Here is a 288358-nt window from a genome sequence, read left to right as displayed (position 1 = left end):
TATCATGTATTCTCCAAACAGGGATTATGAGGATGATTATGACACTGGAAGTGATCTAACAAAAGCAAAATATTCCCCCCATACCCCCAAAAAAGAAAAGAAGAAAACAACAACCAAGGAACACTGAGGAATGAATACTGCTGTCTTTTGGGGTTTCCCAAGGAAGTCAATCTGAAATTTAAACTTCTTTGAAATTATTATCCTAACTTCAGTTTTGTAGGGGTTTGGCAAACTTTCCAAGATTGAGACACACACAGAGGCAATCAGCACTGTAGCGTCTGTTGATTTTTCTATGTTAAAAGACTTTGATTCATCTATTATTGCATTTGTCATTTTAAAAACCATAGTAAACAAGATGAAGTATAGCTTTCTTATTTGTGGGAAAGAAAACTTTTTGCTTGATAGACTTCGTTTGCTTTGCACAAAAAAAATGAACCCTGTGTATTCTGTCCAATGCGTCTGCCCATATGGAGTCTTGGGCTTGGAATAGACATTAATCGATTCTTTCCAAAGGAACAACCAGTAACAAAGGGTACCAACCTGCCCTCCCAGTCTGATCTGGTTAACAGGTTGCTAAACCAGACACCCCAAAGTGGTGTGAAAGCTGAGATGTGTGAGTGCAGTTAGAATGGCTGTAGGGATCAGAGTCAGGTAGATGTAAGGAAGGGCACAGGTTCATTGTTGTTGAGGTGGCCCGTTTTGGGGTCCTGGCGATTGATAATGAGCTTTACCATATGTCACTTTTGACATGACATGTGAGAAAGCCCAGACTGTTTCAAGGGCCACTAGTGCTACTTTTATTTAATTATAAAACGGTCTCTTAATTATTTAATTAAAATTCTCCTTTTGTGTCCCCCAAAACTCCTCTTCTGCTCAGGACAGGCCTCCCAGTCTGCCTAGCCCTCTGGTTATACCAGAAGACCTATGCTACTTTCTCACACTCGATTCTGTATCCCAGTTGGATACAGGTTGAATAAAAATATGCTTTCTGGTCCTCACACTTAGTTTATATGAGTGAATGCTGATGGAAATGGGTAAGTAAATAGTGTTTAAGTGCACGAGATCAAATTACTTCCTTCACAACTTGAAGTTCTTGACAGTTCTGGAAATACTATGCTTATTTTTTTTTTTTAACATGGTAAAGTGGATTGATCTTTACCTAGCCTCACAGCAGATTGCCAGATTGTCAGCTTTCAATATATTACTTTTTTGAAAAAAAAAAATTAAGTGATTTGATTCATTTTTGGGAAAAAATTTCTTGAGCTCAGAAAACTTAAAACCATGGAAATCTGTAAATGCTTTTTGAGTTATATAGAATAAGAGACAAGACTTTGAATAAGTGGGAACTAGTTCAGTTGCTTTTGTTTTTTAATTTTTTTAATTTTTGTCTGTTTAAAAAAAAATTGGAATGCTTCATAGGTTTGCATGTCATTCTTACACAGGGACCAGGCTAATCTCCTCTGTATCATTCCTACTTTATTTTATTATTATTATTTTAAGTGTATTTATTTTGAGAGAGAGAGAGAAAGCACGAGCCAGGGAGGGTCAGAGAGAGAGGGGGAGAGAGAGAATCTCAAGCAAGCTCTGCACTGTCAGTGCAGAGCCTGATGTGAGCCTCAAACCCACGAACCGAGAGATCATGATCTGAGCCAGGTTGGACGCTCAACCGAGTCACCCAAGGCGCCCTTCGTTCCAATTTTAGTATATGTGCTGCCAAAGTGAGCACTAGTTGCTAGCTAAACAGTTGTCTCTTACTGGTTATTTCCTGTATGTCCAATAATTTTTACATGTTAGTACCAAGAATTCAAATTTTTGAATTGCTATACGCAGCTTTGCCCAAAGCAGTGTGGTTTCCCAGACTTAAATTCCCGTTATATTTTCTCATTATATACTTACCTTTCACAGCGTGTGACACAAGTGCATTGAACAATGTATTTGTGTAATTATTTGTTTAATGCCTGTCCTTATATGTATTCATGTAACTATTTGTTTAATGCCCGTCCTTATGGGTAGATAGTAATCTCTGTCATGATAGGGGGCACATCTGTCTGGCTCACTGTTGTAGACTCAGTGGTTAGCACAGGAACACACACAGAGTAGGTGCTCAAAAAATTTGTTGAGTCACCAAATACTTGGTAGTAAATTTTCTGTGCTTATTCTGTTTAGTAAAACTAAATATCATGTAAGTTCCATTGAAGTTTTTCATTTTTATTTTTTATTTTTTGCTTTAAATGTTATACATACATACATTGGTTAAAACAGTTATAATGGTTAAAATATTCAAACTTGCATAGATGGGAAGTGGATGGAAACTAAAATTTATCCTCACTGCCCTTTACTGATCTCCAAAGATTTCCAAAGTTAATGACTTTAATTGGATATTTACCAATATCCCTTTGGATATTTACCATCATATTTCTAAAGAACACATTGTATTCTTGATTTTCTTAAGACTTCGGATAGTATCTATGGATTTCTGGGTGAAAGCTGTGAAATTTCATACACTCTTACTTTTTCCCTTCTCCCCTATTCGCTCCTAAGTTCAGGATTTTTGTTCTTTTGTTTGTTTGTTTCTTTGTTTTCATCTTTCTACTGGTTATCTTTGTTGCTTAGCATTATAATTAATCTATGTTTTTCAATCACCAGCTTAAGCCTGGCTCTATTTTCCCCATGCTAAGTGAGGTGAGGAAATCAGTGCACCTATATTTTCTTCTTTTCTTTTTCCCCTGCTGCCTTCTGTCAGCTAAATTATTATGTTTTACATTTTTTTGAGTTTAAAGCAATTTACATGCAAATATTTTAATAATTTACACTTACACATTGTACCATTACATTTCCTTCCATATCCAGTGCCTTTCCAACATTGTCTATAGTTTTGATTTTAAAATAGGAATATCTGAAATGATCAATATATAAACATTAGGAATATTACTCTTTCTATAACCACATAGTATGTTTAGACACAGGAAGAAAGCATATCATTTCATAGAGCTGTAAACAGCAAAATCTGAAAGATGAACATAGAAATAGTATAGTTAATATTATATATTATTTATAAATTAAATACAATGCATATTATACATTAATATGTTATATATATCAACAATTGTTCAAAATAATGTCATGTTTTAGTTTGCTTCATATTTTAACATGACTTTCTTCTTTTTTATTTTTTTTTAATTTTTTTTTTCAACGTTTATTTATTTTTGGGACAGAGAGAGACAGAGCATGAACTGGGGAGGGGCAGAGAGAGAGGGAGACACAGAATCGGAAACAGGCTCCAGGCTCTGAGCCATCAGCCCAGAGCCTGACGCGGGGCTCAAACTCACGGACCGCGAGATCGTGACCTGGCTGAAGTCGGACGCTTAACCGACTGCGCCACCCAGGTGCCCCAACATGACTTTCTTCTTATGCACACTACCATGCTCAACTCACCTCTAAAAAAAAAATTTTTTTTTTTTTTCCATAAAGTCCTCTAGTCTCCTTCTAATTTCTACTCATTACTTTTTGGGTCTACTGCTCATTCTGAGATTTCTTTCATTGTACCTCTGGATTAGATTAAACTGTTCTAAGATTGCTTTTTTTCCTCTTTCTTGGATTATTTTTTCATGTTACTGGAGTACATCCTCGTAATATTTTTTTTTAAAGGTAGATGAGAAGTAGACTATTTGAACTCTTTATGTCTAAAATGCCTTTATTCTTCACTTAAATTTTATTTATAATTGCACTTGGTGTAGTATTCTGTGTTTACAATGGCTTTATAGGCTTTTAGGACCCCCTGTTGTTGGGAAGGCATTGATGTCCATCTGATGGTCATTTCTTTTTGAGCAAACACTTTTTTTCTCTTTGATGCCTTTTAGAATTTTTCTTTCCAAGCTTTGTTCTGAAATTTTACAAATATGTATCTAATGCATTTTTGTTCACTTGACGTTTGGTCAAGTTTGGCAGTTGTTGAGTTCATGTTTTTTCTAGGTCTGGGAAATTTTCTTCATCTGTTTTCTTTGGTTATTTCTTTGGTTATTTCAACTCTTTCATTGTTTTTGTTGTCTTCCTCTAAACCAGCTTTTAGATATGCCTAAGACCTTTTGGATATGTGCTCTATATCAGGGCTTTTCAAGTTTTAATGCATGCGAATTACTCGGAAATCTTTTCAAAAGGAAGAATCTGAGTCAGTAAGTCTTAACTTAGACTTAACTTAGACTTAAATAGAGTCTTAACTGAGGCCCATGACTCTGCATTTCTAATGAGACAGATGATGCTGATCCTGCTGGCGTTTGGATCACATTTTGAATACTGAGGCTTTATAGTTCTTGAAATGGCATTTTGTGCATATATTTTTCTGTTTTTCTTACTTTCCATCATAGAACGTTTTATTAATTCCACCTTCCAATTGTTCAGCTTACAGTTATTTTTAGATGATCGATTGTATTATTTTTTTTAATTTTCAAGAAGTCATAGCAGCCTCTTTTTATATTACAAATACAATATATTGTTGAAATTTTGAGGCTACTAATTAGAACATTTTAATGTTCTCTTTTATTCCTTCCATTACCACTGTCTCTTCTGTGGTCAGTTTTTCTGTTTGTTCATCTTTGTCTTTCTTTTTGTTCTACTTAACTTCCCCTGCATATCTGGTAATCATTGGTTCATTATTAATTTGGGGTTGTAAAGGACTGTATTTCTAATATGGTTCTGTTTATAGTAGCTGGCATTTGTATCCTTTGAGGTCGAATGGACCATTTTACCCAAAAGGCCAGTGTTCTGAATGGGAGGGCTGCCTTTAGTCTCTGCGTCAAAGGGTAAACCCTACTGACAAGTGGCTTTTTCTTTCTAGGACATGAACAAGCTTGGGCCGCACATCTGCCATCTATGCCACTTATTACATATGCAGAGGAAGAAGAGGGCCTCCCTAGCACAGCTGTTCTGAAGATAGTCTTCCCGTTATAAGCCTTTATTGCTACCCCTTGGCAATTTTTTCTATCTATACCTGTCTGGAGCCTCTCCAGAGATGTTTTAAAGCAACTGAACCCTCCCTCCACTACATCTCTTTTCTATGTATGTATTTTGGGTTGTGATTTACTCAGTTAGAGTTTATCTAACAATATAATCAACCTACTTCCTAGCTTCGAAGACTTTGTTGGACTTTCTGGCCTGCTAACGTCATCCCCCTTCCTCGTCCTTTTTTTGGCTTGTTTCAAGTGCTGCCAAGGATGTATTTATTTGTATATGTGAATGGTCGTTTCATTGGGAATTCTGCATGGAAAGGAGGCAATGTAGGTCCTGTCCATCATCTTGAGTTAAGAGACTATATGGCTGTCTTAGAATTGCTCTAAATGCTTATCTGAATCTGGCTACCACTCATCTGGCTCTTCACAAACAGACAGACCTAACTGTAAATAGGTAAATTCCCATACAAGTTCCCCAGACCTTGCTAATTATTCTTCATGGATCAAGTCGGATTTAATAGTGTTAAGGGCTTTGGATGATTTTAAATTGTTCCCTAAGCCTCTTGGCAGTCCCGTGTGTGTACAGAATAGCGTGATCACAAAAGAAAGGAACTATAGAGAAGTACCTAACCTAGAAGGCTAAGATAAAAATTAAAGTTCAAAAAGAATTTGAACTAGCCTACAATTTACTTTGGGGTGTTACATATTTTTATGTGAGTTGAGCTTGACCAACTCTACCTTGGATTTGCCAAGAAAATAATTGATGTGATCACAGAGCCAAGAATGATAACATGTGAAGATCTGTGGAGGATTGGCAGGACCCCAGATCACTGGGAAAAAGCCAATAGAATACCTATTTTTAAAAGGCAATAAAAAGTTGTTTGAGAACTAATGACCTCTAATAGAGTGAAAAAAACAGTGCTTACTGAATACCTTGACCCAAATAAGTTTTAGAAAGTCTGACATAGTCATGGCAGTAATGAGTAGAGGAAAAATGTATTCGTACAGCACACCAAAATAACATTAAATATCCAAAACTGGGTAAATATTTTTAATGTAAAAATTCTAGATTTTTATTTATTTTATTTATTGCTACCATTTTGTTAAGATTTCAAGTCCATATCTTGTCAAGCATCTAGATCATTCAAGACATCTAGAATTTGGCCACATTTCTCTATTTTTGCCTAGACATGCATTGTCATGTAGATGTTCCTGATAACATAAAAGTGTGATGTTAGATTGAAAATATTAACAGAACCGTTATTCAGACACCAAATCCTCCCTTGATAACATATATAGGATATATGTTAACATTTTGCATGTATGACTGAAACCTGATGGTGGCTGCCTTACTCTAGAATTTAAAATTAAATTTGAGATTATTTCAATAAACTAAGTCCTTATTCTAAAACAATACCAAATGAAACAGAATACATGCTGATATAAGTTGTTTTAATGAAGGAGGAAAAAAATCCCCACATTTTTGAAGTAGGGGGTAACTATTAGGCAATAATTGGGTAGAAAAAAAAGATTAGGAGTTTTCAGAGTCCCCAGCGAATATTATCCACTGACTATAATTTGATGAGATCTTTCACACCTCTGGCCTTTGTCTATAATGCTTCCACCCCTGGGATCTATTTCCTTCCCCTTTTTATCTTGCAAACTTTCCTCTGGTCCTTCCAGTCTGAACCCCATGAAGTCTTTCTTTCTATGTATTTTGAGTTAGTTTCTCTGTCTTCTGTGTTCCCTTGGGGTATTTTGGACGTTCAGATACAACCAACCTTTGTTGAGTGCCTACCACCTACCAGGCACTGCATCATGAAATAATAACTCTGTCACAGAAACATGACCGTAGTATGATTATCTTTCTTTCACCGATTAAAGAAGCTGAGGCCCTGAGAAGATACACGAATTGCCTAAGGTTGCACAACTAGCAGACAGCAAATAGATTTTTAAACTATGTAATTACTTGTATATAGTTCTTTCTCCATCACTGGACAAGGCAGAGAAAGCATCTTACTTATCCCTCAATCTCCGTAGCTGCGCGCCACCTGACACATGGTCAAAATGTTACAGATAAATTAACGGATACACAATGTAGTGGACTTGTGTTAAAGGCAAGCTGGATTTAGGTGTAGGTGACTTACCTTTCTCATCTCTTAGAAGTAAGCATTCAATAGATAGTCATTAACATTCCCACCTCCATGCGTTATGCTAGTTTTGGTTTGGGTAGAAGAATTATAGTGAGTGGTGATGATAATATGGACAGTAAAAAATAATAATAATGATGATAAGGACACTAGGTGTGCTTAAGGAAGAAAGTGCCACTCTGATGGTTTTGTTCTAGTGCTTCAGATAATGTTAAGAACTAATCAGTTCATTCTTTATTTCATATTTACTTATATTTAATGTCCATAGGGTACTTCATCAGTCATTATGGAAATAATAAAGTACAGACACGGTCCCTGTCTTCAGCATAAGACAGGCATGTAAGAGATGTGTATCCATAATGACAATCCGAGGGAGTAGGTGTTGGTGCTACGGAGTCAGAAGGCCACGTGCCAAGTGACCAGGGGAGGGTTCTAAAGAGTTGGTATGCAAGCCAGAGATGTTAGGTGGCAGAGATGTTCAATGTTTACTGAATGTTGAATGGCATTTTGAAGGTTGAAGTTTAGGGAAAAAGAGTATTCACTCATTTATTCTTTCATTCGTTCACCCAATACAGACGTGAATGCGGATACCAGACACTCTCCCATGCACTGGGATATTGACCGCCATGGATCTTTCTTCAAATGCATCCTCATTGGGGCGCCTGGGTGGCGCAGTCGGTTAAGCGTCCGACTTCAGCCAGGTCACGATCTCGCGGTCCGTGAGTTCGAGCCCCGCGTCGGGCTCTGGGCTGATGGCTCAGAGCCTGGAGCCTGCTTCCGATTCTGTGTCTCCCTCTCTCTCTGCCCCTCCCCCGTTCATGCTCTGTATCTCTCTGTCCCAAAAATAAATAAACGTTGAAAAAAAATTTAAAAAAAAATGCATCCTCATTGTATTAGACTCTTAAATCATAATCTAATTTCAGGGTTGGGGAGGATCTTTAAAGGTCATCCACCTAGCTTTCGGTTCTAACTTCTAGAACAGTGGTAGCTACCCGAGAATTAATATAAATGCTGGGTTGTATGTATGAATGCTTCGCCCCGTTTTCAGAAAATTTACCAAAACAGCCATAAGAGAAAACCACAAATAAGACCTCGTGCTCCCTTTTACATGCTTCCAGCTCCATGGCTCATCACTGTAAGCGAGGAATGAAAGCAGCCTCAAAAGATCAGCTGTCCTTTAGGAAATAAATTGACAGTTAGTTCAGATAAATCTTTTTTATTGATATTAGATACTAGCTACTAGTGCAGCAAGATCTGGGTAAATAAGTTTAAAAAGAATTATCTGTCACATTGAGGGAATTTGAAAAATATTAAAAAGTACCCATTACTTAGCCCACGATGATCTTGAGACACTCATAGGAATAGTATCTATTAGTTCCGGTCATTCCCTTACTGAGTCTGAGAATGGCTGGCTACATATGGGAGGGTCGCACTGCAGCATAGATGTTCTGAGAGAGGGTTAGTGGCTCTGAAAGAAGTGGGATTGAACGTCCCCGTTGGTTCTGAGGCTCTCACTGAAAAAGCTCACGAAATTTGGCAAGAATCAAAATGTACATTCACCTCACCAATCTCTGACGATACAGCCACAGTCCTTGATGCTGAGCTGGGAATGAACACTTAAAATAATTCTTGTTACCATCAACATTTGTAAGAGAAAGAGAAAAAGAGTCTTAGGTGTTTCAAAACAAGACTTAACTAACAAAAATTATTTTGTAGAAATAAATGTTCACTTCTTGACTGAAAACTTGCCGCATTTCACATTAGCCTAATATGCCTTTAAAGTGATGAAGTCCTTGACAATTGAAAAATGACTAGCGAGTAGGAAAATGCATATTGAAATACTCATCTGTGTGAAGGTCTTGTGTGGAGGGGAGGGCTGGGTATATGACCATCCGGGTTGCCATGTTTGTCTTGCCTTTCAGCACAATTGTATCAATTATTCTGGAGATTATTGTTGAGGAAAAACTCTCAAAGGAAGCGTCCAATTGACTTCATTTCTCTTTTACTTTGTCATGACCCACACAATGAACCTTTTAGTTGCTCTCTTCACCGTGTGGCCTTTTCTTCTCTCTTTTGGCCAAAAGAGCTGGTTTGGAGTGCCGCCCCCAGCCCAGTGCTCCCCTTCCACCTGCACACCTAAGGGGTGATTCCTTTTCCCTACTTCAGTGTCCAGAGAAGAGAAGCTCATTGCTTATGCTGCAATTTTGATAACCTAACTGGCAGAACAGTTATTCAAATTTTAAGCTTCTGAATGCAGCAAGATCAACCTGGCCTATCCACATAAATAATTTTGACACGATAAGTATGCGAGAACGATGATAACCGATAAGTGAAGCAATTACCTTGCTTTTTTGGATTATATTAAATGAAGATTCTGATAGAGTAATGAAAAGAGACAAAGCAGACAAAAAGTCGGCTGCAGAGCTTTTGGGCACTGTGTTATCTCTATTATACCATATTGAAATAGAGAAGCTATCACCAATCATGCATTTCTATGTAACTTCTGGCTTCTACCAGTGAACAATGAATAAATTGTCACAAGACAGTAACTGATAAATTGGGATTGGCAGCGCTTTTTAAAAAGCATAAATAAACTTACCAGTCACCTTTTTCCTTCTCAAAGCAGTTTTTAGGGGACTCCAGGAGAGGGGAATCCACTACATCCTATGCTCCCTTCTGTTCCCTCTCCCTACCCCGGGCCTCTTTCCTGCCGCCGTTCTTTGTCTGATACTCAGTTGTAAGGCATCAGGACTGTGTTCTGATGTTATCACCAAAGTTCACCAACCCGTGGTCCTTTTGACCTGGTATGGGGCTCGACTGTCTGGAACTCACAGCGACATCCAGTCAGCTTACGGAGGTTTTTGGCAAAGCGAGTTTCACAAACAAGAGTAAGTATAAAATAGAGACGATGAATTCCAGGAGCTTTGGGTTCCAGCAGGATGGAAATTCCTTAACAACCCACAAACGCTTTAATGATGGCCCGGTCCTGGATTGGATTGTGCACAAACGATACCCCTTGTTGGAGGAGGTGCCAATAGGCACTTGAACCATTAGAAACCACTTCAAGGGGAGCGGCCTCTGGGTGTGAGTGGATGAAGTTTTCTAATGCAAATCATTCCAGCAGCATTTTTTCATGTTTATTTTATTTTTGAGAGAGAGACAGAGACAGAGTGTGAGAGGGGGAAGAACAGAGAGGGCGACAGAATCCAAAGCAGGTCCAGACTCTGAGCTGTCAGCGCAGAGCCTGAGGCGGGGCTCGGACCCATGAACCATGAGATCGTGACCTGAGTGGCTGGACACTCAACCGTCGGAGCCACCCAGTGACACGCTACCCACCAAGGTATAGAGTCAGGAGCTTGAATATGGGGGTAGAAGGGCAGGGTTCAAGTCTCAAAGCCACCGCTTACTGGTGGTGTGGCATTGGGCAAGTCGGTGTTACTTCGAGTGTCTCATCTGTGACACGGGAGTCTTAGGATTTAAAGGAGTGCATGTTATTGAAAGTGTTTTGTAAATACTAGGCCCAGTCCAAAGGTGAGAAATGACCTGCCTGGTGGACACCTTCAAGTTCTGAAAAAGGACCAGGCCCGGTGCTGTCATGGGCTTTATCAAGGCCAATGGCTTATAATGGCAGGGTCTGCTGACTTAGTTTCACTAAACAAAGAGTGTGGGAATAAGCATCATTAGTCTCCTGCTCCTGCAAGTGGGATCATTTATTACCTCTCTCGTTAAAAATGCAAAAGCAAACCATTCACATGGCCGCTTTTCAAAATGAAAGAACCAATAAAGTTATTAAAAGCAAATCACATTTGATTAAATTATTATCATTACGGTGTTTAAAATAACATTTGTTCTGTTTATCAAGCCCCAGTCTTACTGCACCAGTAAAGAATTTGCCTTTAAAGACCAAAAACACAAGAAAATGGAAAGGAAGCCCAGTGCCTGCACCAAAGACTGGATCCTCGGATCATTTTTCACGAGTTCTTTACAGCAATCCTGCACTGCTAGAGCTCAACCCTGCAGACCAGTCGTACAAGTTAACGACAGTGGGGTTGAGAGAATCAAAGAGTGTGGGGGGAGAGATGGCAGAAGGAGAAAAGGAAACGTTGACATTGCTAACCCCAAAGCAAGGTCTGCTTTTACATTTGCTTGGCAGTTTTCATTTTAATGACACATTTGGCCAGCTGACTTCGCATAACTGTTTGTTACTCATCCTGGTCTTCTTAAATGTATAATTTCTTCCTTACAATAGAAGAAGATTGGTTGTTGGCGTTACTTGGAATAAAGGCAAAGAATATTTGTCAATTTGTACGTGGTCAACCAACCTTATCCCTAAAGTTTAGAAATCAGCAATTATAAGGTATGTTGCAGGGAGCTTTACCCTAACTGCAGAGACAGGGATTAATAAGATACGGACCGGGTGCATGCCTTGTAGCACAGTGCTAGATGATGACTGGTCAAGAGTGGCACCCAGCAACTCTAAAATTACTCCCCTTTCCCACACCATTCTGGCCATGAGAGCACCCCCTGTGCCTCTTTCAGAACTCCCTACTACCCCAAAACTACAAGCTAATGACTGGCACACCTGGGACCTCCATACACCCATTCTGACTGATCAGTACCTATCTTTTACTAGTTGTTAAGTATTTGAATGTCATAGATATCTATTTAGTATTACAAAGTTAAGTAGAAAGAATCGAGAGCTATATTCAGCCCAAAGTAATGAACTTATGTCTATAATCCTTAAAAGAAATCAAGATAAGGCTAATAGAATTTGAGCAAACTTAGGGACATATAATACTTTTAATCTATGGATTGTATTAATGCTTTTATAGGTTACTCTGGGTACACTTGATAAGGATACATGAGCTTTCCACTTCGGATGGGTATGAAACACATGGGGAAAACCCAAGTCCTAGAATTTTGGCACTCACTGACAAAGGTTTTTGCACGAGTCAGACACCTTTGCAAACCTCTTATGGTATTATACCTTTGACAACTAACCTTACATAACATGGGGTAGATCGAAAAGAGCAGAGCTTGACCCAGCCCACGCCATTTCTAAGAACACTGACATATTTACAAGACCTGCAAAAGCTATGCCAGGTCCGTTCATGTCCCAGGACCAAAATATGGTTTCCATAAAACCTAAGAAAGTATTCCAAGATGGTCTGGGATTCCAACTGGTAATCCATTACTTATGGATTGTATCCTTTTTGAGCACTTTGCTTTGGAAGGGAAATAAAAACCAGGGCTTCTGATGGGGCAGTGACAAGGGGTCTGGCCACTATTGAATGGGTGCACCTTGAGGCTTGAGCTCATGTGCTGGGGCAGCCCAGCATTGGCCACTGGCTCACATCCTCACTGAGTCCACCAATAGTGGTTTCATCACATGAAAAGTAGTAGTTATGGTGATGTTTGTGTGAGTAGGGCCTAAGGGGTTACAGGACGTAGACATACCCTCTCTCAAACAAAGGAGAGTATAAGCACAGGCATATTCTCTCTTCCATCCCCTTGAGGGTTCATGTTCCTTAACCCTAGTGTCCAGCACACACTAGACATTTAGCAAATATTCATAGAAAAAAAATAAATATTCACAGAGATGAAGTGTTAAGTTCTTTTCTCATACCTCATCCTGGTTCTTCTCTCTGGAATGATTTTCTTTTCATTCACTTTGTGCCAACTCCTTCTCATTCTTCATTTATTTATTCATCAAATATTTACTGAGTGCTTACTGTAAGCCGGGAACCATGTCAGGCACCGGGATCCAGCCCCAAACAAGACTTGGCTCAAAGGTCACCGCCTCTGAGAAGCATTCCCCAAGTCTCTGGAGCAGGAGCTGCCTCACGTCTTGGTTCCTTATTATCTCTGCTGTTATTTATTACATTGCATTTTAATTAGCTGTGTCTAGTTCCTTCCCCACTCTAAAGTGATTTTCTTGAAGGTGATGATTGGATCTTGATTATCACTGTATTCTCAGAGCCAGTAAAACATTATTTGTGACTGCCGTAGATTAATGGAAAAAATGAGCGATCTTTCACCTTTTCCTGTGGCCACGGCCTTTGCCATATGACCTCGTAACTCCTTCCATCAAGAGGCCAATCCTATTTCCCAATTCCTGGAACCTGGGTTGACCTTGCTCTGGCCAACAGAACATGGCAGAAGCGATGCCACTTCTAAGCTTATATGTGAGGAAAGAATAAGCCTCATCTAGCCTAGTAGATGATGGGAGGCCCTTAGCTTGATCGCCTTTGTCTTCCCAGCTAAGTGTCAAATGTCATACACGTGAGCAAGGCTATCGTACATGAGCAGCCCTCCACCAATTCACCAGCTGAACACAAACATATGAACATGTTGCTAAGGTAAGCTGAGCTTGACCCAGATCGGCCAACTGTCCAGCTGATCCACAAACCCATAAAAACTAATAAATATTTATTGACTGAAGCCACTGAGTTTTGGTGTGACTTGTTACACAGCATTGGCTAACTGATACAATGACATTAATTTTTCCCCCCTTTTCCACTTAAATAACCACAACAAAAGATTGTATATACTCTTGACCAGAAAGTTTAGCATTTTGTTTGGGGAAAAGCAGTCAGTTCCTTATCTTTCTGATGTTAGGTAAAGGGCTGCTGGAATGAACACCCGAATGTCAGAGCTGGAATAACCTAGTGGTCATCTTACTTATACCTCTAATTTTTTTTTTTTAATTTTAAAAAAAATGTTTAATTAATTTGGAGAGAGAGAGTACGAGCAGAGGAAGGGCATAGAGAGAGAGAGAGAGACAGAGGATCTGAAGGGGGACTCTGCTGTGACAGCAGAGTGTGGGGTCTGATGTGGGGCTCAGACTCACAAAATGCGAGATCATGACCTGAGCCAAAGTTGGACGCTCAACTGACTCAGCCACCCAGGTGTCCTATATACCTCTAAATTTCTTAAAAAGGAAAGTGAGCCAAGAAAAGTGGTGTAACAGCTGCTTACCACGTACAGATTCAACCACAGTCTATTTTGGCATGGGACTGGAAGAGAACGGTGGGCCTCCACGTCTACAGCACTTTCTCACCTCCCAACCAAGCTCTGATAACTGGGGCCTTTCATTTATCTTCTTTTTTCAAAAGGTACAGTTGGCATGAAATGTTCATAAACATAGTTAAACTTAATGAGGAACACTATAAGCATCCAAGAATGAGGTTATCTAATGGCTTCAATTACTAAAGAAATGCAGCATTTCTTCTGCCCCGTTTATAATGTTTTGGACCCTCACTGGAGGCTAACCTGAGGCCAAGAGTTCCCCAACAGACAGCTGTGTATTCATGCATGCCCCCTCAGCTGGGAGCTTATAAGTCTTACAAAACACCACTTTCTCAACTGGCCACGTGGTTAGTAAACTCTGACTCAGAGGATATGATCACTGCTGAGGTTTGTTTGCTAGAATTTCATTTGCTGCTGATCATGTGGTTCGTGGAGGATCATAATCAAACAGCATGCAGGCCCAGGATCTCTTCAAGTGACATTATTTTCCAGCAAGAAAATGAACAACTTCATGTGAAAAATATATTCTAGAGCCTAACACTTTTGTGTTTGGCTTAATAGAATATAATGTAAGACTTCTTTGCTGAGTAGGCAAAGGAATCATGGATTGGAGATAGGAAGGAAAGAGCTGAGGGTTGTGGTTGAGGCCTCTGGGTGTTGGTATAGTATTGTCCCAATGAAAGTCAATAGCTGAGAAACTGATACATACCCCTGGTCTAAATATATAATAAACAACAGCCCTGAAGACAAAGTATTTGGTATCGATCTTCTCTTAGTCAGAAATCAAACTGAACCTTATCTCATGACAAAGTAAAATTAACTCTTTTGTTAATTACTGTAATTATCTTCCCCACATTTATTTTGACAAGAGTGTCAAAGGTGGAAAACTATCTCCTTAAATTGCCTCTTGCCTATTATGAATTACAAGTTCATACAATTTTGATAGATCACTTTATTCTCTCCTTTACACTTGCTTTGGGCCTTTTGCAACACATGATTTTTTTTTTTTTTTTCTTCACAGAAATGCCTTGGTGACTTAAAAAAGACATGAGAAGAAAGGTCAGATCCAAAGTATAAACTATTTGGAGAGACACCAGATCTTAGAACTACCATCAATCACAGGGATTCTCATCTTTCCTCTCATTTTCCCTCTAAGGATGTCCCAGAATTCTATGTTATAAGCAGAAATTAAGAGGTCATTGTGATTGGTTCAGGGGTTGTCAGTCCAGGATTACCTCAGGTGTGACTTTTGGCTTACGGCCTAGTTTTTCTTCCATGTTGTATTACAGTAGAGATCAATCCTTAAGGAGGTGGAAGAAAATTCTCAGGTCACCATGAGCAACCAAGTTCTGGAATAGTGGTCGTTGCTTGGTTGTCTGCACAAATCCCCATCGGTTGCCACTGAGACCTCGAACTTCCCTGACCTGACCACAGTTACTCTCTTGGGCTTTACAAACCATCCTTTGTCTTCCTCTTCTGGCTCCTTCGGAAGCCAAACGAGCTTGGATAGGAGAATGAACTCTGTCGGAATCAAAGGGAACCTATTATTTGCTAATTTAAACACTTCATTGTCTGGAAAGACATAACTTCTCCCGAGAGTTGGCTGTTGGCAGAATTTTCCCAAAGCACAAATTCTTCACTAAAAATGTTAATCCTGCAAAATGGCCTTGTTCCACGCAACTTGTGAAGCAGATGGGGTAAAGGTCAATGTCAAGCTTTACTGCTATTTTATTATGGTCCTCAGAAAACAATGAAATTCATTCATTCATGCATTCATTAATCAGTTATTAGGCATCAGCTATGTGCCAGGTAAGTATTAGGGGGGCCCATTTTTTCCTTCCAATGCTCACAGACCAGTAGGAGAGGCAAGCACATAGAAGGCTGTAAAACACTCATAGGGACATTTTTTTCAACTCCTATATTGAGTCCCTCTTAGTAAAACTAATTTCTGTGTCTTACTTGGTATTCACAGGAAAATCAAGATACTTTACTTTAGAAATCTGTAGATTGGAGAGAATGCTAATAAAAAGGCAAAGAGCTTATCTAGAGGCAGGCACAATAGAACATAGAAAACGTACCTCGTCAATATTTGAGAGTGGAGTGGGAGGAATAGGGAAGGCATGCAGGAAAAGGTGGGTCCTGGGATAAATATTTTCTAAGTTTGTTTATTTACTTTGAGACAGAGAGAGAAAGAGCACAGGGGGAGGGAAAGGGAGATGGAGAGAGAGCGCTAACAGTGCAGAGCCGGATGCGGGGTTCAAACTCACAAACAGTGAGATCATGACCTGAGCTGAAAACAAGAGTCAGATGCTTCATGGACTGAACCACCAGGTGCCCCCTTGGGACAAATCTTAATATAAATGTAAATTCATTTTAAGGCAGTTTCACAATATAGAGAATATTGGAGAGGAACCCACTCTGTATCTTCCCCATGGGACCTCTGCTCTTACTGAGCAACTGTCCACTAGAGCATTCTTAAGAACTGAAAAGCCTTTTGGAGTTGCCCATTTTATACTCTGGCAAGCCATCAGCGAAGTTTCTGTGCATAGATCAACTTTTTCATGCTAGCAAGTCAATTAACTAGCCTGGCCTACCCAACTGGGATGTAATGTGGTTGGTACTGTGTTTTGTGGTTAATGTTCATGTACGTTATTATTACTGATATTATCTGTTCTAGATGCTGTAGTGAAAAACTTTTTTGTTCCCTCCCTAGTGGCTCTAGGAAAAGGAAAGCTTTACAAACAAATAAATAAACCTAAAATTTCCCAACACAGAGAAAGCATGGAAAGGCCTGTTCCTTGATAAACACATTGACATTTTCATTTGGAAGGTTCTTGTTTTCTAACGAATGACTTTCCTATTGTCCCCAAGTAGTTCTATAATACTTTACAACAGAACACAAAAGATTGAAAAGATAGGTAATTTTCTCAGTTAAATTGAGACTTGAAAATTTCCTTGGACTTTTTAGTGATTCTTCTTGCACATTTTGCACATTTTACACATTTTCAATTTAATACACTCACGAAGGCAGTTCTGGCTTATCTATGAGTAACTAGGCACTACCTTGGCTCAGACATTCCTAAATCCATCTATTTTAAGAATTTTAAAGTACCTCTTATCATTTCAGAATTCAGATTCAAAGTCAGGGAAAGGAAGAGAGATATTTGTTCTTGGCCTCAGTCCCATTCTGAACAATATGAGGTTGATATGGTAGCTTGGAGAATGAATTTGGGATGTGTATAGATTTTATTTTAAAACTATTTACACTTCCTCTTTCATGAACAGGCAAATGGTGGTTTTTGCAAGTGTCTTCCCCAACTAAGAACACATCTTTTGTGAAAGGAACATTCTCTTAGTTCTCACTGGGTCTTTAATAAAAATAAAACCATATCTTATTTTTTGTGGGAAGATTAAGATACTTTCCTTAGAAAACCTCTTGTATAGAGAGAAAGTCCATAAAAAGCCTGAGATCATCTGTCTCACGAATTCTTGGAAGTGTAGGTACTTAGACTGGAAAGGTGAAAGAACCAAGCCCTATTTCCAGTTCATAACTAAAGTGAGCTGGGCAAACTGAGGCCTCCAGGCTTCTTCAGCCCTGTGAAAAATCTCACAGGAATTCTTTAGGCCATCAATTTTTCTTTGTGTTTGGAGTCTTGCTATTTCTAGAAGTGACTAAAATGACTCCTTAGTGAGATTATAAAGACCACACAGACTCTCCTTCTTAAATTTTTTTTTTTGATGTTTATTTATGTTTGAGAGAGAGAGAGAGGGACAAAGTGTGAGGGGGGGAAGTGCAGAGAAAGAGGGAGACACAGAATCCAAAGCAGGCTCCAGGCTCCAAGCTGTCAGCACAGAGCCTGACACAGGGCTCGAACTCATGGACAGCGATATCATGACCCGAGCCAAAGTCGGACACTCAACTGACTGAGCCACCCAGATGCCCCGGACTCTACTTCTGAGACGACACTGTTCCATCATCAATGCCCTCATCCTCTTCTGCATAGAACGATATAGCATAAGATACAGCTCATGTGGCTTCTCTTCTCTTCCTTCCGAATATCCTGGGATAGTAAAAGTTCAAAGTTAGTGTTACCTGGGAAATATCGACAAGTTTTTCTCTTCTCAAGTCTCCCCTTGTCAGTCCTGTGGCTGTGTCTTGTTGGCTCCTACAGAGTCTGGGGACCACTCTTTCTGGTGACCTGCACATGCTCACATCCTAATAATTTCTTTCGTTTCCCAGCTCTTCTATTTCATTATGGCTCTTCCTCCGCGGGCTCTTGTTTTCAATCAAGTTTTTCTTCAGTGAGACGTGAGAAACGATCCTTTTGTTTTCTTTCCTGTTTGTACTTCTCTTCACCATTACCATGGGACCATTTCAAACTATCATTTTTAAAGGTCACTTGTTTTGTTCTATATGCAGTTGAGCCAGACAATGGGTTAATGACACCCGAACAAGCCATATTAAAATTACGTGCTGTATGATCATCAACAACTATTGAGTAAAAGGAGAAGAAAGTAAACACGCTCCCTTCCAAGAAACCAACACTGAAGATATTAGTTGAAATGTTAAAGTATATTAGCCAATTACATAAAATCCTTTTATATTGCCTTGCTTCATTTCAAACATGGCATGGGCTATTTTGTCTGTGAACTCAAGTGGAACAAAAAGCTACAGAATGCAATTTGTGTCAGGAGCTGGACTACAGAAGGACAACTAATTCTAATTAGTACGAATTCCCCATAGGCCAGAGGGAGGCCAAGTGCAGGAACCAACTGCCTAATGCTCTTTCTATCTTGCAACAGGTGGGCCAAGGCCTTCTAAAGGTTGTCATGGTAATAGCTAATGGTAGACCTTTAGCTGGACACCAGTAATTAATTGCGGGCATGTCTAGCCTTTGAATGTGATATCTTTTAATACATTTCTGAACGAAAAGAAGATTGGCTCTTCTAATTGGTTAAAATTAAAACAGCGGAAGGCTTTGCCAAGAAGTACTGTGATACAGTGCAAGACTGATCTCAGCTTCTCAAACTTAGATTCTTTGCCTATCGCTACACGAAGGAGTAAAGAGAAAGGTATTTACCACTGATAACACGAATATTCAGTTGAATGTGGGCTCAAGAGCAAAATATTCATGCAATAACACTGCTCAGCCATGCTTAAGGCCTTTATAAGACACACCTTCAAAATTCTGACAGATTATCAGAAATGTGGATCTGATTTCCCCGAGTGTTTATAGCCTGCAGGGCAGCTATCACTTAGTAATGATCTCCTATGATGGCCTTATGCTTGAAGGGTGGCCTCTGAGTACCGCTAGGTATGCGGATGTAGCCAAGAACTGGGAAGTGCTGGAACCTCTGGGGGGGGTGGTGGTTTAGGGGACTTCAGGAGATGGCTGCACCCGGTGCCCTACAGGAGTTCCCTGGATGCCCAGCTGCAGACCCTGGTTAGTAAGCAACCCTAAAAATTAGGCAATGGTGGCCTATTGGAGAAACAGGCATGGCCCAGTCTTAACAAAGTGCCTGCAAATAGAGTGAGAGAAAATATTCTCTTCCTTTTGGGTTTGGAATTGTGCAGTTGCATATTCTGAAATTTCAAAATAAAAAGACGAATCAGGACAGAAATAATAGCTAGACATGGATTGAGTCTTCCTGTATGTCAGACATTGTGTTAAGTACTTTGTGTGTATTTGATTCTCCTGGCAACATGAGGAAATATGTTTTATTATGATTCTAGTTTTAAGGATTAGGAAACTGAGGCATAGCAAGGCTGACTTGTTTCTTGTCTCCCAGATGGGAAGGGACCGAGTCAGGATTTGGATCCAAGCTTTACCCCAAGGCTTGAGCTGTTCACAGAACAGAAAGCCATTGAAACGGTGAGTTGAGTTGTGTTTATTTATTGTAGAAGGCAACCAATCCCTTTTTAAATGATTCAATCCAAAACCCATTATGCAATCTTTGAACTCTTGAGTTCTGAGCCCTGAAAGAAAATTTCTGAACTTTGACCCCATTTATTGAAATGAATTTTTTCAAGGGACCTTCTATTAGATGCTTATATTTGTAATTACAGGTCCATTCATTCTTTTTTCCTTTCTGTTGGACAAAATGGGAAATGCACCTATTCTTTTCCCTTGTTCTATTGGCAAAACAAACAAACAAACAAACAAATAAATAAATAAGGAAGGGTCTGTCCCCCTTCTCACTGTATCAGCCAGAAACACATTTGAGATTTTCCAGCTACTTCTCTTTTATGTCTGATGTTTAAAAAAAAAAAATAGTGTTTTAGTGAAACAAACAGATTCAATCCATTTTAAGAAATGGATGTTTTAAAAATATGAGGTTCTAAGGAAAATTATGCTGAATTATATATTTATGAGGATTAACTTGTTTTCATGAATAGTGCAGCTTTTCCTGGGTGAACAATTTCCTTTTGGCTTCATTGGATGAGTAAAATACACATAAGAGTGTTTTGTTTTGTTTTTTTTCAGAGATCTTAGTTCTTTAGGTGAACACTTGCGTTTGAAATATTTATCCTTGCTGCTCTCCAAGTGTGCCTGAGAACTATACGAGGAAAAGGAAAACTAAGGCATCTTCAGGAGTTTAGTTCCTTGGAAAAAAAGTCAGTACAGTTCTTTGACCATCTTACCGTGATATGTTATGTGGGCAAAAGACTCCCACACTGTGTTATGACACGTCCCCGGTGTTGAGGTCTGTATGCGCCGATACATCTCACCTTTACCTACACATGTTCAAACAGAACAGTTTCTTAATTCATTGTAACAGATGGAAAATTTCTGGACTGTGGACCACAAAAAGAGGAAGATTGCAGAGAGTGTTATTGCCTTAATGGTGTTTCTTTATCAGGGCCTACTGCTCGGTAAATAAAGCAGGCACTGGATTCCTCATGGATTTACTTTTACTAAACAATTGAACTGAAAATGCTCCAGAGAGGTATGCCCTGCCCCCGGCCCCCCACACCATTCTGTTACTTGAATCATTTTATTAATAAAATTCTTTTTAACATGACCTCCCAAGATTTTTGACTCTTATTGCTTGGGTGGCACTAGAGGCTAAAAGGAGGCTCCTTTTAATAACACATTTGCATAAGTTGATCTGAAAGATCCCCATGTGAGTACATGACTCCAGGGTTGGCCTGTCATCTCAGAAAAGCCTGAGGTACTCGTCCCAAAGAGATCAAAACTCAAGAATTAACTAGTCTTCATAAAACGAGAACATCTCTAGGAGCAGTAAAACAAATGATTATCATTTCTTTTTGGCGTTGGACTATGCCAAGCTAGAGAAAAACAGAGCTTTCAAACGTTGACAATCTGGTATATTGAAGTATGACCATTATTTTTTATTTTCCACATTTTTGGTCCAAAGACAGTTCTGAGTAATTGATTCCCATAATGAGCTATGGTTCGTTAGTCAATTTAATTTATAATTGAATTGGATGGATGTAACTCTGTGTAAAATTGTCTCTGAAGAATCTGTTTTGTTCGTCTGTTCAACTTCTGACAGGGATGGAAGAAAATCTAAATTATTCCCTCCTGCAAGGGGGAAAAATTCAGAGTCTCAGCCTCCCTGGTGAAATTAAGAGAAAAAAATATTTTTAATAGTTGCCATGCAAAAATATTATGGCTTTACTAAAATTTATACAAGCATGTCAATTAACACATTCATGGCAAGGTTGGTGGATTCAGGCGTCAGAGTAATGCCTGAGGCAAAGACCCTTCCTGAGCACCCGAGAAGGGTTTCTCATTATTAGAATAAACACCAGGTCTCTCTGCATTTATTTTTATCAGTTATTGACAAAATGGTCGTATTGCTACATAAATATGCCCGGAAAACAATAGTTCTAATTCTCCAGGTGTTTAGACAATCATCACAACTTCTATTTTCCATACATTTCCGATAATGGTGTAATTTGGGGAACAATTATTAAAATAACCGTGTGGAGTTTTTTTCCTCAAGTTTGGAAAGACTGTCAGGAAAATTTTTAACTTTGATTGTTAACAACAGGCTTTCATTTTTGTTCAAAGATTTTTCTCTTATTCCCCAAGCCCTTCACATTTAAAACTTTTACAACCATCTTAGCACACACTCAAAACAAAGCCATAATTATGTAAAAAGAAATGTTTTACAGTTAATGCCATCTAAGACACTCACCAAGTGCCAAAATGCATAGGATTTTGGTAAAAGGCAATCTGTTCTTTGAGGATAATGCATGCAAACCACTCTTGTGCAAAACCTGAGGCAGGAATAGTATACCGCCTTAGATCACACCTATGGAGCTGACTTTGATGCTATGCCCAGAAGTGGGTTACAGGCTGGGATTTGAATGAAGTTTAATCATTTTTAGAAGCGAAGGGCCTTTAGGGTACTCTTGTTCCATAAGACTTATTATATCTCAGACAGACTAAGGCATAGGCTGTATTCTTCCTTGTTAACAATAGTAATACAGTAATGATCTCTAATGATGGACCGTTGTATGAAACAGACTGACCGGGATGAAAACAGCTGTCATTTCACATCGTCAAGCCTCGTCCTTCTGTGGACAAAGAGATCATGAATTCGCATCCCGTAATCTGACGGAGAAGGCATTATATCGCTGTATGTCCACTGCCATTTGTGGGGGCTTTAATCTAATCCCTTGCAAATGTTAAAAATATATATTTCAGTTAGGTACAATGATATGAATAAATAAGGTCGAATTAACGTGGGTCAGGATATAAAGTTCAAATGTTACAGTTCCCAAGAGACGTGTTCGCCTGACTGTTCCCCCTTTCCCTGACCTTCGTAGGGTTTTAACCGGTTTCTGTATTTCTAAATTTCTGACATGGACAAAAAAGATATTTCATTTGGAAAAATACCTGCCCAAATGAGCCAGGCTTGACGTCAGCCCCCTGATTCTAAACAAAGCAGGAATTAACTTTGCCAGATGAACAAAATCACCAGAGATCGCTTAAATTCATAATTGTTACATTCCTCCTGAAGAACTTTTCAGTGGGACTCATCTTTTATGTAAGTCAGCTACGGAAAATGGATTGAAAGTTGAATCTAACAAAATATTCAAACCCGCATCAATCATTCATACATAATGCACAGTTCAATGAGGGCTGACTCCAGGGCCCAGATAAGCAGTGTCACAGTAAGTTATGTTCTGTGGCAGCAAAATCAGTTGTGATCAATCACCTAGTAACCAGCATAAGTTACATTTTTACTTTAGTCCTTAAACTCTTTTGAGAGTACTTTGGAAAGTATTGTTTTTATCTAAAGTAGCAGATCGATACCGGGGATCAATAAGCCCTCATTTCCAACTAACAGGGACAATGGTGAGTGAATTCCTTTAAACATTTTCATAGCAGCGAATGTTGGGTTGAAGGGGAGATCATTAATATGTCAAATTTTAAACGGGATCTTAAAAGTCTCCTCCAGGACCTCTCTCAAAGAATGCCCTCGTTTCTTCAAGACAACTGTTCCATTTCTAGGATTTCCAGTAAAATCATCAAAACCTTGTATATTGGTAGGTCCTGCAGTTTCAATCTACCTCCAGTAAAGTCTGCATGATTAGGTATTGAAAATTTGGGGCGCTGTGAAATTTTATAATGCATTTTGTGTGATGGGGTGAAAGCCCTTGCAACGGCGCTGATGAACATCAAAAGCGGCAAATAGGGGGTTGGGGTTGTGCGCCCCTGCTTACTTTCAGACATGAGACCGCAGAAGGACACCTGCTTCCCACTCTTGAGAGCCCAAGGAAGAAGGAAGAGTTGGACACTGTTGACATGAGTCAGTTTTTTCACACTGTATACATTCTCTCTTTTAACCAGTTCCTTGAGGGCAGGGACTATGGCTTATATTTCATTGTATTCAGGTGTTGCTGGTGTATTTTTTACACTGACAAAGATATTAAGGGAATATCCAACGGTGGTATTTCTCCAGCGCCTTACGGTTTTGACTTAAAAGCCACAGCTGGCCCTTGATTCAGTGGCTTGACTTCCACAACAGTAGAGGGTTGACCTGGATGAGAGATATATGGAAACTGGGTAGTTATCACAGGATCGGATGGACCATAAAGTGGGCTTTAAAAAAGTAGCAGGCTCTGGGCTTTGAGAGAGCGGAGGGAGAGGGAGTGGAAGGTGGAATGGGCAGGCAGGAAGGGACTTGCTCCTCCCTGGACTGATGTTCTTCAAGCTTTTTTTATTGGCCATCCCTCAATTAAAAAAAAAAAGTCCTTTGAGCATACATCCATACGTGTTTGTCTATAAATTATATACATATAATAGTATCATCAGTTAATATCTCAGGCACAACACCTGGAGCAAAATTTATCATTTGTGACAATGAAGGTAGCCGACTTAATTTTTTTTTATTATTTTTGGTTCACTTGTCATATAAAATTATATTGTCCTTATTTCAGTGAGTAATGTGGCTGTTGATGAGCTCACGCTTGGAAGGGTGTACGTCTGTGGCAGCTCCTGCTTGTACGAGCGGTATCCTGTCTGAGCTGTATTTTTTGCAATCCGTATTAAGTTCAATTTGTACCCTTGCAGCAATTTTAAAACTTAGGTGACTACTTTGTGAGGTTCATGTGACTAAAGTTAGCTAACAGACTCCATAAATCCATTTGATCAGTGCGTGTAACCCCCCAGTAATTGCATGTTGTGTATGCTGTCACTCCCGGCCCTCAGCATCCAGGGCTCTCACCGCACTGCTCAAAGCTGTCTGACATGCAATACAAATCAGGGTGGGCATGAGTGTCAATTCATATAGTAAATACTTACAAAGCTTACTTTTTTAGTGTTTATTTCTTTTTGAGAGGGGGAGGGGCAGAGAGAGAGGGGGACAGAGGATCTGAAGTGGGCTCTGCCCTGACAGCAGAGAGCCAGAGGAGGGGCACAAACTCACAAGATCATGACCTGAGCCGGAGTCGGACAGTCAACCGAGTGAGACACCCGGGTGCCCCATAAAGCTTATTTTTAATAATAAGTATAAATGGACATCTTAGCACTTCTTCTTGTGTATCAAAGGATCATTCTGCACAGCTCATTTTAGAGAACACTGTGCTAGACTACAGGAAGATGTCCCACTGTTCTCTGGGAACGAACAGACTTCTTTTGACATGAACACCAGAGACAGTGAATTCCATCCTCCCATTTGGGGAAAGGTAGCGTTATATGATAGAGTCACTTCTGCTTCCTTTCCCTTTAAGCGATATATAGAGATAGGAATTTATTCATCTGTTCATCGATTCTATAAATATTTACTGGGAACACTCTGTAAGTCTGGCATTCAGTCCTCTGTCCATATGGAATTTATGGTCTAATGGAGAATATGGAGGCAGGACCTTATAATACATCAGAATAAGTGCACCAATGGCAGCAAGCACAAGTGTTCGGTGCACCAGGAGGGACAGCTCCCTGAGATGTGGGAGGTCAGGAAAAGCTCCCTGCAGGAGGTGACACAGGCATTGAGGCCATTGGATGAAGTGGGACTGGGACTAAAATGAGAGAGAGCAAAGTGTTTTAGAACCGAAGGAAGTCCTTGAAGGCTGGCATGTGGAATGTAAGGTAGTGGGAAATGAGACCAAAAGGTTAAAAGAGAGATTAACTTCAGCAAGGATTTACCTATTCTGTTCTTAAAGGTTGAAATTTACCCTGAGGGCAAAGGAAAGCCGTTTCAAGAGAGGACAAACACGATTAGAGGAAGTCAAGTATGGAAAGTATTTACCAGGATGCTTTGCACTTGCTAAGTACTCAAGTGGCAGCTCTGATGAGCGTTACCAAAATTGGTATCATTATCAATGTTGGTTTCTCAATATTATTATCAGCTTTCACCTGTGGCGTCATCCTTCTAGCTGTAATTTGGAAAGCAGGTTGAAAGGACAAGGCATTTTGTCTGAGCTCTTTGTTCTTAATTTCTTCTCTTTACTTTTGAGATTTGCCGAGCCCACTTAGTTCTATGCTTTCCCTCTTAAAGAATCTTTTATAAAACTTTAATTTTATCTATGTATTTATTTATTACTGAAACGGACTTAGTGGGAAGAGGTAAGAGGGGGCCCTGGGGAAATAGAAAAGGGTTAGACTTGGAGACGTGTTATTGAAGGGCTTTCATCATAGAGAATCACATATCTCATGTAGAAAGCATTTCACACCGGGCCAGTTAGGTGCGCATACTTAATAAATACTTGACTGACATAGTTTTTCTATTAGCTTGAGGAACTCTCTCACCCTTGAAAGCCTGGATGACTTATTCTTTTCCTATATGAAAATTTCTGCCTTTCCCCTTCTTTGTGGCGTGTGTGTGTGTGTGTGTGCACGCACATGTGCGCAATGTGGGTGTGCTTGGTAAATTTATATAACTACGCCGTCAGCTCCTTCCTGCCGTCACGGAGCAGTTAAAAACGCAAGTGCCTTCCCTTTTAAATGTTGTACTGAACACATTAGTCTACCCTGTCGCAACAGCTTCACAGGTTACATCTCATTGAAGAAAATTTTTCACGGAGCACTGAGGAATGAACATGTCCTTAGATTATGTAAATATTAGCAAAGATACTGTGAATGGAATTGCTGACGATTTTGGAGATAATTTCTCTTTGTGTCATCAACATCTGCACAGAAAAATTTGGAGAGATTGTTCTTCTATGATGTCCTTAGGCCACCATCTTGTTGAACGGAAGCAGCCGCCAACCTTTCTTCGGTGTGTTAGCCTCAGTTCAAAAAGTGTGCAAGTGAATACAGATATGGAGCTTTACATTCTTAGTGGGGAAGATGGGCTATGGAAAATTAGAAATGGTCATGGGAACCCATAAAAAGTACCATTTTTAAAGGAACAGGCACTAGCTGTTAAGGGGATAAAGGGCTAGATGATGTAAAAACCTAGCTGTGTTTTAGGCATTTCATCATTCAAGGAAACAGGCGGCTTATTCCCATTTTTGGAAACACTAATACCTGCTGTGCTGAAATTAAACATTGCATGAAACAGGTATTTAGAATGCCCATCAGTAAAAAGATTAAAAACAGTAAATCTCAGGCCCACGAGGCCCAGACTAAATCTGGCACGTAGCCTATTCTGCAAAAGACTTCCTACTTTTGAAGACAGCAAACTTCAGCCTGGCCGGGCAAAGACCAAGCACAAATACTGGGAGGGAATCTTTTATTTTTCTTTCTTGCATGAAGGATACTGATGCCTCAATCCTCTTCTTAGCCGGCATAGAATTTAGTCCCAACGGAAAGAACTTAATTCCCTGAGACAAAAGTGTGAAAACCTATTGAAAGAAATAATGTGCAAGCAAGAAGTAAACCTCTTCAGGTGATGTAGGGAAAGCCTGCATGGAGGTGTCTGAAGGAACTGGTCTGTTTGCTGGGCGGACCATCGGCACCTGTCGAGTGTGCAGTTGTGCGATTCCACCACCTTCAGTGACTTATCCACAGTGACAGAGGATTTTCCTCCAAGAAAAAGCAAAACAAATATTAGTTGGTGATTCTACTTAATACGTCTGCAAATGCTCAAAAAAGGCAAACATAATTTAAAGCTGGCATTACAAAGCTAAGGGTATACAATCTGGAACGGATGATCTTTGTGTGTGTGTGTGCATGTTGTCAAGTTATAGTTTATCTTGGACTTTTATGCGTGCTTTCCCTTTTGGGTGCATTTTCATCTGATACTGTTCCAGATTTATATATGTAATATCACCTACAGAATGATGTACAATATGCAGTACACGTATTGTTGGCACAATCCATTTACAATAATAAAAAGATAAAAAGACAAAATGTAACATAATAGTAAACAAAAAAATTAATGCTTTTCTAATTTCTTCCTTCTAACTTTTCATTCTCTAGCATGTCCTCTAGCGCATTATCAGTGGGCTGCTTTAAACCGTTTTGCTTTTCACCCTCCTTCCATTTCGTCCCCCTTGTCACCGTACTCATCTAGGACCTTAACTCCTCCCACTCTTTTCTTGTTTTCGTATTTAGGATGCACTTTAAAAATTTCATTTTAAATCCTCCATGACTCGATTTCATTTGAAATACTCAAGCTTTTTCCCTTTTAAATACTCAATCTGCCTTTTTTCTTTTTTTCTTTTGCTATTAGCTTCCATTTTTTCTCGGCGTTTTCAGAGTGCTTTCGAAGCACCCCCTTTGTCTCTACCCTTAGTACCCCCTTTTCATATTCTTCTTCTCTCGCAGCTTCTATGGCATCCCTCAGTCTGTGTTCCTCATCCACACTCTTCATCTTCAGTGATGCCTTTTCCTCTGCTCCTTTTATCTGCTTCTTCTTCCTTCCCCCCATGCCTGACTCTTTTCCTCCTGCTTGTATTCCTTCTTTCTATGGCTTCCTCTCTACTCAGAACAGGTACACCTGACATTCCCTCTCATTTCGTTGGCCAAAGCAAGTCACATGACTAAGCCAGATACCAGGTGGGCAAAGTTTACTTCTCCCCGGCAAGATGTTTTAAGTCTCGTGGCAATAGGGTGCCTGGGTGGCTCAGTCCGTTAAGCATCTGACTTTGGCTCAGATCATGATGTTGGGGTATGTGGGTTTGAGCCCTGTGTTGGGCTCTGTGCTGACAGCTCAGAGCCTAGAGCCTGCTTCAGAATCTGTGTCTCCCTCTCTCTCTGCCCCTCCCCTGCTTGTGCTGTGTCTCTCTCTGTCTCTCAAAAATGAATAAATGTTTAAAAAAAAAGTCCCATGGCAATAGATTGGAAATAGAATATTCTTGCAGGGAAGGGGGAGTGAATAAGTGGGAACAATAATATGATTATCATACATAATAAATGCTAGTGAATTGAATTATAATCAGAAACACTTAATGACCAGTATATTCTATTGGGAATGTACAGACTCATGAGAGTTTTAAGAATTATTCTTGTTTTTGTTTTCTTCCTCATCAAAATCTTCCACTTACAAGAGGATTTGAAAAACCTCATCAGATTGAGTACTTAGCACTGATTCAAAAGACATAAAATTGATCATGAAGTGGTTAAACAACAAGATAATATGACACAGGAAGAAACTATAGAGGTTTTTTTTTTAAGCACTAGGGAAAGATTTTTGGTGGAATACTCAGATCAGAAATTACTTGCACCCAGATCCAGAGGAGTTTTTTATTTTTCTTGTTTTGTTTTGTTTTATTTTGTTTTGTTTTAAATCCTGTCCACTGCAACTACCATGGAGGGGAGAAACAGGATGACTTTATAGATTGTTTATTCAGAGAAATGTAAGCCAGTATTTGCCCAGACAGGTGCAGCAGCTAATCAGAATATATTGTTACAGCTAAATGTGGTTGCAAAAGACTTAGGACCTGAAAGTCTGAACCTTTTCGCATCTACCAGACAAGGATACTTTAGAGCCTAGGTGCCTCTTTTTCCTAACTGCTGGCACGTTTGCACATGCGTTCTTGGATTTTTCTTCCTCCAAGAGGGCTGACGCCCTGACCAAGGTAGGTAGGTACTCAGTAACTGTTTGTTAAATGAATCAGTGAATGTTGAGCAGTTGCTGACAGAGGCTGAATATTCTCTAGCATTAGTATATCAAGCTTGATAAAAGAAAGTAAAAGATTGGGGCACCTGGGTGGCTCAGTCCATTAAGCGTCTGACTTCAGCTCAGGTCATGATCTCACAGTTTGTGAGTTTGAGCCCCACACTGGGTTCTGTGCTGACAGCTCAGAGCCTGGAACCTGCTTTGGATTCTGTATCCCCCTCTCTGCCCCTACCCCAACTTGTGCTCTCTCTCTTTCTCTCTCTCCCTCTCTCTTTCTCTCAAAAATAAGTAAACATTAAAAAAAAAAAAGAAGTGATAGATCTAGTTTAAATTCCTATTTAGTGTAGCAAGAAACCGGAAGTGAGGTGTCAGGCAAATAAGCATAAGCTTAACTCACTATCAAATGCAAGGGAACTTTAGATTTGTATCTTATTTACAGCCTCCCGTCTCTGGCCATATCTATAATTAAAGTTATTTAGTTTACTCTGAATATTTTATTGCAGAGCATGCAATTGGTCATTCTAAATTATTCTCCTTTTTCATTTAAAAAATTTCTGAATTTTAAAAATCTTTTCTGGTCTGGCTATGAAGTTCGAAAATGGATGGAGCTAAACCAACCTTCATCAAGTGTCCCAGTGGTCAGATGGGGAAGATCACAAGGTAAATAACATCTCTCTCAGACTCTACCTGAGCAAGACCTGAACCCCTATGGGCCATCCCCATCTCCACAAACATTTGCACCCAATAAGCACTCAATAAAAAACTGCTGAATTGAACAGGAAAGGTAGAGACAGGTTGTGGTGCTCAGAAAGGCTAACTCACACACCACCCAGAAATCCCAAGACTGATCACCAGCTGAATATGTCTGAACAACTCATTAAAAACCAGGGGAAATGCGGGAGAGCATTTCTTCCCTACCCCATTACTCTGTGGGAAATATAAATGAAATAGATCATTTACATAACGGCATAATGTGCCTAGATATAACAGATTATTTGCATAACTGCATAATGCCACCAATCAGGAAAAAAGCCTTAAATATTTCTGGGATACGAACATACAGAATTATAGAAGGTATGCATATCAACCAATAATCAGAGCCTTCTCTTTTTTATAACTTGTATCCCAATAGAGAGAAACAAATCTACAGAAATGAATGAACCACCCAGCACCATGAAATGAAGGGGGGCAGTGCTTGTGAGACCCGAGATCGCACAGTCCGGGTTCGGTTTCCCCAGACCAACGTTCTCTTCCTGCATCATGAATGACTGATAGGGACCTGTACCGATTGGAATACGAGAGCAAGGCCTGAAAATAATTTTAGAGCGAGTAATGAGGAAGAAAGGACAAGATCGTTCTCTTAGGTATCAAATGCCTTACCTTTCTTGTTAACAATGATAGCACTTCGAGGCACTAGCAGGATAAGGGAAGGAAAAAAAGGGAGCACAGTTTAGTGAGCTTTAATAATCTTCTTCTTTTTCATAACCAGAGTAGCTATGCCAGGTTATATATTTACCTTAGTGCAAAAGTTCTTTAGTGTGTACAATTCCGCTGAGTTCATTATATTTTTAATGTATCGCAGACTCATTTCAGATCCTGATTTCCCAGTACAAACTAGAGTAACAAATATATAATTATTCTCATAAATAACTCAGCACCTTATATTTCAAACAAGTTTCCCCACGAGGCACAAGTGCCCTATATTAAATTCTTTTAAGTGTAAGTTGATTAAGGTAAAAATTAGTTGTTATTACCTTATGGACATTTTAGTTTTAGCAGCAATTCAAAGCCAGGTCTATCACAAGTAGATTTGTTGCCGCCCACAGGTATAATCATCAGGAAAATTAATAATCATGTTCAGTGTGACTATAAATCATTGTGGTTTAGGCAATTAATTTCTGTAGAAAAATGAAAGATCTATAAGTATTATTACTGTGCAAACTACATGTTGTGAAAACCTAGATCCAACACAGTCAAATTGCAAATGCAAGGTTTCTAATTTCAGAGTGTGATAATATGGGGTCATCAGAGGCAGGGAAGCTGATGACTCTGAATAAATAATGTGGTAATTTTTAGCGGTTTATGGCTGTAGTTTTCAGAGCATACAGCATCCAGAATCTCTAAACCAGAAGCCGTGGAAAGAGTTGCTAATTTCTAGCAAAGGCAGAGAAAAAGACGAGACAAAAACGCACACGGGGCTATTGGAGTGAGTCCACGATGGGCCAGATACCCTGTGAGCCCAGGCATGAGGCAGGCCACTGCTCAACTGCTTCTTCGAGACTGCTTTCCTCCTGGTCCCTGTGTGCAAGGTGCACAGTCACAGCGGGGAAACAAAGAGCTCTGGGAAAGCAGAAGCCGTGAGGACTTAAGGTGGACCCAAGAATCTCCCAGGCGCTTACCTTTGCACTTAATTCCCACGACCGCTTTATAAGGTGTGTGTGATTATCTGCATCAATAGATGAGGGAAGGAGCTCAGAAAATGGCTAAAGAATTTGTTCAAGGTCAAAAAAACCTGGAGCTGGCAGAGTCGTGATTCCCATCCAAGTTGACCTCTGAAGTTTATGGTCTCTGTTTCTAATTTTATTCTCTGATTTTTCTTCACGCTTCTTCGTTCCTCTTTTCCCCTCCTCCTTCCCTTCTATGATTCTATTACCTGGTTTTCTTTCAGATTTTTCTCTATCTTTATGCTTTTTCCTCATGTTTCGGGTCATTTACTGACGCCTACGAGTATTTCTTAGCCAGTTGATGATCCCTTGGTTCAAAAGGCTGCTGCCTCTGTGCACTTGTGGCATTGGTAGGCATGGCTATTTGAAGAACTGTCCATTTCTCTTCATAGTCGTGGGTATTCTGTCTTTCCAAGCCTGCCTCAGTGTGTGGATAAGCATGATTCCATCTCATCCCAATTTCTTAAATTTCTTTTCTAAGAGACGTCAATCTTTGTTTTGTGTCCTGTGTTTCCTAAGATAGGTTCTGTCTTCCCTTGTGGTTTAAAAAAAACATACAGGTAAAATGAAGAATAAAAAAAAAGGGAAGACACAGAGAAAGAAAGAAAAGAAGGAGAAATGAAAAAAACAGGAAAGAGAAAGGAAGGAAGGTTAGAAGGAAGGCAGGCAGGAAAGCAGGAAGGCAGGAAGGAAGGAAAGAAGGGAGGAAGGGAGGAAGGAAGAAAAAATATTGCAGAATGACTGTTCCCATTAAGAAAGAAAGACTTGTCACTTTCCAAAAGATTCACCGCAGGTTTCTTTAAGTAGCAAACTAATTTAAAACATTGACTACTATTTGATTTGTGCAACTTTTCAGGAACTCACTCATTTGCATAAAGTGAGCCACCTCTGTTATTAGTTCAGCAATACCTCACTTTATAGAGCACATTTAATGATGTATTTTCACCAGTCTAACTCACTTGACTCAAAAAAAAAAAAAAAAAAAAAGCAAAACCAAAATGGGGATTTTCACCTGAAGGAGGAATTTAGACCCTGAGGGATTAAGTGACTTGCTTAAGCCACATACCTAGAGGAGAGCTAGGATCAGAACTCAAGCCCAGGTCTCTGACTCCAAAGCCATGGGTCTTTAAATTACACAGACTAATCGGGCTCCTGGTTCCATGCTGTTGCAGTTGCTCGGGTCAATGCGCCCAGAACTCAATCTGCTCACTCAATCCGTTGAACGCTGTGCTATCCTTACCCTACCTGATCTCCAGACAGTCTTGACACCTTTAAAATTTTCTTGTGTTTTCGGGGACTCTTCTCGCCTCTTTCTTTTCCTCCTTCTCATATCACTCTTTCTCACTCTCTTTTAGTGGTCCATCCTTCTTCTTCACATACTTAAAGGTCAGTTTGGTTTTGGCCCCTTTCTCATTTAAACCCTCTCCCTGAAAAATCTTCTTTCTTCCCAAAGAGTCAACTACCGCTCATTGCGGAAGATGAATGCGTATTCATACCTTCAGCCCAGAGTCCTGCTCTTAGGACTATGTCTATAGTTTCAACTGATAAATGGATATGTTCATTGGAATAGGCAACTCAAACTCAGTTATATTCCAAATGAAACTTACCTTCCCCACCAAATCAACTCTCCCATTTGCTTCCTACCTAGGAATTCCACCGTCCCACAATCCCACTAGGGACCAACCATCAGCAAAGGTAGGTCACCAAGCTCCACTGGATCTTCTGTCCAAATATGTCTTGTGTCTGTTCCTCTCTCTTTATTTTCCACCCCCAATCATATCAGGAATGTGGGTATGCTTAAGATTAGTGGGAAAAACATCAACTTGACTCGGGTTTTTATTCAAACTAGGACCCCCAAGCCAACCCCTAAACCCAGGCCATGTAGTTCACAACTGCTTATTTTTACCCTTTTCTTTTTCAGCACATCAGCAAATGCAGTTTCTCAGCATTATATTATACTTATGCATTTATTTGTTATTGCATGTCTCCTTTACTTTAAGCTTCAAAACATGAGGGGATTTTCTGTCTTCACGGCTCTTTGTCAGGGCTAACAAGAGTTTCTGCTTCATAGTAAGTGTGAGAGAACGGTATGTGGATCAGTCAGCATCCTTGTAGAAACAGAAGGCACACTTAAACTGGGTACATTAACATTTAATAAAAGAACTATTTACTAAGGTGTGGATATGGTTCAGGAAAAGGAACAAAGGGTCACAAGGGATCTCAGGCTGGTAAGAGCTGGGAGCGCTTATGCCTGTTGGCCGAGTGGGTAAAGGAAGCGACAGTTACTGGAAAAAATTGCTGGAATTTGGAAAGAAAGCGTGTATGAGTGAATCGCTTCAGTAGAGGGGCACAGCCAACCTGCACAGGGAACCAATCTAGCACGGAAGGGTGTGGGAAGGAAAGAAAACCCTGATTTATCGTCTTGCCTCCAGCTTCCTGCTCATGCCCTGTTGTCCTAACCCAGTTGACAGCTAGAAAGCAAGGGAGCACATGAATGTGGTCACAGCCTACAGTAGGGGAGAAGGGTGGAGAGAGAGACGCAAGGAAGATCTTAGCATATGGGTTACAAAATTAATGAATGAGAAACAGGTGAATGAATGACATTCCTAACTTTATTCTAATACATATAAAAGTAGTATGCCACTCAAAACTGCATCAACTTAACTGCAATGAACACAAAGCTGCTTTTGATGCAACTCATACCCTGTGCAGATACACCCTGGCTGAGAACCACTGCTATACACCGAGGCCAGTGGCATCTTTTTGAAGTCCTTATATGATCACATCAGTTTCTTATTTCAACAAGCAGCAGCTCCCCTTAGCCTACGGAATAACTTCCAGGCTCTTTGCCTGGCGTACCATGACCATCGTGATTTCCTTTTCTGGGCTTATTCCTTCTTGCCCAGAGCAACCTTGCCACTACTCACCCAGTGCATTTGGAGAAAGGACCACACCTAGTCCTTTATGCTACCATGCCTTTGCTGATGTTTCTTCTTCTGCCAATGGTGTTTTCACCCTAATCTCCTTTCCATCTTACATACCCCTTCTCTGGGCTACATGATGCTTTTCTTTGAGAACACCTTGAATATGACATCTCTGATGCTTTCTATGCCACCCTCTCCTGCTCTGCATGATTTCTTTGTTTATGAACACCTCACTTCATTCCGAAGAGATTCAAGGTACGGAACCTTACACACCACCTCCTTCCTTCGGACTTTCATAACATTTTGAAATGCCTTTGTTTACACTTTCATCCTTGTATTGCATTATTTAAATTTCTGCTACAAGATTGTCTTTGAGAGCAAGGACTGGATTCATTTTACAGTGAAACTCTGACATCTAGAAATGCCCAACACACCGTACTTAGTACTTACATGATTGTTAGATGAATAAATGAGTAACAAAAAGGAGCCTAAAGTACTGAACCATCCAGTGTAATTCCAACTCACTGGATTCTAAAGTTTTAGAATCCAAGGAATAAAGCAGAATTGGTTTTGGGGATTGTAAAAACAAAAGCGGAAGTGATTCTTCAGATTCATAGGGACAAGTATATGGATAAGCAAATCACTCTTTAATGCTCATTCATTAGCTGGAAATATGAGTAGTCCAAGGAGGTCAAAACTCTTAGAGAAGAAAATGAACAAATGAAGGGTGTAGATTTTAAAGTAACACCCAGGCATACCTCCTCTCAAATATTAAACACGGTGTCAATTATAAATCACTATACAAATATTAACGACTTATCATCATTATAATTAGTCATCATCACCTGGTAAGAGATACACTTAATTTGGAGAAGTGTTAAATATTTGCAATGAAGGTGGGCCAATGTTAGAATAAGATATTTCCACTCTTCCTGCCTGGCCTTTGTGTTTTTCCTCTGTAACTTTAACACTTCATAGACTGGTTCTCCATTTGAAGACTAGATAGAGCCCTCAGGTGGGGAGGGAGTGGTAGAGAAGAAATATTTAGTGATCTTAGAGAACATTTGGAGAGCAGAATTAGGTATCTTACAAAGTTTGGTGTAGCTCAGGTCTTCTCTAGGGTACTTTTCCTTTACTCTTTTTTTTTTTTTTTTTTTTTTTTACATTTCTTTTGAGATAAAATATACGTGCACTGGAATTCACCGACCTTAAGTGTACAGTCCTATAAATTCTGACAAATACATATCCACATGCAACAAACATCCTTATCAAGAAACAGAACAACTTCAACACTCCAGAAATTTCCCTTGTGTTTTTTTCTGATCAATCCTCATTCCTACAGGCAACCGCTATTCACATTTCTAACACCGTAGATTAGTTTGGTCTATTCCTGAACTTCATATAAGTGGAACTTTATAGTAGATATTCATTTGTGTCTAGCTGTGAGTCAACATAATGGTTATGTGATTCATCCATATTATTGTATGTTTCAGTAGTTTTCTCCTTTTAATTACTGCATACTATTATAATGTATGAATATATCTTTATATACTTCATCTCTTTTCCTAGGTGATGACACGTATGCTGTTTACAGTTTCCAGTTATTATGAATAAAGCAGCTGTAAGCATTCATGTGTAAGGCTTCTTACAAACACATGCTTTTATTTCTTTTTGGTAGATCTCTAAGAATGGGATTGCTAAGTAGGTGTGTATTTAACTTTATAAGGACTCCCAAACGTTTTCCCAAAATTATTGTACCATTTTATACTCTCCTCAACAATATATGAGAATTCCAGTTATACCACATTCTTGCTAGTGTAATCAGTCTTTTTAATTTTAGTCATTGTAGTGAATGTGAACAGGAACCTCACCAAGATTTAATTTGCATTTCTTGGATGCTTAGTGAGTGATGTTGAACTTAGTGAATGTGTTTTCACTTAGTGACGTGTCTTTTCAAGTCTTTTTTCTTTTTTTAAATTGAATCGTTTGTCTTATTGGGTTATAAGAATTCTTTTTAAAAAGTTTTATTTATTTTTAGAGAGAGAGAGAGAGAGCACACAAGAGTGGAGGAGGGGCAGAGAGAAAGGGAGAGAGAGAATCCCCAGCAGGCTACATGCTTAGTGTGGAGCACAACGCGGGGGGTTGATCTGAAGACCAGGGGATCATGACCGTGAGATCATGACCTGAACCAAAATCAAGAGTCGGCTGCTTAACCGACTGAGCCATCCAGGAGATCTATAAGAATTCTGTATATACACTGGGTACGTGTCCTTTGCCAGATACAGGCACGCACACACACACACACACACACACACACAGTTTGAATGAGAAAATATTGAAAGGATGATTTTCTTAACGGTGCTTTTAATGAGTAAACATTTTTATTTTTGATAAAGTTTTAGTTATCAATTTTTTTTCTTTTATGACTAGTGCTTTTTGTCCTCTTAAAAATTATTTTCCAGATATGAATGTCATTTTCTTCTAGAATATTCCTAGTTTTAGCCATCATGGTTAGAGCTATGATCTATCTCCTATTACTGTTTGTGTGAGATGTGAAGTAGTGGTCAATGTTGATTTTCTTTTTGCATGTGGATATCCAAGTGTTTCACCACCAATTTTTGAACAGGCTTTTCTTTTCCCCCGGAACTGCCTTAGCAGCTTTATCAAAACCCAATTGACCAGGTGGGCATGGGTCTATTTCTGGGCCCTCTATCCTGTTGCATTGACCTGGGTTGTCTACCTTTCATCAATACCATGATGTCTTGATGGCTGTGGCTTTAGAAAAAAATATTTAAATTAGGAGAGAAGTGGAGTCCTTCAACTTTGCTTTTCCTTTTCGGGTTCACTTTGTCTTTTCTCGCTTCTATCATCAGGAAAATTTTAGAATCAAATGTCAATTTCTGGGAAAAAATTAAAATCTATTTGACTGTGCTTTCATGGAAACTCTAGGTGAGTTTGGGAAGAATTGACATCTCAAGAATATTAATATTCAATATTTTAATATTGGTAGTATTAATAATGATACTAAAAATTTTTAAATCCAAGACTGTTGTTCAGCCCAGGCTGCTGTAACAAAATGCCACAGACTGGGTGGCTTAAACAACAGAAATGTATTTTCTTACAGCTCCAGAGGCTGGGAAGCTCAAGATTGAGGTGTTGGCTGATGTCTGTCTTCATTGTTTGCCTACAGCTATTGTGGCAGAGAAAGAGAATTCTGGTGTCTCCTACTTCTCTTTTGAGGCACCAACCCAGTTAGATTAGGGCCCCACCCTTAGACATCACTTAACCTTAATTACCTCTTACAGGCCCTGTTTCCAAATACAGTCACGTTGCATGTTAGGGCTTCAGCATGTGAATTTGGGGAGGAGACAATTCAGTCCATAGCAACTATGTTATATCTCTTCATTTATTTAGGCCTTTTTTAGTTTCACTCAGCAATATTTTATAATTTTCAATATAGTGGTCTTGCACATCTTTTGTTAAATATATTCCTAAGTATTTTGGGTTTTAATGTTATTTTAAATGTAATTTTAAATTTGATTTTCTGGTTTTTTGCTTCTAGTACATATATAAATACAGTTGATTTTCATATATTCCTTCTTTTAAGGGACATTTTTGAAGGAAGACTTGGCTGTGAAAATTTGACTTAGAAGAACTTGGTGATGTCTAGTAAATGAGACAGAAGCATTTGGTTTCACAGCTATCACTTCAGAATTAGGCTGAGGTAGCCACACAGTCCTTAACTTATAAACCCCAAACACAAGGGGCAAACACCACTCTTTTGTTGTAAAGTAACCATTCTTCACCTTCCCCAGAGTATTACCTCTGAGAGATCCTTTCAGGATGGCTCCTGTCTGGGGTCCTGTTTCAGATAAGAAGGTGACAAGACGGCTGTGTTTCCATCAGTCACATGTAACTGTCCATGTGGGCAGCTGTCCGGTCCAGTGGTCTAGCTCCTTAACCAAAGACACCATTGTGGTGCCATGTGTTTCAGTGATAGGTTCTGTCTTTAGGCAGCAGAAAGCAGACTGAATGTAATTGAAAACTTCTCTAGTATCTATCTACAAATGTAAAGTTTCTGGGTAGCCAGGGTATGAAGCTGTGGGTTGTTTATTTTTTAAATGGGTTAAATGCAGATTGGATAAACAATAAACCGCAACAAGGAGACAATCTAAAAGAACCCAACAACTCTTTATGGAAAATTTAACTCTGTAGTCATGGCATTTCTGATATTCTCACTGTGGCGGAAATGTTGGGACTCCCTTGTAGAAAAAAACCCCATATTGTTCATAGGTTGTATATGCCTCAAAGACCTTGGACCTTCAAAACCTTTTTATTTATTTCTTTATTTTTATGGCTGGGGGTGGATATAAACCTTTAGGTGAGAAAGGAAAATGCTTATTCCAAACAAGCTTGAAGTTTTGCCACATTCCTCTTTGAAATGGAATCAGGTACTTGCACTGCAAAGGAAGACCAAAGTTGAGAGCAATCAGGGCTTTCCGAAATAAAGTCCTACACCTTCAGGGGAGATCTGGAACAGAAGTACTGAAAATACAGCCCCTGAGATTCTCATCCACTTGATACAGGGCCAACTTTTCTATTTAGGCGAACTCACCTCATGTCTTCGAATAAAGTGTCCCACTAAATACTAAAGAAGACACTGATTCTCCACAGTATAGCTGCATGATGCGATTCTTACTATCACCAAATAACTGCAAGGATGCACCACAGTGCATTTATTGTAATCTGTGAAGTAATACTCGGTGATTCACTTTGCATTCTCAGAGTTTCTATTGTTGCTAGATGCCTCCGTAAAGACAGAATTGCAATAGGCCATCTATTTGGTCTAGTGATGTTTACTTAGCCTCTTTGAGTCTATCCTCTGGAGAAGCTTTTGATTCCAAAGAGACAGGGGGCATAAATCCATCAGCGGGGAGTTAGGGCAAATTAGGTTTAATAGCCACAGAGTTGAGATTTTGCCACTGGACTTTTTAAATATCCATTCCAATTTGTTAATACAGCATAGATTAGTTTGAGGATGATTTCAGACTCCCCCGTTGAGAGTTTTACCTATGTAAAATCTCCGTAAGGTCAGAAGTTAAGTGTGCCTGGTCACCAAGGGCCTTCAACCTCATGGGATGATAATACAATTTTACGGTTTAGGTTAAGAATTCTCTCAGTTATTAAGGCTCAAGGATGAACCCTGGACCCAAAGAAAACACGCCTAAAGAGTGAGAAACGTGGCTACTGTTCATATCCCAACAGCAGAGCTGCCACGGGGAAGGCAGAAGATAAAAGTAAGAAAAAGAAAACAAAAAGGCTTCCAACAGACAATTCACACATGTCACAAAAATCCACCCTCCTGTGTCTGAAGTCACACATATGTCTCTGTATTTCTATATTTAGGCTTATCTTTGCAATATCTTTGATTGTAGAAGCCATAGAGCTTTTATTCAAACGGGCATTTGCAAACGATATGTTTCCATTTGCAACACACATCATTTCAAATCATCCAGATGCCGTGAGCTCTTGCTTAGTCCACTAATTTATGTGGCTTTGGAGTCGTCAGATTAAAGCCTAATTTGACGACCAAATTTCCTTGTAAATGTAATTAGAAATACAAGGCATGAGGCAACCATACGGCAGCTCTAGCTGAGTTAAAAGTATCTACACATCCTAAAACTTTTACTCCTTTTTATTTGAATCATCCGTGTCTTATTTTAGACATGTATTTCATTGCCGTCAACAATAGAATTATTTTCATGTTGTACCGCACTCTCTTGAAAGATAATGTCAAATCTCTGGGGCTTTTATCAAGGTTTTATGAAGAATGCCACGTGACCTCTGCAGATGGAAGAAAGCCACACGAGCATTTGCAAAGCGGGTAAATATTCTGTGCTTGAGTTTGTGTGTGTGGGGGGGTGGGGGGGAGGTGCCATTAGCTGATTTAGTGCATATAGATCTATATCCGAGAGGCTAATCTTAAAAGGAGTTAATTTTTCTCCTATGTGAAGAGTAAAATAAGCGTTCCTGATGAGCGGAGTGACCCTGGTCCAGTTGGGGGTTCAGGGACCCAGACTCCTTTCATCCTGTGGCTTTACCATCCTCAACGTGTGGCTCTTGAGGAGACCGTCCTCACATGCATCAAGCTGGTGAATGTTGCAAGAATATGATGGATAGCAAGTGGCAGGTTTTTACAGGTCAGGCTGGGAGCTGGCATGTGTCACTTCTCACATTTCATTGGCTGGAAGTCAATCACATGGGCTCGTGTAACTGCAAGGCCGGGTGGGAAATGTCATCTGGCTTTGTAGCCTGGAGAAGAGGGACATCCTTATCACTAAAGATAGCTGTGCTTATTTTTTTGTTACATCAAAGTAAATAACTTAAATTCTTTAATGAAAAAACTTTAATAGAAAATCTGAGGGTGAACATGTCTCTAATCTGTGGGCGCACCAGAATTGTAGAGCTGAGACAACGAAGCTATATATTCTGTCTCTCTTAGAAGGAATGCTCTTTAAAGAAGTGGCATGGCATGGTAGAAGAAGCAATAGACCCCGATTCAAAGAATCTGAATTGGTTTCTCCCATCTGCCACCAATTACTCGAGTGACCTTAAGCAAATCACTTTCTGGGCTTCATTTTTTCTCATTGGCAAAATTAGATATTAGGCTAGATGACTGGTCGGGTTCCAGTCAAATGCTAAGCTTGTGATTCGCTGACTTTGTTTTGTTTTCTAATGTTATGATATATCTACAACTAGGGGAGTGCTAAATGAATATTTAGGATGTTACTTACACAGTATAGTAGAACTATTATTTTTTCTTTAATTTATAGGCTTCTGTGAGTGTTTGATAAAAGTTTTTGCCTTTTCCCCTCTGTACACCAAAGCTTTTAGAGATTTACCCTTTTCCAAGTTTCTCACTGCCTATTTTTTGTGGAACAAAGGCTAACAAAGATATCACTTTTATGGATAGATGCTCATTAAATCATTACAATTTTAGGTTTGCAAGATAAACTAGGTCATGAAGCTGAGTGGCTGTCATCTGTGAGGACAGTGAGTGAGGAATTGAACTTAGGTCTTTTCAATCCCCACCTGTCAAATTGCTTCTAGATAATAGATGGGATATTGTTTTGTTTTTATGTTTATTTTATTTTAAAAATTTTTTCATGTTTATTTAGTTTCGAGAGAGAGGAAGAGAGAGAGAGCACAAGTGGGGGGGGGGGGTGCAGAGAGAGAGGGAGACACAGAATCCGAAGCAGGCTCCAGGCTCTGAGCTGTCAGCACAGAGCCCGACCCGGGGCTCAGACTCACTAACTGCCAGATCATGACCTGAGCTGAAGTCGGCTGCTTAACTGACTGAGCCACCCAGGAGCCCCTACTTTATTTTACTTTTGAAAGAGACAGAAAGGGCCGAAAGGAGGAGAGAGAGAGAGAGAGAGAGAGAAGAGAGAGAGGGAGAGAGACAGAATCCCACACAGGCTCTGTGCTGTGAGCAAAGAGCCTGATGCAGGACTGAATCTCCTGAACTGTGAGCTCAGAACCTGAGCAGAAACCAAGAGCCAGACACTTAACCAACTGAGCCACCCAGGCACCCCCAGTGTTAATATTGGTTAACATTCAAATGTTTCCTGAAGGCCTTTGTGTCCCCTATATCCAAAATCACCAAAGAAAACAGATTTTCACGGTAAGATTTTTACTTTTTCCCCTAATGTCTTATTTCCTTTACTTCCAGGGGTATAGATGCATGCGCGCGTGCGCGTTTAAAATAACCTACATGCTCTTCTATTTCCTTCACTCTTGAGCGTATTTTTGTAGCCCTTATATTCTCAATAGGGAAATGGATTCAGATTTTTTTCAACCTAATTTTTCCAGACTTTCCTTATCCTACCCCATGTTTTACAAAAGCCTATCTTCTCATTTTAATAAATTTACGTAGGACAAGATCTGGAAATTCTCCCACTGAGTGGCAGAAGACGATATGGCAGTGTGCTTCGTTTTCTTGGATCAGAGTATATAATCGTGGCCCATGGAGTTACAGCATTTTCTTTTTTGCGAGTGGGGAGAAAACAAAAAGAAAGAAAAACAACACAACACAAATGTTTAAGGACCCTGTTTCCTTTTGCAGGATAAGTATCATAATAAGAGGCCAGGGCCTCACCCTTCTCAATCCTCCTAGAGTAGCTATTTCTTTAATTCCCGCTGGGCCAAAGGGAATAACGATCTGGGAAAATACCTGGTTTCACATTATCTGTTTTCATCAGAGAACTTCAAGACACTTTACCAACACAGATTCATTCCCATCACACTTACAAGAAGTAATATTGTCCTCATTTTGCTGATGGGAAAAGTGGGGCACTGAGGGTGTAAGTGACAAATTCAGAGCATGTGGCGAGCAGACAATTGTACCCAGGGCTCTGGAGAGCCAGGCCCCTGCTCTAATGACTACGTAAGACTTCTTCCAAGGATGTGGCTCACATTAAAAAAAAAAAAAAAAAAAAAAAAAAAATATATATATATATATATATATATATATATTATTTATTTTTAAGGCACAGAGAAACTGCTGAAGAGACAGAGGGATGAAAAAATTTAATAACTCTTACTTAGAAGGTTGAATGATGCATATTGTTAGAACTTGGAAAATATCACCCACCTGGAACAATCCAAGGCACCGAAAAGCTGTGAAACTATTAACAAACAGCAAAATAGGAAATGAAAAATATTCATGGGGATTTTCAAAAATAGAAATATCTTGGGCTGAGCACTAAATTTGAAAATGAACTACCCCAGCTTCTTTTAAATCCACAACTTCATTGCTGATTCTCGCCAATGAAAACATATTTGGATGCTTTCAACTAGACACATTCTCTGTGCCTCTATCTCTCCATCAGTCTATTCCCAGTGTGATCTTTGTCATTTGATACCTTCATTTGAACAAGATAGGCTTGTGTATTAAGTAAAAGCCAAAATATGCCAAATGTGATGAACTGTTTCAGTTTTGAAAACATCGGCTTAGGTAAGCTTTTCAACAATAAGACATTAATAATCTTCTGCAGATGATATGAAGCAACTTTTAATGATTGATTAATAGCTCTCTGATGCAAACGGTGATAACAATGAATGTACATGTTCATTGTTGTGTAGGCAGACACAGAGATCGTGATTCAAATAAAAATTAACCTATAATTAATAAACAGACACATGCTGAAGTCAAATATTTGTGCTTCCAGTCCCTAAAGCTAGTGAGCATATATAAAGCTTGTCAGTGTTTTTAATTTTATTGAGAGAGCAGGCGTTCATAAAATGAGAGAAGGAGGACAAAAGGGAAGGATGTGCTTTTAAAACCTTGCCCAATAAAATCCTGCAAATAAGCAGATTTTCATAACCTCATTTGAAAAAAAAAAACTTGGGGGGCTTAAAGGGAATCAGGCAATCCACCCAAAAGAGATGTTCCATTTTACTTTCCTTACTTTTTTTCTTCTCGTTCAAAAGTCTGTGTTGACAGAGCAGCTCTGAGTCCGTCTTCTGCAACGCTGGCATTTTACTCCTTTATGGTAAGAGCAGTTGGGAGAAGGTATGGTTGGGCCAGGTGACCAAGAGGAAGCACGGGGTGGTGAGGCCCATGCCAGCGAGGGGGGCCTGTAAGACTTGAGGGATGTTTATGGAATTTTTCACATCCATTTGGAAGGAGAGGATACAGAACACAGCTGTTGGAAGGATGTATAGAATTGTAAACCTTTTAGTAATTGTGTCACTGCCAAATTATATTTTCTCTTTGATTTACTCAGTTAAGCCCTACACAGTTCAGGGGAACTCAATATGTAACAGCGATAAAAATGATGGCAATTGCCAACTGGCAAAGATTTATATTGTGGTTTTTGCAAAGCAGTGGTTCTCAAAGTGTGGTCCCTCGACTAACAGTACCTGCACCTGGGAACATATTAGAAATGCAATTCCTTGGGCCTCAGCCCAGCCCTACTGAATCTGGGTGTGAGGCCCAGCAAGATATATTTTAACAAGCTTTCCAGATGACTCTGATCCACACTGAAGCTTGAGAACCAGTGTTACACAAACCAAACAGGACTTCTGGGGTAACCTGACTTTATGGGAGGGCCAAAGCAAATGGGATCTTCTTCAGAAGGTTTGAGTCTGGTGACTGTCGTGAAGGTTCTCTACCTTCATCAGGAAGGACTCAGGCAGGGTCTTAGAACCAGGTACACTAATTATGAAAGGTCTTTTAAATCAAATAGCAATTTGTATTTTGAGGGCGTGATTCTCCCACCTTGAAATTTTCCTCCATGTACCCTCTGGGTTTAAGTAGTGGTGAGCCAAGAGCAGCTCTAGCCAGCTTCCCAGAAAAACAACAAACAACAGGGTCTTTTGCAACATTTTTCTTGTTGAGCCATTAATGCGAATCCCTCCACACAAATTCCTCTCGGTTATCTTTCTAGCTGTTACTGAAACTAAAATTACGTAGGTTGGATTCCTTACCTACCATAGTAGGTTCACTGGACATGTTTGGGTTCGACAGAGGGAGGTTTAACAAATCAGATTTTATATGCTATCAGTCCTTAAAATATTAGACTATCAAACCCAGTGTAAAATCTGTGTATTTTAAAAGTAGAAAATTTGTGACATAAATTAAGAATTACCCTATAAGTAATAAGCAAATATTATGTCTATTTCCCAGTTACTATATTGTCGGTGTTATCTTAGTCACTTGTGCATAAAGATGCAGAAAAAAAAGATAAATGTGACAGCACAAGGGTGACACAGAGCATGTTGGACAGCCCGTGTGAAGCATGATCTAGAGTCCCTGCCATGCCAGGCATCAGCCTGAGGAGTGAAGGACCAAAGGTACCTTGGGAAGGGGACAGCGTGGCAGGGCAGGAGAGGCACTGGGAATCAGGGAAGTGATGTTACCAAAGGGTATGACCGTTTTGGTGCATACATGTTGCACTATGGCTCAAACTCAAAAGGAAGAAAAAAGGTAAATTAAAGACAAATAGTGTGGAATAAAAAGAACTATTAATATTGAAATTTCAACCCCATAGGCCTCTTGTCAGGGGATGTCTATGTGTGCTTTGGATGGTCTTCACGCTTGTTTGGCAAGCTGTGTTTTCTTTTATCATAGCACTGATTACCTTATATTATAAATATCTGTTTATTTACCGTTGTCCTCCACTGGACTATGAACTCGTAGAGCACTAGGGCTCACTAGTTCTCTCCCCTTACCCTCCCTTCCTTTTTTCATTGCCCTAGCATCTATAGTGTCTGATACAGATTAGGTAATCAATAAATGTTTTTGAATGAATGAATGAATGAATGCATGCACAATTATAACCTGAGTAAATCTAGCTGCTAAAGTTGGCAATAGACAGACAAGAGATGTCTCTGGTCCCATCACAGGACAGCATGGCTCTAGGCTCTAGGTGCAACCGTGAAGAAAAGGTGTCTCTGAGAAGGACAGAGGCCAGTTATAGAAACCAAAAAGAGAATTAGTTCTCGTAGGAGCTTAGTTCCAGAAATGGCATCTTGTTTGGTGTATTAGGACTTGTCAGAAAGTAGTGGGGCTCAGCTCACACAGACATGGGACCTGGTGGGAGGAGGCAAAGGGTCAGGAAAACAAAAACAAAACCAGAAATCTCTCTTTTCCTTAGGTACCTAGTAGATTTTATAGAAAAGCTAGGTTTAAGTCAGGATGGTTTAGCGGAGTCACAAAGGAACTTGGGGAAAGATGCCCTCAGTCCATGGACAGACTAGTCTCAGAGGGACAGTCACAAGGAATCTAGAACAGAAAGCCTCTAAAAAAACATTTTAGTTGAAGCTGAGTCTATGTGTGTGCTATTCACCTATTAGTTATTCACCTGAATAATACTGGTTCTTTAAGAAATAGTCCTGCTTGTAACATATTTTATTATATTACAAACAACTGGCCCAAGAATTAACATTGGCTTTGAGTAGGAATGACTTGAATATGATAGGAAATTATTGAGTGCTTGTTGAAAGAATAAATGAATCAGGACAAAGGCTATGTGTCACAAGTCATTAGGAAGAGTCCAATAATCTTAGGGTGGGAGCCTGTTTTATCACCAGTGGCCCTAAATGCGCCAGGTGACTAAGCAAGAAAAAACAAACACTAAAGCAGGGGCTTTTGACTAGTACAAGGAGACACTTCTTCAACCACTAGTTTCGTAAGACATAGAAACTGGCTGCTAAGAGAGATGATGCCTACCATCTACAAATATTTTAAAGAAAAGACCTCATCAATTCTGAAGAGGTTTTTGTTTTTTGTTTTTTGTTTTTCTCTCTTCCTAGCCTGGAGACAGGGCTTAGGTGGACTCCATCTAGAATCTAGACAGTTTCTCACGACTTCTCAGAGCACTCTGTGATTCATTCCATGGTTTTTGTCACTCACCTCTTTCCCCACAACTTCACCTTTATTTCTTGTTCTTTCTCTTCTCCCCCTTCTCAATATTGGCATGTCTCTGACCTTCCTGTTTCTTTCACATCAATATTCTTTCTTAACATGTGTCTCCAGACTCTTCTTCCTTGGCAACTGTTTTGGGAAATGTGGCAACTGGGCCCGCTGTGTTCCAATACCAGGTCCGGCCTCAGCTCACTGACGGAGCTTGTGAAATGTGTTTCAAATGGCCTGCTCAGCCTGGGACTGGAGGACAACCCTGGATGTGGCTCCGGCAGGTGCAGCCTAGAGGGAACTGGCGACAAAGGAGGCAGCCTGCTCTAACCAGCTAGGGAAGGCCACACCCAACATGGCGGCTACCCTAGAAGGGGACACTTACCAACTCAGACAATCACTGGAGGCAAAACAGCTTCTTCTTTTGTTTGCATGCATAAGTATAATTCCCACAGTTGAGCAACAGAAACCCAAGGGAGCACCTGGGCAGCAAGGGATGCTGGTTTCAGTGTTATTCATTCTCCATTGATGCCCGTGGGCCTTTTCTGCTGTCACTCTCCTCCCTTAAAAATCTGATGCCAACAATGTAAATTGGTGCAGCCACTATGGAAGACAGTGGAGGATCTGGGGTTCTGACATACGTCATGATGACTATAGTTAACAATACTGTACTTAAAAGTTGCTAAGACAATAACTCTTCAAAGTTGCCACCATACACACCTACATAAAGGTAACAAAGTGAGGTGATAAATGTGTTAACTAATCTTTTTGTGGTAATCATTTTGCACATATAGGCATGTACAAGATCACGTTGTACACCTTCAACTTATACAATGTTATGTGTGGGTTATATCTCAATAAATCTGGGAAGAAAAAAAGAATTCAGTGCCTTCCTGTTTCCTTGGACACATCAGACCTACTTTTGTCCCCATCACTTTGGCTTTTCCTCTTGGATCAGTACCTCCTGTCCTGGTTGCCTCCAACGTCACTCCTCCCTTGCTGTCATCTAGTCTCACAGTGCATCCCTGTCTCTGCAGTGCTTCTTCTCAGGGGAGTTTCTTTGAGAACCGGGGTTTTGAACCTTTTATTTTTGTGTTCCCTACACCATCCGGAACCTGGGCACAGAAGTTCCCCAATAAGTGTTAAATCTGAGTTTATTGAAATTACATCGCTGTCCTATCCCCAGCGTTCATCTCCTCCCTCACTCTTTCTGAGATGTACTAGAAGGAGAACCGGCCGCACAGTCAGGACATGGCGGTGACCCTGGCCCCACAGTTATTTTCTGTGAACCCTTGAGCAAGTTACTTCACTTTTCTGAAATCAGGTCTCTCACTGCAACACAAGAAGTACGGCCGTTTTCTGTTTTATATCTCATAATATTTGTTAGGATTAAATGAGAGGATGTGGCTGAAAGGGTCTTATGAATTAGAAAATGCTCTATATTTAGAGCACTTCTTATGGTAAAATCTGAGCTAATGACCGACAATTGCTTAAAATATTACTTTTCTCAGATAACTTGCATGCTTGCACTATGAGAGAGGACATCATTTCTAAAACCTAATTCTGTTCAGCGAGGAATTATTCAATGTCTATTATGTGTCTAGCAATTTCGTACACACTGTGGAGGTTTCAAGAGAGGTATAAGAGATGAATACTTTCTGAGAAATTATGACATAATTAGAGGGTACACGTGACTCTGATGAGCTGCTTACGTGGGGTTTAATACCTGGTTCTGAGACCTTGGAACTAGACTTCTCAAACCAGTAAAAATACAAAGGAAAACAAATCAGGGCCAGCGGAGACCTACCAAGTTTTGACTTGTCTCATGGATTCAATAGTTTTGCGATGATATTTGGAATTTGTACGCAACAGAGGCAAAACTCTACCATCAGGAAAAATCTATGAAAAGCTAAAACTTGACTTATTTGAGCTTTGTGAAAGACATAAGATGTGGACTGATTTTCACACTTCACTTGGAGCCACTCTGTGTTTCGTTATGGACCGGGAAGGGGGAGCCCCACTGAACAAACAGAGCAGCTGCCTTGGAGGCAGCCCCCTTGCTCGCTGATTGCTTTTTGTGAAGTCTCTTTGAGACTGCACAAGGCCTTGGACTTTTCTAGCTCCTTTAACTCTTCCTAAACCAGAATCTCTTTGGTGCCAGTGGTTCTGGTAGCCACTGGCCACCTGCGGCCATTTAAACTTAAATTTAAATCAATTTAAATGAAATTAAACTAAAAACGTAATTCTTTAGCTGTGCTAGCCACATTTCAAATGCCTACTGGCCACCTGTGGCAAATTGCGATACTACCAAATGGTGCAGATTTAGACCATATCCAGCATCGCAGAAAGTTCCACTGGATAGTGTTAGACTACATGACCCCAACATTTAAAAAGATTTTACATTCCAGGATTTTTGTGGTTACATGTAGGTTACATGCTTAGCTGCTGAGTCACAGTGTGGTCTAACCCATAGCGAAGATTTTTAATTGCCTCTTAAATTTGAAGAGTGATGTTAAATCTTATTTAACTCTGACGGATGGCAAAGATACCAATTACTGCCTAAGAGGTATTATGATTTTACTGTAAATGCTATGTAGTTTGGTTAAACCAAAGTCTCATATTCAGCCTTCTGTATCATTCTAAAAGGTTTTTCTCCATTTGAATATCCACCTTTTCTAATCCACACAGGTATTGCTTTCTTCCTTTCTTTCTCTCTTTCTTTCTCTTTCCCTCTTTCTTTCTTTCTTTCTTTCTTTCTCTTTCTTTTTTTCTTTTTTTGTCTCTTTTTCTCTTTTTCTTTCTTTTTTTTCTTTCTCTCTCTCTTTCTTTCTTTCTTTCTTTCTCTCTTTCCTTTTTTGGTCTGAGATTAATCTCTTAACATTTTCACAATCTTATGGGAAAAACTAATCTAAATGATAAGTAGGTTCTTTTTGCTTCTTCAATCTACCATAAAATTGCCAATGTGTTGTTAAAACCACTATTTTTATAGAACTTGTGTAAACACTGTTTTGGACTCCATCTGTTGAATCGGTCCCAGCCGCTAACAAGTATTGTTGTGAGATGTGCCGTCATCGGTGATGTGGATGGGGTATAAACTGAGATGGCTTGGCAACACGCAGTGCCACATAAATTAAGCCCATTGTTGTTGTCATTAAAGGAAAGCACCAATGCCATTTCAACTCTGTGCAAAGTGGAAGATGGGGGGAAAGTACCCAGCACTTGCTTTCTGAATCTGAAAGAATAAAATCATAAAAAAATACTAAAGCGATGGCCAATTTCCAAGATATTAAGACAAAATAAAAGGTAGAAGTAGGAGAGAGGGAGAAAGAAAACTCAGTGGTCCCTACAAATGACCCAATAAACTCTATTACTGAAAGAGATGACAATTTCTGAACATCGACACCCATCCACTCCGTATTCTTTCCTAAACTTTCTCTTTCTCTGAGCAAGCAGAGTTAGCAAGGAGGAGCCGACAGCATTTTGTTCCACACCATGAAGTAAACATAAAAAAACAAGTAGACTCTGAATATACCTGGTTGCTATAAACATGCAGCAGTACTGGCCAACAGAATTGGCAAGAATGTTTGCCAAGAACCTGTGACATAATCCATCCCGGCTTCAGAAACTCACAGACTCTGACCTCCACGTCTGCTCAGACTCTGCTTCTTGTCAGTGAGGCGCTGTTGTTGGTGTTCCCATATTGCCCACGTGCTACGCTTAGAGCAGAGAAAGTCTGCCCCTGCAGTGGGCTTGTGTCAACATTTTTATTGCAAATTCCCATTTTCTGATCATTAAAAAGCTTTCGGCACAGAAGTAGCTTTGCGAGAGTTCAAGCTTTGAAAGGATTCATTTAATGGCTTAAAAATAACACTTGGGCCACACCCATAATTTAAAATGGTTTAGCTGGCTTCGGGGCCTGGGCTTTTTCAAAATGCGTAAACTTAAAATATGAAGGGACTCAGGACTTGGAGCAGTTCCAAAGATTGGTTTTTAGTGTTCGGTGAGCTGGAATGAGGGTCCTTAATGGTAAGCTTTACTTGCAGAGATGAAATTGTAGGATCAATTTAGTTGGAATGTTGTCTAGCTTCAGCTGAAAAGGGGTCTCAATCAATTTCTCACAAGGTTATGAGGGAAGAAGGGTTGGGCTTAGGACGGGCTACATAATTTGGGAAGCCCAATGCAAAGTGAAAATGTGGGGCCCCATGTCCAAAACTATTAGGAATTTTCAAGACGGTGAGAGCAGAGTATGAAGCCGAGAGCAGAGCCCTTCCAAGTATGGGGTCCTGTACTACCACAAAAAGGTTGTTTGTCTGTGAAGCTGGTCTTAGCGGGGCCCTCTCTTGATATTCTCTTCTTCTTCGTACTCTTTCCTCCTTCCCTCCCTTTCTCCCTCCTTCCTTCTTCCTTCCCTTCTCTCTCTCCCTCCTTCCCTCCCTTCCTTCTTTTCTTCCTTCCTTCCTCCCTACCTCTCCCTCTCTTTCTTCTCTCGCTCCCTCTCTTCCTTCCCTCTCTTGTCCGTCCTTCCTTCCTTCCTTCCTTCCTTCTTTCCTTCTCTCTTTCTCTCTCCCTCCCTCCTTTCCTTCTTTCTTTTCTTCCTTCCTTCCCTTCCTATCTCTCTCTCTTTCTTTCTCTTCCCTTCCTTCCCTCTCTTGTCTTTCCTTCTTTCCTTCCTCCCTCTCCCTTCCTTCTTTCCTTCCTTCCTTCCATGTACACAAGGTATACTAAGGATTTTGCTCTTACTAAAGCACTATTAGTGGGCAAAATCTGCTCAGGTATAATTTACATGTGTGCACTGTTATTTTTACAGGTTCTGTCTTAATTCTTTTATAAGATGCAGATATTCCCAACTTTTCTTCTAAAAGCTGTTTAAGAACAACCATTAAAAAAAAGAGATAGTTTCGTAAAACTGGTAAAACATTTTCATACCTATTTTCAAGGTATTTTCAAGTGTGATCTTTAAAATAATCTCATTAGGTCATTAAACTAACTAAACCCATTTTTCAGATGGGTTCCACCTTCAGAGGAACTGAGGCTTTGTTGTGATAGTCAGTGATTTACATAGCTTACTGGATCTTTCTTGGTAGAAGCAGGATCAGAATGTCAGTCTTTTGGCAACTTAATCCTATTTTGAGCAAAAGGGTGCCAGACATCACAAAGCTTAACACCAAAAGGAAGGAGCCCTTGGACCAAGAAATAGTGGAAAAATTATGAAATGAGCTTGTTTTCCATAATTCTGGGATTGGACCAAACTAACTCCCTGCAAACTTTAAACAATCGTGTTTTTATGAAACTTGTCCTGTCTCTGGAGATCAGTCCTACAGCCTGACTGAATCCATGTGATATGAGGTTGTGCTATAACTGGGCCTGTTTACAATTTGGTGAACAAAGATGGTAGGGGCTAGCCACGGACTCCTGTTGAATACCAGGGAAAACTTCAGGGAAAACTAGATAATAGAGATTTAAGGTGTGAGGCTCATATTTGTTTCCTGAAATATTGTGGGCCCTGCACTTCTCAGTGCATTCCGTGGGCCATTAATAATATGTTACTTAGGAAAAAAAAGAAGCTCTTTTTGGTCAATTAAATTTAGGGAAACAATGACTTTGACAAAGTTAAACAGCTTCCTAACTGCAGGACATCTCAAACCTTTAATGAGCCACTATGATTTGTGACTTATTCAAGAGAGAATGCAGCTTTCCAAACTTACTTGACCATAGACCACCTTTCTTTCTTTCTTTTTTCTTTCTTTCTTTCTTTCTTTCTTTCTTTCTTTCTTTCTTTTTCTTTCTTTCTTCTTTCTAGGAATCTCAAAGGGCTAGGGTTCTACAGAGCACACTTTGGTTTTTTGTTTTTAATTTTTTTTTAATGTTTATTTATTTTTGAGAGAGAGAGAGACAGAGTGCAAGCGGGGAAAGGGCCGAGAGAAGGAGAGACACAGAATCTGAAGCAGGCTCCAGGCTCTGAGCTGTCAGCACAGAGCCCAACGCGGGGCTCGAACTCATGAACCGCGAGATCATGACCTGAGCTGAAGTCAGATGCTTAACTGACTGAGCCACCCAGGTGCCCCTACAGAGCACACTTTGTGAAGTGAGGCCTTGGATTAAAGAACCAGCATTATTGATGATAGTCTTGGAGTGGCGGAATTGTGGTCCTCAAAGAATATGTCTATCTGCAACCTCAGAATGTGACCTTGTTGGAATGAAGGCTCAAATATAGATGAAACTAAGGGAAGGATCTTGAAAGGAAATTATTTTGGACTTAGAATGGGTCCTAAGTCCAATGATTAGTGTTCTTATGGGAGAAAGGAAAGGGAGATCTGAAAAACAGAGACACACAGAAGGCCACATGAAGGCAGAAGTAGAGACCAGAGTCACGTTGCCACGAGACATAAATGGCAGGAGCCAACAGAAGCTGGAAGAGGCAAGGAAGGGGTCTCTGCCAGAGCCTCTGGAACTGATTCTTATTGCAGGCCTAGGAAACTAATTCAGGACCTACTAGTAAAAAAGAGCTGAGCATGCGCTCCATCTAGGTATATGGAACTATGAGTGGCCTGACAAACTTGGAAATGCAAGCTTGTTGTCAGGCAAGAAGCTAGCCTAGAGCTCAGCAGTCCTTGCTGGGACTGCTTGGTGGTGGGGGGAATGGGAAGTTGCTTGCGAGAGAGTTAAGACTTCGGGAAGTTGAAGTGAATGAGCCCCGCAGAAAAGGCCAAAGCCATCAGAAGTGGAAAGTTGTGGAAAGGGAAATGACACGATGGGACAAAGAGTCATTGGTGGGCTCCTAACAATGTCACTCCTGTCCTAAGGGGATTCTCCCACGGGTCTCCAAGTTGCCTGTGGGGTGAGAACCCTAAATGCTCTCAACTGTCTCACCCCTGCCTCCTGGCTCTCACATAAGACTGGGAAAATTTCCAAGCTTGCTTTGTGTTCTGACCCTCTAAGCATGCTCGTGGTTTGTTCTCTTTGCTCTTAGTTGAAGAGGGCATTTCTTTTCTTTGTCTCTCTGCAGCCTTTCCCCCACTTTGTTGCCTTAGTCATTTATTTCTGACCTATAATTGGGCAGCATCATAAGGGCTTCCTTTGACTCAGAGCAAGGAGGAGTTGTGTTAAATAAACTAAACTAGTCTCTAATTACTTGCATGCTTATTGTGTATTAGCAGAAGTGGCTAACATGTCAAAGAAGCTTTTGCTCAATGGCTTTCACTCTGGAGGTTTAGAGGTTATGGCGGCCCGGGAGGGCACTTGAGTTGCACTGGGTTTTGTGACTGTTGTTAACACAAAATAATGCAAGTGGAAGGCTGCAACTCATGCACTCATGGCCCTCCTATTCTAGACACTCAAAATAGTGAATCTAACTGGACCCACCCTTCTCGGATGGTGATAGACGTTATGGCCAGGACTTCCAGAAACCCACTCATCCAATTGCTTCCAGAAATTACCTGATGCTTGCTTGCCTTCTGAGGGCCCGTCTAGAGTCCCCTTCCTCTGTCCCACCAGTAGGGGGCATCGTGGCAGGGACAAAAGTGGAGAGAGAAGTGAGGTTGAGAGTTCCGGACTCCTGCTTGCTGGTCTGTCCTTTGCTCCTACCAACAAGAAAGACAACTGAAAGGGAGACTGGTGCCAAAATAATTTCTTGGTGCCATTGCAAACAGCCGTGTGGCTGGGGGTGGAGAAGTGGTTCAGAGGTGGTGAAAAGGGACTCCTAGAAATTTCCCCCCGTGTGACTGATCCATAAATTTTGGAAACCTTGGTGATCACCCCTATTAAAAAGGCAAAAATATGGGCCACAAAGAGGTTATTCCAAGTTCATCTGGAGACACCGGGGCGGTGCTGGAAAATAAACTTCTGACTCCTGATTCCTGTCCTACAGTGCCGTTCCTGGATGAACCGTTACCCCTAGCCCATCACCCCACCAATAAATATAAGCAGATGGATCCACGTCCCCAATTCCTTTGCCTGCTCCTCCTGCTTTAACTAGATGTCCATCCCACACTGGAGCGCAGGATAAGTATGTCAGGCGGTGGAAGCTTTTGGGGACTTTGTGCAAGAAAGCAAGGAAGCCAAACCCAATAGGTAGTAGAAAAAGACCAGAGAAACAACTGGAAAAAATACCAGAGTGCATGATTATGATAACAACTCCCAGAAAGGTCTCAGCTTAAGATTTCTAGGGATTCTCTTTTCTTTATCTGTCGTACACCCCTTCCCCCTCAAAAAGCAAGGCAGACCTCTTGGCCCTGGCGTCTCTCCCAAACCAAGGGCAACTCCCAGCCCTCTGCGTCATTAAAAATGATGACTACTTTATAAATCTTTCTAGAGTCACTTTCTTATTTTTAATATTTATTTGCTTCCGACATGCAGGGACCATAGACTTTCTTCTAATGATTTAGGATTGAATAATTAGCTGGCAGACCTATCTGAAAACAGATACCCTTAAGATGCAGTTCCTTTCTTTGATAAATGGTCAGGAGAACCTGCTCCAGGCTGTTTTTAAGCAAGCCAACCCCTGTTTAGGAGGTTCAAAACACATCCTTTGCCCTCCTCAGTCAGCGCTTGTTAAAACCCTGCCACGGTGAAGCTGCCCATATTTAGATCAAACATCCAAGTAAAAATCTGAAGGAATGGAGGCTAATTCGAGAATGTAAGATCCATTAAACTATGCAAGTATGCATGAACTGGAAAAAGTGGATCCCATACATAGCGCTATAGCCCTTAGCTGTTAGCAGGTGTGAGTCAGTCAGTTGTACAATTCATTTGTCTACCTAATTGCACTGAAGATAGGCTTTTACTTTGCCTATAACATCTCTAATGAGTAGGTTTTCAGTTCGATCTAACTAATTAATTCTTGTTAACTTCCTTTGCATTGCTGTTCTTTTAATTTAACCAGAGACAGCCCAGAGTTGCTACTAGTGTTTAGTCTCAACTAGATTACCCCTATTCATTAAGGGCTGTAATTGTTGGTCATACCCTTCCAAGCGGTCATTACAACCTCTGGCTTGCATATTGAATAACAGCAATTTCCTGACTCCAACAGACTCTTGTGTGAGGGAGGAGAAAATGCTAATAAAGAAAGAATAAATGATTCTCGACTCCATTCAGGGCTGTGTAGATTTCTTTTGCAGCAGAAATTGTACCGAGGTGGTAAAACGGGCTTCTTGTAGGCCCCCTACCTCCACCCTGAGCGAAAACAATAAGAACCAAGTGAAGCATTCCCTGCTACTGTGATTACAGCATCCGTAAAAGTGATTATATGGCTGCTGTAATCAACTTCAATGAAAGCTGCCTGTTAGAGCTTCAATAATTACTCATTTCTGTTAACAGCTTGCTTTCAGTTTAGCACTTTGAGGCCAAGGCGGGGGGGTACTAGGGGCATTTTAATAAAGGATCCCACTCACGTGATATTTTTGGGGGGTAAGTGCTTGTGTGTGGGCAAAAAAAATGCACATGTAAGTTTTTTGTCCCTTTCTCAATAGCAGCCCCCTTTCATTTTAAGCTTAGATTCTATTTAACCAGCAAAAGCACAAGTTCATACAGGGTTCAATCATGTACTGAATGTTTACTGAAGGAGACACAATAGTTTAAATAAAGTGGTGGTTTTAAATATTTTACCCATTTCTTTAAACAAATTGCCAATCCTTAAAGTCTGTGCTAAACACATTTCAAAAGCAAAATACCACAAGGATCTTTCAATAAAACCTCTCCATGAAGTGTTTCACTGACTCTCCTACACTCTCCCCCGTCTTCCCTTGCTTGAGATGTATTTTATTATTTATTTTCTGGGAGATGGCACGTTTGGGAGCATCAACTTGGTTCTCAATGTCTTCAAATAATTGTTCTAAGTGCCTTCATCGGAGGAAATAAAGTAAAAGAAAAGATTATTCTAAGCCTAGTGACATCATTCACTTGGGCAGGCAAATTTTGGAGGTTCTGGGCAAAGTATGATTTGGTGGACAGGGAAGTGTGTCAGCCCCCCCCCCCCCCCCCCCCCCCCCCAGATCATGAGCTGTATGCCTCCCTCAGGTCACACTTCCGGCATTTCTAAAAAACAAGTTGCGTGATTGTGATATTCCCTAAACCAAAACAATAGAGACCTTGTTTTGATCAAAGACGAAAAGCAAGTTTTTGTCTCCGAAAGTACACAAGTTCTTTGAGTTTGGTTATTGTCCAGTAAATCTACTCTTCTCCTCCCAGACCATCCCTCAAAAACAGGCAATATGGAAAACCTTATGAGAAAGTTGGCTCCTATTATATTTCCCTACCTCCAAAGTTCAGATAATTTGCGACATCCTCAAAATCAAAATTCGGATGCAGTTTCATACCAAAACTAAACTTTTTTTTTTCTTCACAACAAACAAAATATAAAATGTATCAAATTCAAATTCTGGTGTGTTAAAAAAATTGCTTAGAAAAAAATCCACTACAGTTTAGTGTTTATATTTCTGAAATTATTAAAAGATAAGTGAGGGAAGTCTTAATTTTTCGAAAACTGCGTGATGAAAATATCATTAAAGTGCCTTAATGAAACCAAGAAAATTGTTTTATCAGTAGTAATAGTTCTATTGACTTTGACTTTACTCATTTTCTTTTTTAAATTATTTTTTAATTTATTTATTTTGAGAGAGAAAGAGAGAGCATGTTTATTTATTTATTTTGAGAGAGAAAGAGAGAGCATGATTGGGGGAGGGGGGCAGAGAGAGAGGAAGACAGAGAATCCCAAGCAGGCTCTGTGCCGACAGCACCCTAAGCAGGGTTGGAACCCATGAACTGTGAGATCATGACCTGAGCCGAAACCCAGAGTTGGACACTTAACTGATTGAGCTGCCCAAGTGCCCCAATTTTTACTTATTTTCTTTGAAGGGCTCAAAGTTCACCTATTTCAAGATTTCACTGCATTGTCATATACAGCGCGTAGCAAGAAGACAGCTCATCTAGGAAATAAACATTCTTCAGCAGTGCATGTGATGATGCTCAGCATATGAGCAGATTCCACATTTCTGAGACTTACTGATTTAATAGAGTAAGGGAACATGTTTTCATCCATCTTTTGTCATCACTGTTCCATTGGTCCAAATGGACTTCCATCTAAATTATGTCTTCCTGGAGGACACATCTCCCTCTTTTCCCTCACATCACCCTCAAGTTTTGTTTCAGAGTGAAGCATCCTCCATTGGCTCATGTATGGATGCTCACAACCCAGTTGCTATTTCTATTGAAGTCAGACTGTTTACTGAAGATAGGGCTTGGGTGGGGAGTGTGGGTGGGCTAGGGGCTGGGACCCTGGGCGGAGGGAGTGGAGTGGCCAGGAAGATTTTCCCAGTGGATGTTCAAGGATGATGTTTCAACAGCACTCCTACATCTCTATCATCAGAAAGGGTACAGGACTCAAAGAAAACAAGTTTATAGCGCTGATCCTTTCTTTCTTTCTTTCCTTCCATATTGCCAAGCCATGATTGTCTCATTGTGACTTGGATTGTTCTATCATATTCTCCATTAGACATTTTTCTGTACTTTTATGAAGAGGGAAAGATGAAACTACATATTTAGAATTCAAAAATAAATAGGACAGTTCTTCTTTACATAATTTTTTTTGAGAAACTAGAATGTAACTATTAATGGAGCTTTAAGATGATTTTAATTTATATTTATCTATGTCAAGTTACAACTCACATATGATATAGAGAATTTAGATTTTTGATTAGCAGCTCTATAAAATTCACTATATGTGAAATAGAAGACAATCAGTGTCTTTTAAAGGATTTGAGGGGAATTACTTTTGGCTTCTGTTTAAGACAGCCACATTCTACCAAAATCTCAAGGAGTTGCCTCCAGAATATACAAGTTAAGTTTATGCCATACAGGCTCAGAAACTTAACAGGCCGTGTTCTGCAAAATGTTGTATTCTCTCAGTGAGAAAAGAGATAAGATGAGCAAGCCTTTAAAGTCAAAAGCAAGCAGAGGTTTCCCTGGGTGGTTCTTCCAACAAGATTTTTAGGCCATAGTTGGGTCTTTTAGTTTCTAGTTTAGTGTTTGTTCTGGTTTCTAAACTCCAGTGCATCTGTCTCCCTTTGGTTATGTGATATAGTACCCCCCCTCAGCCAGGTGTCTCCAATAAACAGCCATATTTGACAGGATTTGGGTCTTTCAAGCCAGGGAATCAAGGAATACAAGTAAATTGGTGATGTTCTGACATAGTGTATTCTTAGGATAGGAAGATTGGCTTTAAATCTTTTAGCAGAGGAGACAATTAAGAAGGGCATGTTTGGTAGGTATTGAGAGACAGTGGTATGTTAGTGCTGTAGCTTCTGGCTACCTTATCAAATTACAACATTAGATAAGCCTCTGGCTCCAAATCACACACTCCACCAAATACCAGGATTCCCTGGTTGTTGGGAGCTGGGCATGGAGAAGAAAGTCTACAAAGATTTCAAGAGTGAGAATATTCACAATTTGTCATTTCACTTGCAAAATGACAGCACTGGAGTTAAATAGTTGGTATAAATATATTTTTGATATCTTTTTAATCTGTATTGTTGCCCCAAGAATTGGTGAACTATAGGACGCTCCCAATTTGGAACACCTATCACAATGCCTTGTGCTTCTAAAACACTTTCAATAAATATTTGTTTCATTTGGTGTTGTTGATTTTTTTTTACATTAATCACAATACCTAGTTTTGAAAGAATTATCTTACATGAATTTTTGTTTCTACTAGAACCCCTAAACCTTTCAAGAGAAGGAGGTAGAGTTTAAAATAAGTTCCCTTTGGTTTCAGATGGGCAGAAGGGTCCAGGGCCTCACCAATGTATAGAAAAAATGACAAGTATCTCTTAGAAAGCTAGACTTCGTTTTAACATTATTTATCTAATTTTTAACATGGCATCCTTGAGTATCCCGAACTGCTCTTATATTAATGGCCCTAACATTTTGTCCAAAAATCCCTAAAAAACTATTACATCACACCTACTTCATGAAAAAAAAAATTCTTTCGCTAACATATCATATTATGAGACTTTCTCAACACTTCAAGATGTTGCTTTTATAACTGAAGCTTAAGGTTGAGATTTAATGGTAAAGAGTATATGAATACATTGATTGTTGATGATATTGATGGTGTAACTGTGGCAAAGGGGACATGCTCATATCCCACTGGGAAGTGTACAACTTCTTTGGAGGGTAATTAGGCGGAATCTATCAAAATTTTTAAAAATGCCTATTTTTGAACCAACAATACCCCCTCTAAAAGTTATTTAGCAAAAATATTTGTACAAGTATATAAGAAAATGTGTACAAGGATGCTTCTTGTAGCATTATTTGTATTGCAAAAAAAAAAAACTGGAAAACAAATTGGAGATAAGCCAAATGTTCATTAATGAGGAGAAAAGGTAAATAAATTACGGTACAGCCATGGGACACAATGCAACCATGAAAATGAATGAGAATGACATGGAAAGATGTCCACAGTATACTGCCAAGTGTAAAAAAGCAAGTTGGTGAACAACATGCACAGTCGTTTTCCACGGTTAGTTTAAAATATACATATTTTAAGGGTCTAGAGGAACACAAACTTACCTTTACAGTGATACTTGGGGGGTGGGTATGAAGGGTCTGGGAAGCCAATTGTACTTTTGACTTCACATCATTTTGTGCTGAACAATTTTTATTTTTGTTTAATGAGTAAATGCTACTTACCATTAAAAACATAATTTATCTTTCAGGACTGAATGAATAAATTCATGGGAAACTGCCATTTTAAAATGTCTAGTATCATTATCCATAGGACATTCTATTTTAAATAATGAAAATATTAGCTAATTACTAACATAAAGGACATTCAGATTATTGGATTCTGGATTAAAATGAGAAATGTAAAACTTTGGAATATCAGAAGAGAGCCCATCTAAAATGCCCATCTAGAAAATGGGTTTTTATAATGATTTATCAATCAATTATGCAGCTAGATTGGTTCTTGGGGTTAAACAAGCAGAAATTCACTTAGGTCAGCTTTTGAAAAAGGGTTTACTTGGGGGATTAACATAGACTATAATTTAAACTGAAATTTTAGGAATTGAGGAGTTTCTGGAGTCAGGTTTCTATCCTCTGTGTCAATATGCTTTTGTTTGTAAGTAAAAAAAAGCCAATCAAAGAGGCTTAAACAATAAAGGAGACTGAGTAGTTTCAATTAAAGAAAGAAAGAAAGAAAGAAAGAAAGAAAGAAAGAAAGGCAGATCTAAGCTTCATACAAGGCTTGATTCGGTAGCTTCAAAATACCACTGAAGGCCCAGTGCCTTTTTGTCTCTGTGTCGCTGCTATTCTTTCCATGATGTCAGCTTTTGTCGGAGGTTGACCAACTTTGATCCCAAAATGGTTACTTGTGACTCTTGGAAATACTCCTTTCTTATTTTTAGCTGAGAGGAGAGAGAGGGATTCTCTTCTAGCATTTATAACAGAAGTCCTAATATATACCATGATGGCTTGGACCACATTCCTACCTCTAAACTAATCACTGTGTCTGATTAATAGCTTGTTGGCTTAGCCTGGGTCACCGTTTTAATCTGATAGCATGGATGGAGTCACATGCTCAAGATCACATAGTTGTCCAAATGAAAATGGGGTTGCTAAGGAGAGAGTCAATGTGGGAAGACAACCTGGAAGTGTTCGTTGTGGTCTCCCAAAGCTTATCTGCCTCTTCTAGTCCATCTGCTCCATTCTCTTGTCTCCCCTGACCTGTTTCTCCTGTTTACCATATTTTCCTTCCTCCATAACTTCAATTTATACTTGGCAATCATGACCTCTCTCTGCTTAGTACCCCCACTTGCACCTATAATATTGTGACTTTTCAGTTTCAGTTTCCATAGTGCTGGGCAATTATTGTTACCTTTCTCAATGCATGTCTCAAAGTGGAAATTCTGATTGGCCCAGTTCATCTTTTAAACCAGGCTACATGTTTTGACTAGCTTGCAGACTGGTTGTTTTGAGTCAGGCAACTATCCCTGGTCTAGTGATCTGTAAATGAGGGGTGGAGTTTGGATAGTCCAGTTACATGGTCCAACTCAAGGCCACTTGAGTAAGAGGGACCAGGGACAGAGTGCTTCCTGTGGCTGGGAGTTCAAGGGAGGCACATGGACTCAAAGGTTGAGCAATAAAAGACTGTACCTCTTCTTATGGGACTTCTGCTACATATATATATTTTAAAAGCAGCCAAATTTTACGTGAAAAAATATTATTTTACTCTTTGTGAGTGTCTCCTATGGCCTGTATTATATTGGTGTACAAATTGGGACTTACCTTTGTCTTTTGAAAGCTGAGTAGATTTGGGGAAACAGGCAGAAGTTATTTGGAGCCATTCCTGATTAAAGGTAATAAAGATAGGTATTATAAATTTGTCAAAACTGAGGTGTGACCATAAAAAAGAGAGGTAAATTATCTTTTGTGGTTCATAAACTGACCCTGAAGGCAATTCCAAGAGGGGTTTTAAAAGTGTTTTGAGCAATAAGAGCACATTAAATACTTGTATTATCCTCCTGAGGTGATTGCTTCATTTGAAGGACAAAATTCAGGTATTTGTTCAGGTTGGTGAGCGCACGTGTGTGTGTGTGTGTGTGTGTGTGTGTGTGTGTGTGTGTCTTACTACATGATTAATCTTCATGTCATAGAAATGAGGGAAACACAGATCTGAATCTAAGTTCAGGAAGTTCTGATACTAGGCAGGAAGTTCTGATACTCACTGATACTCACTAGGAAGTTCTGATACTCACTAGGCAGGCCCTGGTACAGTGGCATTGGGTGTTCAAAGCTGTGATCTATTCCAGTTTGATCCTATGTGATTGGTAAATATCAATAAATAGTTGACAAATATTTTTAATATCATTCCTGGCTGGGTCTTCTACCATCAACAATGAACTCCCCTGCAGTAAAGGGAAGGCTGATGACTATTTTGTAGGACACTTAAACACCACTCAAAGGCATGAGTAAGGTCATGACTAATCCAGAAAAGGTATGCAAAAGTGAATCCAGATCCCTTGTGTTTGTTCTGTAGCCCCCAGTATTGATATATTCAATATGCTTCCGGAGGATGTTGGTTATTTAATATGCTTCCAGAAGATGTTGGACTTCTTAAGAATTAACAATTAAAAACATTTGAGGACAACAGTGTAACCAGCATGGCTTCCACAAGTGGACAATCAATGAGTGTGCACTCTTCGCTGAGTTCTTCCTACAGAGGCCTGAGGGATGTGCAAAGTGCAGTATTACCCCCAAGGAGCTTACCATCAGGGAGTGCGGATGTTTCACTTTCGGTGAGCCGCGTAGAGGAGAACTGGTTATTCGCCACAGTTACCTAGAATGATGCTTTCTTCCTCATGCACTGACGCCCATTCCCTCATGGATTCCCTTTTATTTCTCATGCATTAATATCAGGCAGAAAAGGGTGCTGAAACATTAAGGCATTTTATCTTACAGGACCCATGCGGTGAGGTATTACTATGACATAATAAAAATATCAGAAAAAGTAATAATAATCCAGACCCAAATTTGAATCCTGTCCCTGGCAGCTACTAGCTGTGTTGCCTTGAGGAAAGCCCCTAGGATGTTTTTATCTTCTTTCCAACCTCTGTTCCTTCATCTGTGCAAAATAGAAAATATCAAATGAGGTGACGCAAGCACCATGTTAGAATTTACCTCTTCTAGTTCCAGGTAAAACATAAGTAACCAGAAAGGGCATCTCTTGCAATCCCATGTAACCCATTGTCATTTGCCACCTCCATTCCTTCAGTATTTGTGTAGGTCCCTCGATGCACCACGAACTCGGATCCTTGTTAAAGTAATGGTGGCTAACCTGCTTTCACAACCCTTTCCAGTTCCACACACATCAATTTTTTACCTTTCGACATTGCCCCTAAAGTGAATTTTCACCTGCTTTTATCTAAAAGGAAAATATTGCAGTGCTTTTCCTCAGAAGTCAAACTTTCCTTAGGGATGACTCTGAGTCTGGCAGGGACACAGTTGTCACTGGAGACCATGTGTGTTGGTGGGGGGTGGGGGAGGGTGGCAGCTGCAGGACACGGACCCGATAACTGGGTATCCCAGGTTGATAATTTATAATTGATCCAGAAGCCTCATTCTCTACTTATCCTGAAGTCCTAATCTATGATCTATTGCTTAATGAAAGAAGAAATTAATTAATTAAGAATATGTGCAAGGAAGCCCAGGGGTTCAATTTTAATGTAAAATAAGTAGCTTACATCTCGTCAAGTGGTTTTAACAATGTAGTTCAACCACAGGGAAGGCACCTTGAAAAGCCAGGGGCCAGAGGGATGCGTGTCTGAAGTCTTTTCCTTCACCATCTGAATTGTTTTCTCTGTGGTTAGTTGAACAGACACGAGGTCACGGTCTTCAGGCCAATCACTTTTGGGGCCCTCAGCATCATTCCGGTTCACGGCCACAGTCTAAATTCTGAACTCCAATGATCCATTTTGCAGATCCTGCCACTGGTCATGATGCTATCATTTCTCTCTTCTAGGACTGGCCTCGTTGCTTTGGTTTTATTTGTTCTCATGACTCCTTTATTTGCCACCCTGTGAACTCCATGAGATTATGTCATTACTCATGTTTTGTTTCCATAGAGCCTAGTACAGTGGCTACATGGTCAATGATTATTTACTGAATAAAAGGATTAATAAAAGACAAAGGAGAAGAGACTGCTCTCTGTTCCCGACTCAAGGAACAAATCTATTACCACAATTATGACACAACCCTGTACTGTAAAAATCTACTAACTTTCCTTTTCACAGTTATGGGTTCAGGTATGACCTCCACAGATGAAGGACACCTCATGGACATGGGGCTCGTTCCAGTGTCCTGGTTAGTTCCGCTTGCGGGTAAAACTTTCGGAGGCCCCTTTTAATGCTGCTTCCTGTTCGTAGGGCCTCAGGTCATTCCCCCCACATAGTGACACCATCTCATTAGTTTTGCAGAAAGGTGAGATTTACAACTTCTGTAGGAGTTTTCCTGCACAGGGTAACAAGGACGGAAGCTGTAACTGCTTGAATTAGCACAACATATTTGCTTTCCTTCTGGCTGCCATAAATTCTTAGGATGACACAGAATCAGCATTTCAGATGATTATATCTGGCTTGTAAATTGTCCTCCAAATTGTCACCTTTTTCTCCCTAACCCCACCTGCAGGACTTAGCTATAGGAATAGCTCTGACCTCTGGCCTTAGAGTCAAGGTTAATTCACAGCAAGGTCACATGACTTGCTACTTATTTCAAGTTATGCCTTAGGAATTCTACTAGGTTCTTTTTTCAGAAGTATCTGATTTTTTTTTCTTTTACTAGGAAACTTTGTATTGTCAAGACCTCTGTTATAAGGATCTGCCCAAGATTCTTCAAAAGATGTCAAAACCACACTTAGCTCATTGGAAACTCAGCTCTCTAATAAAGGATATGCTACTGATTGCCAGCAGCAGGTAGGTCACAACTTGTCTTGGAACTCATGAAAATTCCAAGCACTGCACTCTGAATAATAGATTATAGTATCTTCAGAACAAATATTTACTTACTGGCTAATCCAGTTATGGTAAAGAACCAAGAAGGAAATAAATTTTATTTTTAATTTCAAGATGGAAAAGTAAACAGATTCGTAAATATCACATTTCTGTGGACATTCAGAACCAGAGAGTGGCAGACTTTTGGCTAAATGTCTACATATTTCTTAGAGATTACCAAGAATTCTGTATTAGGATACATTTGAAAAATGCAGGTAACTTCTCAAAACATTAGTTAATTCAATTTTGTCCTAGTTCAGAAGCTGATATATAGGAAAACTTCATAATAAGCTTTTTGGGAAGAAACACATTGGCATTAATGTTTTCCAATAAGAGATTCTGGAGAAGTCATGAAATTAAAGAGTGTTTCCCAAGTTTCTTCCTGGATACTGGGCAACTATGCAAAGCTTCTTGAAAAGTTTATAGTCAATCATGAATACCAAACTGAAAAAACACAGTAAGATGTAAGTGACATTCTGAACAATTCTTAAAAGCACTCAGGAAATAATGTCATTCCTAAAGAAACTATGTGCTAAACTCCGGAAATTTTTTTTTTTTTTTTACCTCAGCTGTCTCTTCAGTTTCAACAAGCATGTGATGTCCATGAGAACTCACAGATACTGCTTTTCCAACTGGGGCAGAGTTTAGAGAGCTAGCTTTCTATTTGAGTGACCCAAGTAGTCACTTCACTCTCTGAACCTCGTTGACTCTAGAATGTGTCCCCAAGCTTACCTCCACTCCCTTCAGCTTAGGAAGGACCTTAGTCATATCCTCTGACTGGATTCAAAACATCTGAGATAAGAAAGAGAGATGCAGAAAGGAAAAGAATAAACTCTTTTTCAGTTAAAGGAAAGAAGAAGGAAGGAAGGAAGGAAGGAAGGAAGGAGAGAAGGAAGGAAGGAAGGAAGGAAGGAAGGAAAGAAGGGAGGAAGGAAAAAAGGAAGGCAAAGAAAATTGCTTATTTATAGACTCCCTGGGGCTACACATTGTATCTATTTTCCCAGTAATGATACTGAGGAGTAAAGAGTGGCCCATGGAACAGCTCTTCTCTCCCACCCTTGTCCTCACCTGAGCTTTCTCATTCTTGTTTGGCAGGGATCTCCCAAGATCTACCTTGCTCTGACTGGCTTTCAAAGGACTGATAATCCAAGGCAAAGCCATACAAGTTGGGTCCTGCTTTTTAACTCTTTGGATGTTATGCATTTAAATAAAATTATTATCCCAGAGAAAAATGTTTGTTCATTGCAGCCTAACAGCATTTGTGTTTATTGTGGTAGATAGACCCTGTCTTAATCTAAGTAAAATATTTAGAAATCTTTTCTCTCTTTGTGATGTAGAATTTTTTTTTTTTATATCTGACTCAATAGCACAAATTGGACAACTTGTAGTATCACTTGGATTTGTCTCTAAAACAATCTTCAGTCTCAGACAGATAAAAGCAGATAGTCATTTGCCCAAGTACCCAAACTTCCTGTTAGATGCCAGGAGGATCTCCATTTATGGAATGAAGAAGTCATGAGGGTGAAAGGTACAAGCATAGGTAATATAGTCAATGGTATTGTAATAGGGACGCATGGTGACTGGTGGTAGCTACATTTGTGGCGGGCACAGCATGATGTATGAAGTTGTTGAATCACTGTGTTGTACACCTGAAACTAATATAACATTGTGTGTCAATTGTACTGACATTTTAAAAAAATTAAAAAAGAAGCGAGGAGGTGTTTTCTCATGTTTGTGTGTGTGTATATATATATATATATATATATATATATATATATGCTCTTTTTAAGGTGACAGCAGCCATTAGGAAGAGTTTTTCCCATTGTTATTACAACAGGGCTGCAGTATAGGTTTGGTAAACTCAATGTGTTTTGGGGTAGGAGTATTAGAGTTCAGCTGTTTGGGTTGTCTCCAGAATGCATTCTCCCTCCCTATAATTTCTATTTTGTGAAATGTGTGCTTCTTAGGAAACCATTTCCATTCCTGGCTCCAGCGTTAGAGCATGTGACCCAGGCCAAGCCTATGAATGCACTCCTTTGGTCAATCTTAGTGATTTTGGAGGGTCCATGTAACCAAAGCTGGTCTAATCAGAGGAATATTCGAATTTGCTAGAAATGCTGAAATAGTGCTCTTTCTTCCTCTTCTTCTTTTTTTTCTTGGACCAGAAAAAGGAAGTACATAGGCTCAGGAGATTGGTGATATCATGTTAGCACTACAGTAAGAGTCATCTTTAGGATGAAGTGACGTTGTAGAAGACAGAACAGAGAAAAAGAAAGAAAGAAGTACTTGGTGACAGTGTTGAGTGACTGGATCAAGCTTCACTGGATATTTGCTATGTTTCTGGGTTTTTCACTTATAAATCATAAATCTCTCTTTTTTTGTTTAAATCAATTTGAGTTGTGTTTTCTTTAACTGTAATTGAATGCATTTCAACGGAGACAGTAATAAAAACGGGAAGGCAAAGTGGTTATAGGGTAGGGGTGGGGACTGAGAGTCAGCTATGAATTTACCATGAGCATGGCATTAACTGGCTGTGTCTCCCTCACCCAAGGGCAGATAGCCTAAGCCTTTACTCTTCAGAGATAAACATGAAGTCTCTGAAATGTCTACCCTCATGAAAATGAGCATAAATATTTCTTGTTTTGTTGTACTGAGATGATTAAAGCCAATGTTTTTGTGGGAAAAAAGAACTATTCGCTGGTGTATGTGTGTGTGTGTGTGTGTGTGTGTGTGTGTGCTCATGCATGTCTGCAAGTACTAATGGAGAATGGCATGGTGAGCTGGAGAACATATGTGCCATCGGCCTCTACACCTTTCTCACCATGTGAAAATTCCAGTGGACAGCAGAGAGGAAGCTTGCAAGGTGACAGCATTGGCCAGAGGTTTTTAAAATCAATTAATCGGGGGATCTGAGAGATATGCTGCAGAGTTGAGTAAAAACTAGAGTGTAGAGTGTATGGAATTAAAAAAAACAATAATTATATTTAAAGATAAATTACTGCTTTTAAAACCTCTTTCGCTGGAGAGATTTTTTAAAAAAACAAGAGGGTCAAAAGTCACGTCATTTACCAGGCATCGAAAACAATGTTTCCCTCCTTCTCTGAGGGCAGGGTCACCCGAGCAATTTAAATAGAGAGAAAGGCAGAGCCCGGGGCCTGTGAGGATCTGAGGAGTGAACGAGAGCTGTCAGAGGCATGCAGAAATGCAGAAAGCTTTGCCTTTCTCGGCATTTCTGAAATCTGGTGGGATCGTGCTCATAACCAGAATGCAAGCAGTCCTATCAGGGCATTAGAATTCAAGAGAGCTAATTTGGGGGAATTAAAAAAAAAAATCAAGTGAGTATGGTATTGAAGGAGGGAATACTAAAGCCCAGGAGAAGGGCAGGCTGCTGGAGTATCCACCATAATTAAAGCAGATTACAATTGCTCTGAGAAAAGAAGAACGCAAAGAGTAAGAATATCCAACGTGCCTGATCAAGACTGATGGGACAGAGGCTCTGTAATGGCAGTGAGGAAATTGGGAGGGAACCCTAGAGAAATTTCTCATAATACCTATTCTTTTTTTTAAGAGGAAATGATAATTATGACAAAAACTGGAATGAATAAGCTGAATAAAGTAGCTAAGTTGAAGAAGAGGCATTTGTACCTCGTGTGGGAAAGCACGCAAGACCACTAAGATGAATCCAAATCAATGAGGTAATACTGGGTTTTAAAAACTCTTTTAAAACGAGGGGCATGAAAAAATACTTTAAGAATACTGACACCTCTGTTAAAGTCACAAAACAGGAAAAAATTTGAACAGGTACACTGACACCTTTAGAAATCAACAGATCTAGATGACAGACACAGGTAGCTGTTACAGAAGACAGGTGACGAACTTAGAACCACTGATTTTTTTTTCTCTCCCCACGGGGTGGGAAAAAGAGCGTGGAGGTTTTGAATCTGTTTGATACTTTCCCTTCCTTTTAATTCTGAAGGAGATAAATAAAAAAGTTACCTGTACTTTCTACCCTAGTGATAAAATAAAGCACACTGATCAAGCCATTAATGAAAACCAAGGAACGTTAACAAATAAGCAAAGATGTGAAATGTTGAGAGGATATAATGGATATCTACAAGGCTATGGAGATAAAACTGGAAAATACACCTGGAAAGGGCTGGCAATACCATCTTAATGATATTAAAAATCGTCTCATTGAATTCGGCACATTTGTCAGCATGACGGGAGCATCACTCACACAAATGGCTTTGCAGCAGATAGTCCTCGGCGGGTCCCCTCGATGGTCCTGAAGAAGAAAGTACACGTGTTAATCAGCTGCCATCTCATATATGTGGAACAGCCATTGTGTACAGCATGGCACACCGTACAAAGGCCTTGGTTAACCTGTATGGGCAATTCTTACCATCAAGAAGTGTGCAATCTAGTTGCAAGCCAGGTAACACATCATAAAAGTAGCTAACAGTGTAAAGCAATACATAATAAGGCTCAGGAGGCTAGAGCACAGATGGGACCAGAGCTGAGGATTCAGATATCGGAGACCGCAGAATTCTAGGCAGGAGCAGAAAAGCAGGATTAGCCAATGCTATTATTATTTTTTAAAGGAGTAGTTACAAGGGGGCACCTGGGTGGCTCAGTCAAGCATCTGACTTAGGCTGAGGTCATGATCTCCTGGTCCATGGGTTCGAGCCCTGTGTCAGGCTCTATGCTGACAGCTCAGAGCCTGAAGCCTGCTTTGGATTCTGTGTCTCCCCTCTCTCTGCCCCTCCCCTACTCGTGCTCTGTCTCTCTCTCAAAAATAAATAATAAACATTAAAAAAATATTTTTTTAAAAAACAGGAGGAGTTGCAAGATAGCAGTGAGTTTATCAATCTACCTAGAATAGAATTCAAAGGTGGGTACTGATATCTCACCAAACATAAGAAATTAATTGAAAATGGATTATAATCCTGAAAGTGAAATATAAAACAATGAAACTTTAAAAAGAAAACATGAGAAAATATTGTCATATTTTCATGGCCCTGGGGGAGGGAAAGATTTCTTAAACAGGATACAAGCAATGCTAAGCATACAATAAAAGATAAATTGATAAATTAAACTACTTCTGCCAGTCACAAGTTGCCATTAGGAGAGCAAAAAGACAAGCCACAGACTAAGGGAAGATATTAGCATATCTATATTTATGTATATATCTATTTTTAAATATATGTAAAATAGCTGGTAATGAACTTGTATCCAAAATCCATAAAGAGCTTCCACAAAACAATAAGAAAAGGCAATTGTGCAATAAAAGACATGGTCAAAAAGCTTGAACAGGCACTTCATAAAAAATGATATCCAAATGGCTAATACGCATATAGAAAGGAGGACAGGGGCGCCTGGGTGCCTCAGTCAGTTAAGCATCTGACCTCAGCTCAGGTCATGATTTCACAGTTTGTGAGTTCGCCCCCACGTTGGCCTCTGTGCTGACAGCTTAGAGCCTGGAGCCCGCTTCAGATTCTGTGTCTCCCTCTCTCTCTGTCCCTCCCCCTCTTGTGCTCTCTCTCTCTCTCTCTGTCAAAAATAAACATTTAAAAATTAAAAAATATATATATTTAAAAAAAAGAAAGGAGGTTAATAGGCTTTATCAGCAAGAAATGAAAAATTTCAGTGATAGTGAGGCACTATTATACACACTTACCAGACTGGCTAAAATTAAAAGGGCTTACAATACCAAGTGTTACAAAGATGTGGAACAATGGAATTTTTATGCTTTGCTTGCTGGTTGGAATATTAATTGTTTCAATTAGTTTGGAAACCTGTTAGTTTCTGTGAATCTGAATACTCATACACCCTTTAGCTCAGAAATTCTACTCCTAGTAGTATACCTAAGGTAAATAAGTGCTTATGTTTACAAAAAGACATATCCAAGAATATTTATTGCAGTTTTATTCATAAGAGCCAAAAAAGGAGGAAACTATTTGTCCATTGATTTTAGAGAATAAATTAGTAAGTTAGTTTATACTCACATGATGGAATAGTATGTGTGTTGAGAAAGAACATACGACTCTGTAGTGGTATTTCATTATGTTGAATGAAAGAATTATATTCATTGAAGGATGCTGGAAACAAAAGAGTACACATTGTACAATTACATTTATTTGAATTTCAGAACAGACAAAACCAATGTATGGTGATAATGGCCAGGATAGCTGCAAACTTTGGGGAGTATAATCTGGGAGCCGACTGAGGAAGGTTTCATGTTCTGTAACTTGATTTCAATGACAGTTTCTCAGGTAGATACATATGTAAAAATTTACTGAGTTGTACACTTAAGATGTGTGTACTTTACTGTTTGCCATCCACATCTCAATTAAAAGTAGGGTAGTAGAAAATAAAATTGAAGGGGAAATTAAATGAGAAGAACATGTATAAAATATCTCACATAATAGATAATAAAGATTTCTTTTATTCTACATCCTTTCAGGACTTGGGGGTCAGATTGTGGCATGTGCTTGAATGGCAGGATGAGGTATATGGATTCTGTTTCTTAAATTTTTCTGATGTTTATTTATTTTTGAAGGAGAGAGAGACAGTGTGTGAGCAGGGGAGGGGCAGAGAGAGAGGGAGACACAGAATCCAAAGCAGGCTCCAGGCTCTGAGCTGTCAGTACAGAGCCCCACGCAGGGGCCAACTCACAAACTGTGAGATCATGACCTGAGCCAAAGTCGGATGCTTAACCGACCAAGCTACCCAGGTGCCTCTATGGATTCTGTTTTTTAGGCAGTAAGAAGCTACTGAAGACTTCTTGGGGGAAAATTGATGTTTTAGGAAGATTAATTTGGTAGACATATGCAGAAAAAAAATGGAAAAGAGAGGGAAAGAAGTGGGGACAAAAAGAGTCATTAAGAAGTAGCTCAGAGGGGCGCCTGGCTGGTTCAGTCGATAGAGCATGTGACTCTTGATCTTGGGATCATGATTTCAAGCCCCATGTTGGAATAAAGATTACTTAAAAAAAAAAAAAAGTAGGAAAATGCAGCAAGAGTATAGTCAAGTGTGTGCCTGAAAGTCAGCTTTCCAAGCTTAGGGTGCAATAACAAATGAATTTTAATTTTTCAATAAGTTTCTTGAAATTCTTTTTGCATTTATTTTCAGGAAGCTTAATATTTCATTTTTGAGGTCCACCTGATTGTGCATTATCCAGGAACTCTGAGGGATTGTACCATTGGAAGGATGACAGAACTATTCCACACTGCAGCCACAAGATGTCGCTGTTGAAGACGGGTCCTGCACTTGCAGGGATGCAGTGGGGCATGCTTGCCTTTCCTGGGAACTCAAAACAATACATTTTTAATTCAATGTCATTTGCTTAGCCTGTTTTGTTCTTCAAATTCTAACATGGTTTCAGGATGGCTGGATCCAGAGGGCCTTCCACACACAGGTACAGGCTGTGCTGGAACCAGTTCTCCCACCCAACGCTTAGCTGTTGTGTTGAGCTCAAATTGCCAGCCAGGCGCCTTGTATCTATTGGTAGGGTTTTCTCTGGGGTCTTTGGGGACCTCTCCTGTCAATGGACCATCTATAGTCTAATATGAAAGCTATCCATCACCTTGAATCTCAGAGAATCAGACAGCCTTGATCTTCTTATAAAAATTGGTGAATTCCATTTCCAGAACTCTACGCTATAGAATCCCAGAAGCTACCATCTTTTCCAAGCCACTCACAGAGTTTTACTATGGGCCTTACTAAGGGTGATAGGTCACCACCCTTCTCTTCCCACATTTTCTTAACAAAAGAGGCTCACTTACGTGAAGCCTGCCACAAAGATGAAAACCTGCCCCCAAATTATTTGATGTTTTTATCTATGGGACAGAGAAGCAGCTGAAACAATTTCTAAAATTCTATGTCACCAGGTAGGCAGGGTGTTATATAAATAGACTTTGTTAAAAAAAATAATAATAAAAATAAAAAATCAAACAGCCTGAACTAACCTCATCTATGGCCATTTAGAATATCATAAATGACTAAAAATTGTTACGTCTCATATGCTAAAACAATAGATGGCATATTTTAGATAAAGAACAAATTAAATTAGGATGTAGATATGGCTATTTAAAGAGGCTGAAATAAAAATGAAGTAAGCAACAGGAATTAATATGTACAGATGATACAGTGAGATAAAAACTTGGAGCTGGAAAAACTGAGTTCAAAGCCCGGCTCTGCCATTTATTAGCTACGTGACCTTATGTAGTTTATCAGTTTCTCTGAGCCTCAGTTTTCACATATCAAAACAGAATGTCTTCAAAGAGTTGGTATGAGGATTTGATGAGACAATGCCTGTGAAAACATGTACCACACAGTCCTATGTCACAGATGTCAGTCAGTTGTGGCAAACTAAAATCTGACTTGAAGTGGGAAAGGAAGCTTGTTAATGGCTGGGTTTCAAGGCAGTAGTAAATCCTTGTTTGTTTATCCATTTGTCTTTGTTTGTGATTTGGAAAACGAACCAAATCACATAAAGGTGACAGTAAATTGTGAGGTTGAATTTATGAAGTAATTATTGAATAATTGTGATAGATAGTTTTAAAAGAACATACATTGCTTCAAACCGGCGATCATTTGCTTAGGCCTACCATAGGTATATTGGGTGAGGTGGCAGAAAATCCCTCAGACACAATTAGAAACAGCCTTGTAGTCCCTGGGCCTCAGTAGAGGAAAGAGAGACCTCTGTCTTTTAAAGGCCTGGGCTACCATATTTGAATTCGCCTTAACACCATATGGAAAAGGAAAATACAGACTGGTTCCGGATCAGGAATATTCCAAATGGTTATTAGAACAAATTCATCAAGAAGAGATTAAGAAGTCAGTGTACCTGTATTGAATAATGACGACAGGGCCCTAGGCAGTGGAATATGACAAAAGCCTTCAAGTGTTTGGTAGAGGGATAAAGTATATTAACCAAACAAAAGAAGAACAATAAAGTCCACCTGATACAAAATAGCATTACTAGGGAAGAAGAACTAGGCTCTGGCTAAGTAATACTTAGACTCGAATTTAGGAAGTAAAATGGACTTTTTTTTGACAGTGGAGACTTCATTTGGGAGTAAGATAATAGAAAAATCTATTTTTTTTAAAAGGTGAATGATTTCCATTTCCTAGAAAAATTTGAAATTATTTTTATGCCAAATGGAGATGGTGTTGTTGTTGCTATTGTTGTTGTTTTAATTGGAAACACAAATGGTTTGCTTTTTCCTCCTTAAGGTATTGTGATACTGATTGAAAAGGTGAGAGAGAAAAGTCTCAGAGAGCCTGAGACTCTGAGGAATGGTGTATGAACTTTGCTTTTATAGTCTCTCTAGAAAAGAAAATTGTAATGAAGTATTTCTCTTCCTGCTCCAAAAGTGCATACCTCTTTCATTCATTGTACATGTCAACAAAGAGAAAAGAGTTTCTCTTCTTGCTTTTATTCTTGGAGCTCTCGATATGAAGTAGATGATCCTGTTAACATCCTCTCCCCTAAACGTCTTGACCTCCACCCTACCTCAGCCACTCACTCCCACAGGTAGTCTAGACCTTATCATTACAGTAGCTAAAACCCCTGGATAATATCATTCCCAGGCATTCAGTATCATTTCTTATCTGTGCAGCTGACTCTGGCTGGTCCATCTCCAACAATTCTTTCTTTCTTTCTTTTTTTTAATGTTTTATTTATTTTTGGGAGAGACAGAGTACAAGTGGGGGAGGGGCAGAGAGAGAGAGGGAGACACAGAATTCAAAGCAGGCGCCAGGCTCTGAGCTGTCAGCACAGAGCCCCAGGCGGGGCTCGAACTCACAAACTGTGAGATCCTGACCTGAGCCGAAGCCAGATGCTTAACCTACTGAGCCACCCCATGCTCCCTTTCTCCAACAATTCTTTAACCCTACTGGGATCTCGGATCCACTGATCCTACAAGCTTTTCAGTATCCCTCCGTCACAGCCTAGCTGAAATGCCACATTCCATAATCACTCCCTTCCTCACGCCCTTACCTTTGCCCCATCTCTGGCATCTCTCCTGTGGTCTGTTTTCGTTGTGAGGCTAGAGTGATCTTTTTAAAACTGAAGTGAGATAAGTCAATTCCTTGCTCAAATACTCCAGTGGCTCCCTATTTTTTTCTTATCAAAAAGCCAATAGCTACAGTGGAAAAGCTAAAACTTGGTATTTTCATATCAAGCCAGGATTTTCAAATGGGAATGAATGCTCTCTGCTTGGTAGTTTCCTGGCACAAGCAAATGAAAGCATTTTTTAGAAGAAAGCATCCCCAGTTTAGAGCTGTGTGGTTCCCACACATAAAGATCACTTAAATATGAATCCACAATTAAAAAAAAATCTCCAAACACAGAGGAAAACCAGCTACAATGAGTGGCTGTGAGCTGAAACAACAAAGATCGAGATTTCAGATATTAAAATGGTAGGTATACAATATAAAATAAAAGTATACAAAAAGTGTATATAAGGTTCCAGGCAATACAAGAGCATAAAAACGAATAAACTTCCAAGAGTCCTTAAAAATACCTCGAAAGTTTTTGGTAAAAAACATTTTTTTAAATCCCAAAATTTAAGGATAAAAATATTTCAATTAGAAACAGATAGCAGTGGATAAAGAATTAGTAAACAGAAATGTAGATCTGGATAAATTATTAAGAAAGTCACCCAGAGAGGGGCGCCTGGGTGGCTCAGTCAGTTGAGCATTTGACTTCAGCTCAGGTTATGACCTCACAGTTTGTGGGTTTGAGCCCCGCTTTGGGCTCTGTGCTGACAACTCAGACCTGGAGCCTGCTTCAGCTTCTGGGTCTCCCTCTCTCTCTGCTCCTCCCCTACTTGTGCTCTCTCTCTCAAAAATAATTAACATTAAAAAAAATTTTTTTAATAAAAAAAAAGGGTCATCCACAGAGACAAGAAGATAGAAAATATGCGAGAGTGGTTAAGAGCAATGGGAGACAGAATGGGAAGTTCTAACAGACATCCACTGTTTTTTAGAAATATTACTGTGAATCTGCAGACTATCAAAAAACAAAAAGAAAAATCTTAATGGTAGCAAGTGAGAAAAAATAAATACCTGGAAAGGAATGACAGTGACAATTTTACTGACAGCAGACTTTGCATCAGCAATAATGAACACCATAAAACAGGGGGTGGGGTGGGTAAAAAGTGCGTGTGTGTGTGTGTGTGTGTGTGTGTGTATAAAATAGCTATACACATAGAATTGTGCATCTCACAAATTATCTTTTGAAAAAATGAGGAAGACATAAAGAGCTTTAGGATAAACAAAAGCGTGTTTGTCATCAGCTAACCTTATTCTAAAGGATTTTATAAAAAAACATGCTCAAGGAGAATAAAAATGAGCCCAAAGGGAATAGTGGCATCATAAGATAAAAAGGTAAACCAACAACTTATTAAATTCATAGATAATTTTTAAAAGTTGCTTTCTGTCTGTATAAATTAATGTAAAAATAAGATTTAATTTCTAGAGTTCAAAAGACATAGGATTAAAATACTGGACAGTGCTAGTGTGAAAGTCACGGGGAAGGTCACAGTAAAAATGTCCTAAGATCTTCATATTATTCAGGATAAGACATTATTAAATTTATACTTCATTAAGTTAATATGCGTGGTAAAAATTTCAAGAGTGACCTTAAGATTATAGAAATAGTGGGGCGCCTGCATTACTCAGTCAGTTAAGCATCGGTCTTCGGCTCAGGTCATGATCTCACGGTTTGTGGGTTTGAGCCCTGAGTCAGGCTCTGTGCTGACAGCCTGGAGCCTGGAGCCTGCTTCAGATTCTGTGTCCCCATCTCTCTCTGCCCTTCCCCTGCTCGCACTGTCTCTCTCTCTCTCAAAAATAAATAAACATTTAAAAAATTAAAAAATTAAAAAAAATAAAAAATTAAAAAAATTTATAGAAATAGCATGCATAACTTTTAAACCCATAAAAGGAAAAATGTAATAATAAACATTAACATTTTATTAACATAAATAATACATTTACAATAAAACATTTGACATTTATTAACATAAATAATAAACATTTAACAAATAAACGAATTGGGGCACCTGGGTGGCTCAGTCGGTTAAGCATCTGACTTCGGCTCAGGTCACGATGTCACGGTTTGTGAGTTCAAGCCCCGCATTGGACTCTGTGCTGACAGCATAGAGCCTGGAGCCTCCTTCAAATTCTGTGTTTCCCTCTCTCTCTGCTCCTCCCCCACTCATGCTCTGTCTCTCTCTCCTTCAAAAATAAATAAAAACATTAAAAATTTTTTTTAAACAAATAAATGAGTTAACTCTCAATTACAAGAAACAAGAAATAAGAATAAAAAGGCAAGATGGTAGAAATAATCTAAAATTATCATATTTATCACTAATACAAATAGACTACACATGCTAATTAAATGACAGAGTTCGTCACATTGATTAAAAATAAAATCCATTGATATTTTATAAGAGACACAATCAAAGTTTAAAGATATAGAAAGGCTGAAATTAGAAGCATGAAAAATAGTTGGCAAATGCTAACCACGATACAAGTGGATTAGCTGTATTAGCATCAAACAAAATCAACTTTAAGATAAAAAAAAATAAACATTATTTGGGAGTAAGGGGATTACTCCCAATAACAATTTTAATTTACCAAGAATGTATAATTATCCCATGCTTGAGTTGATCTAGTAAAGTAGCCTTGAAATATGAAGAGGAATTATTGATAATTAAAGGAGAAGTGGACAAAATCCCCCATTGCAGTGGAAGATTTTAACACACCTACCTCAATCATTGATCAAGTCAAGTCCACAAACATTAGTAAAGATAGAGAATAATTGAGCTCTATCATGAACAAATATGATTAAATAGACATCTATAAAACTCACTCTAAAACTAGACAATACATATTATATTCAAGTACATATGGGATTTTTATGAGCATGACCATATATTAAGACATAAAACGAGTCGCAACAAGTTTAAAAAAATCAGTATTACCATAGATCATATTCTCTTACTAGGGGCAGTTAAATTAGAGGTCGATAACAAAATAAATCAAAATCTGTACGTTTTAGAGAAATTAAAAACACCACTCTTCTAAATTATTCATGGGTGAAAGCAAACATCACAATTACAGTGTAATATTCACTTATAACTGAGTTATACTGGTAACATTACATATCAAAACATAGGAGATGCAGTTGAAAACAGATCATAAAGGCTATTTATAATCAAAAATAATTATATTTTTTTTTTAATTTTTTTTTTCAACGTTTATTTATTTTTGGGACAGAGAGAGACAGAGCATGAACGGGGGAGGGGCAGAGAGAGAGGGAGACACAGAATCGGAAACAGGCTCCAGGCTCCGAGCCATCAGCCCAGAGCCCGACGCGGGGCTCGAACTCCCGGACCGCGAGATCGTGACCTGGCCGAAGTCGGACGCTCAACCGACTGCGCCACCCAGGCGCCCCATAAATAATTATATTTTTTAAAAAGGTGAAAAACGAATGAGCTGTGTATCCAATTTAATAAGCTAAACCAGTTACTCTCAAACATTCAAGTTTCAGGACCATGTAACACTCCTAAAAATTATCAAGGACTCCAAAGGGCTTTTACATATGTGATTATAACAGTCAATATTTACAGAATTAGAAATTAAATGTTTGAGACACATATTAATTCATTTAAAAATAATAAATCCATCATATATTAACTTTATATTTTAATAAAAATATTTTCCCAAACTAAAAAATGTAGTGGAAAAATGGAATTGCTTTACATTATTGCAAATCTCTTTAATGTCTGACTTAACAGAAGAGAGCTAAATTCTTGTACCTGCTTCTGCATTCAATCTGCTATAATGTATGAGTTTGGCTGAAGTATATAAAGACTATCTGGCCTCACACAGACATGTATTGGGAAAAGGAGAGCATTTTAACAGCCTTTTTATATAATTGTGAAAACTTTTCTTTGATACTATGCCAAATCTCCACTAGTGGTAATCTTTTAAAGGTTAGTTGCAATGTGGAATCTGAAACCACATCAATGAATCTTTCATGGTCTGTTAAGCCACAATCTGTTGGTATGTCTTGCGTTTTGAATGAATCTTTTACCCATGCATGACTTCGTAAGAACATGTATTGATAATATGGAAAATATTGGTATGCTGAGTTACAGAGATCTTCTAAATGTTGACATATTTCATTATATTAATTGAAAAACTACACTTACTAATAGAATCACTGATTTCATTGCAACAGCCTTGAAGTATTGGGAAGCTGTCAAGGTCACCATGACAGATACAATATTAAATTCTAATTTTACGTGAAAGCTTGAATCCTAACATTGGTAATGAATATTTTCAGTTGTTTTCAGGCTCATTTCATTCATTTTTGAGAAAATGTCTGCTAAATACTCAAAGCTAAGTACCCATAGTTTGTCTAGTTCTTAAAAGTGCAAATGATGTTTCATAATGAGAATGGCTAGTTGAGCCTGCAACTCTAACAATCACATAGTGCTTTTCCTTGAGATAATTATCGTATTTTAAAATGCAGCAGAAGTGCTTTATGTAAAAATTCCAGTTCAACAGAGTACCAAAAAGACATGTATTAAGGATCAAGATTTAATAAAATTAATAATTTTTACTGTTTCATCAAAGTCATTCTTAAGTAAAATTGGCATTTATTTTTATAGTGAGGATGTACTGGTAAGGAATACGATCACCACTGCCTTGATTTGTGATAAGGTGCCAGTAATTTTATCCACCTTTGCTTTTGCACTGTCAGTTCAAGGTAATATAGGGAAGATGTCAAATATGCTAACATTCATCATCAGGAAAATAGTTTTGAGCTTACCTCCTGAAAGACCCCTTAAGAAGTCTACAGAGCACATATTGAGAACCAAGAAGTTAGGCTAAGACTCAATAAACTATGAAGGGCTAAATTTGCCCCTGTTTTTATAAATAAAGTTTTATTGGAGCACAGTCGTGCCTAATCATGTACATGTTGTCTCTGGCAGCTTTTGTGCCATAGAGGGATGAATTGAATGGTTGCAACAGAGGATGTGTGGCTCACAAAGTGTAAAATATTTGCTATCTAGCCCTTTATAGAAATGTTTGCCAACTCCTGAATTAGGCTACAAAAATAGAATAAATTCAACAAAAGTATTTGAAAGACATAATGAAGATCAGAAGTTAATGTGAAAGGAAAATTATAATATAATATAAAGGATGAATAAAGACAAATGCTAATTCTTTAGGAAGACTAATGAAATACAAAAATCCCCTGCAAGATCGATTTTAAAAAGTGAATGCTTGGGGCGCCTGGGTGGCGCAGTTGGTTAAGCCTCCGACTTCAGCCAGGTCACGTTCTCGCAGTCCGTGAGTTCAAGCCCCGCGTCGGGCTCTGGGCTGATGGCTCAGAGCCTGGAGCCTGTTTCCGATTCTGTGTCTCCCTCTCTCTCTGCCCCTCCCCCGTTCATGCTCTGTCTCTCTCTGTCCCAAAAATAAATAAACGTTGAAAAAAAAAATTAAAAAAAAAAAAAGTGAATGCTTTTGTCAATACTAATAACGATAAGGGAGGGCTGAGAAATGACAGAAATTTAAAATATAAGGGATAAATCTGAATAATTTTATGTTAATAATTTAAAACTATAAACAATAAATATAAAGAAAAATCTGAATTGCAAAATCTGACAAAAGAAAAATAGAGAGTTCACAGGTGGTTTTGCAGACAAGTTCTGCAAAATAGTCAAAGAACAGATTTTTTCCAACATTAAACTTTTTTACCAAATAGAAAAAAGGGACTATTCTCCAATTATTATTTTATAAAGTTAGCATTACCAAATTAAAAAAAACAAACAAACATGGGTAAAAGAATGAAGGAAAATTACAGTCTAATTCTAGTCATGAGTTTGACAATCTGAAACAAATTATTAGAAAACTGTTTACAGTAGTTTATGAGAAAAAATAACTCATCCTGACCAAGTTTAGTTTATCCCAGGAATGCAAGGAAGGTTTGGGTTTAGAAGCTTGATCAGTATAATTACTTCAGTAATAGATTAAAAGATAAAAACCAATATGAATTTTTTTCAGTAGATACAGAAAAAGCATTTGATCAATTCAACATGCATTTATGATTTAAAATCCAAGCAAACTAAGAGTGAAGGCAATAGCAAACTACTTCCTTTTTAGAAAAATCTAATAAACATTGACTCCTAATTGTCGAAAGTTAGAAGCATATGCTTTAATATCACAAAGTAGACAATTCTGGTCAACATTCTACTGGAGGATCTAGCCAGTACAATAATTTTTTTTAAATGTTTTAATGAAATTAAGTTAAAATGGCAAAAGAACACACAGAACTGTCATTATTCTCAAATTACATTACTTTATTTTATGGATCAAATTATATTATTTTCTATGTAAAAAATGCAAAGTAATCTATAAATATATTTGGACCTAATACAAAAATTTACTAAGATGAGTAGATATATAACCAATATATAAAAATAAGTTACATATCTAACACATGGGCAACAAAATAGAAGGCATACTTAAAATATATATGCAATTTATAATTTTAACAAAATACATGATATCTAGGAATAAATATAACAAAATGTTTAAGACTCATTTGGGAAAAATTTTGAACTTCAACAAAATACATAGAAGATCTAATAAGTGGAGAGGTAAACCATGATCTTAGATAGGAAATCTTAATATTGTAAGAATTTCAGTTATTCCCAGAGCACCTGGGTGGCTCAGTGGTTGAGTGTTTCTTTTTTTTTTTTTTAATTTTTTTTTATTTTACTGTTTATTTATTTTTGAGAGAGACAGAGAGACAATGTGGGCAGGGGAGGGGCAGAGAGAGAGGGAGACACAGAATCCAAAGCAGGCTCCAAGCTCTGAGCTGTCAGCACGGAGCCCAATGCAGAGCTTGAACTCACGAGCTGTGAGATCATGACCTGAGCTGAAGTCAGACGCTTAGCCGACTGAGACACCCAGGTGCCCCGAGTGTCTGACTCTTGATTTCAGCTCTGGTGATGATAGTAGGGACATGGGATCAAGTCCCATGTTGGGGGACTATGCTGAGGGTGGAGCCTGCTTGAGATTCTCTCCCTCCCTATTTCCCCCCTCTCCCACTTGTGCTTGTTTTCACTAGCTCTCCCTCTCTCTCTCTAAAATAAAAAATAATTAAAAATTAAAAGAAATTAATTTCAGTTATTCCCAATTTTAACTATAGTTTACTGCATTTTAAAAAAATCCAAAAGGAACTTGATAAGGTGACTTTAAAATTTACAATTAAGGGTTAAGGGGGCACCTGGGTGCCTCAGTCAGTTAAGTGTCTGACTCTTGACCTCGGCTCAGGTAATGATCTCACAGTTTGTGAGTTCAAGTCCTATGTCAGGCTCTGTGCTGATGGTACAGAGAGTGCTTAGGATTCTATTTTTCCTTCTCTGTGTCCTTCCTCCACTTGTGCTTCTCTCTGCCCCTCCACCACCTGTGCGTGTGTGCGTTCTCTCTCTCTCTCTGTCTCTCTCTCTCAAAATAAATAAATAAAATTTAAAAAAAAATTAAAAAATTTGCAAGTAAGAACAAAGGCCCAGGATTTGTCAAGACCGTTTTGAAGATGACTAAACACCTAATGGATTTTGCCCTTCCATGTATCAAGACATACATCCATGTATCAAGATATCCTTAATATACTATATATATTCCAACATATATTATATATAATATACTATATATAGCATACCTTGATATACTATAGTGGTATATTCTACCACTATATACTATAGTGTGTGTGTGTATGTGTGTATATGCTATATATATATATATATATATATATACACCTATATATATATATATATATATATATATATAGCATATCTTGATATACTATAGTGGTATCAAGTACCACTATATCTTGATATACTATATCAAGATATGCTATCAGGATTACACTATAGTATATCAAGATATGCTATCAAGATATATATATATATATATATACACATATATATGTGTATATATATATATATATGCCCTTCCATATATAAAGATATACTATAGCATACTATACTATACTTGATATATGGAAGGGCAAAATACTAAAGGATTTAGTATCATGATATATGCCCTTCTACGTATCAAGATATTCTATATACTGTACAGACAATGTTTTGGCACAGGGATAATCAAACCGAGTAATGCAACAGAAAATGGAACTCAGAGACAGATCCACACTTACGTGGAAGCCTGACAGTTTGCCATAAATGATCATTATGATGTAGGTGGCATAGCAGCTCACCTGAGAGGTATGGGTCACACAGTACATGAGACTTAGACTGTTATTATCTGTGTAGATAAAGAATGGAATGAGTCTCTACCTCAGTTGTTCACAAAACAAATTCCAGAGAGATTAAAGCTAAACAAGTAAAGACAAAACTTTAAAAGTCTTAGAAGACTATATAACAACAGTTTTGTTGCTATAAAAACAAACTCTATGAACTTACTATTGTTCATCAAAAAAGTGAAAAGAGAACTAAAAGATACTGTAATGCATACGCTATGGGCTGAACTGTGTCCTCCTTCCAGATTCATATGTTGAAACCTTAACCCCCACCCACCCCACTGCGATGGTATTTAGAGATGGGTAATTGGGGTTAGATGAGGTCATGAGGGTGGGGAACCCATGGTGGGATTAGTGCCTTCCTAAGGAGAAATACCAGAACTTTCATGTGCATGCTCTCTTTCTCTCTTCCTGCCATGTGAGGACACAGTGAACAGGTGGGTGTCTGCGAGCCAGGAAGAGAGCTCTCACCAGACTCCAGACACCCTGATCTCAGGCATCCCACCTCCAGAACTGTGACAAATTATCTTCTGTAGTATAAGCCAGTCTATACAATATTTTTATGACAGCCCATGCTGATTAAGACACCATATGACCAACAAAGTATCCTGAATATATAAAGAATTCATACAAATTAGTAGGAAAAAAAAGTTAATCAACTTAAAAATGGGTAAAATATTCAAACAAGCACATCACGAAGAAATATATAAACATTATATATAAAAAAAGCTCGAAATCATTAGTAATACAAATTAAGACCATGAGGAGCTACCATTTGTATCCATGAAACTGGCAAAAATTAAGACTAATATCAAATCTTAGTGAGGATGTGGCACACACAGACATACTCTGCCATCCGGACTAAAAACTGGCATGAGTAGTTTGGGAAACCACACTGTGAAATCAAACATTCTCATACCCTAAAGACTCAGCAATCCCTTGACTAGGTGACCCGACAGCAGAGGTTTTAACGTGTCTGTGGCGGTAAACCGTGTCAGGGAGGAGCTACAGCCTTGCTGTTGAGGTTGCTGAGTGGCGCCAGGGCAGCTGCAGGGCTCGCAAGTTACAGGTCAGGTCAGGTGAGTGGGGTCTGATGGTGCCACGATGTGGAAAAGACTGGGAAGCACTCTCCCAGGACATGTCTGGCACACATGCACCAGGAAACATTTAAAGGACATTCATAGCAGCTCCCTGGAAAGAGGATGATTAAGTGAACTGTGGTATAGCCATGGAATAGAATATTATATAGCTTTGGAAATGGATGAATTCTAGTTCCACACGCGAACCATCACACATACTCAAGTGACAAAATCAAGTTGAGAAAAGCTGCATAATATATGTATGGATACATATATGTATGGATGCATAATATATATATGTATACACATATATATATTCCTTAGGGATACATATATGCAATAAAGGAAACAAGAAGAGATAAATAATACATATGAAATTCAGAACAATATTCTGAGATTGTCTTATAAAATACACATTTACTGAGCATTTACTATGTGGAAAGCATCATATTACCTTACAGGAGACAAAAATACACAGTATCTGCCCTCAAAAACTACCTACCTTGGGAGCCGATGTATATACCTTTAAAAGATATCGAAGTATAAACTTTCTGTAGAAGTGGCCATTCCCTCTGATGCAAGCGTGCTAAGGAACATCAATATACCTTCTCCCTGGATCAGTGGACCCCCTGGGGCCTGTGCAGGTCTTCAAACAGTGAACATTTCCCTCCCTCTCTGTGACAAACTTCACGTTTGCTCTAGACTCTTCTGAGCAGTCAGAAAGCAAAGAATTAATCTATATTTGATTAAAAATAACAATATAATTGCTGATAATAATCATGATAATAAGAACAGAAACAAAAAAGGAAGCCACCTGTGAGTTATTTCGATTCACATATGGATTTAAACTAAAAATCGTCTCAGAAGCAAAGCGTAGACTAATGTATTTTGGATATTCTTTAGAAAGAGTGGTGAACAGTGAATTTTCCCAGACCTGGGAAGATGCATGTGGGAAGTAAAAAATAAATATATAACAACTGAGCTTTAAGCCTTTTTTTTCTTTTAACTGATGTTTTGCCAGTATGTTACGGGCTTCATCAGAGAATGCAAACACAAACTTTTGTTTGGACATCAAAGCGTTTTTCAACTCTTGCTTAGGTAATGAAATAAATGTGTAAAGTCACAGACGGATCCAGGGACTGCTTTGTGTAGCTGGTTGTTTTATCACGACATGAAAAAAAAAGATAATTATGTAGATTTGAGTTTAATTCCTAGAAAAAAAAAATTTGGAAAGTCATTGGGAGACTGATTTGCAAACGAGGAGAAGTTACTAGCTAGTGCTCAGTGTGGCTTATTCAGAATAAATTCTCCTGGATTAATCTGATCTCTTTAGACAGAGTGGCATACCTGACAAATGATGGGCCGTGGGTGTTTGAGACGAGGGAGCAAGGAAAAAATATATAAGGGGATGTCAATGCCTAGGTACGCTTAAAACTAGCTTCATGTTAGTTTATTCTAGACATAGTACTTTTCAAAATAATTCTCTCCGTGGTCCCCTTTGAGACTCAAAGTCCTCATCTATAAAATAAGAAGTGGATTAGATGAGTGTTTTTCAAACTGCATGCCATGGCCTTTTGGAGGGTCATGAAATTAACCTAGTAGGTAACAACTAGCAATTTTAAAAACACGAGGCAGAAGAGATTAGAATGGAAACCATCAGAGTTAATTGCATGTGAAAAGGTAAAGACTCCGATATAACTTTTGTTTCAACTGTGTACCGTGTGTGTGTGTGTGTGTGTGTGTGTGTGTTTAGTGAGATATAATATAAAGTGTATTTCTTATTGTGAATTGCAGTCACAAATGCTCAAAAGCCACTGGACTTAATGATATCTAAGATCCCATGTGAATTTTTTTCTCCCCTCAGCAAGTATTTATGGCACATACCATATGTTTGCGGTCCCTTCTGGCACTAACATTTCATATTCCTGAGAAAGATCCCAGGGCACCCAATTAACAACAACATATAAATGTTGAAATTATCAGTATGATAGATCAGAATTCTATCTCGCTTCTTCTTATAACAATAAAGTACAGATGAACGCCATCACATAGACATTTCACCTGGAGGTTCAACTACAAGTGTTTAAGCAAACCGAACATTAAAAACATATTGACTTCAAGTACTTGGGCTCCTAAATGCAAACCAAAAAATTCATTTGGTGCTCTCCTGACAACAGCGACAACAAAAAACCAGTCAGCTTTTCCAACGCTGTGAGGGAAAGTATTGAGAACTTTTAATTGAGAGTTGGCACGTAAGCCATATATTGGGTACAAATAAATGAGAATTATTACATTTTTGCATGATAGACATTAGAAATGCAGCCCTGTGTGGGATTCAACCATACTGGAAATCTCTTGTTGAAGAGAAGCTTAGACAGTTGTCCTTCTCACCTTCCTTCTGAAAAGGAAGAATCTGTTTTCTTCTTTCTGCCCTCCTCCTGTCCTTCTTTCCCCTCCCCTGTTCCTCATTTTCTCCACCCCTCCCTATCCTTCTTCTTCTTGTTGGTCACAGTTGAACCTTAACCATTTGTATGTAACATTAATATCTCTGTAATATTAATTCATTAAAAAGAATATATGTAACATAAATTTTGTTATTGCTAAGTCAGAAGTTAGGGCTTAGGATAAGAATTTGCCAAAATCACAGAGCAAGCAAAAGACAGAACTCTGATAGATAAAGCTCTGGGAACAAAAAATGCCAATAGCTGGAATCTATTTTAAGACAGGATTCTTCTGGTTCTTTTTCTTTTTTTTCTGTCTCTTCCTTCTTCTCTACTATATTACTTTTATTATTATTATTATTTTTTAATCTGAGAATGTTAAGTGATTGAATGTAAACTTGGCCAATAGAATTTGATGTTATGTATTGTGTTCTAGACACATTCCCCAATACCTAAGGGGAAATTTGTTCCATTTGGGCTGGTTATCTCTTTTTCAAAGATTCGGTCTTTGTGAGACTTTCTTAACGGAAGAAGCATCTTGACTACTTGAGTGTTAAGAGCGTGAGCTCTACATGCTGTCCATGCCCAGCAAGACTTGGAAATAAGAGTGGAAGATTGAAGCAAAAGACATTCATCAAGCAACCCTGAAGATCCATCCTGCATGACACGAGGAAAAAACAGGTTTCCACGCAAATCAAAAAATAACAAAGCAAAGCCCTAAGGATGAAATAATTCCTCAATCAAAAATCACACTGGCTGAAATATGTACTGACACCTGGATTTGCAGAACAGAAATATGATACTGAAAAAGATTTAGAGTCCCCGTTCAATTAATAAATCTTGGCTACTGTTGCTAACACTCAGAGTTTTGTTTTCCAAATGAGGTTTAAAGCTATATTTTGTGGAAATGCAAAATGACAGAGATTGAAACTGGTCCACCTCCTCCAAGCACTTTCCCTGGCATCTGCTTTGACTGCTTTGACCATACACTTGTCATGTACATTCCACCCGGGACCACTGGCTGGGGTGGGTCCACCGTGGTCAATAGAGCAGCAGGCCGCTCACCTCAAGCCCTTTAGGCTGAAAAAGTGCCCTTTTGTTCGAATACACTCCCTCCGGACAGTTCGTCGATTAGGCAGAAAATTACAATGAATAAAACCTGCAAATACCTTGCAATGACTAAAAGTTAGAAAGAACCAGAGTAGAAAGAAAGTTACTGGAGAGAAAAATACCGTGGCTTTTCTTCTTTGCAAATTTTGAGAAATCTTTTCTTCTCCGAAGGCCCCCGTCCAGAAAGATCTGTTTGCCACCATCCAAGTACACATAGCTTTAAATGAAAGTTTCAGGGTGGGTGTTTGAGAATGTTAAGGACTCCTGAAATGATTATCTGTTTGAGCAGGTGGTGTCCATGAACTGGTCCCGAGGACATATTCCTCTGGTCTTTTAAGTCTGAGGTCAAACATTTCACAGACTCTGCCACACTAAGTGATTAACAAAACTAAGTTGTAGCTGGTAGACAGCTGGGTGCTTATTGCCTCATAAGCCCTAGTGGTTTAGGCTTGTCTTTGATTATAGGAGCTGACCTTGGTCTCTACAATGGTTGGGAAATCTGCCGGACTGGACAAACTGCAAATAGATTGCTCGGAGTTTCCTGTTTTCATTCAGATGTGTACAAATTACCTCAACATGCCCCTTTTTTCCAGAAAACACTAAGGTCTGAAAGAAACTCTTGTTATATTGTTGCCACTTAGGTTTCACTGAGCCTGCATTATCTACTCACAGCTTTAATGACTTCCTGCTGAGAGAGGTTCTGTAGCAGTCTTGGCAGCAGGGCTAAGAATAGCATTAAATGCAAGGTTATCTAGGCATTACACTCACTGTAACATGCAATTAACTCTCCTCTTCCATTTTCATTACACAATTATTCATTAATGTCAATTTAATTTTATGCATTGTTCTACATGACCGAAGGCTGATTACGGGCCTTTTCACTCCAATATCCCAAGTTAACTGGTGCCAGCCGCACTCAGGGCTGCCTAATTGCAATTTAGCCCAGACAATTCCTCCCATTTTTGCCCTCCAGTAATGGAACAACAGATCATGGCCAGGTAAAGATTTTAAGGTGGAAATAAAGCCCAAGCTACAAAACACTAAAGTTCAGAAAAGCCTTTTCCCTTTTTCAATTTAATGGAATAAAGACTCACTGGAAAAATTACACAGAGCAAGTCCCCCCCCCCCACCTTTTTTTTAAATGGAGCTTTTATGAGCTGTGTTTTTAGTAGTTTTAACCTAACTACCAAAGTCGTAGCGGACCCCAGGTCTGAAGACCCCACTGGGCTGCCTCAGTTTAGCAACATCATTATCACACAAATCTGTACTGTCCACACCTAGAAATTTTGAATGATCGTGTGGAATCCCAAGGAGCATTGGATAGTAGTCTCCATGGATTTCACGGCTTTTCTTGCCATTAATGAATAATTATTTGTTGTTCATATTTTAGAATATGAACAGGTTGTAGGGTTCTGAAGTTCAATCTCTTTACAGCCGCCACTGAGTGGTTTTTGAACAGCATCCCTCAGGTGGTAGAAATGAAAAGAATCTTGCTTCTCTCAAAAGCTTCCAACTATGGTCTTTCTACTTCAAATCAAAAAAAGTTCATTAGATATCCACCTTAAAACATTCGGAGTGATGTAGACTAAAAGTAATTCAGATCCTCAAACATTTTGTGTCCAAATAATTCACACTATTGTTGAATCTGCACAAACAGCTCATCAGCAGCTTTTCTAGTTTTTACCAGCAGACAACTGTCAAAAATTAAGATTTAAAGAACTATTGATGACAAAGCTTGGAATGCTCCTTGCTCTCCGTTGGTAGCTATTGTTGTTAAATCCAGGGGAAGGTGTGGCTCTGGGATAATGGAATCTAGTAAAAGTCAGGAAGTCAGTGTGTCCTCTTCCACACTGGGTGACTAGACTCATTTCAAAGAAGGGTTCCATGCTAGCTTCTTTGCAAACCCCAGACAGTCAGAACATATGCATAGACAAGTGCTTTTAAGCAATGCATATAGTATAATTTCCAGGGCGAGGCCCAGAGATTCCTAATAGCAACAATAAAGTGAACCAGGTACAAATAGGCATTATAGCTCCTCCCTTCTTGCCACTGTGGGTAAAGCTGTGTTAGCATTTCCACTTGAACCCCCACCCCCCTTTCCAGGGGCTTTATAACTCAGTCATAAAAATTAGTTCCAAGCAAAAACTTGGCATGAAAAGTTTCAGCCTTAGAGTGAACTTTTTATTTTTTCACAAATTGTCAAAGGCGGAAAAAAAAAAAAAATCCCAGCCCTTTGGCTATTTTTACTTTTTTTTTTTTTTTTTCAAGGCACAAAAATAGAAAACAGAAATGTACTGGTTGTGCACTTTTTTGGAGCTCTTACAAAAACATTTATAGGCCATTATGAGGTATGAGTGTTCTTGGAGTACTCCATGTTTTCTCGACAGATAATTTTATAAGACTAACATGATCAGGGCTTGTGAGGTGACTTTTCAAAAGTGTTCTCTGTTGTATCTCTTTCTTTTCAGTCACATGGAACAGATCTGCCTTATAAGCGGGCGTGACGGTTCTGATGTACACAATAGTGAGTCGTTGTGGTCTATTAGCTCAATAATCCATGCTCTGAAGTATCCGTCAATATAAATTTAGCCAATAGACCGCAGAGACTGGGAAGAAGCTTCTACAGTTCGCGGAGCAATTGCAGTGTGTTCTAACAATCTCTAAATATGTAGAAAAACAATTGGGCCCGCATGTGAGTTTCCAAACTCCTTTGAAAGCAGCGGGCCATGTTCCCACTCCATGTAACTCTAGGGAAGAATTAAGTAACTTTAAATAGCAGCACTCAAAACTTAATTAATGTGATTCAGGCAGAGTTGTGCAAGTTTGGTGATACAAACCGCCAGTGGTAATAGAATCACACTTGTGGCTAACCGTGACTCACCCCATTGTTCAAAAATACAGAGGAGGTCTCCGAGTGGCTTGTGATGTTTCGACACCATATGGGCTATCCGAACTTGGTACAGGCAGCTAACAAGTTAGGGACAGTGGCAGCAAATTTAAAATGAGGCTCACTCAAACTTTATGAGCTTGTCATTTTGTCAAAAGCGTAACAAAACAATTTATATTATTATTCTTACTGTTACTATTATTTGTATTCAGGTTGCTTGTGTTAAGTTGCATGGAGACCATAACCACTGAACTTACCCCCCCCCCTTTGATTTTACACTTAATTTATATGTTACTAATAGCCAACTGCTGTCTAAAGCCTTTTGATTCATGCTCTGTTTGCTTTCCTTCTGTGAGGTTTATGGTCAAGGGACCTAATTTGCTGGCTTCATTATAAACTGCATTTTGGACAAAATATGAACTAATGGGGTTGAATTTAGGCCCTCAACTTTGCCTCAAAAGTCAGACCATGGCTTTATAACAAAGAGGTATTTAGCGGTGTCATTGGAGCATTTAGCTTCCTGAAGTTCACATATGATTAGAAGTTAAATATCTAAAAATCCATTTATTTGCTTAATAACACTGCCAAATTGAACCCGTCTGTGGTTTCTGCATTATAAAGCCACTAAAGGACTCTTTTGAGGTACTGTGTATGTGATTACTAACTTAATAGATTTCAACCAGCACCACTCAAATCAAATCATCATTCCTCACGGATTGTGCACCTAGTATAGCAATGCCCTGTGTCGGGTACCAGGGGATGCGCCGTTTTTCATACTTTCCGTTATGATCATGCTGATCACGTTGTAGTTTAATTATTTGAGTCCAGGTCTGCCCTCCACCCCCGCTCCCCACTGTCTGATGGAATTGGTGTATATGTGTATCCCAGGGCCCACAGCATGGAGCCTCTGGGAGGTTGAGCCTTTCCTACGCGCAATGGCCAACACTGATTGCGCGCTTTAAGATGTGCCGGGTCCCATTCTAAGCATGGTATCTGAAAAACTCCTAAAATCCTCCACCCAACCTCATGAGGCAAGTACTGTCATAGTCCCCATTTTAAAGATGAGAAAACAGAGGTTCACAGAGGTGTTAGGCCCCTGACCAAGGTCATATACCACTGAGGAATATGGCTGGCGTTCACACCGAGGCATCGTCGAAAAAGCCTGGCCTCTCAACTCCATACTCTTCTGCCTCTGTCCGTAGGCACCGTGGGACTCTCTGACAGAGTGCTCGTTCTTAAGGAAATGACAACCTGGCTGAGCTGATGAGCTTTATGTGCACACGGGCAGGACTGCATGTGATTAAGAACTAAAGATATGGCACAGAGCGTAGGTGCTGTAAGCATCCAAGAGGGCAGTTGTCAACGTATGTTAGCTGGCCAGGGGAGGCTTCCTGAAGATGTATGACTGTTGTTGAGATCTGGAGGATGTAAAGGCCTTGGATAGGTGGTAAGGTGGAGGGAGTTATTTCCATTGTGGAGAGGGGTTATAAGGGGGGGGGAACAGAGTTCATCCTGGCAGGATAGTCAAACCTGACAGGGGAATGGTAGGAGAGAGAGGTCGTCTAGAGATGTAGGGCCCTTGAATGCCAGGCTGAGAAATGGGAATACAACGCAAAGACAGAGCACGATTATTTCGTTAAGTGTATGGCTCAGAAAACCATCTCCTTTGAGTTTGTTCAGCAATCTAGGAAATGAAATGTGTTCACAAGAAGGGCCTTGCGGTTTGAAGCCTGGGAGAGAGCCACAAGGTGCCCCTCCCTCTGCCGCTCAGCAGCTGGCCCCATGTCCTGCCTGGGCTCTCCTGGAGTGCACAAGCTGCTGCCATCTGAGATCAGCTGAGTCTGAGCATCAGGAGGACATGAGCGCCAACTGCGTTTGGCAGGGGCCAGTGTCTGAGTTTACCTGGCTGGCAGTCTTGGATACTGGAGACGCATCAACATGTACCTTTCTCAGATTAAGAGTTTAGCCTCCCGTGTTCAGAGTCAGAGGATCCGGCTAAGTTCAATGATTCTTCCTTCATCTTCCCCAAGAAGCATTTAGCCGATCTCAGCATCTCTCATAAAATGGCCCAAGTAGTCTGAAAGGCCCCCATTGATGTACAGCTAATAACAAGAGATCACATCATAAAGCAGTCATGAAGGATTCACCTGGGTGAGCACCACACTCTCGGAAAAAGATGACCACGTTTGGATATACTCCAAACGTAGAGATACTGCCATTTGGCTGATTTCTCTCTGCAAAACTGGGGCCCCAAAATTTGAAACTGTAGCTTTTCAAATCAAGCTCTTTTCCCATCCCGTTACTTGGGCCAGATTGGAGATTCTTGACATTTTAGGTGGAAGGTGTTTCGCTGTCGTCTTTTAGAGTTTTAGAGGGTAATGTTTTGAATGCATCGTGTCAAAATGTTTCTACAAGTTAGGAGGATGTATGTTTTTCAATGTGCTTTAAAATAATAGAATTTAGTGTTAGAACATCCGACTCTGCCACTAAGAGTCCATCCCTTCTCATTCGAAAAACAAAGAACGCTTAAACCCAGAGAGGGTAACTTGCCAACCCCGAAAATAGGCATTTCACCAGGATCTCCTGACTTGTCCTCCTGTGCTTTCACTAGCTCCCTGTGCTCTTTCCTGATTTATCTTTGAGGTTGTTCAGATGATTGAGGCTAATTAGAGAGAGTTCTCGTTGGTATGGACAATTAGCACAGAGAGGTACCAGCTCTGAGTCAGAAATCCTAGGCTGCAGTCCAAGCTCCTACTGCCTGAAAAACCTAGAGTAAACCATTTAACTTGCCTGATCCTCAATTTCCTCATCTGTAAAATGTGTATAACACCGGTACCTGATGCCCAGGGCTATTATGGGCATCAAAGAAGATCCTACATGGGAACTTGTTTAATGGATCATAAAGCACTCTGCAAATCAAGTTGTAAAAAGGGATGGAAATATGATTTTAAAATGTGATAATGTTTATATTGACATAGTTTATATCTTTGTATAATTTCTCTCCTCCCACTACCCCCTAAAATAAAAAAACAAACAAGAAATTGGTTTTAGAACAGACTGCATTCCTGCCAAATTTGTATTCTAAATTGAGTGCTCTTGGAAGGTTACAAGGCACAAGAAATGGCACATTCTAAATCATTCCTGTTGAAATACATCAACATGCTAACAGTGGTTTTTACGGGGTAGGAGGAATGTGGGAAATCCTTTTCTCTCTTTTTAAGATGCCTTTGGATTTTCTCCATTATTGACAATGAAAATGTATTAGTCTTATAATTAATCGAAAAGCGTTTAAAAACAAGTCTTGTGCACATTTGTAAAGGTCTCTATTTGATAACGATAACAATTGCTTCCATTTATCCATTGCCTACTATGTGGTGTATACTCTACACATATTGCTTTATTAAATTTTTAAAAAGTCCTGCCTGCATGGTATTATTGTTCCCTTTATAGATGATAACCCGAGTGAGATTCAATCACTCGGTGATTTTAAATCTAATCTCACTGAGATTAAATCACTTGCCAGGACTGCACAACGCATTCCACGGAGTCTCTCTGATCCCAGAGCCTGTGTTCTTTTTGCTGGGCCAGGTTGTGCTGCCAGGTTGAGATGGAGACTCGGCCTTGAACCTTTGGGCTCCCATAAAATAACGCAGTTCTAGCAGATGGCTGAACCTCAATGTGCCACAGCGCACAGAGGCCTGGCTTCTTTTGGGTCAGAAGAAGTGGGCTCCAGGTCTGATTCTGCCAGTTAAGAGCTCGAGCTTGACTTCACACAGGCCCCTCTCTCTCTGAAGCCTGTGTTTTTTCGTCACTAAATGAAGAGCGTGGATCAAATAAATGACTCTCTCACTAGTTTGCGTGGCAACCTCACCCACTTCTTTTCAAATGAAATTTTAGTTGCCTAGCCCTGGTGTTAGGGTCTCCAGAAAAGGAGACTCAGCCTCAGCCCATGGCCCTGCCACCACTGGGGAGGGATCATGTTTTCCTGTACTGCACTTCCCCGATCCAAGCATAAAATTTAGCTCTTTACCTTAATTTCTACTAACAACGACAGCAACAAAAGTCATGTAAGTCTTGGTGTATGTAGGACAATTTACTGATTATTTTGAGAAGATGAAGGGATTTGCAAATAAATCCTCAAACTTCCTATTAGATATTCATGCCACTAAAAGCGTTTTGCCTTTTTTTTAAGCTTGGGATTCAGCTTTTGGTCATGCCGCCCTTTCTCCCCTCACTCATTCCCTCTGCCCTTCCCATCTCTGCCCATCCCAGATTCCTATTTCTCACACAGAGATTAGCCCTCTTCCTCTCCCTCTTCCCAAAGACAGTTGGCCACTTTCTCCTTTGAAACCTCACTTTGCCCCGAGTAGAGGTCAGGCAGAACATCCAAAACGTGTCTGCATGTCTCTGGGTAAATATCTGCCTCACTGGCTGGACCGTTAGAAAGGAGGGTATATTATTATTTATCTCTGTGCGCCAGGTGCTTGCTAAGCAGGTCATAATGACCGCTTGTGGACGAGAGTCTGTGACTGTGTGTGACCACTCAATAACACAGTGCCCGCCAGAAGGAGGTGAGCCAAAAGGGACCATCCAGACAAGAAAAAAACCAGACCGCTGCCCTGTGCTTGCGCAGAGCTGTGAACATCTTGCTCTCTGCCCCCCTTTCTAAGTGTGAAATCTGTAGCATACAGTTGCACGTGGCGGTGGGAAGTTCTACCTGAAAGCTTCATTTGCAAACTTTCTATCGTCAGCCCAGTTGGCCATTTTATTTAGATCATTTCATGAAAGACGGTATTTGGATTAGTGTTGGACATAAGTAAATGGCAGTTCTTTATCCATTCTGAAATGCTGAAATGGCTCACGGAGGTATCGGGGCAGCTGTTGTAGAACGTGTAATGGCATTAGACGCTGAGTTGGAGAGGAAGCTGGTGCCAGACGTTTCTGGCAGCGGCTGCAGTTCTAGTGATGCTCCCAGTGAGGAGGCTATCATTAGTGGCAGTGTTAGGGGCAAGCGAGGCCCATCAGTGGGTGATTTCCTGGAGTAGAATCCTGGGTTTCAACACAAGGAAGGAGGGAAAGAGTTTTACTCCTGAGTCATGATCATTAGAGATCATTCCTGAAATTCCGTTCCAATAACTGGGAGAGAAGTGTTCAAAACCCAAAGTGATTTTATCTGTAACTTACATGTTATATGTAGCCTTCTCTTCCCTCCTCCCTTCCTCTCTCCCTCCTTTTTCTACCAGTCAGGTGATGTAAACCAAACAGAACATATGATAGTACTCTCTCCTCACTGGCTTCGTGGGGCACTAATGTCTTTAAACTCTCATATTCTGGACACTTTTTTGGTCCTCTTATGTCTGTCACTATGCCATTTCTTTTTATAATGAACTGGCAGATAAGGAGAATTACTGGGATTGTATCTCTGGGTATGTTATCAAGTTCTCTTTAAGAATCAATAGGAAATCTTCACATTGTTCAACCATATGCACATACTCTTTCTTTCTCTCTTTCTTTTTCTCCAATCTCCCTGAACATGAAGAACTATACAGAAAAATAGGGTTGCTAAGTCCTGGAGAAGCATGAGTAATTTTTATGGATGGCCATTCCAAAGGAAACTTCATAATTAAATAATAGATTAGGATTAGCTATAAGTCAAGTGCTGATATATACAGAAATGTAAAGATGAGGAAGCATATGGAATAGCCCATAATGCTTACCCATTAAAGGTTAGAGACTCCTCTAATTATTCATACCTCCAAGGGTTTTTTTTTTATGTTTATTTGTTTATTTTGAGAGAGAGGGGTGGGGAGAGAGAGAAAGAGGGGGAGAGAGGGTGTGAATAGGGGGAGGGGCAGAGAGAGAAGGAGAGAGAGAATCCCAAGCAGGCTCCTCACTGCCCGTGCAGAGCCTGACGTGGGGCTTGGACCTACGAACCGTGAGATCATGACCTGAACCGAAATCAAGAGTCAGATGCTTAACCCACTGAGCCACCCTGGCACCCCCGTACCTTAAGGGTTTTTAAAAGAGTTACATGCTACATACACATTGTGAGATTCAAACGTGCATATTCTTGACTATTAGATACAGTTCCCATGGAGCACTGGGCAAAACTATCTTCTCTATGTTAGAAGTACCATTACAAAGGGTATTGGTCAGGCATTCTATTATACACTCTTCCATTTCTTCCACACAAACATTTTTTAAGCATCTCCATTGGGGTTTTAGTCTCCATAAATAATAACACCCTTCCTTGCCTCATGTTTAGAACCATTTCAAAGATAGATGCACAGTCAGAAAGATGCAGATCAAAATATCAACTTTATCACTCATCAAGCTGATTGACGAAATGGTCATATAGACTTGTTAACATAATCATCACTCTCTAAGTTAAACTTATTACTGACTTTGTTTACTAAGCTTTCAGCACAGTAGAGAGAATGTGAATTCCTTAAGGCAGGCTGACTTCTTCTGAAGCATCCCATGATCATCTGCCAAGCTTGCTGTGTGAATCAAGGTTCTCCAGAGAAACAGGATCAACAGGGTATATATAAGTGTATAGATAAAAAGACTAGATAAGGCATTGGCTCACACAATTGTGAAGCCTGAGAAGTCTGGAAATATACAGTAGGCAAGCAGGAGACCAAGAAAAGTGGATGTGTACCTCCAGTATGAGAGCCGACAGACTTGAGGCCCCAAAAGAGCCAATGTTTCAGAATGAGCATGAAGGTTGGAAAGGACCAATGTTCCAACTCAAATAGTAAGGTAGGAGTTATTTTTTACTGAGCCTTTTTGTTCTATCCAGTTGTTCAATTAACTGGATGAGGCCCACCCACATTAGGGAGGGCAACCTGATTTGCTCAGTCTAGAGATTCAAATGTTAATGTTGTCCAGAAACATTCTTACAGATGCCCAGGATAATGTTTGACCAAATGTCTGGGCACCTAGGCTCATATAAGTTGACACATGAAATTACCCTTCACACTTGCCAACTGGAGAAGTTACCCCCCTCTTCTTCCAGGAAGGCATGGACAAGGAAGAGGAGTGAGGAGCCAGACAGAAGCCTGGCATGCTGCACTCATGAATATTTCTCCCCATGGGAATCTGAGGTGTGAAGAAGGGTTCTCCCCAATAGCAGGCAGTACTTTTAGACAGTGGCAATGCAAAAACTGAATATAAAAGAGTTCCCGATACCAAAAACTACATGAACAGAATAAAGACCTTAAAATATTTCTTTTAATACAATATAGTAAAAGTTAACAGAGATGAAGACACATACAAAAAGGCAGGAAGGGGCACAGCAGTGAGAAATTAATTCTCCTAGTGTGAGGGGCTAACATTTCTCACAGGATATCATTTGATCCAATAAGTGAACATTGTGCCTTCCACGTATTATGTTCCAACTAAATTTTACACATATCCATGAACACATGTGGGTCACGGGCAGTGTAAATCCTCCTACAAGACCACCAGGTGCAGTGACCAGGATGGGATTAAAGAAATTATCCAAATGATGGCTTCTCAAAGGGCAGAGATACCAGTAGGTTAGCATGTAAGACAGTAATGGGAAAATTCTCTGGTTGTCACCACTGCTGTAGCTAATTATTACCCAGTTAGCTCTATACTCCTCTGACACTGAGAGTTTAGCTTGGGAATGATCTGAATTTTTTTTACTGCTCTTCCTGTTGGCCTGCTGCCAGAAGGAGGCCAAAGGGAATTACTGAAAATGAAATGCCAGCCAGTTGATTTCGTAAATCTGACACTTTGAAGTCTCATGGGAACAGTCTCCGAGTTGAGTTTGAAGGATCTGGATTCAAATCCTGGCTCCACTCTTCTTGGCTCTGTGACCTTGGCATGTGTTTGAATCTCTCTAAGATTTTGTAAAATGAGGATGTTCACATGAATAGTGATACTTTATACACTTACACTGAGGATGAAATGAGATAATGCCTGTGGTAGAGCTCTGGAAAATACATTGTTACACAATATCAGTTATTATCTGAGGAGACATTTGGAGAAGCTGCAAGTTGAAACAAATGGCTGAAATATTCCACAGATCTTTTCCTTCTCCCTTTCGCCTGCTGTCTTACCTGCTTCCCAAATTCTGCATTCTGCCCTTTCATTACATGCTCATATCCACCCCCTGAAAGAAATACATATCAAATGGTTACAAGGGTAGTAAAGTCCTGTATTTACATGAGGCCTCTCAGCCCAACATACTTTAGAGGCTGATTTATGAGCCAACACCGTTGAACCAAGTAGACTTGGTTTACTCAGTGTAAGGCTTTGTCTCAGCCAGGATAATACTGCTGCCTGAGTCAGACTTCTGCAAAAATTGTATCCGCCCCTGGCTGGCTCTGGGTTTCTGTTTCCATTGTTGGGGGTAAAAAAAAAAAAAAAGCCCAAGTGATAGGAGAGAAAGTTAAGAACAGGCAATATCTCACCTAAGTGAAAAATAAGAATGCCAGAAACTTCAAGCAGCTAGGCTACCATAGAGTCCCCAGAAAAAGCATCCCTTTTTAGGCCTCCCTCCGTCCTTCCCCTTTCTACCCGTCAAAACCACATCAACCGTAAAAACAATTTTCCTGATTATAAAGGGGGAGAAAAAAATTAAAAGTCAAAGGATTTGATTAAAAAGTTATAAAAATTCAATAGAATGAGGGCATTTCAAACAGTCGTATATGCCTCACACACATATGTAAAACCTACAGGGTTTTAGACTCAAAGAGATTTCAGGAGTCATCTGGTTAACATATATATTAAATCATTATGTTGTACACCTTAAACTAATATAGCGTTATATGTCAATTATATCTCAATAAAACTGGGGGAAAATGTAAAAACAGTTCAACTCAATTTACTGTAACAAACATGTCTCAAGTACTTGTGCATATCAGCTTTAGGGAGACAAAGATGAAAAGACGTGGGCCCCACTTTCACAGAGAAACACGCGTGCGCACACACACACACACACACACACACCCCGTATATTGTAATGGGGTTGTGTGATATTTATAACAGGAATAAAGAATGACAGTTTTGGAGAACACTGAGAGGTGAAGGCACAGAGATGTTAGGAGTTTCAGGAATCATGGAAAGATCACAGGGCAGATAAAAGTAAGGCAGGGTGCTGGAGGGTGAGTGAGTTTCTGCACAACTACTCAGGACAAGGAAGAGAAAAACCTTAGGGAAGGCAAAGAGCATGATCTAAGAGAAAGATGATAACCATAAGGAGAAATCAGAAAATGACTAGCGCTTTATTTACCTGAGGAAGGCAGTGAATGCTGAGGCTGGGAAAGGGAGCTGGACTTTTAAACTATGGTGGGTTTAAAAAGCAGCTTAGATAGAAGTTAAGAACATGACAACCTGGGTTCAAATTCTAGCTCTGCCACCTACTAGCTGTGAAACTTGTGGAAGTTACATGACCTCTCTCTGCTCCCACATCTGAAAACTGGAGATAATGATATAAAACCCCCATCACATAGAATTACTTGCAAAGATTAGATTAGGTATACATGTATAGTATTTAGAACTTAATGCATGTACAGTACTTAGTACTTGGTACATAGTAGGGACTCAAAAATAATTATTATAAGTTCATTGCCGTGAACTAAATTGTATTCCCCTCCTTCCCCCACAAATTCTTATGTTAAAGCTCTTACCCCCAAAGTGACTATATTTGGAGATAGGGCTTTTAGGAGGTGATTAAGGTTAAGTCAGTTCATAGGGTGGATCATAATTCAATAGGATCGGTGGCCTTATAAGAAGAGAGCTTTCTGTTTCTCTGTTCATGCATTGAGGAAAGTCCATGCAAGCACTCAGAGAAGGCATCCATCTGCAAATCAGGAAGAGGGTTTTCACCAGAACCTGAACAGGCTGGCATCCTGTTCACAGACTGCCAGCCTCCAGAACTTTGAGAAATAAATTTCTGTTAAGTCATCCAGTATATGGTATTTTGTCATGGCAGCTAGAGCTGACTACTGTCCTCATAGACCAGGGATTGCAAACTCAAATGACTATGGAGTGACACAAGTAATACAATTAAATTATATGGAGTGACAGCCAGGTCGAAAGGCAGCAGCCAGCACTTGAGTTGAGTCGATTGATTATTGTTGTGTGATAAACTGGACCAAGCATTCCAGGACTGCCTGATGTTTTAAAGACAAGGTCGATGGTCTTTTATTTGTTGGGAGGTGGGAAGTTCTAAATTTTTAAATGTACACCAAAATACTGTGAAGTCATAAAGACCTGGCCCATGGGCCACTGAGCTGCTCCATGAAAAATGCCTGAGACCAGTGCTTGGAAAAACTGGTCTGGGGAGAAGAGAGAACAGTGACAGGGAGACCGATTGGGAGGAGGGAGATGTGCCAAGATGGGAGATGGGAACGGACTGAGATTTCCAGTCACACATCAATTCAGGCTCCACTTTAGCCCTGTAGCTTTCAGCTAATATCAGAATCTTTCTGAGACCCGGGTTTTTCAACAGAAAAATGGTGACGAAAATACACCAATGTTTTATGGTTCTTGAAGAAATGAATGGAAAGTGTGCATAGAGTGCCCAATAAGCACTGGAAAATGTTAGTTCCTTCTCTTCTTCCAGTTGGTAGATAAGAGCCGAACCAAAGGAAAAAGTGGTGGAGGGAAGAGGATGCTAGGAAGACGTGGCAAGTGTAGAATGGTTAGGATTTATTTGGATGAGGAAGACAGAAATTGATGACCCTGGGGACAGAAGGGATAATGAAGCTGTTCACTGTAGTTCACAGGAGGGGAGAGATGAATTATCTGTGTTTTAGATAAACTGAAACTTGTGAAATCTATGGAATATTTGAGTTGAAAAGTCCTACTGGTGTCCAAATAAGTGTCATGAGGAAAGTAGTTAGGTATAGAGATACAGTTTTGGGTGGTATCATCTTACAGGGAATAGTTGAAGCCATGGGAGTGGTTGGGATTTTTCAAAGAGATCCAACAGTATAAGAAGAGAAATAGGCCCAGGAGGTCCAGGATAGCAGAAGCAGAGAAAGAGTGATGGAAGAAAAGCAAACTTGGCATAGTGAGGAAGACCAGCTAGAGGGGTACCCATAAGACAGAGAGTGAGTAGAAGGAAGGAACATTTTAAGAAAGAAGAGATTATTTTAGAAATATGAAGTAGAATGAAAGGAAAAAAGAAAAACCTTGGCTTCTGTAGTTTGAAGTTTACCAGTGACCTTTAGGAGAAGAATTTGATGAGAAACTAACCTTGATAGTCTAGCTTACAAAAATCAGTGCTGGTGACACCCTGCCCACCATTTTTCTCTCCACTTTGCTGACAGTGATGACTCCAATCCATCCAGGAAACACTACATTATGTTCAGTACAAAGAAGGTGTATTTGCATTTAAGATGAAGTATTTCTAGAAAATACGCTGTGAATTAAACCCGATTTTCTTGAAGCGAGAATGATCTAGAGAGGATTATGCTCTTGACACAGGGCCTTGTGCCCAACATTTTATAGGCATGAACACAAACTCCATATTGAATTAATTAATTATAAATGATAACCATGTATAATATAAAGCCTCTTCAAGTATACATAATTAAACAGCATAATACAAAAACCAATCGCATAAATTATATTTAATGTGATGGAATAGCATAAATATTAAACAAAGTTATTATTTTATTTCCTGACATTCTTTCTCATTGGTAAGTGATGGGAATTGTGGTATCATAGAATCAGAGGGAATCTTTTGGAAAGTTTTCACAGACATTTCTGAGAAGACCTTAGAGGCTATTGGGGCTCTCTTCTGCTTATAATGGCTTCCGGAGAAAGTGTTGGAGGCCAAGATGTTGCCTCTTCTGCTACCATCAAGAATAAAGTCTTTCTGCTTTCTTATTCTGCTATCTCACCAGGGTTAGCATCCTCTACTACCGCCCTGAGATTGTCCACAGAATTTGGACTTTGAACCACATAGAAGCCACACGTTCATGCTGACTCTTACCTTGCTACTCTTCTCAATGTCAAAGGAAGCTCAGAGCTTTTCCTTACATGGTAGAAACCTCTTCCAAAATCAAATTTGATCCAACTCTGTGGCAAGTTTCAGGGAATCTTAACAGTTGCCAGAGGTTTGACTCTTTCAATGGAAACTTTAGAGAAGTAGTGTCCTATGAGATTACAAAGAAATGAGACTGACACTTTAATAAGCACTGAGAATGTCTCATTTATAATGCCAAATCTTTATTTGGTGTTGTACTTTGGAATTTATAAAACACTTTCTATATCTATATCTATTGTAGTCTCAAAGTGTTTTTTTATATATATAATAGCAAGGCTATTATCAACTGTCATACCTGAAGATTGAGGATCAGTGAGATTAAATGCCTTTCCCTGAGCAATAGACACTGTTAATAAAGGACAGAATGAGGAACCACAACTCAGGTCCTGTTAACTCCTAAGCTGGTGCTCTTCCCAACATTCTATTCCTTCTAATGAGCAGTCCCCATTTCCTTTGGCATGCTGTGCATTTATTCAAATATTGGTATACTTGCTCAAAATATTTTTTACAAAATTTGTTTTCAGATATGTTTTTTCAGTCACACTAGAAACTTGGTCTCAATGTTATCCATCATGTCTTACCAGTTACAGCTCTACCACCTTCCTCACACACCCTGAGGGGTCAGCACTGCCTCTTTCTGGTGCAGATGCTGGGGAGGGGTCTGTGTGTGCACGAAGTGAACCCGACAACCAAACTAAGACTAAGGGGCAGGGAACTCTGTGAAGTCTTTTAGGCTGCTACCAGGACCACTTGGGGACACTTGCTTGTCACTGTCCTGTTCTCTCTGCTAATAGCTGATCACATGGATATAGTAAGCTAGCTCCATTAAGAGAAATTGCTGCACATCAAATTGCCAGAAGTCAAGCCCTACCTACTCCTTCCTTACAAAAGCAGGGCAATGCGGCACAAATGTTTCCATTGAAATGATTGTAATTTTATTTCCACATTTTGGCTTTTATAAAAGTATGTTTTATGTCTTTGAAAAGTTTGCTTATGTAAAATTTCTCATTCCTTTTTAATACCCATAAAAAATTTCCAGACCAACCTAAATGGCAGACAATGAAGGGATGTCATTTATATTGATGATAAACAGAAAAGGAGAGGAATGTTTATGGCAAACTTGAGTGAATCACCCAGTGAGATAGTATAAATTTTTCCTGAATATCTCCATAAACAATACATTATCTTTTCCAAAGGGAAATGATACTACTAGATTTTTCACAGCTTTATGAAGGCGTTCGTATTGTTTCTTTTCTCATTGACATGATGGCCTTACCTTCTCCAGCTATCCACGCTCTCCTTGACCAAGGTTATGCATATTCAAAATGGCTGACTTAAGAAGAGTATATTAAGATGCTCACTAGAGATTAAAAGTGAGATTTTTATTTTTGTAATGATGATCAAAGGTCTGCATTTAGATCCTTCCAAAGAAGGTAAGAGTGAGGGTGTTTGTATGAACATATATAAGGAAACCATCCTTTCAAAGGTGTAGAAGGCATCTCCTTTCTAAGATGTGTGTGTGTGTGTGTGTGTGTGTTGGAAGGAAGGAAGGAAGGAAGGAAGGAAGGAAGGAAGGAAGGAAGGAACTAGATATACTGGAACCTATTTTTGCAAGGTGTAATGGAGGCTGGATAATATTCAAGAGGGAAAAATGGTGATGGTGGTAGTGGTAGTTGTAGCAATAAGGAAACAATGAGTACAGTGAGTCTATAAGATGATTACAATCTGAGATTCTCCTGGCCCTAACATCCATGATCTGATTATGAGCTCAGAAGAGGCTCTTCAAGTAGACAAGGAGAAGCGCATCTCCAATGGGCTTTATACAGAACCTGCAGCAGTGGCTCTTCTGTGTGTAGGATTTCAGGACATAAGCCAGGCAGACCAGCTACTACCCTGCTGTTGGCCCCCTCTCTCACGATCCTAGCAGGAGATACTGTGTGTGAGTCGGGTGCTGGGGCTCCAACCCTGGCACGGGGGGAAATCTGAAAGATCCAAACAATCTAAGTACGATGTTTCCTGGAGACAAAGGGGTGAAAGTGTTACTCTGAATACCTCATCTTTTTTTGTCCCCATTACTCTCACACTAATCTATGACTCTTATTATCTTCCTAGAAATCATTTTTTAACCACCTCATAGGAATTCCTAAATGTGTTGGTTCCACAACTCCCTGAAGGATCCTGCTATCCTCTAGGGTCTTTGAGAAATTTCCAGTCTGTCTTACAGGATCCCTCACTTCCAAAATCCTTTGGGATGATTTCCAGCTCCTATGTTACTGTAGGGACACAAACCTTTAAAACTCTTGGGGCCAAACGTATTTCAGAGTTCACATCTACTCAGATTTTAGAAGAGTGATAATGCAAATTCCATACCATCCCTGGTAGTACACCCAGTACCAAGAAATTAATATTCCCGTAGTGAATGCATGAGCATTCATGCTACAGAGATAAAGATCATAGAGAGTCTCAGGACAGTTTGCACAGCCTTCACTGCCACTGAATTTGTACCAAATTTATGAAAGAAAAATTTCAGTTTTCATGGCTGTTAGGATTTCAGAACTGTGGACAAGGGTTTGTGAAATATACTACTGTTGTTAAGCATCATGAAGTCCAGGAGAGAGTGACGGGTCCAACCAGAAATCTCAGATGAAGGAGATTGTCATTTCCTCATGGAGGAGGCTGAACAACGGCCTCCACAGAAAGCAGGTCCTCATCCCTGGATCCTGTGAATATTATCTTGTATGGCAAAAGATGTGATGAAATTTAGGATCTGGAAATGGAGAAGTTATCCTGGATCATCCCGGTGGTGCCTAAATGCAGTCACAGGTATCTTTTTAAGATGGAAGCAGAGGGAGATGTCCATACACAGAAGAGAATATGCAACGTGAAGGCAGAGAAGAGAGAGATTTGAAGACGCCGGCCTTGGAGACTGAAGCAATGCAGCCACAAACGAAAGCATGCCGGCGGCCACCATAACTTGGAAGAGGCAAGGAATGAATTCTCCACTAGAGTCTTAGGAGACAGCAGAGCTCTCTGGACACCTTGATTTCAGTCCATTGAGACTGATTTTGGACGTTTGGCTTCCAGAACTGTGAGAGAATTGATTCTGCTGTTTTAAGCCACCAAGCTTGTGGTGATTTGTTATAGCAGCCACCCCAAGGAGAGGTGTCTTAACACCCCTCATTGAAGCCCTTCAAATGTTAGTCACTCTTTTTTGGATCACCTGTCTTTTCCCCCTGACTCTTTGGGTGTTACTTAACTCCCTTGAATCTAAGTTTCTTCATTTGTAAAACGTATCATAGGGTTGTTGTAAGAATTAAGTTTAAAACACATACATATAAAATGCTTAACATACCACTGGCATCAGTGCTTAATAATTAGTGCTTAATAAATGCTGGTTAGTTGATGACATTACAGTCAGTGTTCTGAGAATCCCTTTATACGTTTCCAGGACGTGTGAATTTACATTTAGGTTTGAGTCCATCTATATTACAGAGAGAGTCGATCAATCAAATCTCAATTTTTCCTCATCTAAAAGATTTTGCCAGCCCATTTATATTCACCAATGTCACAATGATGATGCATTTGATGTCTAAGAGTGTTAGATGTCTAAAGACATACCAATCAGTCCTGTAAGGCTTAGTTTCTATTTTTATCCCAAACATTTTTACTTTCCCAAAGGCTGAAGTCTTTGAACCTGGTGTCTTCAATCAAATCAATGCTAATTTGCCCCCCAAAATGCTTTAAAAATGTGCCCATTTGCAGAAGGGTATGCCTGTTGATATTAGGCAAAATGTCTTTTTCCAAAAGTGGGGAAGTGTTTACAAGTATGAAAGAAATAATCTAAGGGGCTGGTATGCTTTGAAAGGGGACACTTCATAATTGTAAAATCCCCGAAACTCATAAATGAAAAATAAACAGGACAACAAATTTATTAAAAAGCATCCACCAGGAGATAAGCGTGGAGAACAGAAGCTAATGGATGGTGAAGAGTGGGAAATCATGACTATTATTTGAGTATCTTCTATGGCCAGGCATGGTGCTAGGCACAGTCATGTATCGATAGGTATTTGTTCTACTTAGCTCCAGTCAGAACAGACATTTTTGACAGTTTAAAGTGTTCTGCTATAGATGTCTTCATTTGAACAGGACTGGTTTATTACTTACAGATATATAGCTTTATGCCTTCAAAGGTAACTATTTTTTGAGCATAATATACATTTAGAATGCATTATTCTTTTAGGTGATGGAATTCTGTGGCCTCTAACCAATGTCTTAAAGGTTCCAGGTAACTGGGAAGTGTCTACAGCCCCACTAACAGGCCACTCTGACACTAAGGTCACAGAATGTGAGAGGTGCCAATGCCACAGCAATAATCTAGTACCACACTCTCATTTTCAGAGGGGGAAACCAAGGCACAGTGTTCCACATACCCACCTGGGGTCACACAGTTCTAATGAGCGAAGCACGACCCGAAATGTTGCCCTTCCTTCCGGAGCAATTTCTGTCCCACAGTAAAGGCACTTTTAGTTGACTGGTGGTTAACTCCTTTCTCAACTTTCAGTTGAAATGCCTTGAAAACGCTGCAACACCAGGGAAGAGGAAGCTGTTCAGAACCGGCCTGGGAGTTTGGAGATCCAAATTTAGAAGTCAGCTCAACTATGGATGAGGTATGATCATGGGAAGATCACTTATTTTCATTTTGTTTGAGGTTTCTCCATCCAGGAAATGGTTCTCCCTCTTCTCTTTCCCAGCACTTATCAATACTGTCATTGCATAAGTGTGATTCCTGCTCTAGGGTGTGGTAGTTAAAGGCAAAGATAGACTCTGCAGCAACACGGCCTGGGTTCCAGCCCTAGCTCCAACATGTGCTAAGTGTGCAGACAAGTCGCTTAATCTCTCCGTGTCTCAGTTTCCTCATCTATAAAATAAGCCTAATGATAGAAGCTATCTCAGATGTAGGATAAATGAGTTAATATGTGTAGAACATTTAAAACAGTACCTGGCATCCATTAAGCACTATCTGTATATTTATTCTACGATTTCTCTCTCTCCTTCACCACTCTATTCCCAGTACCAGTTGGATGCCTGATTGGATTCCTGCCTTTCTTTCCAATTTTATCTCCTGCTACTCTCCCACTGGCACTAAACTATTTGCATTTCTGACCAAGTTTCCTGAAGTTTCTGTGACCTTGTACAGAATTTCCCTACTTGAAATATCTTCTCCTTCATAGTTTCCAAGCAAAAGTGTAAGAAAAAGGCCAAACATGATAAAAGGGACTGAGAAAAGGAAAGATTCTCTTGGTTTTCTTTAATAAAAGAAGTGACTGAATGCCAAAGGCAGTGTATAGGCTGCACAATGAAAACAGTAAGACCCCCATTCACTAGTTGTCATGACTTTGTGATGGTGGATACTTAATTCACTCAAGCATACCAGTCATCCTGGGCTTACTAATGGCCACCATGATGCAAGTGCCACCATGCCCACTAACTACTCATTCCAGGGTACCCAGAGACACTCCACAGGGTCCTGGGGACATGCTCTGTAATATCTTAGGAGAGTTCAGAGTTTTTCCTCTTTGTGTTCCCACTGCACTGAATCTGCAATTTCTTCCATTGTGTGCTGTATAGATCTATGTTCAGGGTTTTAAATGTTTTGCATTACTTTTGTTTTTCCTTCTGGCACACGTTGTGGGGGCAGGGATTGTGAGTCATCTCTATATGCTGATCTGTATGCATAGCTGATAGCTGATGTGCTTGGAACATGGTCTTAAAACTCTTTCTTTCTTGGTTCCCTGGACAGCAACCCTCCAGTTCTCTTCTAAATTCTCTGACCCTTCATTTTATTATTTTATTTTATTTTATTTTATTTTATTTTATTTTATTTTATTGTTTTGTTTTGTTTTGTTTTATTTTATTTTTTTGTTTTGTTTTGTTTTGTTTTGTTTTATTTTATTTTATTTTATTTTATTTTATTTTATTTTTATTTTATTTTATTATTTTAATCTTATCCCTTCTTCTTCTTTGCTCAGTCCTTTGGTACATCTTTTTTCTCTTCTTATCATTTATGCTCACCTTGGTGCTCTCACCCGATCAATGGCTTCACCCCCTCCCTACAAGCAGATATCTTCACAATCTCTCTCTGTCTAGACCTGATCTCATCTTTCAACCCATCTGCTGACCAGATATCTCTGTTGGATGGTACCTGAACATAGGTCTACTTCTAAAACCTATGTCGTGCAACGTGCTCTTCTAAATCTCATTTTGGATTTCCAGCCCCAGCAGAAAACTTAAGACTTCTTCATCTTCCTTTCCTGCAACATCTAAGAAGTCTTTAAAGGCTGAAAATGTGGAGTTTATATTTCATATATTTGATTCCTCCCCCAAATCTCCATCGCCATTGTTTTATTTCATGTCTTCATCATCTCCAGTTTGACCTGTAGCAACAATCCCCTAACTCCATAACAGTGACCTTTTAGAAGAGTATGGTCGGATGCTTTGAAGGCTGCTTCTCAGTTTGGGTTTTCTTATGTTTAAAGTCAAGTTGTACATTTTTGGAAGAAATGTGATATAAATAATGTACCCTTCTTTCTCAGTGCATCACGTTAGAAGGTACGTGATGACTCTTTGTAATTAATAAGTAATTTGTTGGAAGTTTTGAGGTCATCTAAATATCCTATTTCCTCATCAAATTTTCACCAAGTAGTTTTATTATCCATTAATGATTCTTGTCTGAATCAATTATTGCTATACAGTTGCAAAATGGCAATTTTCTCCCTCCGTTATTCCTTCCACATTTTTAAGTTGACGTTCTACTTTAATTCAATAATATATTTACTAACAGTATCTTCTCATGAATTCTTATTTTACTTGATGAGGTATAATCCCCTAATGTCATTACTTATTTTGATGTTTCAGTTGTCCTAGATTTGGCCAGTGGGAGCCCCGTCAGGCTGGCTTCTGTGTCTTTTTGATATGTCCTCATAATTTCTTGAGCACGTCTTTAGTCCTAGCATAAGAAGGTTTATCATCTTCATTTCTGAAGAACATTTTGACTGGCTATAAAATTATAGATTGGTAGCAACTTTCTTTCATTATTTTAAAGAGTTCTTTTATTGTTCTCTGGCGTCCATTGTTTTTTGGTGCTAAATCAACTCCAGGAATTATTATTGCTCTTTTAGAGGCAATGTGGTTTTTTCTCCCCTTTTTACCTACTTAAAAATTTTTTCTCTTTGTCTTTGATTTTAGCATGTTTTACTACGTTGTTTCTGATACATAGTTTTCTTTATATTTATCCTGCTTAAGTTCTATTTATTTATTTATTTATTTATTTATGTTTATTTTTGAGACAGAGAGAGACAGAGCACTAGCAGGGGAGGGGCAGAGAGAGAGGGAGACACAGAATCTGAAGCAGGCTCCAGGCTCAGAGCTGTCAGCACAGAGCCTGTGGCGGGGCTTTAACTCATGAACCGGAAGATCATGACCCCAGCGAAGTCAGATGCTTAACTGACTGAGCTACCCGGGTGCCCCATACTTGAGTTTTTTTGTTTGTCTTTTTTTAAGCTTAATCAATCTGTGGTTTGATGCCTTTCAGTTTCACAATCTCAAATATTATTTCTTCAAATATTGTTTCTCTCTCATATTCATATTCCTTCCTTGGTGGAACTCCAGTTACACATGTTGCCCATTTTCACTGTACCCTACTTCTCTCTTTTACTCTTCTTCCTAACTTTTATATTTTTCTTCTTGTAGTCCAGTTTGAGTTCTTTTTAAAAAATGCTTATTTATTTTTGACAGAGACAGAGACAGAGACAGAGTGTGAACAGAGGAGGGGAAGAGAGAGAGGGAGACACAGAATCCGAAGCAGGCTCCAGGCTCTGAGTTGTCAGCACAAATCCCGATGTGGGGCTCAAACCCACAAACCCTGAGATCATGACCTGAGCCAAAGTCCATGGTTCAACTGACTGAGCCACCCAAGCGCCCCTCCGGTTTGAATACTCTAAACTTAACCTGTATTCTAGTTTATGAATTATGTTTTCTACTCTGTCTAATCTGCTATTAAACTCATCTATTGAATTCTTTATTTCAGATACTATATTTTCTGGTTCCATAAAATCCATTTGACTTTCTCATATAGTTTACAAGTTTCTGTTGAAATCTTCCATGCCTTTCTCTGTTTCCTTGAACCTAGTTATTTTAATGTCCCTGTCTAATAATTCTAATATCTGAATCATCTGTAGGTCTGTTTCTGCTTGGCTTTTGCTCAGTTGGTTCTTCTTCTTTCTTAAACATGCCTCATAGTTTTTTGGTTAGTTGGTGGGCATTGTATTACATAAGTATTATAGACAGCCTGGATGTGTTATCTCCCTTCTGAGAGAGTTAATCTTTTCGGGCAACAGAGAGTACATGCAGATCACCTTAATCCTACTGAAGATTGATTTTAGGGCTATTCCATTTTATTTTGGCTTTACTCTAGGATTCAGACTTTTCCATGTCTCAGCTGAGAGCCAGGAATGTTTACCAGGGCCATTCCATGTTGGCAGGTTTTGAAATCCTTTCTCTGTATCTCCAGAACACTAGGCTTCTAAAATCTCTGCTCAGTCCCTTGGGCTTCTAGCTGCTGTTCCTGATAGTTTTTTGGAGTTGTACACCGTGTGCAGCTTAGAAATTGGCCAAATCCTCAAGTTGAATTTTAGTAGAGATTTTTAGGCTGACTTCCCTGTGGTTTTCTTCCTTTAAGATTTTGTTCCTCAAGATCCAGGTCTTTCAGTCATCCTAAACTCCAAGATCTGTCTTCTTAGACCATTGGAGCTGTCACTGTCTACTGGGATTCTACTTCTTCACGCTGAAAATTTGCTAATGCCCATGAGGAAAAAGCTGGGTGAATGTGGATCTCACTTAGAGTCCTTTTTCCTCAAGGGATTTCGAATCTCTCAAGCTCTGTGTTGCTCTCCAATGTCTAAATTTTTAAAAAAGTTTCTTATACAGGTTTTGTAGTAAGTAGTTTTAATGGGGGAAGAGATTAGGCTAAATCAAACTTGCTGAAGGCAAAATATTTCTATTTATTAAATTACATTAAAAATTTCATAAATGTTTTTCAGGTTGTCCTTTTATTATTGATATTTAATATTATAGTGTTATGGTCAGATAATAGTTTATGGGATATATTAGTTCCAGCCAGATAAAATTGCTATTTTTGTAGGTCAGATGCAGCTAAATATTGGCACTTTAAAAAAATTCTTCAATATATAGTTCCTTTGCAATTTGTTGATGCTTCAGAATCTGGAATACGAAATTTTTTACAATATGTCATGTATCCTTAGAAAATAATATGCATCCTGTATTGGTTGGAGGTATTCTTTAGTTTCTCTCCCTCTATTTTTTTAAAGTTTATTTTTTAATTTATTTTTTGGGGGGGGTGAAGGGGCAGAAAGAGAGGAAGAGAGAGAATCTTAAGCAGGCTCTGTGCTGTCAGCACAGAGGCCAACACCAGGCTCGATCTCATGAACCATGAGATCATGGCCTAGCTGAAATCAAGAGTCAGATGCTTAATGACTGAGCCACCCAGTTGCCTCTAATTTCTCTCTCTTTAAAACTCTTGCTGGGCTTCTGGTAATGCCCTTGAACTGGCCAGGAGGTAGGGCCATCGGATGTAAATCACAACACACTAAGTTTCTTACTTTGTAAAAGGACCTGTCAATACTAGAAGCCATACATCTTCCTCAGGGCTTACTATAAGGAAATAGAACTGACATTGCTATCAACATCTACCTCCAAACCTCTCTTTTCCTGTTGATGTCAAAGTAGGAAGGGGAGGGAAAGAGGCAGTCAAAACCAAGCCTGCCCAGGGCCATATTGAGCTTAAGGGAAAAGAATCAGCCATATTGGTTTTCTCTTTATTGACAATTTTGATATTTGGTTGATCATAGATTTCTTTCATCTTGATTTTTATTTTAAAAAATGTTCCATTAAGGGGGGGCTAACTGGCTCAGTTGGTGGAGTATGCAACTCTTGATCTCAGGGTTGTAGGTTCAAGCCCCACGTTGGGTATAGAGATTACTTAAAAGCAAAATTAAAAAAAAAAAGTTATGTTAAAATACTGTTTACCTTCATTAATGAGTTTTTTGGTGCCTCCTTAATTTCTGTGCCTGTGGTGAGTATCTCACTACTTCATCATAGTTTGGTGCCCAGATGTTCAGTCTCGTAGGAAGCACAGCTCTTGGTGAGAAACTCTTGCTTCTCTTCTTTGATGTGGAATAGAGCTACAGATTCTTAACTCCTTGAAGTAATAGAAGCCAACACAACCAGTTTGAACCAGAAAGAGACCAGGGAGTCTCCCAAACACCAATAACTGACTAGTTAAGTAAGATTTCTTATTTTGAACACCAGAAGAGTCAAGCTTCATAAAAAGGAAAAGGCACTCATCACTAGACAGGACTTTACCCTTTCCCTCCATCTTCCCCCCCCCCCCCCCACAGTAGAGAAGGGTGGAGAAAGAGGAGACAGGGGCCTCTCTCTGCTATAGATCCCTGTGTTTCCTCTGCATTAGGAGAGAAGAGAAAAAGAGTTATATGAAAACTGAGTCTGAAGTCTTAACTAGATTGAACTTTTAATAACCGACAGTGACCAAAGAGTTAAGCATTTGTCCAAGTTGTCATTAAAGAATACTAAAAGGAGATTTGACAATATAAGGTGAAAAGAAGTTCTTGGAAATGGTAAAACCACTTCTTGTTTATTCCCCCTGAGTTTATACCTCACAATACCTAGCTGCATATATATTGACAATACATGAATCCTACTAAGGATATTATTCACATCTTTCATACTATTGCTTACTTTTTTCTTCTAGCCGATCTATCAGATTCTGAAAGAGGTCAGTTACACCTGCAAGTACTGTTGCTGATTTAGCGACTATTTTCTGTAGTTCTGTTGGCTATTGCTTATAGATTTTCAGGCTATACTGTTAGGAAGGTATATGTTCGTGATAACTATACCTTCTTGATATTTCTTGTAAATTCTATTTCTTCTCTTGTGATTTAAATTCTCTTTTGTCCGATATTAAAATTTTTAGCCTGGTTTTCTTGAGGTTCATGTTAGCCTATAATATTTTCCAATAAATTATTTTGAACCTTCAAGTGTGTTTCATATTAGGATTTATTTATGTGGTTTAATTTGGTATTTTTTTTTTTTACTGTTTATCCTTTTGTCTTTTCCCCCTATTTTCCACTGGATAAATCAAATTTTATTTTGTCACTCCAAAGATGACACATTCCATCTTAATTTTCTGATTGAATATCCCTAGCTTATTTATACCCCAATTTCTCTGCAGTTTCGTTCCTTCAATATCAAAAGCTTATCAATAGCTGTATCTTCGCTTTGAATGTGATGAGAATTCCAGCACTCCCTTACTTCCTCGTCTCTGTGCCTGTTTTTGTCCTATGTAGGATTTTAGAATTTTGATGTGGTCTTTGATATCCTTAACCAACATGCTATCAGACTTTTAAATCTTTCCTTAATTTTGGGAAATTCTCTGTCATTACTTCCTCCTATTTCCTCCTCTATATTTTCTCTCCCTCTCTCTCTCCCTCTTTCTTCCTATTGGGACTCCTGTTGGCCATATTTTGAAAAATTTGCTTCAATGCCCTTTTCTTTGATTTCTTTCATTTTATACCCTCTAAAACCTTATGTCTTATGATTGCATCTATTCTGCCCTTCAACCAATCCAATCAGTTTTTATTTATTTTTTAAAAACGATTTTTAATGTTTATTTATTTTTGAGAGAGACAGAGACTAAGTGGGGGAGGGGAAGAGAGAGGGAGACACAGAATCTGAAGTAGGCTCCAGACTCTGAGTTGTCAGCACAGAGCCTGATGTGGGGCTTGAACCCACAAACAGTAAGATCATGACCTGAGCTGTCAATGTTCAACCGACTGAGCCACTCAAGCGTCTCCAATCAGTTTTTAAATTCAACGATTATATTTCTTATACCTGGTAATTCTGATTTTTTAAAATGTTTGCTCCCACTTTATGATACATGATCCACCCTTTCTCTTCTCTCCAAAGACATTTATTGTACTTATTTCAAATACTTGTTCCATCGGTTTCATTTATTTGGCTCTTTCTGGTGTAGGTCGTTCCAATTGTTGTTCATTTTACTGATGCTTTTCAGATGTCTTATTTTTCTCTTCTGTGACTTCTCCCTTATTCTCTTTTGCTAGTTCTGTCAGTCGGGGAGGTGGGGGGCAAAAGTCTAGATCCTGGCCTCTGCTCTTCTGGGGAAGTGTTTTGGCTTGGTTTTGATTTGGGAGGGGGGTTCTGTGGGTTTGTTTTGGTTTGGTTTGGTTTGGTTTGGTTTTCCGGTTTTTTTTCGAGAAGGGAACAACAGGGAGCAAGAACTTCTAGAGATAATTTTGTGGGTTAACACATTCTTGGTTTTTTGTTTCCACAAATTTAGTCTCACACCCTACATAGTGGAGGAAAGAAGGGAGACGAGGAAGTGCTTATGGGGCCAGCCAGCTCACCTGTACTTGACGACATTGGCTGGGCTTTACTGGCCTGATTTAGCTGCAGTGCCCCAAGATGGCTGTGGGCTTCTAGAGCTGGCTTTCTGACCCATAACAGCACAAGTGCAGAAAAGATCCATTTAGGGGGGAAAAAAGGAACAACTAGAAACCTCTCCCCCATCTAGTTTTTGCCCTTTGGGGTCCATGGCCCTCTTCTCTCAAACTACCATTCCCTTCCCCTTACACTAGACCTTCTGTTAGGATTTCTTACCATTTTTGAGATTCTTGGGTGGATGGGAGACTGAAGTTCTAAAACACAACCACTTCTATTTCCTGAGTCATCTGTGTTCAGTCCAGGGACTGGAGACAATGGCCCATCACGACCAGGGCTGTGAATAAATGGTCTGTTTCTCATTGATAGGAAAATAAGGCCTACAGCTCTGTTTCCATCAGAGACAAAAGTTTGCAGCAAAATGTTTATAAATGGCCTCAACACATATAGGGTTAACAAATAAAACAAAATATAACTTTAAGATCTTTTATAGAACCTTCAGGATTTTTTCCCCCTAGGTTTCTACTCAATATTAATGTTTACCTCAGGGAGAAAAAGGACCTTATGCAAAAATCTTTTATTCTCCCTTCCCCCATTTATATTAAATAACACAAAATTATTTTAATAATGTGATATGGAATCTAGAGACAAAACACTTTGGTCTACAAAAGAGAACCAATTTATTTCATAAATCACATTCTTCTGCTCCTTCCAGCAATTTCCCTTTTCCCTGGGAGGAGGATGTTATTGTGTTCTTTCTGTGGCTCTTTGTGTAATTTTAATTTATCATTAAGTAACACTTTGCTTTTTAACATAAAGAATTCAGTGTGCTTGATGGAGCAGCACTCCATGGAAAGTTAGTTCACAGCAACAACTGTTTGGAGCAGAGGAGTTTATTAATTTATCAGAACCTTATGTTCAATTTCAGATTTCTCAGCATAGGCACTAACAATCAGCTGCACCTGTTGCCAATTAAAGTATTAATGGCACATCAATCAAAGAAAAATCACTGCGAATGGAGATTACACAAGCTCTTTACTCATGTCATTTTTTGGAAGTCATCCTTTATTTCAAAAGTAAGTGAGATCCACAAGCCATACCTTTCAGTCTGCATTCTCTAGTTTTCCTCAGTGATGGTTTAGTGGCTGAATGGCTTTGACTGCACATTTTCCACTGGAGGGAACCGCTGTCGCTGTCTCGTATTTAAAAAGTAATAACGTCGCTGTGCATGTGGAGAGTGGCAGGACCCTGTGAACATTTTTAGGAAGCTCGATGTAACTTAATTATTAGGTTTACAAAAAGCAGGACATAGTAGCGCTGTCAAGATGGATGCAATCTTCATCGCCTGAGCAGCTTTCTACATTTACTTAGAAGAAGGAATGCATGGTGCTAACAGGGGACTGTCCAGTGGAGAAGACTCTGCTTTTTAATGCCTTATTTTAAGTCAGTAGTTTCCGGGGGATGCAGGGGAATAAGGACGGTGACGTGGGGGGAGATGAAGTTGAAAGAACATAGGCTATGGAAGCACACAAATAATTCTGTGTTCTAATCTCAGTGGCTGCACTTCTGACGGCAGCCTTGCTCCCATTAGTCAGTCATAGTGGATAATAGTTTTCGTACCTATAAGGAGGGGATAAGATGACACCTTTCTGGGGCCTCGGGAAGATTAGATGGGAGTGTATGGAAGAGTCTAGCTCAGTATATGACACAGGTAGGCTCTTCCCCATTCTTTTCCACTGCCGGATTGGGGATCATGGTGTGGAAAGCATCACTACCTCCCTAGACTACTGCAAGCCGTAGAAGTCACTGTCCGGTGATTGGCCTGAACCTGGGGGCAGAACATCTTCCCTAAACTCTTCCGCCAGCTCTGCAAAATGGGCAGAAACACGAACCTCGCGGTATAGTCCAAAAGAGTTAGTGTGATGCGGCTACAAACACCTCACAGTGCTCCATAACATGTGGCTATTTGTTGTCGTCGTTATTCCTCAGATGGGACCAGAGCAGACAGATCTACCAGATCCTAGGGTTTCTGGCAGATGTGACAGGCTTGGCAGGAAACACATCAAGTGAAGGAGAAACAAGTAACAGCATGCCGAAGATTCTAAGGCAGGGGCTGTTTTCTCTCTAACTTAACAAATAAAATAAGATAAAACATTATAGTGACATTTGCCCTTTGAGGCAGGGACAGACGATGCTAGGATGAAAGCCACCTGATCTCATTATTGAAACTTTTAGGTGCATCTGCCTTACATCCCCTTATGTCCCAATTGGAATACAAGCTTCAAGGCAGGTGCTATGTTTTCTTCTTTGTTGCTTTCTCCCTTGTGTTCAGTACAAAGCCTTACACATAGTAGGTGTCCAATTAATATGTGTTGATCAATGACAGCACTTCATTGTTCAGTAACCCCGGTGTGTCTAGTTATCTCAAAAGTTTCCACGTAATGCTCGCAATGTACTTCAAAAGAAACCCCATTGTAATATAATGAATACACCAATATCATCCCAGAAATTTTCAATGGCAAGGGTTGGGAAAGAGAGTACAGGAAATATAAAGGACTTTCATGCTGAAATTGTTTGAAATTACCGCTTTAAAGCATGGCTGCCATTTTACATCGTCTGTCGTAGTGTGTTTCTGTATACATATTTTTTCCCCAGCCACATTTTTCCCTTTGCAGGCCTACCTTTTGCCCATTCATCATGGTGTAGTTAACTGTGAATAATAACACTCTCAAGATCCCTTTCCACCCCTCCACCGCCAAGCGGTATGACCGATGGTAGCACCTCACCCTCAGGGAACAGAGACTGGTCTGTGGAGTGGCCACATGACCGGAACAAGGCCAGGCAAATGGTTTGGGATGCCATGCTTAAAAAGTCATTTTTTCCTGTAGGGTCTTTAGGCCAATTGCTTCTGGAAGTTATTCTCCACCAAACAGATCCTTTCTGTACCAGTAGCACAAGAGGCACCTTGGGCCAAGAGAAGATGTTAAATGAGAGAAGCACAAGGAGAATGGAAGAGTCTTGTAGGCTTAGAATCCTTGGGTTCAGCTGCTGGGGCTTTTGCTGATGACCTTCCTTCACTTCTGGAAGCTATATAGCATCTTTTCCAGCTGTACAAGTGAATGCACTTTTTTGTTTTGTTTTGTTTTGTTTTGCTTGTTTGTTTTTTGTAGCTAATCTGAGTTGGGTGTCTTGTTGCTTGCAGCTAAAAAAGCCTAACAAATTCAGGCTGTGGTTCTAAAACATTCTCTTCTGAGCTCCTACATCTCAACCCAACGTCCAGAACAGTTGCATCTTTAGTTATGGGTATCCCTGTGTTACATAAACACACCCGTCGACATTCCATTTCTAGCCCACTAGGTGTATCCATCAGCATTTCCCACCCTGAGCACTTTTGATATTTGGGGCCAAACAACTCTTTGTGCAGCACAGAATATTTAACACTCTCCCTGGCTCCTACTCACTGAGGGCTGCTAACACCACTTCCTCAGTCATAACAATGTGCCCAAAATGGCCCCAGACTTTGCCCAATGTCACCAGGGACGGCAGTGGGTGGGAGGGGAGGGCAAAAATTGCCCCTGTGAGGAAGCACTTCTATATACAGAACGTAAGCTCTATGAAAGCAAACTTTCTTTTTCTTTTCTCTTTTTCAGATATGTCTCCCCAGGATCTAAAATAACACTTGCCTTATAGTAGGTGCTCATGATTTTACTTATTCAATGAGAAAACAAATGGGCTCTGAGTAAATGGAGGGCGCTATTGCAGATGCTGCTAGTATCAAAAACAAGGAAAAGGGTTGCGCCTGAGCGGCTCAGTTGGTTAAGCATCCGACTTCGGCTCGGGTCACGATCTCACGGTTCAGGGTTCAAGCCCCGTATCAGGCTCTGTGCTGAGAGCCTGGAGCCTGCTTTGGATTCTGCGTTTCCCTCTCTCTGCCCCTCCCCTGCTCACACTCTACCTCTCTCTCTCATAAGTAAATAAACATTAAAAAAAAAAAAAAGGAAAAGAAGGAGTGTCTGGGTCACTCAGTTGGTTAAGCAATCCACTCTTCATTTCGGCTCAGGTCACCATCTCATGGTTGAGATCAAGCCCCTCATCCAGCTCTGAGCTGGGTGTGAAGCTTGCTGAGATTCTCTCTCTCCTTCTCCCTCTGCCCCTGCCCCCTTTGAGTGTGCACTCTTTCTCTCTCTCTAAAAAAGAAAAAAAAGGAAAAGAAGACCAAGGAAGGTGAATGTGTCATCACCTAATGTTATGGCTCGTGGTTCAAAACAAAACAAAACAAAACAAAACAAAACAACAGCATGCCTAATTTGGCAAACTAAGAAACTCAAGTACAGTACAGTTTCTGTTAACAAGGCAAGTAGAGAGTTGGGTCGGGGAGGAGAGAAAATCATTTCAGGAATTGTCTTTAAAGCACTGTGGCTTTCTACATTCTCTCTCTCTCTGTCTCTCTGTCTCTCTTTTTCCTCCTATTGAAACAGAACAACAGTATGCCCAACAGCAAAGACTGATTTGGGACCTGGGTAGTTAAAACAGAACCTGGGAAAATGTCTCAGGAGGAAAAAGATGTCTATGGTAATTTTTTGCCTTTATTCACTAAAAATGACACATGCTTTTTGAAGTGTAGCCAGATTTCCACACCTTCACTGGGTAGCTTTCCCATCAGCATTAAAATGATCAGCACATAGAAGAGCCACCCCTAAGATTTTATCTTCTTCCTTTTATTGTAACTCAATAAAAAAAATGTGAGTTAGGGAATTTAGTTTTACAATAAGTTTTCCCGTATTGAGGGGCACCTGATATATGAAAATATACATATATATCCTCGGCAATTCCAGTGTAACATTCATGAAACCATTGAGACGTATGCAATCCAGTCACATGATGTTAGACACAAATCACATCTACTACAACCAAACAGAGCAGCCATTACCCAGGCTGTAAATTGCCAGGACAACCTCTTTTCATAAGAAGAGAAATAACACAGAGCTATTTCCAACCCATAGGGACAGCCTCTCCCTCTTTCCCCACTTGTAGTGCCCATGCACCCTAAGATTGTCATTGACTGAAATCCCTGTCAATCCTTAAATTCTCTCGAATCATGACTTTCTTTTCAGTTTTATCACCAGTGCCAAACAATTAGTTTACTTTTCAGCAATGCTTCACACCAAGCAGTTTTGTTTATTTGTTCGTTGCAGGGAGTGCAGAGCAATAAAGCCTCAAGGAGAGGAGACCCTGGGTGGTCAGCCAGGCACTCCACCAGCTAAATGTTTCAGTTTCTACTTCAGCCACAAGAACAGGCCTGCCTGAGAATTTCATGCCTGGATAATATTTAAATCACTTTGTTGTTGGGAAGCAAGATAATGTGGTCAAAGATACTCTGGAGTAGACCAGCTAGGGTTTGCAAATTTACTAACTGGGGGCCCTTGGGCAAGTGACAGAACAGCTCTGCGCCTGTTTACATAACAATGCTCCAAAGGAGTGCCATTATGATGAACTTCATTCAGGGTCACTCACAAATAATGAAAACCCTGAATGTTTAAGCCATGAATGCAAAGATACATAATGCAATTTTAAGGTTCAAAGGCAATAATAAAATACAATTACATATTCCAGGTTTCAAATGTTTTGATACTTCTGGACTGATCTGGGGAAAATAATTTTGTGATAGGCTGCAGATAGGGCGAGTAAACACCTAGGATTCCTGGTTCAAATCTCACCTGGGAGGTGAGTAGACTCAGAATTCAAATCTCCAAGGAAGCCATGAGGTGGTTGGTACATGAGTATCTTCCACTTGTACTTGATTCTATCCAGACTAGCCCAGAACCCACCTGTCTATTCTTTCTTACTTCGCCTTTGAGGATAACAAAATGTATCCATCTAAATGAAGTCAACTAGTATCCTACTGAGAGCTGTAAAGCAGTGGCCAGTAAATCACCAATTAATTAATAAATAACCAATGACCGATTAATTAGCAATCAATGATGAAATAAGTAATAATAAATCAATGTCTAACTACATAAGCAACATTTATTTTGCTAATAATATATGTGCCAAATAAATAGGCAAGCCATTGAAAATTCTGAAATCAAGAAATCATCCTTACTAGGATGATCTGATGTGTCAACTTCTATTGGAAAGTCCTACTAAAGTCCTATTTTAAAAAGAAATACATCTGGAAACATAGACAATACCACAGTCATTTGAAATACCAGAGGACTTGAACTACTTTTCAAAGCTACTAGAAAGCTCTGATGAATGACCAATCTGCTTATGATGCCACAATGAGTGCTGAACAAATAAGCTTGGCCTCTGGCCTTAAGAGGATTTTAATTTCCAATATACACCATTGATGCAGATAAAGATCCTATTACACTATGAGGAAACATTAATAGAATGAGTAACATGGAGGCTTCCAACTTGTTATTTTCACTTTTAGATGGCTAAATTTGAGTAATTGTAACCTGGGTAAGTTAGCAGGCTTTGTGGAACAATGATGAAGGATTAAGTATGCCAATTTTCAAATATTTCTCAGATTTATCTACTTCTCTCTAACTCTTTTCCTACATACTCTAGGCTACCACATGTCTTGCCTGAGTTGCTATAACATCCTTCTAACTGGTCCCCAGTCTTGCCCCTCGTGGCAGATCATTTTCTCAAGTGGAATCAGGGAATTATCAAGAGTGGGCACGTGATTGGTTCATTTCCCTGATTAAAACCCTTCAGAGGCTCCCTAGTGCTCTTGGATTAAAGTCAAACACTTTGGGCTTACCAGGTGCCCAGTGTGATCTAGCGTGTGCTTACCTTCCTAGCCATTTCACCCCTTGCAAAATATGGCACAGCTTCTAACACAGCTGGTTAATGCCTCCTCAACCCCAGATCTCAGTTTGGGCATTGCTTCCTTTCGGTCTTTGAGGTCAGGTTAGCTGATCTTTTTATAGGCTACCATAGCTCTCAATAGTCACTCTCTTATAATACTGAATAGGAATGTAATTATTTACTTTTTTGAATCTCCACTAGTTTCTAAATTTCAGGTGGGCAGGGCCACAGATTTCCTGTTTACCACCAGAGCCCTAACATTTGGTGAAAAAGTAGATACATAGGAAGCATTTTGTTGAGTTAGGGGAGTTTGGTTTTCAGTGGTTTAGTTGCTCTTTGCACTGGTGTTTACACCAGTGACTCCCAGTGCAGCTCTGATAGGACTTGCCATGATGATGGAAAGATCTGTGTCTGTCCTTAGCTAATATAGTAGCCTGTAGCCATGTGTGGCCACTGAACACTGGAAATGTGGCTGGTATCACTAAGGAACTAAATCTTTACTTATTTCTAATTATAATTAATTTAAATTTAGATAGCTCACGTGGATAGCCAGATTGGACAGCACAGTTCTAGAAGAACTGTATTAAATTCATAGGCAAACTTTTTCAGGAAATGGGTTAAGAACTGTCTTTTCCAATAGTAGCCACTAGCCATAAGGGGCTATTTAAGATTTTTTTTTAATGTTTATATTTGTGTGTGTGTGAGAGAGAGAGACAGAGAGCGAGAGGGGGAGGGGCAGAGAGACAGGGAGACAGAATCTGAAGCAGGCTCCAGGCTCTGAGCTGTTAGCACAGAGCCCGACACGGGGCTCAAATTCACAAACCATGAGATCATGACCTGAGCAGAAGTCAGACGCTGAACTGACCCAGTCACCCAGGCACCCCAGGGCTATTTAAATTTAAATTTGAATTAACTGAAATAAACTAAAAGTTAAGTATTTTGTTCCTCAATCATGCTTGCCACATTTCAAGTACTCAAAAGTCAAATACCACACTAGTGGCTACGATACTGGGCGTCCCAGAAGGCTCTAATGGACAGCATATGTTTGGAGAAGGGCTCACCTGACAGAAACAAAGATGCACGTTCTCCCCAGTGGGGTGGTTTGTTAACCATCACACTCCCATTTGGTCCAGACAGTTATGAAGACTCAGAGAACTAGGGTCGTAGTACCACTAGGTGCCTAATAAGACCCAACACTTGCTCACCTTACGTGAATAGGATATTGACCTCTACAGCCCAGGGTAACCATAAATCAGAAACACTGATGAGAGCAAAGCAGCTGACACCCACTAGGGAAGACCAAGTTGACTGAGGCAAGCATTCTCTTGTGAGAGAGTGTCAGGGCCAATGTCAATGCCCCCAACCCAGGCTCTTTCTATTTCCAGACAAGTCAGCTGGCAAAGTTTCAGTGACCTCTTGGCCCTAGCTGCTACTTGATTCCCAAAAGGTAACCTCTTCCCAGGGCATCTCTCTTTTCTCTTTCTTTGCATCACTCTGAGGTTGGCCACTTCTCCTCCCCCATGATGCACTTATTGGCAGCTACTCCAGTCTTTGTTGCCTCCAGAATGGATAACCACAAAGCGTCCCTGGAAGGCCACCCAGAAGCTTCAGCTGGCTCCGTGTGGCACTATCCATCTGCCTAAGGCACTGGGCATGCTGCGCCAGAAACACCTGTGCTCTGGTTTGCCCTGGCTCCTTCACAGGACCGCTCAAGGTGTAGTCCTGAATGCCCACATTTGAAATGGCTACCTTGGAGGTTGTCTCCTCCCCCTCAACACCATCACAGCAGGGGGATGCTGCTCTGGGAAGGGGGCTAGATTCAGAGCATTTCCTGAGGAACTTGCTTCCCCTCCTGGTTTGATGAAGCCGCCTTTTCTGTGTTCAGGGACGCAGTGGAAAAGCCATCTGTTTAGTTAGGATTCTGCCATGAAAGGTGGTCTTGGGGAATAGATATTTCATGGTGTTTTTCTGCTCTCCTCATATCCATTTAGAACTTGAACAACACGCTAATGAAAGCAAACGATTAACTACAAGCCTTCAGTTGTTCCTAGGAAGCCTTTTATCTTTTTTTTATAAGTCGATTTTCCCATCAACTTTGTGACTCTTCCCCCAGAATTAGTCAATGGTTCCTCCACACAGCACGTCCCCACCTCATAAGCCTAATTTCTCAATCTTTGGCCACAAGAAGGCCTTCGCTTGGGTCGTTCTACTTCGCCAGTTTACTTCCTCTCGCGCCCACGCCAGCCCAGTGCTGTAAAACCACAGCTATTAAAAAGTTCTTTTCAAAAACACTTAAATATTATCCCCTCCCTAAAAATGTCTTGTCAGATTTCTTCCTCTTGTTTGCTTCAGAAAGTGGCGCTTTGATTGTCCATTAGAGACTTGTTTACATTTCTCCAAAAGCTCCATTTAGTTTCCTTGACAAGGTGGAATAAGTGACTGGCTGTGATGGATAGAGGCACCTGTCCTAATGGCTGCTCACACTGTGCCCACCAGTGCAGGTTACATTGATAAATTGACAACAGTTGGGACATGCTCTGCTAGCAGCAAGAATGAGGCTACGAGGACAAACACAGGCGGTTAGACAGTCTGCTTTCATATTCCTGGGAAAGGTGTGCAGCCTCCTAATCTAACACCCCAACAGCTGCGGTGCGGAATTAGTGCACACGCGGAATTTCTTTGTTACCTTGACACCACCTCTGCGGGTTAGTCTCGAATTCTATTGACTGTAATCGACCCCTCTGTCTTCCAGTGGACCAGCCTGCCATCCTCGAGTGGGGTGCCCTAACGAAAACTGCATTAGAAGCCTGAAATTGTACGTTATTGTACATTTATTTGGGTTCTTGAATCCCTTGGCTGAGGTTTTTCTTTTCCCTCCGGTAAGGAAAACCTCGGGCAGGACAACAAAATGCTGCCTATTAGCTATGGGTTGATTATCAGGAAAATGTGGGAAGTGGCCTTATCAAGGCTAAGGTGTTAATTATCCGGAATAAGGAGCTCAGGAGGTTCCAAATTTGAGTAATGAAGAGGTGACTGTCTATCACGACACCCCGCTCAGCCGGGGGTCTTAGAAGGTGTTTGGTTCCCTCTCAGGCCTCCCCTTTCATTTTCTTTTTTCCTCTCCGCTGGTTTCTTGTTACCTTTAACAAGCCGAGAAAGGCAGCGGCAGCAGCGGAGACCCACAGTGGCATCTCCGCTGTTGACAGAGGCCCAGGCAGGAGCGCGGCTGATCCCCGAACCCTCGGCCTCCCTCCCCTGGCAGATAAGTTGGGAGCTTCGGGCAAAGTGGTGGGTGGGTCTGCGGACGCCTCCGGGCCAGGAGCTGGAGCGGCCGCAGCAGCAGCAATCTCGACAAGGCCCCTCGCTTCATCCATTACATGCTTATCTTAACTGGAGACTAATCTAAAGGAACAAATGACCACCGAGAAAATGCTCCAACTTAATACAAAGTCATAAAAAAGAGAGAGAAAGGGAGAGAGAGAGAGAGAGAGAGAGAATGCAGGAGCAAAAGAAGCATGGACATAATAATGCTTTCCTGAGCTTCGCTTTTAAATGGCCTAGTTACCGATTTTATGATAAGACACAGTTTGCCTTTATGATTTGCATGGGTAATGAAGCAATTAGCAGCCATCATATATAAAACATGCTAGTTCTTCATTAGATACCAAACAAAATGGCATCACACAAGATGCATAGTGTGGCAAGGCTCAAGTGACTTGCTCGTTCTATTTACTTTGTATGGAGTTTTGTTGGAAGCCTGGTTGCCGCGCGCATCGCATTAGAAGGCTAGACTGTGGTTAGTTTGATGTGAAATTCTGACTGGCTGGCAGTCGCCTTTACTCCCCACCCCCTAACTGCTACTAAATTTCATTTCAAGTTATAATTATTGACATTGGAAACAGCTACTCGGATCACAACAACAAAGCAACAATTATACAGGATCTGGTGTTTCTCATGCAAATTACAGCAATAAAATACAGGAAAATCCGGCCCACTTACAGACCAGTCTTTGTCTTTGGAGAACACAGTCTGAACTATTTGGTTAACTAAATTAAAATGTAAATCTTGGCTGGCTTTTCTTCTTAGATAGCGATATGAAACAGTTTCTAAAAGACAGAAAAAGCTTAAGGGACCACATTTCAAACAACTTGTCATGAATATATTTTTTTAATGAATTAGGGCTGAAAAGCTTAACTGTCTATAACAATCAAGGATTCTAAAATGCTGTTCAAAGAGGAACAGCATAAGGGGAGAGAGAGTCCTGTATATGTTTGTTTATAAAGGAGCCGGGGAGCTTGGAAAGATGCACAGTAAGAGTGTCCCTTGCGCTTTCACCAGTAACGTCATATCTCTCTTATTCCCGGTTGGTGTAACACGTATAATGAAACATATAACCCAGAGAAGGAGATTAGTGAGTATTAAAACTGAGTTCTTTTACTTTATTAGAGTTGCTTTACTTCCTGGCTTTGTCTCTTCTGCCATGCAAAACCCAAGCCTGAGAAAGCGTCACAGCCAGGGAGGGTGAAATTAAAAAGTCAACCACAGTGGCATTAGCATTAAGGAGCAGTGAATGCAGCCACTCCAGCCACATAAAGTTCTGCAGAGAACTGGAAACAGTGATTTGAATCTATGGGGAAATGGTATGGCTTCCGATCCATTACCATTACTGCTTTTAAAAAACAAAACTAAACTACACTAAACAAAGTGCCCCTCAGCCAGCATAAGAAAAGGGCTGGATCCACAAGGCGGCAATCAGAACTACAGAAGACAACATCAAAGAAAAGGAGAAGAAAAGCGACTTGCCTGTGCCCCTGGCCAGGAATCAGCTAACGCCGCATCTGCTTTGAAAGCCATACCTCTGAGTTTGACCACAAGTAAAGTGACCCATGTGAGGCCACGACAAGGGAGGATACTGACATTTAATTTATGTATTTAATTTTTTTAGACAGGGAAAAGAAGTTGTGTGATCACATCTCATTTATAACAAATCTGATCTTTAAAAGGCAATAATTTTACAAATGCACTTTTGCATCACAAATACTGTTATCATAAGCATGGAGCAAACGCCGTGCGGGCAGTCACTCTGACTTATAGCAGCTCGGTACAGCTGCTGCAAGATAACCAAGAATAATGGTTTTTGATAATCAGGCCACACTATTAATATAACATGAACCACAACTGCTTTTGTACTGCAGCCCTGGTTAAACTAGCAAATCTCATTGGAATATAAAGAAGGGGTGGGGAGTCATGTTCTGTTTTCTGCTGCTTCTGCACTGAAAAATATGCCTCGTGGTGCTGTCTTAGGTGTTTCATGTTTTAGGGGACACGTAGCAGCGCCTGAAGAATGTTTCCCTTTAGAACCTCTGGTCCTTTCTGCTCACAGCTCAACAACTACCTGCTAGGTCAGAATTGGGTCCATGAATTGTAACAGATGGATTTCAAATGGCAGTTCTGTTGGCTGGGGTAGAGCTGGTGAAGCATGCTGAGGCCCATAGCAAGCTGGGTTTATGCTGGTCTCTCACTGGTCTGTGACTGTTGAAATACTGCTGGGTGTAAAGGGGCTCATTTTGGCCAATGTGAGCAAAGGGGAATGCTGTCCCTTCATCGTAAATGTTAATGTGAAGGAAAATATGAGGGAAGCACTTCTGGTGGTAAGAGTCAGGCAACATAATCATAACAAGTAAAACCAGGCTTAAGCATGTCACTCCAATGTTTATTCATATGGTGACATTTACTGTAACTTTCCTCTAAAAGGCAATGGTTTCCTCGGATTTTAACAACCCAGAAACCATTATGAAGTTATCTTTGGACGCATGATGTGTATCTCTGTCATATATTTCTCCATTTCCCAGGACATGTGCACTAGGGTGAATTATGTTTTCAAAATCAATGCTTGGACTATTTCTGTAAATTTGAGAAGGCATGTATTCGGTGAAGAAATGCATATTTCCTGAACTTCACAATGAGGAGAGAAGGTTGGAAAAGGCTGATTAAAAAAGCTGAGGCTCAGGGAGACTGAGTGCCATGTTCAATCACTTAAGAACCTCCTCCAGTGCCATGTTTCCCACAAAACTTCCCATAACAAATGCAGATCAGGAGTGGATCTCTCTGGACCTTTCCAGCTTTCATGGCAGAGATGAAAGTGAATGTCTATAGTGTTTTGATTATGACGCTTGTTCTGGTGGCAGTTGCCGTATACTGCCTTGGATCGTTAGGCCTTCTTTCCTTCCTTCCTTCCTTCCTTCCTTCCTTCCTTCATCAAATATTTATTGAGCACTTACTATGTATCAGCCAACAGACCAGGAATAGAGAAGTAGGATGAAATAAATGTGCTTCATGGAGATCAAAATCTGGTAAGAAAGAATAGACATATACATAATTGATTACAAAATTGGTAGAATGTGGTAAGGAGAAAATCCACTTAGGCTGAAGTTGGGAAGATTACACTTGAACAAGAGAGAATTAATGAAGATTTTGATGCATTTAATCTGAGCCTTGAAAAATTTCTAGGCTTTGCATACATGTTTTATCTTCCCTGCTGTGTTGTAAATTAGTTGAGATTAATCACTATGCCTAATTTATATCTTTACATATTACTATGTTGAGCAAGATGTTTGTTCTCTAGATACATAATCAATACTGTCTATAGAGCACTTCCTATGTTTTAGGCATTGTTATAAACATATATTATCTTATTTAATCCTTGTAGCACCTACTGAAGTAGGAGGCAAATTATCCCCATTTTACAGAGGAAACTGAGGCACTGAAAGGTTAACTAAATTGCTCAAGGTCACAGCTATTAAGTGGAGAAGGTGGATTGGAGCCAGGGCAGTCTGGTCTGACTGCAGAGACTACATTCCTCACCCATACACTCCGCCTGTGGTCAATAAACATTGTTTGAATGTTAAATAAGCTAGCAGGAATTTCTCAGCAGTTATAATGTGATTTCATTTACCACTGCAGAATTTCTTAAGAACACTTAGCTCAGGAAACAAAACAAAAAAATCATCAGGGTGCATAAAAATCAGTTTATGATTAAATTATTAATCTCTGCAAGAGAGTCAAGTGCTTACCCACAATATATTTGTTCTCCAGAAAGCCTTCAGGTTGTGAATTATCTAAGAGGGTCTCGACTTAATACTGATACTTTTTGCAAATAGTTTATACTGTTTGGTGAATACACAACATCATTGCTCTTGGCATCAAGTCCATTCTCATCACAGTATAATAATACACATACACGCAGTAAACTTGGATTCTACGTTCCTGAGTCTCCAGCACCCTTGGTGTCCTCCATGAAGTGCAGAACAACACTTCCCTGTCAGAGGGGATCACTGACACCTAGTTCCAAAGTTGATCAATAGCTTGATCTTGTCTGCACAAACAGGACCTCTTAGTGGCAGAGATTGTAGGGGGTTGGTGGGCCGACTGGGTAAAGAATAAGCAATGGTACCATACGTGCAAGTGAGTGAGCCACATACAGACACCTGTTCAATTGGAAAAGTGGGAAAATTAAATGTGTCTGGGTGGGGCAAGTGCCTGCATTTTACGAGGTTCTGTCTTGCTTCAATGCTTTCTCTACAATTCAGCTGAACTTGTTTCCAAAAAAAAGTTAATAATAAGTTGTGAAAAAAGTGCATATAAAACTAACAGATACATTTATTCTTCTAAAAATTGGCAAATAGCAAAGAAAGCTGTAATATCCAGTTTGTTGAGGTGGCTGATAAATGGCTCTTTTCGTACATCACTGCATGAAATACAAAAAAATTGCCTTCTTGGTAATTTGGACACTTTATCTAGAGCTATAAAATGTGTACAAAGGTACACATAATTTTATGGCTAGTAATTCATCATAAGAAAATAATTAGCTATGAACATAAAGATTTGTAGACACTGAGGCACATCTAAAATTATTTAAAATATTAAAAATGTAGAATTGGCCTAAGTGTTCATCAATAGGGAAATGAATAAATACATTTGAACACATGTATAAAATAAAATACAACAAAAAGCAGAGTACAAAACTGTACATACAATGTCGTCTTCACTTAGGATAAAGAAAATGCACCAGAGTAAACAGATAATAATCTGTGTGGTGAAATTACTGATACTTTTGATTTTTCTTCATTACATATTTTATCTATTTTTCCAAATTTTATACCATGAGCATGTTTAATATGTTTATACCATGAACATGTTTCCATATGTGAGTAAAAAGGAAATATAAAATCCAACTTAGAAAGCTATAGACATACTGAAGATCCATCCAGAAGGACCTTGGCTTGTCCCTTCTATTCCCAATGTCCCCTCTCAATTGCTGAAATCAGTGATGCCTTTTTCCTCACTTTTACACAGTAAATTCGAGGAAAGGTGAAACTTTCTGGTAGGATATGAGAGAGCAGCCATTAGAAGAACCTAGAAAAGGAACGACTGTTTGGAATATATCTCCGAGGGAAAAGTATAAGCAAGTTGATTTGGAGAGCCTGTTGGAAAGCTGAAGCTTTTCTTCTGGCCTGAGTTATTTCTAATTACTGCATGAATAAGTCAGTTTTTGGACTGTGGATATAGGCATACAATACAGAGTGCTTTTTACTTTGTAGGTGATAGTGCCTAACTTTAACAAGTCAACACATTACAAATAGATTTTTTTGTATGAAGTTTTTAAGAGAAGAGGCAACCAGAGGGGGCAGTATTGAAAGCAGACATGAACATTCCTTGCTTTGGACTTCTCTAGAAAAGTATTAATTTCTACATGGCTACAGTGGAATAATGCTGGCAAATACTAATTACTATACCATTGGCTTGTGATGGCAACAATGCTGGTGCATTCTGTAAATGCTTCTCTTTCGCTGAAACATATGAATCAAATACTTTTGATTTTCCCAGATATCACCAAGATGCAGCATTATTCACTCTCAATTATATTCCTGTTCAGATGATTCTGTAAAATTTAATTCCTTTGTTTTCACACTTGACATTCATTCATTTATTCAGTATTTACTGAATTCCTATTATGTAACAAGAAAGAAGACCTTTAATTCACTCCTTAAATCTTATTTCCAACCTCTTAGGGATTGTTTCAACCTAATACTAATTATTTTTCTCTTATTCCTCCATCCAGTATCCAAAATGGTATGTGGCATGTTTATTTTTTAAATTAAAGTGAATTAAAATAAATTTTTTAAAATTTCATTTTATCCCTTGAGATAATTGGAAACATAAAATAACATACCATAGAAGAAAACTTGCCTTTATATCTGTGTGTGTGTGTGTGTGTGTGTGTGTGTGTGAATATGTGTTTAGTATTGGAAATAAACTTCACAGATAATCAGTTAGATAATAATAATAATCAGGAAAGCAACAAAATTTTTTAATTGCCACTAAAAATGTTAAATGTAACTGACATTATAGTTTTTATGTAATAAGTTGGAGAAAAATGGAAATATTTAGTTTTTTCAACGTTTAGATTTAAACAGTAATAACAAACAATTCCTGTTAACTGTACTTGTGACTCTAATTGCATTAAAATAATTAAATAAAATTAAATCTATTATTTAATTTAATATACTTAAAATTATAATTTAATTAAATAAAAATAAATAATTTAAAATAATAAGGGACACTATGATATAATGGCATAGTCTATTAATCGTAGCCCTGGCAAAGAAAAATGCCCTGGTATCACAAAAAGCTAAAATTGGAATCAAATTTCTATAATCTCAACCTCTCATTTTAAGGATAAGGAAATATGGTTGTAGACAAGTTGAGAAACTTGCCCAATATTCTGTAGCCAATCAATGGTGAGCCCAGCATGCAATTCAAGTTGTCACACTTCTTTCTTGGTCACCTTGCCTCAGCCTGCATGAGGCAAATTGCTCTGCTAACTCTGATCTGTGTTGTAAATGGTCTGACCAACCTACCTTTAAGAAAGCTCAGTGTCAAAAAAAAAAAAAAAAGAAAGAAAGAAAGAAAGAAGAAAAAGAAAGGAAGAAATCATCGACTAGTGTAGGTAAATGAAAATTAATATTTACTGTAAAAATAATAACACTAATGTCTTGTGTAGTATAAAATATAAAATATATACGTAGAATTAAAATGCATAGAAAATAATGTAAGTGGTAGAACGGACAAAGGGAGTGAAAGTATAACATCAGCCTTATTTGAGAAGAGGTAAAAACATGGACCGTAATAAAACAAGGACGCATACTTTATTCTCTTGAGTAATCATTAAAAATAATGATAAAATATTAGCAAACTAATAAGAAAATGGGATGATAAAAAATAATTTAAAAGAAGGATAAAAAGGAGAGAAAACCACATGTAAAGCAGAAGGAACAAATAGAAAACAAGCATAAGATTATAGCTATAAAACTATAGAAATCAGTAACTACATTTAACGTAAATGGCCCAAAAACTCCCATTCAAAAAGAGAGGTGGTCATATCTGAATCTAATGATATATATTATACTCAAGTACATGTGGAATATTTACCAAAATCGACCATATCCTGGATCATCAAGCAAGTTTCACATTTTGAAAGCCTGAGATCAGACAGAGTATGTTCTCTGACCTGAGCAGAATTAAGCTAGAAATCAATAAAAAGTGGTACTTTTAAAATATCCAAGTTTTGGAAATCAAGAAACGTATTTAAAAATCATCTTTGCAAAAATAAGAAATTACTAGGGAAATTAGAAAATATTTTGAACTAAATGATAATGAAAATATTACATCAAAACTTTTAGAAATTTGTGAAGGCTGTGATCAGAGGGAAATTGATAGCCTGAAATGAATATACTAGAAAAGAAGAAAAGTTGAAAATCAATAATGTGACAATTGATCTACAGAAATGTGGGGTAAGAATCCAAAACAAATGAACATCAAATAAAGAAAGAAACTATTAAAGACAAAAGCAGAAGAAAATGAAACAAAAAGTAAAGTTACAAGGGGAAGAAATCAACAAAGCCAAAAGTTGATTATTTGAAAAGACTATTAATTGATAGGTTGTTCAAAAAGAAAAGATACAAATTATCAGTCTTAGAACTGAAAAATGGGATATTACTATAATCCTAGAGATGTTGAAAGGATACTAACAGCATAGTGTGGAAAACTTTAGGCCCCTAAACTTGAAAATTTAGATGAAATAGATAAATTTCTAGAAAAATACAAGTTTTCAAAACTAATACAATATTAAATAGAAAATCTGAATAGTTCTTATATCCGTTAAATAAACTGAATCCTTAATTAAAAGCTTGCCACACAAAAAAAAATCTTTAAACCTAGATGACTTTACCAATGAATTCTTCCAAACATTTAAGGAAAATTATGCCAATCTTAGACAAATTCTCCCAGAGAACTGAACTGAAAACACTTTCCAATGCATTTTAAAAGGCAAAGATAACCTTGATATTAAAACCTGTAGGGGTGCCTGGGTGACTCAGTTGGATGAGCATTAGCCTCTTGCTTTTGGCTCAGGTCTCGATTTTGGATTGGGTCATGATCCAGGGGTCCTGAGATCCGAGCCCCAAGTCGGGCTCTACACTGAGTGTGGAGTCTGCTTAAGATTCTTGCTCTCTCTCTTTCTCTCTCTCTCTCTCTGCCCCTCCTCTATTGTGCCTGCTCTCTCTCTCTCTCTCTCTCTCTCATAAATAAATAAATAAATAAATAAATAAAACCTGTAAAGGACTTTATTTAAAAGAAAGGATAAGTACAAGCCAATTTCTCATATAAATATTGTTGCAAAATCCTTAAGTGATATATTAAAAAATAGAATCTGGTGATATATTAAAATAATAAATACATCATAACCAAGTCAAGTTTATCCCAAGAATTCACAGTTGGCTCAATATTCAAAAATTAATCATTAAATCACCCACATTAACAGAACAAAGAAAAAATATGGTCACTTCAATGGATATACAAAAATTGGATAAAATTTAATATCTATTCATGACTATAAAAAGTTTTGGGAAATTAAGAATAGAAGAGAATTTACTTAATTGGATAGAGATTATTTTTAAAAAATCATAGATTGTAAGACTTTAAGGACTGCCAGGATATTGGCTTCTCTTAAAAAATGCTGAATCACCCAGAAAAATTTCTGGGAAATCATGGATTATCAGGGATTACCAGCTAAGAGTTTTTAAACAGGTTAACTAGCATCCAAATCAGTTTTTATTCTCCCAGAATTAGCTTGTACTGTCATCATTCCCAGATTAGAGTTGATGATTCCCCACATTATGCCTAGGAAACTTTTCAAGTTCCTTTAAAGAACTTGCCTGTCTTTATTCTCATTCGGTAAACATATCTGACAGGACATATTCTATTTACTTTGAACATTTATGTATTCTTATAAGTATACTTAAATTATTACGACATGAAGACAAACTTTTTCATCATTGATAAACACACACACACACACACACACGCACACACACACATGGGCCCTCAAGTAGAAAATACAATTCAACATATGAGGAAAAGAAAAGACATACGATGACCTCATGGAGGGATGAGTTCAGAATAGATAAATCATTTAAAGGTTTAGAGTTTCTCTTTTGAAAGGCAGACAATATACTTGAGGAAATTTGTTGCTTAAAGAAATATTGAGAATGAGAAAAGAACTAGAACAACAGAACTGTTCTTCCAAACCTGAAGCAAGATTCTCCTAGTATTCTTTTAGTAATAACTAGACAATGAAGAATTATAATGAGGAAAACAATGCCACAATACCCACTTACGTTGATCTTTTTCTTTAACTTCACCGCAGGGTAGGGGACTTGAACTTCCTTGAAACCAAACCCTGATTGTAAAGTGGGCCCCTCTCTGAAAGTCTGGGCATATTTTTTTCCATGCAGTAAGTTACCAAACTTGATATGCCATGAGGAAGACTTTTGTGAATGCAGGAGGACTCATATAAAAATCTACACTCTGGAGTTGGTTGAAATATACAGTCCAATGTGGGAGTCAAATTAGTGAAAACCCAATGTTAGTGTCTTTACTGCACACAGGTAGGCTGGTGACATCTAGAGATGGGCACATCAGCAGAAAGGGGACAGAAAAGGAAATTTAGGGTGGAACAGTTTAGAAAAAATTGTCAAACCTGGTTGAATATTTGTATGTAGAAATTTCTTTTGGTGTTTGCCCTGTCTGAATGAATTAATACCACTAGAGAGGACTGACCAAAATGGATTTTGGAGAATAATTGTTTTAGTTTCGAGTGTCTGCTTAAGACAAAGGTCATAAATGACAGGAGTCATTAGTAATTGGCTTCCCACAAGAGCTATGCTGCCATATACATGGCTTTCTCCAAGATTTACTCTAAAGGCTATTTACACTGCAGTATGGCCTAACTCTCAAGGAGTAGATGTGTCTATCTTCTGCAGAAGTATACTCCCAGAGCCTAATACAGTGCCTGGCACATTATAGGTGCTTACTAACTGTATTTGGAATAAATGACACCTGAGATCAACAGATAGCGATAATAGTTGGATCTGTTTTTCTCTTGATACTTGTATCAATCAAAGATAAAACTTGCAATAAAAGTAACTTTTTTCCCCTGATGACTTTTTATTTTTTCTTCATAGTGAGTAAACTTTGATGTTCGGATGTTAATCTATGGATATCTATATCTATATACTTCTATCTATCATCTATCTATTGAGAGAATACATATATGTATTCACAGATATATATAATTTGTGAGTACTTATTACAGTAGTTTCTAAAAGCCACTCTGTGCTATGCATCTTCCATGTTCTGAAAACTAAATAAGGGCTAAATATGGACACATTGCCTACTGTGTCCCTGTTATATTAAAGGAAATTAAGAGAGTGCTTCAGTCTCTGTACGTATGTGACATGACCAATGACCTTGTGATCTCAAAAGTACCCAATACATCTGGGGAAAACTCCATCTTCTTTAGACTACAAAGTAAAATATGTACATTGTTTTAACCGGGTCAAGAATGCCGATTTTCCTAATAGCTTAGAATTTGTTTCAAAGAACAAGGAAAATAATGTGCTAAAAAATATATTGCCCATTCATTCATATAGCAGTACACAAATATAGAAAAAAATGTCAATGTAGTATTCACAGGGAAATCTATATTTACTCACACCATAATGACCATAAAGGAGCTTTTCTATTCTGAGGGATAAAATTCACTCAAATTTCAAATTCACTGCAAATTGTTTGAAATAAGAATAACATACTAACTTTATGCCTGTCTTAAAAATTTTATTATTTCATCCTTAGGGGTCAAAGACACCAAAATCTTAAAAAGTGTTAACAGACAAAGCATATGAGATGTAAATAATCATGGTAGAGATCTACTGTACCAAGGAGAAATAATATTAACATACCTATGATATCTTCAATGGACTATTTTTAAAGGAAATTTAGACATAATTTAGACATGATTCTGTACTCAAGAAACTTAGAGTCTGGTGGAGAGAGCATGAGGGAGAAATATGTGAAAAATTATTGAACACTATAAATTGATCTGCCTGACATGTTGCAATCCGTCAACTTGTCAGAAGTCAAGAAAGCTATTTCTATCATTGTCTTTTGCATACTATGTTTTCTCAAATGCAAGGGATTTAAGCCACTCTGAAGATAACTTCCCTTGAGTTTTATTTGTCTGTTTTGTTTCTTTGCATAGCTAATTCTAGTCTAGTTGGGTCCAACAGTGGTATGACCTTTGGAGTGGGATTATGCTGGCATTTTCTATCATGCCTTTTCTCATTGCTTTTAGACAATGTTCTGTAAATGAACCTTTTGAATACATTTGTTTCATGCTTGGGGGCCTTTACATAGTCTCTTCCTCTGCCTGGAATTCTCTCCTCTCGATGTCTTTGCTTGAATAATTACTATTCATTTTTAGGTGTCAGCTTAGATATAATTTCCTCCATTTGACATGGATCTATAAAAATCATTGGGCTCCCTCCTAGGTTCTTTAGTAGCTTCTTGTTCCTAGGTATATTACACTTCATTACTGTATTTCCCTAGGTTATATGCTAAGAATCACTGTAACTAGACTGCAAGCTCATTAAAGGAGGAGAATAGGGGCCATGTCTTGTTCAAGCTTATGAGCCATCTTTATATTGATGTATACTCTACTATATGTATATCAATGTCTACTAATATATTAAGAGATCATAGAACAGGGGGTTAAATTGAGCCTGGACTCTGCAACCGATCTTCCTGGGTTAGAATCTCAGTTTGCCACCTACTAGCAATGTGATCACTGCTTTTTCCATGCCTCAATTGCATCATGTATACATCAATGATGACAATACCATCAGAGGATTGTTGTAAATGTTAAGTAACGTAATAAATGTAAAGGTCTTAGTACCTAGTAGATGTTATATAAATACTTGCTATTATCATCATAAATATTCAGAAATAAATGAGTTAATCATTAATCAATCTTAGTGTTACATTCACCTAAGTGCTACACATCCCTTTCCACTAGTGATACCATCCATCTTTTTCTTCCCAGCCTCATATTTTCCCCTGTTTAATCACTTTATAGAATCCCAAACACCTGAGTTCCACTTGATATAGTCACTTCTCCACTTCAATCCTTAATTGATCACAAGGTCAAGGGCAGAAAATTCGGTCACAGGAGGATTACTATCTCTCAGTGCTGGGGCATCACTCTTTGGATGTGACAAGTGCCCTTGCCATGGTCACCAGTCTGCAAATAATGTCGAAACAATGCAACTATTGGGGACTGAGATGTGGAGCTGTTCTCCCCATCACTCCACCTCAAGGAAAAGGAGCTTTGAGGTGTGCTACAGACAAAAACAAAGTCCTTATGCACAGAAAGTGCCCTTACTTTACTGGAGTGTGGTGCTTTTATTGGAAGGAATGAATAGCTTATAAAATGAACCAGTCTGGGTTAATCACTTTCCTCTCTTAACTACTTTCTGTCATTTCTCTCTTCTCTGACTTTCCTCCCATGAGACTGGTGTGGCAGGACTAGTTCCAAAGACTTCTCTTGATCAAGGAAAAATTCCACTAGAATACTTAACAGATCGCAGGGTAGGTGAACACTAAAAGCTCCTCAGAGATCCTGTCCTCCGGGGTTTGCTAAGTGGGCATTGGAAGGCATTGGCTCTCACACATGGGTTAACAGCAGTCAGTAGACTAAATGACCAAATGGGATATAGGCTGCAGCCCTGGACTGCATTTACCTACAATACTCTTGCTGATTATATTCTTGAGAAATCTGGTAGAATGGTAGAGTATACAGAATTTAATCATTGAGAGATTCCACTCCAGGCCATGTACTTTTAGGACTAACAGCACTAAACTTCCATCAAAGGGAAAGATTTTTGACATACACAGAAGAAAAATTATTGAATATTATTGAATTATTATTCTACCAAGAATCTAGAGAAAACACAGAGTAAAACCAAAGAAAAGAAGAAAGAAATGTTAAAAATCAGGGTCAAAATGAATAAAATAAAATATACAAGAAAATCTGAAATTCTGGTGATTATCTGAAAAGACTAAAATATAGTCCAAACTTTGGTAAAACTGCTTGAAGAGAAAAGAGGGTGGCATAAAATAGAAAGAAAAATATGAAGAATAACAATTAAGGTATAACTATAAAGAGTACAAATTTATTAAGAAAATGGTGTGAGACTTGTTATGTGAATATATTTGAAAAATTTGATGGGATAGAAGAATTTCTAGAAAACTATAATTTACCACAACTGATTGCAAAAGTAACAGAAATTATGAATAGGCCTGGAAACTAGAAATAAGTTGTGTAAATAGTTAAAATTCTACCACAATAAAAACACCAGATCCTAATGATTTTAAAGATAATCTTTTTTAAACATTCAAGGGACAGATAATCCCAATCATAAATAAACTGTTCCAGGAAGAAAAAAAAATTAATAGTTCTTTCCTAATTTTATTAGGCTATTGCAACTTTAAAATCTAAACCGGACAAGAACATTGTGCAAAGAAAGTGTTATGAGACAATCTTATTTGTGAATATAGATTAAAAATCATAAATAAAGGAGCTACCTATATATCACTTCATAGCAGGATTATTCACAACAGCCAAAAGGTGGAAACAACCCATGTGTCCATTGATGGATGAATAAATAAAATGTAGCATATATGCATAAAGCATATACATATAGGTGGGATATTATTCAGCATTTAGGTTTTTTTTTTTAGTGTTTATTTATTTATTTTGAGAAAGAGAGAGAGAGTGAGAACAAGGGGGAAGGGACGAGAGAGAAGGAAAGAGAATCCCAAGCAGACTTCATGCTGTCAGCATAGAGCCCGATGTGCGGCTTGATCTCGCTAACCGTGAGATTCTGACCTGAGCTGAAATCAAGAGTCAGATGCTAAACCCATTGAGCCACCCAGGTATCCCATATTCAACATTTAAAATGAAGGAAATTCTGACACCAGCCACAGAATGGATGAACCTATGAACCTTGAGGACATTATGCTAAATGAAATGACAGTCATGAAAAGGCAAATATTCTATGATTCTACCTACATATATGGTAGTCAAATTCATATGGACAGAATGTAAAATGGTGAATGCTGAGGACTAGGGGTGGTAAAATGGGCAGTTATTGTTTAATAGGTATAGAGTTTCCATGTTGCAAGATGAGAAAGTTCTGGAGATTGGTTGCACAACATTGTGAATATACTTAATACTGAACTGTACACTTAAAATTGTTAAGATAGTAAATTTTATGTTATGTGTATTCTACCACAATAGAAAACAAATCGAAATTGTAAATCAAATGTATCCAATATATTAAAAGAAATACATCGTGATTCAATTGAGGATGTTTCAAAATTGTAAGGTTGGCTTAATATTAAGAAATCTATTGAGGCAACTCACTACGTTAACAAATTTAAGGAGAAAAAAACACATGAGATCACTCACCAGATGCAGAAAAAGTGATGAAATTCAACTCTTCTTTGTGATAAAAAGTTATAATAATCTTCAAAATGAAAAAAAAAACACCCCTGCTAAATCAGTAGTAAATGTCAACTTAATGGTGAAATATTTTAAAAATTTGAGAGACAAGAAAGGTTAAACACTAACTTGCATTTATTTTTGCTCTGGAGGTCCTAGCCATGTTTATTATATTAGATGAATAGATTTTTAAAAGTAAATTAAAAGGGCGTCTGCATGGCTCAGTCTGTTAAGTGTTCGGCTGAGGTCATGATCTCACAGTTCATGGGTTCAAGCCCTGCTCTGCTGTCAGCGCAGAGCCTGCTTGGGATTGATTCTCTCTTTCTCTCTCTCTCTGTCCCTCCCCCGCATGCTCTCTATCTTCCTTTCTCCAAAATAAATAAACTTTTTTAAAAAAAGTAAATTAAAAATAAGGAAGGAAAAGACATAATCCATTAATGACATTTTTTTTAAGAAAACAGGTTGTATACTAACAGGATTTAAGACTTCAAAGAGATTTCAAGGTTTTTGGATAAATAATCAATATACAGTGCATTCCTGTATTTTCTAACAGCAATTAGAAAAATATTTAGAAAGAGATTCTAACAAAAATTTTGAAGAGAAGTGTGAAGTGAAAACCTTAAAGGAAAAAGATTTAAAACTTTAAGGAGATCTAAATAAATAGAGGAACCTGTTTACGGATAGGAAAAGTTATTATTATGATGACACAATTTCTCCCCAAATTCATCTATGTAATCTAGTCAAAATTTGAATAGGATTTTTAAAATATAATCTGATAAGTTATTATAAAATTAATATAGAAATGTAAAGAGCTAAGATGATTTAAAATAATAAGAGTAAGGTGGGGCTTGCTATGTAATATATCAAGAAACATTATAATTATAATTAAAATTATACTCATAATAATATAAGGGGTGGCTGGGTGGCTCAATCAGTTAAGCATTCGACTCTTGTTCTTAGCTCAGGTCATGATCTCATGGTTCGTGAGTTCGAGCCTCACATAGGGCTATCTGCTGTCAGCACAGAGTCTGCTTTGGGTCCTCTGTACCCCTTTCTTTCTGCCCCTTCCCCACTCATACTATCTCTCAAAAATAAAAATTAAATAAATAATACAGTATGAGAGTGAGTCAGGACTGGAACAGAAGCAACTAGACAGGTTGTCCGGAAAAAAGCCATAAACATATAAGAACTATAATGTATGGCACTATAAATCCATGGTCTGCCATGTTAACACTAGATAACCATGTGAGGGGAAAACTGAATTTCTGCCTCATAACAAACACACAAATCAATTCCTGGTGAAATAGAGACCTAAAGGTGAAAGCAAAACTTAACAGCACTTAGGATGAAATTAGAGAATATCTGTACCATCACAGTATAGGACAAGGTAATTCAATAGTAAAAGCCATAAGGAAAAATTTGACAACATCAAAAACTTTTGTTTTTAATACAAATACTACTATCACAAGAAGGAAAAGGATAGACTGGGTGCAAATTATTTGCGATACATAACTGACAAGCATTGTCATCCACAGTACATAAAAACTTTCCACAATTCAATGAGAAAAAGACAAGCATTCCAATTTAAAAATGAGCAAGTGAAAAAAAATGAGCAGGTGATATGAACAGACAAAATAGGAAACATAGTAGCCAACAACGGACAACAAACTCAGTGATTAACGAAAAGATGCTCAGCTTCCTTAGTAGCCATGAAATGCAAGTTTAATTTTCAATGGTATAAAATTTCTTATCCATCGGATTTGCAAAATCTAAAAGTATGAAAATATCAACAGTTGGTGAGATGACAAGGTATACAGATTTAAATTGACGGAGACCATGTTGGAGACCAGTTTGGCAATGTCAGTAAAACATGTGTATCACCTGACCCAGCAATTAGAGAAATTCTAGCCTGAGAGCATAGCATTCACGAACAAGAACGCTTACGAGTGTCTTCCATAGAATGGAAACTTCATGAAGATGGGGGGGTTGGTTTTATTCATTACTATGTCCCAGAGCCTAGAACAATGTCTGGAGCTAAATGAATGAATGAATGAAGCTTAAATATGCATCCAAAGCAAATAAAATTAAAGATAAGAATGAAAGTCAGTTCTATGAACCTGAAGGACAATCTGAGCTTTTGGTTTTACCACTCCACTTTTACATACCTTTTTGTCAGGCCCATGTAGAGTTCACTCAGCCTGTGTGCTAACTACTTTAGCATGTATTGTCTTCTTATCCCAAAGGCCATAATTCCTGTTGTCACAGAGTGGCTTGCGATGGCCTATTGCCTCAAATATATATATATATATTTTTTTTTTTCTTTTTCTGTACTATTTCCTGGGGAGGAAAAACACCCTGAGAATGTCACATCTTTGAAATACCATCCTTTCAAGACAACATGGTGGCACCCTGTGAGTAAGGTCCTTTTGTATTCAGCCAAATAGCTCTGATGCCTTGAAAGATAGACCTGTCTCTAGTTCCTTCCTTCAGCAAAGAGCAGAGGGCTCTCGGGCAGTTGTAGACACTGGCAACAGAGATTGACTTGAGGCATCAGAATGAGAAGTATTACGTAGATTAAATTGTATTACTTTCTTTAACATGAGATAAAAATGGGCCTGTGTACAAAAATGTTTTCACTAATCATTTTGGAGATCAAAGATTTCATTTCCTAAGAGCTCAAACTTCACATCTTTCAGCAAGGACTTACTTTGAACCCTGTTTAATGATGCTGTAGAAGACTTTTTTTCTCTTGAACTACAGCTAAAAGACTTGTAAAAAAATGTTGTTTCAACACTGAAGCACTTTAAATGACTGACTCTAACCACAATATATAAAAAGTATAATTCAGTCTTGGCAGAGTGAACTAAATAAATAGTGATGATAAGCGACCTATCTAACAATGTAGCCGTCGTGTCTTGTCATTAACACAATTATGTCAGCACAGTCAATCAGCACATTGCCTTGACTTTAGAGCTGGGGACTGAATACATGCTTTTAAAGTTGGAGGGAGCAGAGGGAGAGAAGAGCTATCACACTTAAGCCAGCAATGTGACTTCACAGTTATTCAGGGCTTTTTAAGAAAAACAAGGTTATACATTTACAAAATGCTTTGTTGTTGCAGTAATGCTAAAATTATTCTTATGAGTTCAATACCATCTGTAATAACTCTCTGGCGATCTCAAACAAAAAGAGGGGCTGGGGGGTGCAGCCTTCTTTGCACATATGAGAAACTGATTTACTATCCGAAGTGATAATTAATGGGATTCCGTTCAGTTTCAAGTGGAGATGAATCGTACAAGAGGTGAGCATGAGAGCTCAGAATGGCAATATTCTTCTGAGAGCTCTCCCAAGCATTCCGGACTGAAAACCCCCGTCATCATAAGCAGCAGGTGACAGCACCTGCCAGCTGAATGAATATCCCCCATGACAACAGGCAGAGGGACTGAGCCACAGAAAAGGCAAGGACATATCTAAGAATCCTGTGTGTTATTTCTCTTCTGTTTAGCTCTCTAAAGCTCCCCCAGGCTGCAACAATCTGTTTGTATCATTTGTCGGAGTGACTTCAATCTCATTCACAGACACAATTGACACACCACAAAAAACCAAAAACCAAAAACCAAAAAAAAACCCCAACAACTTGCACTCCTTTGAGTTTCAGATAGTTCCTGCAGACTGGAGAAGAAGGCGAGTGTTTTTAAAATTGGGTGAGGAAGTCCACCTATCGGGATTTAAGCAAGGAATATTACGTTGACACTAAAATGGAAGTGGCGGGGGGTGGGGTGGGCAGTACCCTGTGCTTGATTAGATTGACTTTTATCACACTAGTTCTAGAATGTGGGCTGTTTCTACAAACAGTAGCCATTGCACATGGCTCGTGGTAGCAGGCAGGCAATGCTGATTCTCCTGTGTCTCTGTACCCACAGCAGCCCATCCCCATCCTCCCAGCACTCCATGTTGTCCCTAGCCTGCTTTGTTATGTCATTTTTCACCATCTGACATGTTTTAGGTTATGTATTATTTATTTCTTTGCTTGTTAATGTCTGCCTGCCCATCTGGAATACAAGCTTCTTGAAAGCAAGGGTTTTTGTGTTGGGTTCCCTGTGGTATTCTTGGTGCCTAGAGCAGCGCCCCTCATGCCATGACTGTTGATGGAAGAACGAACGACCGCTATCACTCTGGTCTCACAGGCGAGGTGATTAAGACTCTGAGAATCTTGCCGCCGGTCACACAGGACTTTAAGAGGAGGAGCTGCCTTTTAATCCAAATCTGAGGAGGACTGTCTGGTCCTCTTTGCCACCTGCCTTCACAACAGAGGTTTTGACAGACACCAGCTAACCAGCTTTATCAGTTTGGGGGCAGATCAAAATCAGGAAAGAAAAAACTGGGTGGTATTTCCTGGTTTCAGGAAATTGGTTTTAATATTCTAAGTAAAAAAAAAAAAGTCCTACAGCTTAGGTAGGAAGTGAAATTGTTTGGTTGATTCCCAAACAATTCTGAAAAACAGTTCTGATGTTTCGGACACAATTTAATGACACGCGTGAGGTAACTGAATACAAATTTTGAATACTGTGGGGGTGGAGGTGACGTGGAGACTACCCTCTATGATATTAAAAATAAAAATATTAATTCCCCACTTCCCTGTCCAACTAACACCATATCATTTTTCACTTCTTCCTAAACACTGGATGGCAGCTTGTTTAACTAAAGCAAGGTAGAACTATGTTTATTTAAATCATGAAGTGTTTTGGGTGGAATTTAGTGAGGCATATCTCAAGGTATTTGGACACTTAACACAAGAGGCAAGGATTTGGGCTTTACTTTGGACGTATCTAAAAACCATTAACAATTTCACGGACAAAGGAGGTTAGTCCAAGAAGAAAAAAAAAGAGAGTTGAGATGTTTGCCAAGGACCTGAAACAGAAAGGAAGGAGTGGGAGAGGTCCACCATTTACCAACTCATATGAATATTAGGAAGTATGCCCAACTGTTCCATGAAGGGATCATCATATCCATTTACAGATGAAAATGAAGCTTGTAACAGCTAAAAACCCTGCCTAGGATCACACAGTTCATAAGCCAGGATTCAAATCCAGAGATGGTCTCAAATTTAAAGCTGCTAAGAGACAATATGGTGGCCAAGGAAGTCTTCAAAATCTACTTTCTTTAGGGCACATTGCCTGGGAGACTGCGCTAAAATGAGACATGGTATGAACAGATCCAAATTTTGCAGTTAATTGGCTCTAATAAACATAAGAACCATGATCCTCAGTTTCCTTTTAGGCAATGAGGGGATAATAATACCGACCTTATAGGTTTGGCACGAAGATGAAAAGAAACACAATGACAGATGTGCATGAACCATGCAGGCCCCTGATGCTCAACACACTTCAGGGCCATCAGAGTTCTCTCTTATGTTTTCATCTGTAACAGTCTTTCAACATTTCTCGTGTGAGCTGAGGAGGAGAGGGGTAGCACTTGCCAAATAGATTTGACCGTGAATCTCCAACAAGATAGAATACGTATTGACAAGGATTTTAACTGAAAGGTAAAAAGAACTTCCTGTTTCCCAGTTTTCTGAAGAAGGGTGAAATTGGCAGAGAGGTCCACCCTTGCTGGCATGGGGAAAGGAGAACGCAATGAATTTGGGGGAATGAAACCCCCAAAGCTTGGCAAACATGCTCTGTCAACTGTTACAGTCTCAGGAAATGTCAGCTTTGATAACGCTGGAAAAAAAAGAAAAGGAAAGGGAAAAAGACACTCTAAAGAAGAACCTGAAATCTGAAAGCTTTTCCACATGTAACTGGACTAACCCATGCGTTGAACAATTCCTATGTAAGTGACATTGTACTGTTTGCAAATATTTTCTCTTTACCACAGCTTTTTGAGTTATATATCATGCCCATTTTACAGAGAGGGAAAATGAGGCCTGTAGCAGTTAAGACACTTGCCTGAGTTTGCTCAGCAAAAATAGACCCCCAATCTGGACTCTGTCTTTAAAGCTGCTGCACGTAACAAGTAAGCCATGAGATGAAATCCTTTAGATGTGATTTGATTGCTTACTACCATCCCAGACAAGGAGATTATTACAATTTGTGGAAGGAGACTACATTCTCCACCCCCTCCCTCCCCAGGAACAGGGTGGAGCTGGGTGCCCTGCAGAGAGGATGAGGAACTATGTGTCCGTGGCAGTTTGCCCCATGCTGGTCAACAATGATGCATACAACATTGAGGGGGCACCTCCTGAGATCCCCCACCCATTTTAAAGAGGGTATTTCTATGTCAGAAAGATGAGGGCAAGCCTGAGCTAGGCAACTGCTTATGTAACAAATGGCCTGGAATACAGAGAAAGGTTAAGGACGTAAACTGGAAAGAGGGCTGACTAAGCAACAATTAACGGGGATGTGTTGACAATTTACAAACACTGGCAGTCTGCAAATATCAAGGAGAGAGATTTGCTAAAGAAGAGTAAGAAAAGGTGTAACAAAAGTGAGGCGTAAGGGTATAATAATTGCTCCTCAAATTGCATTGAATAAAATTAAGCAAAGAAAAAAATTAGGCCAAATGTCAAGAAAAACTGCCACCCTGCCAGAATTAATATCAGCTGGAGTGTGGAGGGTGTCTTCTTGACTTTGGCTTCACAGCTCCCCCGCTGTAGCAAGGCTTTGGACGTACTTTTGCCCTTGGAGAACAACCCCCCCTTCCCCCCCACCCCCGCCCCCTCCAGGTCTCCAAGTTGGGGCCTTTGGCCAGTGTGGAAGTATTCTCACACAGAGTTCTGGGGCACAGCACCAAGTCACCTGGTGCTCCAAGTCACCCTTCAATGGAGGCCTCTGTTTCTTACACCTGGCTTTTTGTCTATTTCTAGACGGGTTTCCTCTTTTTATCCTTGTCCTGGGTACTGGTTATCTGTCTTGTTTCCTGAGCCCAAACCCCATTTTATGAAGCTATTCAGTTACCCCTAAGCGTAGGGACTATAGTTCTGCTCTTTCTAACAAAATTCCCATGTATCAGATAACCACCTGCCTCCTCAAGCTGATCAACTACTATTGGGTTTCCTTTGTCAAACTTCATCTCCCTATTAGGAAACCCACAACGTTCACTGACTTTCTTCAGATCTCAACTATCATCTGCAGTATATGGATCTGTCCCAACCACTCCGTGCTTAATGTACTGGGCCAGACTTCTTCCCTGTATCTTTCAGCTGGGCAAGTCATCAGCCCCAGATTGCCCCCATTCTATGGTCTGGATCTACTGGCAAGACTTGGCCATGGTGATATGGTGTGGGTATGTTGCCATGACTGTAGACAGTGAATGGAAGGGTCTCTTGGAAGGTCTTTTTGGTGGGGCGACACTTGTGCTGAGTCTTGAAGAATAAGTGGTCCATCAGCTTGCCAGTGGGAGGAAAGGGCACTGAGAGAAAGACATTTCAAATAAAGGGAAGAGCAAAGGTATGCAAGCATGATGTGACCTTAAGCCACAAGCAGTGCAGTGCAGCAGGAGGGTGACGTACTGGATGAGGACTGGCAGAAACGATGCTGGAGAAGTAAGAGGGCAAACGGAGGAGGAGTTTATATGCCATGTTAAAGAGTCTGGACTTTGTCTTGAAAGCAATGGGGAGACACCAAATGATTTTAATTGGATTAATTAATTTGATATACATGTACAGATATTTTAGAGCCATAATTTAAGTAAATAGAGTGGGAGGTGGAGATTGAGAGTGCAGACACGCAACCAGGTGGGAGACGATTGTGATGTTCCAGGCAAGCGTTCATGAAATAATGAATTCAAGTAAATGGCAGTGGGGGAAAAGAGAAGAGTCATATAAAAGACTGGGAGAAATCTTTCTGAGGTAGAATTGATTAGACCTGGTGGCATATTAGCCAGAGAAGGTAAGGAGGAGGGAGGAATCTAGAATAAGTCCCAGTTTCTAGATCAGATCAAGGGATACATTCCTCTCTTAGACAAGCAGTTTGCCTCATGGTGGTTAACGGGTCAGATACTGGATTTCTCTAGGGATGTGGTCCTAGTAAGACCCAGGGATGACCTGTAGGACAGAGAGCACAGCACAAAGGGGACTGGAAAGCCAGGCAGGCACTGTGACAAAAGCATCAATCTAAAGAAGCTAGGCAGAGAAAAAAGCCAAGTACAAGACTATAAACCCAAAACCAGAAGATTTTAAATGGAGAGTGCAAGTCAGAGATTCTCTGAGCTACTCTGACACCTAAATTATGGGTCAGGGAGGAGAGATGATGAATTCAATCTGGGGCATGCTGAGTGTGAAGCATCTACTAGCCAGCCCAGCGGAGATGTTCAGTGGTCAGTTGGATTTACGGTCTTGTGCAAGGGAATGAGTTATCAGCATGTAGGCTGGACCTAGTCCATGGGGATGGGTGAGGTTGCCCAGCATGAATGTAGTGTTCTGGGGATGGTTGGTCCATACTTGTGTCCTCTTTCTTGTCCCCTTAAGACATTCTAATTCTCTCTCATCATTCCTCTGCCATTAGGAGCTCCTTTGACTTCTGCTTGTTACACTGATCCACTCACAGCTTCTTTGGAGCCCCTACAATCCTCCTTGAGCCTCCCTTTGCTGTTCTGATCCCTTCTATGCCTCCCCTGTGAGTCTTCAATTATCTCTCAGCTTTTCTGAGTCCCTCAAATCCCTTAAATCTCAGCTGTGAAACACATACTATTCTTAGTAGGCATGCCCCTTTTGAAGTCAATGGGAATTTACAAACAACAACAATAAAAAATAAACACGATCCATCTGCCATAAAACATTGATGCAATTTAAGAGAAAACTAGAAGTGGTAGTTTTTTAACTACAGTATCTAATCTCTCCTTCTTTTGAAAGAATAATATCTAGTAAAGATTTTAGATCATATTTTCCCCCATCATTTCTATATTTTAAGCTTAATCTAAATTGTTCTCCATTAAAAAGGGGTCTCAAGTCAACCACTCTATGTAAGGTCAAGAATTGTACACATCTCTCCATGCCCCAAATCAGATTCTGTAACTAGTAACTGGAGGTAAAGGGAAATCAACTTCTGCATGAGTTTTGAACAGCAGAATTTCAATCGATATTATTACAAAATGGTTGTAAAAGTCACATAAAGCCAGGTTTGGGATCATGAGGTTGATGAGCACTTTTGATGCATTTTTATTAAAGACACTCATCAAGTCATGAGCCACATTTGAAGTTGGGTGTCTATCAATTACACTTTAAACTTGCTTTATGTGCTGTGAGACAATGAATTACTTTAACTTGCATTTATAAAAGACAGAATGGTATATTGGAAAGGTCCTGAAATTTGGAGGCATGAGTATCTGTCTTCTAATTCACTTCTGAATTCTTTGGAAGCACTGTGTGTGTGTGTGTGTGTGTGTGTGTGTGTGTGTATTTTGGAGAAAGAAATACCATTTCATGATCATTTAATGTCTTCAAATCATATCCCAACCTGAATTATAGATATGATTTCCAGTCCTTAACCACTATGAAGTATTATTATCCCATTTTATAGGTAAGAAAACTGAGGCCAAAAAGTGTAAGTGGAAAATCTAATTTTTCAGGTCTACTTAGAAAATAAACAGTCACTTGTGGATCCAGACTCAGGGTTCATATGCTTAGTAAGACTGCAGTCTCTTCTTTGTACACCACTGCTTTTCCTATAAGTGGCCCCTTTTACTAATAAGCTATGTTAAAGCCTTAACATTGTTAAGCCTCAGTAATCTAGTCTTTAAAATGAGGATACGGGCACCTGTGTGGCTTGGTTGGTTGAGTGTCTGACTCTTGATTTCAGCTCAACTCATGATCCCAAGGTGTGGGACTGAGCCCTTCACTGGGCTCTGTGCTGAGCATGGAGTCTGCTTAAGACTCTCTCTCTCTTTCTCCCTCTGCCCCTCTCCCCTGGTCACATTTGCACACACACACTCTCTCTCTCTGAAATACAAAAATTAATAAAATAACAAAATGACAGTCATTTGTATGTAAAACTGTTATGGGGATCGAAGGAGGAAATGCATAATTAAGTGCCTGGCACATAGTAAGTGCTCACAAAATTGTATTTATTTTTTGGTAACTGAGGATCTTAGAAGTGAAGTATCTTAGTTTTCATTAGTGGGATATAGTATAAGCAGATGAATCACAGAAACCCTTTCATACTCCTCCATGTGAAAAGGGGTTTCTGCATCTTAGAAGAGACACTTTTTGTCTGTCTAGAGTTTTCTAGCTGACCCTAGAGGGATGCCATCAAGTGTTCATTCACTCTATGGTAAATAACAGTATTAAAGTTCTTTTTGTGTTTTTATTTTAACTAGTGGTTCAAGAATATGTTTAGTTAACTTGTGCCCCTGTTTATCACTATGCTGCATCAGCAAAAAATCAGTAAGGAACATTAATTATCAAATGTGCCAGTTTTGTGACCATTAAGTACCTCATTAGATTCTGTTTTGGAAACTGCATTATGAGCATCTTTACAGAAAAGAGCACACTGTGATTGGCACTGCTTAACCGTAGCATAATCTGAAGCAAAATCACCTATTTAATGCACCTCTTTAATTATTATTATTATTATGCCACAAAACAACAAAATGACAATTTTTTTTGTAAGCATAACTAAAAAAAATGTACAACATCTGCCTCCAAACACGTACCTTGTTTAAGGGGAAAACTACAATCTTCATATATAAAAAAAAAAAAAGACTTTGTAGATGAAAAAAAAAGACATATCTTGAAGATCAACCTATAATTTTTGTTTTGTATTTAAGCTCCTTGTTTGAATGGTGAAGCTTGTCTACACCTATAATCATCCTTCCTCATTGTGCTTGCTGGAATGTGGGCAAAACTGGTCTCTGTTGACAGGTTTTATATCATATTGTCCTTATAGGCACTGATTTTTTTTTTTTTTTTTAGTAGTGGTTAGCATGAAAATCTGATATGCTTCAACTGGGAAGGCAAAAAATAGGAAAGAGAAAAAAATAAATTAAAACTACGTTTAAAATATATGATATTGCCTAACCTTTTCTCCATTAGGGAAACTATAGCTGCAAAAAAGATTAAATACAAATTTGCTTTGCTTTTAAACCTACTTAAGAAGCACCTATCCTATCTGTCCATATAAATTCCAATGGAAAACATCATGACATGCAATTACTAATCTCAATGTACACAGCTATGCCTCGGGGACTCGGTGGTTCATATTTTACTGTTCCGTAATCAAATACAAAACTAATGAGTAAAAATATGCTTCCCCCAATAAATTTCCAGCACCTGGACAAGTGTCTGACAGGGAAATGGAGGGTGCGCACACAAAATTCATTCTGCAAAGCTATTAAAGTGTTATACTTGCCAACAAGTGTTCATTAAACAAGAATGAAGGATCTTTATGCCAGTTTCTTACCAAAGGCTTTTTAATATTTTAATGGAGAGTAAAGACTATTTATCTGAACTCTGATCAGTTAACGTTCAGATCTGTTATGAAGAAACAAGGAGTCCTTTATAATACCTTTCATAAAAATCCACTTTGCAATGTTTCAAATAAAGACTAAGGACTGTAAAAGATTATGCTGCATATAAACAAAATCAGTATCGTTTTGAAATTATATGGTTATCCGTGGAACTCTTTAGTACATTAGAATCATGCTGTATTTTTATTTAAAAAGTGGTTAACAAAATCCAGTATACAAATGGAAAATGGGACTAGAGGTGGCATCTCAGCCATGTGACTTTATCCAGGCCCCAGAAAGCAAGTAGCACAGTTAATGGGGCAAATGATGGGAGTGGATGGCTCTTCTGCCATCTAGGACTTGAGGAAGGAAGGGGAGGGGAGGGAAGGGAAGGGAAGGGAAGGAAAGGAAAGGAAAGGATGGGTGTTTGCACATACTAGGCTTACCCTTATACATGCCTAGAAGGCAATCAAAGAGATACGATAGAGCAGGAGCAAGGTCTCATCTAACTTATTTTTTCCTTATTCCAAAAAAGAGATTAATAATACTAATAGTAGTAATGGTAATAATAATCCTTAAGCTAGCACTTACTAGACACTATGTGCCAAGAACTGTTCTAAGAATTTTACCTTTATTTTCCTACATAGTCCTCAAAACAACCCAATGAGAGAGATACTATTATAAACCTTATTTTGCTGATGAGAAAAGTGAACAAGTGAACCTCAGAGACATCATGCCGCTAGTTTGTGCAGGAGGCGAGATTCAGATACAGGCAGTTGGCACTATAACCAGACATTTGACCAAAAGTATCAGGAACGTCAGGAGCAAGAGTTAGGATAGGTGATGCAAATTTGTATTCTTTGTACCCAGATTACCAAAGTGGCCAAGAGCCCAAGGGAAGGGGCATGTTTTATGGAAATGAACCCCATAAAAGGCAGAGGTTGGGACTGCCGGGGCCGCTGATTTCCTTGTGACCTTGCACAAGTTATTTAGCTGCTGAGTTTATGCTTGGGTAATCTAAGATAATAAAGTATAACTAGAAAAAGACTGGGAGAAATAATGAATACTTTTTGGGATACTTGGAGCTCCCCAGATAAAACATGAAAATGCTAGTGAAAGATACGACAGCATTCCTGGTAAGTTCCCACCTGGCCCCAAAGTGTCTGTATGCTCCCGTGAAACCAATGACATATTTCTGAACTTACCTCTCAGTGCTGGAATCTGCTTGTTACATAACCTCTGCTAATGATATGTAGGCAATAGGAACATAGTTTCTAAATGTGAGAACCTCACATCTCAGGTTTGGGTTTCAAGTAAGGTCATACAGTGGGACTATATAAAGCCAGCTTTAGATAGTTATCTTTATATATTATTATTTTTTTTAATGAGAAAAGAGAGAGGGGTCAGAATTTGGATTAATGATTTTGACATTCAGGCCAATGAGCTATTTAGGTCACAGGGAAAATATATTTATAGGCCCATGGCTTTAGTTTCTCAAGAAGACTTGTTCCCCAGATCACAAGGGACTGACTGTCTTTTTCCCCCAGGGTCTGTGTTCACAAAACCACTCAGCTGTTAATAGAGAGGTACGGTGAGACCCCAAACTTCACACCCTCACCAAAACCCTCCAAAGCCAATACGATCTCCCATAACTCACGGGCGGATTGCTTTCAGCGTGAAAACTCAGCAGGAATGTTAGCACTGATGTCTGTGAATAAATAGAAGGTTCTGATCTTCCTCCTTATAACAAGAGGAATCTGAATTTTAAAAACCAATGGGGAAAATAATGACTAACAAAATCCCACTAGCAAGAAAATGCTGGTAAAGAGGGGACAGAGTGGCTAACTGTGATTGTTTTTTGGTAAACGTATGCATATACACCGTGGAATGGGAAAATGGGTTTCAATTTTATTTATTGAACTTATTTAATAAACAGACAGTGTGCTTGCTCTGTGCCAGGCACTGTTCTAAGTGCTTACCAAATATTAACTCATTGAGCTTTCTTTTCTGATGCAGTATTAGGCCTAAAAGATCATTTTATCCTGAAACCTGGAACAGAGATAAGGTTGTCTCTGTACATTAAAATGTCTTGCCTTATAAGGAAGCGTTTGACTGCACTAGATTAAACTCATAAAAGCTAATGAAGAGTCCTCCTTAATACACATTTCTTTTTTCCTGTTTGGACTTGAAGTGACAACATTACAGAAACACCCTGCAGGTTTTTATCTAAATAGCATCCTATAAAACAATGTCCTCTTGTCAGTCACCACTAATTCAGCACAGTCAAGCTATAAATCTGTCCAAAGGCCAGCAAAGTGCTTAACTTGGCACATCACTAATAAAATTAGGAATGCGGGTTTATTACATGAACCTTAAGTAGGTTTGGCCAAGATATTAAGATTTTTGCTTATGGCAACCATAGCTAATGTGGATTGGTATTTTCATTATAACACACCCCACAGCACTTCCCAGTACGTCTCAGGTTTCCAAATTAGAGAATAATCTTCCATAGGCTCTCACACTCACTGGTAGGTGCTGCTGCTGGAGCCCCATCTCTAAAGCCTCACACACTTTAGGGTACTCAAGAATGGTAAAGACTTTTCAATAATGCTAATTCTGCTGAATAAAATTAGAGCAAATTAATTAATACTTCTATTAACGTAACCTGATTTCACTTTGTTCAAGAACAGAAGCACTTATAGGCTTTTAACATGCGCTCAGAAATATCATTTCAGCTCAGGGCAATTTTGAGAAGTGATTTATAAGCAGTTGCAAATGCTTCTAAAATGGTGAGATTTGAGAAAGCTGAATGTATGTTAACCGAAGTTGTCCTGCGGTCTTGGGTGTTTTATTTTATTTTTTTTTAAATGACGGAAGAACAATAAATATATCCTTTCTCCTGAGCCAACATTTATTGTGATGGCCTATATTTGCATAGCAATTTAGTTTGCAAACTGGGCTCCTATGCTTCCTGCGAATGGAAAAGACTTTACAAGGTGCATGGTGCAGGTATTATTACCCTCATTTTCCAGATGAAGACACAGAGCAAGGACCAGAGTTGAAAGTGAGAATCAGCTCTCTACCTCGTATCGGGAATGCTTCCCAATATAGCACCTCGTATTTATGAATATTTACAGTCTTACAGAATGTTATCACATCCAGTGGATCCGGACGCCATCTAGAAATGTGTGTGTAGAAGTGTGCATTCACATGCATGCTTTATCTTTTTTTTATTCTTTATTATTTTTTTGTCTTAATATATCTATTTTCCCTGATCTACGGGTTGTTTGAATTTTCTCTTGCCAATGATACCAGCTTCCTTAGACTTTCCTTTCTTACCAGCCCCGCTGAGGTTGCCTGCATTGGCAGCCTGCTTTATGGTGGCTGCATTATGAGATTTGAAGTGAACCTGTGCAGGGGGAGCTGAGAAGCTCTCCTTAGCATGCCACAATCTCAAAAACCTGTAGATGGGCAAAGTCACTAAAGTTCACTTCATGAAAAATACAACACACCACAGAGAGCAAGTATGATTGATGCCCGCAGAGCAAACTGTTTATCAGACAAACACATTTTGCAAACTTTGACATAAATTGTTAAGTTGCCTTATCACTCAGACAATGTAAGACTAGCATTTTGTAGGAACTTCCCCCAAACTCTTTAATGACCTCTAAAAAGCTTTATCTTATCACGATCTGATTTGCTACAACAATAAATCATTTACACATAGTTGAAACGAAAAACTAGTATTAGAAATATGGAGTCATTTTCCAAATGTAAGAAGGCTTCAGCACTTGCCTGGCTAGTGTGAGTTGTGAAGGCATGAGAAAGCACTCAATATGCTCAATACTAGAAGATTCCACACGAGTCAGAGTGTTGCAGCCTATTTGGGCCTACCTAGAGGCTAATTACAAATTCGGTAAATCACACAGCCCGCTGCGTTTTCATCCTTCTTGCTTTCTGTCTTATGTTGTTTATGGGAGGGGTGGGAATAAAATAAAAAAAGAAAGTTAAATTATTCAATTTCTAGTGTTTCTGATATTCGAAAATTAAAATGATATCTGCAGGTGGTGGTGTACAACTGGCATTCAGGACAGTGGCGTTCAAATTGTGGCTCTGTCTTAAATAATCTGATTCAATTCAACCAAATCAGTAAATAAACATTTATGGGGCACCTACTGTGAGGCAGGCATCGTGCTAGGTATGAGGGATATGAAGATGATATCACTGATGTCAAGGGATCCTAAATTCTGATAAATCACAACTACTCAACACATGACTTTCCTCATCTCTAAAATAATGTAGATGGCCTACATAATTTTTAGGTCTTTCTAATTTTTGTGTGGTTGATGATGATGATGGCTTTGCTAAATCTTGTCTATTTGCTCCTCAGACAGTTTCCACTCTTTTTCACCCAACTCTCTGCCCTGGGAGAATGAGAATGGGCCATTTTGTCCTTTGGCTTTTGTTGTGTCTAGTCAATGGGAAATCCCCATGGTAGAACAGAAGGAAGGAGAGAGAGGTCAAAATATTTGGTCTTCTGGTTCTTCAATTTGTAGAGATGACTTGAACTGGCTGAGTCAGTCACTCTATGGAAGGTCCCTGGTTCTTCAAGGCAGTGTTTCTATGCACCCCTCTCTAACAGGGTCCTGGCAATTGGCCTGTCCTATCCCTTTGGGTAAGAGTATGGCAAAAGCACCATTGTTATTAGCCCCAGAGCCCTGACTATCCCTGTGGCTCCCTTATACCCTGCCCACGAATGTTTAATTAGTAAACTGTCCTGAAGTCTACTTAATTTGAGGGGGCCATCTATTGTCTGCCAGGGCCCTGGCTGATACGCTATTTTTTTTTTAATTTTTTTTTTAACATTTTATTTATTTTTGACAGAGAGAGAGAGAGAGACAGAGCATGAGCGGGGGAGGGTCAGAGAGAGAGGGAGACACAGAATCCGAAGCAGGCTCCAGGCTCTGAGCCATCAGCACGGAGCCCGATGCGGGGCTCGAACTCACAGACTGAGAGATCATGACCTGAGCCGAAGTCAGACACTCAACCGACTGAGCCACCCAGGTGCCCCTACGCTATTTTTTTTTTTTTTGTCAGTTGAAATTGATTTTTGAAATCTTGAGAAGTCAATGTAAGGCAGAAATTCTAGGGAAGGGTAGGAGGATAGCAGTTTAGCCATTTCCTTCGGCATAGGAAAGGCATTCTAACAATTCAAATATTTTTTAAATTTATTATTCATTTATTTTGAGAGAGAGAGAGAGAGCAAGGGAGGGAGGGGTGGAGAGAGGGAGAGAGGGAATCCCAATCAGGCTTCATGCTGTCAGTACAGAGACCGATGTAGGGCTTGATCTCACAAACTGTGAGATCATGACCCCAGCTGAAACCAACAGTGTGATGCTTAACTGACTGAGCCATCCAGGCACCCCCATTCTAACATATAATTTAATAGAGCTGACAAGTGGAATATGATGAGAGAATCAGGAGCCACAGTGATTTGGTGAGGCTGAACTACATTTCCCAGAATTCCCTTCCTGTTTGTTCCAGACAATGATGGGTCACAGTTGGAGGATTCAAGTGAACGAGTGGTCACAGTGTTTACATTTTCAAAAGGTCAGGGCAGTATTGCTAGGCAATTTTGTAGTTCACTCTCTTTGTCTACTTATGATTTGGCTTACTTCATTGGTGTGGGGTAGCTGCTGGGCCCACAACTACTCTCTCTTCCTCTGGATTTTCCTTCAACTTCCTCAGCTCCTGGGACAGATGTTAAACTCAGTGAGGAGGGGAACTAACTTCTGCAAAACATGATTATCAACAAGGTTATAGGCAATAAGAACTGACAGGGGTTCCCATGAAGAGAACTAACCTGTGGGTTCCAACTTGTGTTGGTGGGTTCCAGCTTGTTATTGCTTTCCTACATGTTACATCCATCTTCCCTTCTCAGTTCCCTGCCCCTAGGACTTCAAACTCTAGCATAACAGGTAAAGACAGCAGCATTAAACAGCTGTTTAGTTTGTTCCCTTAATTATATAAGAAGGAAATAGCTGTAATAAATTTATTTCTCTCTCCCTCTGTCCCACTGGTATACATGCATGTGTGTGTGTGTGTGTGTGTGTGTGTGTGTGTGTTTAACATATATATTATATCTAAAACCTTGCAAATATATAGTTATTATATATATCTATATATATCTGTATCTATCTATCTATCTATCTATCTTGTGGGTTCTACTTCTCTGACTGACTCCTGACTTGCTTTTTAGTAGCCTAAGATTCAGGCATGTCCCCTCAAAGTTGGATCTGTTCTTCACATTGTCAGCCAAGAACACATTAGCCAACACAACCTTTACTATCATGCCAAAAGCAAAGAAACATTTCTTCCTAAAATAGCTCATTTGGCAAATGGACATAAAAAATGGGTAAGATTTTTTAATTGAGAAATTATATAAAAATAACTAAGAGAGGTTAATAAACATATCTATTAGCTTGACACACTGAACTTTACCCTGAATCTACCCACAAAAGGAAGATTGAAGTTAATGGATCTGAGAAAACAAAGCTGTGAGAAACCCCTGGGGAGTCAGAAAATGTTTGGACCAGGGTGTCTGCATGTGGGGAAAGTAAAGATGAGCAGCCCAGAGTGGATAAATATTTGTATAATAGTGAAGTAATATGTTGGGGGTGAGATTCTTAGATGTACTTATTACCCATTCCAAAACCACCACGAGGCAGAAAAATATTAGTACCATTTCAGCCCAGTGACAGCCAGAATGACAGGGTGACATCGAGATGGTACAGAGGTCTGTGCCATTAGTGGAAGGTCACAAGTATAGCTATTATTCTCCTTCTTAAAAGTAGTAAACTATTTAGGGTACATAAGCCAAGAAAGATCAAAAACCAAAACTACATGTTTTTTACATATGAAGTGAAATTAATGGGTCAAAGAGAATATGAATTTAAAATAAGCATAATAAACATTCTGAAATAGGTATGTTGGTATATTGATAACATGGCACAATTACAAACTATAAAGATAAATCAACTCAAAATCTAAGAAAAATATGGCAGAAAAAAGAACTTAGCAGATCTGTAAAATGGCAGACACATCTCAAAAATAAATTAATGAGTTGGAAGAGTTAATGAGTTAATTAATGAGCTGGTCAAGAGTTTCTCTCAGAAAACAAAGGGGCGGCATAAAAGAAAGGTTACAAGATAGAGAGGATAGAAGAGGAAATACCAAGATACGGGTAACAGAAGACCCAGAAGGAGAGATGAAAGTAAATGAGAGCGAAAATATTTGGTGAAATATGTAAGAATTTACCAGCAATAGAGATGAAACACATCTGATTAAAAAGACTCATACATTACCAAACAATAAAGATAGCAGGGGGAAAAACCCCTATACCTGTACCTATGATAGTTAAGTTTTAGGAGCATCAAAGACAAAAAGCAAAGTCTAAAAGCTGCTAGAGAGAAACAGCAGACCAGAAGAAAGGAACGTCTCTGAGCAGAGAGAAAAAATGGTCAAGAAAATAGGGACTATAAAGAAGATTTGTGTCCTGTATCTAATGGAATATTGTCAGGTGCTGAAGAATCATGAAAGCTATATTTGCTCTCCTCTTTATCATAGCTCTGTGAGTGTAAGGGACCCTGTCTCCAGCTGGAGTGAAGGCTGCATACTGGAAGCCTTTCCCTATGCACTGGCTTTCTCACTCAGGTCCCCCGATGGCCTGGGGTTTGTTTGTCAGAGCCTCTTCATCTCCCAACACCTACAGCTTGCTGGTCTAAAAGTCCATGGCTGTTCTCTACTGAGAATTTGATTAAATAAACTAGCTCAACAAATTTACCCAATAAACTGGAAATTGAATAAGCCAAAGACAATCTGTCAACAAATATTCATTGTATAAAACACAAAGCACTAGGTCCTATGAAAATGTCAAAATGAGTGAAGCCGAACTCTTGAAAGAAAACGTAGGAACTAATGGGTTATATGCAAAAAAGTGAAGTTACACAATATCTTCAGTATCGTTACATGAAGGGGAGGGAGAAGCCTGATTCAGGAATTTAGAGGAATGAGGTGTCACTTTCATTCAAAGTGGTAAGGGAAGTCTTCATGCAAAGAATAGCATTTAGTTTTGGGTTCTAAAGAAATGATTTCAATAGGCAACAAACTGGTGCTTGGATTCCAGGTGGAAGAAATAGCAGAAGCTCAGGAGAAAGGAGACTGAAACCATCAAAGAGCCAAGTGTGGCTGGAAGGGAGGGTTCACAGGGGATAGTAGGAGATAAGTCTGAAAAGACTGGGTGGGTCCAGACTGTGGAGGACTTCAAAGCAAAACCAAGGTGCTGGACTAAATGTAGTGGGTATGCAGACCACTGAAATTATATCAGCCAGAGAAGAGCATGGTGAAAACCAGATGACTGAATGAAGGTGAATTTTGCACTGATGAAAAATATATATTGGTTGGAGAAATCCTGGAGTCAGAAATAAGACCACACTAACTTGAGCAGAGAAATAATTAGACCATAAACTAGGAAGATGGTAATAGACAAGAAAATGTGAAATGAGATGGTGACTACTTGGCTACTGGTCAGGTATGGGTTTGAAGAAAAGAAAGATAGAGGTCTGACGGGATTCCTGAAAAACATCTACAATGCCTGAAGTATAAGGCATTAATGTTTAATCCTGGTTTCAATAGATGGGAATACACACACACACACACACACACACACACACACACATTTTTCCACCTAGGAACCAAGTCAGTTTTTCATGAACACCTGTTCTTTGCAACTTTTTGACCAAAAAGGATTTTATCCAAAGTATCCAGATATTTTGAACTCTGCCTCTCCTCATCAGCTGACAGATAATGACTAGAAAAGCCAATCCAGTTTGATTATTTTGAATCAATTACCTTTAACAAAGTTCAATTTAACATTTTGAAAACATAAAAGCAACCAAAACTCACCCTGAGTTCCCAAATCTTCCCAGGCACTTGGATTTGTGAAAACTGCAAAGACAAGGCAGGGGTGGAACCTTATTTTGCAAGTGAAAACTCACAGTGAATGATATAAAGTGAATTTACTTCAATTTAATATGGATAATCATATGCAGGTCTAGAGTCTTTATATTTTATAGCTCTCCTTAATTCCACATCTTCCTACTGCAGACAGTACAGACATAAAACATTTCATCACTGTGTTTAGGGATTTTTTTTCCTTAAAAAAAATAGGAAAGGAAGGAGAAAAAATGTTCTTCCCTAATAGCATATTTTCTCTAAATTCCCAACTATATTATTTACAGTGATGTTTTCTATGTCAGGGTTACAAAACTGCACTGACGTGTCTAATTGAGAATAAACTGAGAAATGCACAATGCAGGGAGCAATACTAGAAAGAGAGCCGTGGCTTTTTTTTTTTCAGGCTCCATTTTAGAGAGATAAGTGTTACTGATAAAACGAACATTTTACTACTAAATATTTGCCGTGTTGCATTTAAATCACATCAACTGCCAGCTCTTCGCTCTAAAGGAACAAACGTTATCACCCCCTTAGTATTAACCATGTGTTTTGCCTTCATTTAAATATCACCATAGTTAAGGTACACATGGTGTGGTGGGGCCTGGGTGTGCTCATACACCTGCACACATATATATACAAAGATTCTACTGTATATCAGCAACCACCCTGGTTATCAAAAGTTAATGGACTCTGAAATTGATACAATTCCAATATCGCAGCTCATAAAAATCAGAGTGATATTTTATTTGTGACCTACATCATTCACATTTAAGATCCAGAGGGAATTAGGGCACCCTTCTGCATTTCACCCACATAACTGCTTCATTCATTTTTTGGATGATGTCCCTTTTAAAATTGTGGTGAGATACACATAATATAAGGTTTGCCATCTTAACCATTTTTAAGTATACAGTGTGGTAGCGTTAAGAACATTTACATATTGTGGAACCGATCCTCAGAACTCTTTTCGTTGTGCAAAACTGAAACTCTATACCCATGAAACAATTCCCATTTACCTCTCCCCTTAGCCTCTGGTAGCCACCATTCTACTTTCTGTCTCTATAAATTTGACTATTCTAGGTACTTCATATGAGTGGAATCGTACAACATTGTCTTTTTTGTGACTGGCTTATTTCGCTGAGCATAACATCCTCAAGGTTCATCCATGTCATAGTATGTGCCAGTGTTTCCCACCTTTTTAAGGCTAAATAATATTCCATTGTTTTGATACACAATATTTTGTTTATCCGTTCATGTGTTGATGGACACTTAAGTTGCTTCTGCCTTTTGGCTATTGTGAATACTTTGCCAAGATCATGGGTATACAAATATCTGTTTGAGCTCCTGTTTTCACTTCTTTTGGGTATATAGCTGGAAGTGAAATTGATGGATCATATAGTAATTCTATTTTTAACTTTTTTGAGGAACTGTAGTACTGTTTTCCATAGAAGTCGCATCATTTTCTATTTCTGCCAACAGTGCACAAGGTTTTTAACTTCTCCACAACTTTGTCAGCACTTGGTATTTTCTATTTTTCTTCTTTTTTCTTTTTCCTTTTGTTTGACAGTAGCCATTCTAATGGGTGTGAGGTTTGGATTTGCATTTGCATTTCCTTAAAGATGTTGAGCATCTTTTCATGTGCCATTGGCCTATATGATACCTTTTGACTTACTGACCAAAACAAGCAGGAAGGCAAGGATGGGAAAGAAATTTCCCAAATTTTTCAGGACTTTGGAGTGGCAATCAACAAACATTTATTGAGTATATCCTCAAGACAAGACTCTGGGCTAGGGCTAGGGATTTTTAAAAATTAATAGTATAGAGGAATTTGAGAGGAGTCTGCCAGCAGGAATCTGGTGGCAAAGACAACGTGCATAAAAATGTGCAGTGACTCTCCTTTGAGACCTCAGATCCCCGTGAGGAATTTCTAGTACTGGGACATCATATGCATCATCTTACATAATTTTTTTTTAAACAAACGAACACACTCATTCTTTATATGTGTGATCTTCAAAAGAACACTCCAGAGCAAACTTTTAATGCTTTTTCCACGCGATGAGCTTCAACATGGATCAACATACACCACACTCTTATAAGTCTTCTGAAAACAGTTGCCTTTGAAGAGGTGTGAATTTCCCTTACTTTCCCTAAAAGGGTGTTAACTTCAAAAGGCGACCTGGTGAGTGTTAAAAAATTAACACATTTAAGTCAGTAGCCAAAACATCACCCTCAGATCTGTGAACCTGAAATTTAACTGGTAGACTGAGCTGACTCTGATACGGATGCCAAAAAAGTCATCACTCAGCACTAATCTGGACCAATGAAAATTTGCTCTTCCCTTAGGTTGAGGGGAGGAAAGCATTTGGAGGATGGTGATGTTAGCAGGGCATAAAAGCAGAAGGCAGCTAGTTATAAAATCTTCTAGACCTTTCTAACCCTTTAAACTTGCTTTAAAAGCTGCTTTACTGCGGAGAATGTGCACTTTAGCTGGCAATCATAAAAAGAAACCTCTTTTTATTAAGACTGGAATTGTTTATTTGTGGAGAAAATTGACTGAAATATCTTTGCTGGGCCCCTTCCCCTCCCTTCTCTCCTTGTTACTCACCCAGTCAGGACACAAACATAGACATTTTATCCCCCCTCCAGTTCCCTGTCACTCTGTACAGCATCCACCGATATGTCGCCTGGCTCCCCTTTTCTCTCTGTAGTCCTTGTTTGGAAATGATCCTAACTACTAGATTCTGGTCAACAGAAGGGTAGCAAATGCAGAAGTACCGCTGTCAGGCTCCACATCAGGGACTTTTAATGCTAAAAGGAACTCTCGGAGGGCACCTGGACCTACCCTTCTGCCTCTGGGCATGACTGCACTTAGCTGATGCCATTACAAAGGCTTTCATGCCACATAGAGGCAAGACATCACAGTAGGGTTGTGAAATACTAGGAAACATCAGGAGCAGAAAAAGAAAGCTGATGTGTCACAGAAGTACTGGAAATTTAAAAAAAAAATAAAGGTTTCTGAAAGAGTTGGAGATCAAGAGGCCATGACCCAAGCTATAGTTTTGCTAAAGCTCTAAAGCAGTTGATAGTGCCTGAGTGTTTCTAAAAGGGAAAGAACTGGCTGTTGAGCAGTCTCCTTAGTCACTGCTCAGAACTCTGACAATCACACACACACACACACACACGGATCCAAGCCCTGCCCAACAGCCCACTGAGAGCTTTACCCTGGAGATATTTCTAAACTGCTATCCCTGCTCATTCACCAGGTCGTTCATTCCTTCATTCCATAGAGATTTATGAAGTGCTAACGACATGTTGGGCACTTTGCTAGGTGCTGAGAGAAGGGGGATGAATATGACCTTTTAACTCCATGAAGGGTCTTACAGGTTAGTTGGGAAAGGACCATCTACCTACGAATTACAATGCAAAGTGGTAAGTACAGCAACAGCACCATGACAGGGACAGAAGCAAACAGAGGAAGAGAGACACTATGTCTCTTGGTGAGTCAGTGAAGAAGCTTTTGGGAGGTTTTTCTTTATCATTTTATTATCTCTCTCCTGATGTGTTCCTCCATTAGCATTCTCACCGGCCCACGGGCCTCTTCCCTTCTCTACCTTCTCTACTGCTGTGAGTTTGGAGCCCAGGAGAGAGACAACCTAGGGATATGAGGGATGTATGCTTGGTTTTATTTAATTTGTTAGTAGGTATTAATATTTAGTGAGCGCTTACAATGTGCCAGGCACTTTTCTAAGCAATATACATGAATTATGCTATTGTAATCCTTGCAGCCCCGTTATGAGGTAGGTCCGTTTTCCATCATCATTTTACAGGTGGGTAATCTGATGCATAAAGATGTTACATAACTCCTTAAGGTAGCAGACTAAGTGGTCGGGGAGCCTGGATTTTAAGCCAGTACTTTGTGGGTGGCTTAGTCAGTTAAGCATTCGGCTTCAGCTCAGGTCATGATCTCCAGTGCATGAGTTCCAGCCCCACATTGGGCTCTGCACTGATAGTGCGGAGCCTGTTTGGGATTCTCTCTCTCTCTCTCTCTCTCTCCCTCCCACTCTGTGTGTGTGTGTGTGTGTGTGTGTGTGTGTCTCTTTCTGCCCCTGCTCCCAAATAAGTAAACTTTTAAAAATTGATTTTAAAGCCAGGCGTTTGGCTGCAGAGTTAATGTGCTCACGAGTTGTGAATGGAGTGGCTGACCGAATAAGATGAGCTAGGTGCAGTCAGAAGAGAAGCAGGCCAAGCCGGGACACTGAGGAATATACATATTTAGTTTGCAGACCCAGGTGGAGATGGGAATAAAGATGGCTCCAGTAAAGGTAGAAAAGGTGATGGGGACCTAGAGGTCGTGCTGTCCTGAAAGCTCAGGGACGAGAGAGCTCTAAGAGGACACAACCCCAGGCAGCTTGTGTTCTGAAAAGAGCACTGAAGGGGGGTGGGGGCGGGAAGTGAAGACTTCCCCAAGTCCCAGCCATTGCACTCACATTGTGTGGGCTTGGAAAGGTCACTTAACCCTCTGAGCCCTCGTTTCTTCATTTTCAACACTGATGGTTTTTATGTACTACTGAGGTTGTTATAGGGCTTTTGTCAGAACAGTTTTTGTGACCATCTTGAATATAGTATAAAATGTTCACTATGTGAACAATATGTTTATTATTATACCATTCTTCTGAAACTGACTTAGTTCAAACACTAGTGAAAATTGCCCTTAAGTTTACTAATTTTTACTTTAAATATATGCATAACTGTATATTTTATCCCTTATGACCTCTATGAGTAAAGCTAATATGAAATCATTAATGCTTATGACTATTAATATCTTAAATTGTTAATGTACGCATGCATTGATTAAAACTTTGAGTGCTTTTGTGGCAAGTTTTGAGTAAAGTTCTGATTGTTCTATTCGAATGAAAACTATGTCCAACTTATGATTTCTTCATAAAGGAATTTGCATCTAGACCAGAAATCTCTCTGTAAACAAGTAACTATAGTACAATGGTTCTGAACGAGGGGTGGCTTTGCCCCTCCATGGGACCCTTGTTAATGGCTGGAGATATTTCTGGTTATACAATTAGGTGGTGGTGCCAGTGGCACCTTGTCGGTAGCCGTCAGGGAGGCTGCTAATCATCCTACAATGCACAAGACAATGTCCCCTCCCCCACCTCAACAAGGAATTGTTCCGCCCAAAATGTCACTAAGGCTGCAGTTGAGAATGCTGCTCTCATACAATGAAATCAGGCCTGTAATAGAGAGTTGGAGAGATGACACAAAGGAGGAAGTGCTAACACATTTCCTGAGAAAATCAGCAAGTGACCCTTGGCCTTAATAAGTACATTTAGATCTTGTACAATTCATACCAGAGATAATTCCCATTTCACTAAATTTTTTTTAAAAAATGTTTATTAATTTATTTTGAGAGAGAGAGAGAGAGAGCATGAGCAGGGGAGGGAGAGAGAGAGGATCCCAAGCAGGCTCCGTGCCTCACTGTCAGCACAGAGCCCGGCACAGGGCTCCATCTCATGGTTCCTGAACTGAAACCAAGAGTCAGATGCTTAACCAACTGAGCTGCCCAGGTGCCCCTCACTGAAACTTCCAAATGACGCTTGCATGTTTAAGCAGCTATACAAGCTATCCAAAGCTGTTAGCACAACACACTTGAATGGGAAATTTTCCTGAAGTACTTTTGTGCCACGGCTTAGACTATATTATATATTAATTCACTAGTATCTAATTACTTTGTATCATATCTTTCAGGGATTAAGTTAAGAAAATGAAAACCACTGTAGATATTTTGAAAAGAGACAACTGGTCATTTAGATGATGGAAGAGCTGAAAAGCCAAAGAGGAAATAGCAAGGCAACCAAGAGATTGGTGGGAAGCCATAGCCACCCTCAGGGGTGGAGGAAACAAGAAACGCTGATGTTACTAGACCTGAAACTAGTGAAAAACATTTTGGGCTAGAACCACAGACAGGCTGCCTAGCAGAAGCTGGAATGGGGAGGGAGGGAGTTCAGTCAAGTAGGAGCCAGAGCAATGGAGGAAATCTAAGACAGCCAGAGATGTTACCTTAGAAGGTATCATTGGGAGAAATACCCCAACTTCTCCCCTGGTCTTTCCTTCCCACCCTCAGTCTTCTTGCAGTCCCTCCTATTGGCTGAAACTATCCAATAACTAGTAAGCAAGGGATTCTGGGAAACGCAGTTCCTTGTAACAAAGACGAAAGCAAGAGAAGGGTTGAGAATGAGTAACAGGCAAACATCTGGCACTCACATCATTGCTAAGAGGATAAAGGAATACATATCCCTTAAAAAAAGTGGTATTAAACCTTAATTATATTTTAAATAAATAATTACTCAAATATGTAATCAAAATGGCTGAGACATTTTTAGGTTGGTGGTGAATGACAAAGATGCTCTCTAAAGTTTACTCTGCAGCTTGTGACATCTAAGATTTAGTTTTCTTGTAGTTAAAAAAAAAAGGTGAATATACAAGGCATTAGTCATTAAACAGAATCATCACTTACTTTACTAAAGAGAACCCAGCCTTGTGACTATGCGTGAGAGTATAGTTAAGTGTTCAAGTAAAAGCAGATCAATGGGAAATGTGTGTCTGTACATCTAATTAAATACAGTTGTCATAATTACTGTATTATACTGCATATTGTGATATGGAAGCAGTCTTATCTGAGTACTTGCGGTCATGAGGTTACAAGGAAGCAAAAGTTGACATAATATGAAAATATTCTTTAATGTACTGAGCACTTTCAATTAATTCTCACACAAACATCCTTACCAAAGTTGGCCCAGGATGTCTCCCTTCCAGAAAAGTTAAAACTTCTATTGGTAGGCATTTCACTAGCTGTCAAACATTGTACCAAAGAAGGAAAACAAAACAAATTACATTATGGAGTGAAACAAAATCTTAAAAAATTAAAGTTGATGACAATGATGTTGGGTAACATTCTGAATGCCAATGCCAATGTCCAAAACCAATGACAAAAGACAATCTTGTAGAAATAAACCAGTTACCAATTAAAGAAGAGAAATGGACCAGAAGAGTAAATGGAACTTCAAATGAGGATGATTTTAGTATTTAAGGATAAGAGAGGCCTCTAGGAAAACTGGAGTTTCCTGAATATGACCAAAATTTTTAATGATCTCATAGTAGGTCAAATTTGAAACAAATGTTCAATCAGGCTATCATGAAATTTGTTTGAAAAACATCACCCCCAAAGTAAACATCTGATCTATCCTTGGCTCATTTTAAGAATTAAAGCTAGTTGGGAATATAATTAATTCAGTGGTGTTATTTAAGATAAAATAGTGTACTTTCACATATGCTAGGTTCCATTTCAATATGAAAGCAGAGTAAAATGCTTTTTCACTATTGCTTATGAAAATTTGGTCCCCATTTAATGTGGATTCCCTGTAAGTGGCTTCCTCTTGTACAAATCATCCTCAAATAGAAAAGCTGTGCTCGTCCTCTCATGGCACTAGAGCATCATTTGTTTATGTTTGTCTCCCACTCTAAACACCGAGTCCCTGGAAATAGTCAGGGACAGTGACACAGGCGGTCACTTCAATATCACTGCAAAGTACCATCTATAGCTTTTCTAGTGCACAGATTGGTCCAAAAGCCAATTGCTACAACTTTTAAAAGGCGATCGAAATAGGAAGAGATAATAGAGGAAGCAGACTCATAAAATGTTCTGGCTGAAAGGACTTTAAAATCATCTAGTGTCCATCCCCCTCATTTTACCATTGAAGAAACCGAAGAGTTGAGAGCCATAACTTGTCCAGTGTCATGCCACTAGCTTGTGGCTGAGTTGTTACTTGAAACCAGGTCTCTAGACACCTGTCTAGAACCTCCTTCCAAATAGCACTTCAGCAATCGTAGCAGGTGATGAACTCTGTGCAGCTGAAGGAGGCATTGTGTACGTCAGTGACCTAGTAGGGCACTGGCAGAACTCTCTGCAACTTGCAGGTACATTATGGCACAGCGGTGACGAACTCAGGCTCTGGAGCCTGACTGCTTGGGTTTTGTTTGTTTGTTTGTTTGTTTATAATTTTTTTTTTTTGGGTCAACGTTTATTTATTTTTGGGACAGAGAGAGACAGAGCATGAACGGGGGAGGGGCAGAGAGAGAGGGAGACACAGAATCGGAAACAGGCTCCAGGCTCTGAGCCATCAGCCCAGAGCCTGACACGGGGCTCGAACTCACGGACTTCGAGATCGTGACCTGGCTGAAGTCGGACGCTTAACCGACTGCGCCACCCAGGCGCCCCGACTGCTTGGGTTTTAATGAGGTTTTGCCACTTCCTAACTGAGTGCTTTGGGCAGCTACGTAGTCTCGCTGTGCCTCAGTTTCCTCAATATTTTCCGAGCCCCTACCATGTGCCACAAGATAATAGCCTCTACCACAGAGGGTCTACATTTAGCTAATATTTATGTAAACTACTTAGATTATGGCTTGGTTCACAGTAACCTGTCAGCTGTTCCAATGTGAAATATCAAGGAATTAGCAAGTCGGTATTACAGATTGGAAGCACAGCAGAAGGAGTTGTGTAGAAAAACCATCTACATTAACTGACCAACTGATAGCCTGAGGCTGATTTGATAACGTCAGAGGCACATAGGTGCTATGGACTTACTCTTCTATGGGATCTGTCCTATGTATTTACCTGTTTAAGTTGAAGATTCAATAAACCTATATACTTCAGGGTCTTTCTCAACTCTCACCTCTTTATTTCCGCTTCAAAGTCTTGAGTTAAAAACTAATTCAGATATTATTAACATGCCAGAACAGATCACATTCATTAGTCTGGTTTTCTGACAGGGAGCAACTTAGACCAACTTAGAGTTGATAGACAGGATCAGCAAAGCCTTGAAGAATTGAAGGTGTGGCCAGAAGCAGCCCTGGTTGGCTGATGCAGTTAAACCACCACTTAAAATACACGCTACACGCGCATGGATATATGTACACAAACCAACACAGCACTTTGCATTCAGCTTTCCTATCCCATGCTGCAGATTTTTAAGTTCACGCATGCCAAATTTCGCCACACATTTTCTCAGTAAGGTGTTGGTGAAAGGAAATATATCTCTAAGGCCAGCAGAATTGAGACTTTCTATTTAATAAAAACAAAACAAAACAAAACAACAACAACAACAGAACGTTTGTTGAATAAATCTAGCCTGGTTTCTCTGAGATCCAGTTCCCATGCTAATTTGCATCTTGTCTCCATCCTATTCTTGAACATTTTTTCCTGATGAGTAGATTCTTCAAACTTGCCTAGACTTCCCTTCAAGTTTCTCACAAGAAATGCCAGGTAACCAGCTAAATTACAAAGTGAGAACCTGAAGGAAACAGACACTCCTACAGGTATGTCTTCAATCCCTCTATCCTAGTCCATTAGACTAGGCAGTGCTAATACCATTTTATTCTCTTTTTGGAAGTTGCAGAGAAAAATACCCAAACTATTATAAGATCAGTCCTCCATGGGGGGTGGTGGAGGGAACTCATTCCAGAAGTCTCCTTTTAGAGGATTCTCGAGGACTGTGAAATGCTCCTTCTAAAAACTAGAGAAGAGAGGACACAAAAGGCTACAACTGAACATCCGATGCAAATGGAATTAAACTGTGAAAAGCTCCAGGGAACAAAGAAAATCCAGTTAGGCTTTTGTTTTTCTGTAAATATATCAATCATTCTTTCAACATTTATTGAAAGGCAATGGAGGGTGTGGCTAAGAGCTTGGGCTTTGGAGTCAGATACATATGGAGTCAAGTCCTGGTTCCGCCACTTTCTCAGTGTGAGATCTTGGGTATGTTGCAAGCTTCTCTGAACCTCTGTTTTATTGACTGTAAAATGAGGATACTAGGGTACCTATCTCATAAGATGGTGAGGACTAATCAGATAATGCAGACCGTGTACCTAGCATTGTTTTTATACCCTGTAAGCATTAACTTGCTATGTGCATACTGAGAGAGTATTGGACGCAGGCAATTAATGGAACCAAGTGTCCAGTGCCTTGAAGGTTCTAGCTGGAAGAATAGGAAATTGACAGCACACACATACACACACACATCTCTCTATTTCTCTCTCTCTCTCTATTTGTCTGTCTATCTACCTACCTATCAATAGTTACAGATATATAATATATATATATATATATCTTACAAGATCAATAGGTACAGATATATAACATATATATACACACAATATATATAATATATACATATATATTTTATACATATATATAATTCATACATATATATAATATATATCTATATATCTGTATATATAGTGGCCACCCAAGATTTAAAGCAATGTAAAGAGAAAGGAATGGAGTTGGGTGATGTTGCCACTTTATATAAGGAGTTCAAGAAAACCTTCTATGATTACTGACATCTGACCAGGGGCCTAAAGGAAGTGGGGGAGTAAGACCTTCAGACATGTAGGAGTCAGGTGTGTCAGGCAGAGGGAACACTGCAAAGGCCCCAGGGCAGGAGAACGCAGTGGTGTGCTGGACGAACCACAAGGAGGCCAACGTGGGTGTAGCGGATCCAAAAGCAGCTGGGGCAAGAACAAGGAGGTCATTGTAGGTTGTTTGTGAGGAGCTGGAATTTGATATTGAGTGAGGCAGAAGTCACAGGAGGTCTGAGCGAGAAGTGACATGAGCTGACTTGGGTTTTGAAAGGATCACTTGGTCTCTGAGGAGAGAATGGTCTGCAGGGCGAAGCTGAGGATGCAGGGAGAGCAGTTAGGAAGGTTTTGCAATAATGCAAGCGGGAGATGATGGAGGCATGGACTAAGCAGGGAATGGAAGGGGTGGTGTGTAATGGTCAGAGTCTGCATATATTTGAAGGTAAATCTGAAAGGCTCTGCTGTTGAATTTGATGTGTCGTACGAGAGGAAGAGAGAAGTCAAGGATGATGGCAAGTTGTTAGTCTGAGTATGAAAGATACAGGGACTGCTTACTGAGATGCGCAGCACATCTTAAAGGTGAAGTGTTGTTGCAGATAATGTACTTCGCTCAGTCAATACCCTTTCAATCCCCTCTCTCTTTGCTTTGGAGGAGAGATTGAAAAATGAAACTCTCCAATTCCCAACCTCCATGTGATAGAGTTCTGGCTAGTAACATGTAGGTAGATTTGCTTGGCTTAACTTCCTGGAAAAATATACAATAAAAGAAGGCCCAGCCTCATGAGGAGGCTTTTTTCCTCTATACTTTTGGCCTTTCCAGCTTCTTCCTGGAGTGCGGAAAGGGGCTTTGCGTTGCAGCAGCTGTTGGTGATAATGAGAACCAAATATGCGCCATGAAGATGGTGGAGCTGGAAGATAGAAGGAGTGGGTTCTTGATGTCACTGTAGAGCAACAATGTCTGCCCTGGACTGAGTGACAGAAATAAGTCTGCCATGCCAAATCAAGTTTTCTGTTATTCATAGCAAAATGCATTCTTAACTGATATAAATGTATATTGACCTTCTAAATGGAGATAATGAGCAGGTAGTTTGATTTATAATTTGAAGATCAGAGGAGAGGTTAGGTCTGAAAATATATGCCAGGACATTGGCAGCATGTGGATGGCCGTGTGGATGGCAGCTGTGGACAGACTAGGTGTGCTCACTGGGAGAGTGAACACAGAGAGCGGAGGGGAGCACTCTGAGCGGTGAGCCTGTAGTATGCTAGGATGAGAGTCAGGAAGGGAGGAGAATCAGAAAAGGAGATGGAAGAGGCATGGCCAGTGAGAAGCTGATCCATGTGGCGTCCAAAGAAAATCTTTCAAGGAAGGAGTGATCAGCTGTGTCAGATGTTAATGAGAACTGATGTAAAATGCATCCACGGACATGGAAATATGGAGGTCATTGGTGACCTTGACAAGACCATTTCCAATTCAACGTACAGGAGCTGGAATTCTTACTGTGTATCTACTACACAAGACTCTGATAGGGCCTATGCTTATCCGAAACTAGCCAATACACTATTTCCCTTTTCACTAAAACGAACAAAAACCACAACCAACCAACCATCTAAACAAACAAAAGGACAGTTTTCATTGATCGAACTTCAGTAAATAACAATAACAACATTTTCACAGTCTTCTTATCTGGTTAGGAGCCTTGTAAGGGAAACATGGGAGATGAGCATTCCGAGACTCCACTTCTTCCCACCGCTTCTCATGGCGTCAAGCCTGAATGGGTCATTGGCCCAACCTGGTCTCGTTTCCTTCATCCCTACAGTAGATCGGAGTACAATTACCTTTTAATTCTAATCTGCCATATTTCTAGATGGATTAATGGATATTTTTCAAATTTATAGCACCCAAAACAGCTATATATATAGAAAAATATATATATAATATATATATACAGAAAAAATATATAAATATAAATATAAATATACAGAAAAATATATATATTTTCTTTTTTTTTAAATGTTTATTTTTGAGAGAGAGAGAGAGAGAGAGAGAGAGTGTGTGTGTGTGTAAACAGGGGAGGGGCAGAGAGAGAGAGAGGGAGACACAGAATCCGAAGCAGGCTCCAGGCTCTGAGCTGTCAGCACAGAGCCTGACGTGGGGCTCGAACCTATGAACCGTGAGATCATGACCTGAGCCAAAGTCGGACTCTTAATCGACTGAGCCACCCAGGCGCCCCTCAAGAAATATATTTTAACAAAGAGTGAATATATATGCTAAGAGACCCTGACACAAGGTTAGGTGACTTGTTGGGTCAGAGCTGGCACGTAGGGAAGCCAAGGGCTTGGTCTTCCAACTCCAAGGTTAGTGATGAATTTTGCCTAGATTTTAAGATTTAAAATACACGATCTTTCTGTCCATAAAAACACCTTTCTCTTTTTTGCACATTTACAATGATATGGACACTAGCCAAATAGCCAAGTCTCCTTGACTAATTGGTCTGTACTTCTGAGGCCTTCAGGAGATAAATACACCTCAAAATACTGGGACAAGTGATTCAGATACTACAGTTATCATCTAAAATAGCTCAGTGTTTCTTTAGTTAAAAGGCAGGAACAAAGTCATTCAAAGAGTAGAGAAAATATTTTTATTTTTATTTTTGGAAGGTTTATTTGTTTGGTTCCTCAAAGTAAAAATGCCCCAAATTCCCACACAAGCAGAAACATAGCTAAGCTGCATGGTTCTGTCTTGAGTATGCAAATATCACAGCCCAGTCTTATGTCAGCTTGAAAGATAATGTCATGCAGAAAATTAAGACCATCTGATGAAATCGTGTTATGAAATGTGGCTTGAGAGAGCAGCTTTTTGTGTGTTAAGATTTGATATATTTTCACACCAAAACTCAAATGAACAGGCAAAGGGGCCTCAATTAATGCAAAATTTGAAAATTTCAGACAAATTTACAAGGTGTTTACTGAGGAGGAAAGGGAGGGGGGACATCTTAAATACTGTCTTCTTGTAACAGCCTTGATTTTATGTTATGTGTCTGAGGAACCGAATGCCTCAGCTTTTCATTTAGAGTTTTGAATTTAATCTGATGGCAGTTTGGATATAATAATGATGCATTTATTGTTAATTTCCTTAAAGCCTTACTATCTAACAATGTAGACCATTATCACCCCAAATACTTTCTGTGCTTGTAGGGATTTCCATATTCTACAGTGCACAGAAGCTGACTCCAAAGCAAGGCTTAAGAGGAATATATGAGAAGCAAGAATATATTTCCTTAGTAACTAGCTGGGTTTTTTTTTTCTCTTTTTTTTTTTTCCATCTTTGCAGACCTGTTTTCCAGAAGATGGGAAGGAGACTTGACAGGACTTTATTGGTTCATAAATTAACTTGGTAGATTTACAATCATTACTTGGGATGCCAGGAACTCTTTTTAGGAACTTATTTTCAAGAGAGAGAAAAAAAATAATGTTTAACTCAGAATATGAAATTGGCACTGCAGTTCGCCTAGAAGATGGGTTAGTTTGTTTTTCACCTATGGTCCTGCTCTCATCTGCCATTGACACAGTTATTTCTAGCCCAAGGGAATATTTAAACAGATATTCACAGTTACTTTTCTTTCCAGTATAAATGAATAAACAATAAACCATCATGAACCATGTGATCACTGAGGTGTAGTCAGTCCAAATTGTTGGCTTCTCTGAGAGACTATGATGAAGTAGAGAGGGTCAAGTGAGCACCTACGCAAGAGTCTAAAATATCCATTGCTTCCTGCTAATCCAGGAGTGAAGAGAGATAGGTTAATATCTGTGTGACCTTCTCCACCCAACTCCCCCCCCGCCCCCCGCCCCAAAGATGTAAATAAGCCAACTTTTGGAGATAAATGGCCCCATCCTGAGCAGACCTCTGGGCTCAGGGTTCACGGGAGAGGTATTCTCGTAAGTGAATAAGGGAAGGAGATTCTATATTGGAAGTGGTGGGGAGGAATTCCTGTTCATGTCTATTGGCTCAAACTCCCTGTCTGTTTATCTTGTTTCATCCATACCCAAAAGAGAGCTACACAGAGGTCTCCAGCCCTCTCAGAAGAATGGATACAGAAGGACAAATATTTAAATTCAGTGCCCTCCCCTCTGTGGAAAAACATAGGCTACTAATGAAGGAATTGTTCATTTAGCCAAACTTGTGCCCTATATTTTGCTGTAATCCGGGTGAGCAAATAAAAAAAAATTTTTTTTTCAAATAAAGATGGGGCTAATTATAGGTAGCAGAGAGTAGGTAAAATAGCTCCTTGTTCAGAAGCATCCACATATTTTCCTGAGATGAAGAGCAAATATTTTGTTTAAATAGCAAGCAATTTTCTATAAAAGTGCTACTGCTTGGAAATGCTCTTTATGATTTATTGCTGCCTTTTAACCTGAAAAAAATATTAATAACTGAGGAGCCCTTGTTGGTATCTTTATTATGCTTAAACCCAAATAGCCATAATATTATAACTGGTGTGGTCACATTCAATATTTTTCTTTCATGAATGCAGCACGGGCTTATTAACAGAGACCAGAAAATAAAAATAGAGGCGACCTTCCAGGCGTTAGCTTTGAGGAGTTACCCCAGCAGTAAAAAGGTGGCTAACTTTCAGAAGAAACTGGGGTGAGGCCACGCAGAGAATCTCTCCACGTTTTCCCTTTTTCTCTACCAGATCGAGCACTTTCTCCGCGTATGGGTTCATGTCATCATTCAGCTGTTTCTTCTGGCAAAGCCAGAATCCAGAACAGAATCTCAGTGAAAAAGAAACCAATAAATTAGATCTCTTTGTGAGCAATTTGCCGTTAGTTCTATTCTCCTTGCCTATTAAGATTCTTTATTTACTTCACCAAGAGATTTCTGCTGACAAGTCCATCCATTTACTACTAGCCTAGATAACGTGATAATAAACACAATGTCAAAAAATGTATTCATGGGACCTTCCCCATCCCCAGCCCTTCCCCTTCTCCTTTTTCATCAGGCTGGTATATTAGAGAATCGGCGGAGCTAAAAAGTTTAAAACCGACACAGTGGCAGAGGCTTTTAGTTTAGCTAGTTGATTATATTTTACGAGGATGTTTATGTATTATATATTTGTAATTATATATACCCACATGCACACATAAATATTACACCCAAAGCTGGGATGGTTGGAAGGGCAAGTATCGTTCAGTTCCTGCTGCTTATGTTCCTGATCTGATTTGGCTAATAATCACGTCTCCAGAATGGGGAGATGGAATGGAGGCATACTGGGGGAAAGGAAATTTTCCATTTTATGCTTATGGACGATTCCCAGAGGAATCTTTTGTTTCAAAGTATCTTTCGAGTCCTTTGGGTGAAAGGCAAGCTCTGAGCAGCTCTATCTTGCACATAACTCCAATAGAGACACCTATAATACAAAACAGAGATCCCCCGAGGGCACCGTTATACATTTATTATAAAGCAAAGATTAAAACAATTTTATGGAAATTAAAGATAATATGGAACATTTGTCTCTCTCTCAGTCAAAGAGTAACATGAAGCAGTTTGACAAACAGCTCCAGGCACTTCCACGCGAGGTGATCGAATGGCTGGGACTAAGGGGCATGCAGGGTGGCGGCGGCAGATTGCTATGGGTGTGTATGTGTGTGTGTGTGTGTGTGTGTGTGTGTGTGTGTGTTTTCCACTGGGGCATCTTGCCGGTGCTTGGCAACGGTGCTGAGTGAAAAATGATACGCCTGCAAAATCAGAACAATGGGCCAGTCGAGGGATACTTAGGTGGTTTGCCCTTCTGAAATCTATCTCAGCAGGACAGGATGCAAGCAGCCGGGTGGGGACCAGGAGGGGTGCGCGGGAGAGCTTTTTGTGTTGTGTCTGTTTTGGAGTGACTGTGTGTGTGTGTGTGTGTGTGTGTACGCGCGCGCGTGCGTGCGTGTGTGCATGCGCGCGGTTTGTTCTGTTCCTACTTGATTCACATGCTCACTAGAAAAAGAATGTACAAAAGCTGAAAATTTGCAAAAACTCCAAGCTGGTAGCATTTCCATTTTATATATAATAGAATCCTGTTACCAAAAATGTGGTTGTCAGAAGAGAGTAAAACATCTGTGTTAAGCAAGAGATACTCCATTTGCACACAGGGGTCTGATTTGACCTCCAGCGCACCGAATTTATGGCAAAAGGACTGCTTTTAAATTGAGTTTGTTTTATTTTGATCCTCCGTCTGGATATTTCTTTCATACCTCCCAGGCAGTAGCTCTCATGGGTAAGCTTATATTTTTGTTAATAAAAAAAATGCGATTGGTGCTAATCTGGACTTCCATCATGGTCGTTCAAGCTTTCCAATGTTAATAACCACTCCCAAAGAAAGGATCATCAAAAGAGTTCAGACTACGTGGTTTTGCGGTCAAGGCAGTGAGCCATATTCAGAAATATCTGCTTTCCTCTCCCTGGTCCGCTGCTGGATAACTATGTGACATTTATAAGTTAATTGTTTTCTTTCAGTCCTGATTTCTTCAGCTGTAAAAGGCTACTCTTTATTTACTTATTTAACATGGGTCTGGGGATGGCAGTGATTTATGGAGTGAACTAGTTAAGATATTGGGCTCTTGATCTGACTGACCTGGGTAGGAATCGTTCCTCATTACTCACTAGCTGTATGACTTAGGATAGTCACCAACTGTAACTTGTGTGTCTATTATATATTATAATATTCATATTATAATAATATGTATATATATTACATGTGTGTATATAACATGTATATATAATATAATAACAATATGTATATATTATATACATATACATGTATATACGTATACATTAGTTATTGTGAAGATTACCTAGAGATAAAGTACGTAAAGTACATTCAGACAGTGACTGGCACATGGCACTCAATAAACATACAGATTTCATAAGTAATAATAATAGCTAAATGTACTTAAGCCTCCACACAAATAATTAACTAAAGAGGAAGCATTATCATACAATTATTATTCATAAATAATAACAGCAACATTTATATACAGATTTTTATGAGCTCTACACAGCAATGAATTTTAATGCCAGATCACAAGCACCATACTTCACTTTTCATTTTAAACTATACGACTTTTTCATATAGTGGCATAATGTAGTACAGACGCTTGAAACACCTCCAATTTTAATTCTCCTCCTCCCCCACTGCCTCCCGCTTTGTGCTCTCTAATGAAAAGTAAAGGTTAAGGGCAATCTGTTGGAGGCTAAAGCTTACTAGACAGAGCAGGCCGGCTGATGAAGCAGGGCTCAGAGAGTGATGTGAACAGGAAGGAGACACGGAGAAACTTATGAAACACACAGAAGGTGTCTGCACTTTCGTATTAAAAATACACTAGGGGAAAAAACTCAGCACCGAAAATAGCAGAAAAAATATTTTCAAGCACTTCTCGTTTGCTTCCTTTCGTCCTTCCAATAGGAACTATTTTCCCTCAAATGGATGGATGTGTTAGTACAATAAATACAAAAGCCCTCTTGTTAGAATTCATTAAAAAAAATAAATGTAAAAGAGACCTCTTTTATAATCACAAAAAGACACGGAAGCCAGGGGTTCCTGGGTAATAACACACATCAAGGGGCATTAAAGGGACAAGGCCTTCATTTTTACCTAATAACATCCACCCTGGAGTGTCATTGCTTAATTACGGTTTTTCAAAAGTTTGGGTAATAAAGGAATCGGAATTTATTTTCAAGCACATATTGATGTACAGCCAGACGATATCGTTGTTTCTTATCTATTAATGAGGTTAAGACCTATGCCTTTAAAGAGATCACAAATAAATTCTTGGGTGTATTTTGCCTTTTAAATATTTTGAATATATGAATTCATCAGGATTTGGGGATTAGGTAACTGCTGTCTACAGAAAAAATCTGCAAAATTTTTCATTACTTTTTTATTAGTTGGCAGCAAATACTCTAACTGAACTTTTATGAAGCTATAAACATAAAGGACCTTCTGATACTGGTATGATGATAATTCTAAATTTCCTCTTTGCAGCTGTGGTTGATCTCCTCTATTTGGTACAATCTATTTTTTTGTGACTTAACAGAAAAAAGTTGGCTCACTACCGTATTGCCTTCAAGCACTTTCTCGGGAAGTTCTTGAATTAAATCCACATGGAAACCCAATTCCCCTCTCCACCTTTCCCTTAAGGTGGTTATAAAATGTCAGTAGAAAGCAAAGCTGTTTATTTTACTTAGAGTTGGATTCTGTTAGTAAATGAGTTTCTGGTGGGGCTTATGTGCAAACCACATCTTTCAATCAGATTCTTTACATTACTAAATGTGTATTAAATTGTGCCATAAATATTAATTTAAAATTCAGAAGTTCAGATTTCACCTAAATCCAAGTGAATAACCAGAGACAAACTGTTTAACAAGTTCTAGACTCATATTCTAGCTCTACTAGCAAAACATTGCTCAACTCGGGGACGCAGTAGGCCAGAGGGACAGCTGTGTCACCTTCCCAGCAGGCAGATTTCCCACCTGGCAGAGATCTGTGGGCCGACTCTACCATGACAGCTTAGAGATCTCTGCAAAGAGAGTGTGGCAATTCTAGAAAGGCGGGAGGCTCCCCTCCTGGAACCCAGAGATGCTATGCGCTAAGACAGGCCCTGGCTGCTGAGCCACGGCTAATGCTTCAAGGGTTCGGACAGTTTTCAAATATGGCGAAACACGGCAGTAACCTGGGAGGTGTCAGGAAAAGAAGGTGCTGGAAGGTTGATTAATCTGAGATAATATGGGTCTCTGGGCTGGACGTTAGGGGTGTCTCTTGTGACACCAAGCTGTGTTCCCAGGGACTGATAGGCAAGAGACCCTCACAGACCCTTAGTCGCTCCATATGGCCCTCTCTAGCTACAGTCTTTGAAAAGTACTGCACAAAGCACCATAGACAGCAAGATATTGCTGGTACTGCATGTGTAGGTAAAACATGAAGACAACTGTTGTATTTTCCTTCTTCTGTGGAAGAAGGTTTAACTCTGGAGGGATTTGACCTCTTCTCTTGCTACATTCAAGGTCATTTAAAGAAAAGAACGGTGACGTCAGCAGAAACTGAGGATGGATGGTAGAGACTGCTACTCCCCTTCATTTTCTTCCCATTTTCCTGCAGACCTGAGCCTGTTCTTCCTCCATGAAGCTGTAAGTGGCCACCGTTTGTTTCAGGGGCTCCGAGGTGTCAATGTACAAATTCTTTAATTCAAGAGTTACAAGATACTCTTTGCTACCTGTATTTCTGTCCTGCTTAAATTTAAAGATTCTTGAGGCCAGAATGTGGAATTCAATGCTCCTCCATCCTTTCTGTTGGGAAAAACCATTTAATTTTGTTACAGAGTCTCATGATCCTCCCTATATGTGTCTTAAAATCTGTGTTATTAGTCACATCCGCCTCTGTAGATCTTTGAAAGTACACTGAAAAATAATGTATCTGTGTGGAATATAATAATGGAGGTGGCTGCTGGAAGGCATTTGCTATGGTCCTAAGTGCAACCATATTAACTGAATGGATCCTGCAGTACTGTCTGGAATCTGTCTGCTAGCATCATCCTGTTCCCTCTCAGTACACACAAAAAAGGGTCCGCCTCCCCTGGAAGATAAACCCCAGACGACAGCAAGCATGCAATGGATCAGCATGCCTCCCAACCACATGGGTAACCCTGTCATCTTTGTGTCATCAGCTTGTAGGTTTGTGGTGTTTTTTTACCACTCAACCTCCCCCACCCCCCCCACCCCCAAAATAAAACAGAGGACTAAGGTCATCATTCTGAGAAGAAAGGTGAAAATAGGTTATGCAGAGTGGTATTTGTGCTTCTATGCAATGCTTCAAGGCTTATGCTTGCCTTTGATTCAAACAGTAAGAATCTATAAAATGTGGAAGAGGAGTAGAAGGTAGTGGTTGAGAGAATGGGCTTTGGAGTCATATCTGGGCTTAAATAAATATTTCAATACTCACCAGCTCTACGAGCTTGGGTGAGTAACTCAAACTCTCTCCAAGTCTAGGTTTTATATCCCTAAAGGAGCAATAATATTTATACCTATAAGTTAGTGATTATTAAATAATAAAATGATGTAAAGGCTTAGCACAATTGATGGTGCATAGTAGCACTCAAAAATTGTAGTAACATTTGTAAGGACCTTGTGACAGGCTGGAAGAAAGAGGTTCCGGGGAATAATATTTAGAGTTTAATTTCTTTGGGCTATTTCTCCTTAAAAATCAGTTGGCCCTGTCTTCCCTGTGCAGCGTTCTCAGTGCTGGTCAGGTTTAAGTGCTCACGTGTGCTGTTCAGGACATGGGGACAAAGAGGAGTACCACGGGGTTCTGATTAACCTGGCAAGTGTGGCTGTAGCTGAGGGAGCAGAGAGAGTGGAGGAAAGGGAAGTGGGAAGAAAATTAAAAAAAAAGAGAGAACATGAATGAAAAAGAATATTGGCAAACAGCTGAAGGACATTCGGGTAGCTGGGGAAATACTTCAAATCACTGTAGCAGGGCATTAAGTTGAAAAGGCCCAGAAGCCTGAGAATCTGCAACTGAGTTACCATCAGCAAAGTCTCTAGTATCTGAACCGTCACTGGGAGCTGGGGCAGAGATCCATGCCTACCCGTTTGGGCCTTCGGTTTTTATGGTGCTCTGGCATTACCACTTGATAAAAAAGAAACCACTACTGAGAGTAATAATAATGATAACTAACATTACCTGGGTTCCTACCATGTGACAGGCTTGCAGACATGCATTAGCCCATTAAACCTTCATGACACTCCTATGAAACAGGTAATATTTCATTATTGCCATTTTGTACACGAGAAGCCTGTGGCTCATGGAGATTATATGATTGGTTCATTGCAATGCAAGGAGTAAGTGGCACTGCTTAGACAAACCCCAGTCCTTCTCACTCCTCAACCTGAGTCCTTATGGGTTTGATATGCAATGGCTGCACATGTTGTGCACTGCACAATTACTGGTGTTGGCTTTCATTCAGAATATGATTCGTTCAGAATAGGGCAAATCTGGGGCTGTGCAATACAGAGGCCTCAGTTCTTAATCTCTGTTCTGTAACTAAAATTTAATGCCTCTAATCTCTCCCTGTAAATGAGCAAGTAAAGCAAAGCTTTATGTCTTAATGTCTTAATTAGAAGAGGGCTCCTCGGCCTCTGTCTTTTCTTCTGTAGCTTTCACCAAAAATGGCTATTCACGTCTACTAATGTGTTTCAAATGTAGGCAATAGTTAAAAAAGTCAAGATCACTACCAATGATCCTGCTCAAGATAAATTCATGTTAATTAAATATCCTTAAATAAACTCTAGAGTCTGCTAGTCTAAACCAGAATCACTTCTAAAGTTTGAACTTCTGCATTAATTTAAGATGGAAGGAAGAGATCTTTTTCAATGAATCCTTAACGCTGAGGACCACCATCACCAAATTGACAGGCTGTCTGATGATTGTCCAAACTGCCATGATCTGTGAAAACTAAGAGTCTCTGATGTTGGCTGTCTATCCAGGTAAGTGAAATCTTGCTTTGGACTCAAACAATATCGGACTTTTCTAAATCCTGAGGGCAGGATGGTTGGTTGCACATGGAAGCCCAGGTTCAGGTTTCAAGAATCTGGCTGTAGTCTAGAAACCTTAAAAAAATCAAAATTTTATTATACAGCCAAAGCTAAAGGCAGGTGGAAGCTAGACGGTGCAGTGACAGTCACTGGACGGAAAATTAGACAGGGAACAGAAGCACCGGTGATTTCCCTACAAGACAAGAAGATTCTAAAAGAGAACCACTTTCTTAGCTGGCCAGCTCTATTCTCATCATCGCCATTATTATGTTTAGGATTACTGCTGCTAGTTGATTCATCAACAATCACTTGCAGAAATGAGTCAGGCTTTTTTGCACTTATTAAACACTGAGAGCAGTATGCTTTCTGCTAGTGCCTTTCCTGCATTGTTTTTCTTTTTTCTTTTTTCTTTTTTCTTTTTTCTTTCTGTAATGGCTTCCTCTTCTACCCACTTATCCTGCATTTACTTTGTTCCTTCCCTGTTATGGCTTACATGCTCTTTCTTCACACACATGTGTCATCAGCTTCTCAAACTCCACTGTATTCCTTTCCTCCCCAAATCGTAGAGACTATTATTTTCCCATTAGAGCAGAACACCAGAACACTGAGAACGGTTTAGTATTCCAAGATTCCATAAACAGCCCAAGCAATTGCTCAGTGTTACACGACCTCCACATATCATTTTAGCAAATGGAGATGCATTAAATGGTTCCAACAGGTGTATGATTATAAAAAGAATGTCAAATTTTTGTGGAAATTAATATTGGAGTATAGGTTCTATTATTACTGCTTAGCAGCAAATGGTTTAAGTAGTATAATAATATAGCAGGCTCAGGGAGCCAATTAATCCATTAGAGGAAAATTCCATGCATTTAAAAAAAAAGTGATTTTAGCTTTAAAGAGGAATTGCAGACAACAATTCTAAGTGGAATTCATCTTAGCAAGTTACATACTGTGTTGTTGGGTAATGTAAAATCCAGTTGTAGAAGGCAAAAAAGGGTATCAAGAAGACATAATTGCGATTTTTAAGAAAATGCACTTTTGAGGGGCATACTAAACCTTTATATTACTGACACTAATTATTTTGGCATCTTACTGGCAGTCGCAATTGGACAGAAAGTGGAAGTATGGACACTCAACACAAGTTCTTGGCTGCATTTCTTCATCCTTACATACTTCAGGGTTTTATTTATGGCTAAATTGAAGCTGGATGTCAAATCTGGGCCCCTCAGAACAAAATCTTAATAATTAACTGGCAAAACTGAACATGATCACTTCTGACACACCTACACTGGTAATTATTGCTTTGAGGCCATTTACTAATGAAATTAATGTATTCATTGCCCTAACAAATTAGCATAACTCATACATAATGCCCCACATTTCAAGACCTCACTAGAAAAACAACACTTAATACTCGGAATGAGATGGCAAGGGCATTACGTGGAGACAGTATTCACTGAATTACTACATGTTAAAAACCACAATAGCTAAGTGTTCGCTACAATGCAAAATGTAAACACAATGTGGGTATTAAAGCCATTAATAGTGTAGTCAAGAGCGTACAATTGATGATTATCTTTACACTTCAAATAAGCAGATATTACAATAGCAGTAACCATGGAATCTAATTAACTGGCTACTTCTAGAGCTACAAAGTAGGAAAAGAATGCTCCGCAGACAGCCTCTTCTTCCCCACCACATTGATAGAGAATATTCTTCAGCTGTTGCCACTTCTGTGCATTTCTTACTAAACTCAACCACACACTAATTAAATCCTGTCCCCCCTACCCAGCATCAAGAAGGTTAAAAAACAGAAAGTAGACATTTTCAATATCTACATGTTATTCTTCTAAAAAAATTTTTAATGTTTATTTTTTTAGGGAGAGAGAGAGAAAGAGACAGAGTGCAAGAGGGGAAGGGGCGGAGAGACAGAGGGAGACACAGAATCCAAAGCAGACTCCAGGCTCTGAGCTGTCAGCACAGAGCCTGACACGGAGCTCGAACCCACAAACCGTGAGATCGTGACCTGAGCCGAAGTCGGAAGCTCGGCCAACTGAGCCACCCGGGTGCTCCTACATGTTGTTCTTAAAGGGAAAAATGTGAAGATGATCCTTGTGTAAGCTTAGTGCTTAGTGTAAAAGGTGATTTTGCTTTTTTATTCCCTACGCACTTTTCACTTCAAATGGCAGAGATCATTGTAAGTCCAGCAGGGTAGAAAGAAAGCAAACCAAAAACAAACAAACAACAAAAGGAAATAGACTCTAAACTATATTTCTTTGACAAATTCTAAGCTAAGCCATCTTCCCAAGCATACAAGTGTAGTGAAAGGTGGTGGTGGAGTTTTCGTCACCTCTGCCCTAGACCCACTTAAAGGGACTTGTACCCTGAAATAACCATATGCCCAACTGGGGTAATGTTTACAGGTGCACCATACATACGTGCCCACATTGAGAGCAGTCAGCAGTTACTGGAAAGTCGAGATTTGGGTGTGACTTACGTTTGATGAAATAATGATGTTTATTACAAAAAGAATGGCATTACAGCACCCTTCGATTCGCAAGAGTTAGGCTTTATTCAGTCCACAGAAATACGCATTTCATCACAACGCAGGACATAATAACTGAGAGTGCTTCTGGAACTGATTACAATTGAAGGCTTAAATCTTCACAGGTGGAAGTAAACTTGGGGATCATACCATTCAACTCTTTTACTTTGTAAATAAGGAAATAAACATTTTGAGCATTTAAGCAACTTGTTCAAGGTATCATAGCTAGCAGTTTCTCAGCTGAAGCCTGGGTTTTCTGACTTCAGTTCCACAGCTCCTTTCATTACACTGATGAAAAAGTGAAGGCATGAATTCTAAGGAAAGAAATTGTAGGTGTCCCCTTGCTTCACCTAATGGGAAAAATAACTGGTAAGTGTATCTTAGAATCAGGGACTTCTGCAGTTTCATTTATATTTGTTTTTGCATTGCAGAGACCCAGCCTTAAGGTTGCTCACAGATTCTTATGAAAATGAAATCAAACAGAAATAGAACAAAGACTAAAGTGGTGAGAGTACTATATTTCTGTTATACCCGCTACAGGATTGTCATTTGGTCTGTGGACTGGTTTCCATTTAATTTGCACACAAGAGATTTGTGCTTTTATAATTTCCACAGCTGTCTTTGAGCATGGCTATGATGTAGTACATGTGTCTATCTCTACTCCCTTCACCTTGATTCCTTCTTTCTTCCTTTCTTTCCTTCTTTTTCTTTCTTTCTTTCTTTCTTTCTTTCTTTCTTTGTCTTTTCCTTCCTTCCTTCCTTCCTTCCTTCCTTCTTTTCTTCTTTCTTTTCTTTGTTTCTTTCCTTTTCTTCACTCCCTCTCTCCCTCACTTCTTTCTTACTTAACTCCTTCCTTCACTTCCTTCCTCCTTCCCCCTTTCCTTCCTCCTTTCCTCCCTCCCTTTTCCCCTCCCTTCTTTCCCCTTTTCCTCCCTTCGTTCCCTTCCTCCTTCCCTCCCCTCATTCCTTCCTCCTTCCTCCCCCTTCCTCCCCCTTCCTCCCCTCCCCTCTCCTCTCCTCTCCTCTCCTCTCCTCTCCTTTCTTTCCTTCCTTCCTTCCTTCCCTCCCTCCTTGCTTCCTTCCTCTATTCCTCACTGAATATCCCGCAAAACTGGCCAAACCAGTGACTGATGGTAATAAAAACTTCAGTTCGTTACCCTGAACCAATGGCTCCTTTACTCCCTTATTTGCAGCACACGTTGGCGGTTTGGAGTTTGGAGTCTGCAGTTTGGAGACGAGCCATAGCTAACTCTGTGTTCTTTCCGTTCCCTTCTGAGGCCAAAAGGAAGGATATTAATAAGGCGACATGACAAACACTAACAGGCACATTTAGCTATGCATCTAGGTCCTTGAGTGGTAAAGGCAGCATTTACGGGAGACAAGTGAGGAAGGCCTTGAGACAGATATGAAAACTTGAGCATAACAAATGTGCTTTTTTATGTATAGAATATGGACTTGAACCAAATGAAATGTTGGCTAAAGCTCAGTTCTAAGAATATTTTGATACTCTAAGAATATTTTGGGTTTAGTCAATGCAGAAAACATATAGATTTGATACTAGTTGAAGCTTATAGCCAATACTACTATTAATTTAAAAACAACAGTAGTAATAGCTATCAAAAAATAGAGTTTTGAGTCATATATGCTAGGCAATATATATTAAGAATTTTACCATCTCATATAATCCTCAAAGAATACTAGAAGGGTGACTTTAATTTTAGAATTGTACTCAATTTAACCCTCTGAGAGTCAGAACATTTTATGATGATGATGATGACTACTATTATTAGAGTAGTAATAATTCACATTTATTATATGCTTCTTATGTGATAAGCCCTACTCTGCAAGCTTATGTTTAGTCCTATGTGATCTTCATAACAATCCAATAAACTAGGTATTATTATCCCCATTTTACAAAGGAGAAAACGAAGGAACAGAGAGTTTAAGTAATTAGTTAAAGGACACGCATCTGGTAAGTAGAGAAGCCAAGTGAACCCTGTAAGCCTGACTCTATGGTTCATACTTCTAACCATAATATTCACTACCCCCCCTCCCCCCAAATAACTTGCTCATATAACACAGAGAAAAACCAAGATTTAGGGGCAAATCTATGAGGTACCACATTCGTCTCCTTTCTGTTTGTTTACACACCAAGTCTGTTCTGCCTCAAAGCCTAGGGTTTCTCCTCTAACCAAAGCTCTGTTCCCCTGACTTTCCCCAAAGCTCATTCTGCAGACCCAAACGGCTCCAGCCCCTTCTCAGAGAGGCCGTCTGGGAACACTGGATTTCAGTTTGCTGCCCAGATACTCCACATTACACTAAATTATCTCCTTGGTGGCATTTATCACCGTATATGTTATGTCATCATATGTTTACGTGTTTGCTGATGCTTTATTGTCTGACTCCTCAACTCTTAGCTCCATGAAGGCAAGAACCATAACCTATTTTCTTCACCAGTATACATCAGGGGTTCTCTCTCTCTCTCATTTTTTTAAAAAGTTTTTTATTTAAATTTTTTTTTTCAACGTTTTTTATTTATTTTTGGGAAAGAGAGAGACAGAGCATGAACGGGGGAGGGGCAGAGAGAGAAGGAGACACAGAATCGGAAACAGGCTCCAGGCTCCGAGCCATCAGCCCAGAGCCTGACACGGGGCTCGAACTCCCGGACCGCGAGATCGTGACCTGGCTGAAGTCGGACGCTTAACCGACTGCGCCACCCAGGCGCCCCAAAAAGTTTTTTAATGTTTATTTATTTTTGAGAGAGAGAGAGCGAGCAGGGGAGGAGCAGAGAGAGGGAGACACTGTCTGAGCTGTCAGCACAGTCCCTGACGTGGGGCTTGAACTCACAAGCCATGAGATCATCACTGAGCCGAAGTCGGACGCATGGCTGACTGAGCCATCCAGGTGCCCAGGGCTTTTAATGCTTTGCAGAGAGTAGATGTTCAAAAGTACTTACTGAGTGAAAGAATAATTGAATATACTTAGCCTCTGTTTTACAACTATGACTCTACCGGGTTCACTGTGTGACTATTTGTGGTTTAAATAGTGGCATAGGCGTAAACAAACTGCTTTGCTTCAATGTTTAGCAGGTTTTACTTTAGCATCGTGGTTCAGTTCAGGTTCCTGTTTTCAAAAGTTAAGAGAAGAAAGGTACTAAGGACACAACTTTACACCCTACTTTTACAGGCATTCGTGCTGACTTTTTGGCCCCATAAGTGGCCTTTTCTGTCTACGTGGACCTTCAGAAGTTGCACTGTAATTGGAATTTTCATTTTGCTCTAAGCTAATGGCACAATATTGTTTGAGCAACAGTTACAGAATTGACTATCAGAAGGAGTAACTGTCCCTTGGAAATTTGCTAAAGAAGAATCTGGAAAGTTGATCACCTTTTCCTTAATTTCCGTGACAATCAACTATTTTTTCATTAAAAAAAAAGTGTCCCAGTTTTCTATTTAGAGTATGTGTCTATACCACATTGAGAGAACATAACTTCAGCTTGCATGTGGGTCTGGGTAGGTGTGAAGATAAATTCAATTGAGAGTTTATTTAATGTGGTTCTAATTTGGGGCAGTGCCAGTGGATGGAGGCAGGGGGTGGCAGGGGAGATGCCTGTGACTAAAAGTCTTCTCTTCAGTCACATCCTAACAGTTTCTGGACTGCAGGGATGGGCATAGGAAAGAACAGGGTGGTAAGTAGGTTAAGGGGATAGGTTAGCAAAGGTATTTATGTTGTTTAAAATTGGTAAAACATGGACACTGCAGTAAATATCATTGTATGGGAATTAAAGTCTGGGAGCTCTTTTATGTCAGGAATGTCCCTCCAAACCCTATTACTTATTAAGCACTTCCTGCATGCCAACCACTACTAGGTATTAGACATATCTTAACTCACTAAATCCTTAAGTCGGGTAATTCTTATGACCTGCATTTTATTGATGAGGAAATTGAAGCATGAAGAATTAACTTGCCAGGGCCACCGGGAAATTAAATGCCAGATCCAGGATTTGAACTCCAGTCTGACCATTGCCCACATCCTTGCCTCCTACGATCCCTTATTCTTTTTGGGAGAAATTTTCTCAGAGGATAGGGTGAGTTCTTAATTAAGAAAGCTCCCCATTTTGCAGGCAGGGTGGAGGCTGGCAGAGGAATAGGCCATTTCCCTTCCACCAAACATGCCTGTCTGCAGCCCCATCATATTTGGACAGAGAGGTAGAGAGTGAGCTGACTGTGTGTTTTAAAAACGCTTTATAAAATCACGCCGACAGGGAAAAACAGAATTGAAAGAGAAACCTAATTTTATGTGTTTCAGAGCATGGCCCAGAGATAGAAGGGGGAAAAGCCACTCCTAATGATCCAAACGCCAGAAAGATGGGATAAGGAGGGAACCCAGCAAAGTTCTGTAAGGCACAAGTCACTGTTGTGGCCACGTAAATCTACTCTGCTTCCGATAGGGACCCTGATATATAATGCCAAAGAGTAACAGCCTAATGCTAATGTGACGCAATTAGCCTATAAGGTGGGTGGTGGTCCTGTCCACTAGCCCCACACTTGTAAAGGGCTAGGATTATCTCCCCATCACGGCACACGCACACAGACATGCCCACACATCCACTGAACTTCAATATTTGGCATTTTAGGACAATGTCATAACAATGCCAAAAAATTGTTGGGGCCAAGACTGTCGTCTAGGACCTGGAATTTTAACAGCAAGGCTCTGGGAGTGATGATCTCGGAGAATTCCCTGGTGACCTTTACTTCTTAAAGGTCCTGTTTGTGCATGTCTGCGTGGTGAGGGAGGTTAAGCACTAGGAGAGTCTTGCTTAAGGAACAGCCTGAGCTAATCTCTACTCTGCTGATTCTCTGGGCATGGTGGACTTCATGGAAATGGTCTAAGCCTCCCCGGAGGTTGGGGACGAGGCTGCAGTGCCCTGCATCACGTGGCTGTGATTGCCCACATTTACTGGCACTCATAGACCTGTCAGTCCAAGATTCTCACTGCAGCAGTGACTAAAAGTCCGGTCCTCTCAGGAGCTCCAGGGAGGAATGCCACATTGCAGGGGTCAAGTGCTAAGAACCCAGGGACTGAAAAAGACCCAGATCGGTGAAACTTACGAGAAACATTACTAAGAGGCAATCCATCTTCCTCTGCGACGTGCTGGCAGGAGCACAGAGCTGCTGAGCAGGATCACTGGAGGGGTTAGTGCTGGGACAGCCAGTGTGGGCAGGCTGCCTCCCCTTGCAACTGAAGGGTGAGCTGTGTCTGGAGAGGGAACTTTGGGTGACCTCAAGGAGCGACGCATGCGGCCTGGCCGAGGACACCCGTGAGAATGTTCTCTGTTATGTTTATAAACTTTACAAAGTTATGCTCACAGTTATATAACCCCTATGTGGTGCCATAGTTAATGAAGTGCTGGAAGTTAGAAAAATAGCCATGATGTTGTTTTGCCCGTGCTAGGCTTTACTATGTAAGGGTTAAACTCAGTGCTAATTTGCTGATGTGACACAGGATGCGATCTCCCTAGCACCAGCCACAGGTCAAGTCAATCTTCTATTTCAGGAAACTTGTAGCAATCGAATTAATATACAACCATATTAAAGTCATTTCAAAGAAGGAATGCTAATGAGTGACTGAAATTTGTGGCTTCATCCAAAAGCAGGGCAAGATCACCCCATAAAAATCGCTATAATAATAATTTGTTGACTCAATAGTTTATCCTTGTTTTTATTTTTCGTGCATCAATCTGTAATACCAAATGCCCATTTTGAAAAATGCCACCATTCTGTCGCCTCCTCCCACAGCTGCTGCCTGTTTGCCTATTCAGAGAGAACTCATCAGCCTTTTCCGATGGCTTTCTAATTCTTCTCTTTGTAATAATAATAATAAAAAGAAATACAACTTGGATGCTTTTCATCTTTATATCCCTCTCCCACCACACCTCCATGGATGCACACAGCGTCTAGTGTCACCTTGCACACCGGAAACACTCGACAAATGTCGGTTGGGTAAACTCAGTGAATCGGCACAACCATTTGCTGATAAAAGCTCACGCTTCCACCTGAAGGAGAACCTGGAGGTTCAAGTCAATATTTAATTAAAGAACTAATAGTTGTGTTAAACCTAACGAATTGCTGTATCTACAAATGTCATAACGTGTCTCTCTTATGAGATCGCAAAGGGGCTCTGATGGCCAAAGAAGTGCTTGGATCGGTAAACTATTTGGAGAACTATAAAAATCTTAGTGTCAGTTGGATGAATAAAACATCATATCAAGTAATAAATGGCTGTAGCCATATCCTCCCACTAAAAATATTCCACTTCATAAGCACACTGGGAGGGAAACAATATGATTGTGATATTCAAATACATTCAAGGCGACAATATGTTCTTTTCCTTAGTTTTCTCAGAGGACGAAGTATTCACCGAAATCACTTGTTGGCATACTTAAAATGCTGAAATGATAATATTTAAAATATTTATATTATTTATTAACATTTTTTAGAGGTAGTATTTTAAGAGTTGGAGCCTCATGATCATTTTTCTACCTTGATACTCTAGCTTGAGGCGGATTCCTCAAAACAGAAAAAGGGAAATAAAACTTTCTTTTTTCTTCTCTTTATAAGACATACAAGACTGGTTACAAGATGAATAAAACTCATAAAAGAAAATAAAACAACCAAATATCAAATTGAACAAGATAAGAATTATGATGTTATTTCACCTTTTATCATCTTAGATATGAAAATTTAAAAATCCTCCATTTTCCTTTGAAAGAAAAATAAGCATATAAAATGTCAACAAGGCTTCTCTTAAATTTTTAACAGACTCATAAAAAAGTAAACTGCAAAAAAACTTGAGAAACATTTTGCATATGATTTCCATAAAGTTGTTTCACTTCCGGAAAACTCAGAATAGTACTGCACATGTTCTGTACAGCACAGCGTGGGGAAGGGTGCCAATGAAGAGAATTGCAGATTTCAGAGTTCTTCTAGCAAAAATAATGTGTTTTATATCTTTAAAATTGAGTATCTCCTTCGATTTTCAAGTCATAAGTTTTGTGGAGCCCACCACCACATCTTGAAGGAGAATGTGGCATGTTTCATAACATTTCATGTGTTAACTTCTCTGGTGTTTGGGACTGTGGCTGACCCATTAGTTGTCCGTAGGAGGGGAAGCTGTGCTCACATCAGGATAAACAACGTTGCTTTATCCTGGTATAAGGCAGTCAGTTAATCAAGAGGGAACAGAACACTTTAAATCAAATGTAAGAGGCTGGGGGCATTTCGTGCTCTTCCAAAAACCTGCACTAACCTGTTATCCCCTTTAACCTATTCCTGAAATTCTCTTCATGAAAATCTATTGCCACTTTACTGAGTAGAACAGTGGCTAAACAAAGGTGATTACAACTTTAAAAACAGAATAAGAAAAACAACAACAACAAAACTCCTAACCCCAGGAAACGCAAAACCTTTACTGTTGCTAAGCCCCCCAAATATCCTCGAGGGCTACTCAGATTTAAATACATATTTTTGGCCAATATTTTGGCTTATTGTGCTATTTATATGTGAATGACTGAAACTTTGACAATGTATTGTGTAAATCTCATCTAATTCTCCATGGTTTTAATACATGGTAAATATGATTTATCTACCTATGAGAAAATTCTTATGTTTAGAAATGATGATCACAGTCCTCTCATCTGTGAGCAATTATTTCATTTCTGTAAGTCCAACACAGGGTGATTTCTTGTGCAGAAAAGCAGAATTTTGCTTTGGAAACATGGCTCTCTCCTCCTCCCAGCCCTGCCACCCATCCAGGCGATGTTCCTGGCCTGTTACGCACTCTAAGCTCCATCTCCCAGACGCATCGCGATCTCTTGGATGCCACAAGTGTATGAGGATGAATCCATTCAGAGTTCTGAGAGGAGCTGGTCAGAGCAATTAAACTACTTATGCACAGGGGCGCCTGGGTGGCTCAGTCGGTTAAGCGGCCGACTTCGGCTCAGGTCACGATCTCGCGGTCCGCGAGTTCGAGCCCCGCGTCGGGCTCTGGGCTGATGGCTCGGAGCCTGGAGCCTGTTTCCGATTCTGTGTCTCCCTCTCTCTCTGCCCCTCCCCCGTTCATGCTCTGTCTCTCTCTGTCTCAAAAATAAATAAATGTTAAAAAAAAAATTAAAAAAAAAAAAAAACTACTTATGCACAGCTATGGGAATCACTCAATTAGAAACGTAGAAGAAGATAATAAGGCCAAGAAACAGTATATTTGGGGGGAAATTATGGCTACAGGAAAGAAATGGAGGTTAAGAACTGAAAAACTTTGCAGTATATTCTTTAGGAAAATGAGCATGGGACAGAAGTGGCTGTGTACGACTTGACTGGCTATCTGCCTAACGATGACCTCGAGTATTAACGCTGTATGAACAATGCTCACCGATATTGCACATTAGCTGTCCTGGACCAACAGCAAATTACTTACTCAGAGTACAATGCCTTTCATATGTGAACTCATGGGTTATAAATCGTTTGTTTCCCATTAACAGAGCTCATCTTTGAGCAAATCACGGCAAGACTAACAGCTGTGCTTCTTACTGCAGAGGTACAACTTTTGATCCAGGACTTTCTTCCTGAACAGAATTCTATTAGAAAAAATTTGTTTTTAGTGAGAAGACTACTTTAAAAATTATATGTACCAGAAAGATACATATAAAACATATCAGTATCTATCCTATTTCCCACCCCCCCACCCCATGCTAGCAGAAGATGAAAATTACAGAGCCAAAAGGATAGTGAAAAGTACACACTGTAATATTTAAAAATCTGGTTCATATTTTATAATTGGCATCATCTTTGCATTTATATGTGCCATTTTATGGAAACAATCTCCACGAGTCTTCTAGCTAACAAAGCATGAAAAGGCAATCCCTTAAAGGTGTCTTGAACACTGAGTTCACACCAGTACTGTGACTTGGGATGCTCACTGAACCTCCAGAAATATTCAGGGCTCACAGTGTTACACCATCATCCTGAAGAGAACTTACGTATCATGTAGCATGGTTAGGCATGACATAAAACAGGCAAATTAGTGTGTTCTAGGAGCATGGCCTCCAAAAATAAAGCCAAGGCATGCTCGGAGGAGGAGTGTGCAGGAATTGGCACTTCCTTCTAACTCCATAACCATATAATGAGTTGGGCCTTAAGGCAAATAAAAAAAGGGGACCCCCCCCCACCTGAGAGGAAGACATGTAAAGGGCACTTCCAAAGTAAGCTACATATAGGAGGCTTCAGTGAAGGCAGGTCAACTACAAACATCTGTCATAAGTAACAGGAGAGTATGATTTGTCTTTTACATTTCTTTTTTCTCTTAGTGGGGAAGCTTGAATCATCCCACAATTATTAAAAAGTGCATATAAATCTGCCTTCCCCCCTCCCCCCGGAAATTAAAGTAGAGAGAGAAATTTTAATACTGGAAAACATCATAAGTCTTGTAAAACCCCTGTTTGTTTTGTAGGTATCTTCAAGTCACAACTGCTTTTACAATTTACTTTTCTGCTGATCTTTAGAACTAAAATGTATTTTCTGAACAGTGTTTTTGTATGAATATCATTACCTTTTATTTATTTATTTATTTATTTATTTATTTATTTAACAGGGTTCAGGTGTTTTTTTTTTTTTAACTTTATTTTGAGAGAGAGAGAGAGAGCACATGAGCCGGGGAGAGGCAGAGAGAGAGGGAGAGAGAATCTCAAGTAGGCTCTGCACTGTCAGTGCAGAGTCTGAGGCAGGGCTCAAATCCACAGACTGTGGGATCATGACCTGAGCTGAAATCAAGAGTCAGGTGCTTAACTGACTGAGCCACCCAGGTGCCCCACTACCTATTATCTAATTACAGCTTTTAAATTGGCTAATTAAGAATTTTGAACAAAATCATCACTATGTATTACTTTTTGACATCTATAAATACATATATACATCCTTAAACAAATGACAAACGAGTTACCCCAGAATGTTGTAACTCTCTTAGGGCCTTCTATAACACCCCAATAGAAAAGATCTCTCCCTCCAGAAATTCTATAATATTGTCTGAGTTCCTACCACTTTGAGCCCACAGTCTTCCCTTGGTGTTGTTAGTGTGCATGACTGGTTGCCACAGAAAACCATAAGCTCTCAGAAGGCCTCTTTCTGAAGGCTTCTACAGTTTGTAGACCTAAACCACAGAACAGCAATGAATAATGTGTGATGAGTCGATAAATAATGTGGATAAAATTTTCTCCTTCTAAGGGACACAAGATTAGTCTTCATAATCTCCTTAACTGGAATTTAGTTTCAGCATTAGTAGACTGAGGTTTTAAAAATTAACAGTAGCCAAAATAACTATAGCTAAAACAGAGAGGGCAGTTATACCTAAAATCGTCATTCCAAATCTTAGGCACTTCCAAGCAATGTCAAGACTTACTGCTAATTTATTTTTTACTTATGTTTTTATGACAACAACAAAAAAATGGAATCTAAATGTCCAAAAACAAAAGAATCACTAAGTAGATTAAGATGTACTCATACAATTAAATACCTCACACTAACCAAAAATGCTCTTTTGAAGAATTTTTAATGACTTGGAGAGAAGTTTGTATTATGCTTTATAGAAGAAAAAAGCAGGATATAAAACTGAATGTATAGCTCAATTTTGTAACAAAAAAGAAGAAGAAATAGAAGGAGAAAGGGGGAAATGTATAATTGAAATCTCTTTGTAGGACTATGTGGATGAGTTTTATTCTTTCTCCATTTCTGTAGTTTCTGAAATTTCTATAGGGAACATATGATAGTTTTATAATTGAAAGTTTGTAAAATTGTAGGGAAGAATGTGAATTTGAATGACAAAAAGAGCAAAAAAAAAAAAAAAGACAAAACAAACAAAACAGACCCTAGGAAAAAACATCTGTTTTTATTAGGGAAACTCCAAAGGAGCTAAGTAAGATACAGGACCATACAGTACATATGTTACAATAGACTTAAAATATTAAAACTTTTTAGTTTTCTCTCTCACCAAACATCTTCCAGTCTAAGAGGCACATTTTAGCCTTCACAGGAAAACATTCTGAAATTAGAATGTTCTAAATTTTTCTTTATTTTATCCAAAAGCTGTTAATAAGCCTTACAATACCCTCTTACAAGAGATGTTCTATAAATCTGAGTTGCCAGATATAGTTCTAAGTTCTTTCTTTGCCCACCTGTCTGACTGCCTTCCTTCCTTCTTCCCTCCCTCCTTGCCTTCCTTCCTTCTGTGTAACATGACTGAATATCTACTATGCACTAGATACTGTGCTTAGGGCAAGTGATATGGTATAAATATGACATGGTCCCTTTCCTCAAGTTGCTAACGGTCTAGTGCGGAGCACACATTCTGAGGAAGAGGCTGTTTCAATAAAGTGTGAGGAACACTGTGATGGGGTAGATGGACACAGGGTCCCGTGGGGCACAGAGGAGGGCACCACCCCTGTGACACTTGAGCAGAGACCTGGTATATCCAGGTGAGCGGTAGTGAGGTGAAGAGCATTCAGAGTGAGCCGTGAGACAGAGGTCAAACACAGAGAGAGAGAGGGGATAAGAAATAGAAAGATGGCCAGTGAGTGACAGAGATACAGTGAAGAGAGACACAGAGCAAGGGCTGAGGGAACTGGTAGTAGTTCAGTCTGGCTGGGGTATAGATTTGAAGCTAAAGAAACTCAAGAGCTGGGGCCTACAAGGGAGGCAAGGATCAGGTGATGCTTGTGGCCGTAGGCCTTGTGTACGACATTAAGGATTTTGAACTGACCCCTGAAGGATTGAAGTACAGAGTGAAAGTTTTAAGCATGATGTGGTTTTGTCTCAGAGAGATTGCGATGAATCCTATATGGAAAATGAATTACTTACGTCTCTAATTATCATGCATATTCTTCGATTTGTCATTTTTGTGTCGCTTTTATTCCAACCTGGAGGGATCCTGACTCAGTTTTCCAGGTCACCCCAATCATCAGTCTTCTACGTAGAATTAGTCACGTCTTCTTCTGTGTCTCTCATCACTTTACCTGTGCATGGAATATGGCCTATGTCATGGTTGTCTGTCTGCCCTGGTGATGGCACAGCGCTCTACGGGAGAAAGGGCACGGGCTTTGGGCTTGGGCAGAATAGGCTGCAATCCTGCTCCACCATCTACTTCTGATGTGGCCTTGAACAAATTTAATCACACGCAGAAAGTCTCAGTTTCCTCAACAGAATCAATACCGACCTCATATGGGTTTTGCAAGAATTGGATGAAAAATCTATATAAAATGTTTGGTCCACGGTGCCTAGGTGGCTCAGTCAGTTGAGCATCTGACCCCAGTTCAGGTCATGATCTCTCAGGTCCATGAGTTCAAGTCCCTCATCGGGCTCTGTGCTAACAGCTCAGAGCCTGGAGCCTGCTTCAGATTCTGTCTCCCTCTCCCTTCTCTCTCTCTCTCTCTCAAAAATAAATACACATTAAAAAAAATTCTTAAAATGTTTGGCCTGTGCTAGATGCTCAGTGCTCACAGTGTCCTGTTCCTCCTATGATTGACTTATCTCCACAGTGTTTCCACAACATCTGGTAAAATGTTTAGTAAAACATAGTAAGTACTAAAGGCATTGGTTGCTAAATGAATGAAGATAGTGTCTAATGGACTAACACCTCCCAAGTCAGAGATTTGTCCTTCATTAATTTTTGGACAAACATTTGGATGGTTTTATTCAAATCTTTTTAATAGCGGATCCTTTGACGTACCTCTCAAATCTATCTTCAGGATCCAAAGACTTATTTCCTCGATGCTGGGGGTCCTTCCAGCCCTGCCTGCAGACAGCCCTCAGCAGCAGCCCTCCTCTGAAATTGTCTTGATGCAGAGTTCTACCTCACCTGGGGGTTATGCCCCCTCCCAAGGCCAGTCTGTGTCCATGACTAGTCCACCCTGAGGGAAAAGGGTGCTTCCCTCACCCAACTCTAACCCTCTGCCCAGTTTAGAGCTCCCAGGGGCTTGACTGAGGCCTTATTTGAAACTGTGTTACAGCCCGATCTCTCCCTCTACTTCAGTTCTACTTCCTTCCTTCCTCTCCCTTCCAAAGAGCGGATCCCATACCAACTGTTGACGTCTGCTCATCTCAGAGTGTGCTCGATCTCAGTGCAGACATATCTGTGACACCTCTGAAGTCAGATTTTCAAAATCAACCTTTTTCCTTAGGAAAATTCCTTTCAGGAGCCTTCGAATGCCCTCGTGTTATTTTTCGGTGATTGGCTATGTTTATTAAGCCTCCTGTAATGCAGAACTATGTCTATGAATGTTTCATGGTACGCTCCTGGGAAACCGCAGTTTTTCAGTGAATCCCCCTACTTCCCAGTTCCCCAGGGACAAATAAAACTTTCCTAGCCAGAGTTGGAGGTAAGCAGACTCCAAGGGAACAGTTTCCTCCTATATTTTAAAATCGTATAATTTATAACATGAAATTAAAAACAACATAAATTAGTAATTCAATCCCAGCATTCCAATTTAATGAACTGGAGTTTTCATTGCATTATTGTTTTGTTCCACTGGACCAATCTTTTGGTGTATGAATAGAAAGTTCTTCTTTATTAATAAATAAGTATATAAAAAAATTAAAGGTGCCCTTTGTGCAATTATGTTGATGTCTCAAAGGAGTGTAAATTCAATAATTTAAAATATTATTTTCTTAGCATATTCACAACTACAGTAGATAAGAAAGTGAAATTTGTGTCTTTTTAGTTTAAACTCTTTTTAAGTGCAGTGCAGCAAAGCAATTGCTCCCCAGTGGCACGTGAGAAGCACTTACCGGGAAAATTGTTATTGGATTACGGTTCTGGCAGCACAAAATGTGAAAAAAGGACATCTCTGACATCCAAAAAGTGGTCAAGGATCAGAGCTGTGTAACACCTACATACGATTCAAGGTCAATGCAAGACTTCTTGTCTACCTAAAACAAAAGTGACACCTGGGATCTTAGCTATAGTTCACTCATTACTATTTCACAGTACTTTATTGACTGTAATTTGGGATGCACAACAGATGCAAAAATCCTATTACAAACATTTTAAAATTCTGCAGACCTGGTAAAGACATTTCCATAAATGCTCATCCCTATTTAGACATCATGGTCTCTTTAAGAGATTTTATTTGCCTCTGAAGAATGTAGGTCTACACATGGAAAGTCACTGCCCTATGCAAGATTGATATTTTCTAGATTAGTTTCTTAACCTTCTTTTGCTTGAACAGCCACTCCTCTCATGGTTTATGGCTTTCCTGTTTGCTCTCACCAGCTCTTGTTCATACTTTGGCTTTTCCCCATTCAGACCACTTCAGCTTGTTGTATGCATCTTCAGACTACTTCCACACAGACAGTAAGCTCTGTGAGGGTAAGAATCCTATGTGTTTTATTGCCAACTACACCCTTGGCATGTAGCCTAGTTTTTTACCTACAGCAAGTACAGAATGCCCATCTGCTGAATGGATGAATACATGGGTGAATATCAGGTTTCTACCTTCATTTTTCAGGTTGACTGATGTTTCTCACTTCTAACACTATATATGCAGGCTAATACACTTACAACATAATCTTTTAATCTCATAATCTATAGACCCCCCCCCCCCCCCGCACACACACACGTAACCTCTTTGAGGTAGTTGTGTCATGAATTAGAACTAAAATCGTATGATATGATGAACTTTATATCTGTTCAATATTCAAAAACAATATGAATGTTTCAGACAAGGATGAAAGAGAACTTCCATATGTAGAATATGAGAGAGTAGATATCCTAAACAATTATCCAGCTATAAAAATTCTATATAAACATATGCTAAGTTTTTAAAATGTTTAATGGAGTAAGCAAGAAGGTAGAGGAAATCCTCAGGGACAAAATATAAGTGAATCCAGAGCAGTAAGGGCTTTGAAACTCCCAAATAAAAACAAGGTAAACCAAAGTAACTTGAAAGGGGGATTCTTTGGATATGTGAAACTCAGCCTTGATGAATCTGAGACAGGATGCAAATCCTAGGCCAACATTACATGAAGCCAAGACCACAAAGGTCTTCACCCATAGGGAACTGGGTGAAGGAGCATAAACTTGTTTTACTGGGAAGCATCAGAGAAACTTCTATCTGGGGAGAGGGAGAAGTTTCTCCTGTTAATTCATAAGCCAGCCCTTGCTCAAGGTTGTAGCCCATATATTCACATTACCTATCTTACCAAAAACAAAAAATTCAGATCCAAAAATTATGTTAAAAGATATTCTGATTTATAAGTTCCAAATTGGTAGTAACTATCCTCTATAGAGGAAAGCTCCTTGAAACTAAGTCTCATGTCATTTCCCAGATAAAAATTCTATCATACATAAAATTAGACAAAAGTACAAAATGAAATAGAGAAATCAATCTGAATATACCGGTAGCCACAATACAGTGAAATGAATGAGAAACTTCAATTAGAAGACAAATGTTGGGAATAAAAGGCAAATATTGGATGATGGAATTTTTTAAAAATCCAAATATATGCAATTTACAAGAAAAGTATGTAAAATATGACTAAAAATGCTTAAAGTACAAGGATAAAAAAGAAAAAAATACAAAAAAGAATCAGTATATTGCAATAATAAAATAATTCAAATAATTCAAAATAGGTTTCAATATCAAGAGCATTACTAGGTATTAAAAGGATTATTTGGTAATTTGAAAAGATTTAATATACCTGGAAGATAACAGGTTTTAAATGTGTTTATTATTATTCACACAGTCTAAGAAAAAAAATAGAAAGAACTACATAAAGAAAATGATAAATATGCTTTCATTGGGGGATATTTTAATAGAAGTTTTTCAATAATTGCTAGAATGAGCAGACAAAAATGAATGAGAATATAAATTTGAAAACTACATATTGCAAACTAAAATACTTGTATAAAACAACATCTAACAATTGAATTTGAAAATTGATCACCCACTAGACCATAAAGCAAGTCTCAACAAAATTCAAAATATTTCTAAATAAATGAATCAAGGCATAAGTCATAATAGAAATTAGAAAATACTTAGTACAGAATAATAATAAAAATACTAAACATAATGGATATCAAAACTTGAGAAATGCAGCTAATGTGGTCATTAGAGGAAAAATTATAGCTTTAGAATAATAACAATCAGAAAAATAGAAAGTTTCAAAATTAATGAGCTATATACCTAAGTTTTGGAGTTAGAGAAAAGTTCAAAACAAAACCTAAGAGAATTGAATAAAGGAAAGACAGTAGATAAAAGCAGAAAATAATGAAATAGAAAACAAACATAGAGAAATTCAACAAAGTCTAAGATTTGTGGTTCAAAAGATTAATAAAATTTATAAAAGTCAGGCAAGATTGACCAGATAATTGTAAAACTTTTTAATATTTTAAAATTTAGGGAGTCATTACAACAAAAGCTATACAGATTTAAAAGAATAAAAGATTAATATGAACCACTTTCTGCCAATAAATTTGAAAATATCCACAAAAGGGATATATTCCTAGGAAGATACAACCAAATTTGAATCAAGGAAAAGAAAAACAAAAGGGAAAACATATATAGTTCTTTAACTATTCAAGAAATTAAAACATATTAAATATTTCCCACCCAAATAATGTAAAGCCCAAGTAGTTTTACAAAGTAGTATACTGAACATTCAAAGAACACGTTATTTCTGTACATAAAATCTGGCAGAGAAAGAAGAAGAAAGAACACATCGCAAATAATTTTATGAGACTTTTAGTGTAAACTGAAAACCAACACTATACAAGAACTTTGTGAGAGGCAAATCACTACCCTCTGTCATCCATCACTTGAGCATAGATGTAAAAATTTCCAAACAAAACTAACAAATGGAATCCCATCATGTATAAAAAAGTATATCAAGAGTCTCTTATGGGTTTGCCTCCCTCTCTGTTTGAAACTACTTCTTCCCCTTCCCTTCCCCCATGGTCTTCTGTTAAGTTTCTCAAGTTTCACATATGAGTGAAAACATATATCTATCTTTCTCTGACTTATTTCACTTAGCATAATACCCTCCAGTTCCATCCATCCTGCAAATGGCAGGATTTCATTCTTTCTCATTGCCAAGTAGTATTTCATTCATCCCCAAACCAAGAGCACACTGTATACACTGAATGTTAGCTAACTTGATAATAAATTATATTGTAATTATATAATTATATTTATATAATTATAATTACATATTTATATAATTATATATTTATTTAATATATAATTATAATATAAGATATAATATAATTATGTAATCATAATCATATTAAATTATATTAGAATTCAATAATGACAAAATGTAAAAAGTATATCAAATCTATTATAGGTTTATTACAGAAATACTAGTGTGACTCAAATGAGAAATTCCATCAATGCATATTTTATCATATTTAGCAGCTTAAAGGGGGAAAAACATAAATCTTCTAAAGATGCAGAAGCATTTGATAATATTCAAATTTTATTCATGAAAAAAGTTCTTAGTATAAAAATGAAATGACTTTTCTTAAACTGATAAAGGGTATCTGCAAAAATAAAATCTTTTTACAATCATGGTACTTAATGGTAAAACTTTAAAATATTTTCTTTAAAATAAGTTACCTGACAAGATGCCAGCCATCAATAGTTCTGTTCATCACTATATTTGATTCTCTTGCCAGTCCAATAAGGCAAAAAAAAATTATATAAGAATTAGAAAGAAGAAAGAAAATTAATATATGCTGAGAACATAGCTATACACAAAGATCTACAAAGAATATTCCCAGGAAGCTACTGACAAATTATTATTATTAAGAAGATTTACTAAAATGTCACATAAAAAAGAACTAGTTACATTTCTATATTCCAGTGATAATTAAAAATATAAAAAATTAAAAGGATTTTATTTATAATAACAGTATGTAAAAAATATAAGGGATCCAGCAATAAATCTGACAGAAGTCATATAAGAAGTTTATGGGACAAAATTTTATATTTATTCAAAGGATATTAATGAAGACCAAGAAAAAATTTAGAGGTATACTATATTCAAGGATAGAAAAACTCAATTTTATAAAGATGTCAGTCCTTCCCAATTTTATCCATAGACTTAGTGTAACACCAATTCCCAAGTTTTTTACCCTATGTATTGTAATGAATATGTAATTCTGAAATTTATATGAAACATAAGAGAATAAAAACAGTCCAAGATGTTCCTAACAATGTTGGGAGTGGTCAGCACTATCCTATGTCAAGACTAATTAGACCTATAGTAATAAAGATATTATAGTATTGGTCAGAAATAGAAAAATAGTCAAGTAGATTCAATAGAGAGTCAAGATATAAGCCCAACCATAAATGAGATTTGATGTATAAAAAACTGGTGATTAATGCAGGAGAGAAGCATGGGCAATTTAGTAAGTTAATATGGGACCAATGGTTATAGATATACAACAATCCAACCTCACAACATACACAATTCTTGGTGGCCTGACAGCTTAAATGTGGAAAGCAAAAAGCTTTTGAAAGAAGTTTAGAGGAACATTTTTATGACTGGGGGATAGGAAAACCTTTTTTAAACTAGGTTGTCAAAGAACAGATTATAAAATTAAATGTTGATAAAATTCCCTTCATTAAAATTTATAACCTTTAATTAAAACTTAGCATAAAGAAAACAAAAAGGCAAGTTACAAAATGGGAGAAGGGATTTGCAGTATTTAGATGTCCAAGGAACAATATCCAGAATATAAAAAGAACAAATCAAGAAAAAAGATAAATAACTCAATATTCAAATGGCCAAAAGATTTGATTTGTGTTATAATAAAAAGAAACATGCATAGCCCTAAAATGTTCAATTCGTTAGTCATCACATAAATAAAAATTAAAGCCATTATATGCCATCATTTGCTATCAAATGGTTATTAAACAGAGATTTTAAATGATATAAAAACCTGACAACATTAAATATCTTCAAGGGCATAAACAAGAACTTGTATACACTGCTAGTAAAACCACTTTAAAAAATAATTTAACATTATTTTGGAAAGCAATTCAACTCCTGGGCAGTGGTTCTCAAAGTGTGATCTAAGAAAATTTTCAGCATGTTTGCAAAGTCCCCTCATTTCAAACTGCATATTTGTGTGAGACCCGATGTTTTTCAAATACTTCAACCAAAACTACAAACCCAATAGACTGAATGAAGAGAGCAGATATGAAAATTTCGTTGTTTTCCTTTAAGCCAGACATTGAAAAATTTGTAAAAAATAAAGAGAATATCACTTTTTTCATTAATTTATTTTCATTTTTTAAAAAGTTATTTTTGTAAAAATGTTATTGGCATGGACTTGTAATGGGACTACTGTTATTTTTATTTTATTTTTTTATTGAAGCATAATTGAGATACATTATATTAGTTTCAGGCATACAGCATAATGATTCGCTATTTGTATACATTGCAAAATGAACAACACATTAAGTTTATTTACCATCTGTCACCATACAAAGTTACATTTTTTTTCCTTGTGATGAGAGCTTTTAAGATTTACTCTATTAGCAACTTTTAAGTTAGCAATACAATATTATTGGCCATAGTTCTCATGCTGTTCATCACATCCAGATGACTTATATATTTTGTACTGGAAATTTGTACCCATTCCTCTTTTTCACTATTTTTGCCCAGCCCCCAAGATCCTTCCCTCTGGCAACCACCCATCTGTTCCCTGTATCTATGAGATTTATTTTGTTTTTGTTTACTTTTTAGATCCCAGATATAAGAGAGAATTTATACAGTATTTGGCTTTATCTGAGTTATTTCACTTAGCAAAATAGTCTCAAGATCCATCCAGTTGTTGCAAATGGCAAGATTTCATTCTTTTTTTATAGCTAAATAGTATTCCATTATATATATGTACATATATGTGTGTATGTATTATATAAACATATAAATATAAACATATAAATATAAACACATAAACACACACACACACATATATCTCACATCTTCTTTATCCATCCCTCCATTGATGGTCATTTAGATAGTTTCCATGTTTTGGTTATGTAAATAATGATGCAGTGAACATAGGGGAGCATGTATCTTTTCCAATTAGTGTTAATTTTCTTGGAATTAATACCAGTTGTGGAATTACTAGGTCATATGATATTTCTATTTTTAAGATTTTGAGGATCTTCCATACTGTTTTCCATAGTGGCTGTACTAATTTATATTCCCACCAACGGTGCACGAAGGTTCCTTTCTCTCCACACCTTTGCCAACACTTGTTATGTTTTTGTCTTTTTGATAATTGCCATTCTGAGAAGTTGAGGTGATATGTCATTGTGGTTTTTAATTTTTTAATTTTTATTTTAGAAAAAGAGAGAGAGCATGTGCAAGCAGGGTAGAAGGGCAGAGGGAGAGAGAGAGAGGGAGAGAGAGAGAGAGAGAGAGAGAGTCTTAAGCAGGCTCCATGCTCAGCATGGAGCCTGATGTGGGGCTCAATCCCATGACCCTGGGACCATGAGCTGAGATGAAATCAAGAGTCTGACACTCAACCCATCGAACCACCCAGATGCCCCTCATTTTGGTTTTGATTTGCATTTCCCTGATGACTAGTGATGTTGAGCATCTTGTCACGTGCTTGTTGGCCATCTGTATGTCTTCTTTGGAAAAACTGTTTATTCATATCCTCTGCCAATTGTTAAAGTTGGATTGTTTTTGTTGTTATTGTTATTGAATTATATGAGTTCTTTATATATTTTACATATTAACCTCTTCTCAGGTATATGATTTGCAAATACTTTCTCATTCAACAGGTTGTCTTTTTATTTTGTTGATGCTTTCTTTAGCTATGCAGACACATTTTAATTTGATGGAGTCCCATTTGTTATTTTTGCTTTTGTCGCCATTGTTTCTGGAGTCAGATTCAAAAAGATATCTCTAAGACCAATGTCAAGGAACTTACCACCTATATTTACTTCTATGAGTATTATATTTTCTGGTCTTCCAGTCAAGTCTTTAATTTATCTTGAGTTAATTTTTGATGGTACACGAAAGTGGTTCAGTTTCTATTTTTTTGCAGCTAGCTGCCTAGTTTTTCCAGCACCAATGTATTAAAGAGACTGTCCTTTCCTCAGTATATATTCTTGCTTCCTTTGTTGTAGTTAACTGTCCATATATGGGTGGGTATTTCTAGGCTCTCTGTTTGCCTCACTGACCTATGTATCTGTTTTGATTACTATAGCTTTTTATAGTATGATTACCATACTGTTTTGATTACTATAGCTTTGTAATGTAGTTTGAAGTCAGGGAGTAGGTCCTCCGGCACATAAATAGAAGCTCTTAGGAGTCCTCAACAATTTTCAAGAGTGAAAAGGAGTCATGAGACCAGAATATTTATAAACTATTGCACTAAAAACTTTTTCAAGTATAAATTAGTAGACATGCACAAAGATGATCATAGTCACTTGTTTGCAATAGAAAATAAAACACAAACAAAAACATTCAACAAACTTGTACTACCCATTGACAAATCAATACAAAATTATAAAATTATAATATACTTACCCAGTGGAATACTATATATTCTGAAATAATATGCTATGCATCTAGCATATGTATCTATATCTATATCTGTATCTATCTATCTATGTAGACATCAACATGGGAAAGGCTTCAGAAACATGTTAAATGAGAAAAGCAAATCATACACATAGTATGAATTACTGGACTTAAACAACATGTATGACAAAGCCATGAAGAGAAAGAGGGAAATACAGAACATAAAATGTAGGATAGTGATTATCTCCAGGGAAACAGGAGCATGTGTTCTATTCATCCAGCTATGTGGTAGGTTACATGCACATTGGTTTTATTTTTATTTTTTAAGTCTTGCCCAAATACTACAAATATTCTTCTGTTTGTAATGTTTACTTATAACATTTTTTAAATTAAAAAGTCATTTGAATGAAGAAGGGGAAAAGGAGGAGAAAAGAAGGGAGGATGAAGGACCAAGGAAAGAAGGCAGTATTTCCGGATCTTTAATGAGAGTTAAATAAATCTATTAAATGTACTTCCTCGGATGTTAACCAGCTTTCCTATGCTGAGAGGAGATAATCCTTTGGGAAAGATACCACCTGTTCAACCCTACACATTCTAAAATGTTATTAAAACACCCATTTTAGGACACTTGAGAGGCTCAGTGGGTTAAGCGTCAGACTCTTGATTTCAGTTCAGGTCATGATCTCATAGCTCATGAGTTTGAGCCTCATGGCTGGCTCCACACTGACTGTGGAGCCTGCTTGGGATTCTTTCTCTTCCCCTCTCTCTGCTCCTTCCCTGCACGTGCACTCACTCACTCCCTCTCTCTCTCTCTCAAATAAATAAATAAACTTAAAAAAAAAACCCACCTATTTAAAACTCTTTCAGATAAAAGACACGTTTGTGATGAAAGTGACATGGAGCAGATTTCTCTGTAGGATTGGTCCAATCCCATATACAATTTAAAGAGCTGTACAAGCAACCAGGATCAGAGGAGACAGTCTCAAAAAACGTTGAGAATGTTGGCTTGCAACCATGGTGTTCCTTCCTCAGGACAACCTACTGCTTGCCACCTGCCAGTCACTCATTCCTTAGGGAGAGCAACACATCAGCCTTTCACACCGAGCCCAGTGACCTTGCTGCCATCTCCTGGAAATACAGCAATGGGTGAGGAGGCCGTGAAAGGGGCATGTGGGACAGAGACGAGCGCAGAGCCCGCTGCAGGACTTTTCATTATTTCCTAATTGGAACAAGTGCAATTTACACCACTCTTTACATGGCTGTTTTGTACTCTTATAATTATAGAATTAGCAACTTTGGCACCCTTTTTTCCACTTTTTAATTGTGTGGCTGAATATAATTGGAAAAACAAAGACGTACACTTAGGGAAAGGGAAATGGAAAAATAAGGAGGAAAAAGTTTTTTTAAAAACGGCATTACTTAGACTCCTGCTTGAGCCAGCAACTGCTCCAACAGTGACTCCAGGGACTGGCAGTGCTTCAGACAAACACCTCCTGTTACAATGTCATTGTTTTGTATATTAGGAATCAAAGATTTAGTGAAATGCTAGGCCCCTTCAGAGTTTGTGAAATATCAGCAGTGTCGACCCACTCTCTCTAATCTGCTTTTTCGAATACCCAACATGCCCGTAGCACAGCGATTTATTGAAAATTTAATGTGGCAGAATAACCACACTGAAAATGAATTGTGCCTTATGGGTTTACCATGAATCATTGGGAATCCTTTTTCCAACACTTTTTCAAGGAGGATGGCGAAGGCTTTAGATTTTGGTGATTCTAGCCCCTCTTTCCTGAGGGGAGAGTTGACAGGTCTGTGCTTTGCAAAAGTTAGACTCTCTCAGGGTCGGTCTGAAAAGATAAAGAGGAGAAGAGGAGTGCTCAGCCACAGAGATTCCAACACGCTCAAGATCTGTAGACTGAAGATGGGACAGGAACACTAAGGGTGGAGGCTTTGGGAAGCATGCGGAAATCTCCAGGGACAGGGTGTGGAAAAGAAAAGGTGGATGCCGTGAGGAAAGGGTTTGCTAGGCTGGCCTAGCAAGTAGTATGGATTGGCATGGATGTTATGCGTCTCAACGGTGACTGTTGTGGACTGAAAACAAGAGGATAAAATACTCGTCCACAATTTCTTAAATTCTTGGATGGCATAAGCTCCAGGATTCTTACACAATTCAAGGACAACATAGAAGGACCCGAGAAAATTAACCGAGGTTGAATTTCTCACCAACTCTATTAAGTGAACAAAGTAGGTAAAGGAACAGAAGCCAGAGTCGGATTTAATCTGATTTTAGAAATCATATTTCACAGACCAAATATGTCACACAGAGTCTAAGCAGGCTGGGAGTCAGGTAGGTTGGGCTTGTTCCTTATCGTAGAGCACAGAATATTAGAGTCAAATGGATAAGATTATGGCCTTGGAGGCAGACAGCTTGGTCCTGCTTTTGCCCCTTAGCTACTCAATCTGAACAAATCAGTTTCTTCATCTGTAAAAAGAGGAGTCTATAAATATGGGCTACCATTAATAGGGTTATTGGGAATATTGCATGTAATAGCTACATAAAATGCTCATCCTAATGCTTCACATATTAGTGAATGCTCAATAAATATTAGCTTTCATTTTTAATTATTGTTCTGAAATTCAGTTCTTCTAACTGATGAAAGGAGGGCTATTTAAGTGGCCATATTCCTGCCTGGGCTTCTGGATAGCCTTATACATTTGAGGAATCAAGTTGCAAAAAAAGAAAGTATCAAAGAAAACTTCCAAAAATATTTCCATGGCTACCATTTACTAAGCATCTAAAGTGGGCCAGATCTCTGCTCATTTCTTTCACCCATATGATCCCACCAATTCTTCTAGCAACCCTGAAAGATAAATTAGGCAAATTAGGAAATTGAAGGCTTAAACAAGCTAAGTTTCTGCTATGTCCACAGTGAGAAAATGTTTAAACCTGGTTCGAAGCATGCTTACTTTGTGCTCTGAGAATTTTAGAAGAATTATCATCTTAAATTCTTCTTTCCCGATTATAATGTTTCATTGATAGTAGTTACCAAATACGGAGTAACTTCAATGTGCTCGGGTTTAGACTGGGAATTTAACTTACATTTTACCATTTGCATATCATGATAGCCACATGTGATAGATACTGGATCTCTACTGTACAAAGGAAATAAAATTAAGACTCACAGAGATACAGTGTAATGTAAGAGTTGTAGCTGAAACTGAGATCTGCCTTAATTCAGACGTTGTTCTCCCCCACTCCCATTATAATTCCCTGTCTTATAGGACCCATGTATTCCACTCTTAGATATCTATCTAAGAGAAATGAAAATATACATACAGCCAGACTTTGACATTACTCACAATCTTAAGAGCAACATTCCTCACATTCCTCAAAAACTAGAAACCATCTAAATGTTCATCAGCTGGTGAAGGCATACACAAAAGCTGGTGTATCTGTACAATGGACTCCCACGTGGCCATAAAAAGGAACAAACTACTGACACACACTGACAGGGACAACCTCAAAAGCATTATGCAAAGTGAAAGAAGCCAACACCGGAAGCCACATTCTTTATGATTCCATTTATATCAAATGTCTAGAAAAGGCAAATAGAGATAGAAATTGCATTATGGTTGTTTGGGGCAGGGGTTGGGAATGGGGATTAATAGTAAACAGGCATGTAAGATCTCATTGGGATGATGAAAAAGTTCTCAGACGGATTTATGCTAATGATTATACAATTTGGTTAACTGAAAAAATGTTAATTTAACACTTGAAACAGGTGAATTATATGATATGTAAATATGCCTCACTGAAGTTGTTAAAAAAAAGCATTGTGAAAAACACAGTATTTAAACCCTTAAAATACTTTGCACTTTGGTTCATTGTGTGTTTTATCTTGTTATTCTAGTCTGTTAAGGTCTTAAATATGGTGCAATATTATTTTTAATGCGTTTTATGAATCATTTCAACTAATAAATTAAAATGCTTTTGAAGTTATATGTGTTCCTATTATAATAATTTTTGTCTACTTTATTAAAAATAACTTTATTAATAATGTCTTGTGTTGCAATAATTCTAGGCTACTTCTATTCATTGTCACTTATAGAAAATATCATTCTCAAAAAAGGAGAACAATATTCTAAAGATGTAGTTCTAAAGAAGATACTGATTGGGGCGCCTGGGTGGCGCAGTCGGTTAAGCGTCCGACTTCAGCCAGGTCACGATCTCGCGGTCCGGGAGTTCGAGCCCCGCGTCAGGCTCTGGGCTGATTGCTCAGAGCCTGGAGCCTGTTTCCGATTCTGTGTCTCCCTCTCTCTCTGCCCCTCCGTTCATGCTCTGTCTCTCTCTGTCCCCAAAATAAATAAACATTGAAAAAAAAAATTAAAAAAAAAAATAAAAAAAAAAATAAAGAAGATACTGAGGACCTTCTCCTCATGTCTAACTATGTTCTACTCCACTATCAGGTTGTTGATAATTTTCAAAGGCCTCATTGACAATGAAGGGGAAAACTACAACTTTCTGTTCCCAACCCCACACTTGTGCCTTATCCTAAAATTTCTTATTATCTTGATCCACATTTTATTAATGAGGAAAGGAGAGACAGGAGAGTGGAGAGGAGAGAGAGATCAAGCAAAGAATAAACAAAAATTTAGAAAGAAGATTTTGTGTCTTTGTTGGGCGTGCATGTTTCTTCTAATCCTAATATTGCCTTTGGTATTGCAAAAAAAACCTATTCACAGATCTTCAGCTCATTTGCTTAACTGTATAGTAATTGTAATATTCCATAGGAATTCTGTAAAATCTGCTGGTGATAGCTTAGGATGGCCCTTCAACACGGACGACCAGGCTTTGTCAGGAAGAGAAGAGAGCCCATAGTAGCTGTGTGGAGGAGGAAAGAAGGGAACAACAATGCACATAAGTTGTATTTTTCTTTATTATTGCAAGATTTTGGATATCCCTTCAAGCAAATAGATTAGAACTTTTGTTTTCACAGTTCCCCAATCGGGAAGTAGGAACAGGGCTGGTAATTCAGGCTTTATGTACCAATATTGTTAGTATCTGTTCTGACCAGGCAGGGCCTCTATGGTTTGCTAAATATTTTGAACATTATGTCTAATATAAGCATCCCAGAGATACTAGTCCTGAAGTTTTATGAGGTGGCCTGGTCTTCATTTTATCTCTATAGCAAATGCCTAGTACACATGGTATGCACTCCACAAATGTGTGTAAAAAATCGAATGAATGACCTAGGGAGTCTGAAGAATGCTCCATGAGAAAGTGGATACACAATTCAAGGTCGCAGGGATGACCTTCTGCAGAGGCCCATTGTTGTTATGCCATAAACAGTCATGAGAGTATTTTAACTTATGGAGATAGAAATTTAGCTACTGCTTCTGAAGCAAAAGTCACAGATTGAGACAGACCTTTCTTATCCCACCAGAAAGTGACGGTGTGCTATGCGCACCCTGTGGTCAGATTGTTCAGTTTGAAAGCATGAAAACTCTGCCTTGGTTTCTTTTCTCTGAAAGATGTGATTCAGTCACTGATCAACTGGAGTTAAAGTTCAGGGAACAAGAGAATAAAATTTAATTTACCTTTGGACAAAATATTATACTTACAGTTCAAATTCTTTATCTGTAGTAAGTGCAAAAGGAGCTAAAAGAATCCTATTTCAACAGCTGACTAGAATAAAGCCATGTTTCCTTTTGCTTCTTCCAGCAAGTTCCCTCCATTCTTTCTGTTCCAGAAATAGTGGAGAAAATAAAGTGTAGCAAGCAAAGGTACAGATTTGTGTGTCTCTGGTAGGTATGCTTATGCATGTGTGTGTGTGTGTGTGTGTGACTGTGTGTGTGTCAGGAAGGGTAAGGAACTACCAAAGTTGGAAAGAGATTCTTGATATTAGTCCAAAAAGAAGCATAAATTAAATTCCATACCAACTAAGACATTTACATCCTTAGGACCAACTGGGTAAAATTAAAGCTGGAACTCAATAGATATTAAATAACAATAATAAAATAATTGGAGGCTTTAGATTTTAATGAGGGGTCATTAGTTGCTCTTTCTATCAATATAATGGGCTATAAAGATGAGCTCTTGCCCAGTTATAGTTATTAAGGACCACTTTTTTTCTAAAAATACAATGCCTGAAGACACTCAATTGAGACTCCAATTTGGTTCATGACATCCTGACACCTTGGTTGAGAAAGCCAACAGGGAGATTCTGCATTTTGTCTTTTAAGAACTGACCCTGACCTGGCCTAACCAGGTCACATCTCAAAGATTTATCTCCATATCACTTTTATATAAACCTCAAAGAAAACATACCTGGATGTATGCCACTTTTTTTTTGTCTTGATATTTAACATGTAGTGAGTGGACAAAAGATTCTGGTTGGAGAAGCAGGGGACATACAAGTAGAAGTTTAAGTCACAAACTAGCATTTTAGGGCAAGACACATGACTTCTACATTGGTTGAAACACATCTGGAGAAGCACAAGAACAGACTAAAGTGTTTTCAGGAGGGTGAGAACAACGGTAAGAGGTTTGGCAAACATGTTATACCAAAAGAAAGAAAAGAAGAAAGAAAGAAAGAAAGAAAGAAAGAAAGAAAGAAAGAAAGAAAGGAAGGAAGAAATTAAAGTGCAGGTCATGAACTCAGAAGCATATAAGAGCCAAGCAAATAATACATATGAGCAAAGCAAGCCAGGTAGAAAGAACAATTTTTACCTCCTTAAAGAATTATTTCCACTCCTATTTTTCTGAACATGCAGACTTCTCAGTCCTTCTTTTTCCATCCATCCTTTGAGAGTGAAATGGGTCCAAGAAATAGTTTTTGTCTCAAGAAAAATAGAAGTGTAAGCAGGATGATGAATCATGGAGAGGGCCTAGAGCAGAGGAGACTGCCCATGCAATGGAGCAGTGGCTACTTGGCTGATGGATGCTACCCAGAGATACAGGTAATGTACTTTAGAGAGTATCACTATCAAGAGAAGATGGGGATTCAACTTCCCAATTTTTAAATATTAGCTATACTTAAATTAAAAAGAAAAGCCCTTCTGTGAAGGCCAATATTGTTCAGGCAAACTAAATCCCATCTGTGGGATAAATTTCACCACGGGCATCCTTGACATCTTTGAAAAATGGACTATAAAAGAGAAAATTCAGAGCTAGAGACATGAAAGAAGGCCTACCAAAATAGAGTAGACTTATTCTGGATCACTCTAGAAGAGAGGGGTAGCCCCAGTGGGTGGAAGTTACCAAAAGGAGTATTTCAGGAATGGAACTGACTTTGTAGACCGTTTTTCTTCTTTCAGGAAGAAGAACAGTCTACAAAGTCAGTTCCATGAGTGAAACGGGTTGGCTCAGGAAGTGACGAGCATCCTTTGATGGTTAATTTTATGTATCAACTTGACCGGGTGAAGAGATGCCCAGATAGCTTGTATATCATTATTCCTGGGCGTGTCTATGAGGTTGTCTCTGGAAAAGATTAGCATTTCGATCAGTGGTAAATAAAGAAGATCAGCCTCACCAATGTGGATGGGCATCATCCAATCCTTTCAGGGCCTGAATGAATGAATAAATGAATAAAACAAAAAGGAGGAGGAAGGGCAAAATGTTCTCTCTGTTTGAGCAGAGACGTCCATCTTATCCTGTCCCCCAACATCAACCTCCTGGTTCTTGGTTTTTCTGACTCACACAAGGGGTTACACCATTGGCCTCGGATTGTCAGGCCTTTGGAATTTGAACATAATTAGATCATGTGGTTTTCTGATTCTCCAGCTTGCAGAGAGTAGATTATCGGATTTCTCCACCTCTGTAATTGTGTAAACGAACTCCTATAATAAATATTTCTCTCTCTCTCTCTCTCTCTCTCTCTCTCTCTCTGTATATATATTCATATTATATACTCATATATATATATTCATATATCAAATATATTCAATATATACATTCATATATATATTGTATTGATTCTGTGTCTCCGGAGAGCCCTGAACAATACACACCCAATTGTTGTCCTCAAGTGTGATGACCCTCAGAGATACTGCTGAAGAAACTTTTTCTTGGTTCCCCTCTGAGAGCTCTACGATCCCTTTTAACCAGGAAAGTCAGTGACTCTAGCCCTGCCTCTGCAGTAAAACAAGAGAAACCACGTAGCACATATCAAGTTCAGTTCCTTAAAATTTAAAATGTATTGACTCAACATTGACTTTGTTTGGGTGATAATCATATCTTTGCCAGTTCTGAAGTGAGACTGCCTGAATCTGAAAGGGGCTTTATCATTATTGACTTTGTAACCTTGAGCAAGTTACTTAAGTTCTGTGGAAGCAAATTTACCAATCTGCAAAATGGGTTTGGTAAGAGTACCCATTTCACACTGTGGTTGGGTAGATTAAATGATACATATACAATGCTTAACATAATGCCTATAATACAGTAATTGCTTGATAAATCTGGAGAAGCCCATGGACAGATTAAAGTGTTTCTGAGAAGGTGAGAACAAAAAGGAGTCTGGCAAACGTGAGTCCTGAGAGAAGTGAAGTACCAGCAGGGGTAGTCATGAGACGTTTTGTGGTGGTGAGAGATGTATGTTATAAACTTAGGTAATAGAGACCATGTCTGTCTTCTTCATGGTACTTCCAGTGCTTCACAGTTTTTAAATAAAGGGAAGGACAACAGAGTTTCTTTCTAAACCTGAGTTTGGGGGAGAGTACATGGAAAATAATCATGGTGTGCTCAGGTTTCAGAATATGTAAACACTTGTGTTTGCCTGATTTGAACTACAATTTAGCAGATTCTTCACATTCCTAATAATCTCACAGTGTTAAAAACCCTTATTTTTGTGGACATCAATAAAGCATATTGTCCTGTGAAGTCTAGTTGAAAAATGTAGACATCCCCTTCAGACCTGATGAATGTAATCCAGTTGGGCCCATTCACTCAGAATAAATGGGACTCAAGAATGCATCTTCATAAAATCACAAATCACAGGGATGATACTAAAAATTTGTAAAGCCTAGGAGGGCCCATCAACCGATCAAAATGGGCACCCAGACTATCAGAAAAGATGTCATCCATGAACGACCAGTAGAGATAAACCAATGGGTACTAGCTGAGTATCAGCCCTGCACATCAGATGCCTCACCCTTTGGGTCATCCGCTCATAAAAAGCTATAATCTTAACTGTTAGGTTCTCAAATGTCAAAGCTCTCTTGTTTAGTCATACATACTTACGTGATTATAGAGTTCTACAGTAATACTTTAAAAATAATATCCCATGAATACACTACCACTATTATATTTTTATCTGAGCAGGTTATAGGGCTGAACTGATACCCTGACCAAATGGCTGTTACAAGATCTGGAAATGTAGACTGTGTTTTGCTTATGGCATGCTCACAACCCTGTCCTGGGTTTCTCCATGTTCAGTCCAAGAGACATTCATTTCGAAGAGCAGAGTCTTTTATTTTCCCTCAGCAAGTCCAGAGTGTCCTGTACCTTTTTAAGTACTTTGTTAGGACTTAAATCAACACTCTAATTACAGGCAAGAGGAAAGAACATTAGAAACCAATGCCAAGACTGAATGGAGAAAGCTGCTTCTTCTCATGTGCAGAGTTATATAAACTGCTCAGATCTGCTGCCTTCACTAATGTTGAGGCACTTAAGGCAAATGAGAGCATCACTCCTCCCTCTGTCCCCAGCATTTAGTTTATCACCATTTTTAAACATTTTGCAAAACTATTAGGATATTTATGGGTAACATACAGAGGAAGAGATCTGTGGTACCAGGAGAGCAGAGCCGGATAATTCTCGTGAGCAAATGATTGATTTGGGGTCATTAAAGAAATTGAGATGTTGTCAACATACGCTCTTTGTTTACCAAAACCTTCACCAACTGGGCTTAAGATCCTTGTTGCAGACAGGACTAGACATCAGAATTAAAGGGCATTTAACATTCTCTACTTTCATGTATTTGAAAATAAAGTTAGATTTTAGAAAATTGAACCATTGCTAACCAGAGTTTTCTGAAACTTGATCCTCAGACTACGTACATCAGAATTCCCTGATTGTTAAAAATGCAGATTCAAAATTCTCAACTGAGATCTGTTGATCTACCAGTGACTGTATCTTATACATTGTTGTATCCTTAACTCCTGGCATATTATTTAACCTATGGAAAGTGCTCAATAAGTTTGTTGAATAACATGGCTTATTAATTAACGCTATCTTGGGATTGATGAGTTGGATGCGATTAAATTAACCAGAGATTTCCTTTTATCTTCTTTCCCACTGATCTTCAGTTGGCAGAACTAAAATAGTTGGAAAAATACAAGTCAAAACATTTTCCACGGTTCCCTGTAGGCTTCCAAATTTCCATCAAGTCAGTAATCTTTAAGAGTTGAAGTTAGTCTTGGAGCAGTTCTATGTTGGCCAAAACTCAAAAGAACCTAAATGGTCTAGAGTTAAAGCTTAAAGCTCAGACAAATAAGAAACTGTTCAGTATCTGAAGAAGAGTGGGGGTGAGGGGATCGCGTCTGTGGAGGAAATGCAGAAGTAAAATTGTGAGATGAGGAGGAAAGCAACCAACAAGTGTGCCTGTCACAGCCCTCAGCTGTCTTGGGTAACCAGCTAGGGCTGACCTGACCTGGAATGAGTAGATGGCATCTGACATGGCATGGTTCAGGTGTCAAAAACCCCTCAGAAACTCCAAAGCTTCTCTGCCACTAGCCCTTCTTACTTAAGCATGAAGAATCAGAATATTATCAGAATATCTAGCCAGAGATTTCTATCCATGGTCCCACAAAACTGGAGCTTACTACATGAAATGCTGGGTGAAATCCAAGTTTTGAGTGCATGCTATCCTCAGAATCTTTACTACTCCAATGGCCAGGGTAACCAACCCTTAAGGGCCCGCAAGTGATGCTTGCTGTATGTGTGGACAGAGGTTGGTTTGCTCAATTAAGAAGCACAAGAGGGGTATGAGAAGAAAGGTGTTAAGGGAGTAAAGTGAGGGTGCATCAAGAAACATAAAACACAAGTGAGCCTGTAGTTGTTTTCATGAAGGCTACTTTACAATTTCACGTGTTATACAAGCGCTTCTTACAAATGGCATTGCTGACACCCTAGGGAGGTGGCACACAGCACTGGACCCTAATTAAGCAAACCAATACCTGTTTGAGAAAGAAGGAAGGAAGGAAGGGAAGGAAGGAAGGAAGGAAGGAAGGAAGGAAGGGAAGGAAGGAAGGAAAGGAAGGAAGGGAGAAAGAGAGAGAGGTGGGAGAAGGAGGGAGGAAGGGAGGGAGGGGGAGAAAAGAAAGAAAGAGACAGAGATAGAAAGAGAGAGAGGGAGGGAGGGAGGGAGGGAGGGAGGGAGGGAGGAAAGAGGAGGGAAGGGAAGAAAGGGGAATTTTTAGCTCTTGGAGGTGGTGTTGACAACAAATCCCACTAAAGACAACAGTGGACTAAAAAGAAACCAATCATGTGTTATCTGGAAAAAAGATTATTTAATAATAGGTCCCTTCCCCTATGGAGCTGCCTGTGCTGGTTTTTCTCTTGCTGCATTTCCTTTCTCTTGCAGAGCTCCACAGTTTGACTCCTACAGGTCATTATATACATGAAGAGAGCCAAGAAATTTTGACATTTGCTGTGGGCGATAATGTATTTGAAGGGATTGGAACACACCCTTGGTGGGTCCTATCCCCCACACATGCACAGAATAGCACGCCAAATACAAAAAGACCCAAGGCAGGTCATGTTTGGGAGCATTGACTTAAAAGCTCTTCAGTTTTTTGAAACAGAAAAGCCAAAATTTATCTGTTTTAGCTCTGTGTCCCATCTGATCAAAGTCCAAGAACATGAACTGGATCATAAAATAAGTAACACACACCAGCACCAGGGGATGAGAGGGCAAGAGAGAACAGTATCGGGAAACATGTGCTCTGATATGGCCACAGAACCATTTTCCAGTCCCTAATTCTGCCCCTTCCCTCCACTCACTGCAGGGCGGCAGGTAGGAGGTAGTCCCTGCACCCCTGAAGTCTTCCACACAGCACAGGAGCATTTTTATTTCCTCCTCAGCATCCCCCTGGTCCGGCCTGGACCTGCCTTCAGTCTCAGCGAACCCACCGTGCCCTGCTGTTCTTTCTACCTTCACCCTGTACTACATATCTCTTCACCCTGTACTACATATCTCTTGTGTAAGGAGAACCTGATCTAGATGGTTTCAAACTAGGTTTGAAGAGGAAGAAGTAGGACCTTGTCTATTTGAATAGATGCTGCCATCATCTGAAGTCTCGTATGAAGACTCTTCTTTCAGTAGGGCTCCTAATAATTAACTCCTCTCCCAAAGCCTTCTTTCTCCTTTTAAGTATTCATTACACTGACCTATTTTGACTGCAGTACATATGATAAGTGGACTATAAAAGATTTAGCTGCTGTTTGGGAACCATTTAAGTTCATTAGAAAATCTGGAATTGAACTTCTGTTTATTTTTCCCTTAAAACTCTTACTGAATGGGCTAGCACCCTGCCTTATAAGAAAATAGCATACATTTTTAAAATTGAAGTTCTTGGAAGCTAATTTCTATTGAACCAGGAGTTACACAAACAACTGAAGGTAACATTTATTGAGTACCTACCACATGCTAGGTGCTTTCGTTGTCTGTTCACTGAAACTCTTGGGGAGGTATTATTCCCTCCTTATGAACAAGAAGACTGAGGCTTGGAGTGAGTGGTAAGCAGAGTTATAATTATTCAGGCACAGGCCCATGTCATTCATGCTGCCACAATTTGGGCATCTAGGGAAGGGTGAATCTATTATCCAGAGTCTTTCTAACTCCACGGTTTGTACCCCTAACCCCCACACTCCAATGATTCATTTAAAAAAAAATTTTTATTAAATTCTTTAAAAGTTTATTTATTTATTTAGAGAGAGAATACAAGTGGGAGAGGGGGAGAGAGAGAGGGAGACACAGAATCTGAAGCAAGATCCAGGATCTGAGCTATCAGCGTGGAGCCTGATGCAGGGCTCGAACCCATGAACTGTGAGATCATGACCTGAACCGAAACCAAGAGTTGGATACTTAACTGACCGAGCCACCCAGGCACCCCTCCAATGACTCCTTATATAAGCTCCATTAGTGGATTCCCATCATACAATAAAGTTCCTTTGGGATTTGGCCTCTGCCTTCCTCTCAAGCTTCACTGTGCATCATTCATCAGATGCAAACCCATGCCAAACTACACAGTTTTCTGAACAGGAAAGGGTGCTTTGTAGCCCCATAGCTTTGAGCAGGCATTCTTTCTACCCAAACAACTTTTCTCCATATATACCCAGAAAATTCCTTGTCTTTGATGAGTCAGCTCATGTGCTTCTCACCCTGTCAAGATCTACCCTGACCTCTTAACTACCTGCCAATTCAATCATTCCTTTATTGTATCTCTATATCCACCTTTGTACCTGTATCATTCTTGAGATTATGACTCTTCCAGGTCCTCTTGCCAGTAATAGCATCCCCAAGGCTTGGTACAGTATGAAGCATAGTAAGATCTCAATAAAATTTGTTGAATGAGTATATGATTCTATATCACAGAGCCCAAAGAACTTTAATCAACCTTTACTATTCAAGGAGGGTATTATATCATCCTTCATAACTGTTGATTACTTCACTTATTTTTTTAATTTTTCCCACCCCTGTTTTGTCTTTATTTTGTCAATTCTGTCATCAGCCAGCAATCCCAGTTAATGCTGACCTCATTATTTTTGTTTCTGTGGCCTGAGTACACTTTCTGCCACGATTCTATCATACTCTGGGCTCCCCTTTCAGCCTCCCTGACATCTGCCATTTCAGTTCCTCATCCTTCCTTTCCTGGCAGATGTGAACTCCCAACACTGGTGTGGCAACAATTTAAATTCTCTCCCTAACTCCCTAGTTTAACAGTGCCAGCAAAAACCAATCCAACAGAAAGAAAGGAGGGGGGAAGATTGTTCATGCAGATGATCTGCAGCAAGAGATATAAGAAAAGCCACTCCCAGATGGAAACAAGTGTTCCCAGCTTTGGGTCCATCACCTCCTGGCCCAGGTTAACAGAGACTCTTGGTGAGCAATCGGGTTCTCTAGCCCCAAAGTGCAGCAGGGTATCACAGCCCATCTCATCTCCTTCCCGGCAGATAAAAAATTCTTTTGCTTCTAATTAAAAAGATTAATAAAGGAATAGGACACATCAGGTTCACATCAATCATTGCCCATGTGGTTCTTATTACTGTAATTAAAAGTTATCTTCCCCAAATTTCGGGACGAAAGCTCCATGATCTACAATTGAAAACACATTGGAAGTTTTCCATTTTCTAACTTCATTCATTTTACTTCTTAAGAAAAAAGTGGCAAAGCAATATTCTTATGGCTGATAGGTTTAGAGGTGTCCCTAACAGCAATCTGTCAGCAAAAACACACTTTCTAAAAAAATTTCTTGAAACACCCTCAGAAAGGTGCATTTCCCTTTTGTATTCAAAATGAATGATTGCTTATTTGTATAATTCCTATGCTTGCCTTTTCTTCCTGTTCAGCTATCAGTGCCCTTGAAAATTCTCATATGAAAGGCACTTTTAATGACAAGTTAAAAATTTACTAAAGTCTCCACTATCATGCTTGGGCTAGAACAAGACAAACTTAATGCTTGAAAATCTATATCTCCCAGAAGGCAACAGCTTTCCCCAAAGGACACACAGCACCAACATGCACTGGCCCCTGGGTCCATGTGGAAATGTGTGTGATTCCTTTTACACAATCTGAAGGAGTGGAGTCAACCCTGGGTCAATATCTGGGGAATTAGAACTTCAGTTTCAGTGCGATTGAATTTTATTAAGAACCAGTCTGGTCATCCAGACACAGTGGGTTTATGAGTTTCTTACAGCTAGGGTGGAAATGGCCAGAGACATAGAAGGTGATTCAGAGTCCATTGTCTGTATGGGTATGAGGTCTTCAGGCATAAATGCTTCTTCTAGAAGGCCAGGAGAACCATCAGATGCTTGGCTTTTGCCATACCACTACATATTCCCACCTACAGTTCTTCCTGGCATTCTTCCTGTCCCCGACTCTCCCGTATCCTGGTTGCTAGAAGCCTTCACTGGTTGAAATGCAGTAGCACTGCCTTTTCTCAAGGCTCCCAGCCTTCCGACCCAGGGCTCTATCTTCTCTCTGCTTCTCTTATCTGTGTCAAAGCAGGGGGCTTGTAACATTCTTTGCACATCTCACATCTGCACAGTTCAAAGCAGGAGCCTGCAGCCTCAGTGTTTTTTCTTATCTATCAAGGCTTTCCTGTGCAAACAAGGGCCTCAGCAGCTTCATCTACATGGCTCCCTAGCAGCTCAACCGAGCACACTTTGGGACAGGGCTGACCACCTCTATATTCTAGTTTCTTACTTCCATGAAATTGTATACAACTTTAACTTGCAGACAATCTCCTATTTCAAAACCTTCTTATTTTTAGCTTATGGATACTTAACCCCACGAGAGTCCATTGCATTGCACCAAAGTCCTTGTCTGCAAGAACTTAAGGACCTATTCTAAGACATTCAAATCTGTGTAGAGCCACACTCCAGATTGAAGTATTTTCTTTCCTAAAATCTTGTGGTCTGTATTATTCCCAACATTCACATGGCACTAAACACAGTGCCCCTTGTATCTCAGCTTTTTTTTTTTTCAATTCTTTCTCACCTAGACTACGAGTTTCTAGAGGATGGGAAATCTGTCTTTTCTCTTTTTGGTTCCCAGAACCTCTCATAATGTTCTCACATTGCAAGTGCTCAAAGAATGTTCATAAGGATGATACCTTTTAAAGATTCCCACGGTGGGTAAAGTCAGACTGTCACAGAGTTAGGCCCAGCAGGTAGAAAGTGTGCACATGGATATGCTTGTAGTTATGGATAATTAATGCCCTTCTGCCATGCCTGCCTGTGTCAGAGGCTGTCATCTCGGCCCCCCTCCGATTTCTCAAAAGCTGATCATTTGTGCTCTGAGCCTTTCTTGCCTGTGCCATTGTACTCAGGCAATGGGGCAAAGGATGGGGTCAGAATTTCTTTGCCAGAGAAAGCACTTCCATTTACCTAAATGGAGTAGGAAAAAGTGCAGTGCAGACAGCACAAACAGCTGCACTTCCAGGACCTTAAAGGACCAAACTAAAAGTGTGCATGAAGGCAATCTACCTCCACAGCTTTCTAAACAAGTGTCTGAGGGTGAAGCCTTTCCTGGATGCTTGTCTCTCTGCAAAACACATAGGATATGGCCCAAACCTCAGGCTGGAGAGCCAAACATCGGGATGGACGAGAACATCTTTTCCTAGAACTGGGGGTTCCTAGTTGAGGTCCAGAGCTGTACGAAAGGACTTATCCACATATTGAATGCAGAGGCAGAGGCCAAATATGCAGAAAGAGACAAAAAGCACACAAGAGACTCTATAGTATCAAAAAACATGGAAGAGACTCAATAGTGCAAAATATCGAAAATGCTCAAAGTGCATTCTCAGAAACAGTCAGTTTGTGTTAACTTGTCACCCACTGATACCTCTAGAGTTTTTTACCGAGGAACTTGCTTATATTGAAAGTTAAATTATCCAAGAGAGAGCCATACATTTCAAATATTGTAGATCTGCAAACATTTTCAATGAAATCAAATGAAAACATATCATTTGAGACCACAGATGTTTTCCACATTTTCCTTTGTTCCTCTTGGATACTTTTCTAACTTATGTTTGGTTTCATCACTTTTTAAGACCAGAAAACATTATCAGTGGGACAGCTAGAGCACCAGCCCAACAGAACACTCAGAAACAAGCAACAGAAGCACATTGTTTGGGCTGCAGATCCTTTTTTTACTTTTCCATATGTTGGTCTACATGGAGCTAGTGATAAGGCAGAGTGTCTGTCACCCCGACAGCTAGTCTGGAGGTTCTTGTAGGGAAAAAAATACAGCACAACACATTGGTTGGAAATGGAAATGGACGTTTGGATGAAATGTTTTGTAGGTAAGGGGCTTGCTTTCCAACTAGTCTGCAAAATCCTTGAGACGGAGCCATGTACCTATCATCCATAATGCATGGTTTATTTTTAGTACGCATTTACATACAAAGTTGATGCTAAGTCCTCGATGAACACTTCTTTCCAAAAAAAAAGTTTACTGGCTGTTGCAGAGATACAATCTCCTTTTAAACGGCATCCGTCGTGCTTTGCCTTGGTGGCTGGCCATGCATTTTAAAGACAGCTTCTTCTACCCTGCTTGAAAAAGGAGTCCCACCCTCACAAACCAAGAGCAACCTAACAATGCTTCATCCTGTCATGTCTGGCCAAAGCTACACTTCTTTTTATCCCTTTCACTCTTTGATCATCAGATAAGTGACATCTACAGCTATGTGTAACTTTCAATGTTACATATTAAAAGCAGATACATATTGAAGACAGACACATATTGAAGACATGCCATAATTCAAGATTCATAGATGGTAATACAGACGGAAGAAGCAAAAGAGATAGGAACTTTAAATGAAACCTGTAAGAAATCCCTCCTCCCTAAGTAATAGTGATAGTAAATGAGAAGATGGGTAATTATTGGCCTCTTGTCACACCCTACCACATGATGAAATGAGTTTAGTTCTAAAGTAGTCCTAGGTAGTAAAACAGGCCCAGATATTTTACTCCAATTTGCACAAGACCTATAAAATCTGGGCTTACGATGGACCGAAGCAAAAGATGCCTAGTGGATCCACATCAGAAATTCAACACTAAGGCAAAACTACTCATGGAGAGTTCAGAGAATTCTGGGCCAGCTTCAGTACACACTGTCCCTAGGGGGGCGAGAGCTTTCTACCTGGAAGACTTTCCATGCCTGCTCTGATCTCCTTGAGACTGGTTTTCCAGAGCTGAGCCAGAAGACACCAGCCTCCAGGGTTTGAGAAAAATAGGGAGAAATGTTTCCTATAATCATACTTTGTCTTGGCCATTGAAAATAACCTCTGAGTCGTGGAGCCAGTGTTTAGAGAAATGGATGGGATGGGCTGCCTATGGTTTAGTACTTGAAGAAATGTTAAAAAATCTATGTGGTGAGTAAGCTAAGTATTCAGATGTTTGAGGTAGCTTTTCTAAACTTTACAATAGCCCAGAATTTGGTCTTAAGTTAGAACAAGAAAGCCACACAGGAACAATATTTCTTTTAAATTACTCCATGCTATGAGATTACATGGGAAGCAGATGAAGGTGGAATAATAGAGTTCAAAATATTGTATTTCAAGAACGAGAAATAGTGTTTAGCAGGCTGTTTGAACATTTTGAGAATGTCTAAAAGCCAGAAAACAAGAGCCTAGCCTAAGGATTAAACATGAGGGGAAGATTATTTGTTCAGACCCCTATTTCATGTTGCACAAAGAAATAATAAACAAGGGTGTTGGGTTTGCTACATAGAATACTTTCTGCTGTATGAATATAGATGCAAATGTGGGTGGTAATCATCAGTGTTTATCATCTTACCAACATGATATAGTCTGTAGCTTGGGCGGGGGGGGGGGAGGCAAACTACCTTAGAAAAATGGGCCTCTCCAGCTTCTCCATTCTTTCCAAGAGGAACCACAGGACCAAAGCTGGCCTTTTCCTTGAGCTTTCTAGTCAGAGCATCAATAACCGAGTGTCCAATAGTGAAGGGCCCCCAAAGCAAACTCATCATGGCCTGGGCAATGGAGACCTCATAATTGTGGTGATGCTGTTTTGAGGGAGAATTGCTGTGTGCCCACATTTCATATCCAGCTGATATGCTGTGACTCACTCATTTGCACTGGCCAGGGACAATAGTCAGCTCCTGGAATGGAAGCATTTCATTTCATTCATTGAAATGAGGCCTTCATGAACTAGAAATTCTACTGGTTTCATCGCTTCCTGGCTGGTAATGGTGGCTGGATAGTATGGAAGGTAGAGTAATGCCAAAGAAACTAGAGACTGGTCTACTACTGTTTTTCCCCTCTTGCTCTTCTCTCTTATTCTATAATTCCTGAACGAAGGTTTTTCTTATGGTTTAAACAAACCATAACTCTAACCACTGCTATTTATTGAGCACTATATCATGCATCAACAAACTTAAACAGTATAGAGGCCCTGTATAGTATTTTTACAAATAAACAGCAGCAGATAGGTGCTGGTATAATTTGCCTGAGGTCACACAGCTAATAAATGAAACCCATGCCTTCATAAATCAAAAGCTGTTGATCAGTATGGTATAGATTTTCATGAGCCCTACTGATGTTAGCTCCCAAATTCTTGACTCTCAAATTTATTGTCTCATTCCTACTTCTGCTTATCTATCCTCACAGTCCCTTTTACCTGTATACCATGTTTATCTTCTAATTATATTCAATGAGTCTTTAAATTAAATTTGTTTTGCTTTCAGAATTATTCTCAGAGTGACACTTCTAAGAGAATCATGTGACACTTCTAAGAGAAGTAACACTTCTAAGAGAAACTGACAGAAGAGTGGGCAGAGGGAGGTTGACTTTCCAACCTAGATGCTCATCTATAATTTTGCATTATAAATTAGAATTGTTGTCCTCAAAGTGGCACCCCTAATTCTGTTCCAGGCTCCCAAAGACCTGGAAAGTGGTAGACAATGGTAGAGGAAAATACATGATGATGATGATGATGATGATGACTCTGAAGTGGAAAGCCAACAAAAAATGAAAAAGTTTGTAAAAGATAAGACTGAGATGGAGGACGGAAAGCGCTACAACTCTGAGAATAAAGAGAAGAGGAAATGAGTTAGAACAAGAGAAATAAAAAACAGAAAATGCCCATATTGAAGATCAACAACAGTGAAAAGAATAAAGTGAGGTCAACTCATTACTTCTTCAAAAAGCATGCCCTGAGCACCTACTATCTTCTAGAATAGGGATACAATGGTAAACAGCAGATAAACTCCCTGTCCTCCAGTGGAGTCCATAGTTTTAGGGGAAAGATAGATATGGACCCCAAACTATAAAGTCTAAAGAGTGTCTTAAAGCTCTGCAAAGCACTTTAGAATCTGGAAACTGAAGGGCTAGAAGTTGTTTAGGCAAAGATTAGGGAGATAAATGATAAAAAGCACTGCATGAAAAATGCCCCCAAAAGATCTTAACAATACCCTTTATCTCCTTATGTTCAGGCTAGCCTAGTTCATCGAGAAGTTCATTGAGTTTCTACTGTATTCGATTGTTCAATTTAATAACTATCTTCTGCAGAGGACTCTGGAGTTTGTTTAGGGATCACAACCTATAATAACTTAGAAAAGAAGATGATGGTGTGTCTGTGTATTTTTTTCTTCTGTCATTGAAATGTCTGGCATATTTGGGTGGGCAATAAGCAAACACAGATGTGAATGAAGCAAAATAACAGAAGGAAGTAATGATGGGAAACTGAAAGTGAAAAGGCCATGCAGCAGATTTCACAAACGATTTGAACACCAAAGGTCAGAGCATATCAACCCTACAGTTATGCTCCCACACAAATATCATATTACAGGAAATATATGCTGGAGACAAATAAAAAAGGTGCACAGGAGGGTAACCAAGATCAAAAAGTCTTGGTATGCAGCTGGGTTAGTGACTGAGCTCTATGGAAGAAAAAGCTGAATGTAGGACATCAAGTGGTGTTCCTCATCCAGAGCCTTAGAAGACCTACGGTTACATGGATGGAAGAAAAAAAAAGAAGAAGAAGATAAATGGAAGACCAAAACTCAACGAACTACAGAGGCACTGGAACCCATGTTGCTACATGTGGAGCAATTTGGGAAGTGATTACTAGAGTCAGCAGGAGACACTGTATGTGTGCATTCGCTGAGCGAGAGCACTGGACTGGTGCAAAACACTGGACGTGCATGACCGCAGTGAGCACCAATGGTGAGGGGGGGCACAGCTCGTTTGCCTTGACTCCTGTGGAATGCCTTTTTCTGTTTTGGAGAGTGAAGTAGAGGATGTGTACGGGGCTGTTAGCGACATCACCGACTCTTCAGGGCTGATACGATGAGTCACCAGTGGACAAACAGGTATGAAAGCTGGAAAGTGAAATGGGGCACAGAAAGTGAACCAGGGCAGTTCTTACAAGATCCACAAGAATTTTATCGAGAAACCAACAGAAATATCATGTGACTTAGCACAAAAAGAAGAATTTTGCTATGGTATGGCTAAGAGAACTGCATCAAAGTCCCAGAAGCTCCTGCTCATTTACCAACTGACCCCGTTACTTCCTTCTGCTTGTTTTCTGTCCTACTTCTTAGACAATGGTTAGGTAGCACTTTCCAGCCACTGTCTACTAGGGAATCCCCCTTCAAATGTTCTCCCCGGACCACAGGACTAGGTGCTTCAGCATCACTGCTCTGGATGATACTCTTAAACATAAAACACTGCCTTGCCATTCATTCCTTCCATCATCACCAAATATGGTTCATGGGCTATCTGCATGCCACACACTGTGTTTAGGGCTGCTCATAAAATAATAAGTGATAATAACAAGGAGAAACTTTTGGTGAACACTGATTCAGGAGTGACACAATTCTGAAAAAGAAGACACCCACCCCCCATCCCACTACCATGGGCTTTCTGATTATATCAAGGTCCATTTAATGACTCCAAACAAAAGCATTTTCTGGTTTTAAACATGTGCTCAAACCTGACTGCCCCTTAAGGGAGGCAGTAAGTGAGGTCCTAAATGAATGGTGTAAGGTGTTCTAAACCTGCACGCAGCTTAAGTAGAGGTCAGTTCTTACACAGCCTTGGTGACTGTTTTTAACTACACCAAGCTGGCTGGTTACCATAATTTTGGTTCTGATAGATGGATACAGGATAAACCCCAGGGCCAGAAGTCTGAACAGAGAATATAACTAAAAAATGTAGAGAAAAAAAGCACCATTAATGTGTGTCATGCAATTAATAAAAAAAATGCTGTGATTTATTTCTCATGCTGAAGAAATATTTACCTTCTAGTTTTGTATTCGTAATGCTGCCTTCCTTTTTTGAAGATGCTCTCCCTAACCGTATATGCCATAGGCTCCACAAAACATGGACCTGCCCCTGGGGGACACATGTGGATTCTTCTTTCTCAGTTCTGCTGCTGTCTAGCCATGAAAATAGGGCTGGTCACTTAATTTACCTATTTATTGTTGTTGGTGTTATTTTATCTCATGTATCTTTAAAGCATGCACAAGAATACTTTCAAGACATAGTAGTGGTGAGTTTTAGAGAAGGTTATCTGTGGCAAAGTACATGGCAACTTAAAAATACTATATTATTGGGGCGCCTGGGTGGCGCAGTCGGTTAAGCGTCCGACTTCAGCCAGGTCCCAATCTCAGCGTCTGTGAGTTCGAGCCCCACGTCGGGCTCTGGGCTGATGGCTCAGAGCCTGGAGCATGTTTCCGATTCTGTGTCTCCCTCTCTCTCTGCCCCTCCCCCGTTCATGCTCTGTCTCTCTCTGTCCCAAAAATAAATAAACGTTGGAAAAAAAAATACTATATTATTTAAGGCATTATTTAAAGCACCACTTGGCCTTCCTTCAGTTTGGAGTTGCATTTGAAGCTTTGGCCTTAAAAGCCACCTGCAGGGCTTACATTATTGTTTGACTCTGGAATTCCTATTTATGTATGTATGTATGTATGTATGTAGTAAAGCCCCACCTCACTATCCAATCCCAAATTTCTTCAAGTAGACATTGAATTATTTACTGCTTTCTAGATTTCAATGGACCTAGCTGTATATGTAACTGCCTAATAAATAATTGTGGATTTGTCAAGTTGGCTTGAATTCTAAGATTTTGTGCCCTAATTACCCATCCATCCATCCATCCGTCCGTCCATCCATCCATTTAATATATATCTAATAAGAGCCTCACTTGAGCTGCTGCTGAAGCCCAGAATGTGAACAGATAAAAGCCAGGCTGCTCTGGTTGACGTAGGCTGTGGACCGGCAGCCTAGCCTGACTGGCTCCTCTTGGCGGCATTTGAGGATGTGTGCAGATCGCTATCTCCAGAAGGTCACTCTGCCAGGTACAATGCAATGTGCTGCAGATAGAATAATTAATGCTATACAGTGCCTCCTGCCAAAAGCTGACATTGTCATGGGGAAGACCATGAGGTAGAAAGACAGATCAGAATAAACTTGCCTGAAGGAGTTAAGGGAAGCTACACAGAGATATCTTTTGAGGCAGGCCTTGAATGCCAGAAAAGTCTAGCAGGCATAAAAAGCAGGAGAGCGCTCCTAAGACAGGCGTCAGCATCCAAAGGCACAGAGATCTTCGAGCATATGCAGTATAGAAGAGGGGGTCTTCTATGGCTCTGATGCGGCACACAGAGATGGAACAGAGACAGTGAGACATGCTGTAGACCTAAACTGGCTTCTTAATCCTGAATCTTGTTCTTTATTCTGGACGCAGTGAGAAGCCTCTGAAGGCTTTAAACGGAGTGACATGATCAGCCTTGCATTTAAAAACAACACAGAAACAGTCCATTGATTCTGAGCACCCCAAACTGGAATCCTATATCCTCATTCCAAAATGATTCGCTGCTTGGTATATGATGATTGCGTATTTCTTCAGGATGATTTATAGAAGCCACTATCACAGATTCATCCCCTCTGATATTAATTGAATTTAATCTGAAATGGGAAGCTTCAACAGTGTTGAGGAGAAAGAAAATATATTTGAAATAGAACTCCCTTATTTTAAAAGTCTTCAAGAAGTGAGAAATATGGGACTATAACATTTGCTCTCTTTCTCTAACTGTGCATTTCTTCTAAACAATTTTCTGAGATTTCTCCATTGATTAAAGTTAGGACTTCACTGTGGGAACCCTTGAGTTTTAGCCAAACATAGATTACTCTTTGGATAATACTGTGCACAGTAAAATGGAATATGCCTACTTTTGTGTATCTAAAAATGATTAAGAAGTCTGTCCTGAATGTGAAAACCAGAATAAAATGATACACATTAGGTGCAAAGCAAAGAAGTAAAGTACCACCCGGAAGGCAAAAAATATGGGTTTCAACATGGGCATATCTGTAGGTCTATCAAAAATATGATAAGGCAGAAAAAAACTGCTTCTTGCATTAAGATCCACATCTCTGAATTCTCCAGAAGGCAGGCACCAGTCAGGTGTTTGGAGGTGGAGTACTTCCCCCCCCGCCGGTCCTCTGGGTAGAAAGAGGTCCCAAAAGGGCAGAAATGTTAATTATTAACCTCAACGTGGAGCCCTGCATTAAGAGTTCATATTTGTAAATGCTTTTGATGCTCAGATAAGCTGTTTTCTGTACCGGCACCCTCTCAGTAACTCCAAACTTTTTTTTTTTTTTTTTTTTTCAATGGAGACCTGGGGTGGGGATGGTGGGGGTTGTGTTTGGGGAGAAAGAGAATTAGAGCCCCTCCACACCTGGGAAAATGCTAATTCCTGTTTTTAAGAAAATAGGCTAAGAAAAAGCTCAAGGGAGTCTAGGACATCAAAGAACTCTTCTAAAACAACTTTTTGACGATTTAAATGAAAATGAGGCAGACATATATGGATTAAATTTTCCCCTTAAAGCAGCCTGAGGTTTAAAGATTAAGGGGGAGAGAGATGGACGTAAAATGTATTGGGGGGTTATTATCAGAGCTTCAACGAACCTAAAACCGAGCACATTAACCATGAGGTTCCCGTGTGTGCTCCGACCGGCACGTCCGCGCACGCGCGCGCGCACGCACATGCGCCGCGCGCACACGTGTGCCACGTGCCGTGAAACAGTCCCCGCACAGCTGATGATTTATGCATCTTGCCAGGAGAGAAGTCGGCCACGCCAGCCTTGAAAGCACTTTAGTTTAGTTGTTTTTACTCATGAAGGACATGTTGTCCTGTAATTATTCTGTCATTTCTTAAAAGGTGAAATCCTTAACAGGTTTGTGCTTTATGTGTTGCAGTGAGTGTTCTTGTCAGAGCACGCCTAACCGAGTCAGAATCCCCATCCCACATCTCTCTTGTGAGAAACAAAGAGGAAGCGGACATTTGAAAAAATGTGTTAAAGAATCTAGGAGAAAGAATATTAGGGAGGACGTAGAGAAGATACAGAAACATCGTCAACAACATTCCTGTTTCCTCTCTGGGCTCTCAAAACACCTACAAAATGATTTCTGTCATTAACTTTTTTTTTTCTTTTTCTCTCTCTGTCAACAAACAAGTATAATTTTGTATCTGTATGTGATAACAGAATAGGGTAGGGTAAAAATAGCTAATGTTTAACTCCGAGACAAAATGAAAAGCATACAACTCCAACCAATGTAAATGTTAAAGTTATGTTTTAATACAGAGGAGAAAGGAGATGTTGGCATTGATCAGGTTAGTTATTTGTTCTCTGTACTCCTGATAAAAATTGCAAGGTTAGTGAATTAAAAAAAAAGTGTTAGCACCTCAAATAATCAAGAATTTTACTGTCTCAAAAATCAAATGCAATAGGAATGCAACTTATTTTTTTTTTCCACATCAAAATTAATCTTTCAGTTTGAAAGGTCTAGCACTGCAAAATGTTACAGGGCATTTCCGGGCCAAGTCAGAATGAACAGTTAGCAGGCTTATCATCAACTTAAGAATGATGTTCTAATTTCATGAATTGTAAAAAGTCTTGTCTTCTCTAACTCCACAGGAAAATCAGATCAATAGGTGAGATGTCTGTGCACTATACGGTTTTGTATGCTTTGGAAAACTCTGTATATGATATTTGCAGTTACTTTCTGGCAAATTCTCAAGGGTAGTTCTCTGGAGGGTCTTAAGCTGTGATCATTAAAAACAGCTACCGACTCATTTAGACCCAGTTCATAGCAACACAAACACTGATCATTCCATCAACTACCTGCCCTCTGCCAGGGGACTTTAATAATCCAACTTTTTTGTCCTCTAACCTCCATGCTATTGCTCAGAAATCTCTGTTAACTTGAACTTTTGAAAACATAACCCAAAACAATGATGGAAATTAAAGCTGAGATTCAGCCAGTGTGTAATGGCTCATAGCTACAGGGTTGTTTATGTCTGGAGTCCTTTCTGATTATTTTTGGCACCAACTTTGTTGGTCACTGTTCTTTCCAAACTGGTTGTTGCATGTTTTGAAGGTTATCCTTGAATGGATGCAGAGTGTCTGAAATTCCCCACATTAATGTTGCTACATCTCAATGAACATGCCATTCATTGGCTTGTTTCAGGCCCTTGTCATATCTTGCCAAGAATGTTGCCAAAGGCCCTGATAATGGCATGAGATCAACTGTGTTCACCATAGGATACAGGCATGTTGATATAGATCTAGATAGGAAAGGATGCTTATAGGGCTCTATTATTAGGTCTGGTTTAGTACTTACAAAAAACAATGAATATTCAAGGAAGATAGAAACAAAGAAGAGAGTTTTGGTTCATGAAAGATGGATTAATGTCATAGGAAAGAGATGATTCTGAAGATGACAGCATTTCTGCAGTCATTGTCCTAGTGGCCAGCCTCACAGACTTCTGTCTGAATCTCAGGTGGATCTAAGATGAAAAACAAAAGTTAATTTCACCTCAATTTCAACAGACCATTGGAAGGGTAGCCCTTGGCAACATTGATTTCAACACCTTCTGCAGCCAGGGGAAGAATGTGCTTAGTAGGGACCTCAGTTCCATCAGTGACCTTGGTGTAGTTGCCAGTGGGCGGCCACAGAAACAACAGCCTTTGCCCCTTGACTGTGCATTAGCAACCAAACAGCTCCTCTAGACATTGACAACCACAGGGAACATGACCACAGAAAGCCAGTGTTCTCATGCATCCATTCACTGATCCCAACCAATATTTATGAGTTCCTGCTATATTCCAAGAACTAAGGGTTATGGAAAAAGCAGTAAAAATAACACATGTGCTTTTCTGATCATTAAGTAGAGTGAGATATGTGTTTTCTATCCCAACTGAGTACATACACATGCATATGTACACACACATCCATGTATTCTGAAACAAAGTTTCATGAAAGGATGCTGACCCTTGCCATGCAGTGTGCTCTACTATTTTCTATATTCAACTGAAATTTTCTATTATATTGTATTCTATATGCTTTCATTTAAAAAAAAACATGCTGGTTAGTCCTACCAAATTGATTTATGGACCAATAATGTATTCTGACTCACAGTATGAAAAATACTTTTCTAATTGGAATTATAACTGTTATGCAAGCATTTAATGTGTGTTAGGCACTGTTCTAAGTACTTTCCATATACTAACTTATTTATTCCTTGTAACCTGACTGCATTCACTTAGCTAGTGAGTGGAGGAGGCAGAACTTAGTTACAGGCAGTCTTGCTCCAGGTCCTACACACTTAAACAGGGAAGAAGGAAATTGTGAAAATCACAAAATAACCAAAGGGACTTGGCCTTGTAGGAGACACCTTTAAGGACTCTCAGATCTATTTAGGGAAAAAAAATTAGTGGGAGGGGTCTGTGAATACTCAGGAAAATAACGCTTTGTGATTGTTACTGCAAACCTAGTTTTACCCTCAGGCTTTTAGGACCTGGAAGATACAAGTGGTACTTCACTCCATCTCTGCTTCTGCTAGAGTTGAATGTTTTCAATGCAAGTCTGATGTTGCATCTTCTGACTTTAGAACTTTTAGTGCACATCCAGGGCCCGCTTAATAAAATCACTTGCCTTAGTATGGAATGTGCTTTTCTTCTACCCTGCCACTGGCTACCAAACTGGAGGTCGACCACACTCCCCTCACCGTCCCCCTTTCCCTCCCCGCCCCCCACAACCAGGCCTTAGTATTTGACAATCACCAGATATACCCTGGCCTCTCCTGCCTCTCTACTTGTATATACGCTCTTAATTTTTGCATATCCTTTTCCTCCTGTCCTGCCTAGAATTCCCTTCTCAACTTCATGCATTGTGAAATTAGTTTTTTGATCAGAAGCACTGTTGTGTGGAATACCACGACAGTGGGTCAAGCATTCTGTACATCCATAGATGGAGTTTTGACGGAAGCAGTGTGTACAGGGGAAGCAATTCCATTCTCAGGATAAGTGTCCACTCCAGTAAGAACAAAGCATTGTCTGTCCCATGATAAAATCGGTCCAATGCAATCAACCAGGTATCTAGCTAAACACTCTAGGGAATGTTGCCATATCAGGGACTCTGTGCTGGCCTCTGATGCTGGCATTTTGGGCATTCAGCAATACCTGACACCAGGTAAGTGTCATTGTCAATGACAATGACAATGTCAATACCTGACATTGGTGTTGGTAAGTGGAAGTCTATGTTGCTGAGCCCTCCATCCCTTCCACCATGGCCACATGGTCCATGAGCCTCTTGGGCAATAACAGGGGTGGCTGGGGAAAGAAGCTGCTGATATCCATAGGAGAGCTCATCCTAGCCTCTTGATTACTAAAAATCTCCTCTTCTAAAGTAACCCATTGGTGATCATTCACATGAGACACAAATATCTTCACTTTTTTTTTGCTCGTTCAGAGAAGTTTATCCACATACCTCTTCTCCAAATTTCCTTGTTGCCACTTTTCCAATCATATTCCTTCCAAGTCCCTAACCATCCAGGCAAGCCATTGGCTACCACCTGTGAATCTACACAAACTCCTACCTCTTCTCATTTACTGTCTAGTGCATCTGGGTGTCCTGCTTAAAGTTCTGTTCTCTGGTAGGATTTCCCCTTACTACTATCCTTCAAGGATGTCCCAGAAAGGGGAGTATGTCTGTTGCAGCTGTCCACTTTTGGATGGTACGTCAATATCCTGCAGAAACATCCGTAAGCTAAGCTTGAGTTTTCTCTTCCTCAGTCACTTGTCATACAAAATACACATACATATATGTTTGTGTATATATTTATGTGTCATCTTCAATCTGATTTGCAAATAAATTGATGCAAAATAAAACAAAAATCATTTTGGTCAAGATGGATCATATGAGGTAGCTAAGCTAAAGCTAGTGCATAAATTAAAAATTGTGTATCATCAAAACCCTTAAATTTCAAAAAGTATAATAAGAATAGTATAATTTATCAGTAAGTGCCACGTGACTAATTTTCCTCTACCATTGGACTAGATGGTTTCCTTGGTTGAGCATCAGATAATATAGTCAGCTCACCAGACAAGTAGCTAGAGACCATTGCTACAAGCCTTACATGCTATCACTTTAAACACCAGAGAAACAACAGTAGAGCAAATGCTTACCACATGAGAGGCATGTGAGAACTGAGACCTTAAGACAGAATCGAAAACTCATACTTCTCATTTCGTACTTAAATAAAGAAATAAGAAGCCAACCAGCCAGTCAACCCAGGGTAGGGTTGATCTTCAAAGTTGATATTAAACGCTACGATAACAAAAACAATGGTTTATTGGACACCTATTCTCCTCTGGAAACACACTAAGTTCTGGGGATATATAGCTGTACATCTCTTGCCATTGTTGATATTCTACACTAAAGACAAAACACATATCTTCTCTCTTAAGGGGCCTGCATTCTGAGAGAGATAAAAGATAATTACCAACAGTGTTTACTGAAATTCATAGAAACAGAACTCTCTCTCTTTCGCGCCACTTAAAAGTTACAGAAAAATCTATGGTTATTATTATAACTATTAAACAGACCATTGTGACTTAAACAGATCACTTAATCAATGTCCCCAAACTAGTATAAGGTAAAGGTGGGATTTCTGTTTGGGTCTAAATCTCATATTCTCAGCCACCAAATGAAGCTCTTACAGCAAGACTGCAAATGAATAGTTCAATTCCTCCTGAGTGAGAACCTTATGAGTTGACCCCTTTACCTTAGTTATCCACCCACAGCTTATGTGGTATAAACAATAAAAAGTGCTGCATTCAAATTCCAACTTCCGCATTGCCCGACTGTGTGATCTTGGCAAATTCACTTAACCTTGTTCATCCTCATTTGGTTACATAGTAAGTAGCTTATATTGTTGGCAAGTCTTGGATATTCAAGTGTTTTGTAATTTGAAAAGTTGAATCCAAATGTAAAACACTATCTGAATTTTTTTTGTAATGTCACAAGAGGCTAAATGGAAGTGAAAAATAGTAAGTAACAATTTTGAAAATAAACCTCTGTATCAGTATTTTACCCAAGTTATCATCTGCATTACAAAACACAAAAGCAAAAGGAATCAACATAAAATTCAAGAAAATCGTTAATTCCTAAAAGAATTTGATGGGAGAGTTAAAAGGTCTCTATCTGAAAGGCAAGACGGTGAGTACCTATACAGACCCACTGAGTGGTGTTAGCCATGTCATTGAATTTCTTCAAGCCTCAATTTCCTCCTTTATAAAACTATGGGCTTGTGCTTAAATAATCTTCAAGTGCCCTTACAGGCCTCATATTTTATCAGCTGAGACCTTGAGGATCCTCTAGCTGTGACCACCTCCTTCCACTTCATTCTGACCAGACTGGAGAATCTTACAAAATCTTTCACCCAATTGATCTGAGTGCATTTTAACCACAGAAACTCTAAAGATAGTATGCCTTTGGTCTGCTTTTCTGAACTGAATGACCTCTCTGCTTTGTAAAATGTATCTTTCGTTGACTTCAATAGCAACCACTTAATCCCTGGAAATTAATCGAGGGAGTTTGAGTTTGCATTTCCTTGGTGTTATTGGTGTATGGAAAATCTTGTTACTTAAATCTCACTGTTGTGTGTTACATGGTAATTTTTGAGAGATCATCATAGCAATCTCCTATTTCTGTTAAGTCTCTCTGAAAATCCAAATGGGTTTATTTCTTAAATTGCTAATAACCTTACCCAGTCAGACAAATTATCAAGTATATGGACTACAGTTGAACACAAACTCATTTCATTTGATGAAGGCAAGAAAAATATAAAGATTTCCATTTTGAGAGTAAAACTGCCAGGGTGAATTACTTGGAATGCAGTTCAACGTGATGAAATGCCATAAATTATACTGAAAATTTCCTTGTGTAGGTATTCAGCTCTGTATGCTTTTATTGATAAAACAGCAATCCCTCCCCCCTCCCCCCCTTTTTACAAGGAGTAACAATTACATTTCCCTGGAAAAGAATTTGACTTTTATTAGCTGACTACAGCACTAGTACAAAAACTCTTATTGTCTTGCACTAATTTTAGCAGAAAAAATATCCCCCCCCCCCCATAAGGTCAGCCTGGTACCCTCAGCATAATGTCACCTGCCTTGTGTGCTTTTGGTCTCTCCTGTAAGAGCAGTTCAAGAGAGCAAGTCATCGCACTTAACTTAAAAGCAGGAACCAAGGTGAAAGAAAAGTATTCTCAGATACAACGTAACAAATGTACTGCTTCATAAAGATGCTTTTTCAAACAAAAGTCTGGCAGAGCTCAGGAATCAGAACAGAAGGTAATACAGAGTTCTACCAGGCTGCACTTGTAGCTCTTGAAGTATGCTGGATGATTCCCCACACACTTTTCCCCAACTGGGCATGCGTTTTGGCAGTCAGTCTTCTGCTTAGATTCTGCCATTTGATTTTCAAGAACTTGCTAGAATATACAAAAGTTTAAAAAAAAAAAAGCAAGGTTTTTACATTCCATATCTTTGAGCAGAGTTTTCAATAGCGACCAGTTGCATTCCAAAGAGACCTGTTTGAAAGCTTGGACCAAACCTCTGCAAGTCGGAGAGGGAAAGGGCCTCATTCCCTGTGCATTAGTCACTCTGTAAAAGATTAATCCTAATAAGCTACTTTCTACAGGCAGGCACACCCAGGCTTTGCATTACATACCTATGATTTCTCAATATTTAGGCCAAAGTGTGTACACTCAGATGCTGATAGATATCGTCTTTCCAGAAACCATTAACCACAGTATTAACTGTAATAACTTAGTGAGGTTAAGGAATGAGGCCAAGCAGGGGGTTGTTTCGAGTTGCCGGGGAAGCGCTTGCTCAACCCAGTGTAAAAGAACACATGGATGGAACTTAGGTTTCTAAAAACACAGCCTGAAGAAAACCTAGTCCAGTATCTCTTTGTTTCATCTCTTCCACACCGCCATCCCTTCCTCTGTGTCTTTGCTAGGTCAGTTTTCAGCAGGTAGTGCTGCTTGCTTAATTGATTTCATCAGTTAATGGCAGCCACCGTGATGGAGTTTGGAGTTTTATACTCCAGAAATCAGCATGGAGACAGAACTTCCCGATACCTTTGCCAGACCCTGGGAGGACAACCACACACAGGGCTGCTAAGCTGACCTGAGCCATTGCTGCAGTTCACTACCTTTGCGCCATGACACCGCCCCACACTGGCCCGCTGCTGGGGAGCTGGTGGACAGGCCTGTGGCTGTGACTACATTACTAGGAGTTCAGGGTTGATGCCTAGCCATCCTTATTCCAGTGCAATTCTTAAATTAAATTTCATTTATATTCCATGACTGCTTTGCCTTATGAAAAGGGTTTTCTTAATCTTATTTTTCTCACCTATCTCTTGGGACTTTCATGACCACTGAGATTGAGAAGACAAAAAGGTAAAGAAACCGAAAGAGATTAAAAAAAATCGAGATAAAACAAAGAGGGATGTGAAGCAGAGAGAAGCATAAATCTAGTGGAGGATTAGATAGGAAATTGAGCTTAATGAATTTAAGAATAAATGTTAATTTTACTGACCCGTGTGTGTGTGTGTGTGTGTGTGTGTGTGTGTGTACACGACTCTATGTATGTCACAGTGCTCGGTGATGCGTATTTATCAAGCAGATTGTGATGCAGTCTCTCACCTTCAAAGGCTTACCTTTCAGTGGGGGAAACAGGTCAATAATATTTGCTAACATTATTTTTTGTCATTTGTGCCAAGTTTTAAGCAAAACACACGGTAGGCTGTATCACTTTCGATCCTCTGTGTACTATACGATTAGGTACTGTTAATATTCTCATTGTGTAGATTAGGAATCTAAGGCTCAGAAAAATTAAGTAACCTTGCCTAAAATTATACAAGTGATAAAGAGGCAATCTGGGAATCAAGCACAGATCTCCTAAACTCAGGGATCATGTTCTCTAGCATTATGATATAGTGGCTCACCAAGGATACAATGAAGAATAATAGAAGCAGACTGGAATAAAGGCTAAAAAGGAGGTAGGAAAGAGCTGTTTGAGAGAACAAAGGAAGGAATACTTAATTTTAAATGGCTTCATTAGAAAGGTACTGTTGATCTGTGACTGTGTCAGTGGCTTCAAGATCTGTGACTGAATGTCAGTTTAAAGTGTTTGGGTATTGTTTCAGGACCTGAGGTGCCCTCTCCCCTTTCCGATTCAGGGTAAAAACTTCAGGCTCTGTGACCATAATACCCAGCACACTTTCTTTTGTGGAAAGTAGCAGAGCAATAGATGTGTACTTGCACCTGAGGTGAACAGCCTGTAAAATCAAAGAACAGAAACCAACAGAATGTGGCGTTGGGACCACAAGAATTTGCAGAGGCAGCAGGAGCAGCCAGTTTCTGTGCACACAGCCTTCCTTTCTCTGTGAGAATGTAAATTCTATGAGGTCTGGGATGTTCCTTACCCTGCACGTTGCCACCATGTCAGCCACTAACATGGTGCCCTGCGAATGTAACCAGATAAGTTAATGAGTTTAAGCAACGTTAGCATGGGCCTCATCACGGGTTCTACCAGGTAACATTACCCTATCTTTGCTCACCACTCCGTCTTACATCTCTGACCTTCCTGCTGAGTTTATGTTTCTTTGATTGGAAATATGTTCTTCAGTAGTCAGCACTTCACTGAGATTCTACTTGTGATAAACTCAGGTTTTTTATAGACAATATTCTACTTTACCCCCATTCTTGAATAATAATCATATATGTAATAGACTGGTTCCACATTTCATGTTTGACTGCTGGTCCTTTTCGAGTCTCATCACTTGCCCATCTCCTTCTGCCACTCATCTGGGAAAACTGATAATAAGAAAGCCTGGGTGACAGGGCGCCTGGGTGGCTCAGTCGGTTGAGCGTCCAACTTTGACTCAGGTCACGATCTCACAGTTTGTGGGTTTGGGCCCCTGGTCAGGTTCTGTGGTGACAGCTCAGAGCCTGGAGCCTGCTTCGGATTCTGTGTCTCCCTCTCTCTCTGCCCCTCCCTCACTTGCACTCTGTCTCTCAAAAATGAATAAACATTATTATTTTTTTTTAAGAAAACCTGAGTGAGGGGTTCCTGGGTTGCTCAATCGGTTAAGCGTCCAACTTCACTCAGCTCAGGTCATGACCTCGCAGTTTGTGGGTTCAAGCCCCACATCAGGCTCTGTGCTGACAGCTCAGGGCCTGGAGCCTGCTTCAGGATTCTGTGTCTCCCTCTCTTGCTGCCCCTCCCCCAAACATGCTCTGTCTCTCTCTCTCTCAAAAAAGAATAAACATTAAAAAAAATTTTTTAAAAAGAAACCTGGGTGCTCCCTCTTTCAGAGTTAATAGGAAATTCAAATCATACAAAAATGGTCCATATGAGAAATTCTTAACCCCTATACAGCTCCTAACTTCACCATCAACCTCAAGCCATTTGCCCCTCTCTGCTGTCAAACCATACATCGGACCTACTTGGGAACCTGCTCTGTTCTCCCCAGAAAGCTTCATCGTGAATGTGAAAAACCTTTCCATATCCTCATCCACACAGATGTGTGGCATTATTAGTTTCGACATCTGAACCATGTTTTGGGCAAGGGTGGATCCATTCTGTCTTTGAGGGGTGACCACAGCAATTGGTACAGTGAGCAAGGTATCTAGGCAGCGACTTCGTGTCTTGCTTTGCCTCACTAAATGACACTGCTGCCTGCTGACTGGTATGTTCCTTTAGCTGTGTTGGTACCTCCTGGAAAGTTTGTGCCTAGAACTGTGCTTCTTCATACTGCATTTGCCGAGTCCCAGTAAACCCAAGTGGAAAGCTTTGATAATTGGCATTTAAGGACAGGGCCTTAAGGATTGAGGCCCTCTTTAAAGGGGCCCTGGGTTGTGTGCCCATCTGTATGTCTCAAGATTGAACGTTTTTTCCTGATTCCAGCCATGGAATCGAGCCATAAGCCGTGACTGATGCTAGTACAATGGCAACAACTCTTACTTTGTGACCCGTGGTTTTGACTCTGGTATTGGTTCCCATCCTGCAGAGCTCTCAGGAGAAAGACAGATACCCTGTACACCATATAGATCCATTGGGTGGTCAGTCATACGGAGGCAGAACACTTACCATATGGCATGCTGATGTCCATGCACCTACAAGCAGATTTCTCACTGGGACCCAACAAAATGCCTTTGCTGCTGCTGCTAACTATGCCTCTGTCACCTAAAAAATATCTTGGTACTCAGGATTATAGGGCTAATGACCACAGCAGGCCTGTGGCACAGCTAAGTCATTAATTCAACCATTGCCATGAGGTAGGACCTTAACCCTGATGATAGTAACATGAAACTCAAAGGGGAAGAAGTATAAATATAAGCAAGGTGGAGAGGACCTCCTTTAACTAATTAAGTAACTGCAAAAGCAAGCAAACAAACAAACAAACAAAACCCTGAATTTTAAAAACCCTGAATATAGGGTAAGAGAAACAAAAAATGAACACAAGGTCCATAAATTGACCCAATTGGAAACCCAAATTTACTAAAATAAATTACACTACAAAAGAGACATCATTGATTGGTTTTTGTGCGTCTATAACATAGGTTCTGAATTTAACATCCACTGAGATAATATCAATGGGGAAACCTCATGGCCTTAATCAATACTGGGGCTCAAATTACAGTTATACTTGGACATTCCACTAAATTCAAACACGATATCACCTGTAATCTTAGGGGAGTTGTTGAACATAATGTAAAGCACAGAGATATAAAATGCATCTTAACCACTGGAACTATTGTCTTGCTTAAATTTCCCATAGCCATATTACCCAATGGCCTAAAATACCCCATAATGGGCACAAATAATCTGCCCCAATGATAAGTAAATTAAAATTAAATTCTTTGGGATGTACAATTGACTTAGGAAAAAGATCTGACAGACATTTTCACCTCCCTGTCCCAAGTTAGAATAGTCAATATGCCCGTTATAAAGTAAAATGAGGCTTTTAAGGATTGAACCCTATTTTAGAAAAGGGCAATTATCTCTACTGTTACTTTATTTCAAAATCCAAACTGGTCTGTTTTTAACCTGGAAGGAATGAATGGCATCTCATGATGGATTACTACAACCATAACACTGTGGTCCTCATATACAAAAACTTTAAACCATGAAAACTCTGGATCATGCAAGGAAATCCTCACTTCAGCCCCTGACTGTGTAACCATCACAAGAGGGTCTCCATTCCATATGCTCTCAAGCTATTTTCAGAACTGCTTTGGAATCTGTTCTCTCCGTAAAGCCTCATTCTGTGATTAATCAAACTTTTCGTATCTTATTAGTGTTTGTGTGGCACCATCAGTCATGATATTTGAGCTGAATTTTGACTGGAGACTGCATCCTTATCTGCAGGGTGATCACACAGCATGGTTTCAGTTGATGACTATGTGGGTTCAACATACTGACATCACTCTTTTGATTGCTAGTATTGTCATTGATAACGTTGCTGACAGTATATTTTTATTCTTTCAAAGGTGTTCTTTCTTTTCCTTGGATACTTTTAGAAACTTTTTAAAAATTTGAGGTTCTGGAGTTTCAGCATGATATGTCTAGGTGCAGATTTCAGATTACGTGTACTGCTTGAATCTGATAATTCATAATTATATAAATTTGGAACAAGTCATATAAATTTGGAACAATTTCTCAATTATCATTTCAATATTGTCTCTTCTCCATTCTTCCTGTTCACTTTTTTTTGGCTTCTTCAGAATATGTATTTGACTTTTTTTTTATTTGATCCTCTATGTCTCTTAAACTTTTTTCCATTGTATCCTTCTCTTTATCTTTCTATGCTATATCATAAGAATGTTTCCAGAGATCTGTCTTCTTGTTTCCTAATTCTCTCTTTAGCTAGATCTAATCTTGTGTTTAAATAGATCATTAGTTTTATATGGCTGTATTTAAAAATTTTACATGTTCTATTTCCACTATTTCAATAGTTGACTAGTCTTTTTTATAGTATCTTATTCCTATATCATGGTCTCATTGTCTTTCAAAGTAGTTATTTTAAAAGTAATTCTTTTAAAGTATTTAAACTTCTTATGTGAGAGGAGGTGTGAGTTGATTTTGAATAAAGATTTATCTGTGAGAATTATATTCAAACTTTTGGGGGGTGTCTATCCCTTCATCCTGTGTGTGTGTGTGTGTGTGTGTGTGTGTGTTTGCTTGTACACATCATCCCAGCTTGGGCCCATGATATGTAATTTCTTAGTTTAAGGGGGTTCTTGCTCATACTGATTGGAAATCATACCTGCCTAGAGGAAAGCACAAGATTATAAAGATTATAAATTCTCAAGTATGCAATTCCCTCCCCGCTACTTAGAGCTCATGTTTATACAGAAAAGCATCCTTTTTTCCTACATAGGTGGGCAGTTTTCTTAAATTTATGCTTTTGTTTCAGATTTAGAAATAGGGTCTCAGTTGCTACTCTCTCTCTTACTATGGCTTCTATACCTTGCCTCTTATTCCTTGGTTCCTGAAACTGGTAACCTCTTCCTACAAGCACTGAAGTATCAGTGCCTACTCATGGCATTGCTTGTCAACCAATTTCCTATATATTTTTGAACCATGGGGTTTTCCCTGACATTCCTGTGATCTGGCCTATGCATTTAAAAGGATGTATGTTATATATCTGTTTCTCTAAAATTTCTAGGTGTTTCACTGCTGGGAGAGTTTTCAAGCTATCTGGTTTGTCATTGCTTAGAAATGGAAGTCATCAAAAAACATTCCTTTCTTCCATTCTCTAGTATGTACCTGGTGTACTTTGAAACTGGAAGGCACTAGAATGTGGAACATGTCAAATTTCACAGGTGTGGATGTCTGGATGCTTTTGGAGTAAAGGAGTGGTATTTCTACACATTATCCTAGACTCTTTATGGAACAAGTTTCTCTGATGCAAGATGGAAAGTAGCTATGTTGTGTTGGTATATGTGCATACTTATCATACTTATCATAAATGCATATTTATTTGTGTACTTCAATGGATACATATATAGCCATAGATATTTTACTTTGGAAATCACTGCTTGTCAGCTTCTGATTCTGTCTTACCCAGCTGTGTTTCTTAATTACTTCTCCTGAGGGGTGACACTCACCAGAGTTCCCAAAGCCATCAATATTTTTTTTTTCTCACAACCCACGTGCAGTGGAATCTAATCACCTCAGCCCTAACCACTGTGCTCTTACATTCTGTGTGCTACTAATTAGATCAAAGGCCCAGTGAGCCTGTAATGACCATTGAGCTCCTGAGTCTTATCCTCATGTGCCCAAAGTTCCTTGACTCAGATTTTGTTTCATTTCATTTTCTTTTCTGCCACTGTCTTGAAAACTCCTATCCTGGGAAACCCTATGCCTGAATCTGATTCTGTTCCACTTTATTCTGGCAAGCGTCTTGCCTTGAGAACAAAATACCTGCCCTCAGTTGCTGTTATGATGATGGAGGTACTACAACCATCATCATCATCAAACCTCTTGAAGGATTCTTCCAAGTATAGTTCACCTTGGATTCTCTACCCACTTTAGTTTCTAATTGACCTGAAGCCCTGGGGTCTCCTCTTGGGAAACAGAGTATGTAATATTTTCTAAGTTTCTAAGTTGTCTAGCCATGTTCCTTGGACACCACATCTTGCAAATCTTTTCCCTATTCATGAGAGGTATCATTAATCTTTATAACCAAGTTTCCAGAGAAGTTATCCAGTGCTTGTATAAAGCAAATAAAAATGTAATCCCTGAGAGTGATTAACTATATATTTATACATATTCTCTTCATTTTATAAACAGAACATATAAACAGAAGATGCACTGCCAAAGTATTCATCTGGGCTAATAATTTTGATATTTATTTGCAGGTTTGCCTTCGCTATCAATCCTCAAAGTAGAAATAAGACCTCTTTCTCTCTGAATTTTTATTTTTATAAGATGATTGTGCCTTCAATGGCTGCTCTTATTATGAGCATTCAATTCCTATTCTCCCAACAAGTAACTTAAAGTCATGATACAAACTGTACCATAAAAACTGGCCACTTGAAACGTAGAACCTCAATGCAGATACTTTCAATATTTTAGTAATGAAACAAAACTCTTATTTTAGTTCTCAATGAATGTGGGGGAGAAAGAGAACTCATAAAATTAGTGGGTGAGGGAATAGAACCAATTAGAACAAGAACATGGTGCCAACAAGGGTTTTCAGAGAATGAGGGATGAGCTTTGAGAGAACACAGGGATGAGGACAAAATGGCAAGGAAATGCGGAAGGAGCTATTCAAAGAAAGAGAAGAAACAGTCTACAGAGAAGGCCGGAAAAGATTGGGAGACGTTTTCAATTACCAAGACAAAGGAACTGGGCAAACACTTCTCAAAGGGTAGAAAAGAACAAAGACCCTACTGCAGAGAAAGAGTGGTTCCCCCCATTTTTTTCCAGGGTGGGGGGTGGTGTTTGGAGGTAGAATTTGGTGGAGTCTCCTGGCAGACATTTATTCAACTGAATCTTGTAAAATTTATTTCTGGAATTTAGAATTGGAAAGTTGGATGTAACAGAATATTTAAGTAAAAAAAAAAAAAAAACTATGTAAAATATACCAACAGCAAAAATATGAAGTCTTATATAACTTTTAAAACATTAATCTTATTTTTCCCCAGGAAATGATTATAATTCCATCCATAACCATACGAAAGATTAATTTGAAATTTAAAAAACCTTCACATGCTCAAATTATTCTTAATAATCAGGAGGTAGAATGTGTTTTGTGGGAGTCAGAATTAAAAATAAAGTATATAAAAGGATGCCATGAAGTAAAAAAGCAGCTGAGGTCTATTTTTTTTTAAGTCTTAATATCTACTAAGCAGCCCACATAAAAGAACCATGTATCTTAACATATTTGTCATATTCAAACATAGTAGTCATATTCAATGCATTTTAAAATACCACCATATATATACTTCATAAATGTAATTCAGAAAAACTTTGCTAATTTTCACTTCCCTAATCTGCAAACCCCCAGTTCTCACAAAGAACCCCCCAGTCTCCCCTCACTTCTCAGCAAAGATTTAATAGCTGAGAGCTCTATCGTGTTCTCGTATTACTGAGACTTCATTATTTTTATATGCCACACGACGGGACACTTACTAATATACTATTAAGTATTATCATAAATAATTAAAATGCAACTACACTTGACAAAATGAAAGAACAGAGTGTATTCTGTGTTGCAGTCAACTTGTGTGTGTGTTGGCCAGAGCGAGCTAAGCACATATTTTAAAAATAGAAAATCAATTACTAAGAGCTGCCTCCATTGGACTGCAATGGGCCTACCTCTCATTAGTGTGAGTTAGTGAGGTCTCGTTCTGGCTCCTACCTGTCAATTAAATCACAGAGTCATTATAGCATTATCACTGTTAAACTGAAAAAAATTAAAGTACCAATAAAACTTTGTCTTTGTGCCAGCATTTTCCACATGGTTGTTGCTTTCCATTCCTTGTTGATTTGGTATGTACAGGTCTTTTGCCGTCCCTCCTTTGCCTCTCACACTCCGAGGCAAGAATTTACTGTCCTATTAATTGGTCAACATAGATTTAGAAGCACACACCATGTGGTCAGCACTACACGGACAATGCTCAGGATATAGAAGTGTAAGTAATAAATAGTCTGCCTTCAAGGAGTTTACAATATAATTTTGGAAATAAGATTAGCATATTAAAAAAAAAAAAAAAGAAAAAGAGTGGCCTGTATCAGAACATGTACAATTAAGTTTTAAACTGTGTGGTCTTCACCACTGGAGCTACATGTTAGAGGACACTGAATCCAGAAAAACTTCCTTGATTCTATGAGCCTGGATTAAGTGTTGGTAATTTGTTCTCTGTTAACAGCCTGCATTTGCTGTGTCAGAGTTGCCATTTATGTGGCAATAATGGAATCCATGTAATGTCATGTAACATCTCTCACCAGCCCGCAAGCGCCTTGAGGACAGAGGCTGGATCTTGTTTGCAGCATTGTTTCCGCCCACAGGAAGTTGTGGGGAGCACAGGGCCAGATGGAATTGGAGACATAGGTGCAGCTGCCCGCAGGACCGCTAGGGGCCTTGCTGCTGTTTGGCCTACAGCCCCCAGTAACTGGGAAACCAGCTAAGGCTTTGCAGCCGCCAAAATGGCACGAGCGAATTCAGGTTTTGAAAAGAGTCCTCCATCCACAGTGTATGGAAGAGGGGATACAAATGAACGCGGGGAGCTCAGATAATTTGAAATAAACATTTAGTTAAGTAAGGAGGGGCGGCCAAAATTAACATGTGTTTGTGGTGTGATTTACCCAAATTTGGGTAATAGCCAGGTTTTCTTGGCCAGTAACGTGGAAGTGCGGTTATTGCTCTGTTATTATAAATCAGCTCATTATTTCTGAAGGTAAACAACTTACATTACATTACTATCACCTTCGATAATCTTTGATAGTCTGGAATATGTGGTGTGTTCGAAGCTGGTTATGGATATTGAAGTAAATTCAAGGTGATCCAGAAACAGTCTCAGCACGTTTTACTTGATCTCCTAGCAGGTGGCTTGCTGAGATCCTCCAAATGGAATATTTTGTCTTCTAAGTCTACCATTAGTTGCTAATCTTACTGGGTGTGCAGTCCAAATGGCCACATCTTAAGTCAAAGTTTGCTGTCCCCTTTGTTGAGGAATATGCAAATTTCCAGTCAATGTGCAAGAAAAGAAAATTAGTGTGAGCCTTTAGGACTCCCTTGGTAAACTGGGATTACTTTGGGTTTCCAGATGTGGCTCTGGTCTGGGAGTAGAGTTCGGGGGTGGGGAGCATGAAGTTTTCACAGGCTGTAGCTAATTCCACCTGATCCACAGGACAATTGTTTTCTCCTCATGTTACTCTCCTTCCTTTAAGCCTTTCAATAGCTCTCCATTGCTCTTTGGATCACTTCCAAAGCTTTAATAGGGTCTGCCAAGCCCTGCATGGATGGGCTGCCTCCTACTAACCATGCCAGCTTCATTTCACACCTTTCCCTCCAGGTGTTCAGGTACACAGGTCTTCAAGCTCCTTCAATGGGCCCTTCTTCCTTCCACAAAGGATGCGTGATCTCTTTCCATACGCTGCCTGGAATGTTCTCTACCCCATTCCAACCCCCACCTCCAACTTTCACTGTATAATCGATTCCCAGAGTTTCTTTAAATCTTTGCTCATTGGTTACTTTTTCAGGCAAGGCTCCTCTGATGTCCTCCTCCCACTCCCTCCACCTCAGACTAGGCAAAACTGGCTCATTTTATGCCCGCAAAACACTTCACATTGTTCGCAGCACTTACACTTGTATTTTTAATTTATTTGTATCATGATTTGATGGATGCCTCCCTGTCATCAAACTGTGAGCTCTGTGAGGATAGTAGGCATGTCAGTCTTTGTACAACATCATATCCATGGAGGTTAACACAGTCCCCGACACAGACTAGAAGCTCAGTAAATAAATATTTTTGAGTAAACGACTAAGTGATTGAGTACCTACTTCTAATAATATGTTCCTGTACTTTTTCTCCTTCTCTGTGATCTCATAACCATCTGCTGGAACTTGGGTTTTTCTCTGTATCTCACCTTGGGTCACCCACTCTATATGTGCAATGGTACCTGCTCCCATTGTCTTAGACAGTGGACATGAGAGCATGGTACCCACCCCGGCAGAGGCTTACTTCCAGGAAGTCCAGTATAAATCCACAGCAGGAACATTAAGGTCCCCCATTGTGTTCTCTTGCAGCTGAGAAGAGACAATAAAACAAAAATGTAAAAGGGCCAAGAGGCCTTAAAGAGATCTGTATGTACTAGACCTTTTGGCTTATCCTCTGCCATTTAAAAGGGGTGCTCTGGACATTATGAGCCTATATATTTTATTTTTCTAGATAAGGTAAGATTTAAAGAGAGTTGGCCTCAAGTAAAAAAATAGGAACTGCACTAAAAACCATGGATAATTAGACTATCATAAATTCACTTAAAAGTTCATCTTTCAGGCTCTACCAGTGGGATTTCTAGAAACATAAATAGCCTGCTGCACGTTCCTTGTAACTTTGAAGAAACACAATTTGTTTCCCTCCTTTCCTGTAGTGCATATGTGGTAATCCTACCATCCCCATAAAGAGAAATTACTGAAGGGCAATTATAACCTTTGCCTAATTTTGTATTCCTTTAATTTCATTCTTGCTATTCTTTGCATGGAAGCGACTGTTGTGGCAGGGGAGACGGAAGGATGTGGGGCAGACGGTCACTGGGAAATGGAGAAAGGCCAGAGGTCGTGATGAAGTAGGAACAATGTAAGTCACGATTTGTCTCACTGTTGGTTCTGTGGGCCAGGGTTCCCGCAATTTGCTTCTGGTTGTCACAGGCACAGCCCTGGAAGGCGCAACCGAGGGGTCCCTGTGGGAATGGACAGGGATTGACTCCAGCAGCATCAGCTGTAGGAATGCACACATGCTCTCAGGGGTGGAAGCAGGAAAGCCAGCCAGGGGCCTTCTGGGAGACTTGTTTTTAGACCTCTTTAAAGTTGCAGTAAAACGGCAGAAAGTAGTTTTGAATCCTCTTTTGAACAATTTTATTGTCTGCTCCCTTTGCCACAAGGGGGGTAATGTTGATAAACTGCTAAATAATCAACTTTTGTATATTTCATTTGAAAACTTTAAAATTTTAAATACTCACTTTATGGGCTTGGTAAAGCATGACAGGGACTCAGTGCAGGCCTCCCCGCACTCTTCTGGTGGGTGGATTAGAGATGCTTGGTTTAATAGCACGCTAAGGGATTGCCACTGGCCTGAATCCCACCCCCAGTCCATGACTCACTGATTGGAGAGGGTTACTATGTCTGGGAAGCAAGTTTCACATATTTCCAGGGAAGAGGCTAGGCCCAAGATAGAAGTGGAATCTAGTCTTCCAGCGTTGATTGGGGGAATACATCATATTTACTGGGAAAGAACCACATAGATGGAAGCAGATCCCAGATTGGGGTGGGAGGAACCCAACAACATCACTATTTAATGCTTTGGAATATTCATGTATATTTTGAAGAGACGGATCGGGTCTTATTCATCTTTGTATCTCCGATGTTTTGTGCAGTGCTTGGCACGTAGTAGGTGTTCAATAAATATGTGAATGAAAAGCAAACTGAGTAAGCCTAAAATACAATTGGCTTCTATATTAGTTTCCTAGGATTACTGTGAGGAATTGTCAGAAAGTATGTGACTCGAACAACAGAAATTTATTGCCTCACCATTCTGGAGGCTAGAAGTCTGAAATCAAGGTGTCCGCAGTTTTCATGCTCTCTCTGAAGGCAAGAGGCAAGATCTGTTCCAAGCGTCTCCTCTGGCTTCCTGGTAGTTCCCTGATTTGTGACAGCGTAATACCAATTTTTACATGGCGTCTTCCCAGTGTACATGTCAGTTTCCAAGTTTCTCCTTTTGACAATGACCCCAGCCATATTAGATGAGATGTCCACCCTATGCCACTATGACTTCATCTTAATTTCGCGAATTACATCTGCAATGACTGTTTCCAAACAAGATCACATTCTAACATATTGGAGGGTGGAATTTCAACATCTGATTTTGGGGGGTGGTGACACAATTCAACCCACTACATTTCATTGTGCAATGATTACACTTGAATTTGAATTTATCATTCAAATATTCAAAGAGCACTGGTTGGTTAGGTGCTTTCCTGGATGTCAAGAGATGTGTTATGGACTCAACTCAGTCATCAACCACTGTGTTAACACAAACAAGAATTTCATTTGAGTTAATAATGAGGCTGGGATATAAGATCTTTCAGGTGCTTTTTAGCTCAAACGCTCTATGATTTTCTTAGCCATCTATTTGAAACACATCTCTTTTGTTTGTTTGTTTGCTTTTTGTTTTGTTTTGTTTTTTCGAGAGAGAGAAAGAGAGAGAGAGAGAGAGAGAGAGAGAGAGAGAGAGAGAGAGAGGCACGCTCCTAACCAGGCTCCACATCCTGCATGGAGCCCAAGGTGGGGCTCGATCCCATGACTCTGGGATCATAACCTGAGCTGAAATCAAGAGTTGGACGCTCAACTTACCACCCAGGTGCCCTGAAACATACCTCTTATATGGCTTTTTCTTAGTGCTTTTTACATATTGCTGAACATTTATTATTTTTTTAAATTTTAATGTTTATTTTTGAAGGAGAGAGAGACAGAGCACAAGTGGGGCAGGGGCAGAGAGAGAGGGAGACACAGAATCTGAGGCAGGTTCCAGGCTCTGAGCCATCAGCACAGAGCCTGATGTGGCGCTCAAACCCACAAACTGTGAGATCATGACCTGAGCCAAAGTCAGACACTTAACCGACTGAGCCACCCAGGCACCCCTATTGCTGCACATTTAAATTGAACTTTCAGAATTCTATTGCAATTGAGTCCAGCAATGTTTCTCTAAAGAATCCAAGAGTTTGGTCCTCCTGTTTCAAAGAACCCAATGTCCAGAGTTCATGAAGTCAGGGACCATATCTGTTTCTCTTACTTCTGAATTATAATAGCTAACATACGGCCTGGCACTCAATAATAGTAAATACTCAATAAATATGTGTTGGATAAACATTGAATGAATGAATGTACTTATTGCAAAATTATTTCCATAAAATTTGGTAGTCATGTTCATATATGTTGAAACCTTTCTTCCTCACTGTTCATATTTACTTATAACTACCAATCCCAGTGTATCTTAGAACTTAAAAATCTCGTGTTGAGTGTCCAGAAATCAATGGCTGTCTAGAGATAAAATCATTTCAAGGTATCTAAGGGATTATATGAAATATTTGGAGCATTTTGAAGAAATTAAGATACGAGAAATAGTCATTGTATGAAAAACAGCAGGAAATGGCATTTGTAAATATCCTACAGTGCAATCTGGCAGAGGAAATCAGCACCTCTCCATGGACTTTTCTTAATAAATCTTACAGTCTATATTTCTGTATATATTTTAGGTTATTTTAGGTGATGGGAGACCCAGGTATACATGAAAGACAGAGCATAGTAGGAAGCTGAGAATATAGGAAGCATTAGTTTCTGCGTTACCTCAATGTTTGCGTACAATGGATCACATATGGTACTCAACAGGGGGTACATGGAAAGAGTCAAGAAGAGTTTACTCTGTGCATAGTAAAAACTATAAGAATTTTGTTGAGTTATTATTATCTAAATCCCCAAAAGACTTGGTCTCTTATACCACTTTCAGGGCTTTAACACTCTTTCTTTATTTTCAAGGCCTCAGATTTAAACTCGTCCGAGAAAAATGCAAGAAGCATTATTTCCGAAGTCGCTGTGCGGCTAAGCCAAGAGTCCTCTGTACTACCCAGTCAATCCCACCAACAACAAGATTTACAAAGGAGGACATAACCTGCTAAGAGCAATAAATAGCAAAATTTATGATGCAACTAAATTCTAAAAACATTTTAATAATTGGAGGGAGAATTTTAAGTTAGAGGAATCCAGTCTAAGGAGTACTTCATTCCTCCATTTCCACCTAACCCAAGCAACCCCCTGCTAGTCAAACTGCAACATGCCATTAACCTGGAATGGGGAAACTATTTGAAAAATCATACAGGGTACAGAGGTGCCTTCGTCCTCCTGAACAGTAAATGGAACAGGACTCTTCCAATGACAACGCTAGAAAATTATATCTAGTTTAATTTTTCTCCGACATCCTGGTTTCATTTATGAGACTGTTCAGTTCTCCAGGGCTGCAGTCAAAACCAGGAAAGCCTTTCTGCCAAAGAAGAAAAGGTTTCCATTTGACAGAAATACTGTTCAGAGTGATTGATTTAAAAGTGCTGAACTCATATTCAGAGTCTGAAATCCAGGAACCGCCAGCTGGGCTGGGATTCAGAATTACAAGGATGGAGTGAGTTTCTGAGTTGTGATGCATTAAGCAGTGGGGGCAATTGCTTTCCTCACCTATCTCACAAGGGATGGAGGAAGGGAAACCTTTAAAAATTAAGAAAGAAATCTTAGAACTGTTGAGTTACTGTGTCTTGCTCTGCTAGAGGCAGAATCACGGTTTGCATTTAGTAGGCAAACTTTGGTGAGGAATTTAATACATCTTTGGGTAACTATGAATTGTCTGAAAGGAGAGTTGGAGAAGACAACATAAATAATAGAGGAAAACCAGATAACTAGTTTTACTAAAGCTGGACTTTAGTAAATATGTGGGTGTTGGAGAGCATAATGGACCTGTTTAAAACAAGCAAAGCATTTCCAGGGTGTGAACTAAAAGGAGTTGGTCTACTGGAAAAAATATCTTTTGAAAATCTGCAAGAAATAGTAAGCACGAACAATGGCGCTAGGGGATTAAGACATATAACGTTAACTTACTCTTTTAATTTGTGTACTGTGGTTTTTAACAGATGGATTTATCAGTGGTTTGCTGTTTCTTCTTCTTTTTTCCCTAACGCATGCTGAGCTATTTCCTTGCATGCCATTTTAAAATAAAAATATTTTTAAAGGGGACACCATGTTAAGGAAGATGTATAAATAAGACAAGTGCTAATTACAGTGTCTAAAAAGAATGCCTTTGCCCTGTAAATCGTGGCACAACTGCTTACACAGGGAATGAGGGAGCTCCATGCTGGGGCTGCACTTTCTTTCCATCAAGTCACAGAGCATAAATCTGGGCAATAAATGATCAGAAGGTACTGTACTGTGTAACTTGTACAATGTTCATAAAAGAAATTAATGAACAAATAAATATTCTCTGATGGACGAGCTGGCAAAAATATATCTCACAAAAATGCCTTCCCCTTTGGTTGGGGGAGAAAGGCATGGGAGTGACATCTCTTTGAACAGTGTGCCTGGTCTCAAAGAGATTAATGCTCAGAAAGTAATCTTAATGGCAGCATCTGAGAGCCCAGACATAGGCCAAACCCCTGTGGCTGTCACTAGGGGATCTGCCCGTGGCAAGGAGTCAGGATCAAGCTATTCTCGCACCTTCTGCTCACCAAACCACCAACCTACGTGGAATTCTCAGAGACCTAAATATTGATTTGCAACCACACAGAAAAGTTTGTGTGTCTTCATTCTTGAGTAGAAGGAACCCTACAAGCTTGGAAATCTGCAAATAAACAAACAAACAACTTTTCTTGAACAAGTACTCAAAGAATGATAATGTCAATTTCTGTCCTCTGAGTTTTGGTTGGATAGTATAGAAGTGCTCTGAGTCAGTTTCGCTGAGCTGCCTTAACAGTGAATACCACCAAAAATGCCACTCTCATGATCACCATTGCTTGGGCAGGCATACATGATGGCTCCATATTGCCTGTGACAGTGAGCCTAAATTCTGTGGTGTGGCCTTTAAGGTCCTGATCAATAGGGCTCTGTTTCCTGTTCACCAACATGGGCCACGACTTCCAAAGAGAAGTATTCTACTTTTTCCTCGCTTTCTGTGTCACCACTGGCTTCTCCTACCCTCATTCTTGGTTTCTTGTCCAAAGTTTCGTGCATATCACTTCTTCCTTGGCCTTATATTCACCCGCCTCTCCAAGAATGCATTCCCAGCCCACTCTGCAAGGCACACATTAGGCCCCCATTTCTCTGAGAAACTTTCTCAATGGCTCCATCGCATGACTTCTCTATTCTTTAAATTTTTGGTTTTAGAACTTGATAGCACACTGAATAAATTTTCTTGTAATTGCTTCACGTCTGTTCATATTACCTTCCAAAGTAGGCCTAAGCCTTTTGAGGTCAGAGACGCTTTTATACAAGGCCGTGGCATTTCATGTGAATATTGAAAGTGGTCGACTGGAAATAGTGCAACTGAAAATATTGACACTCCTCACTTGATGCACAAAACTCAAAATAGTTTAAAAATGAATTTATAATTTAGAAAATTGCCAAGAATTTTTATAATTTCAAAGTTTTATGCTTTCGCCCTTTATGCTTTTTGCCCCTCTCTTCAGCTGCTAAACAGAAATACTCTCCTTCTGTTAGTGTCGTTTGAGCCATGCTTCTGTTGATCCAAAATAAAATTTTAGTAAGTTTTTTGGTAACTATTCTGTGGTTATCGTAATTTTGATATAATTATAATTTTTAAATTACACTCTATTAAAAGTGAATCCAATCATTTGTCAGCATTAATGCTTAATAATTTGTACTAAAGACTGTGTGCCAAATAACCTAAATGGAAATTAGATTGTTAAGAAAATACTAAGAGGGGCGCCTGGGTGGCTCAGTCGGTTAAGCGGCCGACTTAGGCTCAGGTCATCATCTCACGGTCCGTGAGTTCGAGCCCCGCGTCGGGCTCTGTGCTGACAGCTCAGAGCCTGGAGCCTGTTTCAGATTCTGTGTCTCCCTCTCTCTGACCCTCCCCCGTTCATGCTCTCTCTCTGTCTCAAAAATAAATAAACGTTAAAAAAAAGATTTAAAAAAAAAAAAGAAAATACTAAGAAAGCCAAATTGCCACCATGATATGCTGTGAATCATTTAGGACAAAGTCCCCTGTGAAATTCTAGAGGTAGTATGGTACCTCCCCCCACCCCCAAATCAACATTAAAGCAAATACATTTTAGAATTCTTGAAAACTGTGAAATAATATAGTCAAATATGATTTAAAATGAAATAAAAGAGGGGCGCCTGGGTGGCTCAGTTGGTTGAGCGTCTGACTTCCACTCAGGTCATGATCTCCCGGTTCGTGAGTTTGAGCCCCGCATCTGGCTCTGTGCTGATGGCTCAGAGACTGGAGCCTGCTTCTGATTCTGTGTCTCCCTCTCTCTGCCCCTCCCCTACTCATGCTCTGTCTCAGAAATAAATAAATATTAAAATGAAATAAAAGAGATAAAAACCTCTCCTGATAGTATGGCTTTAAGACCAATACCCCCAAATCTGTGCCAAAACTATAATGCCCATAGACGTTTGAATAAATCCTGGCATGCAACCCCCCCCCCCCGCTTTATATTTATTACATTAATTATGAAAATTCTGAATTCTGAAGACTTACATGCCTTTGTTTTGTTATATTGTTCCCTAAAGCATAAGACTGCCACATAAAATATAGGATGTCCAGTTAAATTTGAGTTTCAGATAAACAACAAAGGAAATACTGATACAAGTTTCCTCTTAATATTGCATAAGACCTACTTATAATTAAAAAATACAATTCATTGCTTATCTGAACTTCAACTTTAACTGGGTATCCTCTATTTTAGAAACTAGCTAGATGATCTGTAGTTAAAACCCAATGATTATGTGTATGTGTGCATGCACATGTGTAGAAAACTAGTTTGAAAGAGACTTAACGATGAGTCATCAGGTACAACTTCTTACCTAAAACAGGAGTCTAGTTTACAATGGCCTTCTCAGATTATTTCTGATTTAATACATTGATGGATTTTATTCCACTTTGGGACAGCTCTAATGATTAGAATTTTAAAACAAAATTACCATATCTTCCTAAAATTTTCTGTCATAACAATAGAAAATAAGTCTACTCACTATTTCAGAGGATATCTCCGGAATATTTAAAGACAGCTATATTGTTCCATTCTCTGACTCCTACTCCTATCTCCTCTATGCTTTGTTTTCTTTAGGCTGAGAAAATTACCATTTCCTTAAGTCATCTTTCATAATGACTTTAGTTTTCAAAGCCTTTACTATTTCTAGTAATTATTCTCAAATATCATTATGATTTGACATTGTAGAACCTTTGAAGAATATTACTGGATAAGAATCTCTCTTTCTCTCTCTCTCTTTCTCTCTCTTCCTCTCCCTCTCTCCCTCTCTCTGTCCCTTTTCCTTTCCCTCGCCTCTCCACTACCACCAGTGACCTGGGTACATAGTAGATACACATCAATCATCTTTCCTAAGACCTTCATGACACTTCCATCTAGAATCACTCTATATTTTGTCTGCGTCCAAGTGCATTTTGTGCTTTTCCTTGGATGCTAATTCCTATATTGAACAAATGTGTATTGAATACCTACTATAAGCCAGCTGCTATTCTAGTTTTATGAGACTAGTAAGAAATAAAGACAAAGGGCCTGCTTTCATGGAGTTTACATTCAAGTGGCAAAAAGCAAGAAATAACCCCCAAATTATATAGTTTATGTGATGATAAATAATCTGAACACAAATAAAGCAGGATAAAGGGGATGGAGGTAGTGGTGGGTAATTGGAGCTATTCTACAGAAGGCGGTCAGGGAAGGCCACTTTGATCCAGTCCCATTTTGCAGAAGCCATGCAGATATCTAGGGTAATAACATTCAGATTAAAAAAAAATCACAAAGATAGCAACCTGAGTTGGGAGTATGCTTAGTGTGAGTGGCAAGAAAGCCAGTATACCTAGAATGGAGAGAGCAAGGTGGGGAGGAAGAGAGAGGAGAAGGAGGAGGGGTCCTGGGATTGCATTCAGGTTATTTCTGAGCAAGTGATATTTGGAATACCAAACAATAAACTCTTAGGGAAAGGACTATCGGGGGAATGTGGGCAATACTATTTGAATATGAGAGTGATATGCCTGGGACACTTCCCTCTCTGTGGATTACAGCTCTGATTGATAGGAGAAAGAGACAGGAATTGTTTTTCTTTCCCTCACTGTCCTACTTGCTTTTCTCCTAAAGATGAAAGCTTGAATGATTACAGTGGGCTTCCTTCAGCTAAGGGAGATGTCCTTTGGTTGAAACCATATCAGCAGGTGCATCTTCTGGCTGGAGCAGCCAAGGGAATTCTTACTTCAGTGTTACTGGCAATCTTTGTTTCAAGAGTACTCAGAATGCTGCCTAACACATAGTAAGGGAGAAACAAATGTTTCCTAAACTAGGCTGTCAAACCACTCAATCTGTGTTTCTTTACCTCTGTTCATTAGGTTGATAAAAGTCTCATCAATTTGGTAAGACTAGACCTATTTCACTTGATTCATTTGTTGACCGCTCTTCTCCCGGGTGTAATACTTTCCCAGAGACTCTTCCAAATTTTTAATTCAAATTGCATCAAGTGGTCTTCATGAATGGCCACTAGTGATGCTTTCTTTAATCTAATTCCGTTCTTGGGCCCGGTTATCACTGCAGATGACACTGCTATTTATAGATACCCCCACTATATTCATTTGTTCTGGTGCTTTCTGCCCATTACCATAAGGTACACATTGACTTCAGAAACAAATAGTATTTTGACCCCATCTGGTATTTATTACATGCTTGCTTGCAAAATTCAAAGTTCCGAATGCCTATACCAGGTAACTGCCCTTGTCCCATTGGTGATCTTCCTTTTCTCTCCTCAAGATACCTATCAATTCCTCTAAATTCCAATCCCCATAATCTCTGAACTGGAAGTCTCCAGAATACTCTATAACTTTCCACTGTTGCCCCATCTACTCTTAATTAGTGAAACTTTTAAATTTCTCCCTTCTACAGGATTCCATTTCTTCTTTGTATATTGTTGGAATGCAGTAAATAAAGATTGAGTGACTAGTTTCTATGTGTCATACTGCCTTGCTTTATTTAAAATTTTCTCAAGCACCACTTCCTGGCAGACATCTATTTTGATGAACTATCTCTCCAAAACTATCATCATTAACACACTTACTCTTGTGTGGCAAGTATGCTTAAAGTTACAGAGAGATGGGGTGGGGTAGAGAGATGAGAGAGTTAATTATCAGAAAATGCTCCATTAAGTGAGGCCAATGAATGTCCCATTTAAATTTGAATTCACATTGTGAGTCACAAAATCTGCACTTCCTAAAAGGTTCCTGGTCTGTCCCACACGACAGATGTTCGGCAGATACATTTTAAAAAGCTACCAATGTCTATAATCCACAAAGCTCTTTCTCTTTTGGTAACATTAGTAAAAGAAAAACACATTTATTCTCCTTGCTAAGCTTAAAACAACAACAGGCGAAGCGGGCTAAGGTTTCTTCCTGCCCTGTCCTGTCTTTCTCTTTCAGCCACATTATAGTCTTACTCATGCTCTGAATCAAAATTAGGATGAACAGACAGTTACCTTCGAGTACAAACGAAGAGGGCTAAGTTGAGACTTGGGGAGGGGTGCTCACAATTGTCCCCCAGTGGCCAGTTCTTTCATTTTTGGAGACACGGTCTTCGTATGTATTTATTCTTCTGCCCCATATGGATGTTCGCGAAAACCATTCTGTGGTTCTCCTCCTTTCTGTGTTTCTCCCTGAATTCTACTATGGCAGTCTGGGCACGTATCCAACATCAGTAAATGAAAATCTCTTCATGCAGCCCAGCTTCAGCATTGCATACCAGCAGTTAAATGCTGTCTTTCCTGTCCCACATCCAAACGTTAGCATATACAATATCAATAAGCTATTCCTTTCATCTTCCCAACACTGTAGAGGTGTTTATATTTGTGTGGGACATTTAAGCAATTCTAGCCAATGGGCTTGTACATGAGGCTAGGCCCCAGGCAGGGAGCAGCCTCAATTGGAAACAGGAACTGAAAGTGTTCTTGGTAAAACCTGGCCTCTGCCTGAATGTAGCTGTCTCACTCAATGCCTGACCTTCTTTAAAGAGGTCACCCTCAGAATTATGGGGCAGTTTGATAAGCTGGAATATACTAATTTATTGGCCATTAAAAAAAGAGGAAACTTTATTTGGATTACTCTGCTTTCTTGAAAACTTTTTTTTTTTCATAATTAAAAACATCTGGAAGGCATTTTAATATATCATAAACAAGAGGAAATCCAAAGCACGTGACTTCGAAGAAAATGATGCAAATAGAACTCCTTGCCAAAATTTACTGTAATCTGTTTTTCTTTTTTCCGGGGTGGGAGTTTGGAGGTGGGGGATTCAAGAAAGGAGGGCAAATGAGAATAACATTGAAAATTCTACAGAGAAAACAGTTATTTCAAAATTAGTGTACTGCTATTTTTGGCCAGCGTCAGAAGACATTACACATTGGCAGAGCCTCTGAAATATATTTGGTTTCTTTTTAAAAATTAGTCATTTTACTGGTAAATTTCTTTCTGAAATGGATAAATAATTAAATAAACACAAACTAAATTAGGAGGTTAAAATAAGAAGTAGAACCAGAGAGGAGACATCTTCTAGGGTGAACTTGGGTAAAGAACCAGCTATTTGCTTAGTATTTTATTCTTCCTTTTTATATCCCTCTTTTATTTGGATAACAGCAACATAAGGGTACATGCAGGTCTACTACATATCACCTCAAACTGATGCCTGCCTATGATATTTCAAATGTTTTCCAGCTTGTCTTTCATCAGATAGGGCATAAGCTACCTTATGATATAAATGATGTGTTTTGAGGACTTTCTTCCTGTGTTGACCCTGGAGGTAAATGAGAAATAATCACCCATCGCCAGAATTGAATTCTCTTAGTATTGTGGCTAACACCACACACACACACACACACACACACACACACACACACACCCCTACCCCTCCGTAAAACAGACCTAAAAATATCAGTGTGGCCAATGTTAACCTTATTTGGCTTCCAATTCTTGGATGTATGCTTAATAAATTCATGAAATAACAATATACTTGGTGCAGAGTCTATTTTTAAATATATAGTTTATAGAAACTCATTGAACTGCTGTAAGTCTATAATTACACAAAGTATGTGAAACAATCAGTTGTATTTTATAAGATGTAGGAACCTCTATTTTCCTGGACAAATTCCAGACTCGGTATCATGGAAAAGCATGAACTAAAGGAAGACAAACCTATGTTGAGATTGTGGCTTGGTACTTCATAGCAGTGACTTCTCTGAATTTCAAATTCCTCACCTCTAAAACAGAAAGTTGTTATCTACTTTCTCCCAAGAAATAAATGAGATAATGCTTATACGTAAAGAATCTGGCACAGTTTCTGGCAGTGAGAGCTCTAATTATTATTATTGGTATTAATTTATCATTATCCAAAGTACCCCATAAAAAACAGTTGGTGGCAAGACATTTTGCCAATTTGTTTACAATGCTCCTTCTATTTTGGGGAGGGGGGCTGCGATTCTGCTACGCAGTTCAGTTGATTGAGTGATTAACTCACTCCTTCATTACATTTTTCCACCTGGGTTTGGGCTCTGGCCTCTAGGCCCTAAGGCAGACACATTCAAACCCTTAGATGTGGTCCTGATATTCCAGGAGCTCTAGGTCTATGTAGGGAAACAATTAGCTACAAAACACCCATTCATCTAGTGCCAGGCATTGTGAGAGATGGTACAGATAAGAATGAGTGAGACAAGCTTCCTGCTTGGCCAGAGGAGCTCAGGGCTGGATTTGCCTCTCCAAACCCAGGTAGAGATAGAAACAGCTGGCCAGCTGAGGAAAAGGTCATCAGTATTCACTATGAAATTTGAGGGGTGGGTCAGAGGTCAAGGTGTACTTTGATGCAACATGGGAGACTGAAATAAAGCCCATAAAAATGGGTACTTAGGGTCCTGTTTATAAATATCTGTAAGAAAAAAACTTATTTAAATATCAGTCAGCCAGGGAGCCTGAAGTTTACATTTTCCAAATTGTGGGAGATGGCTATATGGATAGGGATTAGAGGTGGGGGGCAAGATATTCAAAGAGGATGGACACTGAAACCAGAAAGACAGGGCTCAATGTTCCAACTCTGTAATTATCCAACATGAGGCATTGAGCAAGTTACATAGCCTTTCTTCCCTTTGACTTCCTCACCTGCAATATAGGAATAAGATATATTCAGGGTCATTGTGAGGATTAGTGTTAATTTATGTTAAGAATTTAGCAGACGGGTAGCACTCAATAAATGGTGTCTATTATTATTGGCCATTATTATTAATCATCATTAAGAAGGCCAAAGGACTTATTTAATTTATAATCATTTTCCTTGCAATGAAAATACAATTCATATTATTTATAGATTTACATGCTTTTCCTATATTGATAGTATGAACATTAGCTAGTGTTTGGTCATTGGCCATGGTTCTACTATAACTAAAAATTACCTTACCTACCATGATATGTGTTGGAAGTTTCGATTACTTACCATTTTCCAAGAAAATTGTTAAAGTAAATGTAGAGTGTAGCTATTTTAAAGATGACAGCCAACATTTTATAAAATTTATGTTAAACTAAAAAAAATAATTTAAAACTCATATCTGAAGTAGATGATAATGGATTATATTTACCATTCTTTTAACTCCTCTCTCTGTCTTTAACAGAAACACAAAGCAACAGTGTGAATACTAAACTACAGATTAGGTAAACGAGAGACTTTTATTACAAAGGAAATTACAAGGCTAATTTGCATTGACTGGTTTAAACAACAGTCTACCAACCAAACTAATCTGGGAAAATATTACCCAGAGACAGAAATGGAAGGGACTAGGCTAAGATAATGCTTTTTCTTTTTAAATTCATATTTCAGAATCATGATATCTTTTTTTTTATTTTTTATTTTTTTTTTTTAATTTTTTTTTTTTTTCAACGTTTATTTATTTTTGGGACAGAGAGAGACAGAGCATGAACGGGGGAGGGGCAGAGAGAGAGGGAGACACAGAATCGGAGACAGGCTCCAGGCTCTGAGCCGTCAGCCGTCAGCCCAGAGCCTGACGCGGGGCTCGAACTCACGGACCGCGAGATCGTGACCTGGCTGAAGTCGGACGCTTAACCGACTGCGCCACCCAGGCGCCCCATCAGAATCATGATATCTTGAAATAGGTTGTCAGATGGGTTAATGGGCCTTACTATTTCATTTTAACACTAAATACAAAAAAATGTTTATGGAATCTACACTTTGAAACAAGCTTCCATAAGCCATAATCCAATAATTGTTAGCTACACAAGAGGCATAAAAAACATTAAAACTTTCCATGGGGGAGGTGTGTTTAGTAGACTAGAGCTTTCATCATAAATATTGCTATGGGGCTGTAATATAACAAAAATTAAAACAATGAACTGCAGGTAATATATTAATATCATAAAATCATATGCTGTATTGAGAGAAGGATATAGGTAAGCCAAATAATATGTACTAGTATATATGAAGAGAATATTAATAGCTGGTTCACCAATTCTGGTTAGGCCTGGCAAGTTATCTATTACCTTCAAGAGTTTCAGAAATTCCTTTTTGTCATTTTGGATCTTGGCCTATGGTGATATTCTTTAGATGGCAATATCTACTCATATGGTTTACCAATTTGTATTGTCAACCAGTCTGTGTACACACATTTTGAAGAGCTATTTAGCTTTTGCTAGTGGAGCCATTTCCAGATCAGAGAGGAAAACAAAGGGGAAACCTCACCGTCTACTGTTAAGAAATAAACAAACAAAACAAAAGCAAACAAACAAAACCTAAACTCCAGAATTAGAGCAAGGTAAATGTATTTAGAACAAGATAAATATGCTCAATGATCATTAACTAGAACCTTATGAACTTAAGGATGTCAGCCATCAACTAATAGATAAGTAAGGGTAAAAAATTTTTAGAGATGTTATTCACACTGCCTATGTTAAAGTATTACTGCTGTAGGAGGTCATCAGTAAATTTTAAAACAGTGCCCGATTACTCTTCCTCTGTGCTCAGTTACTGATGCTATCTGCCAAGCTATAGTCAAACTCTGTAAATAAATAAACCAATAAAACCCTTGGGGGGAAAGTCCTTAATCTACAACACAGTGATTTTGTAGCTTGAAAAAAAAGACTTTGCAAAATAAACTTTTGCGAGATAATACTAGGAATGGTATTCATCCTTCTACTTATAGTGTTGAAACAACACAGGCAGTGTGGTTCATTAATTTAACAGAATAATGTTGAGCCAAACTGGGTACTGGTGTTATTCTGGAGAATAAAACAGACTGGGTCTCTGTCGCCATAGAGCTTAGAGTCCAGTATAATATTTCCTTAAAATCCTTAATATCCTTCCTTTCACCTCCAAGGAAGATGGTATGAACCAAGCCATCATCCAAACATATCAGCTCTGCCTAGAATTTAAAGGGTGTGCGTGGTAAGAAATAATGTTGGAGAGGTAAGAAATCTGCAGTCTTGGGCATAAATCCATGTTAGTGGTAGCCCTCAATTTCCAAATGAGTAATATTACAAATGAGATCAATTTCTAATTTCTTCCTGCATTATAATTTTGTAAAAAATGAGAAAGTATGAGATAATTTTTGAGAGAAAATATGTTACATAAGTCCTAGGTGTTCTCAGTCATAACAATTTATTCAAAACATTTCGGTTATATGCTATTAGAGTTAAGAAGAAGCTCACCATGGTCATGCCCACTTAAAAAAATAGAATGTAGTATATTCACTTAATAAAAGGTGAAGAATGTTAATGATAATGTGATTACAAAAGTAAAATGCTCAGAGGTTGGGTCCTCAGATAATGGAAAAAGATAATTTCTAATGAAAAAGCGAGCATTGGGATGAACCTTGACATATAGGTAAGATTTAGGTGTGTGGAAATGGCAAAGGGGGAATTCAGGAGGAACAAAATAGGCACAGAGTCAACAAGTCTCCCTCATTTGGTCAGTTAGACAATTCCATCATCCAGGGCTTCCCAAATACTTAAGATCTAGGCACAAACTAGGAGTCAGAATCCTGAGATGTGACAGGCTGGAGAGGGACTGAGGGCCAGATTGTGGCTGAGCTTGACTGAAAATTAATGACTCAACTTTGGTATGCAAAGAACATCACTGGCAAATTTTAACTATGATCACAGCTGTTCCTTCATAAGATTAACTTAGCAGCATTTTGCTAAGTTGGTTAGAGATAAGGGAGAAAAGTCTGGCAAGAAATTGGTCAGGAGACATAAAAAATAATAAAGTCTGGAGTGACCTAAGCATTAGAGGACTTGATACTTGAATGGCTTCAGGGTATGAGGAAAAGAAACGAGGAAAAGAATATACTCCAACATTACCCCCAAGTGTCAAGCTTGGGTGACTGAGAGAGTGGTATGACAATAATGAGTGGTGTGCCAGAAAATGTTCTCAGAAAGAGAGAGTGAGAGAGAAAGAGAGAGAGGAAGAAAGAAAGAAAAATGGAAGGAAGGAAGGAAGGAAGAAGAGAGAGAAGAGGAAAATAAAACGAATCTGCAATTTGTAGCATTTGCCATTCTGTGGTGTAATTGCTCCCACCATGGCCAACCTGGAGTTGAGAACAGGTGCACACAGTGAGCCCTCATAAGCTGGTAAGAGCCAGCTCTAGCATGTGACTTCCAGTGATGGATACCGAGTAAAGAGGAGGAGACCCGAGAAGGGAGCTAGGAGTTTTGGCTTTGGACACGTTGAATTTAAAGTGATATTTGCAGGACTATTTAAATGGCAATTTCAGCAAGCATTAGAAATGCTTTGGATTTCCCTTTGGATCCCTTTGGATAAGTCAGGTGGAAATATCTATCGATCTATATCTATTTGTAGATATCTCTATTTTTTATAACTATACCATTTAAATATATAAATATGAATATATAAATATATGACATATACATATTTACTATGTAATACATATTAATTTAAATTATATATGAATATATGATATATATTTAAGGGTTGTCTGCACAGAAATAGCATTAAAGGTAAATAAGGTTATCTAGGTATAGAATTCAAAGTGAGAAAAAGAGATAATGATAGAATCTTCAAAAATAATCGTATTGGAAAGCAAGAGAAGGCAGAAGAATAGTCAGGGGAGGTAGGAGGCAAATCAGAAGAGTGTTTCATACTAGAAACCAAGAAAAATCATTTTAAGAGGGCTTGGCTAAAGTGCCAACGGTGGTGGCAAGGGCAAAGGTAAGTAAATGAAAATACAAATCTTTGCGATGGGTCTCTTTAGGCCCCTGGGACTGCGGAGGAGGTAGTTTCAGCAGAGTTGTGGGTGGGGAGAGAGTTTTAGCAGTGTATGTCTTCTCATTTTTCCCAACATATTTGGCAGTGAAAGGAATGAGAAAAGATGAAAAGGTAGGATATTTTCTTTTTTTGTTTTTTGAGCTATTATTATTTCAATGGAAATTTAGCTGCAACGTAAGGAGAAAAACAAACTCTCCTAAGTCTCACTAGTAGCAAAAATGGCTTTAGTCCAAAGTTAAAAGCTTGCAAGCCCCATTGGGGCTGACCCTGGGGCTGCCCATTATTTGCTACGAGCCTCGCTTAGACCACTTGGGAGAAGAAAGATTCTCGCGGACAGCTGTGACCAAGCAAACAGGAGCAATGGAATGAGCAACATGAATCCCATGAAGAGGAAGAATATGTATGACAAAGCATTTGCTCTATGAAAAATATGGAGGCGGGGAAAACAAGGGAGGCAATGCCAAGAACAAATATCTGAAAAAGTACATGCTTCTAGAATGACTTGTGTTGTTCAGCCAATTTAAAGCTTAACATAATAGAACTGTCCTCCGAACCCACAATTCTTTCCCAAGTTGCTCCTCAAGTTGTTTTCCTCTTGCCTGGAACAGATGATTTCCTCATTTCCACATTTCTAGACTCTAAAATGTGAGGTCTAGCCATCTCACTTCCTCCTTAATGTCCTAACTTGCATTATTTTCGAGTTGCCCAGAGAGCCTACATTGTGTTCTCTATAGGACACATAATAAAGGACAGTATCTATCATCTATCATGAACAGTACGTGTGTGTTGACACAATTATTCCTAGTCTTGTGTTATATTCTGATTATTTCATGTAGGTAACTGGTTCCTTACATTTGAGGACTTATAAACCTTGTCTTTTCCTTTCATAACCCTCTTTTCCCTATATGATGCATAATTATAGGCTGATTAAAAATAGTAGCTGATGCTTGTTGAATTGGATTGCAATTTGTTTAAAAAACAAATTTTCATTGAAATATGTATGGGTACTACTACATGGAAGCTGTTGTGTGGCTGAAGATAAACTATAGTATATCTTTGTTTAAAAACACTTTGTTTTTAAAAGTAGGTTCTAGAGAAAAGGAATGGTTCCTCTAAAATGAATTTGGAAACAGCTGGAAGATAAAAGTAATTTATCAATATCATCAGTTTCAACTATAACAGGGATAAGACTTTTTGAAATAAATTAATTGACCCTCCCCCTATTCAGCCAGAGACATCCATTATCTCAGGCAGGATTTGGATTATTAAAGCAGGAATACAAAGAGGAACACAGTCATTGTTCAAAGAAGGTTGCTGTTTATTTTTTATCAGTGTGTAGTGAGACAAAGGTCTTGTGAATCAGGATTTGTGGCAAAAGAAAGGAGTTTCTAAACTTCAAGAGGTACCCACATATACAAATTAAACCGTGGCGGTATGAAAATATGCTTCAGTATAGAAAGGAAAAAGAATTTAATGTAGGGAAAGCTCAGTTTCCACCAAAAGAAAGCAAAAGGTGTAGTCCTGACAGTGTCTCTGAAAAGAATTTGAGGGAAGAAGGCAGGAATCAAAGTTCAGTGTCCTGGATTTCCCCTCAGGAAGATGCAAGAGAAAAGACAGAAGGTTTGAAAAACTTCTCAGTACTTGATGTTTCAGGCAAGTGTAGCTCAGGAAAATTACAGACCTCTGGAGAAAATACCTCAGTTCAGCATGATGATAGCCACAGGATGCCACCTAAGAAGTTTCTAGGATGTCATTTAGAAATTGCTGACCTGGAAGTATTCAATCAGAGGGAAGTTCTGAGAAGAACTTTCACAGGACGGTTCATATCAACATCAGGCTAACCTCTATAGAGGAGAAAGGGCTGTCTGACCTACTGAAACAGAAGGTGGGAGTGAGGAGGAGATCTAGAAGTCGCCTTATGAATCTAAGAGGCACAAGAAGATAGCTGAATTGAGAAACAATGGACTTACAAAAAGACCACCAGAATGAGATTAGGAGCAGTTGAAAGGAAGCTGACCAGAGATTCTGCAGAATCAGTAAGAGCCGAGGTAGGGCTGAAAGAGCAGTGAAAGCTGAGCTGGACATTTTTTTTTTTTTTTTGAAATTGACCAGCCATAAATGTCAATGGCATTATGCCAACAACCCCCCCCCCCCGCCCCCCACAAAGCAGTATTAACAATTCAGTGGGCACTAGTGCTACATGCTTGGTGACTAAAAAGACCTGAATGGCTTTGTCACATAACAGACCAGCAAAGATGTGAAGGACAGCATGCAGGCTTCCTTCCTCTTTGAAAGGAGGGAGGACACAGAAGCTCTTCTATGAACCCAGACACCATTTTGAGGAACAGAGAAGGAATGAGAGAAATATCATTAAGAAGAATCTACACTTTGAATTAACCCAATATTTATCCGAAAGACTGGTACAAGTCTGGAATTCCTTTAATTACCAAGTTTAAGTTTGTATTCTCTAATATGCAATGGGAGGGAAGGCTTGAACATTTAGATTAGTCATGGCAAATGAATAGCAACATTTCTTTCTTGCACATTTTGAACCACAGACTATACATTTTGATATGCAAACTAATAGGAGAGTAACAACAATGTTGGAAAATGTGGTTTGGGGGAAACCATTTTTAAATTGCCGCGATTGGGGCGCCTGGGTGGCGCAGTCGGTTAAGCGTCCGACTTCAGCCAGGTCACGATCTCACGATCTCGCGGTCCGGGAGTTCGAGCCCCGCATCGGGCTCTGGGCTGATGGCTCAGAGCCTGGAGCCTGTTTCCGATTCTGTGTCTCCCTCTCTCTCTGCCCCTCCCCCGTTCATGCTCTGTCTCTCTCTGTCCCAAAAATAAATAAACGTTGAAAAAAAAAATTTAAATTGCCGCAATATTTTTGACCATTTCTGATCTTAAGTGAAAAGGAGAGAAAGAAAATAATTAAAGAGAAGGAAATTTTTCCTTTGTACAAGAAGGTAGAGAGACTAAGAAGTGAGATCTGAATACCAATAGTAAAGCAAGGCAAAATCTCATAACCCAGGATTCAAGCTATTAAGGCTAATGCCACTGCTAGGAACCTGAGCACAATCCATATTTTCAACATCTGAAGAATCAAAAATGAAATGAAAAATTTTGCTTTCTAAAACAAAGTAGGATTAAATAAAGTTGATTAGGGTAAAGTTTATTGACAAAGGCATAGTATCTATAAAGTTGTGTTCATTTAAATATTGCTCTGAAAGTGCATCCCTTTAATAGACTGTGGAAGTGTTACAATTTAGTGATGTATTTATATTATTTATTTTAGCAAATGTTTTGTTTTATAGGAAAAACCTTAATTGAGAATAAAACATATGTAAGTTTATGACTGTACAGTATCTTGTAGAATGGGCTTATTTTCACATGTAAGGCATCACCAAACACCTGTGGGCAGTTACCCAGACAGGAGATGTTGATAATCTTGATTATTGTACAAATTGAAGAAACTTTGTCAATTTGAGGGTTTTTTTTAATATAAAAATAAAATCTTCCTGAAACTATCTTTTTCTTTTTTAATGTTTATTTGTTTTTGACAGAGAGAGAGAGAGACAGAGACAGAGACAGAGTGTGAGGGGAGGAGGGGCAGAGGGAGAGGCAGACACAGAATCTGAAGCAAGCTGCAGGCTCTCAGCTGTCAGCACAGAGCCTGATGCGGGGCTCTAACTCATGACCTGTGAGATCATGACCTGAGCTGAAGTCAGATGCTTAACCGACTGAGCCACCCAGGGTTTCCTGAAACTATCTTTTTCTGACTGAAACTTTCAGTTTATTAAAAACAAAACTTGGGGGTACCTGGGTGGCTCAGTCAGTTGAGCGACCAGCTCTCGGTTTTGGCTTAAGTCATGATCTTGTGATTCATGAGTTCAAGCCCTGAGTCAGGCTCTGTGCTGATGGCACAGAGCCGGCTTGCAGTTCTCTCTCTCCGCCTCTATGCCCTTCCCGACCCCAGATAAATAAACTTAAAAAAATAAAAACAAAATTTTGGCACAGTTACTGGAAAATGTATATTTTTTATTGCATAGTGCCTTTCAATGCTGTTGAAAAAGTCATTCATATTTATTGTCATATTATTCTCCTTAAGAAAAAAATTTCCATTTCATAGCTCTATAGGTATCAAGTAATGCCACAATTTTTTAAATTTTAATAAGATAAATATTAAAATAACTTGGTAAGTGCATCCTCTTTAAAATATTCTCCCTCCCTATCTACATTTTGCCCCCACTCAAAAAAAAAAAAACTATGGAAGAATTTTGAAGATTAAACTTCTCCACAGTTGGCCCTATGGTGAAGAAATGTTATAAAAGTAAACTGGAACATTAAAAGAAGATACAAATGAGTTGCATGGATTTGCAAATATATTCAACTTAACTGGTAATCACAGGAGAATAAGTAAAAACATGATTCAAATTTTTTCCCATTAAATATGATGGACAAGTTTTCTGTTTTGTTTTTATTACTAGTAGTCATTCTTGCCACTGTATAGTAGAGACGAACTCTCATCCGTGGTTGGTAGAAGCAGAATTTGGTGCAATCTTTCTGTAAAGTACTTTAAAGGTATGTATAGAATGTCTACAAATTGATAGGATTTGAACTATAATCTTCATACATGACAATCTAACCTAAAGATATAGAGGTAAGTCAATGAACCATGTGCATGCATTTTTATCAAATACTTGTTATTAGAAAAAATAGAAATAATCTAAATGTCCAGAGATAAGAAACACGTTAAATAAAAAACAGAATTCTTTCTTCTTGCCTCAGTTTGGAGATGGCCATATAGGCTGTTGAGTTCAGTTCTCTACTAGTCAATATCACATTTGACCCAAGGACCATTTCATGCTGGCATTAATCCATTTGCTAATAGTATAGTAGGCTATTGATTAAGAATATGTTTTCAAAGCCTATGTAAAGAAACAGTAAAATTCTCACCATAAAATTTTCTGTTAGTGTATGTGTATTTGGAAGGGAGTGGAAGAAAAATAGTTCAAAATGCTAACAGAGATAATCTCTCAGTGGTGAAATACCATGTGGTCTTATCCTATTTTCTTCTTTAACTTTTTAACTTTTATAAATTTTCTACTGTGAAAATTCACTAGTTTCAAAATCATAAAAAAGTAAAAATTATTAAAACTGAAGATAAAATAAGTCCTGAAAACATCATGTCTGTTATATTTTATAAATAAAATTCAAGTTCCCCAAATTCATCCATTTGTATACAAAATTCTATTAAATATTTCCATAAAAACAGAAATGAAGTACAGAAACTTTCAAAAAATGATGTTAGATTACTGTCCCAGATCATGAATATTTGGAAAATATTTCATATTTTTATAGGAATCCACAGTTTTCAAAGCAGTTGCATATATATGAATCATGTACCTCTACTCCTCCCTCAATCTCTTTTCATTATAGAATCAGAGAAATTGAGTGGAAAGAAACCCTAGTAACCAGCCAATGGAAATCCTGCTTAGTGCAAAGGAACATATCATAACGCCCCTGAGAGAGACTTTTCAACCGTGTGACTATTTCTAAAGCTCAAGACATCAGAAGGCATTTTCATTTTCTGAATAGTTTCGGTAGTTATAAAGTTATTCTTTTAGTGAATGAAAACAAAAGAATGTAGTGGCTACTTATTCCCTACTTCCTGTAAAAAGACATTGACCATTCCCAGCCCTGATCTTCTATTTGTTTTTTTAAAAGTGTGGTCCACAGACTATCTGCATGAAAACCAGAGAACCTCTTTTGAAATATTGGTTTCTGGCCTCCACCTGAGACCTCCTGAGCCAGAATATTGGAACCTAGGATTATTTTTTCACTAACTTCTTAATTGATTCTTGGACACCCTGGGGGGTAGAAGGCTCAGCTGGGAAGGAATGAGCCATTCTTAGTTGCTTGCTTTGGTTTGAAGACTGCAACAGGGGCTTACACATTCAGTCCTCCACTGGCCAACATGACACATGATGTGAGGGCCACTTCATTTCATCACTATTCTCCTTGTTAAGCTATAATTCATTCAACATTCACCATTTATCGTGTCAGGCACTATGTCAGGTTCTGAGAACACAAAGATGAAGTACATGTGGTCTCTGCTGGTGAGGAGCTCGTTGCCAGGCACAGTATTTTGTGATCTACATAACTGAGAGCGGTTGACCTTTTCTGTTATCAGAATTTGATTTCTTTTCTTCTGTTACCTTGTTCTGGGAGGTAATACCAATTGGACAATTCCTCTCATAAGAGTAGATACCAGGATTTATTTTTCTAAGAATTAGGCACTAGTGATTAGAACCAATCCTTGTCCTTCTTTATTTTGGGACTTGATCCCAACTAAGCATCTCCACATCCTTGGCCTGGATAACTTTCAGTGTCTTTACACATCTTTGTTTTATTTTCATCCAATGAATATGCGTGTGTGTGTGTGTGTGTGTGTGTGTGTGTGTGCGTATTCATATACATACACATATATGTTTCTTTACTAAAATGAAGTTCACATAACATAAAATTAACCATTTTAAAGTGAAGAATTTAGTGACATTTAGTGCATTCTTAGTGTGCAACTATCACCTCTATTAAGTTCCAAAACATTTTCATAACCCCAAAAGGAATCTCCATGCCCATTAAGCAGTCACTCCCCATCCACCCTCCACTCTGTGTTTTTGATAGTTTCTTTTCCGTTTAATTTTTTTACACCTCCTCACTCTTTGCCTATTAAGTCTTTTTAATACTGAGAGATTGTTTCTGGTTACATCAGCATTTATTCTGTTCAAGGTTTTATATTATAGGCAGTTGATACGATCTCATTTTTTTTATTTCTCTAATGAACACTTAAATTCCAGACTCATGTTATAGCTATAACATAAATTATTTTAATTATATATGTATTTATTGTGAATGGTTAAATAATATATAAATAAAATAAAAAGTGAGTCTCTCACAAGTCCCCCACATTTACCAGGGCAACTACTAGTAATAATTTACTGTGTAGCATTCCAGATTATTTCTTGATTCAGTTACATTCATATACTCTTCCCCAAATTATATATTACTTATATTATTATATCAATAATCAGAGTTCTACCACTTGTTCATTAATTTTATATTTAATTTATTTATTCTTCCAAATAATATCTACTGGATATTTTTTAGATGACAAGAATTCTAGGAGATGAGGATACAAGGGTGAATAAATATCCACCTCAGCCTCTTTCAGGTCATTATTTGAAATAAGTATACATCATTCCATTATCTAGATGTGCTATAATTTAACGCGATTAATATAACTATTCTTCTACTAGTGGACAGCAAAAATTCTTTCTACCAACATTTATTGACTATCTACCAGTTACCACAGATTAGTGCAGACTGAGATAGGGAATACATTTGTTTCTTGTTTTTGTAAATACAAATTAAGTAGTATTTAGCTTCACTTTTACAATATAAAGATAACCTGTCTTTTGTATTTGAAGTAAAGTTAGGTTTTTGAGGGAGCTGCGGGTAAAGTAGACTCAATGATTCCAACTGTGTGCTCAAGAGTATAGGGAATAAATTTATCCAGCCCTAAAAGACTGTACAGCAGAAGAAATAATCAAAATAATGAAAACATTTCTGGCAAGGGTACCAACCATTCAAATGGACACCTGACCAATGAGATACACCATAAAAATTGGATGCCTATCAGCTTTGTCAGTATATACTTTGGTATATACTGTTGGACTATCCAATCCTCAGTTTGATTGGGTCCTTCTGTACCTCTTTTATGTAGTTTTCTTGTTTGTTTTGTGGGAAATGGGCAATATTTGTGCTTTTTCATTTACATATTTGGCTACGTGGAAACCCCAGGGAATGAATCATTCTGGATAGCTGAAAATTTTAATCATTTTTGATGGAAATCTTTCTAAAATGGATTTCACACTTCCCTGCCTTCTTAAACAGAGTGGATGGAATGTAATTAATCTTTTTTTGATGACTTGGTTTTATCATTATGAACATTAATGACTGTGCTGTGCTATCCAGAGATGACATCCTCAACACTGATTGTGGTATACAGGACAGCCTGTGGTCCTCTTAGTCTTTTTGAATATTTGTGTCTAGGTTACATTCTTCCCTTACTGTGAAGCAGCACAGTGTAGGTGCAAAGAGGTGGGCTTAGGAGGTACAAAAGCTGTGTTCAAATCCCAGTTCCTGGTCTGATGGCCAGTTACTCTTTTGACCGCTGATTCTTCATCTGTAAAATGCTCATGGTAATGAACCTAATAGACATGTAATAAGGATTAGATAATGGGTCTTAGGTATAGTGGAAAATAAACCAATGTTAGTTTCTGTCCCCTATCAGGGTACTTACTAATTAAAAAGCATTCTTCCTGATTATTTTGCAGTTTCCATTCTGCTGTGGGACTGAAAGCTGGACGGTAGAGTTGAAAGTTGTGACATCAATGTTGCGTGCTTACACTAGTTACTTTTTTTAAAAAAAAATTTAATGTTTATTGTATTATTGAGAGACAGAGAGACAGAGCATGAGCAGGGGAGGGGCAGAGAGAGAGGGAGACACAGAATCTGAAGCAGACTCCAGGCTCTGAGCTGTCAGCACAAAGCCCGACACAGGGCTCGAACTCATGAACTATGAGAACATGACCTGAGCTGAAGTTGGAAACTTAACCAACTGAGCCACCCAGGCGCCCCTACACTAGTTATTTCTTAACTACTAACTGTGTAAGAACATTTCTGCCTGCATAAAATAGAGTTTTAGAGGGGAAAATGCAAAATTTATGGATTTTGAAATCCATACCTAATGGAGAAAATTTGTCAAATCAGTCTGCATATCCTCTTCTAGGTTATGAACTTGGTTATTTCCAGAAAACTGGTCATTAAAAAAATTAATCAGCTATATTTACTAAGGACCTAACTTATACTGGTTACATGTCTAGGTTCTGGAGATAAAGCAGAGGAACAAGGAAGGAAGGAAGGAAGGGAGGGAGGGAGGTATCCATGTGTACCCACTATTTTAGTGAGAGAGTAGAAAATAAAACACAGATAATAAAATGTATACTTCATCATTTTATAAGTCTTCCACAGAAAAAAATATGGAAAGGTGATATATAAACCCAGGGAGTCAGGGGGGAGATTCAACTTTAACTACAATAATTAATGACAACCCATGAAGAGGATGACATCTGAAGAAAGACTTAAAGGAGACAACTATAGATATATTTTGCTGGCAGACTCTGTTAAGAAGAAGGAATAGTAAATACAAAAGGAAGCTAGAAAATACCTGTTGTATTCATGGACTATTACGGCATCCCAGAGATTAGAACAGAATAATTATATCAGATGGTGATGAGAGCTAGGACAAAAATCAAGCACAAAAGGATATTAGGAGTGTCTGGACTAGGGTGATAGGTGGTATTAAGATGCAGCTTTATATAAGGTAAGATGACACAAGTGAGAAAAGACTGAAGTTGGCAAGGAAGCAAGCCATACAGGTTTTTGAGGTAATAGCCTTCCAGGCAGAAGGAATACCAAGTGGAAAGGCCCCTAGGCATTGTGTGTCTGAGTGGTTCAAAGAACAGCAAGGAGACCTGTTAACTAAAAAGAAGCAGCCCACAGGGAAAGTAGTTGGAGATGATGTTAAAGGCATAGCAAAATATAAGATTATATAGTACCTTAGGCCATTATGTGTGTGTGTGTGTGTGTGTGTGTGTGTGTGTGTGTGTGTGTGTAACTTTCACTATGGGTAAAATGGGGAGCCACTGCATGGTTCTTAGCAGAAGGGTGGCTTTTTTTTTTGGCCACAGCTATTAAAGGGATCATTGTTGTTACTGGATTGAGAATAGACTGTTGGTGGATAAGGAAAAGATCAGGGAGAACAATTAAAAAGCACCTGTAATAACCAGGAAAGACATGATGATGGCTTTCATGGTGTTACTTATGAAAAAAGATGCAAAGATGTGGTTGTATTCTGAATATATTAAAAGCATAGTCCATAGTCCACTACCCATGGAATATCAGAGAAAGGAGATAAAAATGAGCAACAGAAAGTATGCAGCTGTGGAAATAAAAAAAAAATATGTACTGTTACTTCAGCCTAGAATGAGTAACAGGAACTAGAGTTACCCTTCTATGTGAAACAACTGAAAAATGGGATGGAATACTTAAAATAAAAGCTTTTAAGATATTTCACATCAATAATGAGAACTGATTCTTGACAGAAAAGAAATAAACAAAATGAATTATACATTTTCCCTGACTTAAAGTCTTGAGAGTTTCCAGGTTGTACCACAGATGGGGGAAACCTAGACAAAGCCTGATAGTTTCCAAGAGTTGAGGAAACAAAACTGGGATTCTAGAGAAGCCAAGAAAGCAAGAGTTTCCAGGGAAGAGTAATAGAGAGGAGAGATCTACATAGAGAGGAAGATCCCTAGATCGCTAGAGGGTCTTCCCCTGTGGTCAGTACTGATTGATACAAATGTGTGAAGAAATTATCTGCAGCTGGGAAAAAGAACTTCCAGAAGAAATTAGAGGGAAGAGAGACTAAAGCTCATATGGATACGAATAGTTTCTGTTCCCACCAAGCAGAGTAGAAAAACCTCATAATTCATGGGGCATCAGATAGAATACTCACAAGGATTTTGCCTCAGTATTAGGCCAAAATTAATTCTACACTGAACATTTCTCTGGCTCCACCTAAGAAAGCTTAAAAGCAAGACGCAAAAAGATTGAACTTTTTCCAAGTAACTTTACTGCACTATAGGTCATAACTCAGGAATATTTACAGGGATACAAGAAAATCCAGTACTCAGGAAGGCAAATTTTTCATTGCCTACCATACAATCAAGCATTAGGAGGCATGCTAAGAAGCAGGGAAACAATTCTTAATTAGGAGAAAAATAAATTAATCAAGAAATGACATAGATAATGCAATTAATAGAACAAAGGCATTAAAACAGTTATTGTAGTCATATTCTATTTGTTCAAGAAGCTTAGGGAGAAATTGAGCATGTTAACTAGAAAGAAGATTTAAGAAAGATCCAAATAGAATTTATCAGGCAGAAAGTGTAATGCTGGAATGAAAAACAACACTCAATTGGATTAATTGCATATCAGACATTTTAGAAGAAAAAAATAATGAACTTGAAAATATAGAAACAGAAACTATTCAAAATAAAACTCAGAGAGAAAAGTGACTAAAAAGTAAAATAAAAACATAGCCAAGTTTTAAGGAGACATAGGACTACTTAAAATAATGTAAACTACATGTAATTGGATTACCCAAAGAAGGCGAGGAGGGAAGGCAGGAGGTATAAGACAAAAAAATTGAAAAAATAATTGCTGAAACATTTTCAAGTTTAGTTAAATCTTTAAAACTATAAATCGAAGAAACTCAATGAACCCCAAGCTTAGAAAACTTGAAGAAAACTACACCAACCTTCAAAATAAAATGGCTTAAAACTGATGACCTATAGAAAAATTTAAAAGCAGTCAGAGAACAAATGACACATTTTATTCAAAGGAACAAATATAGGAGGATTTATCCAGACTTCTTTCCAGGGAATAAAAATGCAAACCAGAAGACAATGGAGGTACATCTTTAAAGCATTACAGGAAAAAAAAAGTAACCTAAAATTTTATACCCAGATGAAATATCTTTCCAAAATGAAGCAAACGTAAGACTTTAAGACATACAAAAGTAGAAATTATTAACTCATCAGCATTATCAGACATGCTAAAGGAAGTTCTTCAAGCAAAAGGAAAATTATACCAGAACGAAATCTGCATCCAGAACTGAAGAAATTCTAAAATAGTAACTATACAGGTACATAAAAATATATTTTCTTATTATTTAAATTCCTTTAAATGATAATTCACGAAATAAAAAAATTAAAAAATGTATTATGGGGTCTGTAACATATGTAGAAGTAAAATGTATGAAAATAATAGCACATATGCTGGGTGGGGATAAACTGAAGTATACTGCTAAAAGTTTCTTGGGGGCGGCAAGATGGCGGCTTAGGAGGACGCTGGGCTCACCGCATGTCCTGCTGATCACTTAGATTCCATCTACACCTGCCTAAATAACCCAGAAAACCGCCAGAGGATTAGCAGAACAGAGTCGCCGGAGCCAAACACAGACGAAAGGCCCACGGAAGAGGGTAGGAAGGGCGGCAAGGCGGTGCGCGCTCCACGGACTGGCGGGAGGGAGCCGGGGCAGAGGGGCGGCTCGCTGGCCAAGCAGAGCCCCTGAGTCTGGCTTGCAAAAGCGGAGGGGCCTGACGGACTGTGTTCCCACAACAAGCGCGACTTAGCGTCTGGGAAGTCATAAGTTAACAGCTCTGCTCGCAAAGTGGGAAGGCTGGAGGACAAAGGGAGGGAGAGCTGCTGAGCCCCCTGATGACAGAGCTCAGTTTGGTGGGGAACAAAGGCGCTCACCAGCGCCATCTCCCCCGCCCATCCCCCAGCCAAAATCCCAAAGAGAACCAGTTCCTGCCGGGGAACTTACTCACTCCGCGCAAACACCCAACTCTGTGCTTCTGAGGAGCCAAACCTCCGGCAGCGGATCTGACTCCCTTCCACTGCCACAGGGCCCCTCCTGAAGTGGATCACCTAAGGAGAAGCGATCTAAGCCTGCCCCTCCTGCCCCCGTGCACCTTGCCTACCCACCCCAGCTAATACGCCAGATCCCCAGCATCACAAGCCTGGCAGGGTGCAAGTAGCCCAGACGGGCCACACCACCCCACAGTGAATCCCGCCCCTAGGAGAGGGGAAGAGAAGGCACACACCAGTCTGACTGTGGCCCCAGCGGTGGGCTGGGGGCAGACATCAGGTCTGACTGCGGCCCCGCCCACCAACTCCAGTTATACACCACAGCACAGGGGCAGTGCCCTGCAGGTCCTCACCACGCCAGGGACTATCCAAAATGACCAAGCAGAAGAATTCCCCTCAGAAGAATCTCCAGGAAATAACAACAGCTAATGAGCTGATCAAAAAGGATTTAAATAATATAACAGAAAGTGAATTTAGAATAATAGTCATAAAATTAATCGCTGGGCTTGAAAACAGTATACAGGACAGCAGAGAATCTCTTGCTACAGAGATCAAGGGACTAAGGAACAGTCACGAGGAGCTGAAAAACGCTTTAAACGAAATGCATAACAAAATGGAAACCACCACAGCTCGGCTTGAAGAGGCAGAGGAGAGAATAGGTGAACTAGAAGATAAAGTTATGGAAAAAGAGGAAGCTGAGAAAAAGAGAGATAAAAAAAATTCAGGAGTATGAGGGGAAAATTAGAGAATTAAGTGATACACTAAAAAGAAATAATATACGCATAATTGGTATCCCAGAGGAGGAAGAGAGAGGGAAAGGTGCTGAAGGGGTACTTGAAGAAATAATAGCTGAGAACTTCCCTGAACTGGGGAAGGAAAAAGGCATTGAAATCCAAGAGGCACAGAGAACTCCCTTCAGACATAACCTGAATCGATCTTCTGCACGACATATCATAGTGAAACTGGCAAAATACAAGGATAAAGAGAACATTCTGAAAGCAGCAAGGGGTAAACGTGCCCTCACATATAAAGGGAGACCTATAAGACTCGTGACTGATCTCTCTTTTGAAACTTGGCAGGCCAGAAAGAATTGGCATGAGATTTTCAGGGTGCTAGACAGAAAAAATATGCAGCCGAGAATCCTTTATCCAGCAAGTCTGTCATTTAGAATAGAAGGAGAGATAAAGGTCTTCCCAAACAAACAAAAACTGAAGGAATTTGTCACCACTAAACCAGCCCTACAAGAGATCCTAAGGGGGACCCTGTGAGACAAAGTCCCAGAGACATCACTACAAGCATAAAACATACAGACATCACAATGACTCTAAACCCGTATCTTTCTATAATAACACTGAATGTAAATGGATTAAATGCGCCAATCAAAAGACATAGGGTATCAGAATGGATAAAAAAACAAGACCCATCTATTTGCTGTCTACAAGAGACTCATTTTAGACCTGAAGACACCTTTAGATTGAGAGTGAGGGGATGGAGAACTATTTATCATGCGACTGGAAGCCAAAAGAAAGCTGGAGAAGCCATACTTATATCAGACAAACTAGACTTTAAATTAAAGGCTGTAACAAGAGATGAAGAAGGGCATTATATAATAGTTACAGGGTCTATCCATCAGGAAGAGCTAACAATTATAAATGTCTATGCGCCGAATACCGGAGCCCCCAATTATATAAAAAAATTACTCATAAACATAAGCAACCTTACCGATAAGAATGTGGTAATTGCAGGGGACTTTAACACCCCACTTACAGAAATGGATAGATCATCTAGGCACACGGTCAATAAAGAAACAAGGACCCTGAATGAGACATTGGATCAGATGGACTTGACAGATATATTTAGAACTCTACATCCCAAAGCAACAGAATATACTTTCTTCTCGAGTGCACATGGAACATTCTCCAAGATAGATCATATACTGGGTCACAAAACAGCCCTTCATAAGTTTACAAGAATTGAAATTATACCATGCATACTTTCAGACCACAATGCTATGAAGCTTGAAATTAACCACAGAAAAAAGTCTGGAAAACCTCCAAAAGCATGGAGGTTAAAGAACACCCTACTAACGAATGAGTGGGTCAACCAGGCAATTAGAGAAGAAATTAAAAAATATATGGAAACAAACGAAAATGAAAATACAACAATCCAAACGCTTTGGGACGCAGCGAAGGCAGTCCTGAGAGGAAAATACATTGCCATCCAGGCCTATCTCAAGAAACAAGAAAAATCCCAAATACAAAATCTAACAGCACACCTAAAGGAACTAGAAGCAGAACAGCAAAGGCAGCCTAAACCCAGCAGAAGAAGAGGAATAATAAAGATCAGAGCAGAAATAAACAATATAGAATCTAAAAAAACTGTAGAGCAGATCAACGAAACCAAGAGTTGGTTTTTTGAAAAAATAAACAAAATTGACAAGCCTCTAGCCAGGCTTCTCAAAAAGAAAAGGGAGATGACCCAAATAGATAAAATCATGAATAAAAATGGAATTATTACAACCAATCCCTCAGAGATACAAACAATTATCAGGGAATACTATGAAAAATTATATGCCAACAAATTGGACAACCTGGAAGAAATGGACAAATTCCTGAACGCCCACACTCTTCCAAAACTCAATCAGGAGGAAATAGAAAGCTTGAACAGACCCATAACCAGCGAAGAAATTGAATCGGTTATCAAAAATCTCCCAACAAATAAGAGTCCAGGACCAGATGGCTTCCCAGGGGAGTTCTACCAGACGTTTAAAGCAGAGATAATACCTATCCTTCTCAAGCTATTCCAAGAAATAGAAAGGGAAGGAAAACTTCCAGACTCATTCTATGAAGCCAGTATTACTTTGATTCCTAAACCAGACAGAGACCCAGTAAAAAAAGAGAACTACAGGCCAATATCCCTGATGAATATGGATGCAAAAATTCTCAATAAGATACTAGCAAATCGAATTCAACGGCATATAAAAAGAATTATTCACCATGATCAAGTGGGATTCATTCCTGGGATGCAGGGCTGGTTCAACATTCGCAAATCAATCAACGTGATACATCACATTAACAAAAAAAAAAGAGAAGAACCATATGATCCTGTCAATCGATGCAGAAAAGGCCTTTGACAAAATCCAGCACCCTTTCTTAATAAAAACCCTTGAGAAAGTCGGGATAGAAGGAACATACTTAAAGATCATAAAAGCCATTTATGAAAAGCCCACAGCTAACATCATCCTCAACGGGGAAAAACTGAGAGCTTTTTCCCTGAGATCAGGAACACGACAAGGATGCCCACTCTCACCGCTGCTGTTTAACATAGTGCTGGAAGTTCTAGCATCAGCAATCAGACAACAAAAGGAAATCAAAGGCACCAAAATTGGCAAAGATGAAGTCAAGCTTTCGCTTTTTGCAGATGACATGATATTATACATGGAAAATCCGATAGACTCCACCAAAAGTCTGCTAGAACTGATACAGGAATTCAGCAAAGTTGCAGGATACAAAATCAATGTACAGAAATCAGTTGCATTCTTATACACTAACAATGAAGCAACAGAAAGACAAATAAAGAAACTGATCCCATTCACAATTGCACCAAGAAGCATAAAATACCTAGGGATAGATCTAACCAAAGATGTAAAGGATCTGTATGCTGAAAAATATAGAAAGCTTATGAAGGAAATTGAAGAAGATTTAAAGAAATGGAAAGACATTCCCTGCTCATGGATTGGAAAAATAAATATTGTCAAAATGTCAATACTACCCAAAGCTATCTACACATTCAATGCAATCCCAATCAAAATTGCACCAGCATTCTTCTCGAAACTAGAACAAGCAATCCTAAAATTCATATGGAACCACAAAAGGCCCCGAATAGCCAAAGGAATTTTGAAGAAGAAGACCAAAGCAGGAGGCATCACAATCCCAGACTTTAGCCTCTACTACAAAGCTGTCATCATCAAGACAGCATGGTATTGGCACAAAAACAGACACATAGACCAATGGAATAGAATAGAAACCCCAGAACTAGACCCACAAACGTATGGCCAACTCATCTTTGACAAAGCAGGAAAGAACATCCAATGGAAAAAAGACAGCCTCTTTCACAAATGGTGCTGGGAGAACTGGACAGCAACATGCAGAAGGTTGAAACTAGACCACTTTCTCACACCATTCACAAAAATAAACTCAAAATGGATAAAGGACCTAAATGTGAGACAGGAAACCATCAAAACCTTAGAGGAGAAAGCAGGAAAAGACCTCTCTGACCTCAGCCGTAGCAATCTCTTACTCGACACATCCCCAAAGGCAAGGGAATTAAAAGCAAAAGTGAATTACTGGGACCTTATGAAGATAAAAAGCTTCTGCACAGCAAAGGAAACAACCAACAAAACTAAAAGGCAACCAACGGAATGGGAAAAGATATTCGCAAATGACATATCGGACAAAGGGCTAGTATCCAAAATCTATAAAGAGCTCACCAAGCTCCACACCCGAAAAACAAATAACCCAGTGAAGAAATGGGCAGAAAACATAAACAGACACTTTTCTAAAGAAGACATCCGGATGGCCAACAGGCACATGAAAAGATGTTCAGCGTCGCTCCTTATCAGGGAAATACAAATCAAAACCACACTCAGGTATCACCTCACGCCAGTCAGAGTGGCCAAAATGAACAAATCAGGAGACTATAGATGCTGGAGAGGATGTGGAGAAACGGGAACCCTCTTGCACTGTTGGTGGGAATGCAAATTGGTGCAGCCGCTCTGGAAAGCAGTGTGGAGGTTCCTCAGAAAATTAAAAATAGACCTACCCTATGACCCAGCAATAGCACTGCTAGGAATTTATCCAAGGGATACAGGAGTACTGATGCATAGGGCCACTTGTACCCCAATGTTCATAGCAGCACTCTCAACAATAGCCAAATTATGGAAAGAGCCTAAATGTCCATCAACAGATGAATGGATAAAGAAAATGTGGTTTATATACACAATGGAATACTACGTGGCAATGAGAAAAAATGAAATATGGCCTTTTGTAGCAACGTGGATGGAACTGGAGAGTGTGATGCTAAGTGAAATAAGCCATACAGAGAAAGACAGATACCATATGGTTTCACTCTTATGTGGATCCTGAGAAACTTAACAGGAACCCATGGGGGAGGGGAAGGAAAAAAAAAAAAGAGGTTAGAGTGGGAGAGAGCCAAAGCATAAGAGACTGTTAAAACTGAGAACAAACTGAGGGTTGATGGGGGGTGGGAGGGAGGAGAGGGTGGGTGATGGGTATTGAGGAGGGCACCTTTTGGGATGAGCACTGGGTGTTGTATGGAAACCAATTTGTCAATAAATTTCATTAAAAAAAAAAGTTTCTTATGCATGAAGTGGCACAATAGCACTTAAAAATAGAGTGTAATAAGTAAACAATGATTACTATAAACTACTGAAATCACACAAAAAGAGTTATAGATGATAAGCCAAAATATTCAATTACTAGAAAAGAAAGATTTTTAAAAAGGGAAATAAACAACATGGAATAATTAGAAATCAGTAAAACGATGGTAGATTTTAACCCAACTACATCAACAATTACATTAATGGTAAATAGTCCAAATGCCTCAATTAAAAGGCAAAGATTTTCAGATTGGATAAAAGAGCAAGACCTTGCTTGTGCCTGCAAAAAATACACTTTACATATATAGACATAAACAAATTACAAGTAAAGGATGGAAAGAGACATGTGTACTATGCTAATACCAATCAAGAACAAATTTGGAGTGGCCATATTAATGAGACAAAGCAGATTTCAGAGCAAAGAATACTACCATGGATAAATAAGTATATTTCATAATGAGATATGGTTGAAATTATCAAGAGGATATAATAGTTTTTTTAGCCTTTATTTTTTTTTTAATTTTTTTTCAACGTTTATTTATTTTTGGGACAGAGAGAGACAGAGCATGAATGGGGGAGGGGCAGAGAGAGAGAGAGACATAGAATCGGAAACAGGCTCCAGGCTCCGAGCCATCAGCCCAGAGCCTGACGCGGGGCTCGAACTCCTGGACCGCGAGATCGTGACCTGGCTGAAGTCGGCCGCTTAACCGACTGTGCCACCCAGGTGCCCCTTTTAGCCTTTATTTAAATTCCAATTAGTTAACATACAGCATAATATTAATTTCAGGTGTACAATTTAGTGATTCAATACTTACAACACCTGGTGCTCCTCACAACAAATGCACTCCTTAATCTCCATTACCTATTTAATCCATTCCCCTACCTACCTCCCCTCTGGTAACTATCAGTTTGTTCTTTATAGTTGAGAGTCCATGTTTTGGTTTGCTTCTCTCTTTTTTCTACTATGATTGTTTTGTTTCTTAAAATCCACATATGAGTGAAATTAAATGTCTTTCTCTGACTGACTTATTTCACTTAGTGTAATACTCTCCAGCTCCATCCACATAGTTGCAAATGGCAAGATTTCATTCTTTTTTACGGCTGAGTAGTATTCCATTGTGTGTGTATTTATATTTATATATATATTTATAAATATACATATAAATATATATATATATCCATAAACACACACTAACTCTTCTTTATCCATTCATCAGTAGATGTATATAATAATCTTAAATGCTTATGCAGTTAACAACAGAACTTCAAAATACATAACACAAAATGCATAGAAGGATGGCGGGAACTAGAGTCAACATGGCAGAGAAACAGGGGGACCTGAAGTTCCCTTGTCCATCAAACACAGCAGTATTGGGGCCAGAATACTTGGAATTCCAGGAATCTGGACTACAGAGTAACAGAAACATCTCCAGGGACCCACAGGGACAACTTGGCAGGTCATAGGTGCATGATAGCGAACTGGGAGAGATAAATGGGCAGCATAGGCATGGAGGAGAGGGATCCCTTTTTGTGGAGAGACAAAAGGAAGAGGAAGAGGGGCTGTGGAAGTATAGGATGGTATTTGGACAAGAGAAAAACCATGGACCAGGAAAATATGCTGAAAGAACCAATTTCTAACTCGATCCTCGGTTGCAGAGCTTTTTCTGGACCAGGACTGCCACCCTGTACACACACCTGTGGGGGGAGGGGAGCCAGCCCTGGGCTCGGTAGGATGCTCAGAGGCACAGTCAGAGAGAGCAATCCCCTCCCTTGAGTGCTGTGGGAAGAAGGTATATAGCTGCTCCAAGGACAAAGGCCCTGCAGGTGCCCGCCAGCCAGAGGCCCTTTGTTGGCTGACTGGGCAGATTGGTACTACCCTGGATCTGGGGCATACAGAGTGGTATCCTTTAAGACATCGAGGTTTAAATCTGAGCTAAGTGCCTGGGAGGCACGGGAGACTGTGGAGTGGGACAATCCAGCCCACTTGTGCCTGTGCAGCACTGTGAGGATGGCCTGAACAGAGTGGTCTGGGACACGTGGTCTGGGGAGGAGAGACTGGGATGTCGCCATTTTTCTCCCCATCACCAACAAGGTGGGTCTTCAGGGAATAGAGAGCGGGCCCACAGTGGAGGTGCGACCACAGACACCAAACCCTGCTCCTCTGTGTCTGGTAACTGCATATCTAATGGAGCAAGATTGACACTGACCAAAACAGATGGCCCCTCCTCCAGACCAGTGAAGCCACCAGTTCCAAGGTACCATCAGATATTGGTCCAGAGGTTTTGTGTTTTCTGATTTGATTCTTGGTCAATTCTTACCATATACACAAATGTTATGTGTATATATGTGTGTGTGTGTGTGTATATATATATATATATATATATATATATATATATATATATGTTTTCTTCCTTTTCTTCCTCTCGTTTCTTCCTTTCTCTATTCTGTTTGTTGGTTTGTTTAAGCAGACATTTTTAATCTACTCTTTTTATAACTCTTCTGTATCTCCTTTATTTTCTTCTCTCTCTCTCTCTCTCTCTCTCTCTCTCTCACTCTCTGGATTAAACTGTATAGTTTCTCTGATTTTCTGCCTGGTCAATTTTTTTTTCTCTTCTTTTACCCCTGCCCCTATCACTTCTCTCTTTCTATGTGATAAGGCTTCTTCCACCACCATCACCCCTGCTTTTAAATTTTTTTCCAGGGTAATTTCAATGAATAACTCAAAGCACACCTAGTAGAAGGTCCAAACCACCATTACAAGTAGGGAGATAAA

The 288358-nt window shown here is 39.2% G+C and overlaps 3 long non-coding RNA genes and 1 other non-coding gene across 4 annotated transcripts; all 4 read right to left on the bottom strand.

The window, feature by feature from the left end:
* Nucleotides 1-1397: 1397 nt before the first annotated feature.
* Nucleotides 1398-1501, bottom strand: LOC125174198 (U6 spliceosomal RNA). The gene has a single exon (XR_007155324.1). It is a non-coding gene; the product is annotated as a U6 spliceosomal RNA (small nuclear RNA).
* Nucleotides 1502-27301: 25800 nt separating this feature from the next.
* LOC125171557 (uncharacterized) lies at nt 27302-31205 on the bottom strand. The gene is made up of 3 exons (XR_007154395.1): nt 31125-31205; nt 30989-31021; nt 27302-27570 (listed from the first exon to the last, which is right to left on the bottom strand). It is a non-coding gene; the product is annotated as an uncharacterized LOC125171557 (long non-coding RNA).
* A 23631-nt stretch (nt 31206-54836) lies between these two features.
* LOC125171556 (uncharacterized) lies at nt 54837-69836 on the bottom strand. Its single transcript, XR_007154394.1, has 5 exons — nt 64629-69836; nt 63913-64009; nt 63655-63817; nt 62674-62734; nt 54837-54974 (listed from the first exon to the last, which is right to left on the bottom strand). It is a non-coding gene; the product is annotated as an uncharacterized LOC125171556 (long non-coding RNA).
* A 44098-nt stretch (nt 69837-113934) lies between these two features.
* On the bottom strand, nt 113935-261164 carry LOC125171828 (uncharacterized). The gene is made up of 6 exons (XR_007154434.1): nt 260833-261164; nt 161558-161599; nt 129474-129542; nt 117477-117624; nt 116596-116713; nt 113935-114100 (listed from the first exon to the last, which is right to left on the bottom strand). It is a non-coding gene; the product is annotated as an uncharacterized LOC125171828 (long non-coding RNA).
* Between the last annotated feature and the right edge of the window lie 27194 nt (nt 261165-288358).

This window comes from Prionailurus viverrinus, chromosome C1 (genome assembly GCF_022837055.1).
Source record: "Prionailurus viverrinus isolate Anna chromosome C1, UM_Priviv_1.0, whole genome shotgun sequence".
NCBI classification, from domain to species: Eukaryota; Metazoa; Chordata; class Mammalia; order Carnivora; family Felidae; genus Prionailurus; species Prionailurus viverrinus.
The sequence above is the reverse complement of the archived record's forward strand: the minus strand, read 5'-3'. Positions and strand labels throughout refer to the sequence as shown.